Source organism: Leptosomus discolor, chromosome 4 (genome assembly GCF_034619465.1).
Source record: "Leptosomus discolor isolate bLepDis1 chromosome 4, bLepDis1.hap2, whole genome shotgun sequence".
Classification (NCBI taxonomy): domain Eukaryota; kingdom Metazoa; phylum Chordata; class Aves; order Leptosomiformes; family Leptosomidae; genus Leptosomus; species Leptosomus discolor.
This window is the reverse complement of record NC_141394.1, coordinates 25,567,538-25,811,540: the sequence shown is the minus strand read 5'-3', so window position 1 is coordinate 25,811,540 and position 244,003 is coordinate 25,567,538. Positions and strand designations below refer to the sequence as shown.

Here is a 244,003-nt window from a genome sequence, read left to right as displayed (position 1 = left end):
TAGGAAATGTCTCTTATTGTAAATTTAGAACCAGAAGTTCTTGGACTCTTACTTCCAGAAAGGAACTGCTTTAGCACTTGGGCGCTAATCTTACCGTGGGATGATGCCGTGCTAGCAGGAGTTACGCTTCCTGCAGTAACTAAAACATCCCTGCGCTATCAATGCTGTTTCCTGCATAGCCCCATACCAGCTACTATGAAGAAATTAACTCTATCCCAGCCCAAACCAGAACAGTATTAAAAAAAAATTTCTAAATCAGATTACCTTGATTAGTGCAATCACACTAGTATTCTAAAATAATGTATACATACATATGCATAATATATTAACTATATAGTAAAGCCACACACGTAGATGAGGTGTATCAGGCAATGACCAACACTTACATATTTTGCAGAGGTTAATGCCACAAGCATAGGTCATATTTCATCAGTTCTTGTCAATGGTGTTTCAGTGAAAATGTAAACATATTTTTGGTGTACAGAAGTTTGACATCTAAGTCCATCCAGAGCTGCCCATGCATTTTGCCTCTCTAACACCTTAACCACCTTAAACTATTAAAGAGGGAGATGAGAAGCATTTTTTAAACATAGGAAGCAAATAAATGCTAATTTATACAAAGATTTGGGAGGAAATTAACAGCCTATGAATTCATAGAATCATAGAAAATGGTTTAGGTTGGAAGGGACCTCAAAGATCACCCAGTTCCAACCCCCTGCCATGGGCAGGGACACCTCCCACCAGACCAGGTTGCTCAAAGCCCCATCCAGCCTGGCCTTGAACACTGCCAGGGAGGGGGCAGCCACACCTCTGTTCCAGTGCCTCACCACCCTCACAGGAAAGAGTTTCTTCCTAATATCTAATCTAAATCTGTCCTCTTTCAGTTTGAAACCATGACCCCTTGTCCTATCACTACCCTCCCTGATCAAGAGTCCCTCCCCACCTTTCCTGCAGGTCCCCTTTAAGTACTGGAAGGCCGCTATAAGGTCTCCCCAGAGCCTTCTCTTCTCCAGGCTGAACAACCCCAACTCTCTCAGCCTGTCCTCATTGGGGAGGTGCTCCAGCCCCCTGATCATCTTTGTGGCCTCCTCTGGACCCACTCAAGCAGGTCCATGTCTCTCTTGTGCTGGGGGCCCCAGAGCTGAATGCAGCACTGCAGGTGGGGTCTCACCAGAGTAGAGCAGAGGGGGAGAATCCCCTCCCTCGACCTGCTGGCCACACTTCTCTTGATGCAGCCCAGGATGCAATTGGCTTTCTGGGCTGTGAGCGCACCTTGCTGGGTCATGTCCAGCTTTTCATCCACCAGTACCCCCAAGTCCTTCTCGGCAGGGCTGCTCTCAATCCACTCGTTGCCCAGCCTGTATTGGTACCGGGGTTTGCCCCAACGCAGGTGCAGGACCTTGCACTTGACCTTGTTGAACTTCATGAGGTTTGCACAGTGCCACCTCTCCAGCCTGTCAAGGTCCCTCTGGATGGCCTCCCTTCCCTCCAGCGTGTCGACTGCACCACACAGCTTGGCATCATCGGCAAACTTGCTGAGGGTGCACTCAATCCCGCTGTCCACGTCGCCCACAAAGATGTTGAACAGCACTGGTCCCAATACCAACCCTTAAGGAACACCACTCATCACTGGTCTCCGCTCAGAGATCGGGCCATTGACTGAGACTCTTTGAGTGCCACCATCTAGCCAATTCCTGATCCACCAGGTGGTCTATTTGTCGAATCGACGTCTCTCCAGTTTAGAAGCAAGGATGTCATGTGGGACAGTGTCAAATGCTTTGCACAAGTCCAGGTAGATGATGTCGGTTGCTCTTCCCTTACCCTCCAACGCTGTAACCCCATCATAGAAGGCCACCAAATTTGTTCAGGCACGACTGATTTGCCCTGAGTGAAGCCATGTTGGCTGTCACAAATCACCTCCTTATTTTCCATGTGCCCTAGCACATTCCAGGAGGATCTGCTCCATGATCTTGCCAGGCACAGAGCTGAGATTGACTGGCCTGTAATTCCCTGGGTCTTCCTTTTTTCCCCTTTTAAATATGGGGGTTATGTTTTCCATTTTCCAGTTGGTGGGAACTTCGCCAGACTGCCACAACTTCTTAGATATGATGGACAGTGGCTTAGCAACTTCATCTACCCGTTCCCTCATGACCTGCAGATGCATCATATCAGGTCCCCTGAACTTGTGCACCTTCAGGTCCCTTAGAGGTCTCGGACCTGATCCTCTCCTACAGTGGGGTTGTTCTTCATTCTGCCAGCCCCTGCCTTTGCCTTCTGCAACTTAGATGGTGGGGCTGGATCACTTGCTGGTGAAGACTGAGGCAAAAAAGTCATTGAGTACCACAGCCTTCTCCATATCCCGGGTACCCAGGTCTCCTGTTTCCTTCTGGAGAGGGCCCACATTTTCCCTAGTCTTCCTTTCATCAGTGACGTACCCATAGAAATTTTTGTTGCCCTTGATGTCCCTGGCCAGATTGAATTCTATCAGGGCCTTGGCTTTCCTATCTAGATTCTAGATCCCTAGCTGTCTGGGCACTTTCTCTGTACTCCTCCCAGGTTACCTGTCCTTGTTTCCACCCTCTGTAGGCTTCCTTTTTTTTTTTTTTTTTCAGTTTGTCCAGGAGTCCCTTGTTCATCCATGCAGGCCTCCTGGCATTTTTGCCTGACTTTCTCTTCATTGGGATGCACTGGTCCTGAACTTGGGAGGAGGTGATCATTGAATATTGAATATTGACCAGTTTTCTTGGGCCCCTCTTCCCCCCAGGGCTCTGTCCCTTGGTACTCTACCAAGCAGTTCCATGAAGAGGCCAAAGTCTGCTCTTTTGAAGTCTAGTCTAGTGAGCTTGCTGCCGTAAGGATCTTGAACTCCACCATCTCACGGTCACCGCATCCAAGGCTGCCTTTGGGCTTCACATTCTCCACTAGCCCTTCCTTGTTGGCGTGAACAAGGTTCAGCATAGCTCCTCTCCTCATTGGCTCCTCTACCACTTGGAGAAGGAAGTTATCACCAACGCGTTCCAGGAATATCCTGTATTGGTTATGCTCTGCTGTGTTGTCCCTCCAACAGATAGCGGGGTGGTAGAAGTCTCCCATGAAGACCAGAGCTTGTGAACGTGAGGCTGCTCCTATCCGTCTATAGAGTGCCACTTGGTCTTCCTGGTCAGGTGGCCTGTAGCAGACCTCCACTATAATGGTACCTGTCCCTGCCCTCCCTTTAATCCTGACCCATAAGCTCTTGGTTGGCTCCCCGTCCATCCCCAGGCAGAGCTCCACGCACTCCAGCTGGTCATTGACACAGAGGGCAACACCCCCTCCTCGCCTCCCCACCTGTCCTTGAAGAGCCTGTATCCTTCCATTCCAACACTCCAGTCACAGCAGCCATCCCACCAGGTCTCCGTGATGCCAATAAGATCACAGCCCTGCAGGCCTGTGCATGTCTCTCACTCCTCTTGTTTATTTCCCATGCTGTGTTAATTTGCACAGAGGCATTTAAGTTGGGCCCCCGGTGAAGGTGACTTACTGCCTGGAATTCCTTTGTGCTGCAAAGCAGTTATTTGTAAATTACGTAAATTTGTAACTTCTTTGTGTACGTTCTGCATGGCTACTAAGGGGTAAGTTCCAATTCCACTTTCCTGAAATCTTTCACGATGGATTGATTTTTACATCCAAGCTAGGTGTTTTCTGAACTCCAAAAGCAAATTTCTGTGGGTCTCCTTAGTGAAATTCAAATCAATAAACAATCTGTGATGAATTGCTATTATTTCTTAATCTGCTTCCAACCTGAATTCAAAAACTGTCCTCATGACAGCAGATGCTCTTGCAACCCTTCTCTATGGAGCCAATGTGCTGTATGGCTGTGCCCTTACTAAATGTCAAAGTCTGGTAAGAGAACGACAGCTGAAACTATAGTATGAGCTAAATCTTTGGCTAGTCTGAGCCCCAAAAAGAAGACCCACTCTACCTCTGGAAGAACCACCACGATTTAGTGTTCTTGAATTGACTGTAATGCTAAATACTTCTAGAAGGTTGGGAGAAACAAGCTCTAAGCACAGATGAAGATTTAGACAAAGCAGCCTACACCCACATAATACCACTGAAGAAGGACTGACAGCCCAGAGCAAATTCTACACATAGACATGCTGACCAGACGATCTCAGGGAGATCCTTTCAATTCTACATAGGGATAATGCCATAGAAAATAATTCTTTACTGAGTTAGCTTCTGCATAGCCAGCTACACTATCTAATACCTATCCATCCCAAACATATAGTGAGTCACAATGTGCATTATTTAACATTATCAAGCAGATACATGGTACCATACAGTTTCAATCTTCAGTAAAATCTGATCTACTGACCACAACAGGAAAAAGCTGAGAATATTTCATCTTAGGCTATGTTCCAAATACAGTGGTCTCCTGTTGGAGGTGCTATTTTTCTTATGTCATGGAAAAGATGACTGCCAAAAGCTACTGAGATTAATGAAATCAACTGCACCTGTAATGCAGCTTGGCTTGCAGACAAGGTATGCTCACCTACATGCAAAATATGCAAATGCAGGAAGTCTCATATAACTCCCACATTTGAGAAAGATGGGAATAGAAGAGATATTTCTGGGAATCCATTCTCTAGCAAAAGCTTTTAATAAATTCTTTAATATTTGGACTAATATGTATGTCCAGCAGAACAATCTGGCCCAGCTGTTTAAAGGAGTCACAGAAAGATCAGCAGAAATGCTAATAAAAACCCTGGGTGATGAGAAGACCATTTGTTTTCTGACATACTGCTGAATGTTCAACTCAGACTTCTTTTCACGTCCCACAATACTGAGGATTAGAGCTCTCTTCCCAATTATGTGGCAAGTACTACATCTGCTGATTTTGCTCTTTAGACAGATAAACTCACTCCATGTCCTGTCAGTGTTCCGAACGAAGTGGTCTGTTTTGGCCAGCAGTGAGAGATGATGGTTGGCGGCCAGTTCCAGGTAACACAATGACGTTATGAGAAGCTGAACAGATGTCATACAAGGTAACAGGATACACAGCAACGCTGTGTTGGCCGATGGAAGGCTGTCTCTGACGAAGTTCAGGAGAGGTAGATTGAGGGAGGTACTGGCTAGCAAAGAGAGACAGCAAGGAGCACTGCAGATACTGGAACTCTGGCTTAAAACTCCTGCAGAATCACAGGGCACTCGCTTTGCAAAGTGAAATAAAATAAGATTTTAAGTGACAGGGGTAGAGCAAAAGTGCATAGTGCACAGTTTTGAAAAGTTGATCCTCGTGCTCTGTATTTTGCAAAAAAAAAAAAAAAATGCACGTTTCCTCTCGAATGTTCCAGGCGCTGGCATTTTCAACTGCTGTAAAAGCTGTGACCACCACTAGAGGTCGTTCAATGAATAAGAAATAATTCAGGCTTTCACTTGGATGACTCTGATTTGGGGTTTATTTGTTGTTTGTCATTAACAACATAAAGAGTTAACTTTACAAGAGAGCTAAGTACTAGATTTCTGAAGATTGACTATCCGTGTACTCTATAGGTACAGTGACTGTAGGTAGCTCTAGGTGACTGCTGACATTTTCAGGAGTGCCAATTAATTTGATTGGGAACTAGACGTACACCTAGAAACCTGCATACTTTGCTGCGTGCTTCTCTGTGTCTTTAGTTAATTAACACCCTTGAAAAATGTGGTCCTAATTCCAGCATTCAAAACTTCAAAAATGTTTGTCTATATGACAGATATCTAATTTCTACATAACTTCATCTGTTTTAAATTTAAGTAGTATACAGTTTCACCCTGTCTTTGGCAGATGCAAGGAAGGACGGGTGTATTGTTCATTTAAACACCAGGAGCAAGACTGAGAACCCTAGACAGAGGGATCTCTTGTGAAGCAAAACTAAAGACAGTATAATTTAAGGGTGTTTTCTCTATTCCTACTTTGCTCAACATTTGAAGAAAACTACCTTTTTTCTTTCTTTTTCCACATCTCTGGATGACACATTATGTGGAAAAAAAAAACCTTGTGGCAAACCTGTAAATAAGCTAAATCTGGTGGGATGCCTGGGATTAGGAACGGAACAGAAGAAGGTTATCAGGCAGGAAGATACACTTAGAGAAGAAAACTGGGAGAAGGATGAGCAGTTACAGCTCCTGACAGGTGAGCACAAGATGAAGAGATAAGCAACAGTTCTTAGCCTACAGCCAAAGAAGGACCAGCTCTTCTTAGCTATGATCCTGATAGGAGAGACAAGCTGAGAAAGTGAATGTGAACTAACCGGTTGTTTTCATAGGGATGAGGACATACAGAGGACTTTCACACTTGTCAATAATCCCAGGACATAACATCCCTAGGACTGTTTTTGCCAAGTCACAACTGTTGAAAAGGAAGTTCCTTCCAAGACTAGATGGTTTTCAACTAAAGTAAATATATTGTACCTACAGGTTTGCCAAGTAATTTCTAATGTCACTGTGCTATTGAATTGCTTACCAGCTACAAGTATTCTACCACTTTCTGTTTGCTACCCACACTACATATATCATTTAGCTTAATAATACCTTTTGTCATTAGAATACAAACAAATTTTCTTTAATGAGGAAAGCCCTTTCTCAGAAATATTTGTAATACAATTTCTTCAGTCTTTTGATTTGTTGCAAATGGAAAGCAAGCCATTAGAGTGCTTTTCAATAATTTATTGTTCATTTAGGAGAAAAAAATCTATCTCATCTTGAAAAGATTTTTGGACTGCTAAATAGAGGACGGTATCACAAGCACACCCACCTGTTGGAAACAATTGGAGCAGCCTGTCTATCTGTTTGCGAATGCAACCATGGCATGTTTTGAGAATCTAACCGATGTTTACCCCAGGAATTATGTCTTCTAAAGAAATTTTCAGTAAAGTTGTTTTAGTTGTCTTTAGCAGTTTCAGCAAATACACATAATTTCAAGCTCTATTTTTTTTCTAAATGGAACTAGCAAGTTCCAAGATAATTCATAAATAGAATGTTTAAAGGATGGAAAAAACTTTCTATATGGAAGTGTTACAAGTCTTGAACACATGGATGCTAACGAATTGGTGAGTTGCCACAGAAGCACTAAACTTTGAAAGGTAACATCATAAGAATCATCACTGAAAAAGTAAATTAAAGGTTTCCAGAAGAGTATGGTCTGCTAGTTAGAAAACAGGACAAGAATCATGAAATGCGTACTGGAAGGGAAAAAGTAATTTATACATTATACCTCTATTATTTGTTGTTCAGTATCAGACCTTTTGACATAAGTTTTGGAGGACTACCTGGAACTACTAAAGCCATGTAGATGCTAACCATCCTTGAAAAACGAGTACTTTAAATAGGTCTGAAAAATTGCTACTTGACTCTAAAGATTTTTGGCTTCTCATTCCGTGTTTCAATTTCCCATTCTGTAACATGTGAATAACCATTCTTTAACTTTCACTGATTTGAGGAAAATGCTTTGAAATGAAAGACTTTTTATACACCATAAATATTATGTCATATACATTAAATACAGTTGTTCTATCATGGTGGCACTTACTAGTACAGAATTATAAAATGTATTTTGGTGGAGAGCACCCAAAGGCCAAAGCCAACAGACTCAAAACACGTTTCTAGTTCAGTTCATAAGGTGCTTAAATACAGTGACTGAAGAACAGAGAAAAATCTTCTCTAATCTAAAATATTTAACCTAGCTACAGACATTTTCCTAAAGGTTTAAAACTATGCAATTATTGGCCAGATGTGCAAGTCTGAAGCAGCTTTAATTGAAGGACTTTCTTCAAGATACCTCTAAGGAACTTAGAGTTCATATTTTCCCAGAATAACTGCTTCAGTCCCCAGTGGGTTGCATTACCAACCAGAGTTATGAGCAGAGCTGCTGCAAGCTAGCTTGGTGATACTTCAGCCCAGAGCTGGTGACTTCTGTGTCCTGTCTTCTGGTTAAAAGTGCAGCATCAAAAGTTGGTTGGCTGGTTAGTTAGAACTAACAGCTAACTTGGTTCCCAAATAACAAGTTCTCACCTCAGTGCCTTGGACAGATGCTCATCTCAGCTTGATTTGACTGTGGCTTTGGTCAGAGCAATACAGAGAACAGCCCATGAAGTGTTTGTACCTGGATCTCTCACTGACTTAAGTTAGAACAGATGATTAGTGCACTTAATCAAATCAAAAGGAGCTGAAGGGTTTAGCCCTTTTTAAGAGGCTTTCAGCCCAGTAGCTAACAGGATCAATCTCTAAATGCTAGAGTAATCATTTATTTCCTTTTATTCCTTTTGATGTCTGAGAACAATACTCTTTGCTATGCTGACAAACAGCAGCAAAATTGAAATAGGAGAAAAACAACCCAAAAAATGCCGTCAGTTTCACTGTTCTTTCCTGTGGGCACAGTCAGTTTTGGTCAGACTCATTTATCTAGTCACCTTGACTCCTCTCTGTCTCCTCAAAAATTCTCTCAAATGACTATAAACAATGTAAAAAATGGGAGGGGGAGTTTTGTAAAGGTCTCTGAAATAAACCTTTCAAAGTTTTTCAACTTTGCAATCTCATTGGAGTAATCTTTTACATCATTAGATGTCCCTAACCATAGAGCTAAACGAGATCACAAGGGTCACCCCTGGAAAAAGGTCTGGAATTATTGTTATTGTCTGAAAAAGCCTGCGCAATCTCTTGGGCAAACTCTTCAGTGAGCAGACCAGATGGGATTGCATCCAGAATCATAGAATCACAGAATAGTTTGGGTTGGAAGGGACCTTTAAAGGTCATCTAGTCCAACCCCCCTGCAGTGAGCAGAGCTGGATCAGGTTGCTCAGAGCCCCATCCAACCTGGCCTTGAATGTCTCCAGGGATGGGGTTTCTGCCTCCTCTCTGGGCAGCCTGTGCCAGTGTTTCACCACCCTCAGTGTAAAAAAAATCTGTCTTATACCTAGTCTAAATCTGCCCTCTTTTAGTTTAAAACCATTATTCCTTGTCCTGTTGCAACAGGCCCTGCTAAAAAGACTGTTCTCACCTTTCCTGCAGGCCCCCTTTAAGTACTGGAAGGCCGCTATAAGGTCTCCCCAGAGCCTTCTCTTCTCCAGGCTGAACAACCCCAACTCTCTCAGCCTGTCCTCATTGGGGAGGTGCTCCAGCCCCCTGCTCATCTTCGTGGCTTCCTCTGGACCCACTCAAGCAGGTCCATGTCTCTCTTGTGCTGGGGACCCCAGAGCTGAATGCAGCACTGCAGGTGAGGTCTCACTAGAGTGTAGTAGAGGGGCAGAGTCACCTCCCCTGACCTGCTGGCCACACTTCTAACACAGCCCAGGGTATGGTTGGCCTTCTGGGCTGCGAGCGCACGTTGCTGGCTCATGTCCAGCTTTTTGTCAACCAGTACCGAGCCCTTCTCGGCAGGGCTGCTCTCAATCCCTTCATCCCCCAGCCTCTATTGATACCCGGAGTTGCCCCAACTCAGCTGCAGGACCTTGCACTTGGCCTTGTTGAACCTCATGAGGTTCACATGGGTCCACCTTTCAAGCTTGTCCAGGTCCCTCTGGATGGCATCCTGTCCCTCAGGTGTGTCACCCACACCACTCAGCCTGGCGTCATCAGCAAACTTGCTGAGGGTGCACTCGATCCCACTGTCTGTGTCACTGATTAAGATACTATACAGCACTGGTCCCAGTACAGCCCCCTGAGGGACACTCATTGTCACCAATCTCCATCCGGACATCAAGCCATTGACCGCTACCCTCTGGATGCGACCATACAACCAATTCCTCATCCCCCGAACAGTCCACCCATCAAATCCATATCTCTCCAATTTAGAGAGAAGGATGTTGTGGGGCACCGTGTCAAAGGCCTTACAGAAGTCCAGAATCTGACATTCCATTCAGCAATAGCAGATAACATTTCCAGGCTGGTACCTGTCTGTTCAGGAAAGCTTCGATTTTGAATTGGGGGAAGAAATCCTGAAAAACATAGCTCCAAGACTGATGCCTTGGAGGCCTTCAGAACAGGACATATTGAGGCAAGAGAAGAATAAAGAGCTCCTTTCATCATCGTGTGAAGAATGGAGAGAGTAAAGGAGGCAAAGAAACTAGGAGAGAAGCTATATATCTGGTGAGGACGTTTTTCTGAAATTTCAGCCTGTAAAATGTCTCAGTAAGAATGAATCATTAACATGTGACCTTATCATCAGTCTTTCTTGTAATATCTCTGTGCCATAAACACTTGTAACCACATGAGTCTTTCTCCCCAATATCAAATAGTTCACCTAATATAGAATCCAATCATAAATTGGATGACTGTTAAACATTGTTATGAATATACCGTGTCTACGTGGAACACATTTGTACTTATGTATTATAAGGATATGAGTAATCTGATTATGAACTGTGTTTTTATCTCAGACTTAAAACATTGATTGTAAGCCCATGTATAATTTCTTTACCTCCATTTTGAAGCAGAATTCCAAGGGAAGTTGGCGTAAGATCGTAACATTTTGGCTATTATCTTTTGGACAAGGAGATGCTCTTATTACAATACACCCCTTCTGGTCTGCAGCAGGAGAAAAGGATGGGGCATTTAAGCTACAGATCACCTGGTTGCATAAGGTGATGACAAAAACAAAGAAGTCTTATGGATGAGGGGCTGAGAACTTAAATAACAACTAAACTACATGGGCATTTTCACCCAAAGCAGGTAAAGCAATTGCAGGAAGGAGTCCTGTCACATTGAACAGACAGACTTCCAGCAATTTGAAAGAAAAAAATGCATTGCATTTAGATACTGTTTTCTAACCAATAAATCTACCTTATAAGTAAAGACAGATCATATTTTAGTTCTTTTACTGCTCACTAAGTCTTTGCCTTCACATCTATGTATGCCTAAAGAACTAAAACATAGCCCAAAATGTCTATGCAAATCAAGTTATTCTTAAAAGTGTGCTTAAACAACAAGGGGCCTGAAGAGCAAAAAACAGGCACAGGAGTCAGTTTGTTGAACTGTATGTTCGGTTTCAGAAGGGAGCATTAAAGTTTTCACCTCACCATACAAACACAAATGAAGCACCTGGAGTCTCTTCAGACTCCAGAAGCTTAACACATACCAGGGCCCAGTGGACTGGGAGCAAACAGCACAATCTGGTAAGTGTCCAAAGGGCAGACTGACCCGGTCTTTGGCAGTATTAACTCATGTATTACATTGTGTTTCACTCGGTCTTGACAGATGTGGCTGCAGTTTGTTTGGCATTTCTAAATCTTTATAAAGATTACATCTGTAGATGGTCTTTAAAATCCATGGTTTAATATGTATTGACTTACCTGTTAATTCATACAAAGGACTCAAGTAATGTTCAACAGAATGCCTAGTAGTAATTAAAGAAATCTTGGGAGATTTATTATTACGATGGATAATTTTTCATATTAGCATTATTACTCAGAGTTGGATTGTAATGATATAAAATACTGCCATGCAGGAAAAAGAATGTTTCAACAGTGTGCTTTTGTTCTCTAGAAAATTGTGCTGCAGAATCGTCTTTCGAGATGTTACGAGAGAATGAAAAATAAAGCTCACAGTAATTTGAAAAAAGAGAACATTTGAATAGGAAAGACAAAGAAGCAGAACGGAAGAAGTTAAATAAGGTAGAAAACAAAGCAAGCTTTGAATTTGTAAAGCAAGGGGTACCTCTGGCGGAATCATCACTGTATTCATATCCAAATTTTCCTTTATACAAAGCCTCCCATTTCAATCTTCTGTTAGTCTGGAAATCAAGGCAGATGATCAAGATGAAATTACTTGAAATGCAGGCATTCATATACAGACTCATCCTTTCATGAAAATTGTTCTACCCAAGTCAATTTTAGAGACAAACGTCAGTGCTCCATAAACATCATTGCAACACTTTCAGTGTTTACATATTCACTGATGATTTAGGTTATAAACACCATTGTCGTTCTGACTAGAAAAAATCTAGGTTTAGCTTACCACATGTAAACACAATCTATATACCTCAATCGGCAGTCAATCAACAGAGTGGTACCTAAATTCAATCTACAGTAAAGAGGGGAAGAAGCATTGAGCATTATAGTTGAACAAATTGAGCAAAATGCTTCTGCGTAGAGCTTTGACTTCAATAATTTACCTAGATAATTACATTGACTACCCTGAGGTAAGGCAGCTTTGAACTCCCTCTCTGTAGGAGCTGGGAAGTTGAGCAGAGTGAAGAGCACGGTCTTGTTACTAGAACAAGGTGGAATATGCCAAAGGACTACTTTATCCATATTTCAACAAACTCTTTTTTATTTTGGGCCGGGGGGGAGGCAGTTGTCGTGTAGGATTTTGTTAGAGAAAGGGGGAAGGGTCATGACAGAAAATGCACTTAATTCTTGTTAATGTTACTATTTATGATTTCAGACTCCTCCAATCAAACAAAAATACAGCTCAGACAGAGATGGAAATCAAGTTCCTCCTAACTGAATCATTTTAATTTTGCATAATAAGTTTTTCTTTATCCTCTTGAGCATCTTTACTGCTTTATTAGAAGTCTTTTATTTAGGGATAGTATCTTCACAGCAAACTCATTAGACTTTGTTTCAACTCACATTGATTTTAGTCCCTTAGCCTGGTGAAGTTGTTACTTGACTTCATCCAGAACACGATTTCAAAGCTGCACACGAGCAGCTGGCCACCTGCTGTGGGGGTAGATTCATGTGATCCTGAGCCTTTGTGCTCAGTCCCTTTGAACAGGTTAAACTGACCTCTACAATAAAATGACTTCATTTCTTGCTGCCACACACATTCATCTTGCCTCATGTGCCTGGAACCATCTCCATCTACTTGTATTCTAAGTATTCATCTACACACACAGTTTTTCAGCAGAGTTATAGTGACCAGTCACCATTGTGTGGAGACAGGATTTATCAGCAGAAGTTCTTGTTTCTGAGTCCGGTTTTAGCTACTGGCTGTTCCCTTCTGATTTTTTCTCTCTTGGTTTGGTAGAGCTAAAAATGAACGAGGGGAGCTTTGTGGAACCTGACATTATGGCACTCAGTGAAAATTGCACCAGATGAAAGCCTAGAGCAACTTTTGTGGGAAACCACATCAAGAACCACTCTGCATATTTACACAGCAGCCTCTAAAATTTCATTCTGATCTGACATATGAGTGTGTCCTTCATAATCTTCCTGTGTAATTAATGTATCTTTTTTAGCTCAGAGAACACATTCTTCTCAGAGAATTTTGTAGGTTTCTTGGGAAATTTCCCAGAGATATAACTAAGGAGGGATGGGCTAACCTGTCAAAAACAGAAGAAAACAAAGAGCAAAAAGAGAAAGCCAAGATAAGCAACTTACACACTTGTCTTTTAAACAATCTCTATGTCTGCGTATATCGGGGAAGTGTAGAACCTTAACCTTTGTACTAAAACCAACTATAAAACCAGTCATTTCTTCTCTACAGATACTATGTCATGAGAGGGCACAATGTTGGTTGCCAAATCTTTTATACAGAAGAACAATTTATTCAACATGTAGAACACAAACAAACTTCTCGCAGACCTTCCCCTGCACTTTAAACAATGCAAACTTTTCATGCTATTTACTCAGAAAAATGTACTGGAGATCCAGCAGGTGGTTTTCCATGGTTTCACACTGCATAAGATTCGCAGCTCAAAGAACAAAAAGAGCAACCATCTTGTTCTGAGATGACACTGTGATGTATCTTCTGACTTGAAGGAAAACACAGGATCGACAGTCGCCATACGAAGTAACTCAAGCACACTCCTCCACACTCCATGCTTGTCAGAATCTATGCAATTTACCAGGTTTGGATAATTTCCTTTGCTCCTCACTTCAGCCTCACCCTTTCCTTCTAAGACCACAATTTTCAGGCCGCTGGCTTGAAAGGCTCTGTTGTAGAACCAACATTTATAGAAACCGTTGTGATACAATCTAGACAAGATGGGCCTCTCTTCAGAATCTGTAATCTCAGAGCTTATATTTGAAGCCCTTGATCCATTGTGGTTTAAAAAAAATCTGAAGCAAAATGCACTCTTTGGCAATAAGGAAACCCACAGGCTTCTAGCCCTTTTGATCAATCTATCTGATGCCTAGAAAAGCAGAGGCCTTCTTCCATCTTAATAGGCATATCCCTGAAATACCAGACACAGTACACACTGACCACCTATTTACACTACATAGGAGGACATAATGAAAAAAAAAAAAAAACCAACAACCGGCAAACATTGTTTTCAAAGATGTAGAGTAAGCTACTGCATCTCCTTGACCACGGTTAAAAAAGGTAGCCATCTGGCTTCAAGAGAAACAGCTCCAAAGCATCCGTGGCCAAGGCTTTGAACTCTGAGCATTAAGAAAGTAAGAGAGACAAATATGCGCGAGTCAGAACCTAGTGGGAAATATTAAGGCCTCCCATATTTCCACATTAGTGGCCAAAATTTAAAGCCATGCTTTACAGATATTCTAACTTCAAGTGCTTTCTTTACTAACCAAAAATCAGATTTCTCTGAAGTCAGTACTGGGGGCTGCTAAATGGCTTCATTTACAGCAGATATTGCAAAGAAAAATCCAGTTCCATATGCAAGGAGCAGGAGTTCAGATTCCTTCTTGAAATGTTTGCAGTTCTCCTTCATGATCCCTTTCTACAGCACAGGGCAAACAATGAAATCACTGTTTCATCCTGGAATGGTATTTTTTAAGTAAGTTTGAGATAGATGTTGTAAGGATCTAAACAAGTTTTATTTTTCACATTAAAATAAAGGATATAAGGACAACAGTTTCAGATGCCTTAGAGATTTCAGCTCTGCACTGCTCTGCCAACAAGGAAAATTCAGGTTTAAGTATCTATTACACAGTAGCATTTGTACCATTCCTGATGGAAATACCCGGATTTTTGCTTTTGCTTGTGCCCTTTGCAAATTCTGACAACATTCTGCAGAACGCTGGTCAGTCAGAATACTGTACAGTGAATGCATCTTTCCTGTTTTGGTGTAAGTACAGGAAAAAACATCACATGTTAACTAGGAAATATATCTGAGAAGGTCAAGCTAATATAAACAAGTGAAAAAAAGTATCACCTTTTAAGAACACAGCTTATGATAGAGAAGAATGATTCAGACCAAAATAATAAGTAATTGCTATGGTAAATCACAGTGACTTCTAATAACAAAGACAAGGAAAACCAGGCATTTCAGCAATTAACTTCAATGAGATACAGTTACAGCAAGGCTCCTCCTTTTATTCCCGAGTTTAGATACAACCCCTGGGGATTTGCTGACCATTAGGCAGACAGCCAAATGAGTCCTGTATAGTTGTCACTTTAGGCACCTCGGTTCTGCCCCTAAGAGCACAGTACTCCTTACCAAGCTTATTTTTGGAATGACAAAGTTTTAAAAAATTTGTTCCTTTGCTTGAAATGGTGGGCTGAAAAGCACAGGGTTACTTAATCAAATGAACGAGGCAAGTATTGTATCATATTACTAAAGATTAGCAAATGGAGTATGGGGAGAGAAGAGGAAGCAACCAAGTAAACTACAACCTTATTAAACAGACTTTAATAGTACACAAGGTTTTAAAACACACAGCATAGGAAAGAACGATTAACACATCAAGGTAAATGCAAAACTAAAACAGTGAAGAGTAAACAATCATTTTATGTGAAGCAGACTATATGAGATCTACCTAGCTGCCTTTTTTTCAGATAAAATCAACTCCTCCTTTTTCTAGTTAAAATAAGCCAAATAAGGCTAATTTTGACGGACCTTATTAAACCATTTATACATTAGCCCATCAAAAATTAGTCCACAATAGAAAAATGGTTCACTGTGAGAGCAAATACGAATTTAGAGGTAGGAAGTGAACTGGAATCAGGTCAAAATTACAAAGATAAACACTAGCTCCTTGGGCTTGGGCGGACTGTACTGTCTTCACTACCAGGGCAAAAATACAAAGATTCAACCTGTTGCGTTGAAAGGGGAAGTGTATGTTTGGAGGAAAGTTACCAGCAGAATTCTCTAGGGCTAGGTTGGAGACTAAAAATAGTGGATAGTATCATAGCTAATTTTGGTACAGCATAAGTGTGTGCTTATGACATTTTCTGATGACAAAGTCTGGAGGCAGTGTCAAACTAGAAAAGGTTTGGAATATCATAAAGGTCATTGAACTGCAGTTACTGAAAGCGGATGAGGTTAAAATGTACAAAGTGCAAGGTTGTACACTTTGGAATTACTAACAGGAATTTTCTATTACCAGCTGATAGTTCATAGTTTAGAAAAGATACTTAGGCAAAAACACTAGCATATTCATCTGCTGCAGCAGAATTATGTACCACTGGGGAGATGAAGCTATGAAACCCTCCCCACAGTTTTCCTATAGACAGGCAAGCGTACAACCTACTATGTAAGAATTTGTTACGACCTTTTCTGAAATAATGTAAAAAGGGTGACAACCTTGATAGAGGAGATTAAAAGGATTTACCTTATTTAGCTTATTTCCTTATTTAAAGAAAATCTGAGAAAAGGTTTATTATTGCTTTCCAAATGTACTGGGGAAAAAGGAGGGTAAGAGAAACACCAACAGGAAAGATACTTAACGTAGAACTCAGTATCAGCATAAGATCACCTGAGTAAATTGCCATGAAAATTTAGCATGGAGATTAGAAAAGTTTGCAACTGTCAGGGACATAAAGTACTGCAACAGCTTGCCAACAGGAGTATGGAAGCAAAAAACCCAAACCTGTTTTAAGATGAAAGCTTAATAAATTTACAAGTGGGATTATATGACCTGTTTAACTGCTGCAGGAAGGAACTAGACTCCATAGTCCATGAAATTTTTTCTGATCCTGTGTTCTGTTTAGAAAAAAACAGACAAGAAGGTTTAAGCAATGAAGGAACAAAAGACAATGGGATTTCAGTCCAAATATAAAGGGACAAAATTTAAATGAAATGCAGCTGTGATCTGATCACCTGGACCCAGGTCATCTGGCAGTAAGGCAAACTCTTGAAATTTCAGAAAACATTAATATTCTGTTTCTTTTCAAGCATACCCAGCTGCTCTTAAACTGCAATTCTGGGGCATTTCCAAAGCTGCTACGGGAGACAGATTTGTGTCTTCTCTGAGCAGTTCTACTTTTGTTTCAGTTATAGCAGATGAGGGCCTTCTTTTCAGTCTACTGATAGTCCAAAGCCAGAACTTTAGGTAAGGCTCCTGTATACCCCCCTCAAAAAACCACTTTGCTCCCCAGGGATATTCCCTGTGTAGCAATAGCTTTCAAGTCTTAGTCCAAGCGTTTGGCAGAATGGAAAGGAGTTCCTGTAATTTATGTGCCCATGGCACTTTTCTACAGCTGCACAAACCTGACGGTTTTGTTTGCTCTGAAGTTGAGCTAGTTTTGCCAGAAAGAGCAGTTAGTCCAAGAAAGAGCAACTCTCTTCATAAACCTTGCTTTGAGCATCTTGTAAACAACAGGAGAAAGTCAAAACCTAAAAGCAGTTATTGGAGACCACCTTAGTTACGATGAAAACGACTTTCAAAAGTCAAAAAAAGTAACTCATAGCAAATTTTTCACTCCTATTCTTGCGTTCCGCATTTTGGTGCTCATGGTGTTTGGCTGGATGCTCGACTCTGGCTATAACCAACTGCCACCGCTGTGCCTCCTCCACCACTGCCAGTAATTGGACTCATTCCCTTGCAATAGCCATGCCCTCGCTGGAGCAGCGTCCCTTCGCATGCTCTTTTCTCTTGTCTCCCCAGCACGGGTGACCCCAGGGTCCACAGAGCTCATTTGGGTCAGTGCCTGCCTCAGGCCAGAGCCTTCTGCAGCGGCTCTCACCGTCGGGGCTCCGGGGCCCCCCGGCTTGCCTTTCCGGGCGCCGCTCGGTCAGGCCTCGCCCCCGCTCCGGGCCGGACGCCACTTGTCACAGGCCCCGGCGCCCGGGCAGAGGCGGCCCCGGCGCTCGGCTCTTGGGGACGAGGTCGCTGCTCGGCGCGCAGAACCCGCGGGCTCCCCCGAGCGCAGGCCCCGGCGGGCGTTGGGCGGCGCGCGGCGGCCCCCGCGGCGGGCGTTGGCGGTGGCCGCTGGGCGGGAGCCGAAGGGGGCGGCCGGGCGGAGAGCGGCGGCCGCGACGGCGGGGGCTGGGGCCGCCGCGGCCTTGCCGGGGGCATGAAACCTCGGCCCGAGCAAGAGTGAGTGGTAACCCCAGCGCCTCGGAAACGTCTTCTCGCTCCTCCGTTGTCCCCAGGCACGAACACCTCACCCCTTCCCTCTTATTTCTGGTTAAACCCTCCGATTCAGAACAAAGCAGCTTCTCCCTTCTCCCCACAAAAGCCAGGTAGTTTATCCAGGGCTTCGCTCTGTGTGTTCCTGCAACTTACGCTTTTCCACAAAGGCGTTTCGCTGTAAGGTCGTGACTTGTAAACTCTTCGGGTGGTCTTCTCAGGCCGCCAAACGTGCAGGCTGTGCTTTTATTTTAAGGAGAAATGGGAAAGGCATTTGGTTACAAAGGATGCTCAAACAGGCCTCTTTAATTTTGATTTCTTCCCACTTTAATCTATAAATATAGCTGAAGATTACAAAGGGTTGTAAAGTAAATACCAAAAGACAACATTTACAATTTTCCACACAGCTACACCCTAAACCAATAATATAAGGAAATCTTCCAAAACTTTGAAGTGCTATTATAGTTTGTTATATGACAAAACACTAGGGTTTCTATGTATTTATTTAGCCACCTACCACTCCCTCACTAAGTTTTTAAATCCATTTGTTTGCTACATAGAAAAATACAATATTAAGGGGAGTTGTGTTTTCCAGTTATTTGTATTACAAAAACATTTAAGGAAAGCAAATTCATGCTAACAATATATCTTTGACTTGGACTTGCATGATAAGATCAAGATCTGCTTTTAATCTATTTTTTTGGGGGGGGGAAGGAAGCCTTTGATCTGATACACCTATTTTCTCCTTAATTATTTTCCTCCCACTGAATGTTTTTCCTGTGATTCTAGCAAAAAACTTTTTTAAAAGTAATTTCAACCTTGGATCCCATTAAACAAAACAAAACACAAAAAGACAGATTAGTAGTAGTATTTGTGCTCATTTATAAGTGCATTGAAAGTGGCAGTTGATACAGATGATCTAATTTAACCAAATGATATAATAAGGCAATACTGACGATTGGGAAGATTTCCTTTCCCTATTTAAATTCTCCATCATCTGGATTATAGTGCCTCATGCTTTCCAAAACCAGAGTCTATTCTTGCAGCTGATGGAATTATATTTGAAGACTAGATTTTTTTATTTTTTTTTTTTTTTTTTTTTGCATTAGGAATTTGTCAGGTTGCACTGCCTACTTTTTGGTTTATTCTGTTTTTTTCCAAAGTGTATCTCATTTGCAGTTCTCTGTGATGTTCCCAACGTAAGCAAAAGTGCACTCTTGCTTCAGATAGACATCCTGCATTGTGATTTCACTTCAGAGCATTATCAGTATATTTAGCATGAATTAAATCTCAGATTTCTTCTCACATAATTTTGTCTACTGTAGTTTGCAGAAACACCTTAATGGATCTGAATTATCTCAGCCAGGTGCTGGCTGAAGGATCAGGATGGTTATTTCTGAGGAACAAATGGTAAACTTTTCCAGTAGGAGCAGGCTTGATATTTACAGTGTAACGCAGCTTCTCTTCTTTGCTACATTTATAAGAAAGCCATTAAGTTTATATGGGAAAGCTTGAGTGGAATCCACTGAAGTCATGTGTAGTTTGGCTGCTAAGGATTTGAGGAAAGCTGAAAGAAAACATTTGTTTTAAACACTGAATTGCAGTCGTGTGTTCTTGGAACAAGAACAAAAATATTTTGCCATTAAATGAAAATATTTTTAATTACAGGAGAAACCACACTGAGTCTGTGATGCCTGTTTGAACTCTTGTGTCTACAGAAATGCATTAACAGTAAATTTCAAGTGTTTCCATCAGATGGCTACTATGCATTGGATGGGATTCTTAGCGCAAACAATTCTACAGTACTATATAAGTTCTTCCTAATATTAATAGATGCTATGTTGCCTCATTTTAAACAGTTCTGCCAATTACTCAATTGTCTATGCATCTAAAATTTGTACTATGCATCTAAAAATTATTAAAATCCTAGTGCTATGTGCATAGGTGTGTAGCAGCATTGACAGATATGTGCTCCAGGCATCCCTGAACGCCATGAGGTAACTGAAGTTGTGACGAGCAAGTTTTGTGAATTTGCTGCAACCTTTTTTAAAAAAAGAGGTATTTATAGGCAAGCTCACCTGAAATTTAGTGTCTATGCAATGGAAAGTTGCAGCTAGTAAAGGGCACACAGTTTGTCCCTTCTATAATTTTAGACAAGAAGGGAGTAATACTAAACCAGTTAAAACTAAGCCAACTGCAATTACTCAAGTAATTTACTGAGAGTACTCAAGAGCATAAGTGTGGGTACTTGTGAATGTGCCATAGGATTTATCATACCCATAAGGAGTTCTAACCTCAGGTCTCAGTTTCCAAGGAACAGAGTAGAATTTTCCAATAGTATTGCTTTCCCTATACCATGTAGGGATTAGGCTCAACACTGGCTTAATGGAATTATGGCATGCTACTAATAGTGCGTATCAGTTCACTGCCTAAAATTTTTGAGGAATATTTTAACTTTTATAACTGTAGCAATGAAGATGAAATGAAGAAGACCCTCCATGAAGTGGAAAGAAAGGCTTCAAGAACAATGTTGTCCTTATGTCCTTCAACATTCCTTATTAGATACCCAAAGAAGGTGGGTTTTGAGATGTAATACTCCCCCAAATACTGATTCTGCCTAAAAGTTTCTTGACTTGATCATCAGTGCAGCCAAAACATTATGTAATGTGTATGTGCAGGCTGCACTGCTTTAAGAACAGTCAAGAGAAATGCTTTGTGTTGGTTCTTCGAATAACACCACTGACAGCAATCCAGATCATGAGTCTCCTCCCAATACCAAAAATTAAGTGGATGCTACAGACCGCGAGGGAAAACATAAGACTAAGGAGAGATTGTTCATTACTGTTCACTAATTTCAGTGTCAGATTCTTTTAATTTGAAGCTGTACCTCATTGCCTCTTTCAGGACACAGAAAATAAACTACCTTTAACATGTTCTTTGGAGAAACCAGATCTGTCTGAGAGGGTAAGAGGCATCTCATTTAACTTTAGCTGGGTATGTATCAGAGCTAAGCTAGTTGCCTGCTCTTCTGCAGTTATAAGAAAGAGAAGAGAAATGACTTATCCAAGCTGCTTTTGAATGGGGTGTGTTAATTTCTGTCTTTTCAGATTATCTAAAGAAAGCCTACATGACTTAGAGTAAATACTAAAAGTTTAGAAAGCCAAACCAGACAAGATGAATTTCATAGTCTGCAACTTGGCTGCATCTCTTTCACATAAAGATTAACAATTTTGGAGCACAGCTTTAACCATTCAAGAGTTAGCTGCATGAATCCGTGTATGTGTATAAATATTTAATAATAAATATTTAATATGTAAATAGGGGTTTATGATGAAGAACATGTGGAATCAGACAATCCAAGGGAAGGTTGCGATAGCACATTTAAGTCAAATGATAAACCATAACTATTTGAATAAGGTTGCTCTATTTTTATCTTTATAAATGTGATCTGTCTAAAGGCAAGTTACATCGGAGTTTATATGGCAACTGAAAAATAGAGGGCTTTGTATTGTAATTATTAACATAAATTTTATTGGTCTCCTCCCTCTCTACAGGTCTTTCCGGACATGCTTCACTAAAATGGAGGGTGAGTAAATACATCTGGATTTGGTACAGAGTAGCAAACTGAAATCAGTCTAAGCTGGACTCCGTTTTTCAGCATCTAGTCCATTTACCAATTCAACGGTACGGCTTTAATTATACTAACATGATCTGTAATATGTTAAAGCAGTAGGAAAGGCTATGCTAGATCTGGAGCAATGCATAACAAGAAAGTAAAAACAAACCAAAAAAAGGAACAATGCCGGTTTTACTTGCAGACTCCAAACGACTCTCCATAGCACAAATTAAAATCCTGGAATGCCTTGAGTGTTTCCTGGGAAGTTAATGGTGTCAAGGCATCTTGAGAAACACCTTTAAATCCAGCTGGTTTTACATGCTTTAGCATGTAATCCCTTTACGGTCGTCATGGAGTAATTGTGCTTTGTATGTAAGATTTTTTTTCTCATTGATATACTTAAAGTAATCCTCCAATGTCTTATGTTCTATTGAAAGTGAACAGAAAAATTTGTATATTGGTAACTGAAGTCATATACGTTGTAGAGCTGTAGAGTTATGTCTGCAGAGTTTTGATGAGAAACTCAAGCTAGATTCCAATTAACTAGCTCAGCTACTGGAAGCAGTGTAGCCATGGCAGCAAGCAGTTCAGTGTCAGCTGTAAAATCTGCCTGTAAAGGTAAGTAAATATTTGGACAACTTGCTGGCACAGAGTTCTTGTGCTACAACAGTTACACTACTTAGCTATTTTATATGCTGCTCAGGATGACCTCAGCCTAAGAAGACATCATAGCTGTACCTATTGGCTGCTCAACGCCTTGCACTACAGGCTTGGAAGCTCTCATTAAATTAAAAAAAAAAAAAAAGAAAAAAGAAATTAAAAACTATTCCAGTTCTTTACGAGTATCTGTGTAGTAATGCCTTAGTCAAAAATGTGAGACTGTAACAGATGCCTATTCCTAGTCTTGTCAGTACCTTTTCCCTCCCCAGTACTCAAGTATCCCACATTATAGAGGCAGTGATAATAATTACCAGTGTATCCAATTAATATTACTGGTTCTTGTATATATGTGTTTTCTATAAACAATGCATTTACATATTCATCTGATTATTCAGATGATCACTTTACAAACTTATTTTTGTTTCTGCACTGTTAAACCGAGCAGTCCAAGAAGACTTTGGCCAGTACTGTTTCAGAGTGCCCATTGAGGGCCTGATTTCATTCCTCTTGAAAATTGCAAACCCGGATCATTTCACTAAGTTGCTTTGTAGCACGGCCCCTATTCAGGGGGATATACATGTGGAAAGACGCTGTTCGGTGTGGTGAAGAGTGTTAGTCTCAAGCCTCTAGGGCTGATCATTTCATATCCACGTGGCTTTGTTTCCTGCCCCGAAACAACATCAGCAGGCTAGCACTTCTGGGGCAAAGAGATGTCCTGCTAAGGTGCCTTCTGAGGCCCGTTATCTAAACTTACTTTGCACCACTGCTTTTATATTCAGTGGCTGAGGGTGGGTTTTACATGGTGACTGAGGTATTATTAGCAACCAAATGATTGTTAGAAATCACTGTAGCTAAGCCAGCTGACTTTACAATTTTGCTGCCCTTAAAATGGATTTCAGAAAAGATTTTTTTCTAGAATCTAATTTGTTTTAGACATGAATAATTTACAGGCTTCTTTTATGAGACACCACAAAGGATCAATACAGACATAAAACATACCCACTACTGTATATGCCAGCTATTGCAAAATGCCACGCTGTTCTTTTCACAGAACAAATTGCAAACATACACACCAATTCAATACAGATTATTTTCTTTAAATCATGCAATCTGTCCATTAATTCAGTAGCTAAAAGTGATTTTTAGCTCTTTTATCTTTCTTCTAATTACAAACTCAGATACCAACAAAAAAAAGTTGCTTTTTAGAGCTTAGAGAACAATAACAGCTCTTTGTTTCCCAGGGTTTATTTCTATGTTAAATCTGCGTACGTATGCTAATAGTTAGAACCTGTATTTCCATAACAGGGGTAGCAAGGTGCTTGGTATATATTTTGTCATATTTATGCTTTTTATGCAGTTATGCACAAAAGGAAATCGGACAGTAGGAAATGTAGTTATGTGTACTTACTTGGCTCTATGGTTACAAATAGGCAGAAAAATGCATCAAAATGCGTTTGTCTGTGAACATCTAAGTTCTACAAAGTACACAGATCAGTCTTTATACTGTTATAATTAGGCTTAAAAAAATTAATATTGATGTGAATGATGATAGCTGGCTCTGTCTAGAGTGATTTGGATCTGGTTTGAAAGTTCTACATTTGAGACATAAGTTTTGTAACTAAAGCAATTCACATAAACAGAATTCAGCAGAATCTAGAATACAGTGATACCCTAGTGTATAACCTGAAATTTTAATTTACATTAATATCTAACTGGAATCTGGTAGGTTAATCTCAAAATGTGGACAGAAACCAGTGTAAATGGTTAGTTGCTGTAAACAGCAACATCTTAAGATAGATTGCATTTACCACACACCCAGCATTCATGGTTTTTACTGTGAAACCTCAACATTTTTTTCTAGAATATATATATGCAGAGTTTACCACCCACCAATACAAGAGAACATCATAGTCAAGATTTGCCTGTTTCCTAAAATAGCATAAAATATGTATTTTTTAACTTCTTTAAGTTTGGAGAAAATAAATATGTAGAAGTTACGCTTAGTTTATAATCAAAACACAAATTTTGCCAAACTCCCAAGTCTTAACTTCAGTGATGAACCAACACAGGATTTACCTTTGGGGTAAAGTGTTTGTATAATGTCAAATATGTGACCAGGTGGAGTACAATACAAACTTAACCTTCCCCAGCTCTGGCCATTATTTTAAAATTTAGATAGCAAAGGAGTATGGACCTACACTTTCATTTGACCTTGGCTGCTGTCAGTGTTTTAAACCACATTCTTCTACCGCCTCTGCTCCCGAGAGATTCTCTAGTGCATTTTATATTTGGATTAAAACTAATGTTACCCAGCTGCTCTTATGGGCAATAATCTTCTGTATCATATTGGAATGACTCAGCAGTCCCTGTGCAGGATCTTAAAACCTAGGCAGCTACCGTTAGGATCTAGTGATGTGTCTAACTTGTACTTTTTCCTTTAAAACGTGAAAATGTCCTTCAGAATCATTTGTCAATTTTACCTCTCCCCATTCCCATTATCTATAGTGGAGGGAAAAACTGAAAAATCCCAACCTTGCTTCTCTTCACTTGGAATAGTTTAGTTTAATTTGCAACGTCAGCAGAGAAGCATGTGGTTTTGGAAAGTATTAGTTAACATCCTTTTCAATGTTAGGGGTTCAGAGACACCAGCAGACATAGCAACAGCTGCAGTGATAGCAGGCCACCACTGGCAGTGGTAGCTCTTGTCCCTGTGTTAGATTCTGCATCATTTTGAAATCACTTACTGACCAAGAGCAGTGCACATCCCACAGAAACTCCCATTGGAAACTCCTATTCTAAAGGACAGAACAGAAAGTATGCCTTTCGATGTGCCACACCAAAATAAAGAATGCTACTAGATATGATAAGACTAGAAAAGTCTTCAGTTTACACTGCCATAGTCTGGTAGACCCTCAAGAACTTCCTTACATTTAATTTGAGCTATGATAAGATGTATTAACTATCTCTACTGCTGCAGTGTGCTAAACCACCTTCTACTAGGATAGTTAAATACAATGCATATAAGCTTGTTGAGTGTTGTTCGTTGAGTATCAGGGATAAACAATTTCCTATATTTTCTAATTGCAGTGATACATGAAAGAAATACAGGGAAATGTTTTAATCACTATTAGGCAAATGGACAATTCTTGCACAGACTACTAGTACATCTTTTGGTTGTCTTGAAGTTGGATTCTGCTGTGTCTGTTCTGTTGTGGTATTTTAATATTTTCGTAGTTGATTTCCACGCTTGTCCTTATTTATAAATTATTGCCTCATTTTGTTCTAACATGCTAGGCTTTCTGTTTCTCTATCATACACACAAATTTGCATCTCAGGAACCCCCCTTTTTAGGCACTGTGGCACAGCGTGTCTCTAATACTTAGCTAACTTCCACATCAAAATGCAGTGCTAGTGGTAGCTCAGCTTCAGCAGTGGGCTATAACATCCTAAACAGTAATGGATGTACATTTGTGATAGTGTTTCTGTCAGCACAAAAGCATCTGTGAGGAGCGATTTGTGAGGGTCAGGTGGATAGAAGAGGTCAACATGTCATTTGCCATACACTGGCCAAAAGCAATGGGTGGAAGGAGGGTTTTCACACTCTGGTACAAATTGGAGTAGACTCAGGCACTCATACTCTTGCATTAAAGACTGAAGAAGTTGGTAATTTAGGGGAAAAAAAAAGTGGAAACAGACTTCAGCACTAGTAATGTCACTTGTTCTCTGCAAACATTAATCTTCTTTCTGTGAGCTTAGCTTGGATAGCACAAAAAGTAGTCTCAATTTTTTAAAGAAAGGAGTGTCTTTCTTGCCTCGTTTTTACCCACTGACATCAATCACTCTCACACAAAGAGAACACAACAGGAATATAATGTTCTTACACCCTACTCTTAGGGTTTTTCCTAAGAGGTTAATCCAGTTTAAAAGGGTTTTTTAACTTGGATCATTTCACTGAGCTGATTTAAAGTTCAGACACAAATAGTTGGTGTTTTTTATAGCAAAGGAAGCATTAAATTGTAGCACTTAGGTAAGAATGAGTATGGGGGAGGAGGGGCTTGGGGGGGGAGGGTAGAAAGAACCTCTTTAATTGGCTCTGCCATTCAAGGAAACTGTAGTGTCAAATTTAGTTGATGGCATAAAATGCTAGTTCTTCAAAATTAACGCATTTTTACCCTTACCTTGCATCCGGTTTTTAGAGATAAGAATGTCTTTGGCAGTTGATAAAACTTGAAAACTTGGCAAAGCCCAGCAGACTTCCTTATTGGTCACATAAATGCAGTAATTACTGTTAAAATGGAATAGTTTTAAAAGTTAAATGGCCTTTCCCTACCTGTACTGCTGTCTGCACTTGAGATGTTATGCAAAGTACACACAAAGTGCACACAGGTAGCTGTGCCTTCCATTTCTTTTTTTCCATACATGAACATTTTCTCCTGGTGGTTGGTGTGTGTCCACTTCAGGAAAACTTAGAATCCAAACAAATATTTTCAATTTTAATAAGAATGCATCAAAATTGACTATCAATCAGAGCTCTTTTCTCAGCTTTAACTACCTGACAGTATTTTTATATCATCTAACAAATAAATTTATGATCAAAAGCGAACGTTTTGATCAGACAGTTACTAGAGATTTGACGTTGTTTAATGTGGCCTGAGGAGTTACTGCTTACTCAGCAAACATGCATTCCTGCTTTAGTAAAATGTGTTTGTGTACAATACTATGGAAGGTGTTGTAAAATAATTTTTCCTTCATACTGTAATTGTCTGGTGATGATTACAAACGGGGATTGTTAGAAGAGGGAAATTCCAAATAGAAGAAAAATGTCCCAGTGAAGAGGTTAAGCACTGGAATTTCTTGACAAAATCCCTGTGGAATCTACATTCTTGGAGCTACTCAAAACTTGACTGGAAAGTCCTGAGCAACATATAGAGCTTTACATTTAGCCCTGCTTTGATGAAGAGTTGGACTGCATGACCTCCAGAGGTGCCTTCTAACCTCACCTCTGCTATGACTTACAGTCAGCTGTCTGTGCCCTAAATTACTTTATGTTTCAATCCCATGGAAAGATGGAAATACTGTAGGCCAGACAATTTATAATAGAAAATAGATGCTCAGTATAAATGTATATTTTTGTTTCCACTTGTACTATTTTAAAACTTAGGTTCCAGAGTGACTTGTTTGAAATATATTTTTTAATGTGTTTATAGGCTGAGCTGCTCTGTATTAACTCTAAAAGAGACATTTATCATGGAAAGCTTGACCAAGAGTTAATTTTAGAGGTGCTAGCAAATGCTGCTGTTATACAGCCTCTTTTCCTGTTTATGGTAAGAACAGATCTTCTCTTTTTCTTGTACTTACTATCTTGCCAAAACCAGAGGTCATTAGCAAGGTGAATCGCTGTTTTTTCAGTGCTGTTGTCAATATAATTTTAGGAAATACAAGCAAGTGCTGTACAATACAAGTTCTCAGATGTAAACCTATGAAATTTTCAAATAGTTAAAGAAACAGTATTTTAGTCCATGTTTTTCCCATTACATATACAAATTACAATGTTATTTGTATTTGGTATGAGGGATATTTTAATTTTTAATTTTTTTTAGAAACTGTATGGGATATATTGTTGAAACATAAAGAGGCCCCTGCAGTTTCTCTTACACAGTTAATTTCTGTAGTCTAAGAAGGCTTTTTCTAAAAGCTGAAACGGTTGCAACTAATACAAGTGTACGTCCATTAGGGCTTAGGATGCTATGGCTCATATCTTAGCTAAGCTAACATTAGCAGTACTTAAACAATACAAGCAATATACCTCTATAAAAAACCAATCAACCTATTTAGTATATAATCATGCAAAACTCTGGGAGGTCAGTAAATACATAATTCAGACAAAGTTAACTTTTCACCCATACTCGGTAACAGAAGTGCAGACATACAGTCAGTTTTCCAGGTTTTCACTTTTAGGTGAGGATCTCAAAAATACTTTTTAAAAATGGACAGATAAATAGGGAGAAAAATTAGGGTATTTTTTCCCTGAAAATATATGTATAAATGCCTTTGAGTGTTTCCAAATAGAGTCCTAACCCATCGAAATCTTTGACAGAAGAGGCTGGTCACAGATCACTTGTAACTGGGCTATCAAAACAGAGTGAATATATATATAAAATACAATTAGAAGCAACTTGCCCAACATCACAATTCAGAGATGGAAATAGAATTCCAGTTTTCTATTTAAAAATCCTAAAATAAACACTAGATGTACAGTGTCCCTATCTTCTATGCAGTTTGAGATTTATTTTTTTTCTGGCAGGCTAACAAAGTTTAGCATAATACTGTGGGCTTATGTGGCCTTTTTTCCCTCTGTAGCATTCTTGGAACAATGTTATAATGTGGTCATGTTAAAAGGATTTTTCCAGCACTTTCTGATTCTGAAGTTCCTTCTCATACTTTGTATACCAGAAGCCTGATCTGTCTTACAGCTGTGCAAGCACGCACACAGCCACTCCCCCTATTACTAATATCTTTGAATTCTGGGCTTATTTCAAATTTCCAAGATTTATTTATTCTAGACACACTAGATTTCCCACTGATAAAAAATAGTGTAAAGTTGGCTTACAGTGTACAGATCAGTGAGCTGAAGTCAGGAATCCTCATCCTGTTTCTGATGTGCAGCTGAACCTTAGAGAAGCCACTGCTGTACGATGTTATTTTTATCTGGTAACTGGGAAAATTGTACATACCTTCTTTTCTAAAAAAAAAAAAAAAAAAAAAAAGCCTGGAGGCATATGGATTAAAAATACTGAATTTTATATTACTAATAATAAATGCTTAGAAAAATCAACTGAAAATCCATTACATATTAGTCTTTCAAGGAGGATTGAAAACATTAAAATTACGTAAAACTTCTGTTAACACTTAAACACCCTTACAGTATGTGAAAAATAACCATATCTTTATTTTCTTACTGACTTTATTATTCAACAAAGTCTTAACTTCTTGTCACCTTGAGAATCATATAAAGAAAAGAAGGCAGGTCATACAAACCTTGAATAAAAGAAAGAATATACAGAAAGCACTGCAGCCATCAGAAAATTTGCAGAGCACAGGGAAGGAGTAGCAGAGGAGGAGGATCAAAATAATAGTGAACAGGGAAAGTTATAGTAAACTTAGGCAGAAGAGAAGCAGTCATAGTGTGTATGCCTCAAGACTTTGAGTTTGGTAATTCATGACTGGCTTGGATTCTACCATCAGTAAGAATTAAAGATTTTTACAACTGAATGATTGTCAGTGTGAAAATGAAATATTTGTAACTATAGCTAATCTTGACAAATGTATTATTCTCATACTAAAGCTTCTACTCTTGATAAAGAAAATTTAAGTAGTCATTTTAAAACTTGCAGAACAGAAATTGTTGTTCTCAGCCTTTTTCCCATTATCCCAAATTACAGAAAAAGGAATATAGGGCTTTCTTCTATTTTATTTTGGAAACTCCCTCCTAGATCAATATGAAGAAAGAGCTGGTGATTATGACGCATCACCTACTTGGTTGCTAAAGACTGAAATAAAATGTGATTCTGGATTTCTCTGAAAAATGTTAAGTCCACAAAAATATTTCTGAATATTTTATCATATAGAAATCTAGTAGAATTTCTAGGATTTTATCAGTGACCCACAGAACTTCATGGATTTACATTAATACCAAAAATTTTAAACCACTACCTCCCTAAACACTTTACAGATTTAGTAGATAGTTAGAGCAAAGAATAAATTTGTCAGAAAAGAAGCCGTAGTGAGGACCTAGCAGCAACTCTCCAATGTTTAAGAGAAAGTTACCAATCAAGAGTCTGATGCCAGGCTCTCTACAAAAGGGCAGGAAAAGAGAATGAGAAACAGCAATTAGAAATTGAGAAAGGGAGTTCCAGCTAGATATAAAGAAAAGGTATTTCAGTATGATGATATGTAAGCATTGGAGCAGGTTTCCCAGAGAGACTGTGAGGTGTCAGAGGTTTTCAAGACCCAACTGGACAAAGCTCTGGTCAGTCTGGCCTGAATTCAGTGTTGCCCCAGCTTTGAGGAAGGAGTTGCACTAGGTGACCCCCAGATGTCCTTTTCCTGCCTGATTGAGTCTCTGATTCAATTTGCAACTAACCCTGACACTGAATGCGACAACTTTTTAACAGGCAGCATGCAGCACTGATGAAGAGTTTAGGACAGAAAGCAAGATGTAACTCTGATACTCTCAAGGAAAACTTAACTAAGTAGAAGAAATGTGGGCAAATTGCAGTCCACTTTGCTCCCAGTAACTGAAGTGAAAACCAATGAACATGCTACAGTTTTCCTTTAAGCAAGCCTCTTTGGGCAGTCACGGTCAGCAGTACTTGCGTGCATCCCATTGATGCCCTAGTCTGCCTGCTATTTTTTAAAGGATAGTGGCATAAAATCTTCACCGTGTGAGAAAGTTATTTCCATAAATCCATTATAAGGACCAAAATGTAATTGTACAAATGACCTTTAAGTATTGTGACTAAGAGAAACATACAGGAAGCAAAAGATATTCCAGGAGCTGATGTCTGCATAAAAGGACTGTGTGATCATAAACCTGTTAGCATCAGCATGTGGACTGTAGTGATGTACAGGAAAAGAGTGGAATGGAAGTGATTGACACTGGCCACTGGTGGGTTCCAGTTCTTCTTCTGTTCCTGGGATGCCCCGTGTAACTTAGATCATGATCTCTTAGGCAAGAGCCCTCTGCTTCAAAGGCAGTTAATGATTCCAGAGATGTAATGAGTATAAGACACTTGTACTCCACCTTACTTCCTAGATTTTATGTTTTGGATATTTTTTGCTGCAGGAAGTACCCTGTGCCTACTCTAAAAATCTGGTTTTCTCCTCTTTCTGTCTGTAACAGGAGTCAGAAACACAAACAAGGACATATGTACTAGGGACTGTCTCTAGTTTGTCCTTCTCCTTGTCTCCATATGGCAGCAAAATAACAATTCCTTAAGCTGTAAAGAAAGGCATTTTGAATTAAGCCACAATAGGTTTTAAAAACAGATTAAAAATCTCAGTACCTCTAAATACAATGTTTAATTAACTTAGATAATCACTGAAGCATGAAATCTTCAGGAACCATTACGTCAACTCCATTTACGGCTCTTAGGTGTTGTGAAAATACTTTTCCACTGTCTTGTGGATTGTGCCGTCCCCAGCCTACATCTGTCCCAGGCCCCGGCGAAAAAGCATGGAGGAAGGAGGTCCTAATTAACTAAATCCCAGTTGCCACAATATCCAGTTTACCCGTGACTGCCTACTATGGCATCGTTCTCTGTTGCTGCAATATTTTTCTGTTATTCTCAGTAGCCTTTTCATCAACATTTTTGGGAAGAAATTAATAAAGTTATGAAATAATGTTTAAAAAATACAAGTATCAAGCAGCATAGGAATAAGAGATTTGAGTGAGGGCACATGCTGGATTTTTACAGTGGGGTTTTTTGCCTCAGAAAAGACCACAGGTACTGCAGGTTTTTCAGATGGACTAGAAAAATGCTTGCCTGGAGTTATTTCTACGAGGTGATTGACAAAGGCTTCTTATGGTTCAGGGAAACAGGTTAGAAAGCTGCTTCTTTTAATTAATTACATTTAATCAGTAACACACTAGGGATACCATTTTCAGGGCTGTGGATACCAACACTTTCTTATGGCAGCTATATGTTCAGCAGCATTTCCACAAGCCACTCAGTTATATCCTGAGTCAGAAAGGGGCACTAATCTCCAGTCCAGGATATACTATACTTTGCCTTTCTTCGTACTCTGAAAGGAAGCTAAGGATGCTCATATTTCTGGTTCCAGTATAGTTCCTTGTTCAAAGCCTATCACCCCATAGATCTTTCATACTTTTATACTTTTTATGCCTATCCCTGAACTGGCACAATGCCAATTCAGCTCGGCACATAATTAACCAGAATCAATTATATTCATACTAGATACAAGATGCCTATCAGCTTCAGATTGCAGAGTACTCTTCCATTGCCATCTTAGGTTCTGTTGCCTTTCCTAGTGTGTGCAACCTTGGAGACATCTATATTTACAACTCCTTGTGAATTATTTATAAGAGGAGAATAAGAATCTCCACAATGAAGACATCTCAAAGATCTGCCTACATACAAACTTGTAGTACCTGAAGTCAAGATTATGCTATGGTGTTTTCTGTTGAGACATTTCATGGAAAACTGCCAGCCTCCCAAATCTTCTGAGATCTGCCCCTCTTCTCAAGCTAGAGATTGAGAAGACTCTTCATCTTTTTTCTCATCGGGTTATAGGAAGAAGCCTTCTCCCTGTGTTGTGACTCACCCTTTCTGCATCCTCCTCCAACTCAATTAAAAAATATGAATCGAAGTAAAAGACACATTAGAACACATTTTTATGACAGTAAATGTACTTTTGGCAGGACATAACACTACCCGGATCCCTTTACTTCATGCCATCAGAAGCCATCTAGTCATATCTGTGTGATGATACATACAAACTGGCAGAAAGACTCATCAGGAAGTACTTTTCAGTCTAAAAAATCATCCATTAATCAACATTTTCTCAACTGGGGCCTTTGCGCCAAGTCTCTTGGCCATGACTTTCCATAAGTAGAACCAGGGCATTTTGCTCTCACGTACAAATAAGCCCCAAATTGCTTCTGGATACATTTCAAATACAGCAGAACAAAGGTCTACATGCACCTTTTTTCACCAAAGTCATTTATCTTTTGAGTCCTCTGGAAAAGAAGACGTTAAAGCCCTGCTAATACACAGAATATCGAAAGAAGCATGTCATGTTTGAAATTCAGAACTGACATATATATGAGTCAGCTCTGTCTTTGCCTTCCTCATATCTCTGAGGTTCATGACTCATTCACTTACTTGAAGGACATCTGTCAGAATGTCTTTAGCCGTTATTTCACAGTCAGACTTTATTCTACAGTCTTGCACAAAGCAATAGTGAGATTTCATTTGAGACTATTTTGTATACCTTCCACTATTTTTCCTCAAACCTTTTTTTAACTCTTGGAGAAATATGCATGGGATTGTATCTGAGGAGCATCACACCCTACACAAAAAAAAAATATGCATCAAAAGCAGAAATCTTGTTGGTATTCAGTGCATTACTTCATTAAGCCCTACTTTTTGTTTGCTGGTCCTTTTATTTAAAAGGAGAAAAAGCATCTTCTGTTATTCTAGCCAGAAAGAAAACAGAAAATGAGTACATTGGAAGGGTATGTAGATAAGCAGCTAGAACAGAAGGATGCTTTACTCCTTTCCATCCTTTTCCCAGCTGTTACCGATATTGCCATTGTGCCTCTTCTGAAGCTTCTTGCGTTGCCTGCTACCATAGCCAGGACAGCAGGCTAGATAGGAGGTTACCCTGGTATGACAGATCTCTCCATATGCTTCATACTGAATTTACATTCACATGATAACAGCAGTCACTTTTTTTTAAGTAGGCCACCTGTCCCTCATGCAATTGTGTCAGCTGCTAAGGTTTAAAAATAATTTTTGCTAAAAAAAAGTCTTCATACTAATAGAATCCTAAAGTGTAAGATAATGAGATAAAAATTATATTGCTCATAAACTTCAGTGGGGAGGGGTAAATCTTAGCAGTTTTGGATCCCTCATACACATTCCAGTCTTACTTCCTTTTCCTTCTATTTTTTTTCTCCTTCCCCAGCTGAACAAGATAAAATTCTCCTTCATAGAAAAAGCACAGACATAGAAACAAAAAGAGATCACCTAGCAACTCCTGTTCAGTTACTGTTAGTTTGCATTACAATTTAGGGGCTTTTTGTTTTGCATTACTGGGGAAAAGCCCTATAAACGTTTTGTTGAAGAGGACAGTGGCTAGCTGTCAAAGTTTAGCACAACTGTTCTGCTTCAGCTGGGCCTGCTGCAAAGAATCCTGAGGCTGAGAAATGAAAAGGAAGCTACACGGCAAAGATGGGATCAAAGAAGCTATAGCGGAAAGCTATTCAGGAGTGTGAAGAGAAGATAAAATAGATAAGGCTGAGTACCAAAGAAAATGGGCTAATTAAGCTGTCAGTTGACTTTGTGATAATTGTTATGGCTAAGCAGTCTTCTCTTAATTTTCATGCATTTAATGTCGCATCCAGAAATTCTTATGATGTTACAGAAAAGCCGTATTATGCCTGGCATAATTCTTCTGATCTAGTAGTTGTTTCCAAAAATGTTACATCTTTTTCTGAAGAGGTTGAGAGTATTTCCCATCCTTCTGCTTGATGCAGTTTCCAAGAATCATTTGCACATAGACATAATAAACTAGTATTTATTTTTATTGTTCCCTGATCTCCCATTTCCGCCCTACACGCTCTGTCAAGTAAGTACCTGCACTCTTACTATTTCTTCCAAAGCCTTGTTTCGTACAAGAAAACAGTGTTTTCAAATGCTGCTGTTGAAAGAGTTCTGAAGCTGGAGTCAGTGATTTTGGATGATGTATTTTTAGATAGAAAATCAATTTTTGGCTTCAGTCATAAGGGAAACTGGTTTAAAGAAACTGAACCAGTTCTCTTATTTCACAGCTTCTAAAGCGTGTCTGATTTCAGGTAGTCTGAGTACTAAAAGCATTACTACAACCAACTCAGCAAGCAGCCTCCCCCTCGACCTACCCCACCCCACAGTAGTATCCAAAGGAAAAAATAGGGTAACTTGGAGATGCAGCTTTTGCTGCTTATGTAAGTGAAATACTGAGGAGCAAGTGCAAAGTCTGTTTTCACTTATTGCTTTGTTTTAAAAAATAACAATCACTGTAGCCTAAATCAGTTTTTCTCTTTCCCATGAGCTTTAGCAGGGAGTATAAACTCCTTCCACAAAGCTTCAGCATTTTTTTCCTGAAGTTATCTAAGGATGTTCTCAATAACTATGTAAGCCTTTGGAAAAATAGTTTGGAAAACTTCTATCTCTGCTCGGCTGAAAACGGCTAATACAGCAATTTTTGAGGAATGTAATCTGTATGAAGTACTAAGATGGGACAAATGGGAAACAGTAATGACAGGGTTTGTAAGTCTCGGAAATTACAAGAGAGCAGCTGGAGGAAGCCCCTACCCTTCAGAGATGCTTCAAGCAGTCCCGGGCTGGACAGGCTGTTCCTGATGCCCAGCCTGGCTGGCAACGGCAGCGAGAGGCCGCGAAGGTCCGCTCCCGCCCGGCAGCGGGCAGGCAGGCGTGCTGACCGCCGCTGACCGCCGCCGCCGCCGCCGCCACCACCGCAGCCGGGCACCGGCGGGGCGCGGCGGGCCGGCTCCCGGCGGCCGCCCGCCGCTATTGGCCTGCGCCGCTTCCCGCCTCCTTTGAACGCTTGAGAAGGGCGGGCGGCGGCGGCGCCTCGGCAGTGGGGCGGCGGGCAGGGCCGGGAGCGCCGGGCCGGAGCAGGAGGCCGCAGGTAATCTCCGGGCGGGCAGCCGGCGGCTTGCTTCGCTTAGAGTTTTCCCCCGTGAGGGCTGAAGGCGGGTTCGGTTGACTTTAGTGAACTTCACCGAGATTTTTTTGCTCACGGGTCTTCTTGCAGAGCGGCAGCGTTAATCAAAGTCTTCTAAGTTTGTGCGCTTAGTATAGCAGTGCTTGTCTTGACAGCTTAGTGCTTCAGGGTAGGTAGTAGTGTTTTTCTTTGGGTATTTGTTTGGGTTCAGCTTCCACTGACTCGTTAAGGTAGGCTTGCTGTCTAAGCAGCTGAACCTGGTGGTTGTGCCAGCTGTGAGGATTTGCAAATGTGCCTCTTAAGTTCCTAACTCCTACAACAGTAGGGCAGCACTGTGTACTTTTGAACTGTGATGCTCGTGAAGTAGTAATGGAAAAACTTGTCTTACAATGTCTTTTGTGGATTATCTTTTCATCTACTTGCTCAGTTGCCAAAAAAATACTGACATTAATGGTGAACCTATAAGGTAAGCTTTTTTTCCCTTGTTCTAAAGCCCTTGATGATGAAAAAGAATTAATGAATTTATTAAAATAATTAGCTGGAGAGATAGAATTCATGTCATTGCTGAAATGCATCTAGTTCCAAAATTATGAAACTTACTTTTGTTAGGTGTGGCTAAGTATTTATTGAGGATGTGCTGATAAAGAATCTCTTTATGAATTGATATTCTACATGCATTTGGCTTCAATGTAGTTTATTCTTTCATAATGGAATGGGAATAATAAATCATTCTGGAGTTACTTCATCTGTTTCAAGGCAGGAGTATCAACTAGCACCTTCACAGATATAATAGGGCTGCTGTGAGAACCAGGGTACAGCATGTTACGTTAGGCCTGTATAGAAGCAGTTTGCAGGATTACCCCCATTTATATGCTACTTGAAGAAACAGCAAGGAAGAACTATGAGGGACTATGCTTACCAGGGGGGTATAGGACACTTCAGTATGAAATACCTAGGTATGTTTTCACCTGCCTTTAGCCCAGCTGTAATAAAGGCTGCAAATATGTGTGAGAGCATTAGAACACGTGTGCTTATACAGTCTGTTAGTTCTGAAATCACTTAGGCTGAGCACAGGTATGTGGTTCTTCCCTATCAAATTTCTGCATAGATGTCTGCTTGGCTACACAAGTAGGCTCCTTTTTGTACTACTGTTTAACTCTGTCTATAAAGTCAGCTTGAACTAGAAATTCCTATATGGTTCTTGCTTCCCCCCACACAAACCCCATCTTGCAGCTTTAGTTCTGTCCTGTGGCAGAGCTAAGCAGGATTCTGGTGGTAGCTGCCTTTGAAAACTGCCTGGGTGTCTCTTTGGAAATAGTCAGAATTTTAATGCACAGGCTGGCTGTGCTCGTTTATAGAATTACTGTTTCCAAGAATATCCCTGCTGATCTCATGAAAGGGGGAAAAAAATAAATAGTAATAAAAAAGATGCTGGGTTTGTTCCAGCTGAAAGGAACAGTAATTTTTCTTCCTCAAGACTCTTCTTCTCCTTCTCTCCCATCCACCTCCCTGGGAGGTGAGAGGGAATGTGACTTGTATGTTGGTCTCCCCATGGTATTTTGTACTTGTGTGAGAGGTTTCTTTTTCCTCATAAAATATCATCATTCTTCAAGTCTTAAGTCCTCTCTCTCATAATTCTGGTCTGAAAAGGACCTCATGAAGTTAATCTAGTTTAAAGTAATGATCAAAAGATGTGCTGCTAATTCCTCTGCCAAGTTTTGTGACTTCACGGCTATTCCCCTTTTTCTCAAAAGTTTGTTGCTATGCAAGACTTGCAAACAGTAGTTACCAAATTAGTTACAGACCACCTCCTGCAAGCTGCTCCCCACAGACACACCTCTGAGCTCAGCCAGAGCTCTGCAACCAGGTGGTTCCTCAACAGGTCACCTGTGAGGAAGGGCTTGTAGGGTTGGATGTGAAGTGTAGCTTTGAACAGAGTGAGCTAACGTACTATTATTTTTTTTTTGCTCTCAAATGCAGTGCTTCAAAGAATAACATTTAAAAGTAAAGACAGCGTTTCAGATGACTACTGTATCTAAATTTAGAAAAATGCCAGTAACTTTTCCCTTCGTTTAACCTTGCTTCCTTAAATGGCCTTTTGTATTTAAAAGAAAAAAGAGGGGCGCATCTGTCTAGCATTTGCTATACCTATATGTATGTTTGCCTGTAGATAGACTTTTTCACTCTCATTACTATTTTACTCTTGAACTGTTACTCCATCAGTCATTATCCTCTTTGTGTAACAGCTTCAGGTAAAACCCAGTTCTGCAAAGACTTGCATGTAACAAAGTGTATGCTATTAAGCATACGTCTATGTCTCTGTAGCCAGTTAAAAGCAACCCTTCTGCCCTGCCCATGGTACCTCAATCATGTTTTTCAGATTCCTTTTAAAGGATGGGTTACCCAGTTACAGGAATTGGGGGAGTGGGATCGGAGCAGGCAGTGAAGAATGCTGGGAGGGTCAGACAGATTTCTTTGATTCAGCTCTACAGGTGTGTAAGTGCGCTCGCCTGGCCCAGGCACAGCAGCAGCCTGGCTGAATGGTTTGTCTGGTTATGATACGCTGTTTGTGTTAGGCCTGCAGGGGGGAAACCTTAAAATCCTGGCATCCTGTCTATACCAGCACTCTGCCTGTTGCTGTTAGATCAGGGTAGAGTTTCCCTGTCCCGCAGAACTCTGAGAGTGCAGAAAATGTTTCCACCCGGTGCTGGAATAAAGCAGATTCCCCCTTCCCTTCCCCCAGGCTTTTGTGGGAAAAAACAAAGTGTGAGCAACCCAAGCAGAATAGCCAATAGCCGGGTGAAGGGGGCTTTCCGGGGTGTTACACACGCAGGGTCAGGTGCCTTCCTTGAACCCGGGGCGGTGAGCCAGGCCGCCTCTCCTCCATGTGACTGCGCCCGCCGCTGCAGCCCTTCGCCCCGGGGGCAGGACAGGTGTACGGGGCGGGCGTCGGTGTGGGTGGGGCGGCACCTGCCCCCCCCCGGAAGACTCCCAGCAAAATCTGGTTGCTGCATAACGATGGAGAGCCCTTTTAAAAACAAAAGAGGGAGGGGAAACCCCCCCCAGGCAAAGCCCTGTCCGAAGGCAGAGGTGACACACATGAGAGACAGGGGGTTTCAGTGACAGCCATCCGTCATTAGAGAACAGAGTTGGGGGCATTAGTCCCCCGTCGACCCGGGAAGGCTTCCCCGCGCAGGGCCGCGGCGCTCGGGCCGGGCCCGGCTGCGGGGCGCGGCGGCGGAGCGGGTAGCGGGCCGGCCCCGAGCACCTGCGCCGCCGCAGGAGCCGCGCCGGCTGCCGGGGGCAACGCTTATCTCCCGACAAACGTTCTACGGGTGCGGCGCGGACGCCGGTTGCCCGTCCTGCGCGTTAACTTAACCCTTCCCCCGCGGCAGAGACAGGCGTGCGTGGTTCGGCGAGGAGGCGGCGATGGCTGTGGGCACGGCAGATGGGATCCGGAGGCAGACTGCAGGCAGGCAGGGGAGGCCCGGGGGCAGCCGTGCGAAGCCACCGGTACCTCTGCATCTGCCAAGACCTCCCGCACCCCGGCGGAGGTGTCCCCATCCCCCCGCCCCGCCCCCCCCCCCCCCCCCCCGGGCGCGGCGCTGGGCAGCGCCCGCAGGAGGCTCCCCCGCCCCCGGGCCCGGCCGCGCGGGGCGCGGGCAGCGCGCGCGCGCAGAGGCGGGGGGGGTGGGGAAGGGCGGCAGCCGCGGGGGGGTGGGGGGAGCCGGTGGCGGCAGCGGCACCCGCCACCTTTAGCGGCGGGCGGGGGCTCCGTAGAGGTCCTGCCGGTTTGTCGAGCCCTGCCAGTGAATAGCGGCGGCGGCGGGGTGAGTCACTGTTTGGCAATGGAGTGGGCGGGTGTGCGTGTAAGAGGATGAATGATGTCAGGGCGGACCGCGGCTCTCGCGGCGAGCATGAGACTCGCGGTAAACACGGCGGCCGCCCCGAGCGAGCGCTGCCCCCGGCGCCCCCCGGCCCGGAGCCGCCCTCCGGCGGGGCAGCGCTGCCAGCTGCGGCACTGCTGAGGTGGCGCCGCGGGCAGGAAACCTCCCCGAGAAGTGTCGCCTGCGCTGACGCCCTTAAAGCCAGTCCCCTTCGCCAGGAAGGAGAAGAGCCCGAGGCTGAGAGAGGAGCGAATTGCAGGGGAAGGTAGAGATTGTGGCAAACTTTCTAGCTGCTTCTGCGTGCTGCTACCTCGGTGGTGGGAGTGTCTGGCCGTAAGGAGCTGCAGAGCCCAAACCTAAGAGCCCTGAGGCTCCAAAAACGACTTCCAGCTGCCTTTAGAGGAGGAACTGCCAGCAGTGCGAGCGTTTGCCTGTACAGCCGAATAGGTAAGTCGGGAGCGGCACAGGCGGATAAGCATGGCATACTACGTACGGGCACTTAGGGAACCTCTTTCACAGAAGACCTCTAGGTGTGAACCGGACAGAGACTGGGAAGAGCGATCCTGCGCTTGTGGTCTCTTCCATTTCTACAGTATGTATGCTTTACCTGAAAAATAGTCTTAATTTTACTCTTGAAGAGGACCTTCTAATTAGGGAGGGCACCTGCTGTCTTGGTTTCTCTTGCAACTATGTAATGCATGGAACACACGTAGTTTGCTAGCAGAATTGCATGTTCTTGATGTGGGCAGTGTGTGCATAGCACTTAAACCAGTACCGCATACCTAGTTGAACGGGAGGGGACTTAAATGCCTGGTTTCAGCTCGGGAAGGTAAAGGTTTACCGTAGGGATCATAATGGGGCTGTAAAGGTGTGTTGCTGTAGGGTTTGACTTTTTTTTTTTTTTTTGTTGCTGTATGTCTGCTCTGTTGAAGCCACCCTCAAACTTTCTGAAGTACAGCCAAACTGAACTTCTTGACCTAGTGGCAGAGTACTTTTCTATTAACACTGCATGGTTTCTGGCTTAAATTTAGCTCAAAATCCTTGTGAAAAGTAGTTAGTGCATAATCTTCTGGCAAGATAATAAAACTCCTAGAATACAATGTAGACTAGCTGTTGTTCACTTAAAATCCGTTTCTAATCTTTTTATTTGATTTTTTTTTTTAAGACCTTAGAAAATCAAATACCTGTCTGTACTGAAACCACTTAACAGCTATTAATTTATACACAATTAATTATATAGGTGAATGGTTCTGTAGAGGCATCAGCATTAACTGAGCAGGTGCACAATATTTTCTGAGCAGTGGGCTTTACAGACGTTTTGGCAGGCTTTGCTTTAAGTTATGTTTATTAAATGGTTTTACTAAAAGTGAAACGGCTTTTTACATTATATTTAATGTAGTTGCTTGTGTGTATTTGACAGGGCCTGTTTTTGGAGACTGTATAGCCTTAGATGCTTTTCCTCTATGAAACCAATAACTTTTTATTTTAACCTAACTTAAATGAGCTAGGGCTTAATTTACTGGAAAGGTTGATGTGCTTGCTTCCATTTTATTTTTTTTTTTCCTTTTGGATAGGATTCACATTGCTTTTCAGTAAAACTTGATAATCCATGTCTGATTTTAGCGAAACATATACTTGTGTTTCTGTCCTTCTGAAAAATGTTCAAGTGTACCCTGTGTAGTATATGCAGTCACAAGGGGTATTTGGACAAATCAAAGTGGTGGTGGGGGAAACTTAAGGTGGAATTGTAAGGTGACGACAATAGTATGTAGACAAAGGCCCCTAATGAGGTGGTGTAAGTTTAGTTCAAGGACAGTACAGGAATCAATGGAGAAATGACAACTTGAAGAGAGCAAAGATGAATTCCCCCTACCCCTTAGGTTAATAATCTGAGTCTAGAATGACTTTATGTAGCCCTAATTTTTAAGTATTGAGCCATGGTTGGCATGTCAATGAGCATTTATTTTTCTGGATCACAAAAATGTTTTGTGGTTGTAATATTGTAAGACACATAAATGATAAGAGCTTAACAATCCTGTTTTCATAAACTAGTTCTCTTCTGAATTCAAAACTTAATGGTCTAAGTAAACATCAGAAGTATTGTATCATGGATGCAGTATTGTGACAAACTTCCTATTTCCTTATTAATTGGAAAAACCCAAACACCCCCCCCACCCCACCCCCCATAGGTCCCTGTCTCTGGGAGAGCTGAATAAGAGACTTTGTCACAATTATTTTTCATTCTAAAAAAACCCAGAGAATTCTTTATTTATAGTGTATTAGTATACCAAATAAAAGTATGAAGACTGAAAAGTAGAGTATTGATTTTTAAGGAGTAACAAAATAAAAAATAATATCGAAACAAGTGATGGATTTAAAAAATGGGTAGTTTCTCTTGAGGACCAGGGAATGTAAAAGAAGGTTTTTGGAGAAATGGCTCATTACAGTTAAGTCTCCGAGTATAGAAATGGACTTAGAAGATGCAGATATTTCTAAGAAAATGGCATGCATCTTCTGTTTCGATTTTATTTTTAATTTTTTTTTTCCTAATTTCAATGGGCTGTTGGCCTACGATGTTCTTTGATACTATTTGTGAGGAGTGGACAATACAGATGCTGTGACATTTTATTTAGTATGGATATGGTATTGCAGTGGTCCAAACAGATGCTGGGAACATTAATGTAACACTAGGTCCACTGTCTTCAGAGATCTCTGTCTGCTGGGAGAATTGTTTGTACCATGGACACCACTGTCCCCGAAGATGCTGCAGACACTAAGAATGTCAGGCGTCCAGGCACCACTGTCCCAGCGAATGCTGAAGACCCCAAAAGCTGCTGATGGGAAGGTTTTATGTAACAGATAGCTCTGTCTTGCCCATTCTGCACCTGTTTGAAAGAGACTTCTTAACTATACTGGACCCAACTGTTTAGTGAGGCTCCAGAACTTTAATAACCACAAGTGTCTCCTATATTACGACACTTGCTTATGTTATCACTGTTTCTCTTCCGCAGAATAGCTCTTGTGTGGACATATGTGTAATACGAAGAATAAAGTGCTTCTTTACCGATATAGTAGGTTTTGGAAGTCTACTTTATAGCTGTTGATACGATTTTTTTATTAGGGCTAAACTGTATACTAAAACTAAATCAGTTTCAGGAAAACCTGTTACTCGCCCTCTAGCTAAGATATATGTAGTAGCTATAATACAAGGGGACTACTGTGCCTTGAGATCATGCATGTGGTTGCTGAATAAAACTTCCTGCCTGACTGTGTGTGAAGTCCTTTTCAAAATAGGCAGTGTCAAGTACGGGTCCTCTTGTTGTTTGCGGACTGATGGCACTAAAAAATACTGAAGTCTAGTCTGTTGTACGGATGAAGAAATAAAAATAGTTTGAGTATCTGAACCTGTTAATTATAGCAAGTAGAATGGTTTTTAGTAAAACAGTGTTCAGGTCTAAATCCTCAAAGAAAGTAATGCTTGAGCATGACTGCTCAGGAAAACTTCATTCCAATCACTCTGACAAGACAGTTTTATAGTAAAAAAGCACGTATGCAATATTTAACCATTTCATTTTTCCAGATAAAATACCTTTTCTCAGATGTGTAATCCTAGAAAGGGGGAACATCTTGTTCGCTTGCAGGTAGGTACCTGAACAAAAAGCAGGTCTCTTGCTTTCACTTCCCCAGTTTATGGTGGTTAACTTGCAACTGCCATGTTTAAGTTTCAAGGACATCCTGCTTATTCTTTATAAACTTTGTAAACAAAAGCCAAGTTGTTGCTATCAGTGGAACTATGAGGCTCCCAAAGGGTGAGTTTTGCTGCTGCATAAAGCAATGTCTTGCTGTTCCTGGCTTTTAGAGTTAATTGCTGCTCCCTTCTGTAGTGTTCTGTTTCCTATTCTCTATGTATTCAGATTTCCTTAGGCAGAATCCTACTAGAATCCTGTGCAATGCAGTAAGCTTCACGCTAAGCTTTGCGGTGTGTTTATCTGTCTGTGGTTGCTGATGCAAAGTGGACTAGGGTTGTACACCTGTTCTTCCTTGAGCAAAGGTGCTGAGCCTCTTGGGTGCAGCACTGAATGTTTTGGAAAGTTGCGTCAGCTTAACGTGATTGATTTAAGTTGAACTGATGCAGAGCGCTTGTGGACGCTTTTACTTAAGAACGGCTGAACTTAAATTAATTCAGGATTATTTTTGATTTAGCAGTAACCTGGAATCTTAAATGGAGTGTGTAGAGTTGAATTCGGTTTCTTGGATAAAACTTAAGCATATTATGGCTGAAACTGAATAGAAAAGTTTGGAGTACAAATAATGGCTACATGAATATCTTCAGTTACAGTAATGTTACTTTGATGGTGAAGGAGATGATGTTATGAAAGAAACCAAACAAAGTGAATAAAACCAAAACCAGGAAGCTAAATATATTTAAGCTGTTTATTCTAATCCCCCACCTGAGAATTTACAAACTGCCTGCAGCAGTTTGTAATTACTGCTTTTCAGAAACTCTCTAGGCAGCTGGCAACTTCCTCAGTGAAATAAAATGCTTAAGGCAGGTTTACCTGTTATTTGTCATAATCCAGTGTGTCCCATGTGAAGTAAAGTAATTTTTAATCGTTTGGGAGATAAGGTTTTTATGCATAGTGTCTCTGTTGCTATCTTAGGCCCAGGTCAGTCTTGCTAGTATTGTAAATTCAAATGTTCCATCAATGAAGTTGTAAGTACTAATATGGGTTAAATCATACTAGTATGCTTATTCAGTTTTTGTCTTTATGCAAGTTCTGATGGCAAAGTGTCACTGTGAGCTAGCAAAACTTCCTGGAGTTTGTGTTTGTTGAGTGTAACTTATGGGAGGGTTTTTTCTGTTTTGTTTAATCACAGGTCTCTGGTGTTCATGCCTCTAATACTAGAACTTGGATTTGGTTGGTTGGTTTGTTTTTCTTTTTAAAATCTTGGTTAACTGTAAAATAAGTGGTATTTTGTAACTCTGTATCAGATTGCAGAAATCTGTCCAGGCTCAAAGAACAAGCCTCTGTCAGAGTCTCTCTAGAACCTGGATCTTGTAACACCTAGCTTAAAAGCCTTATGCAAAAGCGAATGGTTTTCCTTTACTGAAGTGTTATTACAAGTGTTTTGGCATATGTTACCTCCCCAATATAGCTTTAATAGAACACTTGCATCTGTGAAAGTCCTTTATTAAGAAGTCACCTGCTCTCACTGTGTTTTGTTTTTTTTTTTTTTCCTGTTGAAATCTGTTTGCATTTCTTTAGTTGTTCTCTCTTTAGAATTCTTACTCTGCTTAGCCTCTGAAGATCATAGAATGGTTTGGGTTGGAAGGGACCTCAAAGATCATCTAGTTCCAACCCCCCTGCCATGGTCAGGGACACCTTCCACCAGACCAGGTTGCTCAAAGCCCCATCCAGCCTGGCCTTGAACACTGCCAGGGAGGGGGCAGCCACAGCTTCTCTGGGCAACCTGTGCCAGTGCCTCACCACCTCACAGCAAAGAGTTTCTTCCTAATATCCAATCTAAATCTGCCCTCTTTCAGTGTGAAACAGTTTCTCCTCATCCTATCACTACCCTTCCTGATCAAGAGTCTCTCCCCACCTTTCCTGTAGGCCCCCTTTAAGTGCTGGAAGGCCCCTAGATCTTAAACTGTTGTGTGACAACTGCTGAATGACTTCTCACAATTAGTTTCAGTTATGCAAAATGTACATAACAGTGATCAAATGTTTGCTTATGCACACACCCAAGTTCCTGCTTATGTTCACTCTAGTGCTGGACAGTTGGTTAGTGGAGCAGGCCTAAATAAGCAAACAGAGTCTCCTTATTTAGGGGACAGAATTTGCTAAAGAGAAACAGCAGTAGAGAAGGTCATGCCTCAGAGTCATTAATTCTGTCTTTCATATGGAGGGCACGTTATAATCCTACAGCTTGTTGATAATTCTAATATGTTTCTACAGTAATTACAGCTCATCTGATTATTTTTTATTTTATTTCAAACTTCCCCATCATCAACCTTGTAAATGGGAAGCAGCACTCGCTGTTTGTAGATGCTTTATAAGGGTGCCAAATACTACTGCCCAGCATGTCTTGGTTTGAGACTGAACACAGACTGTATTGAAGCAAACTGCTCCCATCGCTGCTGCTGCCTCAAAAGGACGTTTTAAAAACTGGAATGCTGTGTTAACAGTGCTAAAAACATGCTTAATGCAGAATTCTGTCATTTCATCCTCTGCCGGTTATTCTGGTTCAAATTTGTGTTACCATTTCAATATAAACCCGAAAGCGTTTAAACTGAAATTTTGACAGCAAATTATTGGTTTTTTTGTTTAGTGCTGTCGGAAACTAATCACTATGGATCTGCTTTGGATTAGTTCATACTTACTAGTTTTTCTGATAACTTACCTATTTCAGGAGTGTATGGAAACTATCACTATGTTGCAGCTTAAAAAGCTAACTCATGTGTGTTAGGAGCCTGATAAAATTCCTGCCAAAGCTTGTGGTTTTTCCTGGTTTTGTAATACTGTACTAGTCTGTAAGAATGCTGTGTGAGAGTTATTTACAGTGTCATTCACAGAAGCATGAACTTGTCTTCATCTGATTTTGTACACCATTTTGAGGTGTCACTTGACTAGAGTCCATTCCTGTCTTCTGGCAGTGTTTTTGTTTTCCTAGAAATACGGTAACTTCCATAATGGAAGTTACTTCAGTCTTGAGAGGAAGGGCTGTGGCAAGTATTAAAGGCGTTGCTCCTTCTAAGGAGTCATAGTAAACTTGGAAGTTAACATGAAGACAACGAGGAGTTGAGTGTTAGGGGTTTAAACTTCTGTCTGCTGCAGTGATGTATCCTGGATTTGCAGACACTGTTTAGAATTCATCATCTTAGCAATATTTACGACCATGAAATTGAATACTGCACACGCTATATCGCTGAATGTCAAGCTTTCTCCGCTGAGGATAGCTTTTTTTTTTTGGTGTGATAACCATGGTCATTAGTGTCCTCTATGCAGTTCTTTTTTTTAAAAAAAAAAAAAAAAAAAATTAGCTAAGCTATTTTCATATGCACAGGCATGCCGAGGCATAAGTATTATGATAAGCAGTCATTTCTTTTGTGTAGAACAACTAGTCTGTGTAAAGCAGGATGGAATAATGTGGGTGTCTATGGTAAAAGTCAATAACTTGTACTGATTAGTAAAGGTAGAAAGATGGATGAAATAAATCTCAGCTGACCAATCATGGGACAAAGGCACGAGGCCTGTCAAATATCAAAGCTAAAGTAGTTGGGCTAAAAGAATTTTCAACTCTAACAAAAATCTAAATAGTTCTTGCTTTTTTGTTTGAAAGTGTTTTTCATTGATACGTAGTGTTTCTTTTTTCAAAAGCTTAATTCACAGGTTGTAGACAGTTTATGCTGTCCTGGGTACACCACTTTCTAGTCATTGGACAATCTGGACAAGATAAGTAGGTGCCTGGCTTAATTTTACCCTGCAGGATGAATGTTCCCATAAACATGTTCTTTTATTCATAATTTGGACTTAGAGAAAGTTTAAAATAAACTGTTAAACATCATAGGGTTTGAACTAAACTTTTTAGCTCCCTTTGATTTGAGGAGCTGAGTACTGAATGATCGATGTTAAAATGGGACACTATTCCTCCTCAAAGGCCTGGCATGCAGAGAATTGCAGGAAAGCAGGAGCTCTCTGTTGTGTTGTACTGCGTTAACAGCAAACGCTAGAACTATGTTCTTTTACCTTACCCACAACTTTTTTGGAGTGTGCATGCATGTGCGCTTTCTTCCTATTCTCCCTCTGCGTCCTGTTGTAGTGAAATCGGACACAAAGCTTTTAGCACTGCAAGCCTTTCTAGAACGCGTGTTTAAGGCAGCACAGTTTAGTCAAAATTTAACTGTGGCACATGTAATATGTGAAAAAGGTTGTTGGTTATCAAAGCCTGTATTGTAGTTACAAGGACAGCTACAAGAGGAATATTATACCTAGGCCTCGTGTAATTTGCTCCAAGAACTGCTACCTTGATTAATCTTCCATAGCACTTACTATTATGAAAATTTTTATTCCAGTTTTAATAGTTTGTATTACTCAGCAGGTGTTAGGCTGATATTACATAGCTTATGACTTGGTTAAGCATTGCTGAAAATACAGCATGAAAAATCTACTTACACATGCATTTAGAGCAATATTCTATAGTGTTTTCAATTAGAATCAGGTTATAAGCCTTTCTACTTTCATCAAAAGGCTTGTATAGTGCAGGACAGTATTTTTGTTGTGTATTTGTAATAGTGTGATTCAACGGAGTGGATAGTCTTAGTGGACAGAAAAAGTATTGTTATTTAGGTTAACTTTTTTCTTGTCACTATTATGACTTTTAAGACACTCTTTTTCCCACACCTCTCATCTGCTCTTTTCATGAGTCCTATAGGTCTAAGACAGTTTGTAGATCAAGTTAAAGAGCAAAGACAGCCTCTACTTCGTTCACCCCCCCTTTCCCTGCTAGTGCTGTGTCACTTCATGATTCCAGGTATGTGAATTGGAAGTACGTGTACATCTAGAAAACTTCTCCACTTTATTAGTTTAGAATATCTTGGGTGTTGTTTGAACTATGAAGTGACTGCTGCTTGTTTCTCTGCTAAATCTCACCATCTTTGACACAAACTCATTATGATAAAAATATCAGACTTAATTTGAGGGAACAAATTGAAATGCTTCACCCAAAGCAAGTTTGTTTGGAGAGTTGAAGGCATGTAGGCCAAATGTACTCATGAATTGACCACCTTCTTGAGGAGATCAAGGGATCAAAAATAGTTAATTAGTTTTGGCCTAATGTATAGCCTGATGTAACTTCAGTCTAGCCTTGTTTGAGAGGGTCTTTTTGTCTGTGTTTTGTCTGTGTTTTGTCTCTTAGCCAGGCAGCACCTATACAGTGATTGACCATGAGGTATGTTTGCAGATAATCAAGCTATATTTCAAATAGGTCTTTGCATTGGTACATGTCAAACAACATATAGTCTCTTACCTAAGAGTTTAGAGTGAACTTACTGCTTTAGAGAAAGTGTGTAGGTGTGTGAGGCCCGCTTGTCTTGTGTGATTCTGCTTCCTGTATGTGTGAAAGTGGTTTGTATAGTTAAACTGAATAGTAACTTGTCCCCTAGTTTTCTTGTTTGGTTTTGGTGTTTCTTTGGTGTTCTGTTTTTTGTTTTGCTTTTTAAATGGCCTGCTGCGAAGTCCGCTTTAGCTCAAATGTTGAAGGTTAGTGGAAACCTAAATTCTTGCTAGAAAGTGGCTTGTGTGTGTATGAGTACTCAGTGTTCTGGTGTCTGAACATGCTTAAGAAATTTTACTGTGAATTCTGACCCTAGGCACTTTAGGTGACTGTCCTGACTGATTCCTTGCAGAATAAGAGATCACAGCTTGTGCCATCATAGGGCTTGTGCTGTTGCCCCATAGAATCAGAGTTGAATAGGTCTCAATTCTGTCCAGATCTTTTTCATAAATCTTACTGTCAGATGTGAGGAAACTTTGAGAGAGTGCTTTCTCTGAATAGTCCTTTTTAGACCAGGATAGTTAATTACTGTGTTGGAATTGAACTATTTCAGAGTTGAAGATGATACAACTTTTTTTTTTGAAGGTATGCTTTAGTATAGGTATCCTAGGACTGCAGGAAGAAACATTTTTGGCTTTGGAAGGTGTCTTTACTCAAAAGATGTGACACTTCTTTTCTGCTTATGACTTGCACAGCTGAGTATTCAATATTTAATCAGCTCACAATGTGCATTATCTTAAATAAAAGGAAATCAGATTTGCTTGGAGGCGGGACATGATTTTCAGGCTGACTTGTTTCCCAGTCTTTGCCGGAATGCTAACTACTACATAGAAAACCTATTTCTTATGTGTTCTTTGACTTAAGTGAAATACTGAATGATGGGAACTCCTCTGGGAAGTTTTAGGAAGGGATAATGTATCTACTGTAGGGCATAGATCTTGCTTTCTGAAGGACTTAATTTGAGCTAGAATTTTGTAGTTTCTGTCTTATGCCAGAACATTTTGCATTCCTTGTGGTGTAAAGGCTTTTTCTAGACAGTTTGTTTAGACTTTTTTAATATGTGCTGACTACTAAAAGCTTCTGCTTATTAAAAAAAAAAACAAACCAAACCCCAAACAAACAAAAACAAAACAAAAAAACCCATAACCAAACTCCAACAGAAAAACTCTTAACTTCTTAAAAGTCAAAGTATTAGGAAGGGAAGAAAATAGGTTGGCTCTGGCACTTTAGATAAATTACTTCTCTTCTTTTTTTAAAACAAAACCACCAAAAGCCACCCTACACATAGGTAACTTGTGGTTCACTATCTTTGTTTATACAGAAATACAGCAGAGATAATTTTATTTAACTGCATGAAGTACAGTTAACATTGACCTATAATACAAGTTAAAATTGCATGGCCTAGACTGTTCGCTTGAACTGACTCTAGTTATTACTGCTGCACTGAGGGAAGTTGAGCAGCTTAACACAGCGTGGAATTTGCTAGTATCCCATCTTGACTTCTGCTTCCAGCTAAATAAGATGCCAATCTGGGTGGCAGCTTGTATGGCAAGTCCTGAACCAGCCTCAACTTTTTATCTTGTTGTCATAAAGCGGTTTTAAGAGACTGCATGAGCTGGGATTACTGTAGAATGTTTCAGGCCATCTTCTTGGGCTGCCCCAGCTGCCATTAACATCTGGGTACAACTCAGATGTAGGGGTTGTAACCTACCTACTGTACATGGGTCTTTTGTTTTCTTCCTAATTGGTTTGCGTGAGTCTAGAGGGCTTTTGTCTCTCCTTTGAAGTCCTGTAATTGCTACTGTGGAGGCGTTTCTTATTACACAATGTCTGTCATGCAAGGCATGGTATTCGCATGTTTAACACAATGCTTGTCATGTTGTGAGGTACACTGTTATCTTCTGTGCTTCAGTTGCGCAGCTATGAAATTATGAAGTTACCCCTTTCTTAAAGTAGTGACTATCAATTGAAATTGGCATGGTTGACCTTCTAGATTAAACCCCTGTGAGACTTCCCTTCATGCCCTTTGCTGTCTCTCTAGAACAGATGCAAATTCTTAGGGTTATATTGGCACCACTGATACTTAGATGCACTGTCCTACTCTGGCAAGATGATACTCTCCGTGAGGAGTGTAGCTAAGAGCAGAGACATGTGCAATGGCTCTAGCTTTGCAATGGCCATGCAGCAGCAGTTCCTGGAACAGCTGATTTTAGCAAGCCCTTGTGCTGGCCTGTGTTTAGCCAGGTAGGTACCTTAACAAGTGGCCTAGGTTGCTGTAGTGCTACATTGATGAAAGCTTTTGAAATCCAAGCCACTATAGTATCTCATTTTCAAGTTCTGCTCTAGAGAATAATTTTCAGATTATGTCAATTTGCCTGAAAGTTAAAGGTCAGTTCTAAAGCCAGTACATGAACTGTCCTTGCTGATATGTGCAAATCTCTTCTGGCATAATTGGTGGTTTTGAGGAAGATTCATGCAGGAGCACAGCAGAAATAGCAATATGTAATCAGATGTCCTTCTTCAGGAGAATACACCAGTTAGTAGACCAGAATAATTGTTTTTACTGTGCCCTAATTTTGCAGAGTTCTGTGTTCTCTTCTTTTAAAACTGATTACACAATTTCCAGTTGAACAATTAGTTCTTTCCTTGGACTTTTGTAACTGATCCCGTGGAACTGGTTGATGCACCACTTTGCCGTACACGATGGCTACTTAGCACACATTCACAACATCACCGGTCTTGGTGAGTCTAGAGATGAGACTGACTATTTTCTTGAACAGTTTTGTCAGCTGCAGTTCTGGCTGCTGCAGTGTGTTTTGGGGAAACAGTTTATAGAATGTTTGTCACCTTGTAGTTAGTCTTTCCACTTTTTAGCTAATCTACGTGACACCTCTTTGTCTTCCCTTTCCTCTCCCAAATCAGTGGATATATAGATGTCTGGCTGGACATGGGTTAAGAATGCTTTAAAGTGCTTTCTATTTAGAAAGACATTTTAGAACTCTAGGACCTCACATGGAAATGTGACCAAGAACTATGACATATATTTGGAAATAACTTTTTCCAAATGTCCTTTCTGAACTGTGTTGTTTGATCACGATTCTTTTCTGCTTCCCCTGGTGCTGAAATTTCTTATGGACAGTAAGACAAATTTCAGAACAGGACTTGGGTTCAAGCTTGGTTTTTACTGTTAGTATCTTGACTCAAAATTTAAAGTTATAGTAGTGTTACTGTTCAAGTCTTTAAACAAAGAAATGGAAAATAAACAATATTGAGCTGCAGCTCACTGTGCAACTGATAGAGATGCCATTTAGCAGTTTTATTGGCCAGCTTGTATTTCCACTTCGCATTCATGCTTGGTTAGTTTGATCATTTATTTTCTTACACTTCTAGCGATAACAGGTTCAATGATGACTAGAAGCCTCCCTTGGGCATAACAGGTAGCTTATGGAGTGGAAGTTGCTACCTGAAGTACTTGAAACAGTGTATTATAAAAATATTCTATGTAGATTCAGAGTAACCTCAGTATTTTCAGACCAGATTTTACCAATGGGTAGGATAAGATCAGTGTAAGTCCAGTGATTAGATTATTAATTTCAAGTGTACCTCTTTAGTCATGCTGTGTGTGCATGGACAGGATGTAGACGTTACAAAGCAGTTGTCTAATGCTACAATGAGAGAATCTAATTATGGCTGTTCCAGGAGCAATGCTGAAGATGGTACTGAGCTATTTTCTTTTGGGAATACTTTTAATCTTACGGTTTTAGTGAATGGGAATTTGGGATGAGCATCACTAACTTTGTTCTTTAAATCCTTTCTGACTAACTTGGATCTTTAAATCCTTTTTAAAAGCTTTGAAAAAAGCAATAAACGTCTCAAAGTATGAGGTGAGAAGGGGAAGGAAAATAAATGAGAGGATTGTTGTGAATGGTAAAAGCCCCTATGCTGAGCCTTGTGAGAGGCTTGACATGAAAAGATTTCATTATTGCAGTGATGGTCAATGCAGCGTTGTTAAATGCTAGATGATAGAAAATATTTCTTACCAAAGGCTGCAGTTTAGCAGGGAATAATGAAGAGAAGTTTGAATTGTTTTGGAGATGTTCAGGTTCTGAGGTAAATAGTAGCTCTTTGAGGGGTAGTAAAAACGCAATAGTACTCTTGGCCTCTTCTTCTAACCTGTAGGTTGAGGCTGAAATGGAGACAGCAAAAAGTCTGGGAAAGGTATTAGAGAAAGAACTAGAGTGATATTTGTAATTATTTTATCCTGCTGTCCCACTGTTACCATCCTCTTGAAACTTCATTTGACAATGATACCCAGTGTTGTGGGGAGGTAGCGTGCCAGGCAGGAGGAGAGATAATTTGAAGGAAATGTGTGTTCTGTTTGTCAATCTGTGGCAGAAACAAAAATGAAGATGGAAGTGTTGAAGTGCATAGTACTTACTGTTTAGCTTTAAATACTAAACACTTGTCGTCTTCCATGATTAATTAAATATTATAAAAAGGAAATGTTTTTTCTTGTCAGCATAATGTGGAAAGTATTTTCTTCTATTAATAGAAAATCTTGAGCTAATGGAACACTTGAACAAGTAAGGAAGACCATGGGACTGCATTGGAAGCTTAGGTTGTGCAACTTTTTTTAACAGTTTTAACTGTGTAGTGCTTAAACTTGATGGGTAGAATTTCAGTGAAAAACCCAGCTATGTATAGGACACTTGATATAATTTTGGTTATTGCAAACTGGAAGCTAGAATAATATATTATGAAAGGATTCTGTGCTGTTGTTCTAATTCCCTACATAAACATCTGTGTGGGTTGATCATGGTAGTCACTGAAATTGCTCAGTAGTCTTAACTTGTGTTAGAATTAAACTTAAGTAGTTTTACATCTGAAAGTGTACCATGAAAAGCTGCCAAAAAAAAAGTGAAGGGGGGGAAACAAGCATTCAATGTGTGAGCCGGACATGAATTTGGGTGTCTGAGCCTGTGAACAGCTTGAAAAAGGGGTCTGAGTATTCCCATCTCTGTTTTACTGAGGGTGATGCGAGAGCCGTATGCTTGGTGGTAGGTGAGGTTAGGAACTGGTAGTTGTGGCAAGAAGGTAGAGGGAAAACCAAAATATGGTAATCATGTTTCATGATCAGTTTCAGCCAATCTGTGTGTTTTATCAATGACAGAGGATGTGTTGTGTCTGTATCATCCCTCTTAACTAATATTCATGGAGCTTTCCAGGAAGCTATGTCAGAGTTGAGCAAACTCAAAACTATCTGGGAGTTTTTAGGGGGGAGAGGGGAGAAGGTATTCAATGATTCTTTCCTGATTTGTTTGACAGTGTGTAGCATGCTAGATTTTTAGTGTTGGGCACAGAGGGTAAAACATTGATCAGGATACCTGTACAGTATACCCTAAGAAAAGGGCAGTGGAGGGAGGAGATATTAGTATTTCTGAAAAGGGATGTTTTCATCACTTGAATCTCTGAGCACAGCAAGTGTTGCTCCTATGGAGAGATCCATAATTTGTAGTGTGCCAGTTGAACTGAGGGATATGTGAAACTAGCCTGGTATACTAATCAGTTTTAAATACACCCTGTCCTAAGAATTCATGTGGTGTTTCTGCTGTCATGGATGAGGATTACAGTTAATGGTTCTCTCTTTGCTGTCACTAGCCTTGCAAGGACCAATGTCTTTAAGTGTGAGTTATGAGATGTGAACCTCTGTATATACTTCAGTGCTAAAATTGCTTTTGTCTGGGTCGTCCAACTTGTGTGTGTATTCCTTATTACCTGCAGGTTTAAGCAGTTATTGTCCCCTTCACTTTAAACTTTTAGGAAGAGAGTTCTTATTGCTGCAGGAAATATTCAAGAACATTCTCCTAAATGTGACCTCTTATTTTGGAGTTGGCATTGCTGCTTTTTGGGAGTAGGACATGGGAAAAAATTGACAGGTATTATCTTTTTGATAATTGCCCAAATATTTTTAGGGTGTATCACTGGTAAATTTACTCAATGTGACTTCCTCTTCTAGCTGCCTGCTGGCTGATAAACTGTACCAGAGCCACTTTAAAGCACACATTAGTCACTGTGGTTCCTTACCACCCTGTACTGAAAGTGGTGACTAATCTCTGGGTCTGACTTTCCATCATGAAGAGCAACCTTTGCCCTTGGTAACTATGTGGAGGATTGCACAGAACGGTTGTGTCTTCTGTGCTGAGCCCCCCCACCCCACAGCTGGTAATCTGTAACTTTCATGTGAGCTAGAAAGGATGTGGGGCATCAGATGTACTGCTAGGGTCCTAACAAGTCTTTAAACCTTGCTGTCTCTTTGACAAGAATCTTGCTTTGGATAGTAGTTCTTAAAGTGTCTGCAAAGCCATAGCAGAATGAAAGCAATTAGCAGTGAGAAGCCTGAGACACTCTGACAGCAAACTGCATAATTCTGATGATCCAGATGTTTCTTTTGGCACTCTTTTGGAATTGTTTTACCTGATAAGACTGAGGTAGTACAGTGATTTCCAGTCTTTGTAAACAGTTTCTAATACTCATTTTTAATGAATGGAAAACAGGCTGTAAGCCCAACTTTGCTTTGCAACATTACAAAATACACAGTGATAGAGCACTTTTTTTTTTTTAATCTTAATTCAAAAGCTCGTTCAGAGCTTAAGTATTAGTTCAGATTAGCAGACTTTTCTGTCCAGGTTAGAAATACTGAAACCAGCTCGTTTTGGAGAGGATGGATTAAGTAGGAGGAACACTTAGTCTCATTTTTCTGAAGAAGTTGAGGGAGTCTTTAGCCTGTTGGAAAAAGGTCAGTATTTCTTTTGGCTCAGAAAAGGGATTTAGCAATGTGCATTGGCAGTGAAGGTGGCCAACACTATCCTGAGCTGTATTTAATAGGAGCATAGCTGGTATTTATAGGGAAGTGATTGTTCCTCTCTGCTCAGTACTCCTTAGCTGTATCTAGAATACTGTCTGGGTTTGGGTCCTTGATCCAGGAAAAACATAAACTGGAAGCAAGCCCAGCGAAGGGACTGTCAGAGTGGTCAGGAGGCAGGGGGAGCTGGGTTGCTTTAGCCCGAAGAAAAGAAGGCTTAGGGAGACCTAACAGCAGCCCCTTCATACCTACGGGGAGGTCATTCGGAACATCAGGGCCAGGCTCTACACAGTGGTGGAAGAGTGACACGAGGGCTATGATTTGTAATAAGAAGCAGATACAAAAGGAGTGGATTTAAACACCACCCCCCCCCCCCCCCCAAAAAAAAAACCCACAAACAAAACCAACCAAACAAAAAAACACAACAAAAAAAACCCCAAAAACCAAAACCCCAAAACTTTCACTGTGAGAACAACCACACGGTGGAACAGGCTCCCTGGAGCGGTTTGTGCGTCTTTGGAGATGTTAAAGGTACAGCTGGATGAAGCGCCTCATCTGATATTATAGCTGACCCTGGCCGGAGGCCTAGAGACCTCCTGAGGCTTCTTCTGAGCTGAATGATTCTGTTAGTGCTTCTGATTATACAGCTATGACTGGCCATTCTCAAATCCTTTGTTTTAAGAAAGACTGTTAACCTGTAAATAAAACTGTCTTTGCGCTATAGACATAGCTGATTACTGCCAGAATTAGTTACTCTAGCACTAAAAGATGACAAATAATTGCCATTTAACAGATATTGTGACCTTGGTTTTAAAAAGGTAAATAACTGGAAAGAAAATCTAGGCCTGTTGTAGTGTCAGGATACAAAGCACCTTTAAAAGGCATTAAACTCTTGGTTACAAATATGATCCTTTGGAGTCTGGGGACCAAAGTTGAAGTGTTTGAAGATGCCCTCACATGTTTGAGGCAAACCTACTCAGCAGTGTTCAGAATGATAAAAGAGCTCAAAGATACTATTTTTTTCTTGCTTAGACGGTCACTTGGGTCCTGGTGAGTGCTCTTAAGGAAAAATTTACACATTTTATTTATATGTATGTGGATATGAATTTTTTTGTGCTTTTTGGGACATACTGTTTCAGAAACGTGGCACTGCTGTGGGATGCAATGGAAATGCCAGGAAAATGGAAACTAATATCCTTCTTAGTAGTAAGAGGTGTGAAGACACAGAATTCCACAGAACTGGTAAAACTTGGATTGTGCAAATAGGTTACCGGTAACCTTGAAGCTTTTCCCCTCTATCTGGGTAAGTGTAGGGATTCAGTCCTTAAAAGACAGCTTAAGTTGGTACATTAGTAATCCTAAATGCGAGAATTGCAAAACCTCTCTCTCTCTCGAGGTAGAGGAAGTGTCTGCTCTGTTTCTACTGCTGAAAAGAATTTTGTACAGGGTAACTAGTTAGTGCTCTTCATAAAAGTTGAAACTTACTGCAAGTGACAACATGATGATAATCTCAGTTCTAAGAGCATTTGAATGAACAGTAATTCTGTAATACAGCTTTATTTTACTTGTACTTCTTTAACATCACATGTACAAGCAATGTGTTGGCAGCCTATTAGAGAATGTAGATAGACTGCAGTGCACTTTGTGCGTGCATTTATATGTTGTAAGCATAAGCACTGTACAGCTGAAAGATGAGCACAGCTCTGAAAATATTTTTACTGCAGGGAAATAGAAATAATAAGCAAACCTATTAAACTCTGTCTTCTTTCTGCATACCTCAATGTAATTTGCTCAGATCTGGTTTAGCAGTTGGTTTTGTTTTGGTTTTTTTTGGTTTTTTTTTTTCAGTGCTCTATATGCTGAGGCATACATACAGCATGGAAGAAGGGATGTTATGAAAACAAATCGAGACCTGAAATACTTTTGAAAATAAAAAATGAAAAGAGAAACCTAAAAACCCCCTAGTTTTTATTCATTGCTGTCAAGGTAGCAGAGGCTACCCAGGTTGATTTCAAGTTTTGATCCCATGGGTAGTCCTAAAAATTTGACTGAAGAAGATACAAATTAGCTAACAGTTGTTTCCTGCTAATTGTGATGTAGGTAACAATATGATACTAAAACTTTCTCTCATGTTGTCTCCAATTATGTACATTTTTTTTCTGCAATACTTTATTTACAGATCCTTTCTCTCAGCTACCAAATACAGGAATGTATTTCAGCTCTATCAAATGTTTGGGCCAACCTTAACAAAAGTGAATGAAGTTTAAAAACGCTACTGCCTAGAAACCTTTTCTGTCTTGTGTATGAGTACGTGGCTTCCCTTAATGTTGAAGTAGATCAGTCTTACTGTTTTGGATGCTCTTGTTCCAACAGTGTTGTTCATATTTGGAACAGCAGGTTAAGACTTACTTATTTGGAAGGCTTGTGCAAATTGCTACCATTCAGTCCTTGATAAATCACAGAAGTTAAAATATTTTGAGAAATGTTACGGAAGTTCCAAATACTGGATGAGAAACACCAGTTGTGAGCTAACTTTATGTGAAAATGACCTTTATGTGAAAATTGGATGACTAACAGGCTAAATAAAACTGCATGTTATTCTTAAGTTCTAGCATAAAGAGCCAAATGTAGACGTGCTTTCTTACACTTGTGCCAAAGCTATACCCCAGTCAACTGTTTTCTTTTGAATGACAGTCAAATGGAGATGTGGAAAACTAAAGGGGCTATTTGCATGTGAGCAAGTAGAAGCACAGGATAAAGAGTTAGACCCCTGTTCTTTTTTAATATTTTTCACTCTTAAGGTTTTCCTTGAAATATGTTGCTGTTTGTGGCAATTACGACTTCTGCTGTAATATTGCTGGTTAAGAAGCTCTGCTCCTTGACGAGGGTGTTTCTATTTTTAGAAGGTATTGAAGTGGTTCCGAAAAGAAAACTTGTTCTTAAAACCTGTGTTTATTCCTTACAGGACTTTTATTTATCCTTTTGGGTTACTTGGCCAATTTTGTTTGAGTGTTTGAGACTTCTCCAGTGTATGTTCCATAGCTTAGAGCAGTTGGGTTTGATTTTTTTTTTTTTTTTTTCAGACCCTAGATGTTGGCAAGATGGCCAGGTCTGAGCATTGCTGGCTGGTTACTGAAGAAGCCTTAAGGCCTAGTACTAGGCAGTTTATGGGCATCTCCTGGTTTTGATATGGGGACATTCCAGGTTTATCAAAAGAAGCAATTGGATATTTTACCTAATGTCCTAGGTTACAGTGTAAAATGTGCCCAAAAAAAGTGTTCTATTACCATCTTCAGGAGCTGTTGAGACCAGGTGGGGCGGTGCTCCCTGCCTCCTCCCTCTGGACTGTCTCCTGTTACTGGGCACAACAATGCCTTATCGCCTGACCCATCGGTAACTTGCTCCTGGGCTATCTTCTGTTAATGGCCCATCAAGGAACTGCCTCACGACTCCCCATCCCATTGTGAGATGCTCCGCCCGGGGGGAAGGAGCCAAGCAGTCCATGCTAAATATAAACTGAGATTTTGAACACCCTAGCAGCCTTCTTCCACTGGATTCCCGGAGGAATTTTTTTCCCCCACTGGAGTTCCAGAGGACAAGAGCTACCTACCTACCACTGGGCCTTCGGAGGGAGACCAGACCCCTTTACCTGATCGCTGCTTCAACAGAACTACATCCATCGCTTCAGGAGGACTGCAGCCAGCATCTTATCGGACTGCTACTGCCACCCTAACAGGGTGTCAGGTTGTATTCCTGACTCTGTCAGTGTAAACCAGTGGGTTGTTTTTTTCCCTCCCTTGTGTTATATATAATATATATTATATATATATAAGTAAAGAATTGTTATTCCTATTCCCCATATCTTTGCTTGAAGGCCCGTTAATTTCAAAATTATAATAATTTGGAGGGAAGGGGGTTGCATTTTCCATTTCAAGGGAGGCTCCTGCCTTCCTCAGCAGACACCTGTCTTTCAAACCAAGACACCTAAATAACATAAGGATGACATAAAGCTAAAAGGAACACACCCTGATGGGGACTTGGAGGAATATGTGAATCGGGGACAGGAAATTGGCAGAAAAACCTGTGTACTTCTAGGGAGTGGTCAGTGCAGTCTGTGGCAGAGGATGGTTTAGGCTGTTGGTGCTCTGTAGCTTTCACTTCTCTGGCCCGTTGGGTTGGCAGCAAGGGACTGAAAGCTTCAGAGTGTTTTTGTCTTTTTCATCAGTAGAGTTTCTATTTTCTTTTAGAATATGGGAGAAACAGGTTGAAAAGGTACTGTAAAGGAAGGCCTTTATGTTCTTACAGATCGCTGATGAGTTGATACATAGCACCTTGAACTGTCAATGTAAACAAAGGTTTGACCACAGTATGCACTCTGCTTGAAATAACCTTGATGAGCCATCAGAAATGGTAGATCAATATGCCTCACAATCCATTTGAAAGTACCAGGAAGGAATACGAATACAACTTTTTACTGCAAGCTTTAGGTATAATTGCTTTGCTTAATAAGTTAATATAAAAACCTGGATGCCGCTCTACTTTTAGGTTGTTGTTCATCTGTAGTTCAGATGCCCTTTGACCTTTAAGGCTTACTTGGAAGTCATTAAATATCTGAAAATAAAATCTTCCTTTTACTTATGTTGCTAGTGGTTCAAGTGTTTGTGGGGAAGAGAAGGAAATAAGGTTACTGCTTACTGTGATGCTTTCTGTTTTAAGATTATGCTTTTACTGAAAAAATGTTTCAGCTGTGCAGGATATCAAATGTATAAAGTTTTGCTTTTTACATTAGTGACTGCTTTTTACATCAGTGACTGCTATGTATAACACCATGTTGAGAAGGGTCTTCACTTACTAGGTGAATTATAGGTAGGCTTGTGTTCCAAAACTTAAACAATTAGACAGGTTCAGATTTTTTCTATGCAGTCACTTAAGCCTTCTGTCATATGCTTATCTCTTAGTAGTCAGAGAGAATAGAAGAATGTGTGTGTTAAGAAAAGGACTTGTGAAAGCCGAAATGTTATTCTACTACAGTTTTAAGGCTGTTGCTTTTGCAGCTGCTCTAAAATATTCTTAATTTTAGGAAGCATCAGAGAGGTCACTGCCTGGCTGCTGGGTTAAGCATCCCCTTCTCTTATGGAAGCAGAGCTTACAGTATGATTAGTAAGAGGGAGAAAAAGCATCTGAAATCACCATTTGTGTTGGGTTTTTTTGGGGTGTGGAGAGTTGTTCAGGTGTGTTGTGTGTGTGCTTTAGTTTTCATACACTTGTAGACGGGGGCTTAAGAAAAGGTCAACCAATGACAGTGGATTTCAGAAACACTGCTGAGAGGTTAATTTGACTATTGCAGTATTATTTGTATGAATCTCACGTATTTGGGATCTGAACCTTTACTCTTCTCTCTTTCAGCAGTAATAGCAGCAGCTAGGAAATCAGAGGGATTCACAAGCTAACAATGTTAAATGTTGTCTTTGTTTGGGGGGGTAAGGGGAGAAGGGACCAAACCACAAATATGCAACTTTGCAGGATATTTTGGTTTTAGATGGTCCTTGCTATCAAGAGGTCTGTTACTGGACAGATTTTTCCTAAGCAGGTGGTTTTCTCTTAGGCCAAATTCTGTGATATACAGTGAGGAAACTGGCAGCTCTAGTTTCTGTCATGATCAGTAGGGCTACTAAGACGGTTAGGGGACTGGAGCATCTCTCCCGCGAGGAAAGGCTGAGACCTGGGGCTCTTTAGCCTGGACAAGAGAAGACTGAGAGGAGACCTTATCAACACTTACAAATATCTAAAGGGTGGGTGTCAAGAGGATGGGGCCAGGCTCTTTTCAGAGGTGTCCAATGACAGGACAAGGGGCACAGACCGGAGCACAGGATGTTCTGCCTCAACATGAGGAAAAACTTCTTTACGTTAAGAGTGACAGAGCTCTGGAACAGGCTGCCCAGGGAGGTTGTGGAGTCTCCTTCACTGGTTCAGAACCCATCTCAATGCAGTCCTGTGCAACTTGCTATAGGTGAACTTGCTCTAGCAGGGGATTGGACTAGATGATCTTCAGAACTCCTTTCCAACCCCTACGATTCTGTGATACAGCATGGCAGACTGGCAGCCTGTATTGGTATGCAGAGACTTGAGGTGGTGGTAGGGTTGAATTTTTCTTAAGAGGAATAATTAAAAATGAGAGAGTTATAATGTTCTAGTAGATAGTGAACATTTTGTATGTTATAATACTACTTTTGCCATAGGAGCTAAGCAGAGTACTAAAAATAGGTACATTGCAACTACAATAAGCGGTTTCATGGAACTTTAAAGATGGTGAGGGGGAATGGCCTTTGTTTCAACTAGAGCAATGTCAATTCTGTAGAGGTGAACTGCATTCTTTACTCTTGGTAGAAAATGTTGTTATAAAAATGTATGCACTTACCTGATTTTTTTATTTCATGAGATTTTACTGAATTGACAAATGCAGCCTGAAAGAAATCCTGTGTGATAATGAATCTTGCTATTTGTTCCAGTTTAAAAACAAAAATAAAAACACAAAAAACCCAAAAATCTGTTTAGACATATGTGGTGGGTTGACCCTGGCTGGATGCCAGGTGTCCACCAAAGCTGCTCTCTCACTCCCCTCCTCAGCTGCATAGGAGAGAGAGAAAATATAATGACAGGCTTGTGGGTCGAGATAAAGACAGAGGGATCACTCAGCAATTACCATCATGGGCAAAACAGACTTGACTTGGGGAAATTCATTTAATTCATTACCAATGAAATCAGAGATGGGTAATGAGAAATAAAACCAAATCTTAAAACACCTTCCCCCACCCCTCCCTTCTTCCTGGGCTTAACTGTGTTCCTGATTTCTCTACGTCCTCCCCCTGAGCGCAAGGGGATGGAACAGGGTTGCAGTAAGTTCATCACATGTTGTCTCTGCTGCTCCTTCCTCCTCAGGGGCAGGACTCCTCACACTCTTCCCCTGCTCCAGCCTGGGGTCCCTCTCACAGGAGATGGTCCTCCACGAACTTCTCCAATGCGAGTCCTTCCCGTGGGCTGCAGTTCTTCATGAACTGCTCCAGCGTGGGTCCCTTCCATGGGGTGCAGTCCTTCAGGTAGAGACTGCTCCAGCGTGGGTCCCCCACAGGGTCACAAGTCCTGCCAGCAAACCCTCTCCAGTGTGGGCTCCTCTCTCTGTGGGTCCACAGGTCCTGCCAGGACCCTGCTCCAGAGCGGGCTTCCCACAGGGTCATAGTTCCCATGGCCTAAGAGAAAACTACCTGCTTAGGAAAAAATCTGTGCAGTAACTGATTCCCTTTGGGCATCCACCTGCTTCGGCATGAGGTCCTCCATGGGATGCAGGCAGGCGTCTGTTCCACCATGGACCTCCATGGGCTGCAGGGGGACAGCCTGCCTCACCATGGTCTTCACCATGGGCTGCAGGGGAATCTCTGTTCTGGCACCTGGAGCATCTCCTCCCCCTCCTCCTTCATTGACTTTGGTGTATGCAGAGTTGTTTCTCTCACACGTTCTCACTCCTCTCTCTGGCTGCAATTGCTCTTACGGTGCAGTTGCCCTTATGTAGTAACTTTTTTTTGCTTTCTTAAATACGTTATCACAGAGGTGCCACCACTGTTGCTGATGGGATAGGCTTTGGCCAGTGGCGGGTCAGTCTCGAAGCTGTTTGATGTTGGCTGTATCTGACGTAGGGGAAGTTTCTAGCAGCTTCCTACAGAAGCCACCCCTGTGGCCCCCTCGCTACCAAAACATTGCCACGCAAGCCCAGTCCAACATTTTTTAAGTAACCAAAGGACAAATGCAGATCTGTTTGTAGTCTATTCTACATATAAATTACCATAGCTAAGAATCTAATCCAGGAGTATATTTCTCAGTTCTCTGAAGTTTCAGACATTATTTAGTGGATACTACAGAGGCTGTGTAAGCACTTTTTATTTTTTTGGTTGAAATAATCATTTAGATCCAAGAAAAATTAATAGAGCTATCCATTGAGTAGCTTTTCTAGATTAATCTAAAATACTTTATGCCTTACAAAATAAAATCCTGTAGTGTCCTCCTGTTTTCTGTCCTGTCACATGGACTAACAAGATCACCAGGTCTATATGGACAAACCACATTAATATATGTAGCAACCCTAGGGTCAAAAAGATATTTTGTATGGAATTCCCCTAAGCCATAAAACTCATTATTGCAGCAAACATGGATTAGTGTTAATTCTGTCAACTGTGCTGTCTTGATCATTAAAGTCTGTGGATCTTGTCCTTTAAAACAACAACACAAAAAAACCCTAAATTGGTACTGGATCCTAAACTGGTCAGAGATTTATCAAGTTACTCAGTAGGAACTGGCCTGAATTATTTCACAGTAGCCACCTGGATGTCTAGTTTGCCTTTTGACTGTATATATAAGTAGACTACTTGGATGGAATAAGCATTTTTAAGATATTTGTTCGGTGTCACATTACTAGCTCCGAAGGTCCTCAGTGTCTCTTTTGTTTTCTTGCAGATGGTACAGCTGTAGAGGAAAGAAAGACTTGTCTTCACAATTTGCTTTACAGTATCTGAATAGTGAAAGCACAATGGACACTTTTTAGAGTTTTACAGAAATAAAAAATCATCTGGGAGCAAGAACATTGGACTTCAAGGAATAACAGGGTAAACTGGTAAACCCAATTTGGCCGTACAGCTTGAGAATGAATACCATTGAGACAGCAAAGCTTGAAGAGCACATGGAGGGTCAGAACAATGACACTTCTAATGGCTACTCGCGACCTACTCTCTCGGTCAGTGAAGAGAACAAAAATGGCACTAGCAAACCAAAGGGCTTGTCTAATGGCTTGCGAAAAACAACAAAGAAATATCCTGATTACATCCAGATTGCTATGCCTGCTGAGTCTAGGAACAAATTTCCTCTGGAATGGTGGAAAACAGGCATTGCCTTTGTCTATGCTCTCTTCAACTTGATTCTAACAACTGTCATGATCACTGTGGTCCATGAGAGAGTACCTCCAAAGGAGCTAAGCCCTCCCTTGCCTGACAAATTTTTTGATTACATTGATCGTGTGAAGTGGGCTTTTTCTGTATCAGAAATAAATGGAATGATACTAGTTGGATTATGGATATTGCAGTGGTTGTTTCTTAGATACAAGTAAGTAGCTATGTTTATTTTTTTTTTTCTCTGCTGTATGTTTTCAGAACGTTGGTTTCCCTCTTTCACTTTGGGTAGAAGAAATCTTGCCATAGATCTGTAGCAATATTGTAGAATAGGGCTGAAAGGACAATGACAAAGGGATGACTTCTGTAGAAAATGTTCCAGTGTCCATGTTGGAGATGGAAGCACAGGTTTATTGTGATTATTCAGTAATGTTTTTTAAATCTGAATTTCTGACATTTACATGTTACTAGTAAAATTTATTCTGGGATTGGGCTTTTCAAAGTCTGTTTACTGTCGTGGCAATGTTTAAACAGGGGTAATCAAGATAATGTAAAAAAGCTCATTCAAATTTGAGGAGGAACCCACTGTCCTCTACAGCTAGAGTAGAAGCTTTTTGCTTTTTCTTCATTTGCTTAAACTAGACGTTTTTAAGTCAAGTGATTGGTTATAACATGGGGCTAAAAAGAGGTCACTGAGTCGAGGAGGACTATGCCTAAGTTGGTTAGATAGCTTTGGTGTGGGAGCTTTGCGGTGGTTACGTGCTGCTGTGAGCTAGCAAGACTGAAACCTGAAGAAAGAGTTTTTAATGTTTGATTTAGAGAAGTGTGCAGTGAAGAGCAGTGGGTGGACCTGCTCTTTTAATTCTAGGGATTTAGCTATCTAATAAAGCTGGAGATCCATAACTGTTACATGTGTATCCTGTGTGCGAACTTTGTATTCAATCTTCCCCCCTTTCCCTTCCTTTCAGATCAATAGTGGGACGCAGGTTCTTTTTTATAATAGGAACTTTGTACCTGTACCGCTGTATTACTATGTATGTTACCACCTTACCTGTGCCTGGAATGCATTTTCAGTGTGCGCCCAAGGTAAGCGCCTTTACTTCTTAATTCTTGCCTTAGTCTCTGCCTGAGTCCTTATGGCTCATTACAGCAAATGGAAAATAACATTCCAGGTGTTATTAAATAACACAAATTACTTTCAGTTGATGTCTTCGGAAACAGACATAGTGGTAAACCACAAGTTGTGTGATACAGAAAGAACCTCAAGCTGTTGCTGCCGTTAAGATGGGGAGAGTACCTATATTGAAATAGTGCTGCTGCCAAATCAGTAAACTTGCTTCTGAGGCTTAAGCTAATCACTCTAATACTGCAGCAATATTTTTTCTTACATGATGGGATACCTAAGTTCAATATTGTAATTCATAGGCTGATACGCAAGCTTGTATTGCAGTATCCTTTTAAAGAAACCTCAGTGTTATTGTATGCTTTGTCCTATTGCTCATGCTACTTTGTCAAGAGCTATCACAGTACCTGAAGTCAGCTGCCTGCCTCTGCTTCCAACCTGCAAAATGTATATAAATGACTAAAACAAGTTCAGCTGTTTAAATGAGCTGATACATACAGAAACATAGATGCTAATATTTCTACAAGAATACTTAACTACACTGACACAATTTTTTTTTTAAGTGGTGACACAAATTCTGTTACTGACATTTTACATTACTAATAAAAAGTTGTAGACATATAATTGTCTTGGAACAAACTGTGTTGGCTGCACTGAAAGAACAGCACACTTGAGAGAGTAAGAAGCAGTTTGGTTGTGCACTGAGAAGATAAGCATTTTGTAACCTAAAAATGTCAGTGTGCTTGGGGGATAGATCTGTCACTTGTTGGGTGGGATCTCGTCGGTCCTGACGTACAGTATGACATGTTTGTTCAGTCTTACTCTTTCACATTGGGACAATTTAGGAATATAATGGATGAACTATTTTTCTTACGAATTGGTATCTATTTGAAAAAGCTTTATTTGCACACCGCTATTTCAAAGACTCAACTGTTTCGTTCTACTAGCTTGGGGAATGACTTTGTGTAGTAGACTGTATTGAGGAGTGGGAAGAGGTAAGCAAAGGAAAATATCTGCTGAAATTGCATTTTGCTAGCGTTAAAACAGGGTGGATTACTTGAACTCTGAAAACCTTGACAGCACTTCTGGATTTCCTTTTTTGTCCGATGTAAATATTTTTCTGATTATGAAAAACTCATTTATCTTTCTGTCTTGTTTATTTTTTTCCCCTAGAGTTAATCTTTAAACAGCTAGGTGAAACGGAGTGTTTGCCTAGTATCTATGAGAAATCAAAAGCTGATTCTAATGCATGTTTTAAAAAAAAAAAAAAAAAATACTCTAAATCTGAGTAAGCCCTAACAGATTTTGTAACCAAATCTAAGACTAAGTAAGTTTGAGGTTTTTGTCCTCTAGAAACGTTGCTCAGTTTTCAACAGAAGTGGAACGCAAGGTTGTACTATATTGGAACCAATTTTGAATCGATTTTATCCATGCTGTCAATGACTATCATGAGATACCTCACCTTTACCAATTTTAATGTTTACTGTTTCAGTATATTCTGCATCTCATTCTCATACAATGCATGTTTTAAAATAGCGTGGGACAGCATAGATAGAATGCTAGTGTTATCAAGCTGGTCTTTAGCACCCGTCAGCTTTGATACGCATGCTTACTTGTTTAAGAAATTTGCCAAAGAACATAAAGATGACTTGTGTCCGTTTCTCCCTGTCTCCCTGACTCCACGTATATTTGAACAAGAAGTTTATTCAAATCACTTATGGTGTGTCTTAAACTTTTTTGGTACTTTTTTTTTCATGGTGTTCTAGTTGAATGGAGATTCTCAGGCAAAGGTTCAGAGGATCCTGCGACTGATTTCTGGTGGTGGTCTGTCCATAACTGGATCACACATCCTGTGCGGAGACTTCCTGTTTAGTGGTCACACTGTGGTGTTAACGCTGATCTACCTGTTCATCAAAGAGTGTAAGTGAGGGTATTTCAATTCACTGTGCTTGTTCAAATTACATAATAAAAGTGCATGTTAAACTGTTGCCCTCAAAGTTACTAGGTGGCTGTACAGGCTGTATGTGTATGGGTTTGAGATACAAATCATGACTTTGAGTGAAAATGGAATGTGGGTGTAGTGAAAGTGATGTGGCCTTTAATTAAGGGCTTAATGTGACTAGACATGTCACTTCTGTCTTTTTATAAAGTGTTTACTGGTCGAATGAAGCAAGCTAGCTTTTCATTCTTCATTGACAGGTTACTCAAATTTTGTGTAAAATGTACTGTAGTTAATCATGCAGATTAACTCTGTGCAGGTTGGCTGCTGTACATTAGGCTTTAAGGAATTTGTGTGGCTTGAGCACAGCATCTGCGCGGTATATTAGTTACTGCAAACAACGAAGAGTCGATTCATGCTCCTTGGATGTCTTCTGCTAAAGACTCCTGCTTACACCTCTTGGAGTTGATAAGAATTTGGCAAGCACACAGAAGATGTAGTTGGGGTTATGATTTCCCCCTCTGCTTTATATTGCTATGGGGCATGGAGGGAAAATCTGTCTGAGCTACACACACGGCATCGATTGAAGCTTTGGAGAATTGAGCACCAGCTTCTAAATCTGATAGATGGTAAGCAATGCTTCTACCATGGGAACTTGGCCACTCACAAATGCGTAGTGGGGAGTTCCCTTTCCAGTTCACACGTCTGGAATTGGAATCTTCTCTCCTACTCTTGTGTCCCAAACTATGCAAATGCTAGCTTGGCTCATGGGAGTGTGTAATTCTCACTGAGACAGAAATAAGACTAGCCAGCATGAGTTGAATGCCTTCCTTTTATTAAAATGTTGAGGGAAGGAAGCATTGCAGTGCTACGTTCTTCCTTAAATGAAAAGCACAATGCAGAACTGCCTGTTTAATATGACAGACTTTAAATCTGCAGATACGAGACGTTCTTCTTCAAACAGTGATTTAAGATGCTGATTATAGTGGGCTGATTCTTAGGCCTAGGTCTTTCTTGTAGAGTGAACATTACTGAGCGAATGGTGTGTGCAACTTGTCAAAATTATCAGAACAGTATTAGGAAAATAGATTAGTATAGATCTAGGTCTGTTATTAACAAATAATGGATTTGTTGTTTGCCTTGTTTTGTGTATGTTATTGCAGCTTAATGCTGGTCACATACTCTCTAATATCTGTACTACCAGGAAAGATGGAGATAACACAGTATTTTCAGAGCTAGTAGAACTCACGTACTTTTATCTTAGGAGGTTGGAGGAATTGTATTGTACAAATTCTTGTAATAAGCCCTTTGCTGCTTAATTGCTAAGCATATATTTCAGTGGAGTTGTGCTCTATAATGAGAAATGCATGGCTTTCCTTTTTCTGCCTTCCATATAATTAGTAAAATGTTATCTGAGCAAGGGCTTAAGCCCTGTAATTGCTCTGAATTAGAGATGGCTTATGGTGTTCTTTTCTGCTCTTTTCATGACACATCTTCAGTGCAACATACATTCTGAGGTTTTTATGGTTTCTGCCTTAGTGGATTTTTTGCTCTGTTCTTCTCTTCCTTTCATCCTTTGCTGCTTCACTTATCCCCACACACTCCAGCTTTTTTGCCCAGAATAGTTACTTACATTTTTAGCCTTGGTATGTCTGTCTTGCTTGGGGCTCTTTTCATCAACTTCTTGATGTGACTTGGTTCCTTATCTTTTTTAATTTGTCTTTTTAACCAGTAGATACAGATTTATCCACAATGTTTTCCAGTGAGCTAAGAGAATTTACTGTTTTGACACTTGCAGCAAAATTTAAGTCCTCGTACAGTAACTATTTTGCACAGGCCTCTCAAACTACTACTGGATAGGCTTGTTGAAATCAGTAACTTTTCTGCTGGTATTGTGTGAAAGTAGAGGCTGACTGTTGCCCCACAAGGAAAGGGGTGCCAAAACCTCCCACTGTGAGTGAAATGAAGCCAGTTAGCCTGTCAGAAGTTATGAATGGTTGTTGTGACACCCAAGGCATTTTTCAATGGGGAAAGAAGGGCAGGGGAACTTTTCCACTGAAGTGGCTTAAATTCATTTTGAAGAATAGCTTCACTCCCATTTGTTAATCTTTAATGAAAGGGTGTAAGTTCACGTTCTATACTTCCCCATACAGTGTATTCAGTTTCACAGAACAGAGGTTTCATGCAAAGTAGTTAAAACCTAGGAATTAAAATAAAGAGTGTCTCTTCCTGTTTAATCTGTGCTCAGGTTTTATCAGTTCTAGTCATTTTACTTGAGCATAGACTGTAAAAAGAACAGAGATTCAATACACCCAAGTAAAATAATCAAAGTTTGTCTTGCCTCAATTCTGTCTCTTCCCCTGCACCCCATGCCCTAAAAGTGATATAACTGGAAAACTTTATTGATTTGATTAAAACACACGTGACTGTGTTGCCTATCTCTTAACTGCAAGCTCATCTTGGGTTCATTTTACAAAGACCTCAGTAAGTTTGCATAATTCCGTAGTCTTGTTTTCGGTGTCAAAACAAGGTTCTTGTACCAGTATGGTTTAAATGAGTTATGTTCTGAAATTCAGAAGCCTCAATTAAATCATCTTTTTTATCTTTTCCCCTTCCCTTTGTGGATTGCTGTAATAACATATATGGCTTTTTTTGTGTGTTTTTTCCCATCACCTCCCTATTTCATAGATTCGCCACGTCATTTCTGGTGGTACCACTTAATCTGCTGGCTAATGAGTGCTGCTGGCATAATTTGTATCCTTGTTGCTCATGAACACTATACCGTAGACGTCATCATTGCTTACTATATCACCACACGGCTTTTCTGGTGGTACCACTCGATGGCTAATGAAAAGGTGAGTAGCAAATACCTTTTAGAATCAATGTATAGCCTGCAGTTGTTCATACTGCTCAAAGGCCAAAATTAGTTCTTAATTTTGAAATAAGAATGGAGGTTCCATGTTGAAGTTTAAATAAATTGCCTAATTAAATAAATTAGGCAAGAAGTTTCACTTTCCTGTGGTTTAAGTAAATACTTAATGGATTAAGATGTTCTTTTTTGGTCTGTCCCTGTTACTGAGTTAATTAAAATTTTATTTTTCATAAAGTTATTTTTGAAATTCCTGATATTTTGGCTTAAAAACATTTTTTTGAACTTCAAGGTTTTATTGGTGTAGTTGATGTATAGAATGGCCCTTGTTTGTCTAAGCTTATGAATAAACAGTATTTTATTACTGAAATTTCTGACCAAACTATATTACCAAGACTGTCCTAAAATTCCAGCGACCGTTATTCCATAAATGTCACTAAAACTGCATTGTTCAGAGGGTATCTGTGGCAGTTGTTTGAAGAACCCTTTCAAGTAGGAGCATAGCTCTCAAGCCATTTTAATCTAGTTTTCAACTAGTAGTCCTCAATGGAAACATGACATCCTTGAAGAGGCTTATGTTGAAAAAGACTGAAGTGCTTTGTCTCCCTAAATTTTGTACAGCAACAAAGCATCCCTTTGTGTTAAAGGTGGTCAGTTCATAGTATACATTTTGACGATGATGTATACACTATCTCAGTACTGTGTTTTTCTAGGCTAAATGTACCTCATCTTTGCAGAAATGCATGCAAATATATTGCATTTTTGTAGCTGTCTTGACTCAACACAATTGATTATAATGCTTTAAACTGATTGTCTGCTTCCTTTTCCTCTTTACCTGCGTGTGTCAGTACAGACTTTAAAGGTCTCTTCGCAGACAAATTTCCTCTCTCGAGCATGGTGGTATCCAATATTTTATTTCTTTGAGAAGAATGTGCAAGGCTCTGTTCCTTGTAGTTTTTCCTGGCCGATATCTTGGCCTCCCAGCTGCTTCAAATCTTCATGCAAAAAGTATTCACGGGTTCAGAAGACAGGAGAGGACAATGAAAAATCTACCTGAAGAAAAGAAGGAAAGCATCTGCTCTGGTTTTTTGTTGTGTTTTTTTTTTCTTTTACCAAAACATAAATGCTGTAACCAAAGCTCTAAAGAGGACTACACTAACTGAAGAAGTGGACCAAGCTTCTGTGCAATTGATTGGAAAGACAATTGTAGCCACGCATATTGCCATTTCATATGTTTTCCTATCATCGGGCTGTACAGACCTATTCTACTCTTCAGTGCTAGTAGAATGCACCACTGATGGGATGTTTTTATTAAAGAAAAAATTGAGCAGGACTTTGCTTTACTAATGAGATAGAGGTGCCAAAGACCACATTAACACTTTCATTACTAACTGTCACTCATCCACAGAAGCACCCAAAAAAATCTCATCTTCAGAGTTTGGAGTGCGTAGGGGCAAAAACATGCTAAAATGCAAAGGCACGATGTCGGCATATTGAAGTATATTAAAAAAAAACAAACAAAAACAAACAAAAAAACAAAACACAATTGTGGGAAGTGGTTTGTTGTGTTATGCTTGCTAATGGAGGTAAGGCCTTTGTGTGACTGGTACAGCTGGACGTGAGTCTTGACTTTTTTACACCCTGTGGGTATGAATATCTTACAACCCTGAAATGCTACTTAACGCCATTATCTCCCATATGTTCTACTATATACCAATTTTTACATTTTTATTAGTAATTTTATATTTAAACTGTTGTGCTACCTGATAACTTTGCAGATTAGGAATAGCTGCTAACATCAGAGCTCAAGGAGCCTAACTTTTTATTTTTAAAAAAGGACAGTTTCAAAGTCTAACTCATCGCGGTTTGGCCTTGTGTATATAGCTATACAGTGCCTATCGGTATATGTACATGCATATACACACAAAAGCACACGCTGCTGTGTAGTAAAAACACATATTAAACAGAACTACTTACTAGGAAGAGTGATCATACAGTTCTTAATTTAGACAAAAGTCCTACAGATCTCACCTGCTTGAGGAATGCAAGGCCAGGTCTAAAATAGGGTTATCTTTAAAACAAACTTTTTAATTTTAGTAGCTATCTCTTGCTGAAAATATGTAGCAAGTTTGCTTGGGAGCCATAGTTCTGCATTCGATTTCTTTTTTTAGCTGTTGGTGCATGTTTCTTTGACTTACTGTAAAAAACCAAAACCAAACCAAAACAAACAAAAAAAACCCCACAAACCAAAAAAGTGCCGAGGTGCAAACCTACAACAGTAGCATTTCTTCAACTATTACCTAAAACCATTTTGCATTAGATGACACTGTGGTGGAACTCGCATGCAGATTCATTTTTTACCCAGCATTTCAGTCCAACTAAAATGGCTATCCCAGCAAGTTGGCTGAGAGTGTGGGAAATTAGTATGGCATAAGCATGTAACAAAACCACAGACTAACAGCTACCTGGTTCTTGTTGGTCTTTATTGTTTTGTATTGTTGGGAAAGCAAACTAGAAAATTAGCATACCGTGTTTAACCGTTTATGTTCTGTGTTAATTTCTGCAGTTCATTCAATTTTACTTTCAAATCTTCATTAAAACCTGATAGCAAAGATAAAACTGCATTGTGTTGAGGTGATGCTAATATAAAGGAAATGCTGCTTATTTTAAGAATGTCTGGAACTGAGTGGCAAGTGTGAACACAGTTTAAATAATGACAGCTTGTTTTTAAAAAGTCCAGTTTAAAAATGCAATACAGAGTATTCAAGTATCTTTTTTGCAGTTAAGGGGATCAATTGCTATGAGTTGTACACGAGAATATTATTGATGTGCATTTCAAATATTTTTGTGCATTATCAAAGTAATACAATAAACAATGTTCCTTACAATACATTCTTGGTAATATTTAGCTAAGAAAGAAATTCTGCTGATGTATGAGTTTGGGGTTTTTTTTTTAATTATTTAAAATAAGCTGCTTAGAATCTTATAACATGTCCCTGGAAGTGTTATGGACATACCTGTGTTTTCATTTGCTTGCTCCTGGCAGACCTTGAGCAGCTAAAATGCCGGTAGCAAAACACTTACATGAAAATCCTTTTTCTGTATCATATAAATGAATCTGTTCAATGTCAGTCTGTAAATCTCCCAAGATACTTGTTATATCAATACTACTTAATAGAGCATGATTTTTTTTTGGAAGCTGAATTCTAAGCTTTATGATATCTTAAATACGGTCATGTTAAGCCACTTGTTTAATACTATCTTTTAGAAATCATGAATGAATTTCATTAATGGTAACCATGCCTGGAAAATAACATGATGAAAAGCGTTCCAGTAAGGAGCTTAAGCAGCGGTTTTCATTTGGTGGCTGAATAATAAGTACTTTAGTGGTCTAGATAGCTAATTGTCTGCATAACCACCACCATGTCTCAGTGGGATTTCTGTAATATATCTGCAAAGTAGAATCTCTTCATGCAGGCTGAGGTGTTTGGGTTTTTTATACTTCCTTCCTATTTCCGGAAGGAAACAATATGACAGTGATGAAATAGAACCAAGTAAAGATTATGCTTTTGTTGGGCAGTGTCAGCTTTCACTCTGCTGCTGAATTTGGTATAAACTTTATTGTAATACAAAAGGAAAGTTTAATGGCAGCCCTAGCTCAAAATACTTGATTCCTGTTCTGGCTCAGCCCTCCCTTAAGTGCTTAAATTTTCTCAAAGCCCTCAAAAGGCTGTGTGTCTTTAATTAGCAGAAAACTCCACTTCTCTACTCCCTGAATAGCTTTAAATTGCTTTTGCAAACTTGGATGGTATAGATGTATTTGAAGACTCTTCAGACCTATATTTAAGGTGATGAAATGGGGTAAGTAATGATACATGCTAGTGCTTACTACAGTACTGGTCTATCCAATACGAACCACAGGTGGTACGTAAAAATTATAAATTTTAAAACTTGGTGACTGTTGTATATAAATACTATGACGCTGAAAACATGGTTTCATCCAAAGAAGAAAAAGGATTGCTGTAAGTAAAAAGGAGAAACTTAGACTTCATTTAATGTGCTGATCACTTGATTGTAGGCTTATTTGGGCTGTATATGCCCAATGTTCTGCAGTATGTCACTGTAATGATTTTTCCCCTAGATTTACAATAATAATCTTTCTTACAGATGTCACATGAGCTGCACCTGTACTATGACTATAAATAAAATGCTCCTTCTCTCTACTGAAGAGCATTTACCTGTTGAACTTCCCAGACACACAAAAAAAAGGCACTACACTTGTACACGTGGCATATCCGTATGACTTCAATGCTATTGGGTGCTTTGAATTTATGAAACAGGCTTTCTGAAATGCTTAACCTAAATTTAAACCTGGATTTAAAAGGTGAAGTTGAGCTTTTAAAGAAAGGTGCTGTTACGTGGTCATGCTACAGATGCTTAACTCCAATGCCAGAAATTATTAACATATACTTGAAACTATAAATTGACGTTTTTATGGTACGTGTTTAGCACTCCCTTGTGGACATAAATGGTACTAAATATTAATCATTCTTCCTTGCGGCTTTCTCAGAAATATAACTACAGGTAGGCTAGTAGCAAAAACAGCTGTGCTAAAAATGTTGCTGTGAACTGTAGTACTGGATTTGCTTTCCTCCTTAAGGAAAAAAAGGGGGTGGGAGAGAAGGGAAAAAAGTCTGTATTTATCTGTTAAGATACACTGCCTTCATGTAATAGAGCAATAAAGCTCAGTAACAGAGAAGAACTGGGAACCATGTTAAGATATGAGAGAGAATTCTCTTAAGTAGATTATTGCAAATCCACTTGTCTGTATCTTAAATCAGAATCTGTTCAAACTCTGGCTTCCTCCCTTCATTAGTATCTGGATAGACAATTTATCCAAAGTTGTTTGCTACTAACCCAAATTACTTCTCATTTCAGTAGATATGACATAAGATTAACAGTTCTAGAGGCCAGATCCGTTAACTTCAGTGCAAGGTTAAGTTTCCATTTACTTTAAGTGAATTTCCCACAGCTTTTTTTTTTAAAAGTTGTTTTTTTTTTAAAAAAAAGCTGTCTTAAAGATTCATGGCGTAATTTTGAAACCGTATCCAGTCTGTCAGATGTAGTGGAACCATTTTTCCTTACTGGCAGACTTAACAGCTGTAATGGTTCATTGCCACCTTGATATTTTTACAGTATTTGTGTTTTGGACTTACCTAGAAAGTCGTCTGTAGGCACACAAAATTAGAGTGATACTGTAAGACTGAACACTTCTGAATTTGTGTTCTATACCAGGCATTGTAAAATCAATGTCTTAAATTCAGTTACTGAAAAAAAGGGGTCTTAAATACCTCTCTTGGACACTATTCAAATAAGTGTTGCTTCGTAAGGGCACATGAGAAAAATATCCTAGTGTGCCACTGAAGTAACTTTGCTTACGAGTTTGCTTTCATGTGCTACTTTATGATGCTGCCCAATGTACAAAAAAAAAATTGTGCTGAGAAACTGGGAATGAAGACAAGGCTTTTGTTCTAGTATTTGCAAGAAAAAGGAGGGATGCAGTAGATGGTGATCATATATTGCTTTTTTTACCTGAAATTAAGCTAAAATGGCACCAAACTTCTAATGTAGGATTAAATTGTTTATGTGTAATAGTGCTGAAAAACAGGCAGTATTAAGTACTTTATTCCACAGTACAGATGTGTGTCTATGCTGTAAACTGGGCTGGTTCTCATCCATAACTTAACAGCATGAAAATAAAACCCAACTCAGTGAGAGATGCTTGGAGATTTTAAAATATTTAAATATGATTAGCAAATCTTCACAAGCTGTTCCTCCAGGCTGTCACTAACAGTTTCTAAAACAAGAACAAAGTGCTGCAATGCTTAAAACGTACTAAAGCTTTTCTAGTTGGCTCAAGTTTCCATGGATTTAACCATTTGATTAAATTTTACTAACCTAGAAAGTAGCACGTAAGAATTTCAGTCTGGGTAAAAGTAACTTAATATTGTGGGAAAGTTCTAGTTCTGAACTCTTATTTTGGTAGATAATCTTTCCTAACAAAACACTTAGAATGCCTGAATGGTGTTTGAAGATGAAGTAACAATATTGTGCAGTCTCTAGCGTGTATCTAAAATACTGGTGTTGAGGATTCCTTCTCTCCTGGTAGAAATTAGTGCTTAAAAACTCAGGACTTCTTTTCAATGAGAATATTTTAATTCCTAAGGATTTGGAGTTTGGCAGATACTATGAGAAGTTCGTTTTGTGTGTCTGTTTGCTGTGGGCTAACCTTTAGCTTAAAGATGGAACCCAGGTAGGAGGAGAGGGCAAACCAGCTCTTGCTGGAAGAGGTAGTTTGTGACTTAGGTAATTTGAGTGATACTGGCTGCATGCTACAGGCAGTCTTATCCATGCTGTAGCGGAAAAAAGATGCTGTATTATACTACTATATTTAGTGTTCACATGTTTTCAAATGATTCTGTATTGGTTGGCCCAGTCCTTCCCCTAGATGAGGAGTGAGTGTTTTTGTCCTTCATGTGCTGTGTGGTTAGTCGTAACTGGGTTTAGTGCTGGTAAATGTCAAGGAAAAAAATGTAGATCCATTGTATACAGTGCCTAAGATGTTTTTAAATTCTCTGTGTGGGGGTTTCTTCTAGCAGAAATACTCTTTTTTCAAGCTATGCCTATATAATATTAATTTCAGCTCTTGTATTTGCCTGCTGCATAATAAGGTCTTTAGGAGGTTACCATTTGTGAAACTGCAAAGCCTTATTATAGAAGAATCTCCTTTGTGCCAATTGAGATTAATTTTTACAAAATAACTTTGCTGAAATGTGTTTGAAGGTGACTTTTGCCTTTTATTTTTTTTTAAGTAGAAGAAAGACTGATCAGAAAGTAGTCTGGCATCTTGAGCAGTCGGGGAGCCAGGCACTATGCACACACCTGTGTGCAGAGAGGGAGCATTTGCAGTATTGGATGCAGTACATAGGGGCTTCTTGGGAAGATAATCTGGGTTGTACTTGCACAGTAGGCCGTGAGCCATCTTTGCTTGTCCTTTTGAGCTCCTTTCAGACTGAGGGCACAGCGCGAAAGGTGGCAATAGCTACAAAGTGTAGTGAAGATCACTTACAAACCAGAAAACTATGAAGGAGGCTGAACAGGCAAACCACTGTAAAAACTAGTGATCAGAGATCGGTGTTCCAGTTCAATGGAGTGTTTATAATCTGATGTTACTTCCAGCATGGGAGTTGCATTTAAAATGAGTGGGTCTGTTTGCATTTTAAGCCATTATTATTGTTATTTTTTTTGATCAGAGATGTCAGGAGTGCTGAGAATATCAAGAAGTTGTTTATCTCCCTGCTTGCTTTTACCTCTTGTCAGTGAAGTGTTTGTATGTGGACCTCAAACTCCAATGTCGCTTCCATTTTGAGTAACTTGTTACCAGTGCTTTTTTGCTTCTGTGAAAACTGGTTTTGCATTCCAATTTTTCATAGTTTGTTGCCACTCAAAAAGCTGCTTACGCTGTAGCCTAGGCTGCTTTGGGCTCCTGTCTTGCTTTATCTGCTTCTATTAACTGCCTTTTCTAAATGGCTCAGTACAGAAGAGTATGACTTACGTTTGAGAAGGCTCTGAAATTAACACTAAAGCCAAAAGGTATTCTTGTCAGATGCATCTTTGCACAAGTTGAAATTTGAAATTATTTTCGAGTACAAAACCTGATGTCCTAGGGCATAATTTCTATCTCATTAATAATTCTTGCTCTTTAATACATTGATTTGTGTTTATTTCCTTATTCAGGAGAGCATGTGCGAGATGTGAAAAAGATAAATTCTGGCAGTTTTGTGAGGTCAGGGTCATAGCAAGGAACCTGAAAGTAAAAGAGGAAATAGTGGTTTGATGACTGTGGTTCTCATGCTTTGTGTGCGACTTTGAGAACTGTAAAGACTTCTGTAGAAACAGTACAGGACATCACTTCTAACTGCAACGCAGTTTCATCCTCATCTGCTGATAGCTTTTCTTGCATGATTTCTCCTAAGTTGAGTCCATATCTCTGTACGTTAATTGGAGTTATATAGCCAACCTGGGAAAAACTAGGCAAGAAAAGCTGTTGGTTGGCTGCTGAGGAACCCTAGATGGTAATACTGGAATGCTGTAATGCTTGCATGGTAAGGAACAAATAACGGCCTTTTTTTATAGCTTTAGGGTCCAGTTCTGCAAACGCTGTACAGCATAACACTGCAATAACAATTGGTACTACTTGGAAACCTTTTGTGCTGTAGTTTCTACTGCTGTTTGCAAACTGGGCCTCACTTTCACATAAATTGTTTATAATTAGCAAGAGTTGGCTTGGATGTTGCAAAACTTTCAGGATGACACTAGCACATAGGCTGTTTTGGTGAAGTGGATTATGTCTGAGTGTTGTGGTTTGCTGTGTACCATGAGATACTAGAGGTGTGATTTGTAAGATGTTGCAATCTATGTTCACTGTGTAAAAAACAAAAACAAAAAAAAAACAAAAAAAAAAACAAAAAAAACCCCACCTCTATTGCACTAGCTGTACTTTAAAAAAAAAAAAAAGCAATAATGTGAGGATCTTGTAGCTTTTATCTCCAAAGGTGCTATCTACCATAATTACTTGCACTGTTGACCATGAATTTGGTAAAAATATGTTAAAGAAATTGTCCTATGTGGTTTACTCAGCACATACAAGTTGAAACTTTTTATGGTCAGCCTGTGTACTAAGAGATGCAATACTTTGTTGGACTACCTACATGACCACACATATCTTTAAAAATAAAAAACCTATGTCCATTTATGGTGCTAATGATCTCTTAAAAATTATGAAGAGCTGATACTATCTTCTTACCCGTGAACATTAAGGAAAGCTGTTGTGACACCTTTTCAATAAAGCAAAATTTCTCTACATTTTAAGCCTGTTCCAAATGCTTTTTATATAAATATGACCTTTCTTCTGGTTCTGTTTTGTAGAAAAACTGCAAAATACTATAGTAAGTATTTTTAATGCAGGAATTAATAGTGTATATGGGTCTAGACTACACATCCACAATGAAATTTTCATATGTGCTTAGGATAGCTAATCTTCTGAAACTTGGTCTGAAACATAAGAATTGTATTGGGTAGGATGAAGGCATAGCTAATAATTAAAAAACTTCTCTGGCTTTATCATCATTGTTGAAGCCTTGGAGACAGAGAGGATGTGAAGTAGACAAAAGTGTATTAGGAGAACACTGATTAAGTGTAGATCCATCTTTTGCTGAAACTTCTGAAAAACAACTTGTGAAGGCACATGACTGTGTAACCATATCTAAAAAAAAAGTGAAACTTGATGTAATTACCAGAATGATTCATAATGGGACATTGTAAAAACACATGGAAGAGCCTTAAACTAGGATTGCTTAGATTATGGAAGAGCAAAATAATTTTCTAACTTTGTTTTAAAGCTTCACAAGCAACCTTCTCTTAAGATGAAAAACTATCTTGTGCCTTCTGTTGCAGAAGATATTATTGCTTTTTTTTCTCTTTGGTTGTGATTTTGTGTTGCATATAATGCATATAACTTCCAAATCTTTTCAAGAGGCATCTCTGGGCAGCAGTACCTACACTTTTTCTCCATAGAGAAAGCCTTTAATTCTTGTTAAAGGCCCCTTACTTCTCAACTTGCAGTTGTGAAAGTATCTGCCTGTAATGCATTCGGAATTCGGCCATCAGCTCCGAAATCAGTATGATGCTCTGAATTGATACGGACACGTGAACGTGCAGAGCGGGTGCCATGTCCAGGCGCACACTGGTGAGTGAGCAGGGTGCACGTACAAGGGTGCAGTTTGGAGCGCTGCAGCACACTTCCTCCCCTCTAAAGTAGTCGCAGAAGAGGTTTTGTTCGCTATCTTTCATATACTGGAATAAGTTCTCTTGAATCGCTTGCTCCTTCAAGAAATAAACGGGCTTCTCTAAGGATAAAAGCAGGGCTGGCTGGGTGTTTGGTTGTGTGAAGATGGATAGTCTGGTAACACTAGTCTGTACTGTGTCTTGCCACTTGTCTCAGCGCTTCCTTTAATAGTAGGACACTTGGAAGAGCCAAAGATAGAACAAAGTCATCCATAACAGTTTGAAGCCACATTGAAATACAACTGTCCTATCTTTTAATTACCAGATGCTTCAGAGAAAATGGATTGCATTTTTTAATTTACCAAAAAAGTGCAATATTTAGAGAAATATTAAGAGACAAATGGCTGCATGTTTAAATGCCCTGCAGAAATGAAACCTTTGTGTGTGACACACACTTGACTGAGAGCAGATTTTTAGCATTATCTGCTGTGAAGTTTGACAGTGCACTAGTCTAATCACGTATTTTCAATATTCTTTTGTCAAGGAGAGTGTTCTTGTGAATAAAGTGCCTGTGGAAATAAAAATCCCAAAGTTGCCTGCAAGCTTCAATAAAGCATATAAAAACAGCCCATACTTGAAGAGAACGGGTGCTAACTCAACAGCTGTATAGAATAACTGATCAACAGTTCTAAGTGGTGATAGGTTTCAAAGGCTAAGATAGAGTTTGAGAAAGGAATGTTATATTGCTTATGAGGGTTTACTGTGTTAATTAAACTTCCAATGTTTCTGCTTGGGCCTTAACTTTGTAACTTGGTTATCTTTAAAGAAAAGTGAGTTAATTTAAACTATTCTATCTTTTGGTTTTTAAAACACTTGTTCTAATGACAGTCTTCATTCTGGTGGGATTTTTTCTTTGCTTGTTACACAGAGGGATTTTTATCTGTTAGAACTAGAGTCACCAAATGCTTTGATTACTCCATTTAGGGCAAAACAGTTTGGGGAATGGATTTTCCTTAAGTGCGAAATTAAATGGGAGTGGTTCTTATTACACTGACAGTAGGACTGTAGAGGAATGATTTCCAAGGAAAATGTTACAGTGGTAAAACTTGTAGTTACTTGGAGTATACAGAATATTACTAAAGTACTTGGCTATATTTTTCTGTTAATTTTATGCTTTAAAAAGAGGCTATTTGGTTCTAATTTTAATTGGAAAAACTGACTTTAATGTTGCAACAACTTGTATTATTTTTAAGTAGAAACATCCATTTAATGATACTTCAGAGCAAAGTTTACATTTGATCAATAAATTCACTTAAAACTATGAAAGTAGTTTCATTTTTTTTAATCAAAATTAATGTGAAATTTAATCTCTGGGCAACCTAGAACTGGCCATATGACACAAACCAGTATTTCAAATGCATATGGAGGCAATGAGAGCATTTCTTTATCTAGTGCTACTTCTCAACTAGACTGAGAAGGAAGTGAGGCTAGATTACTCTTCTATAAGGAAAACAGGCAAAACTGAATGTGTTTCAGCTGTGCTGAATAGCTTAGCTTCTTATTTTCAGACTGCAGAACTTAAACTTTCCTTGAGACTCAGATTTAAAATGTCTTTGGTTCAGATAAATTTTTCAGCTGTGTTTTTCTATATTTTTCTAGTAGATGCATTTTATTGATGTATCTTATAATTAACTGCTGAATTTCTGCCAAATATGGACTAAAAAGCTGTGTTCTGTTCTGCCAATTTAAATCTGTGATCTTAGTTTTTCTACTTTGTTCAATCCATGGCAAGTAAAATATCCATTTGCTGTTTGTATTAGAGACATTGCATCCAGTTGCCTTAATTGCTTGGAGGAAAACTGATCTTGACTGTTTGAAGCTTTATGTATTTCTAAAATTCCTGTAACTTCTGTATAATTGCAATAAAACCTTTTTTATATAGTCCAGACAGTGTTTTAAGAGCTACTTGTCCCTGTCTTTCCTCAATATTGCAGTTGTTTAAAACAAAAACACCAAAAAAAACCAACCCCCCCCCCACACACACAACCCCCCACCCACCACTTTTTCAAGGGGTAAGCACCATTTGTTCTTTGCATTTTTACTTGTTGGGGCTCACTTTAAAGGTAGTGTACTTGTGTTTTGCCCACAGTGCTTTTCTCTTTTAGTAAGGGAGCATCAAGAGCGCTTACTGAAATCACTAATTCTACAGCCACTGGTTGGGAAGACCAGTAGCATTTTTCAACATCAAGTTACCTTTGTGGGGATTAAATTTTAGGTTGTCGATCAGCTGCAGAAACTACTCTAAGGTGTATTTCACAGGGAGGGGGAAGTTACCCTGAAGCCCACTTGGGGGGTTTGTTTGTTTTTAATGGGGGAAGGATAAGAACTAGAACTATCCTTCCTCTGTAAATTCAGCTCCACCTCTGAGGAGCCTCTGTGCAGTCCTGCATTTGCCAAGCAGTTACTTAACCTAGAGCTGGGACAGGGTGCCAGGTTGGTCCTTGGTTATGAAAATAGAAAATTTTGGTGTACTGCTTGGAAGGTTCAGCTGTATTTCCTTTCCTTCTAAACCCCAATAAAAACAGATCTGTTTTGAAAGTAAGTGCTATGAGGCTGTGAGGAGCAGTCACAGTTTTACTAGCTGGACATACGTGCTTATGTTTAATGAAGTCTTTAAAAGTGGGCCAAGTACAGAGGTAGCTTTTGACCCACGACACCCCCCCACACACACCCCCCCCCCAAAAAAAACAAAACAAAACCCAACAAACCAAACAACAGAACCCAAACCAAAAAACCACCCCCTCTGTAAGAACCGATTTTGCATGTCGCGGGGCTCCTGCCGCCGGCCAAATCCCCGCTGAGCGCCGGCCCCCCTCCCCTCCCCATGACCCCGGGCCAGCCGCTCGGCCGCGGCGGGAGCGGAGCCCGGCCCCGGGGCGGTCCGCTACCCGCCCACAGCCCCGGGGTCAGGGCGTCCCGAGGCCTCGCCTCTCGCCCGCCCGCCCCCGCCATCTTAAACCGCTACGCGCTGGGCGGGGGGCGAGGGCGGAGCGAGGAGGAGGAGGAGGAGGGCGGTGGCGGGCCCCGGGCCCGCGGCGGGGCACGACGCCGACTGAGGCGATGGCGGCGGCAGGAATGGCTGCTTGGACGTGGCTGCTGCGGGTCCCCACCGCCACCGAGCTGCTGCTGGCGGCCCTGTGCTGGCTGGGCTGCTACTGGCTCCTGCGGCGGCTGCGGCTGCCGCCGGGGCTGCCGCCGGGCCCGGCGCCCTGGCCGCTGGTGGGCAACTTCGGCTTCGCCCTGCTGCCGCCGCCGCTGCTGAGGAGGTGGGCGGTGGAGGTGCGGGGCGGCGGCCGGGGCTCCCTCGTCTTCTCCCCCCACGTCTTTCTCACCGGCCTCAGCAAGTTGTACGGCAGCGTCTTCCGGCTCTTCGTGGGCAGCCGCCCCTTCATCATCCTCAACACCTTCGGGGCGGTGCGGGAGGCGCTGGTGCAGAAGGCGGAGGTGTTCAGCGACCGGCCCTCCGTCCCCATCGTCCTCATGATCACCCGCAAGAAGGGTAAGGGCCCCGGGGGCGGCGGCGGGGCCTGGCGGCGCAGCCCTAACGCCGGGGGGCTGGCGGGTCCCGCTCGGGGGGCGGCCGCCCGCTTCGTGAAGTGCCAGGCGATGCTCAGCAAGGCTGTGGAGCGGGTGCCGTTCGGTTTCGTGGCCACTGTGCCGAAATTGATAAAATAACTGTTGTGAATTACAGGCTGAACCATCTACTCGCTTTTTTTTGTTTTTTTGTTTTTTTTTTGGGGGGTGTGTGTCCGTTGCTCTGCTGGTGACAGAAATACTTTGGCGGCGGTGTGAAGTAACTGTGTGCTTCCCCAGTTCTTGCCAAGGCGATGATGGCTAAGAGCGGGCTTCTGTGGCCATAGCTGCACCTCCTGCCCTGCCTGCGTGCGGGCTGCTGCCGCTGAGATGTTTGCGGTGTGTTGCTCTGCTTGTCAAAACTTACTGAGCATGTTTGGGTTCTTTTAATAGATCAAAAGAGAGTTTACTCGCTGTCACAGAAAAATGGCATGGGGAGTTTAAACCCGTGATGGCATACTGCAGTTAGAATTTCTTCGTGTTTAGTCTTTAGGTCCATTAGAGATCTCGGTGTTTGTGGAAAACTGCCTTTCCTTTTCCGCTTTAGGAGGGGTAGCCCAGGAAGCTTGTTAATGTGGTAACTGTGTTGTGAAACTTGTCTTTTGTCTTGTTTTGGTTTTTTTTTGAGGATAGTCTATTGGTTAAGTGCCTGAAACTTTTTATCTTGAATTTTTTACCGTGCCAGAATTACCCCAGTAAAGATAAAAGGAAAGCGATGGACCTAGATCATGTTTATTAAAAAAGCAATCAGGTACCAATGCTGTAATTGGTATAAAGGATAAAAAAATAAATTATTGATGATACTGGTTTAATGATTCTGGTCTGAGACAGATCTTACTGGGATGTAGTTGTTGTTATAGTGCATTTTTAGGTACAATACATTTATCAAGGACTGGGGGAGGAAAGGGGAAGAGCAGTGAGACTTTAGATGAGTTTTAGCAGTGCTGTAAAAGCACATGTTCAGGCTCGTGGTGGATTTCTCTTTCCTTGAATGCTGTGAATTTTCTGTACTTTTTGTTCTCTGCAGACAGTTGTCTTTTCGACATTGTTGACATAAGAGTAGCCGGGGCAGGTAGCAGCTTCCACAGGTGGATGCTCCCGGGGAGTCAAAAGTGTCAGGAGCCTGTTGTCCAGTGCATGCTGCGGCCAAGTGCAGGGACTGTGCCTGCCTGTGTTGCGCTGCGGCGGGGAAGTTACGTTGCTTTACATTTAGTTTTATCTGGAAGGCCACCGTAGCTGCGCTCAGGCCTGGGGACTGTTACAGGAGGGTTGCTCAGTTGTCCGTAAGATGTACCGAGCTGTTACGTGTTGCTTACATTAGCTGGCGCAACAAGCTGAATTGCTGCAGATGCGAGAGTATTGTAGAATGAACTGCAGGGGTAGTGTATTTCGAGTGCCCAAAGGGAAAAGTCAGTGAATGTGGGCAGCGTGGGCCTGCCTGGCTCTTGCACAAGGAGGTTCTCCAAAAGCCGCTGGAAGTCGCAGCTGCTCTCAGTGGGATTGCTTGGGTTTAGTGGTGGCACATAGGAGATGACCAGACCTCTGCGATGCTGCGTTTGTGCTACTGGGAAGGCAGTTGCTGCAGAAACAGTGGGGTAAGAGGTGAGCGATACATGTTTTCTGAAAGCTTTGTGGTTTGTTTCGGTTTTTGTGTTGTAGGTACGATGTAAATCTCTCACCTCAGTTTTCATATATTGACCACAAGAGCTCTGGGCTAACAAGTATATTTTTGTGTGTGGTTCATGGAGGAGGTGGATGGGTTACAACACTCTTAAGTTTGGTCGGGGAGCCTCCCGCACTTAGTGTCAGGGAGGGTTCATGGGAGAGACTTCGCTGCAGATCAGGGCAGCAACAGTTGTGTTCGTGTGTACTAGGAAAGGAAACGGTAGAAGCAGGATGATTGTGTAACTTCAGATCTACTGCTCGCGACTTGGGTACTACAACGCTGGGATGCTTCAAGGCAGTAAGCGTCCATTCTGGATTCCTACATCTTCGTTCTGTAAACAAGCTACCTGGTGTAAATTTATGAGGCTGTTTTCTTTTAAGCTACATTTTCTGTTGTAGTTTTGTCTTTATTCTGAGCTGGCCTGCTGAGTATGCTATGGAAGAAAGAAGGGCTTATCTCGGCTGTGTGTGGCTCTGTTGCGTGTGAGATGGAAATAAAATATTGTGCCGCGGGGAGAGCAAGTAAAAGTATCAGAAATGGTAAATGCTGCATTTCAACAGCTGAATAGCAAAGAGGAGAGACCTTGGCTGAATGGGAAGTGGGGGGAGAACTTAAGGGAGAAGGTCAAGGTCAGTTCCTAACTCTTTTTCCGATGTGTGTGCAGATGCCTGTGGAAAGGGAGATACTAGACTGGGGGAAAATAGGTTTTGGCATTTTTGTTTTAGTAAAGCATTTTTGTATTCTATAGCTATGAGAGGTAGCAAAGACTTGAGCTCTAGAGTGGATGGCGCTTGAGTGGTCATCTACATGTGTAGTCCTGCCCTATGCACATCCAGATGTTGACACTGAACAGTACAGAAGTTAAATGTTGTGAATTCTGCTTTTCATAGAATCATAGAATCATTTTGGTTGGAAAAGATCTTTAAGATGATCAGGTCCAACCATTATCATAACACTACCAAGCCCACCACTAAACCATGTCAAAGTTCCCAGTATTGCAGCAACACTAAAGCAAGAAGTGAGAAATTTGGGGGGTGGGGAATTAGTCTTTGCTAGAACTTCCTTCTTGTGAGGATTTGAATTTTTCCTGTAAAACAATGAGAATAAAACAAACTATGGTTTTCTGTGTGTTTGTTTTGTTCGTGCTGGGTACGTTGACTTTTCAGGTCATGCAGAGATTTTCTTTGAAAACAGTGAAATACTATTCCATTATTATTGCCTGGCAGTGATCCAGTTTCTTTCTTCACTAATCTCTGTTACTCTAACATTCTGCTCTTCTTCCTCATTAATCTGCTTCCTATGTTGTTCTTTCCCAATTTGCAAATCAATTATTGGTATTCTGCAGTAGTTTGGGATTTGGGGACTTCAGGAGACATCGTGCCATGCAGCCATGCCCTGCGCAGGACTGCTGGAGAGACTCACTGAGTGCAGGGTGGTTTGGTGGTGGTGTTAGCCTTCCTGTGTGGCTAGGAAAGTCGTCTTTACATTCAAGACAATAGGTCTGTTTTCTTTTATGAAGGTATTTGAATCCTGAAACTAATTTTCCTAATGACAGAAAGGGGAAGAGATGGTGGATGTATAGTCTGTTTTGAAGGTATTTGTTGTGGGATAGAAACAGTGATGACGTTGTTTTGTTCCAAGAAACCCACAGTTTTTTCCCCACCCCAGCCACAAACCCCAAGTGGGTTCTTGACCAAATTCAGCCCCAAATAAGCCTGCTTTTTCACCTCCCCTACTTGATGACACCAGTGCTACCAGGAAACGTTACTTGAGAAAGGGAATCTGAAAAGTTTTGATTTCTGTTTTTAAAGTGCTAGGGGGTAACTATTTGAGCAGATTGCCAAAGGAATGTCTTCATGCAGAGGAAATGGAGTTCAGCTGATTCTTAGCTTGTTCTGACTCTTCATAAAGTTCTGCTTATTTTGTTTAGGGCTTTTGAAACTAGATTATGTGTTTATGTTCTTCAATCTGTTGTTACTACTGTGAGTAGATGTAATCAGAAAATCTGACCAGAAAGATCACCAGCTTTATGTTACACTGAACTGTTTATACTTTTGGGGTTACAGACTCTTCTGAGTACAGTGCTGACATTTACACATCTACAGATTTCTGGTTTGGGCTGTAGATTTATTTTTTGTTTATTCCCCTTTATTCATGAGAGGCTATGAACTTTAAGTTGTAATAGAAAAGTAGGTAGTGTAAAGCATTGAAACATGGTGCACCTTTCTGTTGCTAACTTCTTATGGCCATTTCTTTTTCTTTTAGATTTAACATTTGCAGTTGGCAGAAGAATTGATGCTACTTTTAGAAAGTAACTTTTTATTTCCAGAAAAAAACAAATCTGGTGTCATTTAACTAGAACAACAAAAGCAGAACTAGCTGGTGTTTTGGTGACTTTAAACTTTCTCAGGTTAGCCTTGGAGTACATTAGAAATAGCAGGTTGTGTCTTTTGTTATGCTGCAGTATCTTTTGGGTGGTCTGTTAATTCAACAGAAGAGATACTTCTATTGGTAAGTGAGCAATATTTATACTTGAAGCTAAGGGTTTTAATTTCAATGGTGTTTCATAATGGCACAATCATGCAGAACATGTGCCTGGAGGCGTCAGAACTGTTGAGATGCAAATCAAGTAGGTTTTTGCCAAGTGTCTCTGAACCTACCTTCACCTTCCCAGTTTGTTTGCAACATACATATTTAAAGAAAAACTTTGCTTAAAATAGAAATATCTACACACTTAAACTGTATTGAGAAGTTTGTAGAATATGAAGGGAAGAAGAAACTCAAACTGGTTTGTGTTTTAGTATCTTCTGTTCTGCCTTGCTGAAGGAATTTGTGTCTCAGGACATTGAGAAAAGGCTATAGCTAACGTATGTCCCAGAGTAACAGTTCCTACAAAATTATTAGCATTTGTAATAAAGCATCTACAGTATCTTTTCTCCATCTAGTATTGTCTTGCAAAGATTAATAAAACTATCAATGTAGCTATTATATTCATTTCACTGATTGGGAAAAGGAGGGACAGGATTTCCCAAAACTATTACAAAGAACCTTATGTTCTTCCTTTAGCTCCTGGCCCAGTGCTTTGTCATGTGTCATTTCCCGCTCTAATGGCATTTGCCATGTATCATTTCCCTCTCTGATGGCTCTTGGGTTGCAGGCCTGTCTAACTATTTCTCCTTGAAAATAGAGAATTTTGGTTTCATACTCTTCCTTTCTCTTCTAGGTGTTATTTTTGCACCTTATGGCCCTGTCTGGAAGCAACAACGGAAATTCTCTCTTTCAACACTGCGTTATTTTGGAGTAGGAAGACACAGCTTAGAGCCTAAAATCATTGAGGAGCTGAAGTTTATAAAGGAGGAAATGCTGAAGCATGGAGAGGATTCATTTAATCCCTTTCCGATCATTCGCAACGCAGTGTCCAATGTTATCTGCTCCATGGCCTTTGGCAGGCGTTTCAACTACGAAGACGTTGAGTTCAAAACGATGCTGAAGAACATGGCCCGTGCACTAGAGCTGAGCGTCAACAGCTACATGATCCTGGTCAATATCTGCCCTTGGCTGTACTACCTTCCCTTCGGGCCTTTCTGGGAACTTAGGAAAACAGAATTAGACATTACTGCTTTTCTAAAGAAAATAATTGCACAGCACAGGGATACACTGGATGCAGCAAATCCCAGGGACTTCATTGATATGTACTTCATCCATGTGGAAGAAGAAAAGAACAACAAGGAGAGCAGTTTTAATGAAGACTACCTATTTTTTATCATTGGTGACCTCTTCATTGCAGGCACAGACACTACTTCCAACACATTACTGTGGTGCCTGCTCTACATGTCTCTCTACCCAGAAGTACAAGGTAAGACTATTTTTATTCTAGGTGTTTTATTCCAGGCTCTAAAGCTCCAGGTGGATGTTCAGAAACAGAAGCAAACAGCGACAGTAGAGAAGTCACTTGGAGCACAAATAGTGCATGTGTATGTGCAGTTTGAAAGGCTGGTATGTAATCAGACATCTTCTGTCCTGCTCTGCTATGTTGATCTCTAGGTTAGTGCGGTGTATTAACCATCTAAATCGCCCTTTAGTCTACGCATTTCTTCTGTTTTGGGACAACTTTATCTTTCCCAATCAGTTCCAGGGGAACCTTAGTATGTTTCAAAAGCTTTGGCAATTGTGGCATTCCAGGCCTGTAGTAGTGACATAAGGTGTGTGAGATACGTAGTGGTAAGGTCTGCTTTTATGCCTCCCTGAGCAGGGAGGTTCTTGAGCCTGGTGGCAGAGTCTGGGGAACTGAAACACTGCCCACTGTAGAGGAAGATCTAGTTAGAGGCAGCTTAAGCAAATTGGACTTACACAAATCCATGGTGCCAGCTGGTCAGTGTCATTGCAAGGCCTGTCCCCATCAGTCTTGAATGGTCATGGCAGTTGGGAAGGTTGCTGATGGGGGGGGGGGGGGGGGAGGAGAGAGAAGACATGGGGAGCTCATGGCCCCAAAGGAGAGGCAGAAGTAACTGGACTTGTTCAGTGTTAGGAGAAGGTGACTGAGGGGAGACCTTAGGCTGTCTGCAACTACCTGATCGGAAGATGCTAGGAAGATGGAGGCAGCCTCCTCTGAGGTGCACAGTGGAGGGAAAAGAGGCAGCAGAAACAGTCTACAACGAGAAAGTTCTGATCAGATACTAGGAAAAAAAAAATTCCCTATGAAGATAGCAAGGAGTGCAACAGATTGCTGCGAGAGTTAACAGAATCTCTGACTTTGGAGGTATTCTGAACTTGTTGGGGTATGAGCCTGAGTAGTCTCATCTACCCTCAGAGTTGGATCTAACTTGGAAGATGACTTTGCTGTGAGTAAGGGTTTAGATCAGATGACCTCCAGGGGTTCCTTGCAACTCACATTATTTGATGGTGCTATGATCTGGTTGCTGTTTGTGACAGAGTTCTAGAAAATGACTTGTAGATTTTTGTGGATATAAAAAATGCCAGTGGTGTTGGAGACACTGCGATATGAAAATAGTACTTGCTAGGGTTACATTTCGGGACTTTGTAGGATAAATTTGCATTGCCAAAGACTTGAAAAATGTTTAATCAGAATTAATTTTTATACTGAGTCTTGTTACGGTATCTGTGGCTGCAAAGCCAGCGTTGTTCTTTAGTACTATTTAGCAAATTTGGATGCTTGAATTTAAGAAAAGTAAAGCAATTGATTTATTAAATTATTAGCAGCTTCTCCTAAAGTCCGACATAGCAACTGATGTCCACTAGAAAGACTGTCGGGTATATGTGGACCGGAAATCTTGGCAGGATGGACAGATTCTACTTAGGTAATTCTACCTCAGTAATTCTACCTCAGTAGTGAAACACTTCCCCAAAAGACCACTGCTTTGCCCAGAATTCTTTCTAACCTGGAGCGAAGAAGGGTGAACCTCAAGTTACCTAAGAACAATATAAACCTGAAATACTTCTATCAAGTATTTGAGATTTGGAGGTTTTCATGGGCTGCACCTGCTTTGCAAATAAGCAAATAGATACTTGTTTACCTATCTGTCTGGAATGATCTCTTTAAAAAGGTCAAGATCGTAGTTTATTGCACTGTCAACCAAATTGTTAAGCAAAGATTGCAAAACAGGGTATCAGTTCAGTTGATGGGAGAGAGAGTCCACTGGGGACAAATTTAAAATAAAATTCTTCCTATTCTATTTTTAATGGTTGGGTGTTACCACTGCTTGACTTGATATGCAGTTACATGAATTAGATATGCTCTAAATTATGCAAATGAAATCTAGAAGAGGTTTGTGTTTGGGTTTTTTTTTCCTAACCCCTTTTCCTCCTGCCTGATACCGTACAGGTGTGTGCTAGTCAGTTTTCTCTCTTCTGCTCATCTCTAACTGCGGGGACAGTGGCTCAGGCTGGCTCACTTAACAAAACTTTAGGCCTCAGGCTAAACCTGAACCACTGTCCCCGCATCTAACAAGTTTTGTTGCCTCTCTCTGATTTCCGTTTTCCTTATGCTGTGGCTGTTGTCAAACAATACAAATAAGCTCAGTAGTCCCGAGTGTATCATTAGCTATGTAATGTGATTCGCTCCCATAAGGAATGGGATACCAGAAGTATCTTGATTGTCTGGGAGTTATGTATAGGCCTCTTTTTTTTTTTTAAAAAAAATTTTTTTTTTATTCCCCCCACCCCCGATAATGCGTTTCTCTTGTCCCTGAAAAGTCATACTTGAATTGTGTAACTTTTAGCAAGGGTTGCAGAGATGGAAGGGTAAATGAAGGGCAATCAGGGGAAAAAGTCAGAAATAATGTATTTGTTTGTGGAAGCCAGTTTTGCTTTTTACATGGAAAAAGAGAAGGGTGAGTTGCGTGTGTGTGCATATAGGGTGGCAGTGGGGAGTATTTGGTTTGATCTGTTCCCTAACTTGGTTTTGATCCTTGACTTCTGAAGATCTCTGAGATTTTTGAATATATGAAATGTAGTGGTGCAGTTCAAATAACGTGCTGTTAGCGGAGAACTCTTCAAGTCTACTTTTTTGCAGTTGGCAATGTGAGCAGCAGTTTGGCTGCTTTCTGTATAGTTCCACACGTCTTTACAAACCTGGAAGAAGTGTTGTTCAGGATAAAATGATGGTGTGACATTTGGCATGAGACAGTCTCCTTAAATTTTTTTTTTTTAAATATTGAAAACTTTACTCATTTAAATTACCGTGGATGTGTATACCTGAATACAGGGCTATAATGTGTCATTAAAAAAAAGTAGCAAAACCCCACAAAACAAGTCCTTGAGACACACACACCATTAGCAAATCTGTTGCTGTTGATGTATTTTTTTACTCTGTTCCTCATCCGAGAACTTGGTTTTCCCAGCAAACCCAGCAGGTGGCAGCAACTGTTCGTTGAACACAGATTGTATGGTATTTCTGAATGCTTCTCTGAAAACAGAGACACTTTTTTGCATTGAGCTTTTATTTAATCTTGAAACAGTGCTAAAGAGAGAAAAGAGCAAAAACTCAGAGTATCAGCAGCCTGGATTCTGAATCTTGGAAAGGGCAAGCAGGACAACCACAAAATATTCAGGATATCAAAGATAAAAAATGAAAACTGACTTTTATTATTTTAAAGGTTAATTTTGAGGTCTTCTCTTTCAAGATTGTCTTTTGCTGTATAGCCAGATTCCAGTTACCTGGAAGAAAAGGCACATCATCCTGTATGTGGGTGAAGCAAGTCTTGCATCTTGGAAACTTCTGTGGAGAGGATTACTTGTTTGCTGAGCCTTTAGTGAGATGGAAGGGGCAAACAAGTATTTTGGCACTTTGTGCTCACATGAATGAGAGGGTCAGATAAGCTTGGGGACTTCTGTTTTTCCTTTGCAGAAGGGCTGTATGTGGGAAGGAGCATCTGCTGCTGCCTTGTGGGGGAACTGGGAAATAGCTGAGTTTAGGTTCTGTGAACAGAAAGTAGGAAACAGAAAGAACAAGATACATGGCTTCAGTGCCTGCAGTAACAGCACCAGAGTTCCTCCTCCAGAATGAAGTACCAAAGCAGCTGCCTGAAAAGCTTTCCCACCACCTTTCCCAGTTCTGAGAACTGGATCTCCCCAGGGACAGAGGCCAGCTCAGGCACACAGTGTATGCCGTCTCGTTTTGTTCATTTTTTTTAGTGCAGGCCAGAAGCTTGATGTTTTCACCATTCAATTGACTGTATAGTTAAACTCTTAAACTAAGATTATGAATACATTTGGAACTGGAACAGAACTTTTCCTGTACTTTTCCAAGACAGAAGTGCTAGCAGTGTCTGTTGTCTCAGTAGCTTTACTCTTGATTTGTCAAGACTGCACTTGGTTGTTTTGCTCTTCACTGAGTCCGTTCTTAGGGCTTATGTCAGCGTAGTTATTTCAGCCAGGGATCCCATGTCTTGCAGTCTTTTTTGACAAACGTATGTAAACAGTGAGGCCTAGGCAAATGAAATTGAGATGATGTCTTCTCACATATTGTGCCTCTTTTTTAATTTATTTTTTATTTTTCTCACTCCCTTTGAATAGAGAAGGTTCATGCAGAAGTTGAAGCAGTTCTAGGACGTGACAAAGTTCCCTCTCTTACCCACAAGGCTCAAATGCCCTTCACAGAGGCAACCATTATGGAAGTGCAGAGGATGACTGCGGTTGTTCCCCTTTCTATCCCTCGAATGGCCTCAGAAACTGCTGGTAAGCACGTGCAGACACTTGTTAATACGGCACTTCTTTTGCGGATGGGACATCTAGTGAGAATTTACAAAGACCTCATTTATGTGTTAGACATGTAACCCAGGTATGTAAAATGCCATTTACAGAGAGTAGGTGGGCTTGAGACACTCCTCTACATAAGAGCATGTCTGACCTAACATCCAATTCTAATTTAGAGCCATTTCTTTTCTGGGGGTCACCTGGTGTTGCCTGATGTTTTTAGTGGTAGTTGGCAGCTGAGCCTCCACCTTTGTACCTGAAACAGCAGAGTTGGTTTTGGCCACCTGACACAGAGGTCTGAAAACATCAGTTTGGAGCAATTGGTTTGCTAAAGCTTGAAAGGCTTATACTGTTGAGCTCCACACCTACAGAAAGCAGTAATAAATATCCTCTTGCAAGTGGTCTTTGGCTGTATGTTTTTATAAATATAGCTGAACACTGGCTGAAGTGAGTGGGAGGTAGCAATGCTTGGCTTTCAAACCCACTACTGAATTGATCTGCTTGTTTTAATGTTTTGGCTTGCAGGACAGTGAGGTGCAACAAGCCGAAATGAGATTAGTTGCTTCAAAACCCTTTTGATGTAACAGTTCAAAACCCTTCCCTCTTCCTTGCCTTCACCTTCGCTGTGGTAGGGCCCTGTGGCAGCTCAGGAACAGGAGGAAACTGGGTCACAGCGCTTCCATGCAGCAGAGTGCGTTTCTAACGATGGTTGCTGCCTTTTCCCTGCAGGGAGCTGTTGGTGTGGGAGCTGTTGGTGTAGCAGCTGCTCTGGCCTGCATGATTCTGACCCAGGCAGGCTAGCAGAGGTCACCTCTGCCTTAAGCTCCTACTGTGTTTGCAGCTCGCAGCCAGGGATCTGTATCATTTTTGTGACACCACCTAGCTGTCTTTTTAATAAGTCTCCCATGTTTATTTCTAGCAACTTGCCAGATCCTCTGTCTCTGTGCTTTTGTTTGAAGTGCTGCAGGGATATACTATTCCTAAGGGCAGTGTGATCGTGCCAAACTTGTGGTCAGTACACAGAGATCCTAACATTTGGGAGAAACCAGATGAATTTCAACCATCAAGATTTCTGGATGAAAATGGCCAGCTAATTAAGAAAGAGGCATTCATTCCTTTTGGAATGGGTAAGATATCCACATGCTGTCGGTAGCTGGCTGGGGGTGGTGGTGTTTCCAGTGTAGCGCCTTGGAGGTGTCAGCTGTGAAAGTTGTGCATAGATCAGCGACAGAACTTGTTACAGTTGATGGATTGCAAAATGGGTTGGGTTCCTAGCAGCTGCAGTTGCCAGGCAGAAATGAGAAATGGTGAATCGTTCTTTGATGGTACTTCAGGTGTGGATGTAAATGCTGTTGGTGTCAAGCGGTATAGCTGGGCAAGGCTTAGACTCAAATAGAGGAGAGCAAAGCTTCAGGGTTCATAGGTTAATAGTAGCTGGAGCCTTTCTGTGTTTGGGCTGTGCTAGCACAGGAACTGCATGTGTGTGAACAAATGGATCAACAGTATAAAACCAGTAATACATCTCTTCTAACTATTCTTTAGGTAAGCGTGTGTGCATGGGAGAGCAGTTGGCAAAAATGGAGCTGTTCTTAATTTTTGCAAGTCTAATGCAAAGTTTTACCTTTTTGTATCCTGAAAATGCTGCAAAACCATCTATGGAGGGAAGATTTGGTCTAACTTTAGCTCCATGTCCGTTCAATATAATAGCTTTGAAGAAATGATAAAACATCAAAAAAGATTAAAGAAAGAAATACCACACTTTTAAAATCAGCTTTATTTTGTTTCCAGCTTGTTTTGTTACTTTCTTTCCAGAAAACACCAACTGCGCAGACTTTCATAGTCAGTGAGAACAATCCATTTGCACTTCTGGAAAGAGAAGTTTGGTTTTTTGTGTGTTTTTTTTTTTTTTTTTTTTTTTTTACAAGCTGTTGCATTCCACAAATGAACTGACAGCATAGTTTGCAATTTGATATTAAGACTTGCTGGGCTTAACCCCTCTGTCTATAAGTTATTACTGTCAGTTAGTCAAATATTAATTATGGGAGAATGGTCCAAAACATCTGTTAATTCTTTAGCAAACAGTAATGGTTATTTTGGTAAAAGCAATACGTAAACATTTAATTTACCAAATGAGCGAAGGACATCATCTAATACCAAAGGGATTAAAGAATGAGAGGGTATTAGCATTTTCTGTGTAAAGAAACATTATAACTGAGCTTAAATAATAGCAAGTACTTTTTGGAAATAACAAAACGACACTTCTTTTAATTTTGGAGGGTTCTTTTCTTGCAAGTAACTCATAGGTGTCGATTGGATCGAATCAGTCTGGATTCCTGGATCCAAACATTCTTGACTATCAGGGCTCACTATAAACAAGCAGGTACCAATTCTGAAAACCCAGGCTTGGGGGCCAAATGAATCCTTGAATATACCGTGTTCCTAACATGAAAGGAGTGTGCAGCATCTCAATGCAGATGTTTTATCTCAGAATATCAACAAGAGTAGATTTCTCTAAGAAGAAACAGAAGTCTGTTCTCTCTGGTGCCAAAGCAGATATTTAAGATGACATCTGCACTGCCACTTCACCTTTGCTCTCCTCCCCACGTCAGCAGTGGCTTCAGTCTGGACGAGACCAGGAGCCTGCTCATCGGGGAAAACTCCACGTGCATAATCCTGAAGCTGGGGCTTGCGTTCAGGTTTTTCATTTAGAGGCAGTGTGGGCAGTGCTGCACAGCCTGTTTGGCTTTGGGAACTGGAGTCTTGCTTCCAACACGGCATCAGTACGGCGCTACAAATGTAGGTCTCGCACATTTAGGCATGGAACATGAGGAATCTGACAAACTTGGGGTTTGAGTATAAGGGCTTTCTCTTTGTTATCTTCCATACGGAGTAAAAAGATCTGTTGTTCATACAATTTCAGTGTATCAGTACCTTACTCTCTCCCATGCGAAATTTTAGTGCTGTTTGCCTCTACCAAGGCAATTGGCAGGGAAACCTATTGTTAGGTGTTCTGGAAGGGGGCACTCGATCTCGCCTTTTATTTGAAAGATTGCTCAAACACGGAAAGCAATCTTTTGGGGGATGTGTAGCAATTAACCTTTAAGTAATTATTCTTAATCATACTTAAATCTCTTTTATACACTTTTTGATCTAGTGGAATTTCCTAGCACATGAAATAAGTACTTATGTACGCTTTTGAGGAACTATCCCCCCCCCCCCTTTGAGATCTAGGCAATACTAGCAGTCCTCCTGATGGCAAGTTGACAAGAGTAGGATTATGAAACTGACTGTAAAGTGGAATTGGGCGTTCCATAGCAGAAACTAAACCTACATTGTAAAAGGAGAATCAACTCCTCTGGTTTTGTCACTTTTTAACTTGAAGTTTTAGAAGCCAGGTAGTGCCTAGCAAAGACTGACAGGTGGTTATTTTGGGTTTCAATACAGGTTTTCTGTTACCTGTTTTGAATAACAGAGTGGCTTAATTTCTGGATGATGTATTTGGTTGGCCAGGTACCCCACTGTTTTTGTGTAAGAACTTCCAGTTCTTATATAGGCTAACTTTTGACTTTATAGGTTAGCCCATGCTTGTGTTAAATTTTTTCTTTGTATGAAATTTTTGAAAACCCCATAGCACAATAAAAAGCTGCGTTTGGTACCAATGCTAGTAAACTTGCACTAAAGCTGATGTTACTGGAGTAATAAGCACTTATTTCTTTAACTTTATTTTTTCTAATGAATAGATTCTGTACAGTTGTGATTTTTGTCTGGAAGTCCTTAAAATGGTATATGCCTAATTGCAAAGCTAAAATTAAGTGCTGATAATGTTTGTCTTCCTGTTGAAATGCCTCTTTAAGCAACATAATGATGTTGGTGTGCAACTGATCGCTTCTGTAAAATACCTGTCCTTTAATCAATGAGGACACATTTGAAAAGCACTTTAGTATTCTTTTTACAGATTCCAAAGAAGACACAATTCGCATAATCCCCTAGTATGTGAAAGTGTACATATTTGTGCTTGTTTTGCCTGCTGGGTTTAGTTTAAAATGTCACCTTTGAAAACTATCCTTCAAAAATTATCCTTCTATGAGTAGTACTTTGAGGTGCAGTTTTTGATGATACCTATAATCGAATGCTGCATGGTACAACACACTGAAAATACTGATGTGAAGGAGCAACCATGTCGGTGTCTGCCAGAGTGCAAGATGCTGTTGGAAATGCCAATAAAGACCTGCCTTTCATGCCTTCCAGGTGCACTGAAATTTCCACAGGATGCCATGAAAGTAGCTAAACAATAGCATAAAAGCAACAAAATGTTTGTGGTTTCAAAAGTGTGTGGCCATCTTTGGTAAACTGTAAGGAAAGTGGTAGCAGATGTGATTTGTGTTTGTAAATGTATCCTTCCCCTCCCTTTTTTTAGCAGAGGAAGCATCTCAAATGCCTTATTGAAAAATGTGTGCTTATGTAAGTGGATGGCTATTTCTGAATGCTGAAAATGTCTTTGTTTCTAAAAAGGACTTCAGACTTTGCTTGAGTGTAATTTTATTTTTAATAAAGTAATTCCCAAGTAAGTGTGTGACAGCTTTGCATAGTCATTTTACTGTGTTCCACTCGTTGACTAAGCTTGTGGTGTTTGGTGTTTTGTGACATGCAAAGAATGCTTTTGAGTGAGATGGTGTTACGAAATGTTCTGGATGAGGGGTGAAAGGCGGTGGAGGAATGAAGTGAAATTGGGAAAATACAATGCCAGGCATGTTATGATGAAATGATAGAAACAGTATGTTTTAGAAACACTGTTACTTGGAATAAAAGGAGAGGGAAGAGATGAGGAAGCTAAAAGGGCGAACGAGTTGCCACCAGGAGGAGATGCACAGTCTGAGGAATGAGGTGGGGAAGAAAACCGCAGGCAGAGCCGAGGTGTGGTTTGGTTGGACTCCTGGCATGGAGGGGTCAGAGAGCAGAGGGCAGAAAGGGAGGGAAGCAGGTGCCCAGGGAGAGCCTGGGGTGGAGGACAGAGCTGGGGCCTCTGGCCCGGGGGGAGCCCGGGGGAGGCAGGAGATTAACCGAAGTGCGTGTGGGGAGGGAGTGGGTGCGAGCACTGGCATGTTGTGGAGAGCTGGGCGCTCGGGAGCGACGCTGTGCGTGGGAATCCTCTGTCTTACGCTCTGGAGTTAGGTTGTGGGTAGCTTGGCACGGTACTGTTTTCCTAGGGAATTCATTGATGATCCGCTCAGCTGTCAGTTGCACAGACAAGAACAGTAACTCTGGGTCCCTGTGTTGCCTAAAGCTGTTCCAGCAGCCACGTCCTGCCCTGCTCTGACTGATCTGCCTCGTCAGATCGGGCTGAGCGAGGAAAGGGGGATGTCTTTTGCATTGTGGTTTTGGTACAAAGTGCAGAGATAGGAGAATACTCCGCTGCTTTTGTTTGAAGAAAACAAGTTGCTTAATGTTCACCCCGATGCTGACTCAAGTAGAATACGCTGCGATTGCCGTGTTGTCAGCTGGCACTGGGGCTGACTTGCAGTGCTGGTTGTTCTGGCAGTAAACAGAAGTAAAAAGCAGGTGGAAAATTATCTCAGTCTGTATCTGATATAATTTAGCCATTAGCGTTTACAAAAGAAGGATTTTTTTTTTGTTTCAATATGTAGTTTGTGCTAGCCTGGCAATGAAATCCCTTTCTAGTTTGGAAATACTCTTATCACGGCGTGCTCTAATGTTGGCAAGGTGAGCTGCTACAACAGAAACGTGAGCGGCTGGAAGGCAGCGCCGTGACCACCGCTGCAAAGGGCAGGCGGTGGAGCAGCTCCTGCACCGAGCCTGTCGGCGGCCGAACGCCAGCCCGGGACTAGTGGGGACTTTCAGCGGCGTGCGGCGGCGCTCCTGCCCGCTGGCCTTGCTGCTGCTGCTTGACCCCTCCTCAGGAATCAGAAGGAGCGAAGGCGGAGGGCTCAAAGTGCCTGTCCCGCGGCGGGCAGACGGGCCCGGGGGCGGCCATCGCCACCGCCCCCCGGGGCGGAGCGCGGCGTTCGGCCTGCCCGATCCGGCCCGGCCCAGCCCCGTCGCCCGCGGCTCCCCCAGGGCGGAGGGCGGCTCTCGCCCCGCCCCGCCTGGGCCGGCCCAGCCCCGCCGCCGCCTGTCGCTCCGCGCTCCCCGCCGCACGCCTTAGCCATGGCCTTCGCCACCCGCCACTTCGTGCGCGCCGCCTCCTCCGCCGCCGCCACGGCGGCCGCCAAGAAGCTGATCGTCAAGCATGTGACGGTCATCGGCGGCGGCCTCATGGGCGCCGGCATCGCCCAGGTGAGCGCGGCCCGGCCCGGGCCGGCGGCGGGGCGGGGGTGAGGGGAGGCGGCGGCGCCATGGCGGCCGTGGGGCGGGCGTTGCGAGCTCGGCGCGTGCGGTGGGAGGGCCCCTCCGCGCCCCGCTGGGGGCCGGGGCTGGTCTGGCCGGGGGCCGCGCCGGCAGGGGCCGCGGTCCGTGCTCCGCGGTCAGCCGGGGCCCCTTCCCGGGCTGAGGCGGCGGGGGGAAGCCCAGCACCAGCTGCCCCGCGCGTCCCCTTCGCTTCTTGCTTTCCAGCCCAGCCCCGCCGCAGCGCGCAAGCCTGCCCCCGAGGGAGAAGGGGAGGCGGAGCCGTTCGTCCGCGCTCTTTTTCCCGGCCTGGCCTCACAGCGAGCCGGCCCGGTGCTGGCGGCGGGGCCGCGCTTTTTTTCAGCCTGTGCCCGTGTGAGGAGCGGCGGCTGCGCTGGCTCGGGGGGCTCGGCAGAGGCCGGCGGCGTGTGTCCGCACCCCCGAGGGAGAGGGTGAGGGGGGGTGGGGGCGAGGGCGCACCCCTCCCGCCGTGTTGGCAGCTTCGGCGAATCTCGGCGTGATGGCTGCGGAGGAGTGGGGAGTATCGCCGCGCCGCTCGGCTTCCAGACTTTCTGTTGTCTGGCGAACCCACCCATCTTCGGGTCGGACGGGTAGGCAAGAAGAACCAAGGTCAATGTTTTAGGTTGTTTAAGGTGGTTCTTAAGACACCGCGTGGGCTATTTATAAAGCAGGCAGCGTGTAATAATATTTGGAAAATGTTGGTCCAAGGAAGAAGCTGCTTCTAACCTGCCAAGGGAGCAGATCGAGTGACGTTTTACAAGTTAAATAAAGTAGAATACAGCACCTAAAACGAACATCAATCATCTGCAGAATTATGAAGTGGTTAGTATGTAAATAGGACTTATTTTCCCAGTGTTTAATCTCAGGCCTTTGGCTTTCAAGTTCATCTTTAACTTGATAGCTTTGGGACAGAAGACTGAATGGTCCTGTCAGTGATTTAAGATTTAGAAATGTACTTGATTCACAGAAGGAGCCTATCACTGAACATACCAGGGTAGTTCACAAACTTCATAGAGAGTAGCTGGAGCGTGCAGGCATACAAGCAGAAACTGACTGAGGTCTGAGTTCATAAATAGTTCTCTATTTTAATGAATTAACAGGTTTCCTCCTCAGAACTGAAGTTTTCTTACATTCCTGGCGAATCTCTAGCAGGAGGAATACGAGGGCTATATTTTTTGCTAAGCTTGTTGTTTATTAACTTGTCTGGTAAGAACACTCCTCTGTACCTTGGTACTAGAGCTTGAGGTTTCCACTGAATGAACCATCAAAGAGCAACTTTGAAGAAAGTTGTTCTCCTGTTCAAGGAGGGTGCACACTATGCAAAGGTTACCTGCAGGGAAAGCGAACTGATCTGCATATTCTGTTAGACCGCACATTTTTAGAGAACGGCTTGTCAGAAGAAACATGTCCGGTGTTTGGCGGGAACAGGGGTTGCAGTCTTCTACCGCTGTTAAGGACCAAGGGTTGCTTTGCTGACTATCTGTCTCCGATGTATCAATCTAAAATTATCTCGAAGCAGAGATGATTATAACACTGAGTGGGGTCTCTGTACCCTATTAATAGAGCTTTTCCTCCCTTTTAGGACACTTAAGAAACTGTCCTCTTTCCTTGCTTTCTTATATGATCAGGAGAAGCTACCCTCTGCTAAAATGTACAGCTGAAAGCCAGGAGTTTATAATTTCCGATTCTGCCCTGTGAAAAGCACTTCTGTATGAGAAAAGCATTAATTGACTCCCCAGCACTTTCGTGGTTTTTGTTTAGCATTCTTAAGATCATTGGATAATAGACCCTGAGCGACCATGTGTTTGAATTGCAAGGAGATAGTATGACCTTCTGCTGGTTTTCTTCTTTCCTGTCCATGTAAATATGGTAAGAATAAGGTAGAAAAAGGGAGATGTTAATTTTCCTAGGATATTTTGCCAACTGGTCAGTGATGGTGTAGTTGTAAATAAATAATCAGTGAAGAACCTCTTATAAATGTGCTTGCTATTGATTTTTCTTCTGAAGAGTCTTGCTTTGCCATTGCAAATGATCAGCAACACATGAAGTGTTAGGAGTGTAATTCCAAGCTTGGTTTAAATGGTTTTTATGATTCAGTTGTTTTTATGATATGCTCATAGTGAAAATAAAAATTAAAAAAAAAAGGTGGTTGAAAAAATGTCCACCTGCAGACTGACACCTTGTTAAAGCTATGCTGCTGCTGTCCGGAGGCAGTCTGGTGTTTCTTTATGTGCTGGATTAGTGAGGCAACTGGGATGAGAACAGCATCATGCTTTTCTTCAGGAGACATCTCTGTATTTTTCATTTCAGTTAGCTTTGTTGGAGTAGATCTTGTGAGCACAGGAGAATCTTTAGTCTCCAGGTGCAAGGTGAGATGTGAAGTAAGAGTTTGCAGAAGGGAACCTCCTAAGTTGTGAGACTTTAAAAACAGTCAGTGGAACCATGTTTTAACATCTGTTTTCCACAATTATTACAATTCTGTTAGTTGAGGAATTCTGGAAATGAAGATAGGCCGTTGCTAACCTACAAGAGAAACATAAATTAATGAGTAGTGAAGTAACAGATAATGAACAGCTGATTTTTAATAGTTTGTTGCAATGTGAGAAAGTGACATTGTATGTTTGAAATTAATTGAATACCAGCCAAAAAGACAACCCACTAGTGCTGTCTGTAGCTGAGCCAGTGTTTGTACCAAGCACATAGTAAGGATTTGTGGCCGTTCAGGTCTGTGCAGCCCTGGGGTGGGAAACATTTCACTGTTGCTCCCAGCTCCACCGTCACCTTCCTGTTGTTGCAGGGACATGCTCGTGGCTGAACAGCAGGGTTGTGTTACGTTACATCCCGGGAACACAGGGTTAGCCGTCCCTTATGCCACCCGCTCACCCTGCCAGCATTCCAGTTCAGGTCTCCACAGCCCTTTTTCCTTAGAAGATCCAAGGATCACAGCTACGCTGCTTGCTATTTTCAAGACAGCTGTCTGTTCTCCAGCCATAGCTGCAGAATTCAGCTGCCTCCAGGTGCAGGCAGCGTTCTGCAGACAGCTCAGGGGAAAAATGGCTTTCTTTTTCCTTTTCCCTCAAGTTGCGTGACACCTTTATCCCTTCCCCTCCACCTCAGCTGAGTGCAGACTTTTATGATTTTTCTAGTAAAGTGCCTAAGTCTCGATTCAGTGTTCTTTATCTCTGCCTGGTGTATTGTCTGCCCCAACGCAAATCAACATGGTTGGTTGTTTTATGATATTGATGTTGAATCTTCTTTTTGACTTTCAGGTTGCAGCAGCCAGTGGTCACACTGTGGTGTTAGTAGACCAGTCAGATGAAATCCTTAAAAAGTCTACAAAAGGAATTGAAGAGAGTTTGAAGAGAGTGACAAAGAAGAAGTTTGCAGATAAGCCTGAGGTTGACAGCATCTTCTATATTCCTCTAAGAAAACTTAGGAGAATAAAAACTACAATACTGATGTTCTGATATTGTTTGCAGTTATACGTTATAGAGCATGTTAATATACTGGCTTAAAAAGAAAACTTTTTCCAGTGTTTTGAAGAATTTGGATTTTCTTTTTTGATTCAGGGAGGTTGAAGGATGCCTTACCTTGCTTTCTTTCCTTTAGCCTTGAGATAAAGATTTAAAACAACTTGGTGACCTTTTAAAACAGGTGCTAAATCTGAAATGGTGCCATGTTATTCATCCTGACTTAATAGCAAGCTATCTTTGATTGCTTACCTGGGAGTGCAACAATTTTGTCCAAAAGTGAATAGTAACAAAATTGTCTTAATACCTTAGTAAGGAGTCTTTTTCCCAAGACTAAGTCACAGGATTGCCACAAAAGGAAATGAGAGTACAAGTTGCTCAAGTTTAACTATTGGAGTAACATTAGTTAGATACGTAAGATACTTTGCATTCACATTGCTAAGTAAGACTTACATCTTACTTAGCTTGCAGCAAGTCACTGTGGAGCTGTTGATGTATCTACATTTATATCCTAAGGGTTACTAGTTGCTATGCTTGTTTCTCTAAATTCCACAGCAGATTTAATTCTTCTTTTGATACATAATGTATACTGGTGTTGATGATTACCAGCATGAATGATGCAGCAGACAAAGGAAATGAAAAAGGGTTTGTTTGCATGAGGGAGTACAGAGGAAAAATTACAATAATATCAGGATAACCAGAGCATACATACAAAATATGGGAAGTCTTTTAATCCAAAAGAAAATTGTCCACGTGATGCTTGTACTTTATATATGATCATATATTCCAGTGTGCTGGTGTGTTTTTACTTGTACTATGTTTTCGTTTACCCTTGGTTCAAAGTCTTGCAGTTCTGTTTGATTTCTGTCCTCACAAATTATGTTAGTGATTGGCAGATTTACTAGTCAAAACAGAATATTTTTTCCCCACATTTGCACTGAAACTGTAGTAAGTGTAGGCCATTTTATTTCCTGAAGTATTCATAAACCAGCACAAATTTGATGACACCAAGCTGTGTGATGCAGTCAACATGCTGGAGGGAAGGGATGCCATCCAGGGAGACCTTGACAGGCTGGAGAGATGGCACTGTGCAAACCTCGTGAAGTTCAACAAGGCCAAGTGCAGGGTCCTGCAGTTGGGTCGGGGCAACTCCTGGTATCGATACAGGGTGGGGGATGAAGGGTTTGAGAGCAGCCCTGCCGAGAAGGACTTGGGAGTGCTGGTAGGTGAAAAACTGAATATGAGCCAGCAATGTGCGGTCGCAGCCCAGAAAGCCAATCGCATCCTGGGCTGCATCAAGAGAAGTGTGGCCAGCAGATCAAGGGAAGTGATTCTGCCCCTCTGCTCCACTCTGGTGAGACCCCACCTGCAGTGCTGCGTCCAGCTCTGGGGCCCCCAGCACAGGAAAGGCATGGACCTGCTTGAGTGGGTCCAGAGGAGGGTCACGGAGATGCTCAGGGGGCTGGAGCACCTCCCCAATGAGGACAGGCTGAGAGAGTTGAGGTTGTTCAGCCTGGAGAAGAGAAGGCTCTGGGGAGACCTTATAGCGGCCTTCCAGTACTTAAAGGGGACCTGCAGGAAAGGTGGGGAGGGACTCTTGATCAGGGAGTGTCATGGTTTCAAACTGAAAGAGGGGAGATTTAGATCAGATATTAGGATGAAAATCTTTACTGTGAGGGTGGTGAGGCACTGAAACAGGTTGCCCAGAGAATCATAGAGTCATAGAACAGTTTCAGTTGGAAGAGACCTTCAAGACCATCGAGTCAAACCTTTGTCCTGGCTCTACCAACGCCACTAAACCATGTCCCTAAGTACAGTGTCTACCCATCTCTTAAACGCCTCCAGGGATGGTGACTCCACCAGCTCCCTGGGCAGGCTGCTCCAATGCCTGACAACCCTTTCAGTAAAGAAATTCTTCCTCATATCCAGCCTGAACCTCCCCTGGTGCAGCTTAAGGCCATTTCCCCTTGTTTTATTGCTTGTTACTAGGGAGAATAGACCAACCCCCACCTTGCTACAACTTCCTTTCAGGTTACTACCCCTCCCTGGCAGTGTTCAAGGCCAGGCTGGATGGGGCTTTGAGCAACTTGGTCTAGGGGAAGGTGTCCCTGCCCATGGCAGGGGGGTTGGAACTGGGTGATCTCTAAGGTCCCTTCCAACCCAAACCATTCTGTGATTCTGTATCTGTTTATAGGAGTGAAACCAGATAATCACTGAATGAAAACAATGCAGAGATTTGAAACTGGGAAAGTTCCTCTTTATGGAGGGCAAGTTTAGGTTGTCTCAGAAACTACTGATTGACCAACCAGTTGTTCTTCAGACTCTTGTGCTGAAGATTGGACTGCAGCAAATAGTCTTCCTATAAGAACGAATTCAAAGGTCTCCTCTTTGCTTCAAAGCAGATCTGATTGGCTAGGAAAATTTTGTCAATGAAAGCGTTGTATCTGTACACACTTAGAACTTTCTCACTGATTTGGAAATGTGGCAGGCTGTCTGAATTTTTGAGGGCTCAAAAGCACTTCAGAGCTCATAAGGGTATTTTCAAGTAAAAATAAGTTAAATCGTTGGAAATAGACATTGCATCTTCTTGGAAATGTTTCAGGCTGGTGCTGAGTTCATTGAGAAGACCTTAAAGAACCTCACAACAAGCACAGATGCAGTAGCAGTGGTCCACAGCACGGATCTGGTGATAGAAGCCATCGTGGAGAACCAGGAAATTAAAAATGAACTCTTCAAGAGGCTGGATAAGTTTGCTCCAGAGTATGTGTATTTTTCCTGTTACATTTTGAAACTTAGACTTTTGTACCTTCTGTTTTTATTCTTACACTGTTCTGCATTTTCTTAGCTGCTTTTTTAAAAATCAGGAGGTTTTCTCCCTTAGACTAATTCCAACTGTCCTATGATAAGGAAGAGTGGTTCTACCAGTCATGTGGTATGGAATAGTTGTACCAGGTGCATGTGTTACAAACCCTTTCAGGTATATTAACCAGGTTTATTTACTTGTTGCATTGCTTCATTTGATGCACTTCTGGATATGTTTAGTCATAAAGTTTGTGCGTTTACTCAGCAAGTTCAAATCTAAATCCAAATGCAAATGCACAACAGTAGAATAAGTTTGTCTTGGTAACATGGAATGTGGTTAACATACGTGTTCCCATACTTAAATAGGGAATTAGGATGATAAAATATTTGTTTTCAGCATGCCTGGCATGAACAAGTTTGAAGAAGTCTCAGCCTCTTAGCCGTTAAGTCAGTCAGCTCAACGATGGCTCAAGTAAACTAAGTTTACTTTGTATCAGAAGAGTTTGGAGATAGCTCATTGCTGGTTATTGTGTGAGAGGTAAAAGTGTAAATAATTCCTTAGCATGCACTTGCTTAGTTACAGTCCCTGGAACTTTCTTTGAACTATATTTGATAACTGTTGGGAGTTACTGTTGAATTGTATCCAAACCCAAAAATGCTCTTAAGCTGAGCATGCAGTTTCTGAAGCTTGATCCTTGTAACGGGTCACTCAGGATCACAAGACCTTGACTGCTTGCAGGTTGAGGTTTTAACTAGTACTGGGGGTATTGGCTATGAGGTACTCTAGGCTGCCTAACTAAAGAACTAGGCAAGCTGCAGCTTGAATATAATGTCAAGGGAGAAAAGATGTTATCACTGGTTGACTTCAGCCTGGGGAGATTTTCAGGCTGTCTCATATGGTTGGTAATCAAAATTACCTGGTACTTCTGAAAACAATAAATGAATACAAACAGCTGTGCACTGAGCACAGGGACGGACAAAAGTAGGTAGCTGCCTTCGGCAATTGTCAAGGTACCTTGTCATGATTAGATTGTGCTTGTTTTGTGGAAACACACCATTGGTTCCCTGAGTCCGTGTCCATATTCAGCAGAGAAAGCTAATGAGCAAATTAGAGTGTACTAAATGGCAGACTGTCTTGAACCAATCAGCAAGGAAAGGTGGACACAGGGACTTGGAGCCCCTTTTAATAATATGTGTATTTGGAACACTGAGGGAAGTTTTTGTAAGACTGAGCTGTTTATAAGCGTGCTGCCTTGAAACATCAAATTTTACATTACAGAGTGTTAAAAGATACTGGCAGTTGTTCAGATATGCTCCTTCCTGTAGCGAAAGGCGTGATTTTACAGGGTTGGGAAAATTACATGAGACGAGAAGCCTTTCTTTTTAAGAGGAGAATTGGAAATTATGATAAACATACAGGTATCATACATGTAGGATAAAGAAAAGGGAAGTGAATGATGAAGGATATGGGTTGCAGTGTAGAAAGTCTAGATGAAAAGGAAGCTGGTAAGACAGTGAAACTTAGTAGCTAAATGTTTAAAATATTATTAGATACAAAGGGTGATTTGTAATTATGTGAGGATATAGAGTTGCAGATCGTGTGAGTAGCATGGGGAAAGGCAGAAATGCCTAGCGAGTGTTTTCCTGTGCATGAGAAGGAAGCAGAAGGCTTTATTCATCCTGCGCAGCGCTGCGGTGGAGTGGAAAGCTCTCCCTGTCAGTCCAGGCGTCCTACAGCCTTCACTAAGATCCAACATTTCAAAATTTCTAGAACTATTACATGGACTAACTGTTGCGCCAGCTTAGTAGTGGGGGTGGACTTGTGGTTGGTTGGCAACGAAGACAAGATTGGTTTGAAGATAGCTTTGAGTCTCGGGAGCAGCTTTGGTTCTGTGGGGCCCTGGGCGTTGATGGCACTGTGAAGAGCACACGTAGGCAGACATGATGAAAGACCAGGCTTCTGAGGAGGGAGGACTTGTCTTAATTCAAATCTTGGGACTTAATCGCAGGGGTAGCTGATAGCTGATCAAAACATAAGAGACTGTGTCTTGCTCAGACAAGATGATGAATTACGCCTTTGGAACATAAGCTGTGTGAAACCTTGCATTTTTCTTCTTTTGTGCCGTATGCCATGTCTTGTGTTTCCTCAGCTGCAACAGCTACGTGTTCATCTCCCATTTTTGCCCTATGATGGCATCTCCAATGAAGATAAGTCTGGGAGCAGCACAAAACCAAAGCATTGCGTTAAAAAAAGCCAACACAGTTAACTTATTTCCTCTTCCTTTTTCTCTGTAAAAGAAATATAATTGTGGATCTATAAATGGAGGGGGGTGGGAAAGCTATTCTTTATTGAGAGGAGTTTTATTTGAGGGTGGAGAGTGAATTATTCTTAAGTTTTCAGAGAAAATGTAATGAGCCGGGAGAGTTTAGCAACCCCAGAGAGCATTGGGAGCTCAGGGTATTCCTCATCTGGGTGACTGTCCAGCTGAAACAGTGAATGCTGTTTCTTGAATGCCATCAGTCTGAGAGCATACTAGTTTATGTCCTCAGAGCTTTGCAAAATTGCTTGTGTATGCTTTATGCCTCTCAGTGTTAACACTCATCCTCCTAATACAGTATTTGTTCCTGTGTTACATCGTCATCATCTTCAGAGCAGGCTATAAGGCATTGCTACCCTCCCTTCAGTTCTGTTTTCCTTTTCTTGAATTGAGTCAGTCTCATGTTTCCATTTTGAAAAGGTCAGGCTACGGTTTTTGTAGAATATCCCCACGTTCTTCGTGGCTTTTAGGCATTTAAACAGTGCAGCACTTTTCCAAAGAGGATCATAATGAACATGACAAAAGTATTTTTGGGTTTCCACTTTGAGAGCTCTTGCCTGCTTGCTTTCTTTTTATTTCTGAGCGGTGGGAACGCCTGTCAACACCTTTTGGTCTAGGATTTATCTGTAGATGTAGGAACTCAGGTAGGAACTGGCCAGTGGTTTGCAGCTGTTCACTGTGTTAGAATCAGTGTGTTAGAAAACTGTTAGAAAAGAAGTGTTGTCCAGTGTTCACAGTGCAATGGAGCTGGAGTGTAAGAGTCAGTGTTACTGAAATGGTGTGTTTCTGTTGTGTTGGACTCTGCTTTTAATGTCTTCCCCTGACCCACTAGATGGCACCGACAGAAAGCACACTGGTGCCCGGAGAAGCATCACTGGGGCTTCACTAGTACTGTTGCCTTCAAAAGCCTCCCAACGCTGCTGTCACCTGAAGCATGGAGTATGTAATTCTAAGTCACAGAGGCATGTAAATTCTATTTGAAACTCAAATCAATTGGTTGGTCAGAGCAGAAAGTGTAAATAAAACGCCCTTGCACGCAATACAAATGTAATGCTTTTTTTTCCCAAGGCTTTATGTTGTGTGAGGCTACAGTATTCACCCACAGAAGTGATGCTGAGGTAAAATCTCTTACTTTAAGTGAACCCAGAGATTACATCTCACAAATCAACGTGCTTAATTTTTATATGAATATTTGAATTCTTCGTATACAGTGGCAGATTTTCAGTGAAGGTAAGTTTGTTTTGGATGCATTGACCTTGTGAGGTCAAAACTATGAAATGTAGAATATTCTTTTTAGTACCCCACCTCAGAACAATATAAGGCCCACTTTATGGTGGAGAAATGTCGAAAGAATAATTGTAAGAAGTGTAGACAGGCATTTTCAGTTTGTTTTTTTTGCTTCTCCATAACAAATTCTCAAAACCAGAAAACATAATTAAAAAATGGAAATCAGTGTGGGTGTTTTTGTGCCCAAATGTTTTCTTTTAATGCAGCTATAAGATGTCCCCATGACTTGGACTTAAGTTTTCTGAAAACTCTGTTGTGAAGCTCAGTTATATCTTAGTGAAATGTAGGCAAAATACCAATGTAGATTAACATTTGATGGGTCCGGTAGGATATAGCTCAGAATGGAAGGTGGGGTTTCGTCTCTAATTCAGTTTCTGATTTTTGTGGTTTGAAGAAAAAGCCATTTCTGTAAGTTTTCGATGTGATGTCAGTATAGCAGGGCTGTTGAGGTTCTGAGATATTTCTGGGGAAAAAACCCAAACCATTATAAATTGCAAGTAGTTAATCTGGTTTACCTCTGGAAAATTACTTCATATGTGTCTTACAATTCTTGTGATTTTGTGTATCCATTGCAGTGTCCTATGCATGGCAGTTTTTATCTTTTCTCTGGTTTTTTTCATCAGCTCTTTGCTCTGGTTCTAGGTTGCACATCACGTCTGACATTGGTCATTATTAAGAAAAAAAATAGATTCCAAATTTTTCTTAAGGCTCCAAAGTGCATTTTTGACATGGCAAATGATTGGATTTGCATACATGTGTAAATGATTAACAACAAAAAATACCATTATGGTTCCGGGATTGCTGAAGGAATTACCTGGAATAGATTTGGGGAGTTAAGAAAAACTTTATACTTAGAGAGTCTTTTTTTTTTTCCATCACCTAATGCAAGTATTCAACATGCTTACTTGGGAGTTAGAAACTCACACAGCTCTCCCAGTGGCTGTTTCATCATTGCTGTGCTTACACCTCAGCAAAAGGACCATGATAATTTGCAGGGATATTTCTGAGAATTCTGTGGATGGATAGCCAATGGATGTCTGTTTGTGTTTAGTGCACCAGCCACCTACTGTCAGGAAAACAGCAATCCGTGTGTTTCTTTTTTTCCAGGCATACGATATTTGCAAGCAACACTTCATCCTTGCAAATCACGCAGTTGGCTAACTCAACGACCAGGCAGGACCGATTTGGTGGTCTCCATTTCTTCAATCCTGTGCCTATGATGAAGCTTGTGGAGGTAAGTGTCTTACAGCGTCACCATAATAACCACTGTAGCACAGCAATGCAATTGTCATCACTGAGAATTCAGTTAGATGAAAGGGCAGGTCTCGGTTTGCAGCTCTTCTGATAGGCAATAAGCTACCTCTAGTGATAAGGGGGTGCTGCAGTCTCTGTTGAGGGCAAGGTTGAAGAGACAGAGGTAACTCCTTCCGTGTCGAGGCTTCGAAGTTCTCCACTGTACTGCCAACAGAGGTGCCATTTATAGTGATCGTTTCAGGCATGCAGGCAAGCTGATTAGGAAGAACTACTGACAGCTGTCATCCGATGACTGAGGGAGGAATTTGATTGTTACCAGCATGGAAATCAATAGAAAATGGTGTGAGGTGAAATCTTACTGCCTTGTGACTTCTTAAACAAAATCAATCATGTTTGTTTCAGTGTTCCAGGTAATTTGTCTGGAAGTATTACAGCATTTCCCAGCCTTTAAGAAAGTATAAAAAGAAGTTTTTACATAACTCTTCAGACATCTTTTCTAAACATACTCTCTTTGGCTGCATCATGCAATTTCTAATAATACTGCAGTGCAGAGCAGAATGAGAAATAATCTGATATAAGAGTTTATCTGAGCCTCCATAGTAAAGGTCACATTGTAGAAAAAGCAACAGGTCTCCTCCTTTTTCTCACCTTCCCCTGTTATGGCTAACTTTGATCAGCTGGAACTTATAAACAGTTGAGTAAGTGAAGATAAACTTTGCATTTTGACCACTCTGTCACGAAGTTTCATGTACTTCATGCCCTTAAATGCTGTAAATATTTTTCCTCTGTGCCATGAGTGATTAGTTCTAGTATTGCTTTAGTGACAGACACTTCAAATATGTTGTGCCTGCCTTTTGAACTCCTGAGATTCGCTTTATTATATTTTTTGCTTGTTTCCCATTAAAATACGTATTATGCAGTTGCTTGCTCTGTGTCTTTGAATGTATCATTCTCTTCCTTCTGCTTTTGAAATGTTTGAACCTTTTGGCTAAAATGAACGAATTTGATTCAGAGTATGGTTGTCTGATGAGGGCTTGGGCACTTGCAAATTCTCTCTTGCTGACTTCCATACCCATGTGGATTTTTTTTTTTTACTTTAATATTGCATCCTGTATATTGTGACTAAGTGCTCTGGGGCAATGTTGGAAGAGGAAAGGGAGGAATTTTTTAGGCGTTGTCAGAGACAACAGAAATCTTTAGCGTAATTCCTTAGGCTAACATGGTCTTTATTGATTTCTGTGTTAAGAACTACTTGTTGGCAGTAATTTATTTCCATGGATGAAATGATCTATGCCTTGTCTCAAGCATAAAACAAATCATAGTCTTTAGAAATCTAAGCTAAGCCTCTGTGAGATTTGAAAAATACCAAAGATATCTGTCATTGTTTGTAAAAAACAAGACAGAGCAATCCCTGTCTGGCTGCTGTGATCAGTCTTGGTAATTTGTGGGGTTTTTTCACCTGACATATGAATGTCCTACCCCAGAGTCACTCCGTGATGAGCAGTACTTGAAGAACTTTAAAACACAGAAGCTGTGCTTTTAGTGACTTGATCTTGAACGGCACCAATATTACTAAATAAATACACTTTTAAAAGCTGTGCTTTTGTTTCAGATCTACTGCTGTAAATCAGGATTGGCATTGATAAGCACTGTAGAACAATGTTTTCTGTGTAAAACAGATATTTCAGTTTGAAATAATTGGGGGAAAATGAAGAGAATCATTGAAACAATGAAAGATATTACTGAGATTGCCAGTCATCTGTCATGGAAGCTGTCCTTCATGAGTCACAAATCTGCAGTGCCTTTGAGTCTTATCTGCTCTTTTCGTAATTGTTGATCTCATGCTCAGAAGCACGTAGCTTTGAGGGGATTTCTTTCTCTAATAATCCAAAAGGCTAGTGCTAATGTTTAAAAATTCTAAAGCATGTGTTAAAAACTGATTCTTGAAACTGTTGCAGTCTTATGTAAGTATCTCAGATATTTTTATCTAATACCAAAGTAAAATAACACTATTTTTCAGGCTGAGAAACAAATCTTTTCCTCAGGTGTTGAGGATCCTTAATGCATCCCAACTCCAGTGAAGTATAGGAAATACTGCGTGTGACAAAAGACTCAGTTGTGAAGAAAATCAACATGGAAACCTACTACTCAAAAGCTAGGAGGCTGTCACAAATTTGAAAGATAGATTTTAAATTTCCTTTAGAATTAAATGTCTCTGTTGTGTTTAAATTGGGCACAGGGCAGATGTTACAACCCTTTATGTCGGGAATTATGTCAGTTAATATGGTTCTTTAGAGTGATGCCATCGTGTTTCCCAAGGCAACAGAGACTATGTAGCTTTTGAAGTTGTTTTGTTATACTGTGATCTCTAAACATGATTCCAAAGGATGGTCCCTTTTACCATCCATACTGTCTGAGTGGGAAAGTGTCTTAAAGAAACACATAATTTCAAAATGTGCAAAATGCTGTATCTATCTTTAAAATAGATTTCTGTGTCTGTTACATATATATCCACTGATTTTTTTTTTTTTTGCAAAACAAATGTTTTGTGAATTTCTGGATTAGTGTTCTGGATTGCTGTACTGGGAAATGAGAGAGATTCTGATCATAAATGTGCTTATGTTTTCCCTACCTTCCCTCTGCCTAGGTCATCAAGACTCCAATGACCAGCCAAAAGACTTTTGAATCACTTGTGGATTTCAGCAAAGCAGTAGGAAAGAGTCCTGTCAGTTGTAAGGTGAGTACATTTTGATTGTAGAGTGTTCAGAAGGTCTGTTCTTGAAAACTTAATTTTAAGATGGTAGGTTTTAGTAGATGTAAGAGCACTTCAAGAATTTCCAGGTTGTTTTTGTCCAGTTTCTCTTCTGTATTAAAAGCATTTTGACAAAGAAAACACCCACATTTACCACAAATTCCTCAAAGGAGAGTGACTCTAGCCATCTTGTCTAGAGCAGCAAAACTCACAAGTAACAAGGTTTGTAGTGTTGGTTTTTCTTTTCCAGTCCTGCAGAAGCTTGAACTGTGGAGCTTAAGCAGGAGCTCATCTTTAGCCATGCTAGAGACAGGACTGCTACCTCTTGTACTGTGAGGCAGTTGGATGAATTCTCCATGGTGTGTGCTTATTGCAAGTTTTTCTTAAGACTGCAGTAACTAGACCAGTATTAATCTTCATTACTTCGCAGCTTTGGTTTTTTTCTCTAGAGGAACACCCTACTTCCTAAGCATGCTTTTTCCCAGTCCATTAAGTTGTGGTCTGGGTAGCTTTATGCAAGCTGTTGCCTTGAGTTTCACAGCCCCCAGGAGACATTTGGTCATAAAAGGAAGGGCCTGCAATCCGGTAGTTACCAGTAATGCAGCGTCTGGATGCTGGACTGTAATTCTGGCTGTACTGCTAAATTGCTCTGTGGCCTTAGTTGACTTTTTTTTTTGTTTCTGTAACAGTTTTGCAGTATGTAATGTGCAGAATATATGATGAATTCTTTTCTTTCTTTTTTTCCTTTCTTTTCCTTCTTTCTTTCTTTTCCTTCTTTCTTTCTTTTCCTTCTTTCTTTCTTTTCCTTCTTTCTTTCTTTTCCTTCTTTCTTTCTTTTCCTTCTTTCTTTCTTTTCCTTCTTTCTTTCTTTTCCTTCTTTCTTTCTTTTCCTTCTTTCTTTCTTTTCCTTCTTTCTTTCTTTTCCTTCTTTCTTTCTTTTCCTTCTTTCTTTCTTTTCCTTCTTTCTTTCTTTTTCCAAAAAGTCCTGTTTGTAGGAAAAAAGTTGCTTGGAATTCTCTGCGTTAAATATTGAAATAAAATGGAATGAACAGTAAACATCTGAAACAGTAGTAGTATATGAAATAATACCATAGTTGCAAAGCTCTTTTTTCTTTGTATTTTTGACTTTGATTAAAGCTTGTGTAAAAGAAGTTCTGTGTCAGTTTGTTACCTTCTTCTGACAGCATCTTTTCGTTGGTGTTTGATATTGAAGTGATCCTAACTTTCAAAGCATGGTTTACCAGTGAGCAGTGGGGAGAAGTAGACTATTTAGCTAGGAGTGTTTCTAGTAGTGAACACGCAGAAAAACCTGTCAGGGAAGAACTGCTCTTCTCATATCCTTCAGGAAATTGTATCAGCAGAATTTTGCTAAAGAAAAGGTGTTTGCTGACTGGCCACATTAAATTGTTTTAAGATTAATTGAGTTGGGCTTGTAGTAGTCTTATTGTTCTCACTCATGATGAATGTTTATGTGCCATTCCTTGTTTGTGAAATTCATCTTTTGTGTTTTAATACTGAGCAGATAAATCAGATGAAAAATGCAGTTTAGAGAGTACCAGAAGTTGATGATTCAATAAGTGTCTTCATCTACTTGTTTAATTTGTCATGCAGCATTTGAGTGTAGTACTGGTAAAGTATGTTTATTTAGAATCCCCTTTTTTCTTTTCATAGGATACTCCAGGGTTTATTGTAAACCGTCTGTTGGTGCCATATATGATGGAAGCTGTTCGACTCTTTGAGAGAGGTACTTGTTGGGATATTAACTTCAGGGAATGTTGACATACACACTGCTAAATGTTATATCCCTTCACAAAAGCCTTGGGATTCCCTCAGCGCTTGCAGACCTTAAAGGCTGGAAGTGAATAGTTGAGCGTCAAATATGAGTCAATATGTGTAGTTGGGAAGACCTTGTCTTCACTTTGAAATGAAGGTACTAGTTACTTGGGTGCGAAATTTCTGGTAGTGGAACATGTTTCTGGTTTGGGGATGACAAGGTGAGTGTAGTGCCATTGTAAAAATATCCTCTGTCAGCTAATCAGAAACCTCCTTCTCTCTATCCCAAGAGATGTTAATGAAAGTGGTTGAAAATCCCATAGTGGGACCATTAGCAAAGTTCTCCTGAGTTTGCTTGTATTGGGCTTGTGAAATAAACCACCAATTTTCAGGTGAGGTAAGTAGTATACTTGTATCAGTGTCACGCTACAGTACTGGCGTACAAGTGATTTGGGCTCAACTGTTGCCCCATAATAAAACCTTCTGTTCATCTTCTGTGTCCTTTTTCAGACATAGGTTCTTTGGGAACTCCCATCTCACTTCTGGTCTCTTTTACGTTAATAATGAGGGTAGGTAGAAATAATCACAAATCCCCAAAGAACCACTACATTTTTCAAAACATTTATAATTGTTTTGAAAAGGAAACAAGCCAATAATGTAGTGGATAAAGAGGAAATTATGGAGTATAATTGCTTTTATTTCAAGCGCTCTGCTCATAGCTCCATGCGACTAAGAATGTCATTTGAAACATTTTGTTTTTGAAATCACTGCTTTTTTACAGATGAAAGCACTCCATTATCAGGATTCCACCCAATATGCTTTAAATATTAAAAATCTCTTTTATAGCACATGGAAGGGATGGTTTGATCTCAAGAAAAGAAAAATATAAACCAACACTACTTGTTTATCCATCAACAGATGTACGTAATTACATCTCAAAGGGAGAAAAGAGCAAATTTAGTGACTTGAAAGGCAAAAGCATGGATGTGAGGGGGCATTATTCTCTTAGAAAAAGTCGCAATTTTAAATAAAGTGTATGGGTGTTCCAGTGTGAGTGAAAGAGGTGCCTTTGTTAAGTGACATGTATCATTATGCATATTTCAGGAGACAGTAGAACTTTTAATTAAATGTAGAAGAAAACAGTCACTGAGATTGTATGTTAAAATTGACTGGTTTCTGCCTAAGCAAAACATATTTTGATTTAATCTTTATTCTGTTTGTATTTTGTTCAACAGTATGGTATTTCCAAACTTGTTAAAGTTCATTTATGAATTTTTAACTAATGAAATCTATTTTAAAAGCTGATTAATGTTTTGAAAAGCCTGATGGCTGTCTTCTAATTCATATTTTCCATTGAATCAGGTTAAATTTTTATCATATCCTTTGCATTAATTCTCAGAGTAGACACTTGAGCCAGATTGTCATCCACATTAGTATGAAATTGGGTCTCTTTCCTGGCAACCCCAAACACTGAAATACCATTTTTTTAGGTCAGTCCTTGAGTCTTTATTTGTACAAAATCTCCTTGGGTTAAATGTGCGCTTTTGTATAGGGAAAATACCTATAGTATATTAACAGTGATTTAAGCAGGGGGCCCATTATAAATATTGATGTATGGTGGTTTGTACTGCCCTGTTCTTAGTGGAAAACCAAAAAAGCAGTCGGTCAAGTTTCTGTGGCAGTCCACTTTATGCTGGGAGACTAGCATGAACTAGATGTACAACCCTTGTTTGCCCTTTTACAATTTTCAATTGTATTGTAACACAACTGTATGCGTCCAAGGTGTCCAAGTCTGACAAAGTGGGACAAATGTGTTAAAAAAGAAGTATGTACATCTGCATCAACTTCAAATGAGTTGAGGATTTACTTGTGTTTTTTGAATTTAAGGAACTGAACTTATGTTAGAATTAAGCAAAGCTAATTTTCCCAGTTTCTCAGAAATAGTGTGGTTTAAAAAAAAAAAAAGTTGTCAGCTTTAAGGAGTAAGAGGAGGGATATAAAAATTATTACTTTATACAGAACTTTCACTGAAGTTCTTGCCTTTACAAGAGCTTTTGAAAATTTACTTCTAAGGTTCTCTGATCTTAGGTGTGTAAATTGCATAGGCTATGTCAAGCTTTTGGACACCCTGAATGCCTGTATGCATTGAGCATGGAGGTTACTTAACAAGTACCCCTGGGGATTGTTTAACTTCATCCTTTCTATAGGATCTGCAAAGTGCACTGCCTTTATCAAAATGTGTATTAGAAATAAGCAGTAGAAGTGCATCTGCTTTCCTGACAGTGTAAAATATGTATTCACAGCAAAAGAATGAGATGAACTTTAACTGTGCCAATGTGCCAATGCGAGATTTGTCATGTTATAGGCACAGACTGAAGTAGAGGTAACAAATTTCTGATAATTTTGATATTTTCTTCTTAAATAATTTTGAAGTTCACAAATTTAACTACACCTGCACAGTCTCTTTAGGTCACTTCTATCTGCCATCTCTGATGCTGATGGATATCCTCTGGTGAAAGGTGCTGTAACTAAGCATGTTACTCGGCTGCTATTGCTCCTCTCCCCATGCCTGCCTTGTCCATCAGCCGGATATCACTTGCCTTCTGGCTGTTGTAGAGTAAGCGTAGCTCTGTCCTGTGCATCATTCAAAAGCTGCTGCTGATCTCATGAAGCTGAAATTGAGATCTTTCCTTACTTAGATTAGCTGCCTCTAAAAGAAGGTCTTGATTCTTCATAGTGACCAATTCTTCCTCTATTCTTTCTGATAGGTTGAGTGCAGTAGCTGTGGCTCCATCAATAGCGTAGTGATCTATATTGAAATGCAAGAGAAAGCTAGAAAAATGGAAAGCAGGCCTGCAGGGCTTTTTTTCTTTTTTTTTTTTTGTGAGAGATTCAGCTTTATAATCCAGCGTGTGTATGCTGACTCCAGGTTTTGTGGTTCTAAAACGTGCAGAGATTTCTGTGAAGAGCTGCACCAGGGTGAAATAACACTCTGTTAATTATTTATAAGTGGTGCCAAGTAGATGCAGAGTCTTCTCTTTTCATCAAACGTGTCAATCTTTTCTCTAGGAGATGCATCAAAGGAAGATATTGATGTTGCTATGAAGATTGGGGCTGGTTATCCCATGGGTCCATTTGAACTGCTGGACTATGTTGGGCTGGATACCAGTAAATACATTATAGATGGTACTGCATGCTTATTTCCTCCTATTTTTCCCCTTTTTAGCTAAATTGTAGATTAATGTTCTAATGAAAAACCTGACTCTTAATTACTTTAAACTGAGTCTATATGGCATAGCCTTTTAACTGTTGAGCCGAAAGGAATGAGAATTCAGCTCTGAATGCTGTACGTGTACAGCATTTGTACTGTATGTCTGTACCCTGTGCACACAGTGACAGAATAGTGGTGGTTTTGCTGACTTCATCAAGTTCCAGTGGAAAATAATAATAATACCGTGGAACTGTATATAACTAAAAAGAATCAATGGGAAGAGAGACTGTACTGGAGGTAGGAAATTCTGATGAAAAGCAACAAATGTTGAGACTACCTGTCCTTTTTCTGTGAGCCATGTTTTCATTTTCAATTAATAGGAAACCCAGTCAATACCTTAAAAGATTTAAGTATACTATCTGCCTTTCACTTCAGTTGGTAAGTGGGTGAATGAGTGTCAGTACAATAACAAAAAAAGACCTAATTGCTGGCGGCTTGTTGATGATTGTTGTATTATTTTGAATGAGCAGCTTAAATATTCTCTGAGGCAGAATGTCACTTTCAAAATTGCATCTTCAGTGAAACCTCTTTTGCTTTTAGCCAGTACTGTGGAGTAGTGTTATATTGTTCTGACTGACCATGTCTTTCGGAGATAGAAATTCAGCTTGAATTTTCCTTTCACTTGGAATTTTTTTTCATCATAGTCTTTGTTTTATTTCCTTGTACTTAACTGTATTTTAAAAGTTCTCCTTACGTTTTTTTAAAAGTATTAAAAATCCTCAGTCATGGAGATTATAAGGTGTTCAGAGTAGACTACACCTAAAGACTGATTGCGAATTTGCTTATAATTATCAGTACTGATCTGTGCTTTATGAAGCTGTATTGGAGGGTCTCAGAGACTCTAGAATAAGTTGCAAAACTCCTTCAGCTTTCTGCCCTCTTCATATTTTTCTAAGGAGATGCAGATCTCTATTATCTTTGCATATAAACAGAACTGTAATTCATCCACTTCTTTTTTCCCACCAGGATGGCATGCACTAGAGCCCAACAATCCTCTTTTTGCACCCAGCCCACTCCTGAATAAACTGGTAGAAGAAAAGAAGCTGGGTAAGAAGACTGGAGAAGGATTTTACAAATACAAATGACCTCCAAACCTCGAGAGGTGTTAAACTATCTTTGTATGCTATTCATCATTGCCATATTACAGGTGAATTCTATTTAAACCCTCCCAAGGATGGCACAAGCTGCATTTAGAACATAACGCACCTCTGAACTGAGTCATTGCACTAGTTAACTATTTCTCTGGTGAAAGCTTGATTTTTTGGTAGATTATTTTTTTCTTGTAATTCTGAAAAGCTTTATATGTACAGTGCCTTCATGCAAATGTTGATTTTTCAGGTTCAGGACAGAATGACAAATGAATTTATGTATTTGAAACATTATTATATTAACGTGAAAAATACTAAAAATAACCACACTTTCTTAAAAATAAAATTTTCAATAATTCTGTATTGAATGTGATGGCTTGCAGTTGATGTACTTGGTTGTAGTCCACTGGGTGGCAGTCTCTTTTCACGCTGGCAAATGTAGCGATGGAAAGGCAGGAAGTAGTTTTGTTGCAGTTTTTCTTAAGTGCAATGCTAATCTGCGAGTGTAAATTACAGTGCCTTGAACAATAATTTTTTTAATGTCATATTGTTTTTTTTTAAAAAAAAAATCCTGCAGTGGCAGGCTGTCACCTGGACAGAAGGTTCCCAATACAGCAGTTGAAAGCAGAACTCATGATTTGTGTTGGGATTTTCTGACATTTTCAAGTTCCTTTTGCTGGGTGCTGTAGAAACATAACGAAGAGGTGGTTTCTGTTCTGAAGGGCCCAATACATAGATTTGGTTTTTATTACCCAAGCTAGGAAGCTGGTGAAAGCTTCCATATGCTTGCTAGAGTTCTGTAAATTGGCTTTATTCACTGGCTATTAATTTTAAGTGTCATTTTTGCACCCTACATTGCTACTGTAGTTTAGTACTTCAGGGGTTTGAAATTGGAGTCTGTGCTGTGTAAACAAATAGGTGTGTCTGGCTGTGTGATGCACCTTTCGTTTTGCAACTTTATTTCCTTGGGGCTTAACAGGGGCTTAGCAGAGCCTGGGTTTGTTCAGGGCAGGAGCACTGCAAATCCAGGCTTTTCTCCAAATACTGCAGAGCAAGTGGGTATGAAGGTTGGAGTTCCAGTTCAACTGAGTAGTAGTCTTCTTTTACTTGATGTATTTTGGATCTGCAAGCTGAGTGCTTATCTATATATTTTAATTAAAGAAATAATGAGTAATTATGTAACTCTAAGTTGCCTCTTCCCCCCTCCCCCAACGTCTAATTCAGATTGCATCTAAAAAAACTGCCGCTGACAGACGTTGATTTCCTTGCACATGATCACACAAGAAATCTCTTGAGTAGAGAATAAAAACTGTTGGTTTGTTGGATCCTTGTTCCTAATTACAGATGATTTTGAGTCACTTCTCTTGAAAGAAGAGGGTTAAAGGAAAGAACTGGTCCTGTAGATAGTCTTTTTCCTTTACTAATGTTGTTAAGTTGAATTGTTTTTCCTAAACTACTGTCCACTTCTTGCATCTGAAGTCTGTTTCACTTGAAAGTTAGTGCCTGTAATTCAGTTTAGTGACTTTTAAGTGTTGCAGGGTGAAGTTAGCCTCAGAACTACTGTTTTCAGTAGTAATTGAGAATGGGAAAGTGTATTACTCATGTGTCTTAAAAAATGCTGTTTTTTTAGAAAAACATTTAGGCAGAATGAACTTGATGCTGCTCCCTTTACTTGGAAGATCATCTTTATTTTTAACTTGGAAATGCCTAGGTTTATAGCAAGGCATAGGCTATTTAATATTAAATGTACAAAGTATTTTTCGCAATTAAATGTGATATTTTAGAAAAGAAAACTTTCTCTAGAACAGTGTTCTCCTTTCAGGACCTCTAATGGGTACAACATGTATGTATGTATGTGATACATACAAGAAACCTGAGAGAGGCGTTTGTAAGTTTGGCTTGCTATTTCAGAAGAGACTTCTTTTTCTCTGTACCGAATAGGCCATGAGGAGGTACTTTACCAGTAGGTGGGGATGGCTTATTTTATCAGCAGGTGGAGTGCTGTGCCAGGATGAGCAGAGAGGAGGTAAAGGGCCAAAACTTCAAATACTCTCCCTTAAATCTAGATCAGAATGTATAGTGGTAAATGAATGACTGAGGCCATTGAATCAAGATATGCCTTTTCTTTTGCTCCTCAGTGAGGAGGCATGGAGGAGGTAGAAGTCCCTTGGATTCAAGATCATGATGTCATTGGTCAGAAGTAGGATATTAAGTAGTGGCTTCTGATTTATACAAGAATTTCTGCGGCTTTGACTGTTCAGAGATGTCTAGGAGGCTTAAAGAATGAGTAATGAAATAAAGGAATTGTCTGTCTCCACCTTTCCCTCAATAAAGATTATTTCCCAGCCCTTGCTATGCCTGTGACTTGATGCGGAGGTACAGGAGCCACCATCCACTGCATGTAGTGTTGATAAGTGGAGGGGAATCTCCTGCTAAGTCAGTATCTCAGACTAGGATGTGGTACATTGGACCTGCTGTCACCAGTCAACTCTTCCTGAATTTTTATTAATAGGGGAAAGAGATTGTGGAAGAAGATGAGGGGTAGAACAGGAAGGAGGAAGGGTGTTTGGTTTCCCTCACTGCCTACTTTTAAAACCTTTAGTCTTCATTATCCTTTTTGTCAGCAGGCCTCACAGATTCAGAGCATTTGCCCCACTTTGGTCAAAGCTGTGAGATGTACACTTGGCACAGCTTGAGGGCAGCTTAGCAGTCAACAGCTGAGGAGTAGAACATGAGCCCAGCTACTGCAGCTGGGAAGATGGCTCCAGATTCAGCATCTGGGTCATTTCAGCTGCCAAACGTGCTCCGTTTATGGTCATCCTAGCTGCTTACGCGGCTGGGGAGAAGACAGGAGCACAGCAGACTTTACAGAGAGAGCTGAAAGCGGAATCCTAATTGGACTGGAGGAGGATGATCTGCATGAGCAGCTTATGGAGTATAAAGTGCAAGAGGTGGCAATAAAGTTTGATCCAAAGAGGAATTTGGTGTGTAGAAGTTATAATTTGGCTTTGCTCTAATGAATGAAATATTCTCCATTAATGGCACTGAGCACAATAATACTTGTATGTGGGTCAGTAGTGAGAGCTACCTGTTTGTTGAGTGCAGATGTCCTGAAGATGTCCTGAATCTTCACCTGTGTTTGCAAAAGTCATTGAGGTTTTCCAGTATATTGCTGTAGGAGATTATTTTTCTTTAATCTGGAATGGAAAGTGGAGTTTGTTCCTTCATTGTGGGGAGTTGCAGAACATCATCTTGGTAGGAATTTAGTTGGGAAGGCAGCATTGTCAAAGAATTTAATGTATAGTAATTGTATGCTGATGAAGTTTAGCCCCTGGAAATTGGTAGCTGCCTTGAAGTAAATAGCTCGGCTCTGTCCAGATGGAAGTTTTGTGAACCTATGCCTTATTTTACACAGTAGGAAGAAGAGTTGACTGAGCAACTGCATAAAACAACATGAAAAAGTATCTTTTTTTCTTTCTTAGATGTCTAAGTTGTATTTTTCCCCAAACCATCTGACTCAAGGGTTTTGAAGTGACAATGCAAATGTCCTTCAAAAACCAGTTGCTATAATGCAACAGGCTATTGACAAGAAAGGAGTTAACTCCAGCGTCTAGCATGGACTTTTCAGAGCCATGAGATCCAGTACTACCAGCTCAGTGCTCCAGCGGCAAATCAGACCTCTGAAAATCATGGTAGTGGCCTCAAAATAAGATTCAGAGTTTTGTTTTGGTTTTGTTTTCTTAATGCTGTATTTGGCAGTTCTTCTTCTGATGTTTGCTCTGTGGAAAAGGCTCTTCCCACACTTCCAGATATCTGTGAAACTTTTGAGGTTTGTTAATTGATGTTTTCTGTAGATCCACTTACAATAAATTAGTGAACGTTTATCAGACTGGAGAAGAAAAAAATAAGAAACTTGCTGTATAAAGCTAAGTGTAGCAAGATGTGATTGGTTAAATCTGTACTTGTTACTAGAAAGAGAAGCATCTCAAAACGTTATTTCTAGTTCTCCTGCCCAAAAGGTTGTCTTGCTGTGAATAGGTCTTGTGTGTTCCTGACTTGGTACTGGGATTTGGTCAGTAAAGTCTGCAGATGAGTTAGGTGTAAGCTAACTCAGTGTAACATATTCCTGTGGTCAGAAAGGGAGGTGCTAGAGGATGTAGGTACCAGCAAACAATCTCTGTTGCGTTACTTTGTACTTTAATTGCAATGCAGCATTGAGGTGTGAGATCCCCGAGCACAGTTGGGTCAGTTGGGTGTGCGCAGTGGAGTAGCGTAAAGGTGATGGGATTGCATTGTTCTTTGGGAGGGGGGTGTGTGTGTAAAGAATATGATCGCCCATGAGAAAGCGTGTGCTGTTTCTGCTGCTGCTTTGGGAAGGCACTTCTGATTTTTTTTTATTTCCTGAAAAATTCTTCTCATTGCAGAGAGATTGGAGAACTTGTGTGAAACTACAGATGCTTGTTGTTCTCTAGTGAATTCTTTGTGTAGGCACCCACTGTGTAGCATCATGAGATACAAAATGTTTTCCATGTCTCAGAGTATTGCTCTTCAAGGTTGTGTCCATTTTGATAGATATATAACTGATGGTTATTGCAAATGTTCATACTAATAATGTTTATTAAGCTATCAACATATAATTGCCAAAGTTTAACTCATGTTTGTTATTCTTACACCTAAAGAAAGCCACTTTACAATACCAGATGGCTTTAAAGATGTGGGCAAACCAGAAGCAGTTTTTGTAGTTTTGTAGTGACCAACTTTCCCTACAAATTTACAGCTGACAGTTTTGGAATTAATTTTTTCAAGAGAGGCAGTAGTCTTCTTGCGCCTGTAGCTATGGTGCTATGTTCTTACCTTTCTAACTAGAACCACAGCAGTCACCTGCAACCACGTGAGCAATTATAAAAGTGATCTGAACAATGCCTGTTTCCCTGGGCTTTTTGGAAGAGCTGAGACCACAAGCAAAAGCAGATGCTATCATTCTTTTGAGAGAGATTTTTTTCATGTTATATGTTCTTTCAGTAGCTTTTCCTGTTGTTCACAGCCAGAGGGAAGTGCTTTTGCTGAATTCTGCTAGAGAAGGGTTAAGTAGAGCCGCAATCTGGTAACTGTAAAGATGATTTGTAGAATGATCTGTCTTGAATTTTATGATCTTCTCAAAAGTTCATGTTAAAACTGAAATCCCTTTTTATGTACCATTTGCTATCCAGTATACTTTTCCATTTATAAATGCAGTGCTATGCAGAGTCTTAAGTTAAATGTATGTGATCACAGAACAGTACGTAATGAGGTCTGGGGTTGTTACTGATATTATATTAATCAGATTTAGGTTTGTATGCCCACAAAGCAGCTTTGCACTTGTCCAATTCGCTCTTCTCTTTTATTCCCTTTGAGGTTTTCTATAAATTGCAAATAACTGGCAGCAATGCATTCCTTGCAGAGAAAGTAGCACCATGAAGCTCTAATGCTGCCTGGATGTTTTGCTTGTTTCTGGGTAGGAATAATACAAAACACCAAACTCAGTTATTAAGGAGCCATTTCTTCTGTCATGTGGTGGCATGAGGCATCACAGTGAGGCATAAGGCCAAGTGTTGTTTCCAGCCTTGGGTCAGATACTGTAAGTTGGCCAGGGCACAGGAGGATATTTTAGCACAAGGCTTTTGCTTGGCGGGCACTAAGGAACTTGTCGCTTACTTTGGCTGTTTCATACTGCCAGATAACAGGATTTTTTCCTAGCCTGTTGTTCACTGCTGCTTTGCTTGGTGCATCTCTGTCCTGCCTGGTAACAGTGTCTTCTATTCTGGTCCTGTTTTTCTGCCAGCAACCGCTTCTAGGGTGGTTTTCTGTAAACGGACAAACCCTTACAGTATTCGCTAGTTAAAGAATGCAAAATTTTTGTCATTAGTAACCTAAACCCCCCATTTGGAGTCTTGGCTTCAGCAACAAAAATCTTGTGGATTAACCACTTTCACCAGCAAGAGGCTTTCTGATGAGCTGTGGGAAGAAGTGTATGCTTGGCGGTAGGTCTAGAGTAAACAGCTGGAATTTGCATGTGGTGAATTAGCACCAAATAAAATCCCCCTTTTTTTTGCTTAATTATCCCTGCATACTCAAGTGGATCTATTAAACGTTTGTGCAATAGAAATTGGTAAACCCACGCCTTTACAATAAGTGGGTTTTGATTGTGCGCAGACTGAGCTCTGTCTGCTCTGCTGGAGGCAGGGCCTGTGTCGGTGATGTAGTGGTCTATGATCTGATGAAGGGACCACTCTGTTCCCTGACTCCTCCTCAGCGTGCAGTGATGCCCTGAGCTGGGCTGCAGCACTGTGGCCGTTGGAAGCCCTTGCTTCAGCTCAGAATCTTCAACTACTTTACATTAACTTTGCTTGAGACCTGCTGTTTTGAATCCTACAAAGCTGCAAGCATAAGCAGGTGTAAGATACACTGCATTTGTATTTCACAGGCTTTTTAGTTGTTGGTTTTCTCTAAAGAGGTTGTACAAGGTAAAATGTTTCTGACAACTGCTTGGAGTCCTTATTTCTCTGAAAATGACAAGAGGGCTAATGGTTTCCCTACAGCTGATGTTGCTATTCTTTCTTCTTTGCAATTTAGAGATTTCTAAAAGCCTTTTGTTTCAGTTGGAAGCCTAGAGATGTTTTCCAGAACGTCTAAGCAGGTGAGGCATCTAGCTTCCAATGATTTCTTTTCAGCACTGAAATATCTCTCAGAACTTAAAAGAAGAGGTATTTATGGAAGAGCCTGATTTGGGGGGGGGTCCCAGTTTTATTTAAATCTTGAGCTTAATTTTCAAAAGAATGGGTGATTAAATTAGGAGAGAACTGGCATGGATTTTAATGACAAGTTCTCCCACCCCCTTTCAGTTCTTGAGAAAACATGAAAGAAAACAGCAATTTTCAGTCGTTTCCTCCTCTGTTTGGTGTTTACATCCTTTCTTAAACAGAATCAGTTGCAGGAACAAAACTGCTATTGTTGCGAATTAGTGATTTCAGGCAGTAGCAATCAGGCCATGCTTCTAACAGTCAGAAAAAAATACTGCCTCCCGATTTCTTCACCCTCCCGCTTCACTTTCTTTTGCGCCAAAGGGTTATCACAACTTACGGGTTGATTTCCTGGTGCTATCATGACATTAGTGTCAGAGAGTGAGCAGTGAAAGTTAGGCACCCAAATAATGTTTTAAGTGCCCAAAAAAACCTTGTGTGAGTCTTTTAAGGAAGGAGCATGGGTGAAATAGGCTACAGGGAAATACTTCATTGAGAGAGAGCTGATTTGAATGACGCTGTGGATTCTAAAATCCAGTCAGGGTGCTTTTAAGAAGATGGCAGTATCTGTGAAGAGAGATCTATGATAAGCATTTAAATTGCGTACTTTAGAGTAGGAGACAGAAGATACTTGGAGAATGTAATATATTCAGTCCTGGAGAGATGAGTTTTTTGAAGTAGAGAGAGAATATGGGGGGGGAGATGCTGTTAATTTCACGTAAGTGGTCTTCTTGATACCATCTTTTTTATTTCTTTAAACAAAAGCATTAATTGGAACTGAGGAAGAAGTCTTTCTCCTTCATAGAGTCTTGGCATTTTATTTTTGGCTAAGACTGAAAGCTATTGTTGCCTAAGTTGACGCTAAACTGGCAAATCTATGAACTGAAGCCAGTATTGTTACTTGGATCTAAATTTGTAAGGACATTTGGTTGTCTCAGAGTAAAAGTTGAGCATATAGTTTACCCCAAGGGCAGAGTTATACTCTTAAAGATTATTTGTGCAGGTTTACAGCTGAAAACGTTGCTTAGCTTATTGACACGTGACATTTAAAGTAGCATGCTGATGGAAGGGAAGAATGATGTCAAATGATGATGAATATGTCAAATGATTGTACAGCAGACACGATCTTCACCCACAGGCTGCTTTTTGGCAAAGGGTAGAGCTTTTCTACAGCGGCAGCTAACATTACAAGGAGGAGGAAAGTTTCTAGTGGATGTGATTTTGAAAAATCGCTTTTATTTTGTTGCCCTGTCTCTAAATTACCTAATTTAACTAAGTATTGGCCATAATGCCTGAAAAAAATGGGATGAAATCTGGTAAAGGGACAGGTGAGGAAGCGCTGCCTGGTCTTCAGTGTTAAGCAATCATAGTAGCGGTGGGTGGGTGGAACTGGTGTTAATGCTTTTCCATTTTGTCTTTTCTGTGAGCTGTTACTTCTGCTTAGTTACAGCCCTTGGCCTAAGTGTCTCTCTGCGCTTCCCTGGGATCATGGAAGGGTCATGCTACAATAGTGCACAATAGAAAATAGTTCAGGTGAAACACTTAAATCCACGGCCATCAACTTCCTCTGTTCTCTTAACTCTTCCCTGAGTTGTCACCACTGCCTCTGGAAGTGAGCCCAAACAAAAATGACAAGGGGTTAAGCTAGTGAGACAGCTGTTGGGGTAAGGTGATCTGAAGAATTCTTCAAATGTCGGTTGATAAATACAGTATAGCCCATGTTTATATAATTGTGTATTAGTAGCTGTAATAACTATACCCATAGTGTAGTTGTATGCATCTCATTTAAGATATGCCTTAATTCTTCTCTTTGGTTTACACTAGTTACATGTAATTGTATCTGATCCTCACAACATAGCTGTGAGCTAAAGAAGTACCATCCTTGGAATGTGTTTGGGGAACAGATACATGGGGAAATTCTTCCTTAAATTGACTTGAAAATAGTTGGGTTTCCCCCATTCGTTCTTCAAATGGATTTATTTCCAAACTGGACTGAATGAAGATACAGTATAGGTGTTAGACCTGGGCTAGATCTAAGTCCATCTTTTTATGTTCATAGGAAATCCAGCATCAGGTCATTGGAAAAGGGAGACTGCTTCCCAGTGGGTGAGAGCTGCACCTGCCCATGAGGACAGGGCAAGAGCAGAGTAATCAGTCAAAGAGAAGTGGGAGGACAGAGAAACCCTAGAGCAGGAGTTAAATCAAATGGACCAGAGGAAGAAGGGAATAAACTGCCTGGATATTGAGAAATTGCTTGCTATTCTGTTTCAGTAAAGCCAGTAAATTCACACACACAAAAAAGTAAAATTAAAAAAAAAAAAAAGTAAAGTAGGGAGTAACTGCTTTAGAATACCAGTATAGGCAGAACTAGACTTCTTGGTGGTTAAATGAGTGCTGTGAGTGGTTTTATTTCTGAGTCATGCAGTTATACCAGTCCCACACAAAGGGAAACTTTTAGACCGTGTGTCAAAATCTCCCTTATAAAATCTGAATTTTCAAACAGTGACTAAAAGCACTTACTGTTAAAACTGTTGAGGGACCTTAGATTAAGGTGTTTTGATTGTGACTTCTTACAGGACATTGTACTAAAAAGTCGGGTAGAGTTTGAGCTGGCAGGTTTTTATAGAAAAAAAGCAGTGGTTGTTCTGCCACATGGTTTGTTTGCAAATATGATTCTTGCCTATCTAATTTAGGATTGAGTGGAGAGGAAGAAGTTGTTGCTGATGTTGTTACTCATGACAAAAGAAAATAGATTTCACAGGAGGAGAATAAGAAGGAAACATATTTCAGGGTAGCAAAAGCAGCAACTGGATTTTAAGAATCTTGTCCATCTTGGGCTTTGAAACTTCATCTCAGTCAAGGGGTGTATCCACCGCCACGTTCTAGTGTGTACTGTCTCCTTTTATTGCCCAGCACTTCACTTTCACATGAAGGTGCTGAGAAAAACTAACCCTTATATAGCATTTTGCTTTGTCAAGACCCGAGTCCTTGTTTCTGTGGCTCGTTCTCTCTGTCTTGAAAGAAGTCATACTTCAGCCTAATCAATATCCTGCAGGACTTTTTAGCCAGTTTTCTTAGCTGTAGGAGACTAGTCCAAATTCAGAGTTGCCTCTCCAAATAAGTGTTTTGACCACCATTAAGTTGTATGTTATTTTTCTTATTCTGCTGAAGATTTTATTTTGTCATAGTTACCTTTTCTCACCCCCGTGAACAGGACAGACCAGTTCTTGGGTGAGTTGCTCTCCTAGTATAAGGCAGATGGAAATTTTTCTCCTAGCTCTAGTCCATGTTGGTTTTCCATAGCTGAGAAGGATGAACAAACCTGTCACTTTTTTGTAGTTTTGTGCTGGGCTTCTGGGAGGTGGGATGTGTGAGTTTACTGAAATGTGTCATTCACAGGAAGAGAACTAGCATCCCAGACCAGGTAAGCAGTGACTGTTATCTCAGCCAAGCAGATGCTGCTTCTGTGGCTCAGTGGAGTTATGGTTGTTGCAGGAGGAGTGTGCGAGTTAGAGAGAAGACGTCATTTAAAGCCCATGGCCTGAAGGTATGAGTAGTTACCTGGGAGGATGGGGAGCAGAATTTTAGTCCTTGCTTTGACCTGGCAGAAAGCTCGTGGTTAAGAAGTTATTTTCCCGTATTTCTGGCAGATAGGTCTCTTTTCCTGGGGCTGCAGATGCCTGTTTGCTTGCTTGCTTTCTAAAGCTGATCTTTGTATCCGTGAGGACACTCACAGGGTAAATTGATACGTTAATCCAGAGGTTCTCTTCCTTGCCTGTTATGTGGAAAAATGAATGTGTTCAGGCACACTTTCTAGGTTTTTGGCTTCGTCTCAGAACGTCTGTGTTTACAGCAGGCCATTTTCCTGTTACAGCTGCTCTCCTTTTGGCTAACTTCCTTCCTAGCCCAGTAGTTTTGTCACTGACCTGACTTAGGAGACATGTCTTCATAGCTGACAGGCTTCTGGCTATTTGTGGAGTCACTTCTTTCCCCCATAATGTTCTACTTTGTATTATTAGGTCCTTAGGCTGGAGGAGAGGCTTCCAGGCATGTTAGCCACCTGGTGAACGCAGTTGGGTTATTGGAGAGGTTAGTGGGCATTTCTTTCTCTCTGCAGTGTCCTTCATTTTCTGCCTGGCTTGCTTTAGCCTAATTTGCCGTCACGAAGATCAGAGCAGGAGGCCATCAGGAAATGGAATGGTTCATTGAGAGCCTTGCGCACTGCAGAGGTTTCAAAGGAGCACGGATGACTGACGGTTCAGGTTCTGCTGTCCTACAGCCTGGAGCAAGGATTGGGTCCTTAAGGTCCCACATTTGCTGCAAATTGATCTAACCATTGAGCTACCACTTGCACAACTGACTTACTGTCTTTTCTGTTGCCTAATCCAAAGCGGAAACTGAAACGGAAGATAATTCTCTAGAGCTGGTGAGTCCCTATAAGCACAACTAGTCAATCTGTCATCACTTGCTGTGTAAGAAGCCAAAGTTAGCCTGGAGCATTGTTCTTTTATGTAGCAGGGGGGAAATGGCTCTGGTCCAGGTGATCCAGAAGCCTGAGGAGCCAGACCGTCCTGTGATGTTGGCTTGATTAGCTGTAAATAATCCTGGCTCAACCACCCTGTTCTGTGTCTTTGCCCTTTGCTGTTTTTTTTTGGTGAGGGAAGGGGGAAGGACCTGTGTTTCCTAGCTGCTAGGGCATCTCCTGTGTTTATGAATGGGACTACCTGTACCATGATCTGTGGAGAACTGGTTTTGGCACATGCATGGAATGAAGTATGAAGGGAGAGAGTGGGTTTATGAATGCTTGTACAGAAGCATCTGGATAATTAACTCAGCCATTAGGTAGGAGCATTTAAGTCCTTAAAGACATTTTCTGTGGGAAATACAGTGTAATAATCTCCTCAGGCACACAAGAGAGGCATGGTTAGCTGCTGACTTCTGCCTAAATTGCACATCAGGAATTTAGGTGTAATTTTTGAGTCTCACCTGGAATAATTCATTTGGTGTCACAAGGATTTAAACCTAGTCTTACTGCCAGGGTAACACCATCATCACTAGGCTATTTTTACTAGCTCATCTGTCTCCACTGACAAGCTGGTGTGACACAGTGAGGGCCCAGGTCGATTTGCTTCTTCAGTCCCACAGGAACAAATGCCGATTAGCAGCGGGGGGCAGGAGCGGACACTGACCCAAGTCACAGAGGGTATTCCAGGGTAGTGCCGTTACTCTGGTTCAGGTACTCTCATGTACCCGCCTTGCATATTAGTTAACCTTTCGCATAGTTGCTCTATGTGAAAGGTCTTTGATCTATGAATGAGCCCAACACATGGTGCTCACTCACTGTATGTTAACAGCAGAGATGTTATTTTTAGCTCCTGAATTCTTTTTCTCCTTCACTATTAGAGCTGAAAGACCTTTCGTCCTTAACTGGTCACTACATAGTGTGTTTGGGACAACGTGCTACATAAAGCTAACACCTCTATTGAGAACAATTTTTTTTTTTTTTTTTTGCAAAATGAGTAAGTGGCTTTTTAAGTAGCCATTAAAAAACCTAAATAAAGTAGTTGTGTTTTAAAAAGTTTTAAAAAGAACTGTTATGTTTGGAACATGTAATTTACAGAACTCACTGCAGTAATCCTTGATTTAGAACAATTACCGCACTAAAGTACTTGCTTTTTTTCCCTTTAAAAACAAACCCAAACCCCAACCCAAAAACCAGACAGGTTTCCAGCAAAGGCTGGGATAATTGACTGGAATGGAAGCTTAGCCAAGTCTTGCAAAACTCCAGTATACAGCTGCTGTTCTCTCAGAGGTCTTTTCTCCTGCCTTCTGAGACCATTCCCTTGCCTGGTCACTTGTTTTGCTCTTTTTTTTAACTGTATTGAGTTTGCGTGGCAAGGTTTTGGTAGCAGTGGGACTTCAGAGGTGGCTTGTATGAGAAGCTGCTAGAAGCTTCCCCCATGTCCAACAGAGCCAATGCCAGCCAGCTCCAAGATGGACCCAGCGCTGGCCAAGGCCGAGCCCATCAGCGATGGTGGCAGCACCTCTGGGATAACATGTTTAAGAAGGAGGAAAAAAATCTGTGCAACTGCAGCCAAAGGGGCGAGTGAGAACATGTGAGAGAAACAACTTTGCAGACACCAAGGTCAGTGAAGAAGCAGGGGAGGAGGTGCTCCAGGCGCTGGAGCAGAGGTTCCCCCTCTAGCCCATGGTGAAGACAACGGTGAGGCAGGTTGTCCCCCTGCAGCCCATGGAGGTCCATGGTGGAGCAGAGATCTACCTGCAGCCCATGGAGGACCCCATGCCAGAGCAGGTGGATGCCTGGAGAGGGCTGTGACCCCATGGGAAGCCCACTCTGGAGCAGGGTCCTGGCAGGACCTGTGGACCCACAGAGAGAGGAGCCCACACTGGAGAGGGTTTGCTGGCAGGACTTGTGACCCTGTGGGGGACCCACGCTGGAGCAGTCTCTACCTGAAGGACTGCACCCCATGGAAGGGACCCACGCTGGAGCAGTTCATGAAGAACTGCAGCCCACAGGAAGGACTCGCATTGGAGAAGTTCGTGGAGGACCATCTCCTGTGAGAGGGACCCCAGGCTGGAGCAGGGGAAGAGTGTGAGGAGTCCTGCCCCTGAGGAGGAAGGAGCAGCAGAGACAATGTGTGATGGACTGACTGCAACCCCCATTCCCTGTTCCCCTGCGCTGCTTGGGGGGAGAAGGTAGAGAAATCAGGAATACAGTTAAGCCTGGGAAGAAGGGAGGGGTGGGGGGAAGGTGTTTTAAGATTTGGTTTTATTTCTCATTACTCTTCTCTGATTTGACTGGTAATAAATTAATTTAATTTCCCCAAGTCGAGTCTGGTTTGCCCATGATGGTAATTGCTGAGTGATCCCTCTGTCTTTATCTTGACCCACGAGTCTGTTGTTACAGTTCCTCTCCCCTGTGCAGATGACGAGGGGAGTGATAGAGCAGCTTTGGTGGGCACCTGGCATCCAGCCAGGGTCAACCCATCACATTAACGGCATCACTAGTTGCTAGAAATAAATATTGCAAGAACTGATAATGCTGGTTACAGTCTTACAATTTGGTTTGTGTCCAGTGCATGCTGTCTTAAGAGGAAGCTGTTTTATAATATTTGTAATTATGGAATTTCTTATGCAACAGAGTTTAAGGGTCAGTTATAAACAATCTAATCAGAGAGCTTCCTTAGGCAGCAACTTGCCTATGTCATTTCTTGTAGCTCAAGCTTGACTCAGTCCAGTCTCACACCCAGCAAGATTGAGGAGCTAGAATACAAGGTATGCTGACTCAATGTACAGTTCATCCTGTTTCTTTTGAGCAGTGGTGCTCACAAACCATTGAAGTAGCTTATTTATGGCTTTTCTCCTGTTGAAGTCCTTCAGTAGAAGTCAGGAAGCTGTGTCTGTTTTTCCAAGCTGTGGAATACCATTCCCTGAACAAAAGGTGTCAGAAAAATTGATGTTTGTTAGTGTTTGGGGCCTGTTTTCAGTTTTGAAGGGTGCAGAGGAGCTGCCTGCTATTGCAGGAATGTCTCAGGGGCACCACTGGCAGTAGGCAGGCCATGGCGACTCTCTGGATCTGACACCATGAAACCAGGCCCTCCACAGCTGATTCTGCAGCCAGCTCCAGTCCCAGACTGCAGGATAATTTATACAGCTGTAAGAAATTTAACTGCAGGCTCCTACCCCTTGTGTGGGCATAGACTGCATCCAGAAAGACAGGAATCCATATTCCTAATCATAGCTTAAAACCACTGCTGCATTCGCTAAGATATTAGTAGGAAACTGAAGACAGAGGGAGGGATCACAGACTCTGGTACTTCCACTTGGGCCAAATTTGAGAAGCGTAAGGGAGCGGTGAGCCTGCCCGTTCCTTACTCCTGGTATGAAAAGAAAAGGCTTCTGCTTTCTTCTGGAAGAAGAAGAAAGTAACCTCCCAAAATGACTGTACGTCAGGTGAGCAAACAGCCAAACGGCCCCATTGCATCTCCTACATGGGAAGACTGAGCCAAAAGTCTTCAGCCTTAGAAGTGACTGTGCCTTCCTGGGCTTGCTGCGACCTTCGAGGGATTCTGGTGGAAGCCATTCTCATTTCTTTTAAGCCAGACAATTGACTTGAGTTTTATTACAAAGCTTTTATTAAAAAACAAATGCTCAGCACATTAACTCAAACTGGAATGACAAAAAAAAAATCGGTTGACAGTATTTTTGGCAAAGGCTGTGCCTTACTATTTTAAAAAATGGGTACATCAATGCTCATTTCAACAACTGGCATAAAATCCCACTAACAGGCTAACAAAAACAGATACAAATACAGAACAATTGAAGTAATAATTCAAGTGCTGGGCTTTTTACAAGGAGAAGGGGAATGGGTGAGAAGGAGAACTCACTGCAGTCAGATTTGCTGGATGTATTGCTTATGTTTACAGAGTAGATGATGCAAGACTGATGTGTCTACTGACCAGCTGACTGTTGTTACATTTATTTAGTTCTATAGGACACTGTATTATATAGACTGAGAGGCCACTATTTGTTACAAATAGTTTAACAAAAAAGCCACCTTTTTTCCATACAGGTTTTTCCTCTGTCAGAACAAACAAACAAAAAAAAAAAACACAAACCCCTTTTATTTAAAAAGTATTTCTGATTTCTGACACTTGTTTAAAAGCTCATACCTAGTAAAATATACACCAAAGAAATTACAAACTAAAAGTTAAAATATAAAAGCATTCAAGTTTCTTAAAAAAGCTAAACCCAAAATTGATCCTGTCGCACCATTAAATAAAAGGAAGGTCGAGCGTGTCATCCTGGTCCAGGCAAATTCCGTTCCTCGATGTGCTGTATGGGGCAGCTGTGGTCTACGTTACTCTCTTGGCTGAAGCAGGCAGAGGCAGCCACACTACTTTGTTTGCTGACTCGATGTGGACACAGATGAGACGGGGGCTTAAGAGTGCAAGGCAGAGGTGGAGTGAAGACAAAAGCTGCTCTGCTGACCCAGGAGCTCATTTGCTCTATTTATATCGGGGCTGGACCTCGTGATAGTGAAGGATTTTGGCAGTGATTGTCTTTATGATTCAGTGTCTCTAGCAGTGACATCAGGGTGAATGACATCCTAGACAGACTCCTTGGGGGTGGTCTGTGTGGATGAAGGACACACCTAGGGTTTAACAAGCTTCCATCTCCAGAAGGGGTCCTGGTGTCGCCGCCTTTGCTTTGCAAGTTGAGAAAGCATTTCTTTTCCCACCTGCGGGGGGGGGGGGGGGGAGAGAGAGATAAAGACTATATGAAGCCTTTTTTCTTTAAAAAACAAAAATCCTTGAAAGAAGCTGGTGACGGGTCACTGTAACTGTATTTCAAAACTGTATTAGCAGAATGTATGTTTGTTTGCAATGTCAAAGTTAAGTGCTGCTTGCTCTTGCTTGACGTTTGCAAAAATATTTATGGAGAGTGCTTTGGATTGTAAATAGATGTCCATGCCAACTAAAAAGGTGGGTTTTAAAGCTATTTAGACTCTCAACATATTACAGAAGTAATTCCCTTCTGTAGTCGATTTCATTTATCTACAGCATTTGACCCAGACATCTGTTACAAAACTAGACATCCTCAGGCTTTGGTACTACAGTGGCTGATGTCAATTAAACCTCTACTTCAGTGCCTCAAGCTCTACTCCCTGCAGAAATGAAGAAATGCTGTCTTCTGTAGGCAGCTGGGTAGAGGAATGTGGTGGGTGAGGCTTGTGTGAACACTGACCCTACCATGCATCCATCCAACTGGGAAGGATTTATTCTGCTCTTCAGCAGGGTAGGGAACGTCTTCCAGTCGTGTAAGAGGCATGGGCCTCTTTCTTAGCAGTAAAGTTCACTACGATCTTGGAAGGATTTTGTGCTCTTGCAGCATGTGAGAAGGCCAACAGTGCAAGCCTTAATAGGTATTGCTCATCCAGAAAGGATCAGTTCTTGATTATTACGTTTCTGGGTTACATCAGCTGGCTTTTGCAATTGCTAACTCAACTATCACCCCTGCCCTTCTGACCCAGGCAACTGCGTTATAACAGGGACTCCACCCAAAGACTGTCTCATGAGTCAGGCATTTTTCCACAGACGGACACATGCTCTCCAGTAATGGTCTCAGGATTACTGGTATCTCAACCTCTAGGCCTCCAGGTACTACTCAGCTGCCAAACAAGTAGAGGGTTCAATGAGCAGAGCTTTTGACAACGACCAATATTAGCACAGGAATGCAGTTCGGAGGAGAAGGTGAGTGAATTTTCACCCGAAGAAACACAAAATGCTTAGTCACATGAAGAGGATCTGCTGCCAGTGCCTTGAATCACGCAAGGCAAGACAGAACAAGTTTATGAAGAAATGTTTTAAACCACAAGTCAAACTTCTGTTAGACTAATCATAATAGACCACTTGAGCCTGGAAGAGTCACAAACAGAATTAATCAGCAAATACTACAGCAGCAGTATTTAAACCAGGGCCATTTACAACTGGGCACCCACCTCCCATCTGCTGCAGCTTCCACGTAAGCCATTCGAACGCAAAGCATTTTGCCCGTACTGGTTGAGTACAGCCTGAATTGGGAGTTACCCAGCTAATGTAGTCCAGGGTAGAAAGCCTCCAAAACTGATTTGGGACCCTTTGATTTTAGTGAGTGCAACCTGAGGACCCAGAATCTCACTAGACAAGTTGACTCCTCCTCAGAGGCCACCCACATGACCATTGTTTTAGTGCAAAGTTGAGGCCACTGAAGAAGTTTAGCTGCAGACTAAGTAAGGTAAAAAGAACAAAAACAATTTATATCAAACTGTCCTGCATAGCTTTAATTAGGACGCTCTCCCCTCCCCCAAATACCACCATCCCTGATACATAATGAGTAATTTTCACCTGCTGCTGGTAGCCACAGAAGGACATTTAAAGCCACCGTGGCCTCTTAAATGGAACAGCTGAAAGTCCACTGGCAAACCAGTGGTTTCAACAGAGGTGGTCTGTATTGACTAATTCAGTTCCTATTTCCTCATAAAACCAGCCCAAGTCCCAACTAAAAAAAGCCTTCAGAGCTTCCTGCCTTTTTTTTTTTTTTTTTATAAAGTAGCACAGCGCTCCGTAACACATGCGGATCAAAGAGCTGCGAAGGGCTCTACCTTTCCAAGGAGCACGAAAGAGAGGCCAAGCAAACACCAGAGGAACACTGGGGAGAGCACCCTGCAGCTTTATATTTATTTTGTGCCTTTTCATCCTGGATTTTCAAAGGTTTGGTCCAGGTTACTCTTCCTGGGAAGGTTTTCCTCTCAGTCTTACATGAAAACATTCAGCTTCCTGTTGAGGAATGGCCTTGAGGCGCCAGGCCAGTAGTTCACAGCAGTCCGATACAAGCGCTGTGATTCAGAGCTACTCCCCATTAGCAGCCAGGAATGTCTACTTCACCGAAGGAAATGAAATGCTCTTCTGTTGAGATGGTTCCCTGCCTCCTCCCCCCTTCCCTTACCAGCAAGCTGTCTTTGAAGTCAGGAGGTTAAAATAACGACCGCGGCCTTGCTCTGGCCCTCAGCTTTTTCAAACAGCGCCCGTCGCTTCCTTCTCAATCCAAGCGCCGCTTTCGCAGCGCTGCCTCCTTTCATAGCCCCTCTCGGCACCCAATTATCCCTCCCTCCAATAGGGAGGCTGCAGACACTACTGCAATTCTGCAAGGGGCTAGGCACAGTGAAGCCCCAAATATTTTTATTTTTAAGTGAATACTGCAGTACAGCAAATTACACAGTAGCTTTCTTGAAAACAGCATCTAGAACCCAGCCTTTCCCCAGCTGCACATTAAGGCTACACGCTGGAAATTGCTTCTACTGCTGATAAACCAAATAATACCTAAAAAAATACAAATGACGATGGTGTTGCCTTACAGATATAAAACAGGTCAAATCAGGATTCTTTTCAAGAAACCACAGGCATGTGCTAAGGAGACTGAAGACTTCCCACATCTAAGGCTTCACTGGGGGGCTGTAGCTGAAGTCTCGCCAAGCGAGGCATGCCCTAGCAAAGCCCAATCCACAAGTGAAGTCGGCTCAATCAAAGACTGCAATTACAGCTCCCTGGCTGTGGTTAGGCTTCAAAGAAAGTGCTGCAAGTCACATTTTACATATGTGAAGTCTTGAGCCTGAGCCACAATAGGAGGCACTGTCTGTGCCATTTGCAGTGTACATCTGACCGAAGGAGGAAAGGGGAAAAAAACCCCACACCTCCAGTAAGAAACAGAAATAAAATTGAACAATAATTCAGTATAAAAAGAAAAGCCTTACTACTGAAGTGATAAAACTGTATTTCAGGAATCATTACAGTAAAACTAAAGCCTCCTAACAAGCCTGGACTCAATGGCTGAGGGTAAGAGCATCAGAGGGGGATCAGAAGTCCTCCCCATGCTTGGGAATGAGATGGATTGAAGGGTGGGTCCACAAGGGCCTTGTGCTCCTCCTCTAGCCTTTAACTCATCTCCACTTTGCTAGAACAAGGGGGAGGATTATGCAGCTTCATCCAGGTCATACTAATTGGGAGAGGTTATGGAAGAAAGTTGAGTGTCTGGGTTGGTACAGGAGTAAGTACAGAGTAAAAAGTGACAGCCAACCCTTCAGAGAAAGCAAGAGAAAGGAAACATTTGAAACCAGGCGCTTTTTTTTCTTCACCTTTCCCCACCTTAGGTTGTTTTCATACAGTTGTAAGAAGAGACAAGACTACATATAATAGCAGTTACTTTTTTTTTAAAAAAAAAAGATTTTCCAAATCTGGCTTTTAATCCAGTACTTCAAACATGGCAAACTGAGGGACCCGGCAGCTGAAACTGTCATTTTCTTTTGAAGTCCAAAATGAACATGTTCAACTTACTGCCAGGGTTTATCCAATACTCCAAAAACGTGGGTATGCAAAACCAGGTCATTATTTATCAGAAAGGTTCACACTGTTTATGAAGCCCCTTTGTATTTTCTTTAGCAGCAGAGCTGGAGAGGGTTTCAGGCGCAAGCGGATAGATGCCGTCGCTGCAGTCTGCTCCTCTTCCTGCCCAGCTGTGCCATGGTTTGTGGGGTTAGCCTAAACCAGATCCTTGAAATGTTCTGGGCAAACAAAAACAAACACTCCACAACCTTTGTTGTTTCTAAACAAAAAAACCACCTCCCGACAAAACCCCAGTCATTTTAGTAATCCAATTTGCTGCAGGGTCCCACAAGCTGTTATAGCACACAGATAGAGGGACCTACGGAAGACGGGAAAAAGCCCTCTGCAAGACCTGGATACCAGCGAGCAGCAGAGGAAACCTTTTAAGCTGCCTTTGTTGCCAAAGAAATTACATAAAATTGTACCCTAAAACTGTAACAGATGCTGCCATGTTGAAGCCATGCCAGTGGTAATTTTTTCTTGGGTTTTTTTGGTATTGTTTTGTTTTGTTTTTTCCCCCTTGGTACTGTTGCCTCAGCCCATTGCTGCTGTCAACTGAGTCTCCAGTAACAAACAATCCACTGGTGTTTTAGATGCCTTGGAGTAGCTACACCTGAAAATACTTCTCCGTCAACTACAGGTGGAGTCTGGTGTCCTAACTTCTGCCCTCTTAGTTTGGCCTAAGGTGGATGTGTTAGGTGAACAGCAGGAATACCTCCCCCCACCACGAGTCAGAGACCTCTTCCAGAGAAGGTTCATGCCCGCACAGGAAACGCCCCGGTATTTTAGGGCTCCCACCTTATGCAGCTGAAGTCAGTGATGCCGAAGCAGGTGTGGCTCTTATCAAAGGCTCCCAGTGTAGGCAGCATGAAACTGGAAGCTCTATCACTGCGCTACTATCTTTAAAACGATCCTACTGGAAAACCCACAACGTGTTTTTCCTGTTGGGGGTGGGAGGGGAGAGAGTTTCCATGTTTACAATAAAAACCAGATTACCTCTAGACAGCCATCTCTAGCAGCTTCTTAAAATAAGAATACTATACTAAAAGTGATCTGCAAGGGAGCAATATCCTTGTCCCCTTTTTGTATCTTTATGGCATGTAATATATGTTCAGAGGACTATCTTTAAAATTATTTATTTTATAGACTGACAGCTGTGAAGAAAAATGCATCTGTTCTGAAGCAGCAATTTCAGTGCCCCTAGTTTTCAGGTGCTGTAACAGAAAAGATATGAGGTACTGGTAAAGGAGTAAGTGAAAATTCTCTCAAAAGAAAGAAATAACATAGGTAAAGTTTCCTTTGTATATCATCTTTTCTGCCACAATTAAACATAGGTTAGAATTTACACTGTAGTCTGAAAGACAAATCTCAACACTTCAGTCTTCTAGCATGTGGTGTCATTTAAATAGTTGCTTTCATGCAACCAAAGGTAAGTCAGATGTAACCTGAATATCTTCTTGAGCTTCATCAACTCTTCTACACGCACACATCCACAGAGCAACACTACCAGCCTAAGACAGCAGTACACAGAAACCACTATAGAATTCAAACACATCAACTTCACTTTGATGCAATTAAGTCATCTCAGCAGAAAATCTCTACTGGTCTGAAATAAACAAGCCTCCTGTTGTGTACCTCAGACGACATACATATGGGAAAACCCCCAACTATTCATCAAAACGTAGTCTCACCTAGTGTCAAGGCAAATGCACACCCCATAAAACTAATTATATGTAGTTACTTTGGCAGTAACATTTTACCTTGTGCAATTTCAGGTATCCCAGAGATGAAGGATAGAGGGCTTTCAAAACTCCACAGTTTAATTCTGATGCAACTTGATATTCATGAGGAATCACATATCTTACTTTTGCAAGGATGAAGCAACTTCATAAATCACGTGTCTCTGCTCGGTTAAGTCTCCTTAGTTCTCTTACCCCCTCATCCCGCTTTATTGATGCCCATGGCAAGAACACCAAGTCAGAGAGATGGTCGCTGGTACCATTTCCCTCATTGCATCTAACCCTGCACACACCCCAAGGACACCTTCACTGCACAAATGCTTCCAATGTGTTCTCCCACCGCTGGGACCAATGGCAGAAGGCTGGTGTCCCGAAAGGCCTGACTAAAACACATGCTGTCAAACTGGTTGCCAGTCTCACGTTTAACTGGTGCTTCAGCTGGCCCTGCTGTGAGCACCCTTCCTGGTACAGCTTTCCAAGCTGCACACGTTCAAAATTGTTTATATGGTACAGTCTCAACAAGCAGGTAAAGGATCATAGATTTAAAAGATGACTTGCATAAGAAGTCTTAAAGTAGAGGATTAAGGAACTGACTGGTATGAGAAAGTTGGCTCTATGAGCAGTGACTTTCGCAACATCAAATTTAGGCTTTTTGTTTGGGGTTTTTTGTCTTCAGGATGTCTTGTTTTGTATTCACGTGTATCAGAAGACCTCTTCAAAACAATCATAATCTTGAAAAGTCAGAGGCAGACAGAAACGAAACTCAGTGCTAAGAGTTTGCTAAGCTTGACAGAATTACATTTGAATAGACTTCTGTTAAAATTAGAGGACAGATTTCACCCAGAAACAAATGGGAAAGACTTTGACAATGTCATGACAACTTGCTTTCTAGCTGTTCAGGAATACAGTAGCAATTTCTCATTTTGAAATTTTTCATGTAAATACACTAGAAAATTAAAATGCAATACAGACCTGAGATGAACATTAAAATACTGGGGTTTTCTTCCAATTGGGAATGAAACCACCTTTCTAAAACTTACGTTTTCTTTATGAAACAGTTTATTTCTACAGAGTTTCTCTCATGACCTTGGAATTCTCAATCTGGTGGCGAGTTTACTAAATCCACTAAAATACACCATTCTTATCCAGAGAAGAATGGTGCACCAGCCGTCAACTCCCTGTCCCCACCCTATCCCACAGGAAGAGTTAGAACAATAGTTGTCCCACTGTTCCTTCATTGTAGCCCCAGCTGCCTACTGCTAACACCTCAGAAGTGAAACAACAGGGGTTTATTTTAATCATTTGTAAATGTGGCCAAGTTCAAACTTGATTAGGCACCTCCAACTTCACAGCAGCATCTGCAAGTGGAGCACCTCTAACAAAATAAACAGGTTCTAGACATTCACCTGCTGAATATCCACTTCTGCCCTTTGTCAGTGTCAGTTTAACACATGAAATGCCGAAGGTCAGCTTCATAGCTGACCATGCTACACCCTTTGGTTACAAAAACTAACTTTTTGTAAATAGTTAGAAAATCTTCGTGTTTCCCTAATCCCGTATCTATGATGATTGTCTAGTTGAAAGTGTTCTGCTGGATTTTTTTTAATTTAGAAAACCTATGTGTGGCCCCTACCCTGACTTACCCTTATCCTTCACACAGTCTCTGATTGCACCCAAAATAGCTTTTATACTCTTCCTTCCTTCCCTCCTGCACTTCACAAGGCTCCTCTGCCTGGCCAGTAGAGGAAACTGGGAACTCGCTCTGCTCTGCCGCCCCTCTCCCAGCAGGTGTCAGTGCCCTTCTGCACCTGCCACCCAAACAGGCAGCGGCTTTTCTTCAGGTTTGCTCTTTTGACGTTTCTCTTGATGTCAGAGAGCCCGAAAGAGGGAAGGCTTTCTATCTTTCACTCTGGCAAGATCAATTACAGGTCAGAATTAAGTTGCAGGAGGGGATCTGGCTGAGGGCTATACCCGTTGTCTTTGGAAATTTCTATGCCTGTCTGAAAAAGGCTGAAGTTAACCAAAGTATTCAATAACATAACCATTTCAATCCAGCAAATTCTCTTCTGTTCATTCTGTCCCTCTTGCCTATGATGAAGGCCACCGTCCATAGGCAAAACGGGAAACAGGGAAACATGGGTCACACAGGAAACAATTTTTAAAGCAAATCAGGACATGTCTCTGCACCACCATCACTACACAGGTTCTCACACACGCCAACTTCTGCACAAATCCTTCAGGCTCTGTTTAAAGCTTCTGAGCAGTCACGGGGTATGGAAAGGGGTGGAGCATTCGTCTCATTTTCAACTACTCCAGCAGCAATTTCAAGAGCACGGGACAAGCCAGGTTAGAAAACATGTGCCTCAGAAAGCAAGGTACACAGCCTCTTTGCATCTCCTTTCTAGGATGCAGGCCAGACACCCACGGCCAACTACGACTACAGTCAGCAGACGATTCTTTTCCATACTATTCTGGCTGTAGATTGGTCCACTCCATTTTATTTCTAAGTAATAAAGAGAAGATAATCCAGTCATAGATTGTTTGTTACAACACTATCCAAAAATAACTTCTGCACCAAATTTGGCTCTAATTTCCACATAGGAACTTTGGAAGGTTATAGCTAATTCACTGTTTAAAGTCAAACAGTCTTAATCTGATCCTTTTAAGTGCTTCTGATTGTAAATCAGCATTAATCCAAGTTTTCTCAGTTTTGAAAGCTTTGCTAGTCTAAATGCTAATTGTCATGGAATTTTGCAAGCCACAAGTACACTTCTCACAGGTTTTCAAATGTCTATTAAGCGTCTCTGTCACTCTTTTTGGCCCTTGAAGATATGCCAAAACACAAATGTTAAATTATGTAGCTTGTGAGGACTTCCCAATCACATCCTGCCATATGTCAAATGATGTGCCTTTTACAATTACCATACATAGCAAGTCACTAGAGTCATAGCATGGTTTGGGCTGGAAGTGAAAAAGTCATATGAAAGTCATAAGAAGTTAACTATTTCCTTGTTGGGGAACAATCAGAAGGAATTTTTGTTAGTATCCTTCTATTTCCTTGCTGATTTAAAAATACTCATGAGATGCTAAAAATCGGGGTTTTTTCCTTTCCAAAAGTCAAGTTGGATAGGAAACCAGGCATCTCCACTTCTGATACAGAATTGCTCCCGTTTACGCGTCTTCTAGAAGGTTCTGCATAAAGTAACAAGAAAACACACACCTTTCTGAAAGGTGCTGAACATTGTCCTTAATCTTAGCATTCCTCATTTCCCCTTCCCTTCTGGCCTTTAATAAACTCATTTTTAATATTATCAGGTCTTATGGCACTCTCAGTTGATTTCAAAAGGAGAGAATAAGTAAGAGAGTTCTTTCTTCAACAAATAAAAAGTTATTCCAAACATTGTGTTGGGCCACGTCAACGGAAAATAAAATCCTGCTTGGGGACAGTTCCACACCTCTTAAATAACGGCGACATGCTTTGGAGTACCCCAGGATAATTTAGCAAAGACTGGAGCACCAGGTCACAGTATTCCTAAAGCACTCTAACATTGAAGTGTTTTACAAACTGACCATTCAGCAGGCTGGAGGAGGATAGGATCGTGGATCTGAACTAAATCCTAAGCAATGAAGCCATAAGAAGCCTGCTGCTGTGTACAGCCCCGGGAGGAGGAGCAACTTAACGCTACCACCTTGGCTTCACCACTCAAATGATGTCCAAGCCAAAAAGCAGGTTAGAGGTCCACCTTAAAAATCAGTTATGTGCTGAAGTGTTCATGAACAACCCCCCCCCCCCCAGCCCAAACTTTCACAGTATCTTAAATCATTTCTGTTTGCATGTCTCTTCCGTTACTTTCCTCTGAACATCCCACCACACAACCCTCCCACCATTTCATCCTTCTCACTTACATCACCATAATTACAGTCCTGGCTGATCCTCTTTGTGCTGATCTCGAGATTCTTTCTTTGGTCTTGCCACCTACTCATTTCTGATTCTTCTCAGATAACAGAACGCTTGTCTCCTTCCCAGACCTCCCACCCTCCTTCCCCCTCTTCCTTGCACCATCCATATGAGTAAGAACACTGGTGTTTTCCTGTCTTCAAGAGCTCTTCGCGGCACTCACTGAAAGGCATTCCCAAACTTATTATCTCCATCCAGCAAAGACTACAACAGCTCTGCTGTGGGCCTGGTAAGATATTTACGCTTGTGGGCAAAACATTCTTTGGATTAGGCTTCCAGAGGGCAAGAGTCTTAACCTTCAGAAGTTTACTTTGAAGTCTGCTCGATTCAGGTTTCCTAAATCATTCTGTGCATTTACTTCCAGCTAGAGCACATCTGTACGTCGCCAGTGGAGAGCATTCACTCGGCACGTAACATTTAGTGGGGCTGCCCACGTGTGCATATATGGAGTCAAACAGCACACTCCCCCTTCAGTGGGAGCAGATACCTACTGTTCTCATACTCTGCACTATAAATTGCATGAGGACAGAGACAGGTATAACCAACAGTTTCCACACCACTACAGAGCTTAAGGGGAAGGAAGGGGTGTAGAGGTAAAAGGGAAAGAGAGAAAATCCACACACTCAGAACATGCATCCTCTTCTATTTCAACTCATCCTCTACTATGGAAAATGTAAACAGAGAAACTCCAACAAAAGTAGTTCAGTGTAGGCAAGGCAGTCATCCTTACATTGCAAGGCACCCAAGAAACCAAACATCCCCCGGTTTTTAACTGTCACTTGAACCTTAGCTGTATTCTGATGCAAATCAAGTGCTCTGCGTCAATCCAGATAAAATTACATGTGTTTTGCTTACTGGTACTGTGTTAACACCAAAGGGCAAAATACAACAATCACGGACCTGGGCAACTAAGCTGAAAAATCAATTATAAAATTCAAGGTTAAAGCATTTGCTTTTTTTTTTTTTTTTTTTTTAATAGGTATAATACTTATGGCAGTTGCTGTAACTAACAATACTTAACAGCAGCGTTTGTTGTGTAGGCTACAAAACCCAAATCCTTCAATCCACATCTAAAATCAGCGTGACTCGGGCATACTGCAAAAGGCAAGACTGTCTGCTTGCCTCAAAAACTTTTGCTTAGCAGGAAGAAAAAAAGAGCACGCGTTTTGCCTTTTCACTTTACTTCAGCTTTAAAAAAAACAAACCCTGAAGTCTTAACTCCAACGAAGTTTAGACTAACCAGAATAATGGCATAACTACAGAGGAGGCTTGAATCACGCTGACTGGCTGACGACTGACACACTGCACAGAGCAAACTTAACGGGGCTTTCTCTGGCTGAAAGCCCAAGCAGAGCGCAGGGCCAACAGGAGGCCGCTTTGCTGACCATTCCGAGTGCCACGGGGATCACGTGGCCAAACAGGGCAGAGGGAGAGGGGATAGATACAGAGCCCACTCCTGTTATAATGCAGAGGTGAGTTTAGAAAGTGTTATTTTTTTAGACAGTGTAGAAACAACTATTATGTCGAATGAACGCCATTCCTACTAGAAAACGTGTCACACAGAAGAAGAGAAGGCCCAGCCTTCCAACACAGAGAAACGAGGACCTCACTGTGGTACTGTGCGCACACACACAAGCAGACTAGATGGGGTTATTGAATATGTGTAATCAGTAGTCATTCCACCTTCTGTGCAGATGGTATGATATGAAGAGAGAAAACACAGGTTGGAAATACAACAACAAAAAAACCCAACCCGCACCACACATGAAATGCCACTGTACAATCAAGAGAGAAATTCTTGCTATGACTGAAACACAGTTCCACTTCCTTGGCAGATGTTTTGTTAGTATACAGGTGAATAAATTTTTAAGAAGTGTACCCAGCCAGCATCTTGTCGACGTCAGCACATAAAGTGTACTCCGAAGCCAGCTTCAAACCTGCTCTTACGAACTATGGCAGTCTGCTGGCTGGGAGGGTTCGCACCGCTTAATAAACCCATCCCTGTGCTTCACAGGCAGACTTGCAGCGAGTCAGTGAGGTATGGTCAATTTGAAAATATTACAGTTAAGAAGAGAAATGGTGAACACCTAAGGATAGCCGGTATAAAAACCATCAGTAGTTGAAGTAACATTAGCTTTGGGATATGATACTTCTGCAATTTTTGCTAAATTCATATTATTGCATAAAATTTATAAGAAAGCTTATTTTACAATTCAGTTTTATCATCAGGAAAGCTTTAGAGATGTTCTTACCATGCTTCAGATGTAGGCAGCTGTCATTCTGGGGCCTGTACCTGTAGAAGATTGTTTTCCTTTAACAAATTTCTGTTACAGTGTTTTTGCACATTCCAAATAAGTGTGTTTGCTACAGTATTACATGGATTTTTTTGGTGTGCTTTTGGTTTTGTTGTTTGTTTTTTTTATGGTTCTTATACCAGCCATTTTTGTTGGGGAAAACAGGGTATTTCTTTGTATATATTTTACAAGCAAAGAGGAGACCTCACTGATGCTTTTAGCCAACCTACTAGACAGCTGTTAGTGTACACAGAATGTAAAACACAGTGATAAAAAACACAGTGGCTGCAAAAAGGTCAGCGTAAAGTTTCCAGTGTCCGATAATCCCACTCAGTACTTGAATCATACTTAAGTCTAAGGATGACACAACATCAGTTCAGGAGAAAAGCAAAGGTAAAGCAGGACAGTGATTGCAGCAACGCGTAAGTTCAGCCAAAGACGCTGATGCAGTCAGGACTGCTGTACGGAAAGGTGTAACAGAAAGGAGACACATATTCTGTGCATTTTCACAAGCTTGCGTTCAAAGTGAAGTATCTTAAAACATCTATTGGAAGCAAGTGTTAGAGAAAAGCACGTAAAAATTAAATAGCGCAAGCCCTGGTTTCTAAAATACACCCGAGGCGAATGCTAAGTAAGAGCTGGTCATGGCCTACCTGATGCTGATTCCTGCAACTTTTCTCTCTTCCTCTTTTTTTTCTTCCCCTGAAAAACAGGCAATTATACCATAACATTACATGCACAGAACTTGTTTTGTCACTCCCCCACCTCACAGCATAGAAATGACAACCATTGAGGCACTGAGAAAGCAGTTAGGGAAAAAAACCCACAGTTGTTTTTGGAGTAGCTTTTCTAATCCACTTCCAACTGTTTCAATGGTAACAAGGTTTGCTCTCAGCATCTATGGAGAAATATGCATATGAGCAATACATATTTTTATATCCACATGGAATTACAATTTCTGGCACTTTTTCAACTAACGCTGGCAGCCGCAAACATCTAAAAGACTTCTCACGCTTAATAATCTGATGACACATATGTTGATATCGTAATTTACGGCTCTTACAAGAACTCTTCACACATTCAGATACTTACACTGTCATACATGGCAACAGCAGACAGGGTGTTGAAAGTACCTAGGACGGCCATGACTTGTCCCCAGGGTGCAAACCAGCCAACTAAAACTGTTCTGATAACGCTTGTATCTTAACAAAAGCCAAGTCTCACATGGCTGTGCCCGGAGAACACGCTGTGCAAGAGTCACATAGCAGACTGCTGTACAGCAGAGCACCCTTAACGTGACTGAGGTGCGGGACAGAAATGGACGCCTGGCAGCTGTCTTTCTTGGACACCACACTGGCACCAGCGTGCCGGCGCAGGCTCATCATTGCCAACCCACACACCCGGCCTTCTCCTGCACCCCCATCCATGGAAAAGGCCAGAGCTCCCAGTTTGCACAGTCGTTCAAGAAACAAAAGGTCACTTTAGACCCACAATTTTAAACCTCAGTCATCTTGCATCACCCTAATTACCACTTTGATATTCCTCTGTATGACTTCTCTTTATTATCCTGCATTGTCAGTCAAAGCTTTTTTTTTCTGTTCTAAAAAAACCAGTCAGATCCATTTATATTTTAAAGAAGCCTTCAAGCTGCCAGGACAGGCTCTAACAGATGAGCTCTGACAAACCTTGTTGCAGTTGCTGTAAGCAGGACTGCAGCCCACCGTCCATCCATCTGCCCCCCCCCCCCCCCCCTGCCCCCGAGCCAGATGTTACTCCACTCAACGTGGCTGGTAGTTGCCAACGCATGTCTCCACGTAGACCGTGCCTTGCACAGTGGCCACAAACCAGAAGTGCCACAGTGGAGGGACACATCTTTCCCTTAGCTGGCTCTGCAAGGCGATGGAATGGACAGCAGGTGATGCGAGAAACCATCTCAGAGCACTGCAGTGCTCACTGATGGACAGCAAGCAAGGGCTCCAAATACAGGCTATGGTGAAGCTATGGCAGACGAATTTAAGTAGTCTCCAGTCTGCTCTGGCAGTCTGGCCTGCCTGACTCTTCAGCTCCTTTCCTTCTTTATCCTGAGGCTGGCAACAGGGCTGGGCAATGCCTTATGAGTGAGCTCCCAAAGACGGGACCAAGACTAGAAGTTGGAAAGCAGATTTCAAGGGCTCTCAGAAACTCACAGTGATACACTTTACCACTTAGGCACCAAGGCAATGCTGCTTTACAGAGGAAAGTGCATTAGTGCAGATGTTAATGTAGAAAAATCATGTGAGGAAAATTACGGTTTAGTGTCTATGGCAGGCTGACTTCAAGTGCTAAAACATACTGAAAGCTGATCTGAGATCCATCTATGAGATACCAGCAGCGGGGGGGAACAGAAGGAGAAGACTTAGCTGGAAACTCGTTGTCAGCATTCCCAAACGAGGTAGTTTCTGACAAGTCCAGCACATGCAGACACCATCACATTATGAAAACACTGCTTCTTGTGACTATCACACAGCTTTGCAGAACTGCTTTGAGTGTCAGTAACAAAAACATAATAAAAAGCACACACATGTTGTCAACAGTAGAATAGCAATGCTTAACATTTTCTTGAAATTTCTGAAACCCTGAATAGCCAGGCAAACCAAAACAGAAGAATTAAAACCAAGTAGTACATAATTTTTAATTGTACTGTTTTGTGAAATTCAGACACATGAAACGGAAAAGTCACCCCTAAGTCACTTCCAGCTCTCAAAATACTGCAGTAATATCTGTGCTAAAGGAACACAATTTCATTTTTTGACTGCTCAAGTTAGGAAAAATGAAGAGAAAGAACGAAGGGAAAAAAAAAGATGCCATATACCTGAAAAAGTTTCAGTGATAAACTGTGATCTACTACGATCACCCTCTCACCACCACTGCAACAAATGTGTGGGTTCCTGGATAGGCAAAAAGAAGGACTGCAAGAGGAAGCTAGCAGAGATCTTCATTGTAACATACAGGACTGGAGTATGTCGGAGCCACACTTTCACACAGGATGCAGGTTGGAAGCACATCAAAGAGAGAATTCATACGTGCCACCTTACACACCCCAAATGTCTACCAACGCATTTCAAAAACCACAGGGTCACTATTTGTGCTGTGTGGCAGTGGGCTGCGGCAAAACACATCAGGTTCTCAAAATCAACATGACCAAGCACACAGGACAATCTTTAAGGCTGATGTCCAGTAAGCATGGGCTGACAAGGCTCCAAAGTGGTTTGGTTTTCCAGCAAGCAAGTTCAAGACAATTGAAATCCCCTTATTTTCAAGAAGTATATCACTAAGGCCCTATTTGTTCCCAGCTATATTCCAAGACAGCTCTGTTGACATGGTCTGGTTACTGGAAATAAACCCTACCTGCATAAGGTCATGACAGCTCATCTGCTAGAAAAGATGACTGTATAAAACAGGCAGAAACAAGCTGCTAAGGCTTACAGTAGTGTCTGTGCTTACAAAACTGGGCATGGTTGTCAGCAAGACCAAGGCATTTGCCTCAGAGACGGTCACGTAGTTTCTGTGTCAATGCCTTCCGTGCCAAAGATCTCCCTGAGAGACTCTAGCTTACAAGGAAAATTTTGTTTAAGCTGAACAGTAGCTGTGCTGGATCGGAAATGTCAGGTGCTTCTACAGTTTCTGTTAACACCATATTTAGGTACCTCAATTTTTAATGTCCACAAGACATCACTGAAGTAGAGAAATACCACTGTCCACCTAATAAAGATGTAAAACTGAGTCAGACCAAAGCATGTACACTTCCTATCACAGTAAATAATGCCACAGCTGACGGGGGGATGGAAAGGAGCCCAGATCTCAAGCTAGGATCAGCCTCAGGATTGCAGCTTGTGAGTTTCATAACATAACATATGACTACACTGACAGCTCACTGTAAGCACAATAGTGTAACTGTGCAGCGCAAGCCGGGCAATGTGCTATTCACACTTGTTTGGTATTTAATTACAAAATATGAGCAATTGTAAGGAAACTTCTTAGCTTCACCGAACGGTATAAAAGCAGGACCTATCATGAAGTTAAATTATATAATTTTTGCAGGCTTTATTTCAGAGACAGACCATTCTGAACTACTTTCAGCTAATGTTCAGTCTGCATTAAGACCCCTGGGCTTTCAGTTCCCTTGAAAGAGAGACACCCCTTTTTTCTCCGGTCTAAAGATTTCTGGATAGTAAGTGATCGAACAGATAATTATGGAAAATTCAGAGCTGTACAGTAGAACATAAACTGTCAAGACAGTACTGGCCATTGTCTTAGAAAAAAAACCCACCAACTTTCCATGTTAATTCCGCCCCCCCCCCCCCCAAAAAAAAAAAAAACTGTGACATTCATAAGAAACATCTCAACACCACCACCACCACCTCAAGTTTTCTGGATGCTTGACATGCAAACAAATATAACACTTATATGTTTGCTCACCATCCCTCCATCTAGAACTTTCCACAAGTTAAAAAGAAGAAAGAAAGAAAAAAAGTTAGGTAAAGGAAGTTAATTTTTAAAAAAAGCCTTCAAGTGAGCAACTTACATAGTTGTCTCTTGCAGACCAGCCTGGATAAAGCTGCATGTGTAGCTGCCTTTCTTTACGAGCTAGTTCATAATATTTCGCTTGTTCTTCACGAGAGAGAGCATGCCACTGCAAACAAAATAAACATAGCATTAGCCTAGGAAATAACCCATACCTAGGCAACAGATGACATGAGCAAGTGTTTTTGTGACTTTGATGCAGTCCTTCCCCACTGCAAAAATGAAATTCATTAGCAATTACAAGCACCCGTGTTTATTAACCAACTTTCAGGCATTTGTCAGCTCTGCAACTGCCAACTGCCTTGAGCAAGACAAAAATCATTTATGGAAACAGGGCTCACCAAATAATCTGCTCACAGGACCATACTCTCCCAAGACGACTTTAAAACAAAACCAACAAAAAAATCCAAGAAATCCCCACCCACCCTTTAGGTCCTGACAAAACAGAAAGGCTTTGTTCTGCTTTCAAAGGGCAGCAAGCTCCCCATCAGCGAAGGGTTTGCTGTCTTGGTTTTAAGCAGCAGCTATCCACAGGTTTTCAATGCCAACACAGAGGGCTTTCTGGGCACCATCCGGGTCCTCTTCCAAGATCAGGATCCAAATATTGTCAGTGGTTGGACTTGATCTCAGAGGTCTATTCCAACCTTATGATTCTATTGAGCTTCAAGGTACCCGCTTTCTGATTTCTTCTTGTTGTAACAGAAGAAAAGAAAATGACAACTGCAAAAAGATTCTAAGATACAGAAACCGCAGAACTGTAGACTTCCAAATTACATGAGTTGACCTCTGTGGCCAAGTAGGGATAAACTTCCTGCTTTTACATACTTTTTTAAAAAAAACAAGCCAAAAAACCCCCTCACAACCTGCACATTTGAAAAGTCACCAGCTACATCAGCATCTAATTCTTACTGAAGCACCTATCATAGACCTGAACCAAAAAGAGTAACGGCCTTTTAGTCAGAATCAGCTTCCACTGCTGCAGCATTAGATGTGTCTTCTTGTTTGACAACATGCATGGGGGGGTGGGGAGAAGATAGTGTGAAAAAACCCCACCCACCAGACATGGAATCATTAAGACATTCATGCAAGAATAAGTTATAGAACTAGGATTTCAAATCAGATCACATTTCTACGATTTAATACGTCATTTTGTTACATGTCAGAAGATGCGAACTAAATCACTTGTCTGTCTTGACTGGGCAAGTTTGATGTGTTACCGAGAGCACAGCAGTCCAGCCTATTTGCAGTTCTCAAACTCCACTCGCGCATTCCAAAACTAGAAAGGAGTGAACATCATGCTGTGGCATCAGAGCGCCCAGCAGCACGCAGAGCGTCAGCTCTTGAGAACTGTGGTGGTTCCTGTTCTGGAGAGGCACAGGGTATAGTAAATAGCAACCAGGATGATCAAACACAAAACATTTGAGAGTAATTAATCTCCAAGCAATTATAGTGGATAACTCATGTGCTGTTTGTACCACAGTAAAAGTGGAATTTGAGGTACTTTCATGGAGAACAGTAACTTGAAAGGAGGAGTCCAAGCTGTGGAAAAGGCAGGCAATGGAGCACTGAGGCTTGATTCATTACCAAAATGGAGGTAAGCAAGCCACTGCCCTCATTCAGGCCAAGAAAACAAGGCTGACACATTAAACGACTAAGATTGATTACTGAGTGAGTGAGAATGAAAATATGATCCTAGGGACTTGCATGAAAGAACGGAAAAGGCAGGCACCGAGATGTCCTTCAAGAGGAGGTAACAAGAGTATCAGAGAGAAGGCAGAAGGCTGCAGGAACCAGGACAAGTACCAATATGTTTCTGGTCTGTTTGGTCTGGTAGGGGCAAGTCTTCAGATTGTAAGAGAGAGGTAGCAGTTAAGGTCATGTACTGACTTCCCACTTAAAAGCACACGGTTTTCAGAGAGCTGCAGTGCCTCTCAACACCGCCTTAGTCAGCAGAGAAGAAGAAGGGTTCACTGAGCAAAGGGATTTGAATAATCCCTACTCAAACTCAGACTGATACAAAAGTTGTCTCTTTCCTCATTTCCAGGACAGCCAAGGGCAAAATGGGCATTTACCTTTGCTGCTTTCCCTTGGAAGAACACTGACAGTGAACATGAAGCTTGTAATTGTGGCTTGGCCTGCGTATTTTTTTTTGAAGCATGGAAAGAACAAAACATGCCTACAATGCCACAGAAACAAATGGCTCTCAGCAAGGCTCTGGGACATGTACCGGGATCACCAGTACTCGGCTGGTGACTTTAGAGACATTCAAAACCAGACTGGGCAAGTCTCTGAAGAACCTGATGTAACTAGACCTGCTCTGAGCAGGTGCTGGACTAAACGACTTCCACAGGTCCCTCCCAACCTACATGACTTTACAAATGAACCACACTATGTTCACTTTTGAGTTCCACCTCCACTGGTGTCCTGTGTTCACCTGTGAATGATCCCCTCTTGCTCTGATGTACACCAGTCTAAGGGAGGACCCAGAAGGTGACCTGAACGCTCCTTCCATGTGTGAATGAGGATATTTCATGCCTGAGGTGCTGACACCATAGCGTAAGTGGAACAGACACCAATTTGATGATGTTGCTAATGCTGAAAAAAGAAAAGCAAGATACTGCTTTTATTTTTAGTTCCGTGTTTTATCTTCTACAGCTAATTTGATAGTTGCACATTAGCTAGCACCTCAAGCAGAAAGTGAGCCATCACACCAACTAAAGGGAAGCACACACAAATTAGCAGCACACGTGAGTACACACACACCCTCCTGTACATACCCTTCTGCCAAGAATCTGGTTGATAGCTGCGCTTTCTTTCAGAGTACACTCTGCTACAACGTTCGCTCTCATTTCTTTCATGTACAACATGAAAGCATTCAGAGGTTTCTTAATATGAGGTCTTTTTGGCTCTTGTTCTTTTCTCTGTTCGTGCTGAGGCTTCCTAAAACGTGGTGGGGGAAAAGGGAAAGGAGGGGAAAAAAAGCATCCATTTACCTTCAGCCTAAAAAAACCCAATGGAAAATTACCAACCTGTAGTTACAGTAGCATTTAAGCAGCCAGAATGAGAATTTCAGTGGTCATGTCCCATCCACTCTCCTATCTTTTCAAAGAATTGACTTAGTTTAATACTCAGGGAGGACGTCAGGTTGACATTGTCTAGCAAATAACTTTTGATCTGTGAATCCGCTTCAAATTCACCACTTGTCCCAATTCTCTTTTCGAAAGGCTATCCATAGTACCCTAAAAGACCACTGCTACAGACAGGAGGATAGCTCCTCATCCACTTCTTTCTTAGGCCTTTTGCCTTTCAGTACTAAGCAATAAGGCTACTTTTTACAATTAAATTTTGCAGTTAAGACCTTTTCCAGCAGAAGTTCATGAGTTCACATTCAAGCAACATTCACAGGTATACAGGTCCATGATCATGTCTCAATCAAGATGACTGTTGTTGATAGGTAAAAAGCGCTGTACTGGAATGAAAAATGGCTTTGAGTCTCATTACTCTTCTCAAACAGTAGCCCACATCTCCCATTTTAGTTATAGGAGAAGAGTTAAAATTCAAAGAGGTCACAAAAGGCACTTTTTTTTTTTTTTTAAAACATCCTTGACTCTTCTTCAGAGCTAGTTCTCAAACATTTATAGATTAAGGGCTAGTGCAGAAAGGCAGACTCACACATGCATTAGCTCACTGTCGTTGTGCGGATGTTCTTGTTTTACTTGAGGTGTTACAATAGCTGGGTGAGGGATTCCAGTTGTGTGAGGGCCTGGAGGACCAGGAATCATGTGATGTGAAAACCTAAAAGAGAAAACAAAGGAAGGGCTGTAACCCTACTGAAGACAGGCATCAAAAATGTAGGACAGCAGTGGGATACTCCAAGAATGCAAATGCTATGGAGCTTGTAATGGGAGACAATCCTTTAAGAGTGCATGAAAAATATTTGGCTAAGATTTGTGCATTGTAGCCCGTTTATTCAAGAAACACAAACAAAACAAAAGAAATCAGTCAACTTTTTGGTTGTAAAGAAGGTGGTTTATTACCTTTCAGGCAAAAAGTTTTAGCAATGCAAACAAGAAACATTTAATGGTTGTACTGTTGCACTGACTATCAGTAAAAACACACATTCCTTAACCAAAAACTGTAGTTCCACACCAAGATATAACCATTCTTAAAATATCCACCACCAGCCAACACAAAGGAGGGAACTGCCATGCAGAAACAAAAAAAAACAAAAGGAGTCTTTTCGAGAAGTCCTTAATGGCTCTCTAAGGAATCGCTTACTTTTCAAGGCACTTAAGCTGAAAGATTTTAACATCGCTTCACCTAAGCTCACCATCCTTCCCTCAAATGCTTAAAATAAAAATAAATTTTAAAAAATCCTGCATCCTGGAAGAAAGGGGGGTGGAGAGAGAGAGAGAGAGACTTCTGTCCTAAATAAAGCTTCCTTTCACTTGTACAAGAAGGAAAATAGAAAAAGAAAACGAAAGTACCACTAAACTGAATCATACCCTACTAACCCAGGTCATCCTCACGGATAGCTGAGACAGACCTTGAAGGTGCTGAGCACTGCAAGCTCAAGTGCAACAGAAAACCTGCATGCTTTATTTTGAACTGGTGGACAGCACCATTAACACCAAAAGCAAGCTCATGCTCCTACGGTTTGCTGAATGAATGCTTGTCAAGGAATGGCATCCAGCCTCTCCTTTCTCCATTCCCTAGTCCCCTTGCCCTCTTCCTTCATGCCATCAAAATAAAGCAAACAAAAAGCCCTGTAACCAAATCAAGTCATTTTATTATGGAGAAAGAATGGGTTTTCTTCCCAATCACCCTGACAGGCACGTGCTTATCATTCCCCTGTAAAGAAGTGAAGGGACAGCGATAATCCAAAGGAGCCCACACAAATAGAGGCAAGAGGACCCACCACTTATCAAGCGGCCTGTCTTAAATCCCCGTGCAAGAAGATGAGTCTTCTACAGGCCACACAAAAAAATGCCAGGAAGGGTATATTGCAACCTTGTGTACACCAAGCACAGGATGCAGAAGCTGTCTTTAGAGTGCAAAAGCAGAGGAGAGGAGGTCTGAAGTGTGTCATGGCCAAGTCTCAATTAGCATTGCTTGCTTGCACTTAGACATAAAGACACAGTGCCTGATTCACACACCAGTACAAATACACTGTGCTGGCATCCCCTGCCATTAGTGGCTTTGGGCTATGAAATACCTACTTGTGAGCAAGTTTCCATATGGAGTGATACCTAAATGATTCAAGACTAATTACCAACAACTTTGAAATTAGAACTAGAGAACACAGACTAGAGCGACAATCCACCTGGTTCTAGACTTGCATGAGCAAAACCCAAGGATGCACACTGTACGTTGCATCTAGAAATGAACTGACAACTCATTTCAGATGAAACAGCTCAATTAATTGTTGACAATTCACCGGTGCTCCTAATTGCAGTACTCAGAGACTGCCAAGAAAATGCTGAATGAGACCAGTGTGGGATCCAGGCAAACTGTATATACACAAATAAGTTAAATAAAAATATATGCATAAAGTTTTAGCTGACTGAAAAGCAAGCAAAGGCAGACCAAGATGCAAGCAGAAGAGCAACTTGCCCTCTAATGCCAGCAGTTACTCCCCAGTCAGTCATTCACCTCCTACACCTACCTGGACATGGAAGGGTCGACTGAGAGTGAGGATGGATAGGGCTGCCTGAATCCACTCGAGATGGGATATACAGGCTGACCTTGCCTGAGGTCACAGAAGAAAGGAACCCATCAATCATATGATATGGTATTCAATAGTTACTCTAGAGTTACAAGCACTTGATGGGAACTCAGTACTAGTCACAAATAAACAGTAATAGATAAAACTTTCAGGAGTTCTGCTGTATTCAAAGCTAACGAATACTTGAACTCTTTGGACTTTCTCTCTTGCTATTGAAAGATCCCCAATCTAGGTGTCCACTGGGGAGGAAAGCAAAACAACCAGCCTTCCTCCCCCAAAGCGCACGTGCACACATGCGCACACACACACACATGCATGCACACTCCTCTATCCCTCTCTCACCTAGTTTTAAAAGCACTGCAATCAGATTTGGTTAACCAGCTCTTAGCAAAGAGGCATCTTATTCCAAATAGTTCTACTGTAGATCAGCACAAGAAAGTTGAACAGTTTTATTAACTCTGAAAACTTAGGACTGTCTCCATTTGCATCTTCTACAGTGAGGTACAAGTGGCCAGCTCTTCTAACAAACTAGAAGTTTCTTTGAGAAAAAAACCCAAAACACAACTACCTAAAAGCCCACAGCAACACAAATCCATCTTAACTACTTAAAGTTCAAACTTCAATCCAATAAGAGAAGCTCGTAAGGAATTCTTACCTCCTTTATACTCCCACATATATGGAATATTTTGTCACCAGGCTGTGATCTGGACTTTCTAGTTTGTATCATCATCACTACATTCTGGTTACGTTCAGCTAGCAACGGTTCAGGTCGTGACTACGATTAACACCCTGAAGTAGCACATTATGGCAATGCAAACAACTACCAGCTCAGCCCAAATACCTGAACCAGCCCAGAAAGTCCATCGCACACATCAATCCTATTCAAACAGATACTTATTGACTGGCAGATTGGCTTTTGGGGGGGGGTGGGGAAGCTTTTGTAAGGTTCAGGATACAGGTCTCACACTTGGGAGTACGTTACTGGAAATGAGCTGTGCTCAAAGGGAAGGGGTGGGGGCGAAAGGTGGAGGAAGTCTGCAGCGCTACCACACAGAAGGCAGCTTGAAGCCATACAGCATAAGGGACGGCTGGGTACATCCCACTGTCGGTGAGTGTAGCTGAACACACCCCCAAGGCTTGTAAGATCGGATCTTGTCTCACCTTTTCTTTCTCTTTTCCCTCTTCCCTCCCCCCAGCATCGAGAAACCATTCAGAAGAAATGACTGAGCACATCTGGAAAACGCACACCAGGAACTGCCCAGTGGTGGTGGAGATGGAGGTGCAAGTCAGCCGAGCAGCAACAAACAGGGAGGGGCGGGGGGCGAGAAGAAAAATAGAGTCAGATACTTCCATATTTTAGTTTGGTGTCTGATAATCCTTTGTTCCAAAAAGGCATGTGGCACTTCCTGAAAGATCTGCCAGCAATACAGCATTTCACCATCTTCTGTTCTCTACTTTCTCTGCTTGTTGTCATCTGGACCGTGTTGCTCTCCAACAGACACATTAAAAATTAAAAAAATTTAAAAAAAAATCTGCATCGCTCGTTGCATGGGCAGACTAGTCAAGAAACAGATTCTAGAGCACCGAAATTGTTGCTGAATTTCCTTATTCCCTGCTCCAACAGAACTGAGGGCAAGTACCTATCTACTCCAAGCAGACATGAAGCATCCTGCCAAATCGATTACTCTGAAAATACCATGTGTTTCTTTCCAAAAGGAAAATGACACCCTGTGTGGCAGAGAGAGAGTCTGAGAGTGCTAGTATTAGCCAGAGCAGCAAAACTGTGTGATCTACTCTAGGTGGTCCTGCTTTGGCAGCAGGGGTGGACTAGATGATCTTTCGAGGTCCCTTCCAACCCCTAATGTTCTGTGATCCCGTGAAAACCTCCCAATGACAGAGGCTTCACTCCATACAGAAACTGTAAAAAGCAGCAGACTACAAAAGTATGTTCTTCATTTGGATGCAGTTTCAAGATTTCCCCCCTGACACACACACACTTCAAAGTTTCTTCTTACCTCTCCTCCCCTCAGTAATTGCAATTTTGTTTATTAAAAATTTACATTTAATTCCTCGAGAACTGTTTTCTGCTATCTTTCCAAATGCCAAGAGCCACAAATCTGAGCCATAAGAAATATATAGACTTCAAAGTGAACTCTACACACTTCAATTTCTGTACGTGTTCAAAAACCAGATTCAATTCATTTCAAAGATCGACATTTTTTGATCTTTTCAACTAAAATAACGTTGTAATTTCTTACTGCAGCGACATTCTTATTTTGTAAATGCTGCGACTGATCCAACAACAGCGAATGTTGTGAACATGCACCTTTGTCTGAAAAGAAGCTAAAAGATCTTACCAGCCAAGAGGTGGTGTTATCTGTCCAACCCCCCCTGGAGACAAGGGATAGAAGGTAGGGAGATCAGGAGCTGGAGGATGCCTGGACATGCCTGTTAAAGAGCACAGAAGAATGAATGACTTTCCCCTCAAAATACTACACGTGAGCTACAGTTCACAGCTAACACGGCCAACGCTACGATGGAATTAGTGCTCTGGATAAGAAATAACAGCCTTCTTGGTTAGTGTTAAAAGCAAAAGGCTACCCATGCCACTTTTAAAATAATAAATAACTTCCACATGACATTGCAATTCAAAGGGAAATACTGGAAAAACCAAAGTGGAGGGAGGAAATAAATGTATGGTAAGGACCTGCACAACTTTACATCTCCTGTAAAGCGTGTTAGGCAGTACTGTCCTCTCAATGGTTTCACCAAGCTCGATCGGATCCTGAGGACCTCTTCTAACACAGCATGAAACAAGAGGAAAATAAAGCGTTGTCAAAGAGGCAGCACAGCAGAGCTATTAGATTAGGTAAATTGCTACTTGTACATTTTTGCGGGTTCCCTTATGGATTCACAGATTTTGGAAACTTGCTACCACAGAGGATCAGTGGTTAATTAAGAATCATTTTCAGGCCTGTAATGGTCACACTTGATATGATTCATTTGGCTTCCAATTGTCACTCCAGCTCCAACTAAGCTCTTCATCAAGTTGACTCCTGTGGGCTCCAAGGTCAATCTGTTTTGCATTGGTAGTATTTCATGGAAAAATAAGAGTCCCATCAGGAATGATCCATCAGCTCACATTCCCCAGAACACAGAGTCCTACAACTGCAAGAATCACCTCAAGATTAAAGCTAATCCTCATCCCAAAAGGGTCTGTGGTCTCCATTCTTCACCTAAACCTTGTGCCCCCAGGAGACATGGAATTACAGTTGCAGAGGCCACAAAGACATTGGTTTATTTAAATGTGTTTGGGGAAGAGGGGGCCGAAGCAAAAGGAATTGTTAAGTCTACTTCACATGTTAAATCAGCTGCTTTAAAAGGGTATTAAATATTTATGTGGTGACACTCTAAAGGTCCAAGACTGAGTGTGTGCTACCTTGAGATTTGGTTTATAGATTGATGCTACTGATTTATTCCACACCCCACCCCCCAAACCCCCCAGTTTGTATCTAAATCTTCTGAATTTAATTACAAGATTTGAAGAATATCTTTCAGGACTGTGTACAGAAAAGGATGGAAAACAATAGTGGTGGTGTTACTGCCTCAAAAAAGCTAAATTCTCAGACTTGGGACCACAACATGAGCAAGGATCAAATTTCTGTCCAGTTGTCTTTTCAAAGGTTTAAAACAGCTGGTGGCTGACAGGAAAGGGAACGCTTTATATATCCCAGGATTTCTATGTGAGAGGGAATGCTCTTCCAGACCAGTTTAAAAAAAAAAAAAAACAAACCAAAGGTGAAAACCAGCGTCTCATCTCTAGCGATGGCTGATGCCCCTGGAGTGAGCACACAACCTTGACCCTGCCAAATCAAGTTCTGCGCAAGGAGCTGGGCCACTCCTTCCCCAAAATCTGCCTTTCTGACCCACAGAGATGACGCTGCTCTCTCTGCACTAACGTTAGCACAGTGATTATAGCTAATACTATAATGGCCCCTTACTGGGGGGCTGCCAGCTACCTAACGCCCAGCAGCAACACGCACCGCTACTGTATGGCCAGTGCTCTCCAAGGCAAGTCTTTGCTCATGAAAGGGTTAAGAATAGAAAAAATAAAATAAGTAAAATAAAATAAAATGAAACAAACAAGTGACCCCCTTTAGCAAGGCAGTGGCTGTGTGTCCATCCCAACGTGCCTGGGGTGCAAGAAGCAGTGCTGCGGGCAAGCTGCTGTGGACCCATCAGGGGATTTTGGTGGGAGGAGGGCACCCTGGCATCAGGGCTGGGGCACCAGGGAAGTGCCTCATTCCAGACCCATGGTGGGAGGCAAGGACAGAAACAATGGTCGGAGGCGTTTGGCAGAGAACCTGAGGGGGAAAAAAAAAACTCCTCTCTTTGCAGCAACTGCATGGGCCACTTCACTAGGGCTGCTCCCACACGCCAGCGGCGCTGAAACGAGGAATATGGAAAGACCACACACATCAAGGAGACTGTCACAGCCAAAACCAGAAGTATCCAGCCCATGTTATCCGTCCACATCTTTGCCAGATGCTGAGCAAAGGGATCAAGAGCCCTTCCAGGAACCCCGGAGGGGCACAAGCTCTGTGTCAGAGATAGCCCTGGCTGTCCCCCGGCAGAGCCCCTCACCAGGCTTGTGCTCAGGGACAGGAGTGGTGGGATGCACCGGGGCTGGACAGGGAACAGGGTGAGAACAGGCAGAAAAGAGGACAGGCAGCAGAAACAACAAACAGATGTTGTTCAGTTTGGGTCTGCAGGACAGGAGTACAAAAATAAACCAGGGGTAAAGGCAAAGAACTGGGGTGCAGGAGGGCAAACCCATTGTGCAGCAAGTGAAAACCTCTTGAGCTCACAAACTGCAGCAGCGGGGTGTGCCCCAGCCCTCACAGCCAGCTTGGGCAAGAGGTGGAAATTCTGTTCTCTAATGTGCGGCACCCCTGGGATTTCAAGGAACGAGCGTGAATAGCATTCTCCTGGGCGCTGATGCAAAGGAGGAAGACAAATGAGGACAGAAGGTCTCCATTTGCTTCTTCCAACTCTGAAAACGATATTATACATGTATTTAAAGGCCAGGCTTTCCAGGCAGAGTGCTTTTTCTCTCCCTAAAACAGAAACAACAACCAACTAACCAACAAACAGCAAAAAACACACAGAGTGAGACCATGGTATTTTTGGGATGTAGCCCATGTTATTATCTGCATAGCAAGGCCAAAATAAAAACTAGGCATTCAGGGAAAGTCAGAACTAAAAAAAGTCTCTCTCCCTGAATGATTGTGGCTAGATACCTCTCCAGGTAAATGGGACAACTGCGCACATGGATGTGTGCCCAGGTAAAGCAAAGCTTCATGATCTTGTGTACTAGGTGTCACACCACGTGGTGCAACATACAAGTGCAGAAAGAGCAGGGAGAGGCACCCTCCAGGACCAGTCCCAGCACTGACAGACTTCACACCCACACACAGACATCCTGATTATGGCAAATGCCCTCGTAAACCCTCCACTCCCCCTCCTTACCATCAGCTCCCCCGTGCAGGCTTCTCCTTGGGTGCTTACCCAAACCCTGGCTCAGACCAGGGTCAGTCCTCCCCTTGCACCTCCCCAACAACCACCATGTCTCCCCTCCAGCTCCTGCATCCCAAAGCAAGCAAGCGCACCCTCCCCAGGAAACCCCTGGGTTCGCTGAGTGGGAGCTCTCGGCGCAGGCTGGGCTCAGCACCTCGGAGGTTGTTGGGGCTTCCCCAGGGGCCTGCAGACTGACCCAGAGCAGGGCTGGTCTGACGCTCCCGAATGAGGATCTGGGGGGAGCTTTTTCTGGTTTTGTTTTACGGAGTCCTAGGGGTGCAGGGAAAACTGACATCTGCGACTTGGACATCTAAAATGATGTTTTCTGTACAAGGCAGCAGGCATGATAAGGTTAAAAAATGTCACGTTTGCAAAGCCTTAACTTGCGCAGGCTCAAAACTGTATTTTATGGGCTACACCTCAGTTATGCCAACTGACGTATGGAAGAATTCAGACAGCCAGAATACAAGGACGTAAAATACAATTTTGAGTAAAAGGGAAAAAAAGGTTTCAATAACACCACTACTGAACTACTCTTCTCCCATTTTCAGGAAGGTGAGGGATGATTGCCGTTTCTGCATCTGCATGCTGCAAGCCTTGGGCACCACAGGGTATGGTGAGGACTGGCCGCTGCTTATTGAGATTTTAAGAGATTTTGATGAGTAAAGCAAGCCTGAAATATCACATTAGAAACAGCACGAAGATTTAAACAACCAAGTTAAATATCAGCATCACGGCAGAATTACCATCTCTGAAAGCGGACATGCGTGCCTGGAACCCACCCTCTAAATTACAAATAAAGCTCTATCAGCAGCACGAGGGGCACCGGGACTGCTCTGCAGCCCCACTGTGCTGGGACTGGACAGGCTCACCTTGTTTGGAGCTGACGTCGGAGGGGATGTGAGATGGGTGCGACCCCGGGGAAAAGTGCTCATCGCTGTAGGTGATAAGAGGGGTGAGGGGGTGAACCGCATGAGAAGGCTGTACCACTGGCACCTTGTTTGACTGCAAGAGAAGAAAAACAATTAAATAGCATTAGCAAGGTGGCTTCTGCATTAAAAAAAAAAAAAAAAAAAAGAGACGCTTCTAAAATGCAGTTTTTATGTATTTATATTACTGAAGGGGGGAAATGGATGGACAGACACAATATTGCTGGTGGATGGCAACCAAGTTTGCTGCCAGAATCAGCACCCTCGAACCACTGGTGCCTGACCAGGGATGTGGGAGATAAGGAAATGCAGGGAAATGGGTGGGGGCTGGGAGCAGAAGGAAAGGCGTTTGGGAGACATGGAGACGAGCACGGGAAGCAACAGCCGGAGAGCCACAGGGCAGGAGGAGCAAGATGTCGGGCAGACAGGCACCACGCACCAAGGGCTGCGACCGAAGGACACCAGAGCCAGCAGCATCACTGAAGAAACCCTTCGGTTATGGGATCAGCATATCAACATTAAACAAACAAACAAACAAACAAACAAAAACATAAACCAAAAGGTCTGAAGTGCAGGTTTGCCAGATCTCCAGCCTTAAGAGTAACATGAGCGTCATCGACTTTACTTCTCCTCTCCACTGCTCTCCTGCACAGTCGAGGCACAGCGCAGCAGGGACAAGACCCTGCCATTGCCAGAGAGTATGGCAGGTTCTTTCACTTGCAATTCTACAAACTCTGGTTGAAATTTCTTGGTCTGTGTAGCACATAACTAAAGAACCACCCTTAAAAGCCTGATTTCATATATAAGCGGTTGGCAGCGGCCTCTCAGAGGGGTCAGCTAGGGAGGAGACCCACTGATTGCCTGGGGACGGCTGGGAGGCCTCTCACTGCAGCATGCCAGTGCTGCAAACACCCGAGGGGGTCCCAAAATGGGTGCCGTAAGGCAACGTCCGTGCAGGCCAAGACGCACTCTTCCCACCAGTGCTTCCTGCAGAGGTGCAGGAGAAGGGGCACTTGGCATGAAGAAGGAATGCCACCCAAAATCATGCTTTTGGATCAAGGCTGCAAGACAACGGGACTTGTCCATCCTGATGGAACGCTGCCATATTAAAGCTGCTTGAAGCACACGCTGCTCTTCCCATGGAGGGACAAGCCATAGTGATGATGCCAGCATGTAACAGGCACTCCTCATCTGTACCCAGCCACTCTACCCTGCCCCTCAGCAAAAATAATTATGGCACAAACAAGTTTTTAATAAACTAATTTAAAAAAAAAAAAAGGCAAAAAAGCAGCTGTCTTTCAGACAGAAACGCTGATAAAACTCAGCAAGGACAGCCTGTCAAATATACGGAATTATGAACAAAAAGTAATTTAAGAGCCGAATGAAATTAATTTTCTTTGCATTCACTCTTGAAATCCTGCCCTAACATCTGTTTGTCCCAACACTCCAAGTACAAACATAGGATTTTTCTGGACTTCTGGAAGCAGAAGGGTTATTAAATGGACAACTCCATTAAGGCCGGTAGGAGTAGAGGAAAGGGAGCAAATGGGAACCAGTGCAGCATTTTCTGCTTGCCTTGTTTCCAGAGCACCACCTTAAGGAACTTGCATTAGCAGGCACTATCTTCTTAATGTCTGACCTATCCCTCCAGTCATATAGCTCAGAATCTGGTGCCATGAATTTTTACTAAATTATGCTATCCTTGCTCTCCTCTTAATTTTACGGTTTTCAACACAGATTTGCTTTCCTGTGGGAAAGAGATAAGAACCTGAGGATTTTAATTTAAGCTTCGGCCTTGTCTTATATTTTGCAAGATGGAGAGAGAAAGCAGTGCTAGTAGGTGTTTTAAAGCCAACAAGCATTAGGTCCATTTTTGTGACCAAATAATAAAAGCAATATGAATTCTCAATAATATCTATGAGTTGAGTTGTAAAGGGGGTAGCTCAGCCTGCTATTCATCTTCCCCATCTGCATAAATTCAACAAAAAACAGATGCCAACAAATTTCAGATGATTTACAAATGAGGCCTCAGTCTTTAGCTACAAGACTTGCGGGCCAGCCCACCATTCAGCAATTACTTTATCAACAATAAACTGTGTATTATGAATAAAGATCAAGCAATAGATGTATTTAGGTCACACATACGCAGCTGCTAATCAGCCTTAATTTCTCAAAATTTAGTAATTAACATTTTGTATTATACTGGATGTAATTGTCATGCACGCCCCTGGTATCAGGGTTACTTGCTTTCAGAAATCACACGTTTGTACGTTGAGCAAGCCAATCCCCGTACTGCCTCGCTCTCCAGCATCCTGCAGATTTTATTTTATTTTCTAATTCTCGGTACCTTATCCCCTAAGCCCACGGCAGCGGCTTTCAACGGGCAAAGGAACCGTGAGAAGCCAGGAGAAAAGCAAACCGCTTGTCAGCAGGCTTAAAATTAACATATAAACAGGCTGTATCTCCATTAAGAGCATTTAGGGGTCTGCAGAGCCAGAAACTGGAAAAAAAAATAGTAACAATAAATAACAACAATAACAAAAAGCTCTCTGACCTGCCTGCCCCACACCGCTTTGGGAGGAGAGCGGGAGCTCTGACAGCTAAACCCTGCTGGGCACCCAGGCCTGCCACCAGACAGGGGCTCAGTGGGCACAGGCTGAGCCTCCCCGTTCCCTGTGGTCCCACCAAGATGACCACAGCGATGGACAGGGTTAGAACACACAGGATAAGAAAGGCCCAACGGCATATTTTCCAAAAACCATGCAGACTAAATCCCTTCTGCTATGGTACCTGCCCTACAAGTCGATCCAGATGGGTTATCTGGGCCCCCCTCCCAGACAGGGCTGAGGGCAGGAGACCACGATCTTGTACACAGACCTGGATGCCCCTCTCTCTGCCCTCTCAGCCCTTCCTCACCCAGGACAGGGTGAGGGGAGGAGCAGATTGGCCCCACATGTGCTGGCCTGCACCCTTCGCCCTGGAAATATCTGGACTGGGGATGATGCCTAAGCCCCTTCCACCCCCTACTGCTCGCAGTGGGCGTTACTGACCCAAAGGCTTTTCAGGGCTGCACAACATGGCCAAAATCCTACCTCATGCTATGTTGATCAGAATACTCCTGCTGCAGCCCAGTGTCTTTGCCCATAGGCTTCCTCCTCCTTGTCCCACAAACATGCCATCCTACAACATCTGCCTCCCCAAATCCTCCGAAGATGGTGCATCTAACTGCAGAACACTTGAGGCCTGAGTCAATGTGATCTCCATGCAGGGGGAACATGGTCCTCCATGCTTCACCCAGCACCTGCTAACCAAGCCAGGAACGAGCATGGCTCTTCCCGGCACACCAGTACATTTACGTCTAATGTAGGCATGGTTTGCAGAGCACCTTTTCTCCTCCACACAACCTTGAAATCTTCTCCTGCAAAACCCCATCAGTCCACACGCCTTCAACGAGACAATTACATAACTACCCACTGTCCTACATGAGGTTCTTCAACATTTCAGTACAGAAATTATACTTCATCCACCCACTGAAACGTAGTATTTTGGTGCAAGTTGGCACCTAAGCAGCTTCTAGAAACACAATAAAGCAGATGAGGATGCAATCCCCATTTCCAAGACAATTTCAAGAAGCTGGATGTTTGCTGAAATGGTTCTTAACACAGCTCCAATGTGGCGTACATGGTGTCCTACCACACCACGTAGTTTAGTCCTCTTCGTTAAACTCTGGGCCTAAGCTGCTTCATGCAACCTGGAAAGTAGTAAAGGAAATTGAACATACCGCCTAGCTTAAGATCTGCCATTTTGAAAAAATAAATAACTAAAAATGAAGACCTTCTGTTGTGCTTTAAGGCACATTGTCACACGTTTGTCGTACCTTGTTATGAACACTAAAGGTTAACAGCAAAGGGATCACCCATGCCTGTTGGCCTGGGGACGCCCAGCTGTGCCCCACAGAACCCAGCTCAAAGGGACACTTGCTCCTGAGCAACTAAACCTTGGTGGTGTCCTTCTTGGAGGCTGCTGGCCCACCAGGGCTCCAGTCCCACTGCACAGTCTTGCATCACAGCCTATGGCAGCATCCTTTGGGAACTGGCCTTGCACTCAAGGGACCTCTCCCCGGCCCTTCCATGGGCACTTCTGCTGCCTGGATGTTTGCTCATCAGCTTGGCCTTCACAGTCAGTGTCTTATTTCTCCTGAGCATGGGCTCAGGCTGTGGTGAGGCAGTGCAGGCAGGGGACGGTCCCCTGAAGGGACACCAACAGGGCAAACGGGTGAAACTGTGAGAATACACATGTACTGGAAACAGTAGGAGACTAATTATTTGGCCAGTTAGTGCTAGGATGAACCTGCTATTAATTTTTGATTGATCTGAAAAAACCCAAAATCCCTAATAAAATGTTGGTGGGCAAAGGGTAAGAGCTCGCAGAAAAGAGGACCCTGACCCTGACCCAGCAGTAGAGATTACCCCAGCAGAAGCTTCACCGTGCACCAGACACCAGTTTAAAACTATTGCTGGAACAACCGCTCGAGTTGGTACAAGAGCAAATGTTTCCCTTACAAACAGCAGTCACGGTCTGCAAGTGGTAAGGCTTGAACTGTACTCGGGCATTTTGGGCAGGGCAAGGATGGGGGGAAGAAAGCCCCTGGCCATGGCACTGGCACAGCTGCTGCCATGCAGCTGGGTAACCCCTGCAAGTGCTCTGCACTGGCTATCCCATACCTGGATTTGCAGAGTTACTCGCCATTTTAAACACGCGCCTGCCCTCTCACCTGAGCAGTACACTTCGAGACAGTTTAAATTCATCTCCATTGATGGTAAAATGCTGCATCTCAAATTTGGTTTGAATCCGGGAGGTTTTCCCTCATTTTTGAAATGCTTCTGAAGAAAAGCAGGACTACCAGAAAAAAAACCCAAAACCCAAGCTCTCCCCAAACAGCTAGCTAATGCTTCAGCAAAGGCCTGCACCTGTAAGGTATCCTATATGCAACAAGTGTGCAAAAACTATAAAAAGCCTGAGAATGCCACAGCAAAAATGCTTGTAGGTCAGTGCCGGGCGAGGCGGGCGGCCGGGAGCTCCTGCTGGAGCTGGGGAGACCATTTGTTCCAGCTGCCGTACAGAGAAAGATATTAAATTAACAACCCTTCAAAGGACACACATCTACAAAGGAGCTCGCAGACGGGCAGGGAGGTTCGCAGAGAATCACAAGCAAGTGAGCCTGTGCACACAAGCTCCAAGTGTCCCTGGGTCAACACCCAAAGAGGTGCTGCGTTCGTTTCTGTTTCGCTTTTCCTCTTTTCTTTAAACACAAAGCTGCAACTAAAAAGCCAAAAAAGGCCCCAGCCTGTCTACTCTTCTCCTGTCAACAAGTTGTGCACTGGGTACTGGCAATAGCAGATGGTCTCCTCAATTCAGGCTAAAATAAGGCAATTAAAACAAAAAAACACCAAACAACCAAAACATAAGGATGGAGAAATGCATGCATTCCCTTTTGTTCCTGAAAGATAGAGTCATTTAAAAAAAAAATATGCAGTTTCAAGTTTTTGACAGCAAATGTTAAAATCAGGGGGAAAACACAACAGATAGCTGTCCAAAAAAACCACCCCAAAACACCACAACAAACAAACTCCAAACCCTTCCACTATTGTTATAGCAATACCTCAAAATAAAAGGACCAATGACTTGTTGGAGGATTTGAGAATACCTTGAGCTGAAGGGAGAAGAAAAATCCATCTCTTTTTTAGCCTATTTAACTTCTAGTTTCTAGAGCCCTGAAATCATCCTTAGGCAGAAGGTTTTAGAAAACCTGGAAGATGGCAGTTTCAGTTCCCTCTCAAAATAGCAATAGCATTTTAATGGCTAAACTAACTCTGCATTTATGCCTTCACTGACCAGCTGTTGCAATAAAAATGCAAGGCCACAAAGAACGCAGTTTTGGAGCAATGTCAAAACCAGGCCCATGTCCAGGTTCATCACTGACAAGCTTTAGCACAGAGGGACCAGAGGTAGAAGAAGAGTAAGTAACAGTAAAAGCGTTTTGGCCAGAACTAGTTACCAACAGATGAAACAAGCTCATCAACACCAGCAATAATTGCAATTCCAATCTGCCACCTCCCTGGAAGCTATCGTACAATCCCTTTCCATAGACAACTTTGCAGAGATGCAGCAAGCTCGATATAGACAGAGCTCAGGTTACTCCCCCCTGCCCCCAAATGTTTATTTGGAGCAAATAGTTTTATGTCCAAAGCCAACCTCCTTCTAGGCTCTTAACAGCAGAGATCATTTTATGCTTAATTTTCAAAACCTTCTCGAACCCTTAGACAGTACAGTTGGGAAAATGACATAGCAGGTATGGGGGTGGTGGATTTGTAACCTTACTTTTAGCCTCACCTGAAGCTAAAAGGAGCTGGGATGGGAAAGCATGCCCACAGGAACACCCTGCTCACAGGAAACAGGGTCTTAGGAATATTGTGATTTATGAAAGCCAAATAAAAAAGGCACAGTCTTTACAACTTGGCAATGGGAGGCCATTTATCTCATGACCTTTCATGCTTACAAACAGCAGGGGTGACACCCCAGGGACTCGCCATGGTAAGGAGCCAAAGAGAAACACTGCATCCACTCTGACGCGAAGCTTTACAGCTTTGCAACACTTTGCTAACACTTATCCAGAACAACACTAGAATTGAAATGGCACATTTCAGGGGGTAAACTGATGCCTTGCTGAGGTCAGAAAAAAAATCCTCCTGGTGTCCCTTTTCCTCACGCGCTGTACTTCAGCGCTTCGCCATATAATTAAATTGTATTTCGTGCTGGGAGCCAGGGAACAGGAGAACAAGAAAGTTACTTTAATTCAGTCATTGAAAGCTTTCCCCCCCTTCCCAGAACATGTTGCATCAGGCAACCACAGAGACGAGCATCCCAGGAGACACCTGGGAGATGAAGAAGCCACCAGCATGTCAGCAGGTAAAGGAGGCACCCAGGATCCTTGCTAGAGCTTCCAGAGCAGGAAAAGTTTGTGTCCCTTTTCTAGCTGCCCAGACCACCTTTCTTTTTGGGAAGCCCAGCAGCAAGCAGCTATGACTGCAATACATGGGAAAGGCAGCTTCACAGCCGAGGGTGCTGTGCCATGGCCCACTGGCACAAAGATCAGCACTCAAAACAAAGCGGGCGTCATGGCTGAAAACACAGGCAGTGTATGAGGATAAGCAAGAGAAGTCGGAGCAAAAGGCTCTGCCTGAAGCCCGAAGGGTCAGCACACAATAAAAACTTCAGTACAACAGCCAGGGGAGCATCGCAAAGAAAAGAGTAAATGCTATTTGATAAAACCTGGGATAAGCATCTATCTAGATGGATTACAATCAGTAACCGAATTCAGGTTAATTGCAACATTAGTGAGAAACCACCACACTAATGGCTTGTCTACATTCTTGTCTTTTTCCAACACCCCCCCCCCCCCTTCAGTCCTTGAAATTAATATAGCACAACTGTGATGGGTTTTTGCTGAAAAGTTGTAATAAGCATTTGAGTTCCCTCAAGACAGCTTTAAAAACACGGGTGTTGAATCTCTGACAGAAACATGCTTTATTTCAAGTGTTCATTAAGAACTGCCATTAAGTAAGTGATTATAGCACACCCAGTATTAAAATAGCTTGATTAGAAATCCCCTGCTATCTCCATTTTCTTCTCTCCCGTGACTTCTTAATTTGTTTGTTCTTGCCTGCTCAGGAAGGCTGTCGGGAGACCTGGAGTGCTGGTGAACCAGCAGGGAGCCAGGCAGGTCTTGCAAGGCTCTGATCAGGGGATGACAAGCCCATTTCTATTTATATACTGCAAGTTCACATATACACAGATTATACTTAGTTTTGCATGGCCCATTAGTTTTAGAAATATGGACTAACGACTGATAGGGCATTAAATCTCCAGCAAAGCCACATGCTCACAGGGAAAGCTTTCCCTTTTAAAATATTTTGCAATGTTTTATTTCATTCTCCAAACTCAGCAGCAGGTCCATTCTGATTGGGATTAACTGCCAGTAAACACTCCACAATTTGCCAGCCAATGCTTGTTTTAAGCTCCGGTTCCCACATGATGATCCTTTTAACTTTGCCCATCCCGGCTGCATCTTTTCCTGATGTAAATACATGCACCAAGAAGCTCGCACTCAACAAGCAGCAACCTGCAGCATCAAATCACACACTCAAACCCAGGGGCCACTAAGCACTCCCAAAACCTGCTAAATGGGACCACTGGCACTGGAAATACTCTGAATGGCAACAGGACCCACAAGCCACTGCTCCCCAGCCTTTACCCTGCACAGCATCCCTGCTTCTGCCTTGTGCATCCTTGTCACACACAAGCTGGTCCTGTCAGCCGAAAAGACTTTTTCCCCGTCGTTTCCTGACCTGACCACAGCCCTTTCTGTTCTTTACTGGCCAAGAGAAACACAGGCACCGCACTGTTTTAACAAGCCCAAGCTCGAGCCTCTGAATTGCAGGGGTCTGGCTTATTAATTGCTTTGACGATAAGGACTGTTGCCCTAAACCAGCAGAGGAAGCCCACGGGACATCAGAGGAACCGGTGCCCACAGTCTGGCCGCTTGCCAGGGTGGGATTAGCAGGGGCTGTTATGTGCCAGGGAGCCCCAGGGGTTTTGGGTGGGGGGAAAGATGCTGGAACCCGTCCCAGCATTGCCTCTTGTGCCATCTTCAGCTCTTCCCCGGGGACAAAGCTGCTCTGGTTTCTGTCACCAGAGCTGTCTGCTGAGTTAAGACAAAGACACAAGCTTGTTTTGCTTGCCTCAAGGTTATCAGGATCCCTGCTCATAGCAACTTTGGCATCTTCTCTGGGCCACTCAGACCTGTGAGCTAATGTGCCTCTCCTGGGCAAAGGGATGTGCTTCAGTCCAATATTCAAACCAGGGACTCCTCTGCACCTTCAAGCACCCACTTAAATCAAGCATGAAAACCGCTCAGGCAAGTGAAATGCCACCTACTACATAAGCATACAAGTTTTGTGTGAAAGCGGGCAGCCCGATGGCAGCCTCTGAAGCCTGGCGTTCCTGTTCTGGCAGACAGTGTGCGTCACAGGATGAGATGACTTTTCCTCATCAGCCTCCTCACATCCCACAGGATATGGACCCAGGCTCCTGGGGGGAACCAAGAAAAAAAACCCATCCTGCACCCTGGTGACAGGAAGATGCCTTTCGGCATTGCACACACAGTGGATCAAAAGTGCTTGAAATAGGACCTCTCTTAAATGTATTTACATTAAGTCTATGTTACAGCCTATTCAACACCACACACCATAACAAAGACTGTCAGAGGCCCAGAAGACTGAGAAATGAGTCAACTTCTCTTTGAGTAGCAATTTTCAAGACGCACTGAATAGAAATGTTTTTGATTAAAATGCAAGAGCATGACATGCATTGGGAAGACATCTTAGCTCTGTCTCATAGAAGGTAAGGACAACAGCTCAGATGTCTATGGAAGCACCTGATGCACTTTCATGTGTCCAAACCCTTTGCTCACCATGCCTGTATCTGCAGCTTAGAGGTTGACCAGGCAGCAACTGCTTACTTCTAACAAAACAGATACCAAGCTGCTCAACGTGACTGACTCAGTACCCAACTGAGTATTGAAGTACTCCTGTCTTGTCCACCTTCTAAAAAACAGGGGGGGGGGGGGGGGGAAGAAAAGGTATAAAACAGATGTGAAGATGGAGGAGTGACGAATTTGACCACATCAATGACTCCTCGGCTTGTCCTTGCTCTTGCCAAGCCCCGCTCCCCACTACACCATCACTGCCCAAAGGCTCCCACAGGGAAAATGCTGCTGAGGCTGACCCTCTCCAGCCCCAAAGCGGCAGGAAGGGCTGCGCACGCTTTGCCAGGAGGCGAGGAGCCCCCACTGCTGGGATTTTAGCCACTTCAGGGGGATTTCCTGGCAGAAGTGGAGCAGACCTGTGCCCAGCTTGAAGCCCAGTGCTGACAGGCAGAGATGCACATGCAGCGTTAAGGGTGGCGGGGGCAGGCAGGGCTGGGTGGGATCAATGCAGGCATCACTTGGTGTATGATGGGGTATGAAAGAAGCACCAGAAGGGCCACATTCTCCAAGTTCGAGGCTCCCAGGCACCACTGACCTGGCGTACACACTGGAAAAAGTTTTTAAGTAACTTCACGGAGTCCAGCTAAACCGTATTAACAGATTTATCCAATAACATGCAAATTCAGGTTTTAATGAAAAGTCTTAAGTCCCAGCTCTAAGTGATTTGGACTTTTCTGCTAATGGCATCTGCTAATGACCAAAGATTTAATGCATCAAGTCTTAGCATACATCAGTGCAAACAATATAACCATTTAGAGGAGGTAAAAAGTCATCTCATTAGACATCCATCATTGGATGTGGGCAAGATGGTCCAAAGGCTTAAAATAAAATATTCATTTTTAAACTAAAAAAAAAAATCCCTAAAAACGTACAAATGATTAGGCCAAAAGTAGCAGTCTGCTAAAGCTTCACTAGGATTGAAAATGCAAACTGCAACGTTTATCTGGAGGTAAAACGCATTTGCAAGTACTTAATTTCTGCAGCACTGTTCCACAGAAGGCAAAACCAATTTTAACAGGAATTAAAGCAATAGGGCCCTCCAGAAACAGGATGTCTCTTAGACAGGTTATTTGAACCATCAGTAGAAGGTCAGAACAGGAATTATTTCTCTACCACATTGTGCAAGATGATTTCAGTACAAACAGAAGTGTTGAAAAGCTACTAACAATTTTATAGATCGGTCCCACAAGGGTTTGTCACGTCAATGAGACAAAAACACGCCCTCAAATTACATTTACGTGTAGCTAAAAATATAAAAATCACAGCACACATCTAAGGACGAGCAAAGAATGACTTGAACAAAGCACAGGCTCAAAGGAGCAGGGCTGCAAACACTTTTATTGGCCCAAACCATCGATGCCAACTGTTTCATTTGGACTCCTGGCATCAACAGGACCAACAAACCTACCACAAAACACTGCTAGACACTGAGCTACTGACGCATAATCTAAATGCTCAGTATTTTCAGTCTCATTTGCCAAACAGCACCTCAGAAGATACAAAAAAGTGACCGACATATCCCAGCCACAGGCTGCCAGTGGGAGATGACTCAGGTCAGGGGCATACTGTCATTACAATGGGCCTGTGCAAGCTGCCAGCCTGTTTGCAGGAGAAGCGGAAGAAGGAAGGGAAAAGGGGTGGAGAAGAGAAGATGGAGCCACCCCACCTTCATGCCTGATGTCTCCCAGGGCAGCTTAGGAAATACTTTTTTTTTCTTCCCCCTCCCCGAAAAGCAGACACAGCAACCTCATGGCAAGCATTGCCTCCAGCTGCAGAAAGGCACCAACAAAGGAGCCCTGGAGGGATGCTCCTGTGTCTGCTTTGGGGCTAGATCAGCCTCCGAGGGCTGCCCATCCCTGATGAAAAGCAACCTCATGACCCAGGGAGTCCTCAGGACCCAAAATGCATCTGTCACTGTGTTGGTGGCATTGGATCTCCTCTGGCTTTGATCTAGTCCCATTCACTGCCCATCCTCACCTCTACCACACTGCGCTCAACCGTGAGAAGCTGCCTGGACCTCCCTGACCCTGCTTGGCCTGTTTTACTGCATGGCACCCTTGGGCTCCCCAAAACCAGGCATTTACTTCAGTTTTCAGGTCTTACCCATGCAGGCACACAGTTGTCCTGCGCACTGACCCAAATGCTCTCCAGTGGCTGGGGCCCCAGCTTGGGCAGCCCACAAGATGGGGAGAGACAGGGAGAAACATGGGGCTAACCCGCTCCACCTTCCCACCTCACTTGATTTGGTGTGCTACTACTCAGCTCCTTCCCCCAGTTGGCCACAGGGCTTAAAAAAAAAAAAAAAAGAAAAGGTTGCTGATATGCACAACACACATGATGCCTTTTAAATCCTGCATATGATACTTCTGCCTGCTGCTAGACTTGATTTTTTTTTTAAATTCAAGAGCTGCCCTTTAAAATTTAAAAATCACTCTTAAAAGGAAAAAACCACACCCAGCCCACAACCTAAGTTTTGTGCAGCAGGCACCTACATCCTCATAAAAACCCTGGACTGTGCTTTATAACACGGGTAGAAGTCTAAACATCATTAAAAAGAGCCTAAATTGCCAGATTGCCCAAGCCTCTAGTAAATCACCCTTCCAGATGGGCTTATGGCTGCACACAGAGCCCTGCTAGTAGCAACGGGTCACTCCGCAATTATATTTCAATCCTACTAAACTCAACAAACATTACATGAGAGTTATGCTCGATTTCATTAAAGAGGCACTTCCGAAGTTTACCATCGCCCCGTCATTACCAACAGTTTGATTTTTCATGCAATTAGCGCTCCCCTGTGCAATTAACTCCCCCCTGAAGCTTGATGGAGGAAGAGGGGGACAATTTCTTATCATAACTGCATCCCTCCTCAGTACTTTTCATTGCAATAAAGGCTGCGCTTGGGAGAAATACAGCCATGTTAGACTCTGCAAAAAACACCGCTAAACAATTTATCAGGCAAAAAATTAGTTCATGCCAGGAGAGCTTGGGGAAGCATTCAGCCCTCTCCCCCCTCCACTGCCAACAGCCAAGAGTGCCAGAGCTGCCCAAACGCAATGCTAACCCCTTTCTTTTTTGCGGAGGACACACGAGCTGTCTGCACAAGACCTGCCCGTTGCACGCACACTGCCGCAGGGCAGTGAACCCCGAAACTGCTGCAGTGCCTGGTACGGTTTGGCACTGGGTGTGGTCAAATTCAGCCAGCTGTGCTCCCACCCAGCAACTCCCCCAGCTGCCATCACCAGCCAGGAACATGGTCAAGGTCTGCAACCACATACTGGAGAACATTATTTTTTTAATCCCACCCCCCCCCCCCCTTTCCCCAGCTCCCAGCAGAACCAGCAGACTCCTTCTCCATTCCCAGCATGGTATTTCGGAGGTCAGGACCAGACCCACCCCCCCTCTACTGTGCAGAGGGAACACGCTTTTCAGCTCGATGCTCTGAGATCTGAGCATCATCTGGAGGTTGAGAGGCAAAGACGGGCGCTCCTGATGCAGGCCCTGCGGATGCTACACACAAACACATTTTCAGTTTGCCCAAGAGGCCACATGGCCACAGCCAGTTGCATGCTTTGCCACATTTATTTGCAGATGAGGTAAATTTTTACTGCCCCTTTATTCAAGAAACAAGTTGAAAAATAGATTCAGGAGCATCTATTTCAGACCTTTAAACAAGGAATCAAGTGCTGTGTTCTAAAAAAAAAAAATAAAAAAAAATTATTTTTCCCCTTCCATGGCAGTAAGTGCCCTTGCTGTGTAATATCACACACTGATGGAGAGAAAGCATGTCGAGGTCTCTCTTACTCCTATCCTTATCTAGGAGAAGGATACCTTAACCTCATTTAAAAATAAAAATTAATGAATTTCAAGCTGTTAACATGCTTCCACCATCTCACAGGTGCTGAACCACAGCCAAGACACTATCACACCATGAAACAGAGACAGAAGTGTGTGTGTCGTGTCCCACCCCCCCTTTCATGTAGTTGGAGTGCCCATGCCTGAAGGCAAAGCTAGCAAAACCACCATGCCAGCCACCCAGGCTCAGGACAGTCAGCCCACAGCCAGAGACGGGACTATGAGCCACGGGGTGAACTCCCATCACCCCAACTCAAGTGGTGAAGCCCCTCATGCCACTGAAGCAGCACAGACACGAAAATACGGCATCTAATGTGCGGAAGCAGAGAACAATTTGCTCATCTCAATCGTCTCTTCCTTCCGCTCGCCCTCCTCAAACCTTCCTGTCCACGCACAAGCTGCTCGTGGGGGACAACCAAAATGAGTAATTAAATGCCAGGCTATCAGAACAGTGAGAAAATAATATCCTTTCACTGAAAGATACTGTGGATAATGTCTCACATGCCCAATATTTCGGAACTCACCGTTTGTATCACTTGCACAAAACTAGGAGCTGAGGACATGAGAAGAGCAGCTCCTTCGGTGTAGCACAGAGACAGCACAGCTTTTCTCAGCATCAAACTCTCTCACACTAAGTCAGAGGAAGGAAATGCTACCTCCCCCACAAAACTTTTTTTTTTTTTTTAAAAAAAAGACAAACCTTTCCTCTTCAGAAAACCCAGGCCAGGTGTTACATGCTCTCAACATCAAGCTAAGGCCAGGCTGGCTAATCTGTAGGTTCACTCGTTAACAAGATAAAGGATTTCAGTGCCGTGCTGCAGCCTGGGCTGTGGGAGCTGTGGGCTGGAGGAGTGCTGCCGGCAGCCGAGTGTCACTCCTGGAGGAATGCCTGACCTTTCCTGGGGCTTTGATCATGCTGGCTCGCAGCGTGAGATAACCAGCCCTTTGCAGAATCCGGAGGTAATAAAAAAAGCAGCTTTGAGGCCTCGTGTTTTTGCAGGGAAATACTTACCTGTGTTCCCAGCACACTGCCCAGTCTCTACCACCCCGCCCCCCTCCCCAGATTACCAGGCACTTTAAAGCCAAACCCATTGCTGTCAACTAGGGGAATCACGTAAAGCACTCAGGTGAGAGTTTTCAGCTCTTGTTTAATTTCTCTTAATTGAAGAGGGTACTTGTGTACCACTCTTACAGAAGATGCTGAGCAACAGAAGTATGGTCTCCAATTAGTATGTGATTAAGCTGTAAGTAGGCTAATAGGAGGAGAAATTTTGTGTCTTACACAAACAAGATAGTGAAAGAGATAGATAAAAGCACAGAAGAGGAATAAAGCTTTATCCCCAGTCCCCCTCTGAACACTGAACCTGTACAGAAAGGAATGGATTTGCTGAGGGGTTTTAGTTTGTTTGTAATTATTTTAAAGGTGGGGTGTCTTTCTCAGGACAGTTCATGATGGGCAATTTAAACAAGTCCGTGTAGTAACAGGTTAGTAAAGCGTGAAACATCTGGAGCCCCGGGTTGAATGGGCTGAATCTGTAAGTCATAATTAATCAGTCTTGAACACTTCCTTCAATGAGTCTATGCAAGCACCACATCCACCCAGCCGGCTTTTGGTCACGAACCTAGGGAAATTCACATTACCTTCTCAGGCTGGGGTTGGTTTTTGTTTTGTTTTGTTCAGGCCACTGCAGTACAGTATCTAAAGTCGGAGCTACAACTCCTTGGTGCTCTCTGCAGGTACACGAGGCACAGGGCTCGCTCTGCAGCACTCCTCAGCTGCAAGCAGGCTGATGCCAAACCCAGCAGACCTGAATAAGTTACCCCTCTGGGGGGAAAAAAAGTTGTGCTCAGCTATGCTGTCTTCCTCACGGGGTTAACTATGTAGATTTCAGATGCAAATTTTACTTTAGGGCAGGCTTTATGGTATTAAGAGACTCTTTTTCAGCCTTCTGAAATTTCATATGTATACATGCTAGAGCTCTCTCATCTCTGTTAATTGGGTTTTGTGGAATTTCGAGGCCCGGGGGCCAAGGGGGGAGGGCTGCTGATTAAAGCGCGTCGTGCAGAAGTGGATGCAGAAGTGTTGCACAGTAACAGGAGGGAAACTGAATTCCTCCCAGCTACCTGCCTTCACGCGCAGAACCCACCCGTCACTTTGGATGAACCCCACCTTTTGCCCTGGCCTTCCCAAGGGTATAAGGACATCTCCTGCCCCCTCCGATGGGCACTGCAGGGAGGATGCTCACCCCGCTTCTCCGGTTGCATATTTTAGAGCTTTCGAGGCTGATCCACAGCTCCACTTGCTTATTGCACGGTGCCCATGTCCTTGCCACAGACCCGAATAGGGCCGTCTCCCCACAGCCCAAACCCCAAAACAGTGGCAGTGGAGGGGGCACCCACAACCTGACCTACACACTTCAGGACCATTAAGGAAGAAGAAAAAGATGTTTACTCTTCCTTTATCCCCTTTCATAACGCAGCATGTACATATGTGTCAGAATCTATTAGGCTGTGATGCCTGAACTGATGAGACAATGTGTGAGCGTGTGTGTGTCCATCCATCCCTACAATGCAGGCACAGAAAATAGCCGTTCCTGCATTTGGCCAAACTGGATCTCTCCACATACAAGGAGCCAGTCCAGGAGCTTGCTCGCTGGAGCTAAATGCAGATATTCACACACCCATTATAAATGCCGTCTAGTTTCATTTTTAACCCACAGGAGGGTGTGGAGGGAGAAGACATCAAAGCATGGACACAGGCTACCCTGGCATTCTGGGCGTGCAATTTTATCTTCCCCTCATTTCCCTCCTCTCCAAACCAGCTGCTACAACTATCATGATGCTTGCCCTCCAGCCAGTATGCTGGAAAACTGGCTTCCAAGGCAGTCATTAATCTCTCCCCATTACCCAGCTGGCACAGGATTTTGCTTAGATCAGAGGAGAGTCAGCTCCGTGCCCTCCGAAACACCGGTGGCAGCTCCCACAGCCACACATGCCAGGCATCCACTGGCCCCGCTGCCTACCCCAGGCACGGCCTCGTGCCGCTCACACTACTGCGGCAGAAGGGCCACCGCGCAAAGGATGAAGAGGGTAAAACTCAAACACGGGCACTGAAGAGCACATCTTTGATGCAAATTAAATAAAACCTGCCTGCCAGCAATGATGGTGCTATGCGTCTTCGGGGGAAAGTGGCTTGGATCAGAGCTAAGTTTAGAGGCTGACTTCTTGCATAGCAATAGCAGCAGAGAGTAGCCCCTACGTATGCAAGTTATGCAAGTGAAAGGAAGATGCACATAAACCTTGAGCAAGAAAATGCAGCTCAGCAATGTTAGGCTTTTCATTCGGCCATCAGGTTTCGACCCATCTGAGGTAACAAGGCTGGAAATACAGAGATAGGTACATGGTATGCTGAGCACAAGCAAGGGATGCTCCAGTAAAGCCAAGCTGAAATGAGAATAAAGCAGGCTTAGAAAGTAATGACGTGCACTGCTGCAAGTTTCTTAGGGAGATAAAGTAACAAGAAGTGTGTTTTATGCAATTACCACCTGAAAAGCAGCCAGTTTACCCCATCATATACTGCACTGTCCCAGCGACACTATGAGGTGATGTTTGACCATCTACATCAGAAAAAAATAACCTACTTTTTTTGCGTGTTGATGGGGTGATTCATACCAAACCTGTCACGTCCTCTCAGAAATACTGCTCATATGCTACTTTTACAGGGGAACAACAGGGCCCACCGAGAGCCCTGTGTATACATACATAAACCTGCATTTGATCTGTCAGCAGGATCGTAGGTTCCCCCAAGAAGAAGAAACACACAGAGAGTTTTTGATCTTCCTTAAAGTACCGCTTATCTTAGCTTTTGTTTGTTTTCTGTTTTTTTTTGGTGCGGGGTAGTGTCTGATGTGAATGCCACCCACTGTAAGCTATCTAGGCAACAAAACAACCATCGTAAACCACTGCTGGAACAAAAATAGCAGCACCTTTCTCTCCCCTGCCTCCCCCGGGCACAGGCCACATGCAGGTCGGTACTGCCAGCATATGCAGCTACAAGTATACTTTGCAGATCACAAACTCAGAGGCGCTAAGCATGAGTTCCTCATCATTATCTTGCACCCAGACACTCGTTAGGGAACTGCAGAGTCCTTCCTGATGGCTACCAGGAAGAGCAGCGCTGCCCAAACAGCTGTGGAGCAGGGAGGGATGGTCCCCCCAAGGGCTGCTGGCGAGTGCAGCCTCCAGGTTTGCCCAAGGAAAGCTGCCGCCTGCGGAACAACCACGTGAGTGAGCATCTACAGCAACAGCTCATAACAGTTCAGTCCCATGCGATAAGCCTAAACCATGGCGCACTGAGCCTTCCCCTGCTGCCCAGGTCTTCATCTTCTCACCCTCTCCTTGCCGTCTAGAGGGAGTGCCAGTCCATAACTAGACGCATGACAGGGTGCAACAGCAATGGTACCAAATCCTAACTTGAATGGGGGAAGCAGTCTGAAAGGGATTTACTTGAGGCTGCAGGTTAAACAAACCTTAGCCCACGCTTATGGCCTAGTCCCTCTTAACTCCGGAGCGTGCTGGCCAACCGTGGCCACACCTGAGCAGGACGAAGAGGTCTCCCAGCAGCTACGCTCCTATCAGCTTTCGGAAGGGAGAGAAAGGACAAAAAAAAATGGTGGCCAGGCAGAGGAAGGAGCTTTTAATTAGCAGGAGGCAGCAATCAGCTGCTATGCTGCCTGTTTTGCAGCAGCCAGCCAGGCGAGCACATGGCACATGGGGCCACCGGCGAGCGCCATGTGAGCTTTCCATCCCCGGCACATCCTTCCTCGCCAGGAAAGGACACAAACCCCCGGGAAACCCAGCTGCGGTGTCTGCTGCTGAAATCCTGCAGGGCTCCCGCTGAAAAGCACACTTAAAATGCAACTAAAAATAGAGCCCGCACTGATGTTATATTTAGCGGGAGGGTGCACAATTTCGGAAGGGCCGTCGTCCCCTCCAGCAGCAGGGGCAAGGCAGGCAGGCGTGCCCTTGGGATGGTCCCGCATGCCAGCCCTGCTGCAGCGGCACGTGCTGGCACCCAGCACGAGCATGCCTTGGGAGAGACGCATTTTCTTACAGAAAGGCGAAGGCAGGCTGCAGGAGACCATTTGCAAGCCCACTGGGTAGCAGTCCCTGCTCCAGGGCAGCCAAGTGGGAGGCAGGAGCTTGGCCCTCTGTGGGAACTGTGCTGCTGGCCTGTCCCACAAGTGGATGCTTCCTTCCCTGTGTCTGGGTTTTTCTACCTGTGTAAGTGCGATAATGAGCATCGTGTTCTTCATAAAGCACTTACAGACACGTCGCTTCATCCAGGCACTCAGGAGAGCCAGGCATGGGTGTAGGAAGTGATATTTAATAAGGGCCACTGAAAATCTGTCAGCTAGTGAAAACACGAAATGTCCTGCTTAGCTCGTCAAGCCAAGTATCTGTCAAAACCCTTGACTAACCATCTCCCAAGTCACCATCCACTGGCCAGACCACTTAGACTATGGGGACAGATTTGGAGCCAATGCAACAGAGGCACTGGGCTCTGCATCAGCAAGCCCAAAGGCACAGGTTTGCACTTTCCACATTTCGTGCTTTGTTTCCTCTTGCCCAGAGCAAAGCCAAGGGGATGTACAGCACGAGGAGAGGATGCCATACAGTCCCTGTGGACGCTGCATGGGACGGAGTGGCACCTTCCCCTGTTGACTCGCAGAGCCCCGTGGGGCGGCGAGGCAAGGCAGGGGGCGTCCCACCTCCAGCGCCCAGGAGAAGCCACTGAAAGCCGAGCTTCTAATTAAGACCATGGCTTCGGTTAATTGAGTCCAATTCACCTGTGACATGAAGAGCCCCAATCCCATCAACAATAATGGAACTGCATCGGCTTACACCAGTAATGACTTCAAATCAGCAGCATAATAAAGCTAATTCAATACTTCTCCAGGTCCAGCTGATGAGGCTGCCACACGAGAGCAGGAGACAGCCTTCCTCCCGCTGCGACGACACCTCCTCTGGAAGAGAGGGAAACACGAATGGCCAGGGGCTTGGGTTGGTTAGAAAGGCAAGAAATGTGAAAAATAAAGTAAGTTTCCAACAACGAGACTAAGGCTGACTTTTAACATTGAATTATTCTTGCAGGCGACCTTGTGCAAGCGCTGACAACAAAGCAGCGCTCCCCAAGACTACCTGCCAGGACAACTGCCTGCCAGAACGAGAAAAAGCAAAACCCTACAAGGCAGCCGCACGCAGGCGGCCCCGGGGAGGAAAGTGGAGCGACATGAAAGTTGTCGGACGTAGGCAGACATGCAAATCAGCAGCTGCATGGCCGCACTGGCAACCTCCTAATTGCCGCGACGGCAACCTCCTAATTGCCACGATGCCTGCCGTTCTCTTGGGGTAGGGGCCCGGGGGAGCCAGAAGGAGCAAAACCCTCCCACTGGAGCAGAGGATGTGCCATGGGTGCCGGGGCTGCCCCAGGATGGCTCATGTGCCCCGAGGGGTAGGAATGGCACAGCTTGGCCCCCAGCCGCCCCACACAGGCCACTGCCTTGCGCACACAAATTTGTCTCTGCCTCCAGCCAAAAAAAACTAAGCCGACACTCTTCTAAAGAGACACGCATTATTTTTGAGCAGTCAAGTTATGACTGGTCTGATTTCCATAATACATGCTCTGCAAACATCTGCCTGTTATTTAAGGCTTGGAATCCAGCGGGACAGAAGTTGAACAGGGCAGACCTTTGAGCTGGCACCTCCGCAGAGGGCTCCTTGCTGCCAGAGTGACCTCAGGGCAGAAACGTGCCTGCCGGGAGGTCAGGGTGGTCACTCCTCGCTCCTGCACCTGCAACCGACTTCATGTTTCTGAGCCTTTCCACACGCACCACTCCCAGTCCCATCACAGGAGGGCTCTGCCCCGCTCTCCACCAGAAGTACCTGCTCACACCAACAAGCAGACCCCGCAGCCTGTGCCACCTGCAGGACCACCCAGCCGGGGTATCTCTCCCAGAGAGACACCAGCTATCTATCATGGGTGTCTTAACAAATCATTTGGCACCTTCAGGTTGTCTGCTGTTTTTGCAAGCCAACTGTTGAAACCTGAGTGTCCCAATTAGACAGTTAAATGCTGCCCTGAACGACAAGACAGCTTTCTGGCAAGAAAGTTATCCTGGCGTTATTGGACTGCTCCCTCCCTACTAAGAGACCGCAAATGGGTGTTTACTTTAGAGGCTAAGTAGGTCAGCTTTGAGAAATCGCTCCTGCCCTGCCATCCCGCAAGCTCCGGCTTCCCGGGGGCTCCCCAGAAGCCACGGGATGGGTGCACCGGTACCTCACCACACACCTCCACGCCATGCCCTTGCTCTGCGCTAGCCCCTGCTCCATCCCAGCCTGATGTGGCATTTGGCTACTGTACTTGGAGAGCTGAAATAACCGAGTCTCTGTACCACAGTGGACTGACACAGGCTAAATCAATTAGCTGCTACTGCTGGGATGCTCAGCTAGGCCAGATCGAAAAAGACAAAGAAAGAAGAGCCCCACGCTGAGAGGAACCAGGGCCAGTCAACACATTTATCTCCAATACTTTAATCAACATATTTGAAACGGGAAAGGGAGATGGCTGATGCTTCCCAAAGCAACTAGATACGGGCTTGCTTTCCTAGGGCAGGAGGGGCAGAGAGGCCAGGCAGAGCGCTGCAGCTCCCATTCACGTCTGCTCCATCCTTTGTTTCCATTCAACACACACTTCAAACAAATACAAATAAAAGCAAAGTACTCTGTAAGTTCAGTGAAGGCACTTCCCATTTCAGATTGGGTTGCTTAAGCCCTGTAAGTCTCCTAGTTCCTCCTGATTCAAACCAACATATTTTGCAGCTTGTGCTTAGCATCCTTCAGGAAGGACACAAAAAGATCACAGCATACCACAAGCCTCGCATGCCCCTCTTTATCTCGGCAGGACTTTTTATTCTGCAGTAATCTGTGCTCTGCATCAGCTGTCCCAAGGACTACTAGTCTTCTTCCCACTGACTTTTGCAAAACCACACTGGATGGTAAGCATCACATTCCATACCCAGGATTTTGAGTACCAAGCCCTGGATCCATTTTTGCCTCTGTAAAACACAAGATGTTTCTTTTGAGAGACTGACAATTACTGCTGACAAGACTTCACTTACAGCTGGGACTGGAGGAAACTAAAACTGGTAAAGGAGGAAAGCGGCTCCACAACACTCAGCTGTAGCTGGGCAGCCTCCAGCTTCAGCTCAGCCCCTCGTGCAGCTGCTCCTGATGAGAGGTATCCTGCCATGCCGCTCTTCGCTTCAAAGACAACAACCATAAGGAGAACTATTAAAGCAATTAAAAAAATATTATCTTTAAGATGCAATCTACCCAGACATGAATGGGAATAATTATCAAGCTGCAGATTTTTATGGTTTTTTCAGGGCAATAACTGGCTGAACGTTTCTTCTGAGTAGAGTTACCTACAGTAACTTCTACCTTATTGAAAGGAGAATTGGAGATACCACTTTTTCATGTTGTGGGCCACATCTTCCACATCATATCTCACAGTAACATCTATATTCACTAACCCTTTTCCCATTCAGTTCTTAATCCCATAAACACCTCTGTAGCAGCTCATGCAATCGTTTACCTAGTAAAACATTATTTATGTTTTTCTCAAGGCAGAGAAGGCAGCAGTTCAGCAACCTGAAGCGAGAAGAGCTAGCCCCAAGTCACCAGGCAGCTGTCTGAAGTTGCCTCCTCAAACTCTCAAGTGAAGAGAAGACCTAACATCAATACCTTTGCCTCAGTTTACTTGCATCTGCATATCCTGAATCCTTTATTCTTCCTCTTCTGCCTCGCTGTCCCAGCTATGAAATGGATATTACACCACACTGCAGATGGGAAACAGGCCCTCAGACATCAGCTAGTGGGCTCAAGTTGTGCATCAACTAGACTTTCCCAAATCCTTTGAATATTAGTCCATTCCAGGTATTTTTGCACACAATGTACGATCCATGTCTGTTAATCACTTTTGGTTGGATAAATGTGTTTTCTGCTGTTGGAGTAGCATTTCCTGAAACACTACCTGCTCCTGTGGGCGCGTTCCAGCACCGGCCATCCTGAGCCAGGGATGCCGACAGGCACCTTGAGCTCCTCATGATGAGACTGAAACATGTGCGCTGGCCCCTATTATAGACACCTTTAAAGATGCAACAAAAACAGAAGAAGCTCAAAGCTGACAGATGTCTCTGAAGAAGGCTTTTTCAGTTTGACTACACCTCAAGATGTCGATCCTGAAAAGGCACATAGGGGTTTAGCTTGTGTATCGCAACTTTGGGGTGCAATGCTCACTTCTTTACAGGTTAAGGCTTAAGCCACGTACTTGATCCAATCAAGACAGTTAACTGGCATTAAACATTTCATGAATCATCTATGAAAACAGTTGAAAAACTCCATTAATTTTTTTAAAAAAAATATATTTTAAAACTATCTTTGCAATTTAAATTTATTGGGAGGCAGAGGGAAGGGGGTAAATATCCCCAGAAGGAAACGTTTTTTTTGAGATTATGCAACTTTCACCAAATACTTCAAAAGAAATCTCAGTTCATGTTTGTAATAACAAAGGATTATCAGAGTCCTTAATTTACTGAAGTCTGCAGTGATGTTTCGTACCTTGAGTGAGACGCAGCCACATCCCTGTGTGTGATTACACTTTGGGAGAGGGAGGTATGCGGAGGGTGGGGAGAAGCAACTTTTATTGAAGACAACGCTTCAGGCAGCCCCGGAGCAGAGTGGATCCAGTTTGAAAAGAACTGGCAACCCTAAAACTTTTTGATAAGATAAAAATTCATTGATGTTGGCTCACACTAGGCCCACTTCAGCTCTGCACTTGTCCTCTGTGTTTCCTTGGCATATCTGTTCCTTTCCTCTATCTGCTTTAGCATAACTTTATTTTTCTCTTTTATCTTTAGCTAACTGCACCCAGGGACTGGAGGGATTGATTTTTTGTTTTGACTTATTGTTTGAAGATCTGTAACTCAAAGCAGCTTCTTGCGCCTCTGATGTCTAAGCCTGAGCAGTATAAAAGGTAAAGCTCATCCTGTGTACCAAACTGAGCAGGGATACCATTTTATAATCAGTCATCTGTGTTTTATTTTGCCTTTTTGGGAGGAAAACTATTTTAAGACTTTATAGGCAATAATACTTTAAATAAATATTCTCATGGCAGATACTACACATGCCAGCTCTCTTTCTAAAGACAGTCAGCTATTGCTCACCACTCCTGAAGAAAAAAAGTTCCTAATTAAAGGAAGCCATTATACATCAGAAGATATTTTGAGCATCACGTCACACTACCGACAGCCTACTGCAGCCAAAATGTTACCATGCAAATCTAAAAACACTCTCGCTCAGAGATGTGCTACCACGAGGCTAGCCTAAATCCCTGCTGGGAGGGGAAGGCAGGAGACGCGAGACGTGCTCCTCAGTGCCGTTCACAAACAGTGATCTCTCATTGCCATGTTAATACCACTCTGTCCCGAGACACAGAGGGATGGAGAAGGGGTTTTGTTTGCTTCCTCTGCCTTCTGATGGCCGAACCCAGGAGACTTCTCCTTTTCCCAGGCAATTCTTTCCCACCCCCCCCCCCCACCCCCCCCCCCCCCCCCGCCAAATGCCACTAGACTGTTTTAAACAAGCAGTTCTTCAGGACGCGGCACCCAGGTTTCTCACTGCACATATGCATTTCTGTATCATAGAAGGCTGATAGCCGTGGCACACACCGACTTTGTTTACGATCGCCCATCTCCGCTATTCCCTGAAGTTGCCCAGCTTGCTGAAATATGGTTACATATGCAAACATTATCTCCCAATTGTAACCTCATTTTCTGCTCTGCTGGACAGCGTGACCAGCATTTGTCATCTCGCCGCCCCCGCCCGCCACATCATTCATGTGTCTATAATTGTCATCAAGATGTGGCATGTCAGCAGGACTCCCGCGTCCGCTGCTCCCCATCTCCACGCAGTCACTCAGGTAACAAACCCATAATCTCGCCCTGTTTTCATGATGGTTGAATTACACATAATTGTTTCTGCACAGTGATTGATTTCTGCCTGAATAGAGACCTCTGCCTTTTTTCAATGCGAGCGAGTGGCAGCCAAGTCTCTCCATCTAGGAGGAGGCAGCAGCCTTTGAAGAGATCAAAGCCAAGGCCGCGAGCAGTTGTGCGCCCTGGGAATATGGAAAGCCTTTATGCTCTCAACCCCATTTCCAACATCATGTTGGATTGCAGCTGCATTACATTCTGCCAGCATTCTTAATGCTTTTAGTATTGACTCTGACATCACCGATAGCTGTTTTAAAGTAACAAAAGCTGAAGGATGACTTATTTTCACAACTCCGTAATTGGAACATGCAAAGTTAGGGGAAGGGAGCATTTGTTTTTAATCTGAGATACAAAAGAAAGCACAGAAAATTATATAAGTTCCTCAAAATTAAAAACACGTTTTTCATATGGAAAGAACAGAGGGGGCATTTTTATAGCCTAGACCACACAAAATGAACTGATTATGCACATGCTTTTTCAAGCCTAAAGGCTGAAGTAAAAATACGATTGGGCAAGCGAGTCAAATTGGGAAAAAATATTGTGCCTCACGGTACATTTAGTGACTTTTAGCACCTGATGCAAGGCAAAATAATGCAGACGCCCAGGCTGTCACCTCCCCTCTGCAGCTCCTTGTAGCAAACTGACAGCGGTTCACTTACCCTAAACCAGACATACGGCACCTGGCAAACCAACACTAAATATCTATTAGGTACCTAAAAAGATAAATAATGATCTAAAAGTGTATAACACCACAAAGCTTCCTCTAAGACTCCCTCTCCTCCAGTCATACAGACAACTCAGGCTGCCTTGAAACTGCTCTTGCCACAATATTGTTTTTAGGGGCATCAAATGCTCCCACGCTCCTCCTCTCTCCTCATTTGGCTTCACTAGTGAAAACAAAAGTAAATCGCTATCAAGGAAGACTGTCCTGAACTTTGATTAAATGTATGTCTACACTGCCCTGAAAAAATATTTCCAGGGAACCTTCCAAACTTATCAGCGGAAAGGAGGGGGGATAAGGAAGATGTAAAAAATGAGAGCCCAGGAGGGAGCAGCAGCTGAACCACTCTGTGTCCATACGCTGACCAGTCTGAGCACCACTGCTACTTCAACAAAAGTTTTTATTCATGCTAAAAACACTGAATAGGAGCTTTTAAGAGCAGTAATTTTGAAATATGGTAGCTGCCACTACAGCATGCAGAGTGTTGAGGAACGAAGAATGTGCAGATAAAGCATGAGATGTAAAAAATTAAACATTATAAGCTGTAAAGAATTAAACATTATGAGCACCCATGTATTAGCAATAAAAATAATTTCCTCTTAGCTTTATCTTTTTTCTTTTGCTGTTCTAACACTCCTTTTTTTCCCTGTAGTCATTAAAACCCTGACTCAAAGACAACAGCAAAGGGATCTGCCCTCCCTCCCTCCCTGTGGACACAAGAGCTTATGTCCCTGTCATTTCAAGGCTGGGAAACTGTCTCATTTTCACTTTGACTGTTCTTTAACACACACTAACTATACCGAGGCTGAAACTAGAACCAAACGTAGCAAGCTCTTTACCAGGATGTAAAAGCTTATAGTTTTTTAGTAGTATTAAGACATAAGTATTTTCTGTGTTAATCCAAGGTTTTGGGGTTCCCCCCCCTGCCCCATTCTCTTGCCATCCCCAGCAAATTTACTGCTTCCCCTGCACAGACTGCTTTCTTAAATCAGGACTAAATCTTTGTGGCTCCAATGTCCACTCTGATAACCAGAGGGATACTCATAAAGCAAGAGGAGCAGCCCCTGAGGAACGAGCAGCAAGATAGAGAGCTGGAGCAGCCCCTGTAAACAGAGGTATCTGCTCCCATGTTGGCAGGGCAGCTAATTCAACTTCTGCCTATCCCATAAGGAGTCGCAAGTATCTGGAAATGAATGCTAGCCGCCAGAAACTGAGCAAACAATATGCATAGCATTGCAAAGGTCTCCAAAACACTTGCCACTATGAAGAAACAACAGCAGAGAAGTCACTTTTATATGATGCTGCAACCCTGCCTTTCAGCATCAAACCATTACTGTGATGAAAAATTATACTTTACTGTAATTATTGTTTATTTTCCCTTCCAGGGTACTTGATACTTTTGCTTGAAAGCCTGCTACTTTTTTGCATCTATTCACTGAAATCTGAGACACCATTTAGCCCAAAAGAGGCACGCCAAGGCCGTCAGCCACATTTTCACCCTGCGCAGCCCACCACATAACCTGCACAGGTAGCTCTCCGTGCCTAGACAGAGGCATAACTTCTCCTCACGCAGGATTTTTGGTGACCACATTAGGGAGAGACAGGGACCTGACAACAAACCTCAGCAGTTCCTTAAATCCTGATCCCTGCAAAGTGATGACCTGCATGACTGCAACAAACTGAGTTTTAGGTTTGGCTGTGGTGCTGGGTGATGTGCAGCCACCAGCTGTGGCCACCGTGTACAGGCTGCAGCTACAGAGCTGTGACAGGAAAAGAAAACACCACCGATGACCTGGGTAACCCTGGGGGGGGGATGCCACTGGGGCATGCCACTCAAGAAACACAGATAGGAAGCTGAGAGCTTGCTCCAGGGAGCCCAGCCTAAGTGCACACTGAAGTAGCAGGTATTTCAGGATGCCCAGGAAGAAGTTTAGAGTCTCCAGCTCCAAACAAGCCAGCACCTCATTGCAAACCACTCTTCCCACCAGAGGCTGCTGAGGCACAGGGCACAGACATCACTGAGGCCACGGCAGGTGCCCACCGCGGCAGCAAGAGGAAGACAGATGCCACTGCTGCCGAGACGCCATCCCAAAAAGCTGCTTTGAGAAGTAGCTGAGCAAGGTCCTCCCAGACCCATGGTAAACGACAAAAGGCCCACCACGCTGGTGCCCAGGGGAGCTGGCTGAGAAGCCCTGGTTGGCCATCCCCAGCACATCATGTCTGAGAGCCACAAATCAATGGCAGCTTCCTGGGAAAGGGTGCGCACTATGCTGGTTATCTAACTGTGTTTGCGCTCAATTTCTGAGAGGGGGACAGAGACAAAAGCGAGGGTGCAAATAACGTAGCTGAGAGCAAGCAGCCGGCTCCCCCCGTGGAGGGGGAGCAAAGAGAAAACATACTGGGAAGATAACGTCTGCTGCTGTGATGGCAGGGAGGGAAAATGAGAAAAAACAAAGTCTGCTTTTTGACAAAAAGTTTTTAAGCTAATTTTTTTAAGCCAATTTTTTTAAGCCCCTCCTTGCTTTTACTTGGAAACTTCAGTAGGATTGTTTGGTCCTTAATTGAAACACAGCCACAGCCAGCACTTTCTTCTTATCTGCACTAGTTTTAAACCTCTTATTCCCTCCCTCCCTCTATGAACATCCCAGTTTTTACTTTCTCAGGAAAAAAAAGAACAAACAACCCAAGAAACATAAATTCTTCATAAAGTGAGCCATCTTTCAGGTGGGCTCCTGAAGCAAACTCAGGAAACACGGATTTTGTCCCCACCTCTGCCATCACCTTCCTCTAAGTCTCTGAACAAATGTTGCTTTTTTGGGTCCTCATTTGCAGAAGCGTCATCCTAGACTGTGCCTCTGCTTTTGGGAGCAGGGTGGTGGGAGGCAGAGGACATTACCTCCCCCATGACAGCGTGGGTGCCAGGGATACCTCCCAGGAATCTGCCAGCAGCCACCAACGCACTGCAATTTCCATGGGTCATGTCCTCATACTCGACTCTACGTTGGGTAATTATACACAGAATTTACCTATTTCATGCTTAATTGCACAGGCACAAACTTTTGCTCCACCCCCGAAACAGCTATAAGCTACCAGTGGCACTTGCATTGCTACAGCCAGCTCTCCCAGGCCTGGCTTAACCCCCTAGTCTCAAACCTCGAGCACTGTCTTAACCAGCCATCCCTGCCTGGGAGGACCGACAGAATCCAGCAGAGGAGAGGGGATGCAGGTAATGCACGAAAGGCCAACATCAGCCCATGGGTGACTTGTGAGCTACGTGCTCCTGGACTGTGAAACACCACCTCCAGAAGAGAAATGCAAGACTCACCCACAGGCTCTTCTGCTGACTGAACCTGAAAAAATGCTTTGCCCACTAGACATTGGCTAGAAAGATTTATTTAATGGAGGAGGGCATTTTTTTGTGCAGTGAGCACAACTGTTTAACTAACCGAATGTATTTACTTGCAGTCCTTGAGCCAGAGCTGGAAGACAAGCTCCACAAAACCCCTCTGAAATCTCCTTCTCCTAAAAAGTCTGCCTGTGCCCTGAACACAGCGGTTTCTGAACTGGCTTTGATGAAACCACATTTCCCGACTGAATATTTATTGTTCTGCCCCATTAACCTGTAATACTCTCATTTACACACATATCCCTGAAAAGAAAAAGAAAGAAAAGGGAGGATTTAAAGTTTCAAAGAAAAAGGGAAAGCTTTCTACCCAAGTTGTTTTGGGAGGGCCCTTGAATTAAAGTTTCAAGCAAATCAGCATTTTGACCAGCTCTCCTAGAGTCTTTTAATATTTCCTTCTTACAAAGTATGAAGTCATCTTTTACAGGTCACTCCAAGAAGAATCTTAGTAGTTTACAGTTTAAAAAAAAAAAAGTGTTTGCAATAGCGCTGTCAAACTGTCTGGGGAGTTGCCTAATAAATTAGCATTTTTTTGCAGTTCTCCTATTCCGAGTTTTCCTTCTGAAGATTTGCATGCAAAACAGGATCTCTGCACTATTATCTTAGAAATATCCTCAAAATAACTGAGAGAGGAAAAAAAGTCTCAACAAAACCAGAAAAAATCCACACACTTGAGAGCTAAGCTTTTTTATTTTTTTTTTCCCTTTAAAACCAGCACAGCTTCCTTTTGTCCCTATACCAGGAGTATTTAAGACATGAAATAACATGTGAGGGAGAAGGTTTTGAGTAAAAAATTTTCCAAATCCAACACGGTTGGTTCAAACTTACTTTTTTAAGCAGTTTCAGTTGCATGCAGGAGGAAATCAGGCAGTAGAGAAGAGGCACAAATACTACCCAGCATGCTAGTGTCAGAGGGCAGCAAAACAAAAAGCTTTAAGGGCGTTCTGCAGGTTAAATTATTTTAATTGCTTATGCTTTTCAGAATGTACTTTAGTATGTTCGATATATGTCTTATTTCCTCAATTTCCTCAAAAGTTCTCCCAGCGCCAGCTCGGTGAGCTCATTTTTCCATTCCGCGTCGATCCCCAGCAGGCTGGAGGGGACCTGGGCACGCTGCAGCCTGCCCCACCGCCCCAGGCCCCTACACCTGACCGTCACCCACCTGCTCGCTCCCACCCCGCTCCCGTAAGCTCCCCAAGAGGCTGAACCTGTGCATGCGTTTGTGTTTGAGAGAGGAGGACCTGTATGTGAACACTGGGGACAACTTTTACTCTTCATAGGGGCTAACTCACATGCAGATGTTGATGGGAGAAATCAGATTCTCCCCCAATTCAGAGGGGGCGCTGCACTGTGTCCAGTCCACCTATTCTCCTACTTCACTTCAACTTTTCCGTAACCAGTGTTTCTCCAGTTTAAGAAACAGAAATGCTGCCAACCTGACTGCCGCAAGGAGTGCCACGCGAGGAAACAAGCTGCCACAAACCCTAAATTGAGGAGAGGGCACAGATGTGAGAAGGAAACTGCTTCGTAAAAATGAATTTGGAAAGCCACGCGATGGGAAGATGCGCTGCAGGGCCGTTCCGCAGCACAGCCGAGTGAGACATAATGTGGGTCGGTGGCAGGAACCTTGCTCACTGTGGGGGTACACCAGCGGTACACTAAACTGTAATGAAGGCAGTACAGGACTGGGGGGGGATAGAGCACAACCAAACCCACAATTACTGCTTGTAACCGTAGCTTCCTAAACCTGATACAGGAGCAGTCAAACTTTAGAAACTACAGACCCTGAACAAATTGCTGGATTGTGGCATTTTAACAAAGTAAACACATTTGCGCCGCTGGACGCAGTTTATCTGCATTTTAGCACATTGCCAGGGAAAAGGCCTTCTGCCCAAGCACAGTCTGCATTCAACAAGCGTTGACGCCTTTAGTCATCACCTCCGTATTGTACTTTCTTTATGCTAGACAAAGCTTGCCAATGCAAGATTTGGGAGGAATGAAGAAAGATCAAGGCAAGATGATATCCCAAAACTGCGGAGAGACAACAGACAGTCACAAAGATAAATCTCTGAGGCAGTTCTGAAATACAGAAAGAGGCAGAAAACTGAAGAAATAGAGCCTTATAGCATAGCTAAGTGGCCAGTTACTGAGACAGAGCATTGGCTTCGAGCAGCTGGCATCACTAGGACCCCAACACAGAAACACAGCTCCCATAGGGATAGCTTTTCAGAGCTCACCACTATCCACTGCTGAGACAACAAAACGGTCCAACAAAAGCCCCATGTTCCCTTTCCCTATTTTTCTAGTCGTACATGATGAATCAGACCATTTCCAGACTAGTTTTCTTTGGATAACCCCTGCAGCCCTGTCCAGAGCTCCATTCAAGTCAGCCAAGGGGGAAGTCGAGCTGCCATCAGCTTCGTTTGAAGCACCAGCATTTTGCAAAGGTGCTTCAAGACAAACACATCCATGAAATCACAGGCTCACAAGAGTCTTCCCCCCTGTGCACCAGCCCAGGAGAAGCAGACCCACCCACGACTTGTACAGCACTGTCTGAAATACAGGGCTAGAGTACTGAAAGCACTTGGATAGACAGATGCCTTGGGGAATTAACTGCTCTCTGTCTTGCCTAATAACTCCTAACCAAAGCAATTCTCTGGTTTACGTGTTACAGCTGGTGATAACAGTACATTTACTTTTAAGTTAAGCTGCCCATTTTATAGATATTCAATCTTCGTAACTTGGAACTTTTGCTGACTAAGCTTCATTCTATTGATTTTATGCCTCAATTTCACCTATATCCAGTCACTTAAAGAAAATAAACGAATACTGAGTTGACCTTTCAGCTTCCTGAAAATGCTCTTCTACACGACAGAATTGTACCTTTGATGATCACAGGCAAAGATATTCTAAGTTCTTCATCTCAGTCTGAGGCATCAGTGAGCAACACCACCACCCAAAGCCAGGGGAAGGCATGCCACTTCTCCTCAGGCAGTTTGGACCGCTTTTCTTCCCCTTTAGGGGAACAGGCAATCCCTAGCTGATTAGCACAGTTGGTGCACATGTTAACTCCCTACTGCACTTTTAGCTCAATCCCAAAGATTCAATGAATACGTTTTTATTTAAGTGCTCAATCACTTTCTTGCTGAGAGGACAGATTCCTTTGAAGTGGGAAACCCAAACTAAATAAACATATCCACAAGATCCAAGTCTCAAAATAGAAGCCATTGGGTTGCTAGATTAAGTTATTCTGAATGCAATTTTCTTAAGTGAAGCTAATGCTTACGAAGGGCCAGAGTGACAGAGACACTAATCCTCAACTGCCCGGGCAGGAGCAGCACGCCAAGCAGCTGCGCCACCTTCCCCCCAGCGTCCTGCAAGAAGTGACCAAACCCAACGGCCAGATGAGAACAGCCTTCACGCCAAACATGCCTTACGGCTAAAACCAGCTTAGAGATAAATGCCTGCCAGCCAGGCCAGGGGCGGTTTTGGGTAAAGGGGGGTCATTTACACACAACGGCACATGGCTCTCCTGCAGCAGTGGGGAGGACGCACGCCGAGGACAACCTGCCTCCACCAGGTCGAGACTGCCTGGCTCGTGGCAGCATTTCCCTTGGACCAGCCACACACCGGACTGGTGTCCATCCATGCGAGAGCAACACAGGAGATCACAGCGGGCCACGCGATGCACAGCCCTTGGGCTGAAAAATCTTCGGGGTCCGTATTAAAGCAGACTCTTGCACGTCTGTCTTTTTCTAAGAGACAGCGTTTTACTACCAGCAAAAAGCACATGCCTCTAATAGGACTTCAGAAATATTATAGCAGCAGTAAAATGCTTTTGTGTGGGTTATTTCCTCCCTGTATCAGGAGGAGTTTTCCCTAACTATAAACAGAAGTTAAAGTACTGGGGAGGAGGCAGGCCTGCGGTACCCAGGCTTTTCAACGCCTGCAGGCATGCAGCCCTGCAAGTATCTGGAAAAAGTCTTTTCCTCTTTTGATGCCTAAACCTGTGGAGCTTCAAGCTTTCTTCTTGAGCCATATCCTCCCTGGCACTGGCAGCCCAAAACAAGCTATTCTTATTAACATTTTTTCTGGGCTGGGATTAAGTTTGGGAAGAGGTGGTACAGCACCAAAACAGCAGGAATGACATTTTGCTTTTAAACCACCTTAAACTGTAAGTGACAGCTTCACTGTTTACAGTTTGTATTGAATTAGCTCCCAGATATACAGAAAAAAAAAGGAGATTTAAGACATAAGCATACACACATATTGATACACAAAGGCTCCAACTTTGATGATTTGTAATGGGTGGGGGTTTTGATTACACCTCTGTTGAAGACACGCACTCGCAATTGCTGCCTCTGAGATGTCAGGAGAACATTTTATTTCCCCCTTGCCCGTTCACAATTAGATAGATTTGCTAATTGCGTCACCCTGACAAGGGGAAGGCAGCAAAAGCAGAAAGGCTGTTTTCTTCACCAGTATGTGCCCAAAGACCACACGAACGATGGACATACGTACATAGGACTCTGCCTGAATTGTGCCATCTCATCACAAGCAACCAGATCAAGCTTCAGACAAAGGCCAACCTAGAGGCACCACAGTAACTTCTTCTGCCCCCATTTCCAAATGGAGAATTAATTTCACTAAGGGGGAGAAAGAAAGCACCACCAAAACTTGGCCCATGACCATCCATGGCTTGGACTCGTGTTTTGCAGAGACCTGGCTTGTATCTTAGACTGATCAGCTGCGATGCTTGAGTCAGAGCAGCTGACAGACGCATTCGTAGCAGCAAGGTCCCTCTATTAGCGCTGAGCAGATTCCTCCTCTCCCCCAGCACTGATATTTGGCATGACTTACCAAGCCCCTCAGCAAATAGTGCTAAAATTCCTCTCCATGCAAACCCAAATAAACCCCGGCAAGTTCTGCTTCCATAGAGTCAGGAACCTTTGTGGTCCTCCGCACCTCATTTAAGTTATTTAAGGAGCTAATCGGCATCATTCAACTCCATTGAGAAGACATGTGCCACGCAAGGCGAAGCAGCAGAGCCTCAGTGCTGGGTGTGCAGCTCTGGCTTGTCGAGCCCCTTGGTTAACTGTGCAACTCGTTTCCCCAGGCACAGGTCTGGGGTTGCAGGGGGAAGAAAGAGACATGCGACAGGACCACAGCTTCCTATGGCCCTCAGAGCTTCCTCCTCCAATGCCAACTTGGGAATTAGTGCAAAGTTTCCAATGGGCGATACGGGAGCAGGAGCTGAGCCCCAACATCTGTGCTACAAAGCCCATTTCATAGTGGGCCAGGGAGCTTTCAGCTGACCACGACGCCCAGCAAGTGCCTACAATTGCACAGTCAGCAGAAGCAAGCTCTCAGGAAATGACAGTATTATGAAAAATCAGGTTCGTGTCCTTCTGCAGCTCCCATACATTCCCCTTGGGGTCCCAAAAACTCCCCACTTGTAAATGAACCAGCCTGCTTTCAGAGGGACAGAAAGGTGCAGCTAGGGAAACAAAATCCTCTTACTGATGCTCTGTAGTCAGTCATTCTTGTTATTTCTATCCTCATCCTTCCTCCTGGCCATATTATCTGCACAATTTCTCCTGGGACATTAGCTCTTCAAGACAGGAGCTATCTCCACAACCCTTGCCACGCAGAAGCAAACAAGGAATATCCAAAACTTCAGCAAGGATAGGGTGGATCCCGCTTATAAACGTTGTTCCCTGCGTTCACACTCTTAGCAGAATTCCTCATCATTTCCAAATGGATATGCTGTGTTGTGCAAGTTGCCTTAAGGTGTTTATAGATTGTATCTTCCAACCTATTTAACACCTCCAGCTGCTACAGAGACAGTTTAGCCATGAAGAAATAAACCGAGACCCCAAGAACAGATAAGAACAGACAAAAGGGAGGTTGCAGAAATCCTCTATCTTCACACGGAAACTTTAACTTACTGGGAAAGAGGGAGGAACAAAGACAAAATTATTTTCTGGATTAATTTAAGACACATAGAAATTATTATTCTTCAGTTACCTCCTTTGCTCCCGCATTCTCATCACACAGACAAGACAGGTTTGCTACCCCAAAACTAGTCTTGTCAATGAAAAAGTAAGAAAAACCTCCCTCCTTCCCATGTGTGGACATGTTAGAAAACAAACAGCTGTCTCCATCTCCCATCCTCAGTACCCTCACGATGCTGAGAAACCACCAAAAGATATCTGAAGCACACAGGATGCACATTCACCAGGTGTTACTGCGGTTTTAGCACCATCACGTGCCACTTCTCCTGCAGCCACCCAAACCAACTGCTTTGCCTTTTCACTTACCCAGCTATCTGATAAAAATACATACTGTGGTGAGAGGCTTGTACCTGAACTTGTAATTAACACTCTCCTGCTCCTGTAAATACAACATGTAAAAGGCAAATCAGTTGCCAGTAAAATAAAATTTAAAAAAAAAAAAAAAAAGAGGAGGAGAACGGGGAAGATGAGACCACTCTTAACAATAGCAGATTTTGGAAGATTTGAAATCCTCCCCATACACCCTCTCCCCTCCAAAAGCTCCACTGAAATTACACTTCGGTTTCTTTCTTTTAAGACATGTTGTGTCTGATTATTTGTATTTTTAATTTTACAAAGCAAGAAAGTAAAGCTTTCGCTGCCTTTTTTTTAAAAAAAGGCATTTTTTTTCCCTACATATGCTGGTGAAAGTAACTTTTTTTCCCATTCCAAACAAGCTTTGCTCTCTCTGTCCTGGCACAGCGAGCCGAGGCTGCCTCGGTCAGAGATGGTGGTCCCTGTCCTGGGTCTGGCCTCGTTTCCCCGGGGGCGCATCCCCTGGGCAGTTTGTGGCAGCCGGGTCCTTGCAAGGCGGGGGGGGGGGGTGGGGGGTGGGGGGGGGTGGAAGATTCAGCGCCCCAGGGAGGCTTTTTAATCCTGCCTAACACCTCCGGGCAACAGATGCATCAACAAGGAGCGGCTTTGTCATGCAAATGGCAGGGCGCAGGTACACACCGCCGGGCTGCTCCACGCACAAATGGCCGGGGACTGACACCCCAGGGGAGACCGCCACCTCCTCGGCTTGCTCGGCACATCCCCCCACAAATAGGGGAGCAAGAGCAAAGCTGGGACCCCGCAAAGGTGAAGGGGCAGCAGCAGCGCCGGCGCTGGAGCTGTGGTTAACCATGAAGCGAGCGAGCGTGTCATCTCCTGGATGTGGCGTTTTGATCCCGCGCGCATTAAAACCCAGCTGTCAGCTAGGGGACTAACAAAGATTACAGTTCAATTAAACAAAAAAAAATATTTAATAACTCAAGCGTGTAGCCTTGTGGTTAAACTGAAAGGACTCCAGGTTTATGTCAACATCGCAGCCCTGTAACAGCACCATTTGACCGAAACAGTGGTGCTGCTCTAACACGCAAGAGCAACACTGAACTAAATCAGCCCCTCAGATGTTCGGCAAGCAGCTTTACAATTAGAAAGCAGATGCGTTATCCCCCTCCTTCCCTCCAATGTACCTCAAGTAGGTAGGACAGTGCCTCAAGTACCTGCGGCAGACAGACAACCTCCGCCAGAAGCCAATATTCTGGGGGCATCGATGCCGTACCAGTAAAGAGCGGCAGCTCCATGGCACGCACACGCAGAGAAAATCCTCGGTGAATAATTAAACTAGATTTTGTTGTTCAAAGCCTTGCACCAGCACTAGGGACTTTGTTGGGAAGGTAACGTGGGAAAGAGGGGGTAAAAAAAGGTCTCAAGTTTCCCAGTCCTCAAAGGGGCAGGTTTGAGTCTCGGTGCCCTCTCGAGAAGCTGCATCCTCTTCCCCACGATAGATCCAAACTGAAGTTTTCTGTAGAGCAGTGTTTACGACAACAAATGCCAACAGACCGTGGTCATCATGCTTCACCCTAAATGGCTGTAGGCCTCTGAACTGTAGTTTATACACAAACCACCCCCCCATAGCTATAGGAAGCAATCTATTGCATGAGTTTCTGCATCTTTCAAACGCAAACGGTGACATACAAAAAGGGCAGATCCACGTGTTTCCGAGTGCCAAACTGCCCTGCCATTCTGAACCCGAACATTCACTAATTTAACACGCTTTGCTACTGTCAAATTATCAATACAGATCAGGCCCCCTCTTCTTTGTTTCTGAAGTCAAAAGCCACAACCCTGAAGAAAAATCAAGAATGTCGGAACGCAAAATAATGCCAGTTGTTTGACACAGTCAGCCAAGTAAAAATCTAAGAGCCAGTTAAGACAGAAAATTGCCTTATCATAGGGAAATAACAGCATCCAACTTCTCGTATCACAACATACCCGACTGCAGCGGCATTTTTCCAGCAGGACGCCTACAAGCAAATGTGTTTCCCGCTCCACTCCAGTTCTACCAACCTAATTTCCACAGCTCATTTTAACATTGCCTCCCCATCGCTCTATATGTATACCAAAAGGTTTACAAAAATAAATGGGAATTGACTGACCAAAATTAAAAGTACATTAAAATCCATCAAGCATGCATCTGCACTGGAAACAGAGGGACCAACCTGGAAGAATCAGTGCCCACCACAACGAAAAGGAAAGCTGTAACTACTGCATCACGGTTGGTATTAATTCCTAAATGACCATTTCATAATTTGTGGCTGAAGATATGGAGTATGTTTCAAAGCAATACTGCCAGACGTATAAATCCTTCTCACAGAACGACTGATGGCAGAAATAAATATCCATCAGCAAAGAGCAATGCCATATCTGAAGGCAGAAAAAACAAGAATCCAATCTTTTCATCTTACTGACAAGCAACTTTAGCAGTTCTGCTTCCAGCCCCCGATTTTGCTCAACAAACGAAGAGTTAAAGCCAGAAAATTCACATCTGTCCCAGTCACTACAAAGACGGCATTTACATCATTCCGCCATACACTATCCTACAGTTGTAAACCAAGGCTCCCCCCACAAAGCCCCCAGCCCTATTCAAAGGACATCAGACACCGCAGACATTAATCTCAGCTTTTCCACCACGATCATGACCAACACCTCTAAGAGCTCTCCCACTCCACTGGATGGAGGCTCTGAACAGCAGAAGCGCAACCTTCACCGTAACTGAAGCTACCCAAAAAACCCCAGCGTGAGCACGCACTGCAGACCCAACAGGAGGAGACCCAGCTCGCCAAAACCGGTCTTCAGAAGAGATAACTCACTGTTCTGGGGATGGGTGGCGACAGAGATCCATTAGGCATGTACGGGTCGTTATTCATATTTGGCATCATGATATACCCAGAATAACCAGAGTATGATGGTCCCTTGCCGTATAAGCCACTGTCTGGATGCTTTCCTATGGAAGAGGAAACAATGATTACATTATTCCCCACATACACATTTCTTGTAAGTTAGAGCACTTAAACAGGTACTGTGCATTCATAAAAATGTTCTGCATGCAAACGTTTCCTTACTCGTGGAAATTACCTCTGACAGAAAGTGGTCTGCAGCAATTTGCAATAACATTTTTTTTTTAAGACGAGTTAATTCTTAAAGGAGCAAGTACTCTCAGTGAGGAGTTTATTCTTAAAATATGGAACAGCCTCAGAGTAACCAATTTATTTCGCTAGTCTCTGTTCAAATCAAGGCAGAAACATCAGCAATGACATCACATTTCTCGAGCAGCAGTTTTCCCCCATTTTATACATCCCGCTAGGATTTGTGGATTCAGAAGTATTGCCAGTATGGGTTTCCAACATCATTGTTAGGAAAGGGAGGAAGAGGGCAGTGATAACTAGATACAATAATTCCCTTCTCTCTCTGAGCCACTGCGTGCAGTGAACAATTCATTCTGGCCACGCTCACTGGGAACAATCAGAAGGCAGAGGCTGGCTGAGACCCTAACAATTTGAGGTGGGGGGAGGCTATTGAACACACACGGAACTACAGTCAAGAAGCAAGCCAGGTGAGGGAGGAAAACAAAAAATTTAGGTCCAGGTCCTGCAAAGGGGAGCGAACATGTCTCCCACCTTACGACTGTTGACAATGCTGCTACTTGAAGGTGAGGTTTTAAGAGGATGCAAAGCTGAAAAGAAAACTACGCAGAGCTGACCTCCTCCCCCTCGTTGCCAAAATGCTACGGGCATAGACATTATCGCTTTTAGGCTGTTTAATGACTAGTTTGAAGAAAGATCGCCACAAAGTCCCGGAAAGCACCAGGACTGAACTGTGTCTGCCTTTATATGGAATTTATGATCTATTTTAGTTTGTGATGATAAGCATTTAATTTTAAACATAATCTTCCATCCTTCACAGGACACATTCTTTGTACGCATGTCCAGCTTCCCAAGTGATACTCAATGAATTCTGTTATTTCCTCTGTCCTCCCCAATCAAAATTAACCAGCTGGTACATCAAAAAAGCAAGAGGTCTGTTCATGATCAGATTTGGAAGAGGAGGTTTAAGTGTCAGACTTTGGCTATGGGGTAAAAGCAGAGCTTCTGAACACACGCAACTCAGCTGCACTGTATGAGAGAAGAGATAGATATGTTTAAGATGATATTCTAAAAATAGTTATTTCTTCAGCAAAGATCCATTTGGTCCACTTATCAGTTTCTAAACAACTGAAATACCATTTGGTCGCTCAAGATAAACATGCTGCACATTCATGTCCTTTTTAAATATGCTCTGAAAGCACCCTGGCACCCCCCTTCCCCAAATGGTACTAAATTTATGTTTCCCAAAAGAAACCAAGCTCCAGCTTAAGGACTGTGTGAAGGCTCACTGGGGGACTAAGAGGGACAATATCGCAAGACAGGACTGTGGGTTTCTCACCTTCCTCAGGGTGCTCTCTGCCTTTATCATGGTAGGAATCCTGTGCTTGAGTCTGCCTGGAAACCTGACCGCAGAGAATCCACCATCAGAAAAGAAGAAGAAATAGAAGAAAAGTCATTGTATGGATGCTTATTTGTCAATCACAGAGCTACAGCTTCTTGTAGAAAGAAAAAAGTTAGGGCAAGAGATAAGCATCTTTCTTTCCCTCTTAAGTCACTTGGAAGGCAACTGTACCAGAAATATTTGTGTAAACGATCATTTTATGACAATGTTAATAACTATGGGGCTTTGTTAAGCGTTTCTACCAGAAGCACCCTACATTTAATAGAAGGGGCTTATTTCTGTAAAATATTTGGAGCTTCGGTGGTTAAAACACTCTTGGTAAAAAGATACCAAAAATAATAACGAAAATCAGGTTGCCCTCCTTACCAGATCTTTAGGGGATAAAAAAAGAAAAACAAAAACAACAAAAAAGGAAAGAAATTTTTTTAAAAAGGAAGAAAGAAAAAAAAAAAAAAAAAAAAAAGCCGGTTCCCCGCTTGCCCTGAAGTTGTTTTAGTGTCGGGAATTTCTTCCCTAACAGTTTTATGCAAATCCCTTAAAGAGTTTACGGCTAATGCTCCGACCCCGCTGATTTTACCGAGGAAATTTCACGGCTGCTGGAGGTCTAACACCACCGCACCGTCGGGGCACTCGCAGGAACTTTCTCGTCCCGGGCCGAAGCGCGGAGGGGGCCGCCCCCTCAACCCCATCCCAGCCCCCCGCCGGGCGCGGAGGGGCGCGGAGCCCTGCCGGCTCTGTCCACCGCCCCTCTGGAAACCCGAGTTGAGATGGGATGATTTTTTTTTTAAAAGGGAAATTCGAAAAACAGGGGTTTCCCTGTGCCCCGCCGAAGCTCGCTCCCTCCCTCCCTCCCTCCCTCCCTCTCGGCGGCATCTGGAGCCCGCCGGCATCCGGCGGCGCCCCCGCGGCCGCTCCGCGCTACCCCGCGGAGCCCCCGCGGCCGCGCACCTCGTGCCCGTTGGCGCCAGGGGCGATCTCGGACTCGTTGACGAGGGAGGACTTGATGTCGGCCAGGTCGCCCTCCTCCTCGGGGTGACTGATCTCGGCGAAGATCTTCTCCTTCTGGGGGTCCCCCTCGTCCTTGAAGGGGATCATCTCGTCGGTGGCGCAGAGCTCCGGGTCCCCCCCACCGCCCCCGGCCCCCGGCAGCTGCGGCATCCTCACGGCAGCGCGGCGTCTGCTGCGGCCGCCGGCCCGCCGCGGGAAGGGGAGCGGGAGCGGGAGGAGCAGCGGGGGGAGGAGGAGGAGGAGGAGGAGGAGAAGAGAGGAGGGAGGAGGAGAGAGGAGGAGAAGGAGGAGAGAAGGAAAAATCCCGTGAAGTCCTCGGGGCTGCTCTCGGCAGCTGGAGACCCCCGCACGCCCGGCCGCCCCCTCGGGGCCGAGGTACCTCCGCTCCCGCACAGCGCCGGCCCCACAGGGAGCCTCACCCCGCCGCGCCGCACGGCCGGAATGAGTCGAAATACACCCGCGTGTGTCCCGCCCGCCCCCAGGGACGGCGCCGGGGCCCGCCCCCCAGGAGCCCCGTCCCCCCCGCCCCCGGGCACGGGCTCACCCTGGGGGTGAGGGGACGCGGCGGGGAGCGGAGCCCTCCTGAGTTTCGCCTTTGAATGAAGTTGCCGCCACCCGGGCGGGCCCGAGTTAAAATGGCTGGGGGCGGGGGGTGTGGGGCGGGCAGGGGGGAGGGGGCGCCCCGGGGGACGGGACCGGCGCCGCCCGCGGCGTGCACCCACCGGGCCTTTGTCCGCCGCTTCGCCCGCGGCTCCGGGCACGGCTGGGCTGGGCTGGGCTCGGCGGCACCACGGGCGGCGGGGGACCGAGGAAGAAACAGTCCCGGGAGGGACGGAGGGAGGGAGGGAGGGAGGGATGGGGCGGGCGGGGAGGCGCCCCCCCCCCTCCCCGCTTCCCTCTGCGCCCGCGGGCAGGGGAAAAAAAGTTGCCTCCGCGCCTCCGGCCGCCTCCGCGCTGAGCGCCCGGCGCGGGGCCGCTGCCGCCCGCAGCCGGCGGGCGCGGCGCCCCACGGGGGGCGGCGGGGGGGCGCGGGGCGGTGGCGGCGCAACTTCAGCCCCGCGCCCGCCCTCCCTCCGCCGGCGGGGCGGGGCGGGGGCGGCGGAGATGAAAGGAGCCGCCGCCGTGACTGACACCGCGCCCGGGGCGGGGGGGGCCGGGGCAGCGGCGGGGGGGGGCGGGTGCGGGGCTGCCCCCGGGCAAACTTTGTGTACATGTGTGTGTGTGTGCCGCACCGGGGGGGGGAGGGGCCGCGCCGGGGCACTGCCATTCTTCCTCCCCCTCCCCAGCCAGGAGCCCGCCGGGGAGGGCGCAGGCACTGGCCGCGTCCCCAGGCAGACACAGAGCTGCTTTTTTAGGGCTGCTTTGTCCAGAGTTTCTTTGGGGGGGGGGGGGGGGGAGCGATGCTGCGGCCACATGGGGCTGCTCGGGTAGGGGGAGCGTGCGAGGATCTGCCCGCGTCGGACGAAGGGCAGAACTAACACATCGCCATTAAATCCAACAAGTGCCCGGCAGAAACGGGTAGTGGCCCCCGAGCGACAAGAAGAAAACTAGCCGAGGTGAGCTCGCCCCGGTTTCAGACCGGTAAACGGAGCCAGAGCGGTAACAGAGATTCACCCCTCCGCCCCGTCCCGTCCCTTCAGCGGCCGCGCTGCCCCGTTAGCTCCCGGGCGACACCGCATCGCCTCGGTGCAGGGTGCAAGTACATTAAAAAAAAATAAAATAAAATAATCCAAACAAAAGCAGGCGTTGCGTTTGGGAAACGTCAGGACCCGCAACTTCTTTTTATTTTGCGAACGCGATGGGCGCACATTTTGCAGGAAACAACTTCCCGTGATTTTGGCATCGGAAAAGTGCGCTTCGTGCTTTGCACATGCCCCGCGAGGTTGCTGAACCTTCAAGCGTCGGGAGACAGAGAAACGGGAACATGTGGATGCTCAATCCGTTTTCAGCAGATGCTGGGCTCGGTGCGGCGTGAGGAGCGGCCGGCGGGGTGGCACCGGCGGCCGGTACACGGGCGGGCTGAGCCCGGCTGCCCGCACCGCCGCTCCTGTCTCTGCATCACTGCCCGTCAACGGATAATTAAAATCCAGCTGAGAAACGAGACCCGCCAAACCCCTGAGAAAGGGAGCAGGTAGTGGGAAACCGGGGGATGGACTTGTCAAGTCGAACAAGCACGTAAAATAAATAATCGAGAAAGAAAGAAATTAGAAATGGAAACCCTGGGAAAGGGCTTAATTGTGCAGCGCTCCCCGAATGGAGTGACAGCCCCTCTCTTCCGAAACCGGCTGGAGAGAGGCGATCGGGAAGCGGTTGTTTGCAAAAACTGCAACTCGGGGATGGTTTGTGAGCGGAGATGCCGCCGCATCCCTCCCGCCCCTCCTCCCCTTCCCGGCGCTCGGCGGGCACCGGGGGCACCCGGGCCGGGGGAAGGTGCCCCGGGCCGGTCCCTTTCGGAAAATAAACCCTGCAGTGAGCTCCTGAGCGTTGCAGCCCGCTGCCCCGCGACGGGGCGGCCCGGCCCGGGAGCAGGCAGGGGACCCCGCCGGAGGAGCCGGCAGCCCGGCCACCCGTCTGTTTCGTTACCGGGTCCCTCTGGAAAAGCAGCCTCCCCCCCCCCACCCCTCCGCCGGCCCCGGGGTCTCCCCCTTCATGTGGGCTGGAGTTTTTCCCGGATCAGTTTTTCTGGTGGAAGGATTTTGAAGGCAAAAAAGGGCCGGGGTGGGGGAGGTGGGGCGGGGGGGTTGGTGGGTGGGTGCGAGAGGTGGAGACCGTAATGATTTATGACAAGAGGATAAACTCAGGAAACCTCAACTCCAACGCCAGATTTGACTGGAGACAACACAAAGCTGTCGCTTTACTCGCAGTTCGTGGGGCTGGGGTGGGGTGGAGGGGGGGGCGCCCCCCGGTGCCCCCGCCCGGCAGGACCGCGCCGCCGGGAGCGCGCCCGCCGCCGTGCCCGCTGCTGCCGGTACCTGGCTCCGCACCGGCTGCCGCGGCGCCTGGTACTTTAACAGGGTTTATTTTTGTGTTTTAGGCTGTTTTATTTTCTTTTCATTTTAGCGCGGATATGTATTTTCGCGTGGGTTCGTTTTTGGTTTTTTCATTTTGGACGTTTTTGCATTTCAGCTTTTTTTCGGTCGTTTGAGCGGGTTTTGCCGGTTTAGAGGGGTTTTTTCCCTTTTTTTTTTTTTTTTTTTTTTTTTTTGCATTGCACCATTGAGGGGCTCCGCGCTTCGGGCACTCGACCCCGACGGTCAGCCCCGCTTGCCCGTCCCCGTGCGGGGGGGACAGGGGGCGAAAAGGGAGCAGCGGTCGGGGCAGCGAGACGACCCCCGCAGAGTTTCAGGGGGGCTGACCGGGGAGAGCGGGAAACCGGGGTCCCAAGGACGGACCCCCACCTCGCCCCGGGTGCAATAAGCGGGTTGGGCGCGGAGGGGGGGTGGGGGGTGTCTCAGCCTCGCGTGCGAAGCGCCGTCCGCCGCCGGCGCCCCCTATATAGGGGAGGGCGGGAGCGGGGCGGGGCGGCGGCGCCTTTGATGTCCCGCCGGCGGCCCCTTTCATCCCACCCCGGGCCCCCCCGGGCCCTTTGTGTGACTAAATTTGGCAGGAGCATGGAGGCGCGCCAGGGCGCCCACGTGTGCGCCGAGCTCCCAGCTGAGCGGGCGAGGGTTTTCTTCCGGGTAAGGAGACAGCGGGGGAGATCAAAGAGTTTGGGGAGCTGGAGCCGAAATGTGCAGTGGAAATAAAAAGGAAAAAAAAAATTGAAATAAAATAAAAATACGAAAAGAAAACAAAAAATAAATCCTCCGGCCTGGACGCATGCCAGCCCGGAGGCACAGGGGAGAGGGGGGAGCGCTGCGCACATGGTGGGGAGGGAGCGGCGGGAAGGAGCTGGATTTCTCCGGGAGGGGAAAAAGAATTAAAATATATTCTCGCAGAGGGGGTTGCAGTTGTGAGAAGAAAAAAAAAAACAACAAAACCCACCAAACCCAACCCTTTTGTTTCAAACCACCGGGCTGTGGAGGCAAGCGGTCTCCGCCTGGAAGTGCCGCCCGACGGCGCGTCCCTGCGCCCCGCCGGGCCGGGGCTCCGCGGCCCCGGGGGGAAAACTCCTTGATATTGACCGACAAAACGAGGAAACAGCGGCAAAAAAAGCCCCCGTCGCCACCCCCCCGCCCGAGAAGCCAGTGCCAATTTGGAAAGAGTCTCTAGACACACCCCCACCCCCCCCGGGGTTTTCTCCCGCAGGGGCAAATATCGAGGGTGGCCCCCCGAGGGGTGGGTGCACCGGGGGGGGGGAGGGGGTGTAGAAGGCCTTTGTGGCACCCCACGCTGTGACCTGAGGGTCCCCAACGGCACAAGCGTGCAACCCGCTGCTGAGGTGCACCAGGACATTTTACGAAGTGCATGGGTGGCAGAGATGGGGGGTGGGGGGGTGGGGAGCCCGGGGGGGCCCCACCACCACCCTGTGCACCTTGCCCGCCCCGGGCCTGTGGGAATGGCCACCCACGTCTGGGCTCCCACTGCTCCCCCAGGACCGCAAAGCACAAAAAGGGATGTCGGATTTCAAAATCTCACAAACCAAGCTCCTACAGTGCCTTTTCAAGGCAATGTGACCGAATTATGCACATTCCCTGAGTCTGTGTTTGCCACCCTGTTTAGATAACATCCGTGATTTAGGTGCCAGTTGAATATATAAGCTGAATTCCCAAGTTCCTTCTGAAGCAAATAGATCCTCCTCCATCAGGACATGGGGTGAGAAGGGCCTGAGCGGGGATGCGATGGTTAGTCCTGGACTCTGCAATGTTATCGCTTCCGTCTCCCGCACGTGCTGCTGCTGTGCGGCACCGCTGAGGAGCCAGCCTCGGGCTGTCTCAGGATGCATGATTGTGTTTGGAAATACTGTTCCTCGCCTCTAAAACAAGGATAATACTTCTAAGCCTCTTTTTCACCCTGTGAGAATAAATGCAATGTTGCATGTAAGAGGCTCGCTGCTCCTCTGTCGAATGACATAGGAAAAGCTGTAAATAACAAAGCTGGATGGTTTTGGGGCAAAATCCGAAGCGCTCTCACTCTTCGATGGTACCAGGCAGACAGTCACTTTGGCAGTGCAGTCCCTTTTCAGCGCTTTTCCTAACGCAGGGTCCAGACAGCTGGTGTGGCTTTGGATTTGGGTCCAGGTTTGTGTTGCAGACACTGTGGCCTACAGCCCCATGACCCACACCCAGCTGCCCACCAGCGCGAGTCGCCTGCTGCAGTCCTCGGATGCTTCTGGGGCTGTGGGGTCCCAGATGATGATGCAGTGCTGCCGGTCCCTGGCAGCCTGGGGGGGGACTTGGGCAGGGGTGATGTGGGGAGGATTTCTCACCGTGCGTGTCATCATTTCCTGCATGGTGGCTAAAAGGGCTTCTTTCCGATGGCTGGTGGTGGGGAGAAGTCAAGAGGATGCTGTCAAGTGAAGGGAACAGCTCCGTGTTTGCCACAGATTTGTGCTCTGAATGGAAGAAAAGACAAAAAGGTAATAATGTGTGCTGTTTTTGAAAACTCTGTTATTATGAGTCTTTATGAAATGCAGACTCATTTTTAAAAATTATAACAAAGGGCATCCTGGCTATGTTTCTAGCAGCTGTATCAAAGAGTAACTGCACTTCTCATTTAAAGCTACTTTGAAAGAGATCACATGTAATAGGTATTAGGATATTAAGAGTGTATATGTGCTTTTTGCTTTTTAATTTACACATCCAGCTTTCCAGTTCTGGGATGCCATTAATGTTCTTAGCCCAGAATTACTCTATTTAAAGAGCTAGGTTTTCTTAGCCCTTGCGACAACATGGGCTTTATGAGATTTGAGTGGGCAAATCTCACGAGCGTTTTTACTGTAAGAGCTTTTGTTTAGAGGAAGGCATTGGTGGCTCAGATCTCACGAATATGTTAAGTTATCTTATTTTGAGATTAAAATAGTTAGCAGTTCAGGGGCTGCTTTCTTCTTCGTTCTTTAAGCACAAGATAAAATGCAGGGGAAGTGGTATGGTTTATTCAAATAAATGGTGACACAAAGTAGCTTGTGAACTAACCCTTACATCGAGCAGTGCCGTTGCAGGATTATTTCTGATGACTCATCAGATCAGATAATCCGCAGACTGTGAATAAAAGGGGAGGCAGGACTCAGAACCAAACCCAGAAAGACATGCATGGGAGAATGCAAAATGTGAGGTTAATGTTGTATTAAACGTAAGACCTGAAAAGAGCACAGCAACGTGCTGCCCCCCAGCAGGGATTTTTAGGTTGGGATTTTTGAAAGGACCAAAGAGATGTTCAAAGGGAGTAGAACACTACATCCCTGAGGGGGCCTTTGAAAATCCAAACTTTAGTAGTTTTGTTGGACACCACATTTATGAGAGATTCTGGCTGAAGAAGTGTGTTTTAACTGCAGAGTAGCAGTTTTGCACATTTACGTCAACATTTCCTCCTTTCTTAGAGGGGGAAGTTCTGCTCCTGAATAAATAAATGTTATATGTGGCCCAGAACGGATGAGATTTTCTCTATCCCTGAGAGCCAGGATGCCGCACCCGGGGGCAGTGTCTGTGGGCAGGTTTTCAAAGCCTTCTCTGACTGAGTCCTGCTTCTGCTCCTCTAGCTTTGCACTCAGAAGTGCCAGTGTGTGTCTCACACTGCGACTTCTTGGATGCACCAGGGAAAGGCACTGAGGGGCTTTTGCCAGGGGTTTTGTGCACATGTCATTGGAAGCCTTACGCTGAAAACTTTTATTTCTGTTGGTACTTGCTTATACAGTGCAAAATTAGTATCTGTAGCCCTAGAAGTATGTGAGGTGCTTTGTGGAGAAGTCATTCTTCTACAAAAGTCCTTGGCATGGCTATAGCTAGGCCTGTTTTGGAATTCAGCATAAACCAGTTGATATATTCTTCCAGATATATAACGAGCATGCAGAGCTGACTGTGCACCATCTCCTAGCTTTTGAAACGGCGACCGTTCCTTCTGCGCTCCCAACAAAATCAAAGCATCTTGTAATCCCTTGCTTGTTTTTAAGTGACAGTAGCCCTCTGTGCCCTGACAAATATTGCCAGCAGAAGCCTCGTAGCTCCAGACAAGGTCCTTTGAAAGAGGTGGGAGGGGAGGGAGGCTCCGCAGGCAACTTTCCAGCAGCAGCTGTGCACTAGCAGCATGGGAGTGTGGGAGGCTTCTGCCGGGTTAGTAAGACAGTTCAGCAATGCAGTGAATGTGTGCTCCCAGTGCAACTCCTCTTTACTTTTTTTAATTCTCTGACCTCTGTCTGACCAAGTCTATCGCCCGTACGCAGCTGGATGGGGAGGGGGAACAGCAGCCGGGCTGTAACCAGGATCTCTCTGTGCTTGGAGAAATGTGCAGCACTCCCCCAGGGGAAGCATTTGAAGCAAGTAATGGGGTAGCGATTTTCCTTCTTGCTGAGGAAGTTATTTGGAGGTGGGTCTTATTTTAAAGTACCATCTCTCACTTCCCAGGGAAGTAACTGCCATTAATTTGCCCAAAAGAGTTATGAAAGAGTAAAAGCTGAATACCAGTCAAAGGCAGTGGTGTTTGCTAGGGAAGTGCCAGAAGAAGACAATTAGAAATCTGCAGGAGTCTGGGATGTTGTTCAGAGGCTTGTTGTCTCAGCATCACAGCTTCACGTTTTCGGGTCTGGTAACAATCCAAAAATATGCATCTTCATGGTGTCTGGAAGGTAGAGAGGCATGGCATATGGGGATGGCAGTTAGGGCTCACCTTTTGACAAAGAGCGAGATCAGTCCCAGTTGCAGCTGGCTGCTTCACCTTTAGTTCCATTCTCATTTGCCTGCGTCTTATGGGCTACTGTGTCCACGTCCTGGGAAAATGGATGGTTTCGTCTTGCAATTCAGAATTTCAGAAAGGCTTTCTAAGACTGAGGGAATTAAAGGGACATGAGCAAAAGTCCTGCAGGCGTGGCTGGGTTGTCAAAGGAGTGTGAACACCACACACGAGGAGGTTTGGGTCGAATTCTGCAGACCTTGACTCGTAATTGTGCTGGAGCAAGGACCTACAGATGAGATCCTGAGTTGAAAAAGAGGGACATTAAGGACAGCATGGGGTAGAGGACCCAGCTGCTCATCTGCTGGGTTGGGCTGTTACACCATGATTGATCAGCCATCCTCTGGCTTGCATATCTGCAGAAAGCTGTGCTTTCTTTCCTGTTTCTACCTTACCTTCTCTCCTGCTTTGTGCTGGCCGGAAGGAAGGAGTAGCTGCACAACTTGTGTATTTGGCTGAACCTCCAGCAGCAGAACCAACTGTCCTTGCCCACCCAGCAAGGCTTTTCAACAAAACAAGGGACTCCAGCTCATAAGAGTCTTCTGCACTGAAAGACTTTAATAACGTTTACTAATTTCAGTAGCTTTTTACACAATGTGTAATTAAATTATGAAGCTCCTTCCTGTAAGATGTTATAGAGGCCGAAATGATGAATGGATTCAGAAAAGGATTAGGCAAATTCTTTTTGGCTATGAAACATGACCGATCAGATACAACCTCCATCTTAAAAAGTCCCTGAACCTCCAATTGCAGGCAGTCCTGGGCGCACAAAGGTAATAGCAGCAGAGGAGTGTGGAGTGGGAAACCAAAAATGGCAGAAATGGATCCAAACGAGTGCTGTGATGGAAAAGTCAGATGTCTACAATTTGATCTAACTTAAAATGAGATTTAATATATCAGTCAAGAGGATAACGCTTTTTTTCTTCGTAATTTGAATTTGCAGCATGCTGTTAGTCAATAATCTCAAGCTATAACCAAGATTAATACCAGCCAGTGTGTGTATGCCTCTACTATGTTGATAATGAAATAAAACTTTCCCTGGTTTATTTGTCTGTCCCTTGAGGAATTCAGTCTTTCAGACCTCTCTTGCCACCAAGACTACTTTTTTATAATGTTTATTTGTGTTTTCTGGCCATGAAGCGTCTAAATAGTGTTTCATAAAAAAAAACCCTTTATACGAGAAAGATCAGAACTGTTGCTTGGTATTTGTGCTTCTTTAAAGAGGGTACCACTGGTGTGCATACAGGCTGTGGCTCGACATTATATGTTAACAAAAGATCATCCATGAAACCTTCACCATAACAAAAAAATATTAGATAACTAATAAAATTAGCTTTTAGTGGGTTTTAATTTAATTTGTGAGATACTATTTTGACTTTGAGTAAACCTTTCTGTTTTCTCTTGAATGCAAGCAAACACCTTGTTATGTTGAGTGCTCTTCTTTTCCTCTTACAGACACTGCATTTAGCCCTGATACGGGCACAGGATTCACCAGATTATTTTGCATTAGAAGAGTGCTATCTTTAGCGAGAGCAATTAAAGCAAAGGGGCTGCAGGCCAAAGCGCTAGAGCTGTATAAGGATAGCAGAAGCTGTAGATTAAGCTATATATTAATTACGCGGTTCCCTACTTGGAGCTATGAACAGTGAATTCTTTAATTCTGTGTTGCATTTTTAAGGTAGTTTGTGGTTCACTAAACCCAACGCATCAGGAGGTTTTGTATGTAGATATTAAAATGGTGGTGCTTTAGGAACTACTATAGTGTTTTGAAAAACAGCTGAGGCAAACTCCAGAGGCAGGTCCAGAGGTAGGGTGCAGAGCAGCTTTTGGGGGTGTTCAGGTCCGTTGCTTTATGCAAGCTCTTGCGCAGGGTTGCAATGAACTGGTTTTATTTCATCTGCACCCTGACCTGTGCTGGTAGATTTGATGTTGTGGGTCTGAATGAAGGTCTGATTCAGGCAGAAAGGTGTCCCCACCTGCTCACCCCCCCAGGTTTTTGGAGGTGCCTGTGCAGCCTCTGTTGTGCACAAGATGCTCTTCAAATTAGCAGGTCTCTGCCCCAGGGGAGCTTCTGCTTTGGAGGAAGCTGCTATCTTTGAACATATTTGATTATGCTTATCTGGGGAAATGAATTATCCTTTGGCTCCTTCTCACCTCTCAGAAGCTCCCTGTCCCCTCAGTCACGCTTTTGCATCCCTTGTAGCTGCACATCCTCCCTATGAACTCTCCTCGCAGCTGGGGAAGCCTGCAACATCCCCTGGGAGCTGCTGCTAATTTCAAGCCAGGCACTGGGGCAGCTGCCTCATGTTCCATGCCCAAGCAGGGGAGGGAGTCCTGTTCAGTTGATCTGGATCTTGTAAAACGTATGTACCTTCAAAAGTCCTGACTCTGACCTGGGAAACAGGTGGCACCTCTTAAGCCTTTTCAAAGGGAGTTCTCATCTGCTGTGTAATTTAGGCCCCTGCATTAAATATAACTCAGTGTGGAGCAATGCCTGTAACTGTCGTGCTTGGGCCAATGTCTGCATGTGGGTTCAGCAGGGCTCTGCGTAAATGCAATGGCCCCCACTGGGCACCCTCAGTCCCAGGCTGAGGGCCTCTGCCTGCTGTGGCTATCATCTGTCATGCAAGGAAGGGATTGTTTGTGCCTCACTACCATCAAAAGCACAAATACCCCTTTGCTATATAGTTGAGGAGGAAATGGCAGCAGCAACAGTTTTCATACCAAATCTGAATTCCATCCCTATGATAATGGAGAGATTAATATAATATAGCATAATTTAGCAAGCACACAATAGTTAACACTTAACGTCTCTGCCCCTTTTGTTCTGCCAGGAGCCTAAATGTTGGCCACCACTTGGGTGATGTGGAAAAAGCCCAGCTTGAGGCTGACCTAGGTGCTTCCAAGATCGCTGTGTGGCTGGAGGATCCCAGAGAGAGGCATTAGCTGCCATCAGGCCCAGGAAGAAAACACCCATGCCCCGATAGGATCATTGGAAGAAGTTTCGAGGGAAGATGGGCCAGGCTGGTTGAGGACAGAGACCACATGGCACAGTGGTGTGCTTGGCAGAGGTGCAGGAGAGGAGCCTGACTGGTGGGCGCCAGGACAGGGGAGAGGTGAGGAGGCAGAGGCTTTCCTGCAGGTGGGAAATGCTCAGGTGCAACTGGTGGCTAAACCAAGTGGTGTCAAAGAAGATGGATGAAAGATGGGAGGAAAATCCTTGAAAATGGCTCCCTGGCCATCCCAGGACTGGAAGAGCTGCTAAGTGTTCAGTTTTGAAAGCAAAGCTTGTTAGAGACTTACAGCAGCCCTAGGGCTGACCACAAGATGTGACATAGCCTTTGCAATTGCCCTCTGGGGAGTATTTCCCTCCGTGCTGGATGTATCAGGGGCTTAGACCCTTCTGTCAGTGAAGTTGTGTGCAACAGACGGATGGTCTGAAAATTCCCTCAAGGTAACTTACTGTCTCTTGGTCTTAGTTTTATGAGACTCAGACATGAGGCCAACAAAGAAAAGAAAACCACATTGACCAAGACCTATAAGTATTTCATGTTAATCATTCCTCAGTAAAGGGGAGAAAAGAGAAACTTCATAGAAGTCGAGAAGCCAATTGCCAGAGCCATTGCAGTGCTGCTGGGCTTAGGTTCCTGTGAGAAGTCGTTTGAAGGAGGCCGGTTGCTCATTCCTAATCTCTCAGCCTCCAGCACAAGGGACAATGAAAGAGTTTTCAGGCACGTACTTTCAGCAGTCTTGGCAGCAGTTGCTTAAAATTAATCCTTGTGGTTTCAGAGACTTGCCTCTTGGAGCAGGCCCATGGTATCCTCTGTATTTGTACCATGAGGAACAGAACGGGACTCCGATCCCAATTAGAACCTCAATATACACCTATATATGTGTGTGTGTATACGTGTTTGTATATGTATAGCATATATAATCAGGCTGAGCAGCCTGGCATGAACATGTCTGTGGCCAAGGCAGCGGCCCAGGCAAGCAGAACGAGGAGGGTCCAGGCTAGCCCTCCTTTCGCTGGGCTGGCAGCACAGCTCCCTGCCTTGCCACAGGAGAAACCTTGCTCTCCCCCTTTCTTTGCTCAGGTGAAGCGTACTTGGCATGCCTTTTTCTTGGCAATTGTAACACTGCAGGTCCGTAATAGTCACTAAATATAGGTGTTATTTTAATTTATAAGTGCTGCTTACGCTCTTTGATTAGCTCATGTGGAGGGTGATGGCAGCCTGGTGGGGGCCTCTCAGAGCAACATCACTCACCTCAGCCATACAACACAATGTGCAGTACCACTTTAGTTTTGAGGATTGCAAATGTCTTTATTTCAACTAGACAGCCAAGCTGGGAAGCTGTGAGGGATTTTCCTAAGGGGAAGATTTCAGCCCTCTCCCTGGAAAGGTGGGAGTTTAGTTCATGTGGCTGTGGGGCAATGCGCATACGCCTAGCCAGGCTAGCTTGTTGGCTACACTTTTCCCTTCCAATGGAAGGTTTTCTTCTGTGAAAGTTACTGTATATGAAAACAAGCTATTGTGCTGGGCTATACCATTAACCATACTTATTTAACGTAGGAGGGTTTCTGTAAACAGTCTACCATCTGTTTAAGTAATGGTGAGTAGGTCTGGCCATTCAGACACACCAATGTAAAGGGAAGGCTTTATTGGCCTTTTTTGCAGGAATTTTGCAGGAATACTGATTTATTTCATTTACATAAAAACTATATATTTTTAATATCATTTTTAAGTTTGTGGGGCTCTAAATTCTTTAAAAAACGAATGAAACTATTAGAACAACACAAAACTGCTTGTTCAACCCCAGGAGCCCAGCTCCTCTCTCAGAAACGCACCTCTGCTGACTGCAGCCTAGATATGTATTGTTTGCAGTGTGTGGAGAGCCTTTGCTCATGCTGTCCTGGGAAAGGCATGAAGAGCTCTTCATAAAGCTGAAGGAGCCTCACAGCAAATGCTGTACCCTGGAGCCCTTCTTCCTTCGAACTTCACAGCACCTGGCACAAGCAGCTCTGCCAGCTGTGATGGTTATGAAGTAGTGCATGCTGAAAAGCTGCAAGCCATTTCGAGAAAAAAAAGTAAGACACCTCACAGTAAGATGTCACGTGGAGGTATTGGGGACACTCAATAATAATTACATCTGCATGTTACTGAGCAACCTCAGTTTTGGGGTGGTGTTGGCCATTTCCCTGATGTACAGGAGGATCTGCCCTACTTCTCTGTTGCTACTGAATTCTGAAATCCTTTGACATGACAGTCAGTCAAACATACCATCCCATCATGTTCATGTGCTTTTTTGTGCGTTTTAACCTAAAAGTATTTTTTCAGCAAGATCTTGGAGCAAGATTTATTTTTCATTTCTCTAAGGCAATTTGGAGCCAGAAGGGAACAAAAAAGCCTCCAAACCCCAAACGAAACGGCGCCACTGAACAAAGGGGCTCTTGTTTGTAAACTTCCATTTTAAAGTGTTGGTGCATATTCTACTGGAACAGTTTCTCATCTTTCACTTACACAGTCCAATTTTTAAAATACGAACCTATTCAAGAGTCAAGTACTTTTAGAGCCTTTTTGAGCGTCTTTTCAGTGCTGTATCTCTGTTTCCCAGAAAGCTCGCTTACCTCCCATGTATCAATCCTCTTAGATAATGTCTCCAACGAGAAAAACACGAGAGTGTTTCAGTTTGCAGAGAAGCAAAGTCGAAGAGACTGAGCTGAATCTGTCCTATAATCTGTCAGCCGCAGAGCCTTCATCACTTAATGATCATCACTTCATGTTTCTGCCACTTGCAGCACAAGAACAGGACTCTGTTTCAGAAAAAAAAACAAGTCAGGAACAGCAAAAAAGTCCCACTCCTTTGCTCCCCCCTCAATTTTCCTTTGAATCTAGACATGGTCTAGCCAGAAGAAATTTTTTTCTCTGCACTTCTACCTTAATATTTCTGTCTATATTGCTTTGCCTTTCTCTGCCGCCAAAGCTAAGTGTTTGCTGAATTAAATAAACCATGCCGCGTTGACAGAGCTTGTGAATGCTGCTATTGTCACCAGAATCCTTTTGCTGATCTGGCCCCAAATCCTAATGCCAACTCTGCACTTACTGGTGCGGTAGTAAGCGAACAAGAATCGATCACGCTGACAAGGCTAAGAGAATCTCCAAAAAGTCATTTTATAGGCTGGTTTTGTCACCATGGGGTAAAACTTCGGGTGTGTTATATCTAGTCTGGTTTGGAATCAGTCCTGTCAGGAAAGGTTTTTGAATTACTAAATGCTCCGTAAATTAGCAACACATTAGAGAGCAGCTTTTTGTCCCACAGATGAAATAAAAATAATCGATAATTTCAGTTGCAAGGTAGTTAATAACATTGGCTTTAATGGATTTCCAGTGTTTGCATAATGCAATAGGGGATAGTGCAAGGCAGTGGATTGTTCCTACCTGTATTGTGGTGAGGAACCGTACAGCTGATGCAATATAAAGTCTCTAAGATGAAACATTAGAGCCATTTCTGACAAGATAGTTTCCTAAGACCTTAAGAGAAGAGGCCTGAATTTTCAAAACAAAACCATAATAATTAAAGTCCCCTAACTTCACATGTCTTAAATGCCTACATGCTGTTATGTAGCCCAGATCCAAATAGTACTGAAAAGTTCACATAAAATTTTGGGTCTACCATTTTTGTGTGAGGTCTAGAAACAAACATGTCCACCTTAGACTCCAGTTGGATCTTGTCAAACTACCCACGAAAAGAACATCCTGCCTCAAATCCCACGCCATTATTTCCTCTGACACCTATTGTTTCTCCTCCTTTTGGGCACACTGAACAGCAGCAGCAGAAGAGAAGCTTTGGGAAGTTATGGCGAGGAGCTGATGGCTCAGACTAGTATTGGAGTTCCAGAAGTGGTATTGGCTTAAGGGTTTTGGTTTCGCTTTTAACATATTTGCGTGAGAGAGCACAATAGCCTTTTTTAGCAATGTTTTTCTTTTAATTTTGTTTTGCTTTCTGACAATATAGTGCACAAAAGCTCAAATGTGGTTGTATAGAGAGCTGCTGCATGAATGACTCACGCTGTCTCCAGACATTGTATTTCACCAATGTGTGTCCTCATCTGAGAACCATGGTCTCAGCCCTGTGGTTTAGGTGAGTCATGCTCAACCCAGCACCTGGCAATAGCAGAATGGCAGCTTTCGTTGACTTTTCCCAGTTTGGCCCTTGTCAGGGCGTACTTACTGCTGGGTTACCTGCAGTCTCATGGAAGCACTCTATCTGTGGCCCTGACCTTTGCCTCTTAGGCAGGGTCCCCTGGCTTTATTGATGCTTTGGTGTCAAAGAAGCTTGGAAGATGGCCAGTTTCTCCAAAAATGGGCCCTTTCTGCATGAGCTTTCTCATTTATAAAAATATGGAGACATATTCTTCCTTCTTAAGGTATGAGAAGAAAAGTGTCATAGTTTATAATGCTTTCAGGTTTGTAACCAGAAGCTCTGGGCTCTCAGGGCTGGCTCTGGTGTCTCGAAGGATTGCAGGAGACTGGCTTCCATGGGGCCGCGGGCTTTGGAGGCAGTGTAAGAGCATGGCAGCAGCAAATAATTTCCTTCCGCAGCCAGGGGAGGGTGAGAGACTGCAGCTTTTACAAAATCTCTTGTTCAAATGACAATGCCAACCTTGCTGCTGCAGTGACCAGCAGAGTCCAGGTTACCATTTGACTCTTGCTATGCAAGCAGAGGCTGGTACAAACCAAACTGATAATTCACATCCACTGGAATTCAGATTGCAGCTCAGAAGTGACTCTTTAAAAGCTCCGGAATAATTACTTCACCTGGAGTTGGATTTTTTTTCTCCAGGCCTGACTTACGGTTTATAAATATGTGAGATAGGAGATTGGTAATTCAGTTTATAGTTTGTATGAACCCTGAAGCTTATGTCAATGCTGTTATCTATTATAGAAATGCAAACATGCTCTTTGATGTGTTATTCTCAGTGACTTGGGAGGATAAAGACGGAATACTCTATGGGCATTTGTAAAAAAAATTCAGAAATTGCAAGTCTACTAGGACCTAATAACATATTTTCATTTTTTTTTCTCTTTTGCAATATGCTTGATTACAGTAACTTAAAAACAAGAGAAATATTGCATCTGTCTAGGTTTCAGCTGTAGGAGAGCTCAAACTGGTTTCCCTGCTATGCTGAAACCCCTTTTCTGAGTATGCAAAACATTTATTGTATTATAGTGGAAGGGAAGTTTGGTGCCACATATCTATGATTTATTCTGTTGGACAGATTTTCTTGCTATAGGAGCACCTCCTGCTGGCTCTGCACTGCACTGCCCTTGGACTGCTCATGTTTTCCAGACTTGGTAATCAAAAATGAAGCCAAGCAAGGTTTCTTGAGATAAAGGAAAATTATCATTGTGGGACCAGCTCTGCTGCTATGCATTGTGGTAGGGATGGCTCTGCTGACTGACACTGCCCAATCTGCTACAGATATATATTTATACAATCCCTAATGGAGTATTGGTACTCCACTAACGCTGTTCAAGACGGTTGTAACACACTTTCTGTTCCCTCATTTCCACGGTGACACAGCTGAAGTCCACTGAATAGCTGGTGGTAAAATTCAGTAATAGAGAGGTGAGAAATAGCAAGACGACATTGTGCTTGTCTCTGGTAGCTTCAACTAGTCCATGAAAAATAACTCTGAATGTTTTTCCACCAAAAAGTCCATTTTTATTAAAAAAGTGAACATCTAGTGGGTTTATGACCATTTCAGTGAATTTTATGTGAAAATATAAAAGCAAGACATATGTCCTTTTTGATTACTGCTACAACAAGCAGCTTCAGTTTCCAAGCAATTTTTTCTTGACAGTTTGGTTGTTTTTTTTTTTTTTTAGGAAAAGGTTAAAAAGTAATTCTTAAAATTACAGCAAGTCAAACTACAAATGACATGTTAAAGGTAAACCAAATAAGGTATCCTGACCAGAGTGTTTTTTCCCTTGGAAAACTAAAACAATTGAAAATACTTGCTGTCATTCAGATGCACAAGAAAAATAAGTTAGAAATATCAACATTTCCCCCAGAATGAGAACACTGCCAGCTCTGACATGTTCTCTTTGGTGATCAAAGCTCTTGAGATGGAAGGAGATGACACACAGAAAATGTGGTTTGTTCCTTTAAATGCACTGGGTGGGGAGAATGAAAGAGCAGAGTGTTGTAGGGAGTAGGACTCAAACAGAAAATGAGCAGTAAAGATCTGTTCATCAGCGCCTAGTAAGCATTAACACTGTAGCAGTGTAAAGGGTCCTGTTATTTATTGTTATTCCAATAGTATATAAAAAGGCTGTTGAGACAGACACCAGAAAGCAAGCGCAAGAAGACACAGACCTTGTCTCTACATCAATTAAGCTTTTGTTTTACAAAGGGATGACCCATGGTTTATTACAAAAACATTTTCTTCTTTATTGTCCTATTTTAATATTTCGACACACCCTAATGAAAACACAGCATGTCATTACAATACCATGCTGTACTCTGTTGTCATGTATTTTATGGCTGTGTGTACCCTCCAGCGTGTTTCTACTGTCTCCTCCCTTGGTTAATTGTCACCTATGGCTGGCTGGCTGCCCCTAGGGAGGATGCCACAAAGGTAATCGATAGGGTTCAGATGTCACCCATCTCACATGCATAGGTGTCAGCCCAGACAAATGCTCAGCTGGGACAGTGCCCACAGTCCTACAGCCTGCATAGCACACATTTCGCAGAAAGAAAAACTAGGAAATTATTTGGAAATAGTGTAGGAAATGTTTTAAAACTTCTCTGGTGCTATTTTGGTCAGTCTTGCTGCTTGTAAAGCTAGGCTCCTTTTATCTCATAGGGACTGAAAGGCAGAAGAAAATTATGACTAATACATTTAAGAATTAGAAAAAATTACCTAACCCCACATAGTTGCAATATCAGAATATTACCATTTAAGGCTTTGATTTTCAAAAGCGCTTATGGGAGCGTGGCACCCGGACCTACTCCTACCCCCATTGAAATGCATATTAATTTGCTATCAACTTTCATGTGAGGGATCAAAACTCCTCAGCTCTCACTGAATTTCCCTGGGAGTTTGGTGACTGTTGCAAAAATCCCAGCTCAAACCTCCTAGCTGTCACTCTCCTTTCAGGGGGAATTGGGTGCCTGTTGCGAAAATCCCAGGCTGAACAGCCTGATAACTCCTGGCTTTCAGGGCGGGAAGCAAGCACTGTGCATCCTACCCAAAAGCTAGCAGGAATCTCTTTTTTTTCCAGTGCAGAGGGTGTTGACATCTTGGCCTTAGCTACATCCCTCAAGGTGGACGGGATATGACCTGTCTGAGGCTTGTGATGGGTTTCCTTTCTTCGGGGATCAAGGAGAATCTACATCTGGGCAAGAGAAAGCAGTATTTGAGCTGGCTGTAGCGATCCATTTCTATTAAGTAGTTACTGTTTGAAAAGCGCCCAAAAATTTGCACTGACAGAAAGCAGTGAGCTGGACTAGGGGGTGAAGATGGCCGGGGCAGCCACAAACATATATTGCCATATATTGCCAGCCCATTTCAGTGCCACTGTCACACAGATGCCTTTCTCTTTCTGAGATGAAAAGTGATGTGCGTGTTCATACGAAATTACCGCAATGAGGTCTGCACAGTGGCTTTGCAAGTCAGCACAGAACATAATCAGCTACGGTCAGTGGGATGCTGCAGGGGCAGAAGTGGTGACTTGTGCAAATCTAATGACGAGAATATTGTGTGGGGCTGTGTGTGCGTGCATGTGTGTACATGGGGGTGCATGTCCACAGCAACAGGAGGGACTGCTCATGGAAGAAATACTAACAGCTCTGGATCTGTGTTTTATTTAGAAGAAATAATGCTCGTGTATCAAATAAACCAGCCCTGCTTGCCAGTGCTCTCAGAGCGATGGTAATTACATAGATTTTTGGTCAGTCCTGTCATATTTACTCCACTAAGTTGATTAACCTATGTAATGAGTACAGGACTGTGACCAATACTGACCCCACATCAAAGGCTGGTATTGCTGCTGTGTGCTGACCTGAATTTTAATTGTTCGCTAGGTTTTGTAATTAAACCACAAATGTGTTAAAGAAGAGATTAGGCATTTTAGCTGGCAGTGTACGCATTTTCCCAGGTGTGCCCATTGTGCACACTATAAAACGTCCAATGCCTGCCTCAATACATAAGTATCTAATGACATGCCACTTCGCAGACACCTAAAGCTGCTTTTTTTTCTTTGCTTGATATCTTAAAATGAGGAACAAGTGTAATTTATATGCTAAAACTTTTCTATATACATTGTGGTGTATTACCAAAGCTCTTGCATAAAGGTATATAAATAAATCAACAAGGAATAAATTAGGACTTCAAGTGTCTGTGAAGTTCCCACAGGCTTACACACTCGGTCCTCAGAGCCCAAAAAAGCTACTGCAGACAGATGTGTTTTCCTTCTTCAAGATCATCAGTGTGGTACATCTGTTGCTTCAGCCAGTGGCTATGCCAGACTTCAGAGAAAACACATTGCTCCTTAAATGAAGACAACTACCAGAAATAAAGGAGAACATTTGGAAAGCTACCCATGCCTCACTTTTGTTTGAAAGACACTTCTGTTTTGGAAGCTCTCACAACATTAGAGAGGAACTGCACTGCCTCGCTCCACATGACCCCTCCCTCGCTCATTTTGCTGGAGAAAACCACCTGTTTCGACATCTGAGTTTTCCAGCGCATGCGGCCTTCTACCTCACACGCCAGCTCCTTTGGCAAAGAGAAGTCCAGTGTCTCTGTTGGCACAGCTCCCTGCTTTGCTTCTGACCACACAGAGAAGATGGAACTAGAATGAAGTGGGTTAATCCGGAGTTGGGTGGGTTGTGCTAGAAGGGAACAACTGGGAAGAAGATCCATCTTTCATGCATAACATTTGTTTGAAACATATTGGAAGAATTAGGAGCTCCATTTTCATCTTGATGAGCTGGGACTTGGGAGCATGTCTTGAGATTTATGCAAGACTGTGAATTTTGTCTGAAACTATTCTTCTTTGGTGTGTTTGTACTTATTCCATCTCCCTGTGATTTAGTCCTCCTGTGATCTACCAGCGATGGGTGTTGTCAGGACTCACAAAAATGTGTTGAATCTGTGGATTTGATTGTGAGCGGAGAGCTTGGCTGAAGGAAGAGCAAAACCCATTATTTCTTACATGAAGACTGTTGTGCATAAAGAATAATGAAGAAAAGACAACAAAATATGGCAGGTTTGGGGAAAAGCAGTCTCTGAGATACAGGGTATTTGTCTCACACCTTTGATAGCCAGAGTTCTTCTAACATGGGCAATTTGTAGTTGTCTACTGATACTTTGGAAAAAAATAATTTTGTATGTGGCTATGTAATTTACTAGGATGGTGAGACAGTCCTAGTCTACTTTTTTTAATTATAAAAACCCCACCCTGCAGACTAATGAGTACCCACCTGGCACTGAATAATGTCCTGTAGACACTGTTCTTAACATTCGTAACGTACTCTCCAGGGACAATCTCCACTTTGTTTTTCTTTCCTGTGTGCTGCCCAGGAATCCCAAAGGCATCTCTGGGAAGATTTTTCTTTCAATGGGTGAATTGTTTGTTCAGCCATGTAGTTGAGTTCACCAACTGGATGCGTTTTTTTCCTTTGCAGTGTGCTCCAGTATGCCTTGATCCACTCTGAGAGCCTCAGAAGCCAACTGAGTGTTGGTTGGGTGTGAACTTCTCTGCCTGTTTCCCAGCTCAGGTAACTCTCAAGCACAAGACTTTGCAATCTATTTTGATTGGTCCTGCTGTGAGGGTAATTTTTGCATGCTGGAGTTTTTTAAGAGCGCTGATTTATGTCATACTGGCATTGGTGTACTGACATTTTTCTACCATTTGCCATAGTTATTTGTCCATTTAAGCATGGGACCAGCCTTGAAAAATCAGTGAGAACTCTTAAATGCTGACTGCTGGACTCTATGAAGAATGATGCTTTTGTTATCAGACCTGATATGCACAGGAGCGTTGCTTCCTTGTTCAGAAGCACCCTCACCTTTACAGAATATACCGTACCTGAAGCCTGCCATGGCTGGCCTTCTTGAATGTATTTGCAAGGACTGAGCATTAAGTGAAATACCTGCTAGCTAAAGAAAATAATGTAGCCTTGCCCAAAGTACTGATGTGGTATATTCTTTAAGAGTGCCTGCATGTACCTGTGAGAGCAGATTTTAGATTGTAAATACGATCTCAAAATTTTCCTCTTGTGGCTTAAGCTTGCAATGGCACAAGCCTGTGCAGCGCATAATGATGCCTCCAAACAAAAATATATAAATGTGCTAAAAAAGTAAAAGTATTTGCTTACCAGAAATCTCAAGCTCTATGAAACAGATTTTGACTCTTAAATTGAGACAACAGTATTTAAATAAAATTAAATGGGGTAACCCAAGATTGAAATCCTAATACAAGAATTAACAGGGGAGAAAAGTCATAAACAAATTACTGAAATACAATTTTAAGGTAAATATGTTAATTTTAAATAAGTTTGCATACTCATTTGAAAGATGTACTTTCAAGAGAGAATAACCAGTTTAAAATTAATATAATTTATTAACAATTAAAAATTATAACACAAGCGGAGGGAGATTGGAGGTGAAATATTGAGTTTCCTTTGATAGGTAGAGTAATTATGAAGTATGCTTTTGAAGTTCAAGAAGAGAGCCTTAGGACACAACATTTTTTAAAGTAAAAATTGGCTTGCACTCTGTTCAAGTGATTTATTTTGCACTAAGAAAGGGGTGTGAGACATGATGTGATTTAAAATGTCATCCCTTGATGGAACTGCTTGAGGGTGACATCATTTTTTTTCTTTTTTTTCTCTCCTTTTATTTATATATTTGGCTGCTTGATTTCTAAAGTTTTCTATCTTAGGGAATCTAGTGAAATTATGTAGAAATTAAAAAAACCCCAAACAACCACACCCCCCACCCTCCCCCAAATAAAACTTTCCCCTAAAGTTTAGGAAGATAAAAGCTAGACTCTGGAGGGAGCCACTGGGAAGGAAGACATTTTTCAGCCACATCTGTGCCGTCCGTGGTGTTTATCTGGTGGCTGACTTTGATGAATACCACTTGTACGTGCCACCAAAAAATGCATGTAACAAATGTTGTAGGAGTGCTGCTTGTCTTCAAAACCAGGCTGTCCCACACACTCCTGGACAGGGTGGACTGCTCCTTCTCTGTCCTTCTGTGTCCTCTTTATATGCTTTTTTTCAGGAATGCTTCTAAAAGTTGTGACTGGACTTACCACCTCTTACAGTTTTTCTTACAGGCAACGCATTCTGCAATATATGTGGTAGCTAGTCAACATGATGACTTTTGTGACATGTTTTCCTGCACTGGGCTTTACTGGCAGGAGGAGGTGAAGCTGGCTGTTGTGGCAATGGGCCCAAAGGACAGAGGTGATGCTATGGCTGAAATACACCTTTGCTTACCTTTGCAGACTTATCTCTTGTAAAGCTTTTGCTTAACCTCAGTGGCATTTTTACATGCCAAGTGATTTTTGTCATAAATCTCACAACTTCTGTTTGAAGCCCTAGCTATTGAAGGCAAGGGATTTTTGTGAAAATCTCATAGATTTAACTTCATGGTGAATCTCATGATGTTTTACCTACAACTACCTAAATAGATCTTGTGGGTCCTGGATGGTACCAGCATCTGGACACACAGTAGTTCAGTTGGGCAGCTGTAGGGGAGATCCACCTGTGCTTGCTACCTACAGAAATTCCAGCCAAATTAAAATAAATAAATAAATAAAAGAAAACCACAAACCCTTCATGTTTCACACTGATGTGCTCTGGAAAGCTCTGAGGTGTGGATGCTCTTCTCTCACTGAGCTCCACCAGCTCTGCAGGGCTGAGCGATTGAAAATGAGGGGGATGAATTTCATCACCAGCATGAATAAATTATAACTGAATACACACAGGGCACAGATCTGCCAAGTAAGAGAAACTACTTTTTTCCTTGACACTTTTCAAATAAAATTGCCATCTAATCTAAAATACGGCAGTCTCATTGAAAGTCTGTGAATTATCCTTGTACGAGGAGCTGTAGCAAAGTTCATAGACAGACTTGTTAACACAGAGGGTAAAAATAGCTGTGCAGTCAGGGAGCAGAATCCAGCTCTAAATGGGTGGCCCAGTTTGCTCTCACATTCAAGTATTGTAAACAAAAATCAACCTTTTATTTTTAGGCTGCTCCTGATATATTTTTCTCTTGCCATGGGGAAATATTGGTGCTTCCCTATCATGTGACACCTCCCGACTGTTTTTGTGGTCTTTGTGAAAGGTCCGTGTCAACGAAGTACCATACTTTGGCTGCGAGCAGCACATCATTGGAAGATGTTTCTAATGGAGGAGAAGGAGTAGCATTTTTTTGCAGAAAACCAGAAGATTGCTTCAGGAACTTTGCAAGGAGCTTTTATTCTGGGCCTTCTGCAGGACTTGCTGTTGCTCTGGTTAGCAGACAGAATTGCTGCTGCACTGGGAAATAGATTGGCTCCTAGTCCCTCTCTGACAGCCATGAGGCCTGTGTGAATTATACACCCTAGTGTTTTGGGTGGAGCAATTCTGGAAGATTCATCCCAGCTGTGTCTCACACCAGGTGGCAAAACAAACTATAAAGGACTGAGGGGCTAGGGCTGTGGACTCCCATCTTCCCTGCTGTGTTGTGGGTGGGGACTGCTGTGTGTAATTGCTGCCCTCCTTGTTGCACCATGGAGAAAGTGGAGCTGTAAGGAGGAGGGAGTAAGAGATATCTAAGCTGGTATAAGTCTGTTATGTTGTTGTTTGGGGAGTTGTTTTTTTTTCCTGAAATGCTTGGTTGAAGAACTGGGGCAAACTTTCTGTGTTTTCCATCTTGTGCTAACCTCCAGCCTTGCTAGAGCCTGTACTGTTTTCTGTTTTGCTTTGCAGGCCTTGTGTATGTCTATTGAATGTAGCATAGAGAGGTCTATCTGTCTATGAAATGGGAGCACAATATTTATTGATCTCGCAAGGGGGTTTTTGAGATGAGTGTTTCTTTTGCTTTTAATTGTAAGCTTTTTGAGACTGGCTTCTTGTCTTTTGTGACTGCTTGGTGCCAAGCACAGGTGTGGTTAGAGGCAAGCTGTAAAAAGTGCTTTAAAATCACTGGATGTGAGGGCTAAAGAATGAAAAGCCATTCCTTTATTTTAGCTGCTTAAAATGTTGACAGTCTGCAGAAAGCTGTAGGCATGTTCTTCATTACTCACTCATATTTTAATTTGTGGTCTTGAGAGCAACCATATCTGTTATTTGCTTAAAGTGGGTATTCTGAATCATTTACACGCATCTGATGATGCATTCTGAGAGATAAAGCCAAAATAGGTGTCTGTTCCCCAAGATGTATTTGATATTGTAGCCTATAGTGTTCTACTGCTGAACTGGCTCTTGCAAGAGGCTTGAAAGGTGTTACAAAGCTGGGAAGTATGCAGCTAATCCATAAAATCTCAAATATATGTAAAGCAATGTGCAAATGACACTTACTAACTGGAAATTGCTACAGATAAAAGAGATCTGGCAGCTGAATCACAAAATATTATTCAGAGTAAATACTTACACCAACTTAATAGCCTAGAAACAGTTCTACCACTTGAACACTCTTCAGAAGTATCAACTAATTTGAAAGAGTGGGCTGATGATAAAATAATCATGAATCCAGCCTTGTCCTTTCTCCTTGGTATCCTCCAGGCTTTCTCTGCTGGGGTTTTTTGGTGTCTTTTCTTTGTCTGATTCAGTAAAGCACTAGGTAAATTTTTATCTTAAACACAAGCTTAAATCCCTCTGGGTTCAGAATAGCATTTCAACATGTGCTTAAAGCGTGTCACTTTGTCCATAGTGTGTGTCCGCCTCTGCCAGCAACAAGATCCACCATGGACAGCCATGTGTCTCTGGGCTAATCAGATGATGAAGTAAGGGGGTGGTAACCCTGCTCTTGTGCCACTTGTAAATAGGCGCTTGAGTGTGAGCATTGTGATAGAGGGATGGGATGGCTGCTGCTGTCTAGCAGGCAATTTTGGCAGGCTGTCTGGTGACCCTGAGTTTGCATGGGGCAGACTGACAGCACAGGAGGAGGCAGAGGCACATCATGAGCCAGGAAGTTTGCTTGTGTCTTTCTTTTTCTCAGTCCCTAATTAGGGGGGCACCTACATAAACAGTGTTCCTTGCCCTTCTGTGTCAGCTTCCCACACTTTAGTTGTGGGTTGTGCTTGGGCTGCCACACCAGCCTCAGCAAGGTGATGGGTGGCACAGGAGGTTGGGGTCCTCTACACTGAGGTTGCTGTTGTCCTTCTTTGGTTGTGGGTCCCCTGCTTTGGTAAGGCACAGGTGGTGAGGCTGGGTGGTCAGTAACTGTTTCTCTGGTGTTGGGGTCATTGTCCTGTTTCAGCTGCTGTGAGGATTTAAAGGAACTTTCTTATCACTGGTACATATCAAAGCTGGTGAGACTGCTGTGTGTGGCTGAGGGTTTGCGATATGAGAGCCTTAAATACTGCTACTATACCTGATGCTGCAACAATTTCAACTACTTTAGCAAAAAAATTCAGGAAAGATCTCTAGTCCTTTCCCAGAGGAGAGTGAGCCTATTAAAATGAATGACTAAGAACCTTCCATTTGCATATTTAACTAATGAAAATCTACTTGTTTTAATTTTGGTGGAGTTTCTGCTGCCCTGTAAGTTTGGTGTCTTGCTTTGCAGTCAGGAACTGCTGGCCATGTGGTGCGAGGGAGCTCCTGCCTTCTGTTCAAGCTAAAAGGGTGTTCTAGAAATTACGATGGTGATGTAGGACATGGCAAATTTGTGTTCACCACTCTGCTCCTTACTGACTGCCTGTGTGATATTAGGCTTAGCCTCCCTATACCTCATCTTCCTGTTGAGAAATAGACAGAGTGAGGATACAATGGTGGTGTGAGACTGCTAAAAATTGCCTTTTGATAGTACAGTGGTGTTATGGTCTAAGGTATACTTGCAGGTGAGTATGATCTAGTTTCTGTATATTAATATCCAGAAAGCTTGGCAGTGGGTTGCACGAAAGCTGCCTCTACTGTTCTGAAGAAAAAGTAATGAGAATGTTGCTTTTTTTTTTTTAGTTAAAGACTTCTGGATGCTAATTGCAAATCTCCCCCCCTAAATTCTGTTTATTGTGGGTATCTTTCAGTGTTTGTAGAGAGGTCACCTGCTGAGCTTTATGCTACCTAGCCTGGGCTGCTTCTGCTATGGGAACTGGCTTACTGGAAGATGAGTATCTGTGTTGCATTGCAGGGTGCTGTGGAGACATACCTTCAGTGCATAATTTCCAAAGCACTGCTCCTTCACATGCATCAGATATTCCTTGGAGACTACTATTGCTTCATGAACTGTGATTCAGGTTCTCTGTATGCAATATGTAGACTGGGCATGTGATATATAGAAGAATATTATATGCTGCCTTTTGAATTTCATGCCCATAAACACTGTGAAAGACTACTGGGCCTTACAGATTCATAAGAAAATTGTATATTCCTTATGCATTTCTTCCAGTAAGTGCAGCCAGTGCTCTGTGTCTCTAAGGTCCAGGCCTGCCCTTCTGAAATAATAGCCAAGTGAAATGCAAAGCTTTTAGGCTGAAAACATTTTAACTATTTGACCTTATTTATTGAAAAACACTGTTAAATCTTAAAAAGAAGAAAGTAACCCATGTTATACCTATCACAAGCAGGAGGACTCCATGGATGTGTGCAGCCCAGCTGCTGAGCTGTGGGCTCAGATTCTCTCAAGCAGAGCTACAAAGCCGCATGGTGTCTCTGGGTACTGGATTTTGTACTTGGACCTCTGTATTAAAACTCAAACAGAGTGACAGCTCCCTATTGGATATACATCTGAAGAGCTGCGAGAGTGCAAGTCATTCCAGCGAGGGTCTGGTATAAATTACACTCAGTAAATTGGCTCCAGATAAGTCTATTTTGGACTGTGGAACATGAAGAACTTGTGTGCTGTGCTAAAGACTCCTATTTCTTGCCCAATCCCTGTCTCCTTGCAAGGAGCTGCCATGGCAGTCATAGAAATATGGATCTTGAGGCTGGCAGGTTGGCAAATCCTGCTGGATCACATTTTGCTCAATGACTGCTATTAGCCTTCTGGGCATATTATTTAACTGGGTGACATGTATGGGATCTAAGAGCTGTATCAGATACTTCATTTAGCTGTGGAAGTTGTCTGTAAGTGGCAGCATGCATCTTGATTTTCATATATGCAGCCTGAGATTATGGAAGAGGTAGACATGGCATAGTTGTTTAAGCCTCAAAATATGTTTTAAATAATTAATTTTCATGCATCTAAGGTAAAGATCAGATATTCAAAACATTTATATTTACAAGAAACCCCAGTATGACAAAATAAATACTTATAAATAATTTAAAACATTTGGAGACTTTTAATGTTGCAAAATATGTGCCTCAACAGTGGTAAAACCTCAATAAATATGATTTAATAAACCTCTGTATACTTAATACATAAACATGCTATTGAGTAGGAAAATAAATCAGATTTAATTAAGTTTGGCAATGAGGGGATAAGTTCACAATCAGCTCCTAAATTTACACCTGTTTTGTGAAAGGCATGCACAATTGTAAGTGTGAGAAGAAACTGGTGTTTATGTTAAGAATCCCTAATTATTGATCCAGTGCAGGTGCAAACTGATAATGCTGTGTCAGGGGAGGTTCAGACTTGACATTAGGAAGCATTTCTTTACTGAGAGGGTGGTCAGACACTGGAATAGGCTTCCTAGAGTGGTGATGGATGCCTCAAGCCTGTCAGTGTTAAAGATGCATTTGGGCAATGCTCTTAATGTGCTTTAACTTTTGGTCAGCCCTGAACTAGGCAGTTGGTCTAGATGATTGTTGTAGGTACCTTCCAGCTGGACTATTCTATACTGAGTAAGAAAGGTTTGGTGAGTGTCTCCAGGCTATTAAAACGAAGCGGTGCGAAGTGAACTTTAAAATGGCTGGAGGTAGCTAAAGGAGAATTTCTCTAAACTGCTGAGGTTTTGATTGGTTACTATATATGCCACTAACTCTCTGCACCTCTGCAAGAAGCCAAGGGATGTGCTTTTAGGGGCATGTTAGGGTGTGAGAGAGGTACTACAAGCTCAGTCATCCATTGCAGTAAGGACTGGGCAACTTCCTGGGAGAGGAAATGAAGGCAGGACTTCTCCAGCTCTACCCTTCCCAGAATCTGGGCAGCTGGCCCCAGTTCCTGTGACCACTTCTGTTCTCTAGCCCTGGCAGCAGTGCACACCATGGTCCCATTGCCAGGGAGTTTTTCATGCCTGCATCTTACCTACTGATCCAAGCAAAAGGTGAGATATAAATCTTTATGACAAGAGGCAGGCTGGCTGCCACTCCTTGGGCAGAGTTTCTGCTGACTTCACTGGGTGCTTTCTTGGAATAAGGACAGCAGAGCATGCACCAGAAGAACATTTAGACACTAAACATTTGGTGTCAGTTCAGTCTCACTTGTAATGTAATTAAGCTGCCTGCCTGTAAAATTTTCCCTTCCTGTAGTAAAATGGCTGTTATTTGAAATCCACTTTAGATATTGAAGTTCCCTTCCTGTAGAGAAATCAGTCCTTGCAAAAGTAGATACAGGTGGACATAATAGTTTTGCAGCATGTAGATTTTGAGCTAGTTTTGACTGTATTCCCATTATGTACTGTTGTAATGCAATTGGTTTCCTTGGAAATAGTTGATGATTGCAGTGATTTGAAGGCTTGTCTACATCAAGTATGTTTAACTGAATTAGGGTGTGAATGTAAATCACATTAGCTTTTCTTCAAGTCTCTATGTGAATACTCTTGCTCTGAGTGCCTTCTTAGAGTTTGGGCTAATCCATGTCCACTGTTAATTAGTATCTTAATCTGTTCTATGCTAACTTTTTCCATGGTTGGCAGGCTAAATCAATATTGCACCCAATACCTGTAAGCTCACAAATTGGTTGTCTCTCTCATTCCCATTATATAGCAGTGTGATTATATAGTCAGTGTTTCTGAAATATTCTCAGCCTGGAATTCCCTAGTTAGAAGTTAAATGTTTCATGTTGTGTGCTTGCTCTCTGTCTCTTGGTGTGATGATGAGGGTACCTATATACATGTGAAACTCCCAGATCTCTACAGTGAAGAAGTTTAGGTGAGCCTCTATCTTCCATACTATCGAATACTATTTTGCGTGCTTTTATGAAAAGGGTAATGCAACACAGAATGCTGTACATGGGTTCTTCCAGCTCTGAATTAGTCTCTTTTATCTGTCTCTGACCACAACAGATGTTGGCAGCCTTTCTATTCCATATCCTTAAGTCAGACTAAGAATATCAGTTCCGCTTAGAGAAGCTGTAGGGGAAAAACTTAACCCTTTTGGGAGGCTTTCCTAATTTATTTTTTTAAAGCTCTTGACTTCATTTAAAGAGGAAAAAAGTTTGCAAATATCCAAAATGACATGCATCTTTGGGGTGTCCTCAATTTAAATTTCATGAAGTGCTCATTGGTCTCTGCATTTTCAGTCAACTTCCCTCTTATTGGGGACAGACAGAGGTTAAAAAGATCATTGTGAATGTTTCTAATATACAGTTAGCAAAGGAATTTGCATGGAATGGCACAGTGCTGTAAAAGGCTTGTGAGTATAATCTTCAGCATAGACACTGTAGACAGTACCGGCCATCTTTCTGGAAAATTAGCCCTTCTTGCCCTTCTCAATCAATCAATTCATTCTATTGCACTGATTACAGTATGAAACGTTATTTAAAAAGCTTGAAGAGAAGCAGCCTATTTTTCCCTATAGACAGAATTAACAAGAGCTTTGCATACCTAGATTTTCTTCAGGATAACCTTGGACTGTTTGCTTTAATCTTGAAACTTAAACAAAAGCAAGCAAGAAAAACAAAGCCATGAATTTGTAATTTAAAATAATTACAAATGTGCAGATATCTTATTCCTATGTTTTACTTAAAGCTCATCAGAATATCATAATAAAAAGAAAACACTGTATTTATACTCTAATAATTTGAGAAGTGCCCATTATATTTCCACATAGCCCTTGTAGTGTTCACTGCTGCTTTCTGAGATGATCAGCTATTGTAAGGGTCATGGCAATGGCAGAACGAAGCCAGCATTCTTCTTACTGTTCCCCTGCTGCACTTGTGCCTCTAACGGAGTCCTGTGCAGCCTGATGTGTAGCTAGTTACATGTCTTCAAGGGAGAGGGCTGTAAGGATCTAATTTTACTGACTGACATGGACTGTAGAAGCATACACAGCTTGCTCATATCCTTTGTGGAGTTGGAAGCGGAGCCACCTTTTTTCTTTTTTCCTTTTTTTTTTTCCACCACACAGAGACGCCATCACATATGTTCAGAGGCTGATGAGCTGAAAAGATCTGGGAGCCACATGTGACCAGCAGAATGAGCATTGGCCTAGAGTAGAGTTTCAGTGGGAGATGACTTTTGGGAAAGTTCCCACAGACATGACAGTGTAGCATTTCTGTCCTTCCTGGGCCTGATTTCGTTTATCCTGAGGTTACTTTACATGTCCCTGGCACTGCAAAAATACCTTAAAGCAGGCATAAAGCACACTTACAATCACATCAGAGCCCTCTGGCATTGCCAGAAGGGTGCTAAAGGGCTGTGTGTGTCAAGGCGGTTCTGGTCCATGGTGTTTATTTGTACAGTAGCTTTTGCTGAGTCACAGTGCCTGCCTCGAAGCCAGGAAAGGAAGGGCTTGTTTTCATTAGGGGACATCAATGCTATCTGGTGGCTGCAGAGCACCCAGGCGCAGAGTATGCTGAGGGAGGGTCACAGAAGGCTTTCTGGAATGCCAAAGCAGGAACATGTTGGTGTGAGCAATGCAGTCAGAAAAATGATATTTTTGATAATACAATACAGCAGTCTAGCCTTAAGGCTTAATCTCCCCAGTGTAGAAAGTGGGGGCTGATCCCTCCTCTCCCATGAGAACAGAAGCAAAAGACCTCAGGAGGCCAGGATGACTGCACAAGCAGGCAAGTCTCCAGCCAGTTTGCTTGTAAAAGTGTGAGCATCTGAGGGCAGACCTGCAGCTCTGCTGGCCTGAGTGAGCGTCCATATTAGTTGCCTCTTCAGAGAAGAGAGCAACAAAAGCAGGCTCAATGGAATGTAGAGGAAAGGTAGTATTTCCTCCAAGTTACAGGCTTTTGATATCTCGGGTAAAGCATGTTATCCAGCTTATAATGGACTTTTTGGGTAGACAGAGTGTATGGATGTCGGGGAGTGGTGGTGGGGGTGGCAGTGGGGGTAGGTGATAAGGGGACAGCTGTCAGAAAGCATTGGTCTTGGTCATCTTGTTTGGTGCAGGAGATGGGCCTGTGGAAGCCAATGGGTTCCTGCTGGTGGAAATATGAACCCACAGCTGCAGCCTCCCAGCAACCTGCTAGATGCAGGCAGGAGGAGGCAAGAAGGTAAGCATGGGCACCCCTCAGTCCTCCCTCCTGATGTTGAAAGGGTGTAGTGAAATCTAGAGCTGAGAGGTCCCACATCTGAGGGAACTGTCCTGACCCCTAGCTGAGGAAAAATATCTGATCCCACTGATTTTTCAGCTGATACCTAAGTATTTTATATGAGACTTGTAGCTTGGGGAAGGCTGCAAGCCATGCATTTCAGAGGCAGTCACCCCAACTGCTGTGAGACTATTAAGACACAGTGGAGAGGTTCTGGTCTCTGTAAATTGGTTCCTGATTTATATTGGACCATGCAGTACCCACCAGCACCACCTTCCTGGGTTCCAGTCTCCTGTATCGTCAGGGTACATTTAAGGACCTCTAGCCAGCATGCCCCTGTGTACGTGATGAGAATTCATGCCCTCAGACAGAGGGCATTTGAGACTGGGCAAGTGCTCTATCCACTTTCAAGTGGGACATGCAGTGGTGTTCTGCAGTTTTGTGTATATGGCCCTTTGCTTCACTTGATTCTCCTCCAAGTACCAACAAATGAAATGTTTCATACTGAAAACATGTTTTGTGCCAAGTGAAATGGATGGCTTTCACTGTTGTGAAAAAAGAAATGAACATTTCAGAAGGGTTGCAGTCAGGACCCTTCCCTGTCCTCCCTGCTTTGTTGCCAACCTGAAAAATCAGTTATTCCCATAGTCCAACTCCAGCCATAATGTCAACATGTAAGGGATGGATCATGAAATTTCTTACTGTGGTGAGGGATTTGGCTCTTCTAACAAAGAGACTCTTCTTGCTGGGAGTTGATCTCTTGTGCTTAGTGTGTGATTTAAGCAGCAACATATCCTGCAGTTACTGTATGATGACTTATTTTAGAGCATGCCAGGGCTGTTAGTGAATGTTGTCTAATAATTGATAGTCAGAAGGCTTCTTAATCGCTTGTGGTAAATGTGATCTTCCTCCTTGCAGGATTATCAGTCATTTAAGTGAGATCCAATGACTTTCCTCAAAAGAGTGGAATACTAGATTCAGCCAAGAAACACTTTGAAATGATATTTAACCTAAGGCTGCCAGTGTTACAGAACATGAAGGGATAATATTCTCTTTCTCTTCTTCAAATTCACATGCACATAATTAATTGCATTATTTATCCATAGCTAAATACTGTATAAAGCTCTATCTTTATTAATCTCCATTGCAATTCAGCAGTGAAATATTTTTAGATGTTACATATGGTCTCTGCTCAGTGTTAATTTCTCTTTTCATTAATATGTACTTTTGCATATATATAAAATTCTAATATACTAGAATTCTAATGGCTATTCCTTTTATCCTTGATAAACATCTAGTATTCATTGAAGAATATGGAAAAAAAATGAAGATGAGCCAAATGGCACAACTGAGCCATACCAGTGACTTCCTGTAGTCTAATCTGTGTTTGTGGGATGGCTTTCCTAAAAGAATTCCTAAAAGCATCCGAGGTTGCTTCTACTTTCCTAAGAATATGAAAAAGCCCTGTTGTTGCCAGGTTTCTGTACACTGCAGTGTGGGACAGACATGCTAGAGATAGCTAAGTAAGATGGATTGAATTCCAGAAACACTGGAGACAGCCTGAGACATTTAAAACTAGTCTAAGAATAACATTTACAGATAGGAAAGGTGTAAAGAAACTCAGAAGGTTCTCTTTTTGTCTCTATGTTAATGCACTTCTTCCAGTTGCGCAGTCCACTGTAAGCCTGGAGTTGACACAATTTCTCAAAATTTACTTTATCTTTGTACTAATTAGGGCTGGTCCATTTTTTGCAGAGTAGGTTATTGTGTCAGGTTGTGAGTGAGGGTGTATGAATATTCAGAGGTCTTGAACCTCAAGAAAGAAAGGCTTGCCTGTCATCCAACAGGTAGAGATTGGGACTTGAAAAGAACCCATCCAAATCATGTTAACTTCCTTGATAACTGGTATAGTGTTGGGAGAATACAGGGCTGAAGCTGCTGGATACTTGGTTATCTTCCTGGTGGTTCATTTTTGGGCTGAAGAGTTCTGTTAATATTGATGCATGTTCACAAGTCATTGAGCCATGTTGCAGTCGCAGATCATATTGCTTCTGCTAAAAAGGCTGTGGGTAAAATATACAAGCTCAGATTTTCTTTTCCCTAGGTTTGTTCTGCTGTCTGGGTCTCTTGAAACAAGTTTCCATGTGGAATAGTCCCAAGGTTAAACTCTGCTATTAACCCCCTATGGCAACTAAACAGTTTCATGAACTGGCTACTGAGAGCTCTAAGGAAAAAAATCTGCACTTCTTTGGGCCAGAGCAGGGTTTTACACTCTCTTTTTATCATTATCCTTAGTGATGTGGGACTTCGAAACATGTGGGCTATTGGTTTCTTTCTCTTGTGCCTAATATTCCTTTCTTGCCTGCATATTTTTTATTCTGGGATGTGACTAATGTAAAAAATATATTTTACCTCAGTCAATGACCACTGTTTCAGACAAATGTAGCTTTTCTGATATTTGATTCTCAATGAGTGTTTAAGAATTAGGGTCTAGAGCATCCCTGAGACTATCAATCTGTCAGCTTTGGCTACATTTGGCCACTTGAATCTGTAGACTGAAATTCCACTCTTCCAGGGTTGTCGTCTTTCATTTCATCTCATGTCTTGAATGTCACCTCCATCTTATTGAAAATACAGGGTTGGAAGAGAATAGTAACTCCCCTCTCCTATTTCATAGCCATCTGATGTTTTAGTTACAGATGGTGGCTGACTAATGATGAACATCCTGTTCCCTTCTGCTCCAGGAAGTCCACATAGGAGAGATAAGAGCACAGATGCAATGGGAGCCTGCTGGGCTCCCCACTGGGGCTGTCTGCCTCCCCACTCCTGAGAATCTGCAAGTGGCAGCACTGTGCTGAGCTCCCAGAAACTGGGGAAGGCACAAGAGATTGCCAGGTAACTCTGATGCTTCTTGGGTACTTGTAATGGTGGTGTATGTAACTGGCTCTTTGTTTTAATTTTCTTTGTTTTTAACCAAGTGCTGCGGTTTTCTGAGGTTGGCCAATTTAGTCCATGGTTTGAAATTGTTTATGGCTTTATTTAGAGAAAAAATATACTCTTGGTGACCACATCTCTGCTCAAATGTGACTCTTCTACTGAGCAAGTGTTAATAAAAGTTGGATACAGATCTTCAGAGCAACACAACTGTTCAGCTTGGAGAAGAAATCCCTGCAGTTTTCAGCTCCTGATACTCTTGTGTCTTGCCTGAGTGGATGGAGTAAAGATCTAAGGAGGCTCGGAACTGTTAAACTCTGCTGCAGCAAACTCTCAAGCTTTTGCACAAGAAGATGCTACTACTTGAGCTATACAGAGAGCATGAGCTATTTGGTCTCCCTTGAGACAGGAAAACTCTGAACTCTCCAAATACATCCACAGTTTAATCCAGTCCTGTAGCCTTTGAGAGGACCCTGAGTGGAACTTGAAGTTGCCTGGACTTGTTGGGCTGAACTACTCTTCACTCCGTTTTTGACAACTTGGGAACTTATGTCTGTCCAGTTGCAGGAATACTGATCCTTAGAAGTGATAGAGCCTTAATACATAGGCTGCTTCAGAAAAGACGTACAAGGATTATGTTCACCCCAGCATGGGGGAGTTGCTAGTTAATATTATTCAATGACTAGGAAAAGATACGAAATTTCTAGGCTAAGTTATTTTTCTGTTCTAATGCTCCATGGATTCTAGTGTTTGTCACAAAAAACTTCATGTGATAAATTACACTTACAGTTTATTTTTACTTGGTTACTTTTGCCATTGCATTAATTAAGTCCCCAGAACTTACTTGAAAATCTTCAGAGAGGAACTTGGGTAGCCAGCTAAGAGATTGTAGCCTGAGTATCTTCTTTCTCCTACCTGCCTCTCTAAATACTACAAATGCCTGATGTACAAAAAAGAAAATATTTAGGTATAAACTGAAACTAGATTTAGGAAGCTATGTCACAAGCATGTAGAGCTAAAAATAGGGTATTTCTACTATTAGTGATAATATTCTAAGCCTCCCAAAGGACTTCACAAGAACTCCTTAGGGCTAGAAAGGAGCAAGATGATGGATGTTAAAGTAGTGTAATTTTTAGGCATTTTTCAAAATAAGTGGCTATTTTGGGAGATAGACAGCAGGATTAATGGTAACTAATGCAGTGCACGTTTACACAAAAATAGTCCCAGAAAGCAATTTTAAAAGTCTCTCCAACATTATCTGATATTGTAAATAGGAATGTGATCACATGATCTGATTTATTGACATGAGTATGGGATACTACCTTTACCTTAAAGTAGCATATAATTTAAAATAACATTAAAAAAAGCTTTCCAATGCCCATCCTAAGTGTACTGCGTTTCACGGTATTTTGTTATATATTGTGCATTTTACATGTGCTGTCTCTCTGGCAAAGTTTATCAAGTTAGAGATTTTACAAGTGTCTGGCTATATATGCATTACTGTTGGTGATCCTTCAATTGTATTAACTTTACTCAAGGTCACAGGGGAAGCATTGTTTTTGTGCCTTGGGAAAAAGTCGTAAACCTTATAATAGTTGCTTTATAAAACAGCTGCAAATACTTTTCCTCCAACCCCCTTTTTTTTCCTGCTCTTTGACACTTTCTGAAAAAGATTAGTAGTTTTTGAAAATGAAAATGTCAATCCTATAATATACCTAAGTTCAGAAGCTAAGTTTGGCAATCTTAACTTCAGTTAAGCCCTTTGCTTTCCCCACAAAGATATGAAAATAGAGGAAAAACAATGGAAAGAAATATCCTGGGCAAAAATTTGCAAATAATCAAGATTGTTGAGAAGAGTGCCACTTTTGATTTAGAAAATACATCTATTAAAACAAACAAGCAGTGGACTAATTATAGTTGTGGGGCAACTATTCCATGAGTTGCAAAAATGAGGATAATGGTCCACACTCAGGGGAGAGAAAGGGAGTGGAGACAGAGGATGCTCAGTTGCAAGTCAGGCAAATAATGATACTTCAGCATGTCTAATTGTCTAATGCTGCAGTGTGTATAAACTAGGGCAAGCTGTATATTATACAAATTAAAAGCAACCCAAGGCTGTCTTCCTTTTGTATGAGCTCTGCTCTACTGCAGAAGAGTTGGCTTTGATGGAAGTTGTTTTCTGCATTGCTCACTGCTTCGCTCTAGCAGTATGGAAGTGAAGGTCTTATTCAGCTGGTTTTGAAAGACACAGTTGCCTCAGCACTGTGGAAGACTTTTCCTGTGATTTTGCCTTTGAATGGTCTCCAACAGTGCCTCTGCCTTGCCTTCAGAGATTTAAGTTGGCAAGTGCTCAGTGTTGCTTGAAGTCATGTCTTCAGATGTGAACTTAAGGTCTTCCTTGTGACCTTCCAAGTTGGCATGCAGAGCGCCACGCATGGGATGTGCTGAGGGGAACAGGAGCAGTGTTGGAGCAGTGAGGCTTTGCATCATCTGGCTTCAGGCATCGGAAGTGCTTTGATTAGGAGCTTAATCTCCTTGTAGTGAATGCAGACACAGGCTCCTCAGAGGAGAGACTCGGAGTACCTAGACTAGAGGCCTATCCCTTTCCAAATTTTTTTCTCAGAGTTTTGCAATTACAGCATCTGTAACATCCATCCTACAGATACTAAGACCTGAAAAACTTGGGTGAAACTGCTGAAAGCAATGGGGCCTAACACTGAGGAAGAGAGAAATAATGGAAGCTAATGAAGTGTTAAAAAAAAATTGCAAATAGCAAGAAGGTTGCTTGGGAACTTCTGTTTTCTCCATGCCACAACGTGCTGGCTTCCAAACTCACCAAGCTATCACAAAACCAGAAGGTGGCCAGCTCTGCTCCTCAGTTGCCTCTGTGGATATTTACCTCTACTTTACCTGCCTGTTCCTGTCACATTGTTCGAACCTATTTTTAAATCTTAATTCAGTTCCAGGGTTTTAGTAAGATTTAGCTATCTTGCTACAGATCTTAATTTAATCCATATATTGTCTTTGGTAGTAAAAGCTGGCTAATAGAAAGAAGTTACTGTGAACTAATTTTTCTGCAGTGGGAAGGGCTTGAGGCTTGTGTCCCATCATGTGTTTTCTGGGACTGGGTCATTCAGACTCCATCTCTGTTCCAAGATTTTCCTAGCATGGTGCTCATGTGGGATGCTAGTGAGCCTTCTGCATCCAAAGGACTGAAACTATTTTGGCTCCAACCTTGGTAAACATTATTGAATTTTTGCACAGGTTTAAGCTACTATGGAAAAAAATAATGTAAGTTAACAGGATATTTGATGCAGAAGGCAATGAGTGCAGCATCCACCTATGGCATACAAATAAAAGCAGCAAGTAGGTGCTTCTTTTTGGCAGCATTATGACTGGTGCTGGAGCACAGGAACAGTACTGCTTTCATGCAAGCAGTATGTGAAATGGGTGGTGTTTTGTTGTCCTTGCATAGTATGAGAAAATATCAAGTAAGGAATTTAATCTCTCAATACCCAAAGTCAGGTTCTGATTTTGGTTACCCTGATAAAAACTAAGTAGCTGCTGTCCGTGTATCACTAAAATAGTCTACCTTGAAGAGATAGGAACATAGGCCCTGTAGAGAGATTTGCAATATCCTTATGCTTGGACAAGGATTAAACCCCTGCCTCTGCTCCCCCTACAACAGAGCCAAGTTATCTGTAATTTTTATCTTTATAGTGTCAGGCCCTTTTTGGTTTGGTCTGGGACCAGGGGAGTGAATGGGGAAAATGCTGAAACCTGTGAGAGTGCCTGAACCCAAGGGGTTGCCTTGTTCAGGCTGAAGGCTCACCAGATGGAGGTTATTAAGCAATCAAATTGGAGAGTGTTTATCAGAAGTAACCAGACTTCTGAAATGCTTGAAGTTCTCCTGTCAGGAGTTGAAGGTCACAGGTCAGATACTTCATCAGGTTTCCCTGTAACAAGCTTCCAAAGGTGAGAGCCAACACTTTGCAAACTGCTAATGTAAACATCTCCTTTCAGATAATGCTGCCAAATGTCTGTGTATGCAGATATATGCATATGTCTCTAATTACCAAAACTCTTTCCAGGGTCAGAGTAAAAAGAAAGCCACAAAACCGTATCTTTAAACACCCTGATATAAAACCATAGATCTTGGCACACCTGAACTTTGGAGAGTTCAAAAACCTTACCCTGATTTGGGTTTTGTCT

General features: G+C 42.9%; 4 protein-coding genes across 8 annotated transcripts; 3 read left to right on the top strand and 1 right to left on the bottom strand.

Annotated features, from left to right (window-relative positions):
- Positions 1-64,459: 64,459 nt before the first annotated feature.
- On the top strand, positions 64,460-71,688 carry SGMS2 (sphingomyelin synthase 2). Its single transcript, XM_009949567.2, has 5 exons — positions 64,460-64,914; positions 65,669-65,786; positions 67,590-67,743; positions 70,451-70,617; positions 71,485-71,688. Exons 1-5 carry the CDS (start codon positions 64,460-64,462, stop codon positions 71,686-71,688), a joined length of 1,098 nt encoding a protein of 365 aa, XP_009947869.1.
- An 11,909-nt stretch (positions 71,689-83,597) lies between these two features.
- CYP2U1 (cytochrome P450 family 2 subfamily U member 1) lies at positions 83,598-95,711 on the top strand. The gene is made up of 5 exons (XM_086464287.1): positions 83,598-84,036; positions 89,000-89,632; positions 93,811-93,972; positions 94,950-95,117; positions 95,533-95,711. Exons 1-5 carry the CDS (start codon positions 83,598-83,600, stop codon positions 95,709-95,711), a joined length of 1,581 nt encoding a protein of 526 aa, XP_086320413.1.
- Positions 95,712-100,155: 4,444 nt separating this feature from the next.
- On the top strand, positions 100,156-120,687 carry HADH (hydroxyacyl-CoA dehydrogenase). Of its 2 annotated transcripts, XM_086464339.1 has the most exons (10): positions 100,156-100,284; positions 103,623-103,751; positions 106,426-106,583; positions 111,338-111,464; positions 114,132-114,221; positions 115,908-115,980; positions 116,302-116,303; positions 118,784-118,810; positions 119,039-119,195; positions 120,247-120,687. In XM_086464339.1, exons 1-10 carry the CDS (start codon positions 100,156-100,158, stop codon positions 120,363-120,365), a joined length of 1,011 nt encoding a protein of 336 aa, XP_086320465.1. In that variant the 3' UTR covers positions 120,366-120,687. The 2 variants fall into 2 exon arrangements, with proteins under 2 accessions (XP_086320465.1, XP_086320466.1); XM_086464340.1 differs by lacking the exons at positions 116,302-116,303; positions 118,784-118,810 and having other exon boundaries at positions 119,079-119,195.
- A 15,642-nt stretch (positions 120,688-136,329) lies between these two features.
- On the bottom strand, positions 136,330-205,593 carry LEF1 (lymphoid enhancer binding factor 1). 4 transcript variants are annotated; one of them, XM_086464720.1, is made up of 11 exons: positions 205,384-205,593; positions 204,373-204,436; positions 202,761-202,894; positions 164,817-164,949; positions 160,725-160,815; positions 158,308-158,391; positions 156,315-156,437; positions 155,420-155,582; positions 152,644-152,751; positions 148,733-148,781; positions 136,330-136,409 (listed from the first exon to the last, which is right to left on the bottom strand). In XM_086464720.1, the coding sequence occupies exons 1-11, from the start codon at positions 205,591-205,593 to the stop codon at positions 136,330-136,332; spliced, it is 1,239 nt and encodes a 412-aa protein (XP_086320846.1). The 4 variants fall into 4 exon arrangements, with proteins under 4 accessions (XP_086320846.1, XP_086320848.1, XP_086320847.1 ...); XM_086464721.1 differs by lacking the exon at positions 136,330-136,409 and adding an exon at positions 148,044-148,078; XM_086464722.1 differs by lacking the exon at positions 158,308-158,391.
- Between the last annotated feature and the right edge of the window lie 38,410 nt (positions 205,594-244,003).

What these genes read in the sequence shown, in the direction of transcription:
- SGMS2 (XM_009949567.2), top strand. Translation starts at nt 64,460, where the DNA reads ATGAATACCATTGAGACAGCAAAGCTTGAAGAGCACATGGAGGGTCAG. An exon ending in TGGTTGTTTCTTAGATACAA is followed by an intron (nt 64,915 to 65,668) that starts GTAAGTAGCTAT and finishes CCTTCCTTTCAG; the next exon opens with ATCAATAGTGGGACGCAGGT. An exon ending in CTACCTGTTCATCAAAGAGT is followed by an intron (nt 67,744 to 70,450) that starts GTAAGTGAGGGT and finishes CCTATTTCATAG; the next exon opens with ATTCGCCACGTCATTTCTGG.
- CYP2U1 (XM_086464287.1), top strand. Translation starts at nt 83,598, where the DNA reads ATGGCGGCGGCAGGAATGGCTGCTTGGACGTGGCTGCTGCGGGTCCCC. An exon ending in AATGGCCTCAGAAACTGCTG is followed by an intron (nt 93,973 to 94,949) that starts GTAAGCACGTGC and finishes TTTTGTTTGAAG; the next exon opens with TGCTGCAGGGATATACTATT. An exon ending in ATTCATTCCTTTTGGAATGG is followed by an intron (nt 95,118 to 95,532) that starts GTAAGATATCCA and finishes ACTATTCTTTAG; the next exon opens with GTAAGCGTGTGTGCATGGGA.
- LEF1 (XM_086464720.1), bottom strand. Translation starts at nt 205,593, where the DNA reads ATGCCGCAGCTGCCGGGGGCCGGGGGCGGTGGGGGGGACCCGGAGCTC. An exon ending in CGCCACCCATCCCCAGAACA is followed by an intron (nt 164,950 to 202,760) that starts GTGAGTTATCTC and finishes CTTCTCTTGCAG; the next exon opens with TCAAACAAGGTGCCAGTGGT. An exon ending in GACAGTGAGCTAATGCATGT is followed by an intron (nt 155,583 to 156,314) that starts GTGAGTCTGCCT and finishes ACCACGTTTTAG; the next exon opens with GAAGCCTCAGCACGAACAGA.
- HADH (XM_086464339.1), top strand. Translation starts at nt 100,156, where the DNA reads ATGGCCTTCGCCACCCGCCACTTCGTGCGCGCCGCCTCCTCCGCCGCC. An exon ending in CTGGATAAGTTTGCTCCAGA is followed by an intron (nt 106,584 to 111,337) that starts GTATGTGTATTT and finishes CTTTTTTTCCAG; the next exon opens with GCATACGATATTTGCAAGCA. An exon ending in CAGTAAATACATTATAGATG is followed by an intron (nt 119,196 to 120,246) that starts GTACTGCATGCT and finishes TTTTCCCACCAG; the next exon opens with GATGGCATGCACTAGAGCCC.